The sequence below is a fragment of the Cibotium barometz genome, chromosome 24, assembly GCF_041138505.1.
Source record: "Cibotium barometz isolate CiBa-2024 chromosome 24, ASM4113850v1, whole genome shotgun sequence".
In the NCBI taxonomy this organism is placed as follows: Eukaryota; Viridiplantae; Streptophyta; class Polypodiopsida; order Cyatheales; family Cibotiaceae; genus Cibotium; species Cibotium barometz.
In genome coordinates this window covers 34,756,819-35,045,176 of record NC_141069.1, presented here as the reverse complement: position 1 = coordinate 35,045,176, position 288,358 = coordinate 34,756,819, and the positions used below count along the sequence as shown (strand labels likewise).

At 42.0% G+C, this 288,358-nt stretch overlaps 2 protein-coding genes across 2 annotated transcripts; one reads left to right on the top strand and one right to left on the bottom strand.

Annotated features, from left to right (window-relative positions):
• The first annotated feature begins 119,145 nt into the window (after positions 1-119,145).
• LOC147625218 (polyadenylate-binding protein RBP47B'-like) lies at positions 119,146-221,600 on the top strand. Its single transcript, XM_086818485.1, has 8 exons — positions 119,146-119,593; positions 143,136-143,610; positions 190,735-190,811; positions 191,040-191,170; positions 219,872-219,968; positions 220,567-220,728; positions 220,837-220,934; positions 221,047-221,600. The coding sequence occupies exons 1-8, from the start codon at positions 119,288-119,290 to the stop codon at positions 221,126-221,128; spliced, it is 1,428 nt and encodes a 475-aa protein (XP_086674611.1). The 5' UTR covers positions 119,146-119,287; the 3' UTR covers positions 221,129-221,600.
• LOC147625219 (uncharacterized) lies at positions 173,539-174,984 on the bottom strand. The gene is made up of 3 exons (XM_086818486.1): positions 174,763-174,984; positions 174,291-174,636; positions 173,539-174,197 (listed from the first exon to the last, which is right to left on the bottom strand). Exons 1-3 carry the CDS (start codon positions 174,978-174,980, stop codon positions 173,925-173,927), a joined length of 837 nt encoding a protein of 278 aa, XP_086674612.1. The 5' UTR covers positions 174,981-174,984; the 3' UTR covers positions 173,539-173,924.
• Positions 221,601-288,358: the final 66,758 nt, after the last annotated feature.

Sequence of the window (288,358 nt, the reverse complement as noted above, 5' to 3'; positions counted from 1 at the left end):
CAAATTTAATGAAAATAACACTTTTGAAATAAAAAAATTCCTTTATGCATCTTTCTATGCATAGAAATCAAATTTAATGAGAATAACGCTTTTGTAATAAAACAAATTCTTTTATGCATCTTTCTATGCATAAAAATCATATTTAATGAGAATAACACTTTTGAAATAAAAAAATTCTTTTATGCATCTTTCTATGCATAGAAATCAATTTTAATGAGAATAACACTTTTGTAATTAAAAAAATCCTTTATGCATCTTTCTATGCATAAAAATCAATTTTAATGAGAGTAACACTTTTGTAATAAAAAAATTTCCTTTATGCATCTTTCTATGCATAAAAATCAGATTTAATGAGAATAACACTTTTGTAATTAAAAAAAACCCTTTATGCATCTTTCTATGCGTAGAAATCAATTTTAATGAGAATAACACTTTTGAAATAAAAAAATTTTCTTTATTCATCTTTCTATGCATAGAAATCAATTTTAATGAGAATAACACTTTTGAAATATTAAAAAAATCCTTTATGCATCTTTCTATGCATTGAAATCAATTTTAATGAGAATAACACTTTTGTAATTAAAAAAATTCTTTATGCATCTTTCTATGCATAGAAATCAATTTTAATAATTAATATCAATGATATCCATTCATATTCATAGGTGAATATGTACATGGAGTAATTAGAATATTTCTTTTAGATGCAAAAATGGTGGGAATTACTCTTTTGGAATAACATAAAAACAAACTTTCTTTTCCATAAAATTTTGAAAAATTTTAACATAACCTCCTATGTATGGCTGACCATTTCTCATTTTTATCATTCTTTATTAACTTAAATTAACCCAAATTAGATTTATAAAACTCTATTCTACATAATTTTCTAAATTCAAGAGAGTAAACAATAAGAAGAGTTTAATTAATCCTTTAGTTAATCTTTCTAGGATTGAGAAAGGTTGGAATGTAAAGAGGAGAAGGGGGTGGGATCAGTTTGGTCAATTTTTGACCATTTTTTGGGTGAGTTCAGCTTACTTTTTGGATCTAGTTTTGAAATAGGAGAGAGGAGAGATGAAAATATCTCATTTTATTGATTAAAAATTGGGAGTAATGATGAGAAAAAGGTGCCTACTTCATGAGGGGAGATCCCCACACTGAGGTGTCAAAATTCAGTTTTTTAATTTTTTTCTTTGGTCCTTAGTCCTTAGTCCACTCTTCATCTTATGTGAGCATTTACTCTTTTTTTTTGGGGGGGGAGGGGGTTCTTTTATTCTTCAATTTATCTTCTCCCTACATTTGGATTAATCTTGTTGGTCCATAGGAATCTTAATTGTGAGAGATCCCTGTCCATAGGAATCTTGTTGGTCCATAGGAATCTTAATTGTGAGAGATCCCTGTCCCCACCGCGCAACGAATTCAGGGGTGCTAACAGCGAAAGTAGCACTGCTTGCGTGGGGCAGGGTCCCACACTCGGGGCCTCGCCCATGGATATCCGGACGAGAGACTAATCCATCGGTTCTTCCAAATTCGAATCCGGAAAAACTTCCCTTGCCCGGAAAGCACGGGCAATTCCTCCAGGATAACTTTTCTCTAACGTAGTCAGCTTGAACTAACTACTGAACTGATTTGATCGAACTCGTAAGTCCCATAGTCAGATCAGGGAAAAGATTGTACTTGGATCATAGAGACCAATGCTTTTTTCCTCATTGAGAGGCACAGCTGTTGATTCTTTTCCATAGAACAATTTTTATCCAAGATTTACCTCATCTATCGTACTACAGAAATTGAGTCATTTTACGAATCTATCAGTCCAGCCTAACCCCATCCAGTCCCATGGGTTAGCCAACCACCCAACCGCTGTAGTGATGGGATCCAACTAGGAATTTGGTTAGGTTTTGTCCCGGGCAGTAGGGAAAAGAGTTCCTAGGCCCCCTAGCCGGATATTCATGCAAACATAAAACTAGTCACACCACTACACACCCAATATGAAATTGCCTTTTTCACAGATTCTAAAACAATCATTTAATGAAACCATAGTGTCACTGATCATAATCCTTTAACTATCCAGTTGAATCCTTATTTCCAAACATTCCTTCATCGATGTTCCTATAGCATCATTGGCAACCAGAACGCTCACCACCTGTTCACTCAGGGGCATTTTCGATAGTTCCTAGCTCATAGTAACCGGCAATATATTCACATATCAAAATAGAATCTCCATTGAAGATCAGCAAGATCAACTAACAGATCCATATAAAAGAGCCATGGACTCATCCGTTGAGGACCAGCAAGGTCAACCAACTAGATCCATGCCCGAATTCAGAAAACAACTCTTACTCCTTGTTCCAAAATCTTCCCCGACGTACGTGTGGGTATCTTCGGCGACCCAGAGCCAGAGCACCGTATGGTCAGCACCCTCTAGGATCCTTCGCAGGTCACCCAGCGCTTCACTCATAGGCCGCTTCCTTGGTCTCTCATCCACTGTACTGGAAGCTCACCATTTAAATCAACTGAGGCTGGTCAAGCGACCGAGACCTTGCTACACGAGACGTCCTCCAATGACTCCGTCTCATCAGCAGTTGCAACTTTAATAGATAGGTCTCACGACCTCATTCACAAGATGGTCAAAATGCTTCCCCAGCATTCTTGACATAAAACAGTCATTTAAAAACAGATTTCACATACAAATACAGTTCCAACAATATTTCCATCTTTTCTCATTACTCCATATCCTTTCACATTAGTCTCCATCTTTTCTCATCTTCCCACAATTTTATTTTCTTCATCGATCTCTATCACATCACATCATTCCCATATCAAATCACATCCAATCGCATCATCCATGCATCAGTCCACATCATCCATACATCCATCCACATCATCCATATCATCCCACATCATCCACCCACATCATCCACATCAATCCACATCATCCATACATCCATCTACATCAATCAACTTATCCACACATCGATCCACATCATCCATACATCCATCTACATCAATCCACATTATCCACACATCGATCCACATCATCCATACATCCATCTACATCAATCCACATTATCCACACATCGATCCACATCATCCATACATCCATCCACATCAATCCACATTATCCACACATCAATCCACATCATCCATACATCCATCTACATCAATCCACATCATCTATACATCCATCTACATCAATCCACATTATCCACACATCAATCCACATCATCCATACATCCATCTACATCAATCCACATTATCCACACATCGATCCACATCATCCATACATCCATCCACATCAATCCACATTATCCACACATCAATCCACATTCATACATCCATCTACATCAATCCACATTATCCACACATCAATCCACATTCATTTCATAAGTATTGCCATTCTCTTCTAATCACATCTTTTTCTATCTCGTCACTTATTTCCTCATTTATCCTCATTAGATCTCATCCACTTGCATCTACCCATATATCTCATCACTTCACATACATTAACATCTATCCAGTTTACATCGCATCACTTCACATACATTAATATCTATCCAGTTTACATCGCATCTTATCACATTCATTCACATCCTAATTCACAAGCTAACACATTCATTTACGTCCCTTATCGTTCATTCACATCCCGATTCACATCACATCTATTCACATCCCTTATCATTCATTCACATCCTAATTCACATGCTATCACATTCATTTACATCCCTTATCATTCATTCACATCTTGATTCACATGCTATCACATTCATTTACGTCCCTTATCGTTCATTCACATCCCGATTCACATCACATCACATCACATCACATCCCTCATCATTCATTCACATCCCGATTTACACGCTCTCACATTCATTCACATCCTATATCAATCATTCACATCCTATATCATTCATTCACATCCTGATTCACATCCTAACACATTCATTCACATCCTATATCATTCATTCACATTTATCTGATTCACATCACATCTCATCACATCTATTTACCTCTCATCCTCATCACATCTATTCTCATTACATCCATTCTCTATTTATTCCGATCTATCTGATTCGCATCCCATCTCATCACACCTATTTACCTCTCATTCTCATCACTTCTATTCCCATCACATCCATTCTTTATTCATTCTCATCTATGTGATTCATATCACATATCATAACATCTATCTAGCCCTCATTCTCATTACTTCTATTCTCATCACATCCATTCTTTATTCATTCTCATCTATCTGATTTATATCACATATCATCACATCTATTTACCTCTCATTCATATCACATATCATCACATCTATTTACCTCTCATTCTCATTACTTCTATTCTCATCACATCCATTCTCTATTCATTCCCATCTATCTGATTCATATCACAAATCATCACATCTATCTACCCCTCATTCTCATCACATATCATCACATCTATCTACCCCTCATTCTCATCACATATCATCACATCTATCTACCCCTCATTCTCATTACTTCTATTCTCATCACATCCATTCTCTATTCATTCTCATCTATCTGATTCATATCACATATCATCACATCTATTTACCTCTCATTCTCATTACTTCTATTTTTTAGTGTTTATGCATAAATAAGTAATTAAGAAAAGAGGTAATTTTGATAGTTTTATTTTTATGCAAAAAGAGGAATTCCCATGATAATGGAGATCCATGTAATTAAATGGAAAAAGAGAAATTTTGGTATATTAAAATAATAAATATTTAAATTTAAAGAGAAATTTTAGATAAATTTATTTTATGCATGAGAAAATTTAAATGATAAATGAGGAAAGCTTTGTTAAGTTGAATAAATTTTTTGAGATCTATCCAACTTTTTAATTTCAAAATGCTTTTTATAAAATGTACATAAACTAAGAAAAATTTGTAGTTCTAAGTTTGTGGGATGTGGCCATTTGAAGATGGCTTCAACTTTTGCTGGATCCATACGAATGCCATCTTCCAAGATTATGTGGCCTAAGTATTGGATTTCTTTTACAAAGAATTCACACTTACTCTCTTTGGCATAAAGTGAATGCTTTCTAAGTAACTCAAATACTTGTCATAAGTGTTCGAGATGTTCTTTCTTAGCATGACTATAGATCAGGATATCGTCTAGGAAAACCATGATAAATTTTCCTAAATAGGGTTTCAAGACACTATCCCCATGAGTGTCATGAATGTGGCCGGAGCAATAGTCAAACCAAAGGGCATGGTAAAAAACTCATAGTGACCAAACTTAGTTCGAAAAGCAGTCTTGGACATCCGCTTCCTGAATTCTCACTTGATGATACCCAGATCGTAAATTGATTTTTGTAAAGTACTTTACCCCTTGGAGTTGATTACAACTCATTTATTCATGATGGCAAAGGATACTTATTCTTAATCGTGATTGTCTTCAAACCACGGTAGTCTATGCATAGTCGCATAGACCCATCTTTTTTCTTCACCAATAGAATCGGTGAAGCCCCAAGCGAAGTGCTTGGTTGAATGAATCCACTTTTAAGGTATTCCTTTAACTATCATTCTACTTCTTGTGCTTCCTTAAAACTAAGCCGATAAGGAGGTTTACTTATTGGCTTTGAGCTAGGTATTACTTTGATTGAATGCTCAACATCATGGACATGAGGTAATCCTTCTGGTAATTCATTTGGAAACACATCTTTAAATTGTTGTAACAATTGATTTAAGGATTCATTAACTTTTTTTATTGTTAACATGCTTTGAATGAAAAGAAGTCATGTAAACACTGTGCTCATTCAAACCACTTATGTTCTCACATGCAGAAAAGGAACTGACATCATCAAGCATCATGTAACACAAAAATATGTTTTCTGCTTCATTAGATTGTACAAGGCGATTGAGTTCCATAGAGCATATAAGAGGTGAGGAGGGTACATCATGTTCACCTTGCAAACACACTTTCTTACCATCTTTATAAGATTACCCCCTTCCAGCTTTTGAGGTGTACTGGTGTAAGGACCTCCCCTCCTGATCTTGTAATTATTCCCCTCTCTGAAATAAAAGAAAGAAAGATCATGTTTTGGCCTGGAGAGAAAAAATGTCTAGAGGGAGGTAGTCTAGAATTGAGATATTTTTGGATATAAAAATCCTCCTAGTGTCTAAAATGGTTTCCCTTGAAAAACAGAAATTCAAAAAGAACTTTCTAATGACGATAATGACTTCAGCAAATCACTATGACGATAATGACCTCAGCAAATCACTATGAGATTAGTGGGTTGTGCTGAGATAGATTGCTACTGTTAACAATTGGCCCGGTGGACCAGACTATAAGGAACCCTAGAATCAATTGGATCTTAAGAGAAAGAGTTGTCCCCCAGCTGCGAGATGAGAACATCTCGCGTTTTTTAAGTGGGGTAGGATGTAAGATTCCTCCCTCTAGCTTTTGAGGTATACTGGTGTAAGAACCTCCCCTCCTGATCTTGTAATTATTTTCCTCTCTGAAATAAAAGAAAGATCCTGTTTTGGCCTGGAGAGAGAAAATATCTAGAGGGAGGTAGTCTAGAATTGAGATATTTTTGGATATAAAAATCTTCATAGTGTCTAAAATGGTTTCCCTTGAAACAAAAATTCAAAAAACTTTTCAATGTGAAATTGGAATTAATTGAAAATATGTATAAAGGACCTTAGCCTAAGGATCTAGATTTTCATAATTTTTTGGATTATGGTCCAATTAAGGTTTCTATGGGCCAATAGGATCAATCCAATTGTGGGGAGGAGATAAATCCAATTTATAAAAGAAAAATATCCAAAAAATGAGTAAATGCCACCATAAGATGAAGAGTTGACTGAGTATAAGATTTATTAGTAAAAAACTATGAATATTACTAAAAAAAAGAGATATTTTGGATATAATGATACATTTTTAACACCTTGGTAGGAGAAGGGGGCACTTCAAGGAGGCACCTATTTCACATGTGTGGAGGAGTTTTAAACTTAAAAATAATAAGATATTTTTATCTCTCCTCTCTCGTGGATCAAACCAAATCAAAAGGGAGCCAAACTAGGTCCAAATCTTGTCCAAATTCAGCCAAACTAAACCTGGAAAATTCTAGAACCTAGTTGGACTTGGTTAGAGGCCTCCCTCACCTATAAATAGACCCTCATTCTTTTGTATTCTCATATGTGAACTATACCATGCCACTATTATACTAAAATAATGATATTTTCTGTTATCCTCTAAAATCCCTCTACAATTTGGAGAGATTAGAGTTTCTCTCTCTCTTCAACCTTCTTTCGAGCCTTCCTCAACATAATAACCAATTGATTGGTTGGGGGCCTCTCCAATAACTAAAGAATCAAGCAAAACAAGAGGTAAAGTGTGGTTTTATGGTCTTTTTCTTAATCTCTAAATGTTTCTCACTTCTCAACCCCTCTCAAGCTTGAGAAGTATTCAATTGAATGGCTCTTTAATGCAATTGAAGCTCTCTAATGAATTTTAGTAATTAAATACATAAAGTTTACATTTATGCTTAATTTAAAATATTTTTAAGCATATCTCTCCCCCCCAAAGAATGGTCATTCCTATGAATTTTAGTAATTAAACACATAAAGTTTACATATATGCTTAATTTAAAATATTTTTTAAGCATATCTCTCCCCCCCAAAGAATGGTCATTCCTATGACCTATTCTATATTCAAATGATGCTTCTCATGAAGCAATTCTTAAATCAAAAAGTAAATTCTATGCTTGTCAAATTAGAGGCCAAAGACGTGGCTTTTTAATGCTTTTATGCTATTTAAATTATGAAAAACTTAGGAATCAAGTCCATAATTGGATATTGATCCAAATGATAGTTATTCTATCATATTGTATTACTAAAACTTTATGCTTTCAAAATTATTAAAAATTATCAGTAATAGTAGTGGAGCTATGGTAAAATTTTTGAAAAATTAGCACATAAAAAAAATTCATGCATAATATGAAAAGAGGACTTCCTACTATATTCTAGGATTAATCATCCTAGGTTAATTGAATAATTCTCATCATATAACCATGGAAAATCTGATTTTTATGTTTATGCATAAATAGTTAATTAGAAAAAAGAAAAATTTCTAGTAATTCATTTTTATGATAAAAGAGAAATTCCCATGACAATAGAGATCCATGTATTCCAATGAGGAAAGAGAAAATTTTGGAATACTAAAATAATGGATATTTTATTTAAAAATTAAAGAAGAATTTTAGTTAAATTTATCTTTTTGCATAGATAAATTTAAACGATGAGAGAGGAATTCCCACCATATTTGGAATTCGATCATTTAAATTGGAAAAGAGAAATTTTTAGCATATTGAAATTAATGGATATTTTATTTAAATTCAAAGATAAATTTTAGATAAATTTTTTTTATCTATGACAAATATTTAAATGATAAAAGAGGAATTCCTATGACATTTGGAATTCAATCATTTAGATGGAAAAATTTTAATTTATCTATGACATTTATCTATGATAAATGTCATAGATAAATTTATTTTATCTATGACAAATATTTAAATGATAAAAGAGGAATTCCTATGACATTTGGAATTCAATCATTTAGATGGGAAAGAGAAATTTCTAGCATATTGGAATTAATGGATATTTTATTTAAATTTAAAGATAAATTTTAAATAAATTTATTTTATCTATGAGAAATATTCAAATGATAAAAGAGGAATTCCTATGACATTTGGAATTCAATCATTTAGATGGAAAAAGAGAAATTCCTAGCATATTGAAAATAATGGATATTTTATTTAAATTCAAAGATGAATTTTAGATAAAATTATTTTATCTATGAGAAATATTTAAATGATAAAAGAGGAATTCCTATGACATTTGGAATTCAATCATTTAGATGGAAAAAGAGAAATTCCTAGCATATTGAATTAATGGATATTTTATCTTAGATGAATTTATTTTATGAGAAATATTTGATGATAAAAGAGGAATTTCCATGATATTGGAATGCAAATAATCAAATGCAAAAAGAGTAATTCCCATGATATTTAAGGTCCAAGAAATTAAATGAGAAAAAGAGAAATTTTTAGTATAATTTAAGTTATGATTATTTATCAAAAGTGAAAATATGGATAGAATTGATTTCTTTAAATCCCATGAATTCTTCTATTCCAAAAGAGGAATATTGAATATAATTCATTTGAGGAATTGAGAAAGAATATGGAAATAGTCATCGAGAAAAAGAACCTTTATCTAGGCCAAGCAATTGTAAAAAAATTTAGAAAAAGTCTCATTATCGGTATCAAAGTAGTAAAAACTACTAAATGGGAATAGGATGTGGAATGGATGTGATAAGATGTAAATGGGATGTGATAAGATGTAAATGGGATGTGAATGGATATGATAAGATATAAATGGCATGTGATAGGATGTGAATGGCATGTGAATGGATGTGATAAGATATAAATGGGATGTGATAGGATGTGAATGGATGTGATAAGATGAAAATGGGATGCGATAGGATGTGAATGGATGTGATAAGATGTGATGTAATGAAAATGGATGTGGATGTGAATAATGAGATGAGAATGAGATGTGAGGTGAAATGGATGTGATGTGATGTGATGTGAGTCGGACAAGTATGAATGGATGATATGTGATGTGAATGGATGAGATGTGATGTCATGTGAATCGGAATGTGAATGGATGAGATGTGATGTCATGTGAATCGGAATGTGAATGAATGATATGTGATGTGAATGAATGAGATGTAATGTCATGTGAATCGGGATGTGAATGGATGATATGTGATTTGAATGAATGTGATGTGAGGTGAAATGGATGTGATGTGAATCGGGATAGATGTCAATGAATGAGATGTGAGGTGAAATGGATGTGATGTGATGTGGATCACGGTAGATATGAATGAATGAGATGTGAATCAGGATAGATGTCAATGAATGAGATGTGAGGTGAAATGGATGTGATGTGATGTGGATGTGATGTGAATCGGGATAGATGTCAATGAATGAGATGTGAGGTGAAATGGATGTGATGTGATGTGGATCACGGTAGATATGAATGAATGAGATGAGAATAAATATGATGTGATGAGATGTGGATATGGGTAGATGCGAGTGGATGAGATGTGATGGGGACAAATGAGGAAAGATGTTTGAAAAATGATATGATTAGAGTACGAATACATATGAAATGGATGTGGATTGATGTGGAACAATGTGGAAAGATGAGAGTTCATTATAGAAATTGTATTTACGACCTGTTTTTAAATGACTGTTTTATGTCAAGAATGCTAGGGAAGCATTTTGACTGTCTTGTGAATGAGGTCGTGGAGACCTAACTGATAAAGTTGCAACAGCTGACGGAGAGTCAACGGAGGACGTCTCACGTAGCAAGGTCGACCAAGGTCTTGACCAGCCTCGATTCGATTTAAATGGTGAGCTTCGAGTACGATGGATGAGGGACCAAGGAAGCGGCCTATGAGTGAAGTTCTAGGTGACTTGCAAAGGATCCTAGAGGGTGCTGACCATACGGTACTCGGGCTCTGGGGGGTCACGAAAGATACCCACGCGTGCGTCGAGGAAGATATTGGAACAAGGAGTAAGAGTTGTTTTCTGAAACCGGGCATGGATCTGTTGATTGACCTTGCTGGTCCTCAACGGATGAGTCGATGGCTCTTTTATATGGATCTGTTGGTTGATCTTGCTGATCTTCAACGGAGATTCCATTTTGATTTTTATAAGTGAATAAATTACCGAGTACTATGAGCTAGGAACTATCAAAAAGGCCCCTGAGTGGATAGGTGGTGAGCGTTCTGGTTACCAATGATGCCATAGGTGCACCGAAAGAATGATTAGAAATGAGAATTCAACTAGATATTTTGGAGGGTTATGATCACTGATACTATGATTTCATTAAAAGATTGTTTTCAAGTCAGCTGAATCTGTGAATTAGGCAATTTCATATTGGGTGTGTAAGTGGTATGACTAGCTTGAAGTTTGCATGAAGTTTCGGCTAGTGGACCTGGGAACTCTTTTCCCTGGTACCCGGGACAAAACCTAATCGAATTCCTAATTGGATCCCATCACTACAGTGGTTGGGCGGTTGGCTAACCTATGGGACTGGATGGCTGGACTGATGGATCCCTAAAATGAGACTCAATTCTGTTATGCTACGATAGATGAAGCAAATCCCGGATAGAAATTATTATATGGAAAAGAATCAACGGCTGTGCCTCTCAATGAGGAAAAAAGCATTGGTCTCTATGATCCAAGTGCAAGTCTTTTCCTTGATTTGACCATGGGACTTACAGGTTTGGTCAGATCAGTTTAGTTAGTTAAGGCTCTTAACTACATTAGAGTAAAAATATCCTGGAGGAATCGCTCGTGCTTTCTGGGCGAGAAGTTTTTTCGGGTTCAGTTTTGGAAGAACCGAGGAATTAGTCTCTTGTCCGGATATCCATGGGCGAGGCCCTGAGTGAGGGACACTGCCCCACGCAAGAAGTGCTACTTTCACTGCTAGTACCTCCGAATTCGTTGCGTGGAGGGGGCGGGGATCTTTCAGCTGGTATTAGAGCGAATTGGCTAAAGTGGATCAACCGAGAAGCCAGAAATGCCAAAAATTTATGAAGTAACAGTAAGAGTGTAATTGTGTGATAAAATTCATACAAATCGATATTCAGAATGAAGATTCATAAATAGGTAATCGGGTCTTCAGATGGAAGTACCGCAATTGTATGGAATCCCTGACTTGCTTAAGGCCTGGACATGATGGTATTTAAAATCCAAGGACCATGACTTAAGTTGAAAAAAGACACAATGAGGATGAATGGGACGAGTCCCTGTGATGATGTTTGTAACTAGAATGATGATAATGACTTTAGCAAATCACTATGAGATTAGTAGGTTGTGCGGACAGATTGCTACTGTTAACAATTGACCCAGTGGATCAAGTTAAGGGATGACAAATTAAAAACCTGCATAACTGAAATTCCCATAGAGAAATGTTCAGATGGAATTTTCAATGGACCATTATTGTATTAAAGATATGAATGATATGATCTGAATGAATTATTATCTGATAATGAGTTCTATATAAGGGATCTTTATCTCGGGATTCTGTTGGGTTGACTAGACTATAAGGAATCCCAGAATCAATTGGATCTTAAGAGAAAGAGTTGTCCCCCACCCACAGCTGCTGCGAGATGAGAATATCTCGCGTTTTTTAAGTGGGGTAGGATGTTAGATTCCTCCCTCCAGCTTCTGAGTGTACTGGTGTCAGAACCTCCCCTCATGATCTTGTAATTATTCCCCTCTCTGAAATAAAAGAAAGATTCTGTTTTGGCCTGGAGAGAGAAAATGTCTAGAGAGAGGTAGTCCGAAATTGAGATATTTTTGGATATAAAAATCCTCCTAGTGTCTAAAATGGTTTTCCCTGAAATAGAAATTCAAAAAGAACTTTCCAATGTGAAATTGGAATTAATTGAAAATATGTATAAAGGACCTTAGCCTAAGGGTCTAGATTTTCATAATTTTTTGGATTATGGTCCAATTAAGGTTCCTATGGGCCAATAGGATCAATCCAAGTGTGGGGAGGAGATAAATCCAATTTATAAAAGAAAAATACCCAAAAATGAGTAAATGTCCACATAAGATGAAGAGTTGATTGAGTACAAGGTTTATTAGTAAAAAACTATGAATATTACTAAAAAAATGAGATATTTTGGGTATAATGATACATTTTTGACACCTTGTTAAGGAGAAGGGGGCGCTTCAAGGAGGTGCCTATTTCACATGTGTGGAGGAGTTTTAAACTCAAAAATAATAAGATATTCTTATCTCTCCTCTCTCGTGGATCAAAAGGGAGCCAAACTAGGTCCAAATCTTGTCAAACTGAACCTGGAAAATTCTAGAACCTAGTTGGACTTGGTTAGAGGCCTCCCTTACCTATAAATAAACCCTCATTCTTTTGTATTCTCATATGTGAACTATACCATGCCAGTATTATACTAAAATAATGATATTTTCTATTACCCTCTAAAAATCCTCTATAATTTGGAGAGATTGGAGTTTCTCTCTCTCTTCAACCTTCTTTGGAGCCTTCCTCAACATACTAACCAATTGATTGGTTGGGGGCCTCTCCAATGACTAAAGAATCAAGCAAAACAAGAGGTAAAGTGTGATTTTATGGTCTTTTTCTTAATCTCTAAATGTATCTCACTTCTCAACCCCTCTCAAACTTGAGAAGTAGTCAATTAAATGGCTCTTTAATGCAATTGAAGCTCTCTAATGAATTTTAGTAATTAAACACATAAAGTTTACATTTATGCTTAATTTAAAATATTTTTTAAAGCATATCTCTCTCCCCCCCAAAGAATGGTCATTCCTATGACCTATTCTATATTCAAATGATGCTTCTCATGAAGCAATTCTCAAATCAAAAAGTAAATTCTATGCTTGTCAAATTAGAGGCCAAAGACGTGGCTTTTTAATGCTTTTATGCTATTTAAATTATGAAAAACTTAGGAATAAAGTCCATAATTGGATATTGATCCAAATGATAGTTATTCTATCATATTGTATTACTAAAACTTTATGCTTTCAAAATTATTGAAAATTATCAGTAATAGCACGGAGCTATGGCAAAATTTTTGAAAAATTAACACATAAATCAATCTGATGCATAAATGAAAAGAGGACTTCCTACCATATTCTAGGATTAATCATTCTAGGTTAATTGAATAATTCTCATCATAACCATGGAAAAATTAATCTTATGTTTATGCATAAATAATTAATTAGAAAAAAGAGAAATTCCTAGTAATTCATTTTTATGATAAAAGAGAAATTCCCATGACAATAGAGATCCATGTATTCCAATGAGGAAAGAGAAAAGTTTGGAATACTAAAATAATGGATATTTTATTTAAAAATTAAAGAAGAATTTTAGTTAAATTTATCTTTTTGCATAGATAAATTTAAACGATGAAAGAGGAATTCCCACCATATTTGGAATTCAATCATTTAAATGGAAAAAGAGAAATTCCTAGCATATTGGAATTAATGGATATTTTATTTAAATTCAAAGATAAATTTTAGATAAATTTATTTTATCTATGACTTTTATTTAAATGATAAAAGAGAAATTCCTATGACATTTGGAATTCAATCATTTAGATGGAAAAAGAGAAATTCCTAGCATATTGGAATTAATGGATATTTTATTTAAATTCAAAGATAAATTTTAAATAAATTTATTTTATCTATGAGAAATATTCAAATGATAAAAGAGAAATTCTTATGACATTTGGAATTCAATCATTTAGATGGAAAAAGAAAAATTCCTAGCATATTGAAAATAATGGATATTTTATTTAAATTCAAAGATGAATTTTAGATAAATTTATTTTATCTATGAGAAATATTTAAATGATACATAAGGAATTCCTATGGCATTTGGAATTCAATCATTTAGATGGGAAAAGAGAAATTCCTTGCATTTTAACTAATGGATATTTTATCTTTGATGAATTTATTTTATGAGAAATATTTGATGAGATAAAAGAGGAATTCCCATGATATTGGAATGCAAAAAGAGGAATTCCCATGATATTTGAGGTCCAAGAAATTAAATGAGAAAAAGAGAAATTTTTAGTATGATTATTTATCAAAAGTGGAAATATGGGTAGAATTGATTTCTGTAAATCCCATGAATTCTTCTATTCCAAAAGAGGAATATTGAATATAACTCATTTGAGGAATTGAGAAAGAATATGGAAATAGTCGTCAAGAAAAAGAACCTTTATCTAGGCCAAGCAATTGGTAGAAATTTAGAAAAAGTCCCATTATCAAAGTAGTAAAAACTACTAAATGGAAATAGGATGTGGAACAGATGTGATAAGATATAAATGGGATGTGATAAGATGTAAATGGCATGTGATAGGATGTGAATGGATGTGATAAGATGTAAATGGAATGTGATAGGATGTGATAAGATGTAAATGGAATGTGATAGGATGTGATAAGATGTAAATGGGATCTGATAGGATGTGAATGGATGTGATAAGATGAAAATGGGACGCGATAGGATGTGAATGGATGTGATTAGATGTAAATAGGATGTGATTAGATGTAATGTAATGAAAATGGATGTGGATGTGAATGATGAGATGAGAATGAGATGTGAGGTGAAATGGATGTGATGTGATGTGAGTCGGACAAGTATGAATGGATGATATGTGATGTGAATGGATAAAATGTGATGTCATGTGAATGAATGTCATGTGATGTGAATGAATGAGATGTAATGTCATGTGAATCGGGATGTGAATGGATGATATGTGATGTGAATCAGGATAGATGTGAATGAATGAGATGGATGTGATGTGATGTGGATCAGGATAGATATGAATGGATGAGATGAGAATGAATATGATGTGATGAGATGTGGATATGGGTAGATGTGAATCAATGTGATGCGATGTGATGTGAATCAGGATAGATGTGAATGAATGAGATGTGAGGTGAAATGGATGTGATGTGATGTGGATCAGGGTAGATATGAATGGATGAGATGAGAATGAATATGATGTGATGAGATGTGGATATGGGTAGATACGAGTGGATGAGATGTGGATATGGGTAGATGCGGGTGGATATGGGTAGATGCGAGTGGATGAGATGTGATGGGGACAAATGAGGAAAGATGTGATGAGATGGAAAATGATATGATGAGAATACGAATACATATGAAATGGACGTGGATTAAGTAATGTGGATATGATGAGAATACGAATACGAATACATATGAAATGGATGTGGAACAATGTGGAAAGACGAGAGTTCGTTATAGAAATTGTATTTACGACCTGTATTTAAATGACTATTTTATGTCAAGAATGCTGGGGAAGCATTTTGATCGTCTTGTGAATGAGGTTGTGGAGACTTAACCGATAAAGCCTGATCCTCAATGGATAAGTCCATGGCTCTTTTATATGGATCTGTTGGTTGATCTTACTGATCTTCAACGGAGATTCCATTTTTATTTTTAAAAGTGAATAAATTACCGGGTACTATGAGCTAGGAACTATCGAAAAGGCCCTTGAGTGGAGAGGTGGTGAGCGTTCTGGTTACCAATGATGCCATAGGTACACCGATAAAAGAATGAATGAAAATGAGAATTCAACCGAATATTTTGGAGGATTATGATCAGTGATACTATGATTTCATTAAAAGATTGTTTTAAAGTCAGCTGAATGTGTGAAACAGGCAATTTCATATTGGGTGTGTAAGTGGTATGACTAGCTTGAAGTTTGCATGAAGTTCCGGCTAGGGGGCCTAGAAACTCTTTTCCCTGGTACCCAAGACAAAACCTAACCAAATTCCTAATTGGATCCCATCACTACAGTGGTTGGGTTGGCTAACCCATGGGACTGGATGGGGTTAGGCTAACCCATGGGACTGGATGGGGTTAGGCTGGGCTGATGGATCCCTAAAATGAGACTCAATTCTGTTATGGTATGATAGATGAAGTAAATCTCGGATAGAAATTGTTCTATGGAAAGAATCAACGGCTGTGCCTCTCAATGAGGAAAAAAGAGTTGGTCTCTATGATCCATGTGCAAGTATTTTCCTTGATTTGACCATGGGACTTACGGGTTCGGTCTGATCAGTTCAGTTAGTTAAGGCTCTTGACTACGTTAGAGTAAAAATATCCAGGAGAAATCGCCCGTGCTTTCCGGGCGAGGGAAGTTTTTTCCGGTTCGGTTTTGGAAAGAACCAAGGGATTAGTCTCTTGTTCGGATATCCGTGGGTGGGCGAGGCCCCGAGTGAGGGAGCTTGCCCCGCGCAAGAAGTGCTACTTCCACTGCTAGCACCCCTGAATTCGTTGCACGGAGGGGACGGGGATCTAGTATCATCAATCGAGAAGCCAGAAATGTCAAAAATTTATGAAGTAACAGTAAGAGATTGTAATTGTGTGATAAAATTCATCCAAATTGATATTCAGAATGAAGATTCATAAATAGGTAATTGGGTCTTCAGATGGAAATACCGTAATTGTATGGAATCCCTGACTTGCTTGAGGCCTAGACATGATGGTATTTACCTTATAATTCTAAGGACCGTGACTACCCGTATTTACCGAGGGTATAACTGCAGCTCTTTACTGGCAGTATATATAATACGAGTAAATCTAAGACCTTGAAATTATAAGCAAAAATGCTATCCAGATGGTGAATTCAAATGTGGTTGATATGATTTTAAAATTCTGGTTAAGAATTGATGAGTTGATTTGGATTCTGATTGAAAAGTGATGATTCCTAAATTTTGGTTGAAAAGCGATAAGTTGAACAAAGACACAATGAGGATGAATGGGACGAGTCCCTGTGTGATGATGTTCGTAACCGGAATGATGATAATGACTTCAGCAAATCACTATGAGATTAGTGGATTGTGTTGAGACAGATTGCTATTGTTAACACTTGACCCAGTGGATCAAGTTAAGAGATGACAAATTGAAAACCTGCATAACTAAAATTCTCATAGAGGAATGTTCAAATGGAATTTTCAATGGACCATTATTGTAATAAAGATATGAATGATATGATCTGAATGAATTGTTATCTGCTGATAATGAGTTCTATATAAGGGCTTTATCCCACGATTCTGTTGGGTTGACTAGACTATAAGGAACCCTAGAATCAATTGGATCTTAAGAGAAAGAGTTGTCCCCCCCCTAGCTCTGCGAGATGAGGACATCTCGTGTTTTTTAAGTGGGGTAGGGTGTAAGATTCCTTCCTCCAGCTTTTGAGGTGTACTAGTGTAAGAACCTCCCGTCCTGATCTTGTAATTATTCCCCTCTCTGAAATAAAAGAAAGATCCTGTTTTGGCCTGGAGAGAGAAATTGTCTAGAGGGAGGTAGTCCAAAATTGAGATATTTTTGGATATAAAAATCCTCCTAGTGTCTAAAATGGTTTCCCCTGAAATAGAAATTCAAAAAGAACTTTCGAATGTGCAATTGGAATTCATTGAAAATATGTATAAAGGACCTTAGCCTAATTTAAATTATGGTCTAATTAAGGTTCCTATGGGCCAATAAGATCAATCCAAATGTGGGGAGGAGATAAATCTAATTTATAAAAGACAAATACTAAAAAATGAGTAAATGCCACCATAAGATGAAGAGTTGACTGAGTACAAGGTTTATTAGTAAAAAACTATGAATATTACTAACAAAATGAGATATTTTGGGTATAATCATACATTTTTGACACCTTGGTAAGGAGAAGGGGGCACTTCAAGGAAGCACCTATTTCACATGTGTGGAGGAGTTTTAAGCTCAAAATAGTAAGATATTTTTATCTCTCCTCTCTCCTCGATCAAACCAAATCAAAAGGGAGCCAACAAATCTTGTCCAAATTCAGCCAAACTGAACCTGGAAAATTCGAGAACCTAGTTGGACTTGGTTAGAGGCCTCCCTCACCTATAAATAGACCCTCATTCTTTTGTATTCTCATATGTGAACTATACCATGCCAGTATTATACTAAAATAATGATATTTTCTATTATCCTCTAAAATCCTCTACAATTTAGAGAGATTGGAGTTTCTCTCTCTCTCTCTCTCTCTCTCTCTCTCTCTCTCTCTCTCTCTCTCTCTTCAACCCTCTTTGGAGCCTTCCTCAACATACTAACCAATTGATTGGTTGGGGGCCTCTCCAATGACTAAAGAATCAAGCAAAACAAGAGGTAAAGTGTGATTTTATGGTCTTTTTCTTAATCTCTAAATGTTTCTTACTTCTCAACCCCTCTCAAGCTTGAGAAGTATTCAATGAATGGCTCTTTAATGCAATTGAAGCTCTCTAATGAATTTTAGTAATTAAACACATAAATTTTACATTTATGCTTAATTTAAAATATTTTTTAAGCATATCTTTCTCTCCCCCAAAGAATGGTCATTCCTATGACCTATTCTATATTCAAATGATGCTTCTCACACGAAGCAATTCTTAAATCAAAAAGTAAATTCTATGCTTGTCAAATTAGAGGCCAAAGAAGTAGCTTTTTAATGCTTTTATGCTATTTAAATCATGAAAAACTTCAGAATCAAGTCCATAATTGGATATTGATCCAAATGATAGTTATTCTATCATATTGTATTACTAAAACTTTATGCTTTCAAAATTATTAAAAATTATCAGTAATAGCACGGAGCTATGGTAAAATTTTTGAAAAATTAACACCACATAAATCAAACTCATGCATAAATGAAAAGAGGACTTCCTACCATATTCTAGGATTAATCATTCTAGGTTAATTGAATAATTCTCATCATAACCATGGAAAATTTAATTTTTATGTTTATGCATAAAAAGTTAATTAGGAAAAAGAAAAATTCTTAGTAATTCATTATTATGATAAAAGAGAAATTCCCATGACAATAGAGATCCATGTATTCCAATGAGGAAAGAGAAAAATTTGGAATACTAAAATAACGGATATTTTATTTAAAAATTAAAGAAGAATTTTAGTTAAATTTATCTTTTTGCATAGATAAATTTAAATGATGAAAGAGGAATTTCCACCATATTTAAAATTCGATCATCTAAATGGGAAAAGAGAAATTCCTAGCATATTAGAATTAATGGATATTTTATTTAAATTCAAAGATGAATTTTAGATAAATTTATTTTATCTATGACTTTTATTTAAATGATAAAAGAGGAATTCCTATGACATTTGGAATTCAATCATTTAGATGGGAAAAGATAAATTCCTAGCATATTGGAATTAATGGATATTTTATTTAAATTCAAAGATAAATTTTAAATAAATTTATTCTATCTATGAGAAATATTTAAATGATAAAAGAGGAATTCCTATGATATTTGGAATTCAATCATTTAGATGGGAAAAGAGAAATTCCTAGCATATTGGAAATAATGGATATTTTATTTAAATTCAAAGATGAATTTTAGATAAATTTATTTTATCTATGAGAAATACTTAAATGATAAAAGAGGAATTCCTATGACATTTGGAATTCAATCATTTAGATGGAAAAAGAGAAATTCCTAGCATATTGGAAATAATGGATATTTTATTTAAATTCAAAGATGAATTTTAGATAAATTCATTTTATCTATGAGAAATATTTAAATGATAAAAGAGGAATTCCTATGACATTTGGAATTCAATCATTTAGATGGGAAAAAAGAAATTCCTAGCATATTGAATTAATGGATATTTTATCTTAGATGAATTTATTCTATGAGAAATATTTGATGATAAAAGAGGAATTCCCATGATATTGGAATGCAAATAATCAAAATGCAAAAAGAGGAATTCCCATGATATTGGAATGCAAATAATCAAATGCAAAAAGAGGAATTCCCATGATATTGGAATGCAAATAATCAAATGCAAAAAGAGGAATTCCCATGATATTTGAGGTCCAAGAAATTAAATGAGAAAAAGAGAAATTTTTAGTATAATTCAATTTATGATTATTTATCAAAAGTGAAAATATGGGTAGAATTGATTTCTATAAATCCCATGAATTTCTCTATTTCAAAAGAGGAATATAGAATATAATTCATTTGAGGAATTGAGAAAGAATATGGAAATAGTTGTCGAGAAAAAGAACCTTTATCTAGACCAAGCAATTGGTAGAAATTTAGAAAAAGTCCCATTATCGGTATCCAAGTAGTAAAAACTACTTTGATGGGAATAGGATGTGGAAAGGATGTGATAAGATGTAAATGGGATGTGATAGGATGTGAATGGATGTGATAAGATGTAAATGGGATGTGATAGGATGTGAATGGTTGTGATAAGATGTAAATGGGATGTGGAACGGATGTGGATAAGATGTAAATAGGATGTGAATGGATGTGATAAGATGTAAATGAGATGTGGAATGGATGTGGATAAGATGTAAATGGCATGTGATAGGACTACTAAATGGGAATAGGATGTGGAACGGATGTGATAAGATGTAAATGGCATGTGATAGGACTACTAAATGGGAATAGGATGTGGAACGAATGTGATAAGATGTAAATGAGATGTGATAGGATGTGAATGGATGTGATAAGATGTAAATGGGATGTGATAGGATGTGAATGGATGTGATAAGATGTAAATGAGATGTGATAGGTTGTGATAAGATGGAAATGGGATGCGATAGGATGTGAATGGATGTGATAAGATGTAAATAGGATGTGATAAGATGTAAATAGGATGTGATAAGATGTGATGTAATGAAAATGGATGTGGATGTGAATGATGAGATGAGAATGAGATGTGAGGTGAAATGGATGTGATGTGATGTGAGTCAGACAAGTATGAGATGTGATGTCATGTGAATCGGGATATGTGAATGAATGATATGTGATGTGAATGAATGAGATGTGATGTGAATGAATGAGATGTAATGTCATGTGAATCGGGATATGAATGGATGATATGTGATGTGAATGAATGTGATGTGATGTGATGTGAATCGAGATAGATGTGAATAAATGAGATGTGAGGTGAAATGGATGTGATGTGATGTGGATCACGGTAGATATGAATGGATGAGATGAGAATGAATATGATGTGAATATGGGTAGGTGCGAGTAAATGAGATGTGATGTGGGGACAAATAAGGAAAGATGTGATGAGATGGAAAATGATATGATGAGAGTACGAATACATATGAAATGGATGTGGATTAAGTAATGTGGATTGATATGGAACAATGTGGAAAGACGAGAGTTCGTTATAGAAATTGTATTTACGACCTGTTTTTAAATGACTTTTATGTTAAGAATGCTGGGGAAGCATTTTGACTGTCTTGTGAATGAGGTTGTGGAGACCTAACTGATAAAGTTGCAACAGCTGATGGAGAGTCAACGGAGGACGTCTCGCATATAGCAAGGTCAACTGAGGTCTCTAATTGGATCCCATCACTACACTGGTTGGCGGTTGGCTAACCCATGGGACTGCTGGATGGGGTTAGGCTAGACTGATGGATCCCTAAAATGAGACTCAATTCTGTTATGGTACAATAGATGAAGTAAATCCCAGATAGAAATTGTTCTATGGAAAAGAATCAATGGCTGTGCGGCCTCTCAATGAGGAAAAAACTGTTGGTCTCTATGATCCAAGTGCAAGTCCTTTCCTTGATCTGACCATGGGACTTACGGGTTTGGTCGGATCAGTTCAGTTAGTTAAGGCCCTTGACTACGTTAGAGTAAAAATATCCTGGAGGAATCGCCCGTGCTTTTCGGGCAAGGGAAGTTTTTTTATTATAAAAGCGTTACTTTCATCAAATTTTGTTTTTATGCATAGAAAGATGCATAAAGAAATTTATTTTTATTTTAAAAGAGTTATTCTCATCAATTTTGATGTTATGTGCATAGAAAGATGCATAAAGAAATTTATTTTTATTTCAAAAGAGTTATTCTCATCAATTTTGATTTTATGCATAGAAAGATTCATAAAGAAATTTTTTCTTTTTCAAAAGAGTTATTCTCATCAATTTTGATTTTATGCATAGAAAGATCCATAAAGAATTTTTTTTCAAAAGAGTTATTCTCATCAATTTTGATTTTATCCATAGAAAGATGCATAAAGAAATTTTTTTTTCAAAAGATTTATTCTCATCAATTTTGATTTTATGCATAGAAAGAGGTATAAAGAAATTTTTTTTCAAAAGAGTTATTCTCATCAATTTTGATTTTATGCATAGAAAGAGGCATAAAGAAATTTATTTTTATTTCAAAAGAGTTATTCTCATCAATTTTGATTTTAGGCATAGAAAGATGCATAAAGAAATTTATTTTTATTTGAAAAGAGTTATTCTCATCAATTTTGATTTTAGGCATAGAAAGATGCATAAAGAAATTTATTTTTATTTCAAAAGAGTTATTCTCATTAAAATTGAATTTATGCATAGAAAGATGCATATCTCCTTAAAATTGAATTTATGCATAATTAGATGCATAAACGGACTTTTATAAAAGTGTTATTTCCCACTGAAGTTGTTCTTATGCATAAATAGATGTGTAAAGAATCTTTATATCAAAAATAAGAATCCTCTTATACTCTATAAATGGATGTGATGAGAATAGAGGTAATGAGAATGAGAGGTAAATAGATGTGATGATATGTGATACGAATCAGATAGATGGGAATGAATAGAGAATGGATGTGATGAGAATAGAAGTAATGAGAATGAGAGGTAAATGGATGTGATGATATGTGATATGAATCACATAGATGATAATGAATAGAGAATGGATGTGATGAGAATAGAAGTAATGAGAATGAGGGGTAAATGAATGTGATGATATGTGATATGAATCACATAGATGATAATGAATAGAGAATGGATGTGATGAGAATAGAAGTAATGAGAATGAGGGGTAGATAGATGTGATGATATGTGATACGAATCAGATAGATGGGAATGAATAGAGAATGGATGTGATGAGAATATAAGTAATGAGAATGAGAGGTAAATAGATGTGATGATATGTGATATGAATCAGATAGATGAGAATGAATAGAGAATGGATGTGATGAGAATAGAAGTAATGAGAATGAGGGGTAGATAGATGTGATGATATGTGATATGAATCAGATAGATGAGAATGAATAGAGAATGGATGTGATGGGAATAGAAGTGATGAGAATGAGAGGTAAATAGGTGTGATGAGATGGGATGCGAATCAAATAGATGGGAAATGAATAGAGAATGGATGTGATGAGAATAGATGTGATGAGGATGAGAGGTAAATAGATGTGATGTGAATCAGATAAATGTGAATGAATGTGTTAGCATGTGAATTAGGATGTGAATGAATGATATAGGATGTGAATGAATGTGATAGCATGTGAATCGGGATGTGAATGAATGATAAAGAATGTGAATAGATGTGATGTGATGTGAATCGGGATGTGAATGAACGATAAGGGACGTAAATGAATGTGATAGCATGTGAATCAGGATGTGAATGAATGATAAGGGATGTGAATAGATGTGATGTGATGTGATGTGAATCGGGATGTGAATGAATGATAAGGGACGTAAATGAATGTGTTAGCTTGTGAATCGGGATGTGAATGAATGAGATGTGATGTGAAATGAATGTGATAAGATGCGATGTAAATTGGATAAATATTAATGTATGTGAAGTGATGAGATATATGGGTAGATGCAAGTGGATGAGATCTGATGAGGATAAATGAGGAAATAAGTGATGAGATAGAAAAAGATGTGATTAGAAGAGAATGGGAATACTTATGAAATGAATGTGGATTGATGTGTGGATAATGTGGATTGATGTAGATGGATGTATGGATGATGTGGATTGATGTGTGGATAATGTTGATGGATAATATGGATTGATGTAGATGGATGTATGGATGATGTGGATTGATATAGATGGATGTATGGATGATGTGGATTGATGTGTGGATAATGTGGATAATGTGGATTGATGTGGATGGATGTATGGATGATGTGGATCGATGTGTGGATTGATGTAGATGGATGTATGGATGATGTGGATCGATGTGTGGATAATGTGGATTGATGTAGATGGATGTATGGATGATGTGGATTGATGTAGATGGATGTATGGATGATGTGGATGATGTGGATGGATGTATGGATGATGTGGACTGATGCGTGGACGATGCGATTGGATGCGATTGGATGTGATTTGATGTGGACTGATGCGTGGATGATGCGATTGGATGTGATTTAATGTGGAAATGATGTGGTGATAGGGATCGATGAAGAAAATAAAATTATGGGAAGACGAGAAAAGATGGGGACTAATGTGAAAGGATGTGGAGTAATGAGAAAAGATAGAAATATTGTTGGAACTATATTTGTATGTGTGAAATCTGTTTTTAAATGATTGTTTTATGTCAAGAATGCTGGGGAAGCATTTTGACCATCTTGTGAATGAGGTCGTGGAGACCTATCTGTTAAAGTTGCAACAACTGCTAATGGAGAGTCATTGGAGGACGTCTCGTGTGTAGCAAGGTCGGCCGAGCTTTCGGTATAGTGGATGAGGGACCAAGGAACCAGCCTATGAGTGAAGCACTAGGTGACCTCCTGCGAAGGATCCTAGAGGGTGCTGACCATACGGTTCTCGGGATCTGGGTCACCGAAAATACCCACACATACATCGGGGAAGATTTTGGAACAAGGAGTAAGAGTTGTTTTCTGAATTCGGGCATGGATCTGGTTGGTTGACCTTGCTGGTCCTCAACGGATGAGTCCATGGCTCTTTTATATAGTTGATCTTGCTGATCTTCAACGGAGATTCCATTTTGATATGTGAATATATTTCTGGTTACTATGAGCTAGGAACTATCGAAAAGGCCCCTGAGTGAACAGGTGGTGAGCGTTCTGGTTGCCAATGATGCCATAGAAACACCGATGAAGGAATGTTTGGAAATAAGGATTCAACTGGATAATTAAAGGATTATGATCAGTGACACTATGGTTTCATTAAATGATTGTTTTAAAGATTGTTGAATCTGTGAAAAAGGTAAGTTCATATTGGGTGTGTAAGTGGTGTGACTAGTTTTATGTTTGCATGAATATCTAGCTAGGGGACTTGGGAACTCTTTTCCCTGGTACCCGGGACAAAACCTAACCAAATTCCTAATTGGATCCCATCACTACAGTGGTTGGGCGGTTGGCTAACCCATGGGACTGGATGGGGTGAGGCTGGACTGATGGATCTGTAAAACGAGACTCAATTTCTGTAGTACGATAGATGAGGTAAATCCTGGATAAAAATTATTCTATGGAAAAGAATCAATGGCTGTGCCTCTCAGTGAGGAAAAAAGCATTGGTCTCTATGATCCAAGTACAATCTTTTCCTTGATCTGACTATGGGACTTACGGGTTTGGTCAGGTCAGTTCACTTAGTTCAGACTTTTGACTACGTTAGAGAAAAGTTATCTTGGAGGAATCGCCCGTGCTTTCCGGGCAAGGGAAGTTTTTTCGGATTCGGATTTGGAAGAACCGATGGATTAGTCTCTTGTCCAGATATCCGTGAGGATCAACCGAGAAGCCAAAAATGTCAAACATTTATAAAGAAGCAGTAAAAGAATGTAGTTGTGTGATAAAATTCATACAAATTGATATTCAAACTGAAATTCGTAAATTGGTAATTGGGTCTTCATATGGAAGTACCGCAATTTTATGGAATCCCTGACTTGCTTGAGGCATAGACATGATGGTATTTACCTTATAGTTCCAAGGACCGTGACTACCCGTATATACCGAGGGTATAACTGCAGCTCTTTACTGTGGCAATATATACGAGTAAATCTAAGACTTGAATCATCCCTACAAGCAATAGTCTTTGCAGGAGGAGCCAATGGACAAAACATTGAAGTTCCAGGTTCCTTTAGATACACTACTTAAACAATCGATGGCAATATGGAATTTACATTCTATGTTACCTTAAAATCCCTTGAGTATGATGTCATCTTTAGTGGACCTTGGATAAGTGAATCGTTGTATTCACTAGATGAATCCATGCAAACAGTCACCTTGAACACTCCTGCAGGCAATGTACAATTGCTATTTTACTGGAGGAATAACCACTCTCGACCTAGAATAACATCCGCTCGAGTAATATGCATAACGTGAAAATCCAAATTATCTCATGACCTTGAATGACTAATGGAACATCACGAACTACTGTTTCCAAGACATCTTTATCATAGCCGTTAATCAAAGAAACCACATACTTATGATCACTTGGACTTTGTGGCAACTTTAATTTATTGACAAGTATAGTTCAAGAAATTGTGTGTGGCACTATCATCAATCATAACTCCTATTTTGTGGCCTTTAATGTGACCATGCATTCGAATCAACTCATGTGGTCCAAATGTTGGCACTCACATCGATGAGGTGACACAACACGCATGAGTAGAATCAGCATGATAAACTTGAAGCTCTTTAAACTTACAAGAAATCTCTAGAGGAAGCACTTGAATAGTGTGTACTCTTTAAACTTGTACTCTTTAAACTTACAAGAAGTCTCTAGAGGAAGCACTTGAATAGTGTGTACTCTTTACTTTGATCATGCTAATTTTTCTCATTTTATTTTAGCTTGGGACACTGTAGTTTACTATGACCCTTTTCCATGCAATGAAAACATAGATTTTTTTTTAATTCTTTCAAAATCTTCATTCTTTAGAAACTTTTGTGGTCCTTTAGACTTCTTAGATTGTTCATTCTTTTGGTTAGGTCCCTTTTGTTTATTTTGACCTTGATGCTTGTGTTGCCATATATATAGGCAGGATGTGTGTGAACACACTTAGGACCGGCACTTTTTCCCTCCTTAGGAGGTTTTTTCTCCCGGCTTGTATATACGCCCATCATTCTAGGGCTAACTTATCTTTGTACATTGACATAATCTAATACACTGTGTGTTGTGTGCATTCTTGCTTCTTCTTCTTCTCCAAGCTTTGTGTGCTTTCCTGCAACCCTAATTCCAACAATTGGTATCAGAGCAGGCATCAGCTCCCAAGGCTACGCCGCTAGCACCCTCCGACTCACGTTCTCCGATTGAGGTGAGCTTTCACGAGCGCTTGCAAGTCCCTATACTCTGCAAATTAGCCCATAGGGCTTGGCATTCTGAGAAATTGCATCTGAGGTCGTTTCGGGCTCCGTTTTTGCATTACAAGTTCTGTACATGTGTTTTTATCATTTTGTGTAGAAATTTTGACAGTATAGCTTTTTGCAAAACAGGCATACATATTCTATTGTGGATCGTGCTACATGGCACGAGTTGTTTTCTTTCAGTCTCTTTGCTTCATTACAGGTAGCTTTTGCATCAGTTTTAGTCAGTGGCCATGGCTGATAAAAGCAATGATGTATTTCGCATGTTATCTGTTTTGCTGTGCTGATGACTGGATGGAGACAGCAACTACCCACTTTGGGCATACATGATGCAGCATGTTTTGGTTGCAAAAGGAGTGTGGAACATTGTGCAGGGTATGGATGTACGTCCAGGTTCTGTGGATGTACGATCTGTTGAGGATGTTGCAGGTTCTAGCAGCTCTACTGTTGCTGCTATTTTACCCACTACTGAACAAGCTCGTTGGGATGGTAAAGATGCGCAGGCTCATGCTTTGATTGCACTTTCTGTCAAACGTAACATCACTCTACATATTCGTTCAGCTAAAATAGCAAAACAGACTTGGGATATTCTAGCTGCAGGTCGTAAACGAGGCAAAAATCTCTTATCTGCATAAAGAGATAGAATCAAAGATTATGCAGGAAGATGATGACATGAATGTTTTTCTTGCTGAGATTAAAGATCTCAAGGAACAGTTGATTTCTACAGGTGAGATTATTCCTGATCATTCTCTTGTGCAGACTGTTCTTGATGCTTTACCTGAGTCATATCAGACTTTTGTTTCAAGTGGAGACTTGTTACTGAGGACAGACCTGATGTTGTCAAGTATGATACTTTAGTCAACAAGCTCTTGCAAGAAGCGCAGTCTAGGCAAAACAGGGCTAGGCAGCGTGTAGTTTGATCAGGCATTTGTTGCTGCCCAGCAGAGAAGAAGTGGTAAGGCAGTCCCTTCCACTGTTTCTTCTCCTATTAGTAGGTCAGCAACTTCTTCTCCTTCCATAGGTAGCAACAATAGGTCTGAGAAGGCTCTTGATAAAGGTAAGAAAAAAATCAGGTGTAACTATTGTAAGGCAACTAATCATGTCATTAAGAATTGCCCTAAGCTAAATGCTAAAGAGGCAAAGAAGAAAGAGTCAGATGCAGCCACAATAGCGGATGCTTCTACAAATGCAGATTTTGCAAATGTTGTGCAGGATACAGAATGGGCGTTTAGCGTGTATTGCCAGTATGACCCATCTGTACATGATGCATGTTTGGCAATTTCTATTGACTCTAATGTATGGTATTTTGACAGTGGTGCTACAAAGCACATTACCTCTCATCGTCGTGATATGTTCACTTGTCTTGAGGCTGTCCCTAATGGGAATACTGTCACATGTGCCAATAATGCTTCTTACCCAGTTAAGGGCGTTGGTAAAATTATGCTTACTGCTGTAAATGGCAGCGCTTTCACACTTTCAGATGCTTTGTTTGTGCCAAGGATAAAGAAGAATCTATTGTCTATCTCTGCACTTGCTAGACTTGGACTTGTAGTCAAATTTGTGGATGACAGATGTACTGTTCATGATTTGACTTTTGGTGATACGATTATTGCATCTGGCACCTTGTTTCGTGGGCTGTATAGGCTCAATTCTTATGACAAGTTTGTGGAAGATTCAGCAAATGCAGTTTCTGATGAAAAGGCAATTTCAGATGCAAAACTATGGCATGCTCGTTTTGGTCATCTGAACTTTGCTAGTTTACTGCGTTTGCAGAAATTTGATATGGTTGCTTCATTGCCCCCTCTTGAGACACCATTAGAACATGTTTGTGAATGCTGTATTTTGGGCAAAATGCAGCGTTCTGCGTTTCCAAAGGATGGTTTTGTGCGGGCCACTCACAAATTGAAATTTGTACATAGTGATGTATGTGGGCCTATGCAAACTCCGTCATTTGGTAAACACTTGTACTTTGTGACTTTCATTGATGATTACTCAAGGCATACATGGGTATATCCATTGAAGGCAAAGTTCGAAGTGTTTTTGTGCTTCAAACAGTTTTTGCTTGGGTATATCCATTGAAGGCAAAGTTCGAAGTGTTTTTGTGCTTCAAACAGTTTTTGCTTGGGTATATCCATTGAAGGCAAAGTTCAAAGTGTATCCAATTGTACTGTGGGCACCCTCCGTTCTGATCGAGGGGGGGAGTACATGTCGAAAGAGTTTGATGTATTTCTGGCTAGTCGTGGGATAAAACACCAATGTACAGTGCCGTATACCCCTCAGCAAAATGGTGTTGCTGAGAGAAAAAACAGGTCACTTATGGAGATGGCACGATGTATGGTCAAGAGCCAAGCTTTGCCACATGTGTTCTGGCTTAAGGCTATCATGTGTGCTGCATATGTACTCAACAGGTGTCCCACTAAGGCCTTGCAGTCTGTTACTTCATACGAAGCTTGGCATGGCAAGAAGCCTTCTATTGGTCACTTGCGTGTCTTTGGTTGCTTGGCCTATGCTTTAGTGCCTGTGCAACAACGTAGAAAATTGGATGATAAGGCTGTCAAATGCATTTTTGTTGGTTACAGTGCTGAGAGCAAGGATTACAGATTGTATCATCCGCAGTCAAAGCGTATCTTGATTAGTCGAGATGTTGTTTTTGTGGAAGATGTTGTGCAGCCTTTGTTATCATGTACCAAAGAGACAGGTGTGAGCTCACGGGATGTATTTGATACGTTGTTGCCTCTGTTTACAGGTGGGAATTCAAATGTAAGTCCTAATGAGGCAAATATTCAGCCTATGCAGATTTCAAACGACATCATAGATCAGCCTATTTCTGATGCAGATTTACAGGATGTAATTTATGAGGACAGGGCTGAAAATGAGCAGGCTAGAGGTATGCCTAAATGGCTGGTACAAACATTGCGTGATAGTAAAATTGATGCACCTATTTCTAGTCGTACTCGTTTAGGTTTTTAGCATGCCTCTTATGCATCAGATTGTTATGCTTTGGCTGTGTCTAGTATGTGTGAAGAGGAAGAACCTCTTTCATTTGATGAGGCACAAAAATCAAAAAATTGGTTGGCTGCAATGCAAAGTGAATATGATGCTATAATGAAGAATGGTACATGGTCTTTGTGTGATTTGCCTATTGGTAAAAAGGTCATTGGATGTAAGTGGGTTTTTAAGTTGAAACGAAAGCCAGATGGCAGTGTTGATCGCTATAAGGCTAGACTTGTTGCAAAGGGTTATGCTCAAGAAAAGGGCATTGATTTTGATGAGACCTTTGCTCCCACTTGTCGTATGACTACCATTCGTAGCATTTGTGCATTGTTGGTAGCTCATAATGGTTGGAATGTACATCAGTTAGACATAAAGACTACGTTCTTGAATGGAGATTTGCATGAGGAGGTGTATGTATCGCAGCCTCGTGGTTTTGTTCAAAGAGGACAGGAAAACAAAGTGTGCAGGTTGAAAAAGGCTTTGTATGGTTTAAAGCAAGCTCCACGAGCTTGGTATGAAAAGATACATGCATATTTGACTGCACATGGTTTTCAAAATAGTCCAACAAAAAGCACTTTGTATGTTAAACGTGTGGATGATATACATCTAATCATTGCTCTCTATGTCGATGACATGTTGCTCACAGGACCAAATGAGAGTCATATTGCTGATTTTAAGGCTGATTTGAATGCCTCTTTTGAGATGTCAGATTTGGGGCATTTGCATCATTATTTGGGGATACAATTTAAGCAGTGTGATGGAGGTATTGCTTTGTGTCAGACAAAGTATATTGAGACATTGTTGCAGAGATTTGGCCTTGAAGACTGCAAGCCTATTGGAGACAGGTTTGAAGTTGAGTCTTCATGATGCTGGAGATCATTTTGATGTCACACTCTATCAAACAGCTGTTGGTTGCCTCATTTATGTATGCATTACAAGGCCGAACATTCAGTTTGCAGTCTCACAGGTGAGCAGGTTTATGCATAGCCCAGGGTCTCAGCATTGGAAGGTAGTTAAATGCATCTTTCGCTACTTGAGTGGCACCATACATCTTGGGTTGTTTTATCCCAAGGGGGGGTTGTTGCCGCCAGCTTTACATGCTTTTTCGGACTCGGATTGGACTGGTTGCTATGACACAAGAGTGTCCACAACAAGTGGTTTTTGTTTCATGCTCGGTAGTTCATGCATATCTTGGTTGAGCAAGAAGCAACCTACTGTGGCCACTTCTAGTTGTGAAGTTGAGTACAGGGCAGCTTTCACAGCTACGGTTGAGTGTGTGTGGCTCAGACGGCTTATGGGCTAACTTGGGTGTTGGGACTGCCACCTCTATCTACACTAACAGTCAGAGCACATTGGCAGTTGCGAGAAACCCAATTTTTCATGCTTGCACAAAGCACATTGAGGTGCATTATCACTATGTCAGGGAGAGACTCTCAACAGGAGAGATCAGCTTGGCATATGTGCCAACACAGGACAACCTCGTCAATCTTTTGATAAAGGCGCTTTCTCGTGAGAAGTTTGAAGCTTTTCGCAAAGCTTTGGGCTTGCTCCCTTTTGTGGACTGATCTACTTCGAGCATGGCATTTCCCTATACATGAGTGCTAGCTCTCGTTCACACCATCACTCCCAAGGGAGATTTGTTACCATATATATAGGCAGTGATGTGTGTGAACACACTTAGGACCGTCGGGGCACTTTTTCCCTCCTTAGGAGGTTTTTTCCCCCGGCTTGTATATACGCCCATCATTCTAGGACTAACTTATCTTTGTACATTGACACAATCTAATACATTATGTGTTGTGTGCATTCTTGCTTCTTCTTCTCCAAGCTTTGTGTGCTTTCTTGCAACTGTGTTCCTGCTCCTCCCCATTAAAGGTCAAAGGTTTCAAATCTTTTAGAATAGCAGCAGCATCTCTAGAGTCTTCACTTTTTACGAACTCATTAAGATTATTAGACTCCATGTGAACCCTCTAAATGCAATGAAAAAGAATAACACAATCTCTAGAGTCTTCACTTTTTACGAACTCATTAAGATTATTAGACTCCATGTGAACCCTCTAAATGCAATGAAAAAGAATAACACAATCACTAACCTTAAGTCCAAGCTCTATGAAAGCAATCGAGTTGTTAGCTCGAAGCGGAATCACTAGTGCGATGTGAAAAGTTGAGAGTTGTTGTGGTGTGACACCTCTCGGTCGTCATAAAAACAACCTTGAATCTTCACTTGGCAACTCCTCCATGGGAATTCGTTGCATGATATCTTCGGTCTCCGTCTTGGGAACCAACTTTTGGAAACAAAGGTTGAAGCCTTTGGCTGCGTGGGAACAACCTCTTATCTCCAAACCCTTTGAAATTGCTTTGGCTACGTGGGAACAGCCTCTAAACTGTAATGAATTTAGAACCTTTGAAATTTCTTTTATTATTATTATAGAAAAATCTCTGAATATGTCATGGGGTTCCCTGCTGCAAGATGGCAGCTTCTGATTCCCTACAAATCGGCGACTTTCAGACTTGCCACAACGATCTTGTTCTCTGCCCAAAGTCGGCTGGTGCTGGCAAAGTTGGCTAGCTTTCGGCTGTGGGCGTCCGTCGCCTATTAAGCCGCAAAGCAAAGGCTATTGTAGTTCCGTGGTGGCTGCCTGCCTGCCTGCCTGCCTGCCTGCCTGCGCTTACACAACAAGACAAAGCACCTACAGACGTGCACACAGATGCATTTACTCAACTAAAAAAAACTTACGGGCACGTCTATTAGCGCGTCTCCAGACCCGCGTCTAAAGGCGCATTTAAAAGGTAGCAAACAGACACGCCTTTATACGTGCTTATATATGCGCATATAGATGCGCAAATAGACAGTCGGGGAGAAATTTAAAAAACAGACAGACGCGCTTTTAGACGTGCTCATATAGACACGCAAATAGACGCTCATATATACGCGCAAATAGACGGTCAGGGAGAATTTAAAAAACATACAGACGCATGTATAGATGCATTTATACACGCAAACCAGACGCAGAGTAGACGCGTTTATAGACGCTCAAATAGACGCATCTTGAACAGACAAACGCGTATATAGACGCGCTACAGAATATTTTTTAAATTTTATGTGCTTTAACAGAATGCTGTGTATGTTGTGTATGCTATGTAGTTACAAGAATCCCATTTTCACATTGTGTAATTCAATTCTTACAGCTAATCGAATTTTAATTAGCACTCTTGTAAGCACGTCTATAGCCGACATTGATTACAATTCTGAATAAACATTACAACTCCGAAACGTTTAGTTACAAGGCACTAATTGATAGCTCAAAAAGTGCTTGTATGTACATATAGCATGAAGCTAAGCCACGTCCTGTGGCTTCAAGTACCAAAAATAAGAGGAGTGTATATACAAGAGGCACGAAGCCAAGCCAGTGGGGCTAAGTACAAGAAAGAGTAGCTAGCACTACTCCTCGCTCCCTTCTGTGCTCCCTTCTCCGCCTCCTTCTTCCTCGTCTTCTTCCTCATCTTCTTGTGCAGGGTCCTATAAACAAGGGACAACATATATCAAAATCAAATCTTTATTTATAATATTGACATTATTTAATTACTTTCAAATACCTCGGGGGACTCTCCAGTAGCCCGGATATACTGCTCCTCAGTAATCAACCCGTCATTATAGAAGTGCCTCCATGTATCTCCTCTGCGATGGTGGCGGTGGTAGGCTATCTCGACAGGAGTAGGGTACCTATCCACGATATCAAGCTGCAAGATGACACAATTTGCGGAGGGGTTAGTACAAAGAAACAACCTCCTAATAAACTACATAAACAATATAATTTGAGATCGATACTTACAAACTGGGCCTCCCATGATTCAACACCCCCTGCTCCAAAATGCACGCTTCCATATCGCTCCATTTGGATCCTTCGTGCCTCCACGTGCTTTAGATTGCGTTCCTCCTTCGCTGACTTCATTGCTTTCTTCCACTCACGCTTGTGAGCGGTGTGGGGCGGGCCCCTTGGTGGTTGACCTCCCTGGAGCCTGGCAAGCTCCGCTAGTGCATGCCTCTTAAGCGAAGATCGCTAATAAGTATCGAAACAATCTTTGACTTGGCCCATTTATCTGTGAACTGAACATTGGGGGGGTTAGGATACCTAGAGCGAACAGCAGCGAGGGTCTCATCAGCTAACCTCTTTGGTTGATCTTTGTAGTAGTGAATAAAGCAATCTCTGTAATTGTTAGCAATTACAGAGCGCATGAAGGCCATGATGTCCTTCCCCCGTGCATCCATCAAGATGCCTCCTGTCTGAGTGATGTCATAGTAGATCGTACCATCACCCGGAGGCACGTCTTGATCATCTGAATCATTCTCGCCCCCACCACCACCCCCCCAAAGCACTGTGCCATGCATCCCCTACCGCTCTCCCTGCTACTACGCCTGCTACTACTGTGTCGTGTCGAGCTACTACGCTGGCCACCTGTAGAGCTGCTGGAGAACCAAGTCTCGACTGCACGGGAGTACGCCGACGGCTCTGCGACGAGAGGCAGAAGGGCCTCCTAATGGCATGGGGGAAGGGACATAGGATGGCATGGGGGAAGGGTCTCAGCTATGTAGCCGGCTGGGCTGTGTTGACTCCACTAGGGTAATCTCAAAAGGTGTGGGGTTGGGGTGGTTTGGAGTCTGGGGTGTTTAGAGTACCTGCCGCCGTCATGTAGCCGTATAACTCCGCAGGACTAGGAGGGTGCCCCAAAAGGTTATATAAGTCCCGAAAGATGGATTCCCGAGGATCAGGTGAGCCTGAAGCGCTTCCTGGCCACATGATGAACTGGAAAAAAGAAAAAAAGAAGATTATTGATGAACTGAGAAGAGAAAAAGAAAAGAAAAAGAGAGAAGGAAAGAGAGTAGAAAAGGCATGCACAGCGGGGATAAAAGAGAGGAGAAAGGAGAGGAAAAGAGAGGAGAAAAAGAGGGGATAAAAGAGAGAAAAAGAGAGGAGAATAGAGGAAAAAAGAGGGGAATAAAAGAGAGAAAAAGAGAGGAGAATAGAGGAAAAGAGAGGAAAATATAGAGTGCAATCTATTTTTTCAATCATGCTTTCCCTTACCATCATTAATGCAATCCCCTTCTTCAATCATGCAATCCCTTTCCATCATTCATGCAATCCCTTTCTTCATTCATGCAATCACTTATTTCCATGAAAGGAGAGGAAAAGAGAGGAGAAAAAGAGAAAAAAAGTGGGGATAAAAGAGAGGAGAAAGGAGAGAAAAAGAGAGGAGAAAGGAGAGGAGAAAAAGAGAGCAAAAAGGAGAGGAAAAGAAGGAAAAGAGAGGAGAAAAAAAGAGAAAAAGAGAGGAGAGGATAGGGGAAAAAAAAAAGAGAAAAAAAACACAGCGTCTATCTGCGCGTTTAACAGCGCGTCTATAGACACGGCTACCTGCTTCCAACACAGAGTAGACGCGTCTATAGACGCGCTTTTAGATGCTTTCTCAGATGCATCTATAGATGCGTTCTGACAGACATACTATTCAAAAAGACGAAAAGGACATGCGTTGTGCCCGACGTGCCCGACACAAAAACACACTTGTTGTACAAAAACAGTTGTGCGCTTTTGCTGCACAGGTCGTAGCTGGGGACTTGCCGAACACCGTATGCGAGCCACGAATGGCTGCAAGCATACAACCAGGGAAGCAAGCTCTAACAGAATGCAGAAGGTGTGTCACTCACCGCTCAACCGCCGCCTTGAAGGATTCTCGCATCGCAGTCGTGAAGGAGCCGCCGTCGCCACTCTACCGCCTCTCCGCCGCCGCCGTGCCGCTACACAGTGCTCGATCGCTCTCTCTCTCTCTCTTACACGCAGGAGAAGGAAGCCAACAAGGAGATAAGGCAAGAGCACTCTTGTATTCACAACACATGAGAATGAGAGTTTTAGGGTTACATTTGACTCTTATAGGTGACTTGGCCGTTCACACATGGGCGTCCATACATGGCCGGCCGATCCTAACCCTAACCCTGCTGATATTCAAGGTGCGTCTCTCATCGGCGATCACCCAATCCCTTTATCCTTAACATATGGTGCCGACAAGCCCGGCCCATGACTCAGAATATTTAAATTAATGACGTAAAACATAGTATGTCTCAATGTCCGCCACCATGGGTTAACATGCCCCCCTTCCTGATGTAGATTCCGTCCTCGCGGAAGCTATGGTATGGTAAGCTCGATAGGGTTGTTGTGGTGGACCGTCTGCAAAACAGGGAAGTAGAGTGAAAGTATGCTGGAATTCAAAAGATATAAAGTGTATAAATTCAAGCATGTTAGACCACAATGGATGTTGCTATGAGAACTTAGTTTAAAGGTCACATGAATGAGCTAGTGTAGCAAATTAAGAGGAGTTTAAAATTATTGAAAATAAATCAAGAGTTAGCAAGGTGTCAAAGGTTAATCAAGGTTTATAACTGGCCTAAGTCAAAGAAAATAACCAAGCTTAATAAATAAACAGATGACCACACTGTGTCTACTCTAAGAACAAGTTAATACCACGAGCCTAGGGACACAAGAAACATCAGAGTTAGAGGAGCCTTTTGCCTTTATTTCTTTATGCACGTGACAATTTTTATACACAATGGCGACCTTCCTAAGGCAAAACTAACATCGATCCTGGTACCATGTTTAACACAAGGCATTATCCAGGAATCTATTAGCACACTTTAGGCAAGGCTACCCCCTATCAACCAAGGCATCGGTGTGGAGTAGAATACTCCTCGCCTACCAAGTATCAATAAGGCAATAGGCCAACATTAAAGCACATCATAGACTTGTATTGCCATTTATTGTAGGCTTCTTTTTTTTTGTAATTTATTTCTTTTGATCTTCGCTCCTGAACTATAATTTGTCTTGCATCCTTTCGACAAAGGGGTAAAAGCTATGTCCTAGAGGTCAACACACACATGGCCAGGTGTCAAACATTAAGATGGTTTGACCCTAGACCTAAGACAATCGTATTCCAAGGTTAACTAAAGACGTTATGCATTCTCAGGAATATATCCAATAAGGTTAAGCTCATTAATGGTTTACACTAGCACGTCAAGCAACTTCAAAAACTAAGTAGTACATTGACAATTTCCATGTGGTTATGCATTATAGTTCATGCAATTAATTGAACAGAAAAAATGAAAGAGAGTGGGTATGGAAGAATTACACCTGTATTTTGGAGATCTCCTTGATGAGAGAAATGCCCGCAATTTAATGAGATATTTATGTATGGGCATTGCGGCTATCTCAGGACTTGAAAGCAAACCCACCTCAAACTTTTCAACCTGTACAATCAACTAACAAGCACTATACCTCGAGAGGCACATCAGTGTGAAAAATTAAAGACTCGTATAAGGAATCCAAACTAGAAAAAAACTTGAAAACACTAACCTACCTACCAGTCACCACACTACTACTGAGGATACGGTAAGAGGATGTTGTAGAGTCCTGGATCTAGCCCTAAGGCTAAGCCTCTATCCGCATCATCCAAATAAATAAAGTCAACCTCAGTAGTGCCATGAGTTTCATCCGTCCATTCATCATTGTCAGATATTTCCTTTTCATTTTCCCATCCACATAGACTCATCAAGAATGTAACCATGCGAGGATAGTCATCTTGTGGAAAAGGAAAGCATTGGGCTATCGAGGATATGTCCTCTACGGAGTAGGGGTCAGTCTCATGGTCAATAGGCGAATTAGCCATTCTAATTCCTCAACATTTTCCTCTCTGGCTAGTACATCTATATGATCCCATTCAGTTTCAATTACAGGATAGCACATGTGAAATATCTGAGAAAGGTACAGATGATACCTCTCATTAAAGGTGGGAGTGGATGAAGTGTATGATGATCGTGCATCTGCCATATCTGCAAACACAGATATAGCATCAGTAGGTTTATGACAGGTCAATCTAGTTCTTGATTGTATACGGATATTTCTCCTCTTCTTGTGCTCTTGCTCTTTTTACTATTTTTTGCTTTTCTTTTCTTTGTTTTTTTTATGTATGAAGCTATATATATACATCCCCTTGAATTTGGCAATTACATGGTTAGGGAAGAAGGTTGAGGAAGCATTAGAATGTCGAGCGTGAGTACATGCTCCCCCTTTCCTTGGGTAGATCATATTATTTGCAATGATGTTGCAGCCTCTTGGAACCAATTTGTCCAGCGGGTCATAGGTTGTGATGTGGGCAGATAGCTTTTTATGACCCTTGTGGCCACATCCAATTGCAGAGATGGTAGTGTACGTTCCCATTGACGAATGGAGGAAATGGTTTTCGACGATACTATTACAAGGGGAGACGTAGACTCATTGGTTTTTTGTTGGGTGTTGACAGGAGTAGGTGTAGAGCATGTAGAAACTTCTATATGAGTGTGTGCCTGGCATGAGGAGCTAGAAGCTTCATGTGGCTCCCCCCTTCCTGAGCTAGGTGGTAATGATCGATATCGTTTAGGAATCCAAACTAACTCTGGAAGAAGTGGTGCGGAGCACTCTGTTACCTTTCCCTTACCACGGTCTTGAATTGTCATTGGGGTGGCAACAATTGGTTTGCAAGGTTTTACAGGCGATGTAGAGGGATTCAGCTTATGTTTAGGGACCCAAATCCGGTCATTCCCCTCGTAGTACCCTTGGGCAACTAATAATTTTTTAGGGATCCATCGCGATGTTACATTGCCCTTTCTCGGGTGGGTAGCTGCTTCCCTTTTACGAGGCTTCTTGGTGGTTGAGCGAGATTGAGCAGGGGAAGTAGTTGTTAACGAAGCTTTTGGGACCCATTTGTATATACTCTTTGGCATAGTAAGCGGAACCTTAGGGACCACCTTGCATGTTTTCACTCTTGGCGTTGAAGCATTTAGAGGGGTGGCAAACAATCAAAGATGGTTTTGCCACTGGACTTTGTGATTTTTCATTAACTAACATTTGAGTGGATGACTTAGGTGTGGGATTTTGAGCGGTTGGTTCTTGCGTTGTGATTCGTCTAGTTGCCCAATCGATATTGCACTTGGTGGCCATCATCCATTTGCGCCCTAAGTTTACAGTCCCTTCCATGGTACCCACAGGCATAACCAAAAAGCTTTGAATTACGGTCCCCTTGTCATAGGCAACCAGAGTGTGCAGAACTCCTGAGACAGGGGTTTTTTTCTTGTTGATTCCTTGAACTTGGATAGTGCTCTTGGATAAAGGTGGTTTTCCAAGTTGACACCACACGCCATATGATAGCAAATTGTGTTGAGCTCCTGTATCCAATAACGCATTATACAGCACCTCCTCGTAAGAACTCTGTAACTCAATTGGGTATCTTAGAGGTGGGTTAGATTCCAGTGCATCCTCCTCTGCTTCCTCGAAAAATACTTGCGTAATTCCCAAGTTGGCTTCTCGTTGTCACCTAGCATGCTGTTGACGTTCTTTGGCTTCGACTCTCGCTTGTATCTTTTTAAGCTCAGCTTGTTCTTTAGCTGCCTTCTTTTGATGGATTGCATGTAACTCCTCTTGGCTCAGGGGGTCATAGTAACTGCCTTCTTTTGATGGATTGCATGTAACTCCTCTTGGCTCAGGGGGTCATAGTATCTTTTAAATTTACTCCCATTAAGGAATCCAATGGTTTCAACTCCGTCGAGAGTCTCCACTCTGATGGTACCTTGCGGGGTAATTTCGCATACTCTATATGGTCCCTTACCAGTGTATTTGAGCTTCTTCTTTTCGTTACGCACTCCATACATCAGGACTTTATCCCCAACCTTGATGTCCTTGTCCTTGAGGTGGCGATCAAACCATTTTTTCCTTTTATCCTTCTCCACAAGGGCATTGTATACAGCCAATTGTCTTTCTTCGTTTAGCCGCTCAAGGATATATAGACGCTCTACTAAGGGATTACCATCCCAACCCTCTTGAGTAGCAACACGAAGACTAGGAATGACAAATTCCCACAGCATGACTGCTTCTTGGCCATATACCATTTTAAATGGTGTGCAATTAATAGCCATTTTGTACGCAGTACGATAGGCCCATAAAGCTGTCGTAAGCTTTAGATCCCAATCCGTGCGATGAGCTTCAACTGTCTTTGTCAAAACAGAGATTAATGTCTTGTTTGTACTCTCGGCTTGGCCATTCTGCGGATAATAAGGAGTAGATTTATAATGGGATATCATGAAATTTGTTGTGAGCTCCTTAATCACGTCATTTATAAAATGCGTCCCATTGTCGCTCACAAGTTCAAAAGGACAACCGAAGCGTATGATTATATTTTCAAAGAGGAACTTGGCTGTTGTCCTCGCATCTGTCTTACGTGTCGCTTTCGCTTCAGCCCATTTGGTCATATAGTCAGTGGCCACAATAATATAGCGAGATTGTGTGTTTCGGGCCGCTGGGCTAATTGAACCTACAAAGTCTAAACCCCACTTTTCAAATGGTTGGTTTACTTTGATTGGATGTAGGGGCATTTGATCTTTCCGTTGGGGTTTCTTGTATCGTTGGCATTCATCGCAACCCTTCACAAAGAGTGATGCATCTTGGAACATAGTGGGCCACCAATACCCTGATTGTAAGATCTTTCACGCAGTTAAGTCTCCTGAGAAGTGACCACCGGCTACGCCCATATGTGCCTCTTGCAAAATGTATAGATACTCATCCTCTCGGGCACAACGCCTAAGAACGTCATCCTTTCTTCTTTTATAAAGAGTCCCGGCTATCAGGCAATAGGGTTCGCATTCTTTGATCAGCTTTCGAGCTAGATCTTTACGAAGCTCCTTGGGTGGAAAGCCATTAACCAAAAAGTTAACAATCTTCTCACTCCATTCAGGCATTGTCTCCACCATGAGAACAGGGAAGTGTCAGGTAAGTCATCATCAACCCCCGTAGGAGCCTCACCATTAGGTATGCGAGACAAATGATCAGCCATAACATGTTTTTTGCCAAGTCTCACCACAACAGTGAAATCAAACTCAAGAAGAATCAATAGCCATCGTGTGATTCTTCCTGTGGAGCATGGTTTGTTTACTAGATACAACAATGCTTGATGATCCACATAGAAAACAAACTTGGTGGCAAGGAGGTAATAACGAAATTTCCTTACTGCATATAACATTGCCAACCCTTCTCGCTCCGTAGTGGTGTAGTTCATCTCAGCATCGTTCAACTGGCGACTGGCAAAGCTAATGGGGTAGTCTAGCTTGTGTTCTCCAGGTTGAGTTAACACACACCCAATAGCAAAGTTTGATGCATCAATATACACATGGAAGAGTAAATCCCAGTTAGGCATTCTCAAGATTGGAGCACTCGCCAAGGCCTTCTTTAATAGCTCATAGGCACGGTCACATTCTTTGGTCCAAATAAACTCGATGAGAAGCTTATACAATGGTCGAGCTATCTCGGCGAAGAATAGAATAAATCTTCGATAATAACCAATGTGGCCCATAAAGCGTTGGACTCCCTTATAGTTGGTGGGTGGGGGTAATTCCAGAATGACCTTGATTTTACTCTCGTCAGTGGAAATCCCATTTTTGGACACTATATGCCCTAAGATAACTCCGTGTTTAACCCAGAATTGGCATTTGAAAGGATTCAATGAGATGCGATATAATCTACATCTTTCAAATATTTTTGTAAACACATCAAGTGCTCGTCCCAAGAGGAATGAACACAAAGATCATCTAAGAAAGCTTCACAGAAGTCTCTTAGATATTCCTTAAAGGCCGTGTTTATCAATCGTTGGAATGTTGCAGGTGCATTGGTCAAGCCAAAAGCTATGACGCGAAAGGCAAACACTCCAAACTCCGTGAATAAATGCTATTTTAGCTTGGTCCTCGACTGCAATTGTGATCTGATTGTAACCCGAGTACCCATCTAAAAAGCTATATGCCTCCTTTCCTGCCACTCTTTCAAGCACATGTTCACAATATGGCAAGGGGTAATGATCCCTTCTGGTGGCTGCATTAACCTTTTTGAGATCAACGCACACTTTGAGTTTCCCATTCTTCTTTGGTATGATGACTATCGGAGAAACCCATTCTGAGTGCTCAATAGGGTATATGAATCCACATTTTACAAGCTTTTCAATTTTCTCTTGTACAATCTTTGCGTACTTAGGATTCATTGGTGGGTAGGGACGTTGCTGGACTGGTTTAGCAGTGCTAATCATTGGAATCGTGTGTTGCACCACCTAGGGTGGAACACCCTTCATATCATGATATGTCCAAGCAAATATATCCTTGAATTCTTTAAGAAGCTTCGTAAGTGCAGCTTCTTCCACCTTGGTGAGGTCTTGAGCAATAAAAACTGGTTTAGACTCCTCACCCGGATCTGCTAAGTCTATCTCCTTAACTACCGCAGGGCCATCGTAGACACCGCTACTCCCGTTGGGCTTTTGTGTAGACCACTTTACGTTCCCCTGTGGTAAATGATTTGAAATGCTCGGGTGCGGGGTGTAAGTCTACTGGTTCTTGTTGTGCCAGGTTTTTTTCTTTCAGTTCCGCTTCCTTTTGTTGCTGAGCCAACTCTTGGTTTTGCCGCCTTCTTGCACTACGACTTAGTTTCGGCTTCTCTTTGATTTCTAATTGGGCGACGTCATGAGGTTACGGAATACACCACATGACACTTTGGAGGTATTGTTCCCAATTATCCGCTATCTTTCGATGAGCGTCAATAGCTCCTACATAACTAAGCCATTCTGCAGCAGTAGATCTTTCCTTGTTTATTGCGGTGCGTACATTAGCTCGATAGCGTTGGCGCTTATGTCTCGTTTTCTTCTTACCAAGATTTTGATTTTTATTTCTATCAGATTCGAACTCACTTGGTCGATCTTCACTTTCGGATGAACTGCAGGAGGTCACTGTCCTAGGCCTTGAGCACCTTGCTTCCACATTTGGGTGAATATTTTTGATTCATCCCTCCCATCAGGCTCAGAGTCAGTTTCTTCTTGAGATTCATACTCAGAGTTGCATTGGTCAGAGTCTTCGCTACTTTCAGTGTCAGTGGAGTTTGCCACTTTCTCGCCATCAGGAGGAGTCAAGTGCATAACACCTATCATGTTTATTGGCACTAACGGTGGCATATCTTGCCCCTCAGGTGTTACCCAACTTGTGCCTCTATTTTCCCATGTGTCTATGGTTTCCGCTAGGTGTACCCAATCCACGTTATCCGACTCAGTCATACTCGGTAGGACATCCATATAAGGAGAATCTTTTCCATCATCAGTCTCTTTTTTGCATGTATAGCAATACCTTAATGGGGCGGAGTGAATAGTGGTATCCGATCGATTATCAATGATAACCTTGCTTCCTAAAGGATGCGCACAACCATTCTCAAGATCAACTTGAATGACAGAGTCCTGGAATTGTAGATAGACATGGTTTTTTGACCAGTCATGCACCATTTGTGCTTCCCTCATGAAAGGACGTCCTAAGATCATTTGATATGACATAGGATGCTTGGAGAAATCTATTACAATGAAGGTATGTCTTACCTTGTATCCCAGAACCTTGATCTTAAGGTCCCTTAACATTCCAATAGGTTTAGCTATGGTTCCATTTGCCATCTTAACCACTATGTTTGTGACTTCGAGGTGAGGTCTCCCCATAGATTCCCAACAGTTTTTAGTCACAATGCTCACTCCAGCACCACCATCAAGGATTCCCTTTAGAGTTAATCCCTTGGTAGTAATGGGGAGGGTTGCATTAGATTCGTCACCTTCAAAGTATTGTCCCAACTTGTTCATAGGTATTTCAACGACCGAATCTTCATCTAAGTTGGGTTGTAGATCCCAATGCTCCCCTTCATCTTGAAGCGTGTCGGGTCTATCCATATTGGCAAATTGTGGTAGCCCCGCCTTTAGTTCTCCATTGAGAAATGCCCGAAGAGCTAAGAATAGCTCAGGATCTCCGTATAATTTGGATATGATCGTGGTTCTGATTTCAGAGGACATGAAATCCATTAGCTTGGACACATTCAACGGTACTTTTTGAGACATTGCCCCTTGAATAGGGACTGGTGAAGATGGAAGCACTTCCTCTTCGATGGGGTCAGGTACAACGGGTGTGGTTCCTCGTGCTTAGTTGGTGACCTCAACCAAATTCAATGGCGTAATCTTGGGTGCATTAGGATTATGTGGACATTGAGCGATCAAATGATCTATGCCACAACGATTACATGTAAGTACCGGCATTCCCGATGTGCTCCCTTGATTGGGTTGCATCTGAGTAGAGATCTTCTGTAGCCTATTAGGGCACTCCGTTACACGATGCGGTCCACCCCACAATCGAAGCATTGAAGAGGTGGTCTCCTCGCCAAGGTATTAAGGTTTTGCCCTCTTGAAGAGGTGGTCTCCTCGCCAAGGTATTAAGGTTTTGCCCTCTTGCGGCGAGAGCAGCCGCTTGATATACAGGCTTGACTTGCCCGAAATGATCCTCCATGTAGTACTGGGGAAACATTTCAAACGTATCAATCCCATATGGAGCAGTGGGATCTATCTCCTCTTCATAATCCCCACACGCACTATGTGACTCACAACCCATCTGGTTTATTGGGGTAATCCTTGGATGTGGAGGTTGTGGTCCTAGCGCACTGGCGGTGGTAACGGCACAGACTGGACTACATTCGGATTCCTTGGAACCATGTGCTGTGATGACGGTTGCTCGACAGGTTGTGCAGGCATCAGCGCGGGTACTTGAGGTGTGTTTGACCAGGCTAGTGGTGCTTGATTCGCCAACATTCGCTTAAGTACTAGGTAATCTTTAGATTGATGGCCATACTTACCACATGCATTGCAATTCCCATTGAATTTGACTCTGAATGTGGGACATTCAGAGTCAAATGTGGTCCTAAGCACACCGAACACCATTGTTGCTCTCTCCTTGGGTACATATGGCTATTCTGAGGAGCTCGATTATCCCTAAAGTATTCTTGGAGAGCCTTAGTAAGGTCGGTCATAGACATTTCAGATATCTTGGGCTCCTTGGCAATAGGTTTTACTGTCATTGGCTCGTGCTCAGATACTAACTAACGGATCTTATTTTCGAAGACACCTTTTTACCTGCAATCATCAAGTTGTCTTCTAACTGGATTGCATTGGCAGTGACTGCTTCCCACGTTGTAAGACCTCTAATGACTAGGCCATTGTAAATGTCCTCATGGCGCAATCCTCGGATGAATCTATCGAGCAGTTGGTCATTATTGAAGCGCTCATCCGGAGTGCAGCGAGAATTTAGATGCTTCAATCGACTTATAAAGTCTCTCACTGACTCCCCTTCCTCGCGTTCAGCTTTTTGGAGTTGAGATGCCAAAGCACACCCTCACGTATGTATTCTTTCAAGAACAATCTCTTGAGAGTGGGGTAGTGAGTGCGCTCTTCAACCCTTAAGGTTCGATACCAATCTCCGGCCTTCCCACTCAAGGTTAAGCCTAAGGCTTTACACTTATGCAGCTCATTGTGCTCTTCCAAGGAATCACACACGTGTTCAAAGACTTCAATGTGCTTCCTAACATCCTCGTTACCACTGAAGTTTTGAGTGAGCTTAGCCACTTGTACTGCCTTGCTTCTAGGTTCTCTCTCAGGCATACCCCGCATGTTTTCCACAATAGATCGTCCGATCGTCTGAGCAAACGCTGGGAGATCACCTAGGTGAGCAGGCATAGCTGGTGGAGGCACTTCTGGGATAGCCTGGCTGATAGGAGTTGGCGTTGGTCTGAGTATGTTGGCAAATGACGTAGGATATGATATATGGCTAGGCCTAGCTCCTCTTGGATAAGGGTGGTGATAAGGCGGTCGTGGAGCATACGCCATTGGCATACTAAGAGGCGTAGGAGCTACATGAGTATGAGTAGCAATAGGTACATATGGTTGATATGCACTGGTACGCATTGTGGTAGGTACTGTACCACTAGGTAGTGGTGTCGTACTAACTACAGTGGTAACAGGTGCACTTTCCGTCATGCTCATCATTGGAGTGGGCGTCGTGGATTCCTTAATGGAAAGTTGAGCCAAGGTTGGGAAGCTAAAGTTATTGCTCGTGGGCTCAACCTGCATTGAGACTCCAGGCAAAACAACATACGAAGGGTCTATGGGACTCACCGAGGGAGTCTCCAATTGTGATAGGGTTGGTTGTTTGGCCTTGCCCGTATCCAAAAATCTCATAGGGCCAGTGGAAACTAAGTTCACTCCCCTATTTTGCCTCTCAATTTGGATAATTCTATGAATAACCTCACATATCATTTGTTGTTGCTCCTCTAGATTAGTGGCGCTAGATGTAGATCGTAGGACTTCTAACCAACCTACATGGTATGTGTAGTCCGTGTATAGGTCAGTTAGAGTCTCTGTGTGTAGATCATATTCCCAATTTTCATTGAGAAATATCCCATCCAGACTTGGTGTGCCAAACGGTTCTCTTGAAGTGGACGCAATGTCACTTCTTATGGATTGGCTCCTAGGGACCTCTACTTTAGGAAGAGCATCGGAATGTGGTAGCTCAGTAGGGCCCTCATTAAACGAAGTGGGTAGAATATCCACATGGACACTCTTTGGGAGGGTAGGGTCCACATGAGATGTGAATGGCGAAACCACTACCCCTCCTTCTTCATTTACTTCGCTTGTCGCATGCTCAGAGCGTGTAGCTTTACTAAAGGTCTCTATTAGACGACTAAACATGCTAGATCCGGGTTGTGGGGCCCACACTGGCATGTTTTGGCTTGTCTCCTCAGGATTCTTGGTAGGGTGCCCTTCCATGGCTTCTGAGTCAGAGGACGAGTCACTATCCACTATTCGTGGATCTTGGGTTGCACTCCCTTGGGTTCCAGTCGAAGGCCAAGATGCCAAGGTGGAGGGATGGTGTGAGCCTGCGTAAACCGAAACGCTTTCTAGTGGTTCAGGCTCAGCACCCGACCAGAACGTAGATGCATGTGACGTGGGTACCCTATGTGCGTTGGTAACTACCCTTGAAACTCACACAAGTAGTTTCTTAGGTGTTTCGCACCTCGTTTTTACTTGTTTTTAGATTGTTTTTAGAACCCCCTTACTTACGGTCGAACTTGGACTAGGACGTGTGATAGCTCGAAACGAGCGTATCGTTCAAAGGGTCCTAGCGTACTTTGCAGCACCGTGTTCGCCTATCCAGAGCTCCTGTGGTCCTCAAAACAGTCTGTTTCCCTATGGGGGAAGGGGCGAAAGCCTATTTGCTTGTGGAGGAAAGGGTGAGGGCTTTATCCCACATGCTCACTTTACTCCTTGTTGGGGAGTGGGCTACATATAGGACACAACTTCCCATAAGCTCTCACTTGAAAGAAAGGGTGAGGGCTTTATCCCACATGCTCACTTTACTCCTTGGGGAGTGGGCTACATATAGGACACAACTTCCCATAAGCTCTCACTTGAAAGAAAGCTATGGAGGCTCACTCTCCTATATATATATATCAAAAGATCGAGGCCGGGGCCGGGGTCGTGGGTCGAGGGTCAATTGGGGTTCTTTCTTTTCAAAAAAAATTTCTCCAATTAAAAAATCTTTCCTCTCCACACGTTTGGTTTTTTTTTTTTTTAAATAAAATTTAATTTTTAATTTTATTTTTTAGAATTAATTTTTTTATTTTTTATTTTTTGAGATAAGTTTTCTAGGGTTTCTTTCTAGGTTTCAGCCTTGGCCGCGGCGCGGTTCGCACACAGCACAGGTCTGGGAATTCAGGAATCCCCCCTCACACGTAGGAAACCAGATAACAGAACGCACGCTCACACGACGCGGGGCGGAAAATAACAAAAGAAACAGAAATGCAGAAGACAAATTGCAAAAACAGATTGCAAAACACAGAAACACCTCAACAACAAACACACAGCCGCTTTCCTACAGTGTAAATTTAACTTCAAGCAGCAGCCCGAGCTGCAAACTAGAGCTTGGTGCAGGGAAACTCCCCGACAGCGACGCCAAAAATGTGCGCTTTTGCCGCACAGGTCGTAGCTGGGGACTTGCCGAACACCGTATGTGAGCCACGAATGGCTGCAAGCATACAACCAGGGAAGCAAGCTCTAACAGAATGCAGAAGGTGTGTCACTCACCGCTCAACCGCCGCCTTGAAGGATTCTCGCATCGCAGTCGTCGTGAAGGAGCCGTTTCGTGGTCGCTCTACCGCCTCTCTGCCGCCGTGCCACTACACAGTGCTCGATCGCTCTCTCTCTCTCTCTCTCTCTCTCTCTCTCTCTCTCTCTCTCTCTCTCACACACACACACACACACGTAGGAGAAGGAAGCCAAGGAGATAAGGCAAGAGCACTCTTGTATTCACAACACATGAGAATGAGGGTTTTAGGGTTATATTTGACTCTTATAGGTGACTTGGCTGTTCACACATGGGCGTCCATACATGGCCGGCCGATCCTAACCCTAACCCTGCTGATATTCAAGGTGCGCCTCTCATCGGCGATCACCCAATCCCTTTATCCTTAACATATGGTGCCGACAAGCCCGGCCCATGACTCAGAATATTTAAATTAATGACGTAAAACATAGTACGTCTCAATGTCCGCCATGGGTTAACAACAGTCGTTTCAAAGAGAGCAAAGGACGAATCAAACGAGAGCAACTTTCAAAGAAGATCAAAAAAGAAGATCAACCCTAAAGAGACTTACCTTGGATAGAGGTATGGAAGCTTCTTGTCCTTCTTCAAAGCTGTTTCTCTTTCTTCTCTTCCTTGTTCACCCTTTGCTTCTCTTTCTTCTCTTCCTTGTTCACCCTCTTCTCTTGTGTGCTTGGAGATGATTGTGTAAGCATGGAGATAATTGTGGGTGCTTGAAGATAAGTGTGGATGCTAGGCTATGAATCTGTTAATAGCAAAGCAAGCCCGTTAAAAGTATGTGAAGAAAAGCAAGCGCGCTAAAAGTAGGTTTGAAAATGAAAATCGCGTCTACAGAAGCATCTAATGTCGCGTCTAATATCGCATCTACTATCGCGTGTAAATGCACGTATAGACGTGTACTACACAGAACAGACGTGCTTTTAGATGCGCAAATAGATGCGTCACAGAGTTTTTAGATTAAATATTTGATACAAGAGTAATTTTTTTGGGTTGCTTATTTGTAGGATGTCTTCATCTTCAACAAGTAGCTCCAGTGAGGATGAATCCCTCCGTATCCACCACCATCGCAAAATGTGGTTGGAGCAAAAAATCAAATGTATGTGTAATCGATGTCGAGGAAACATGTATCGTGCACGCAGGATTACACTCAATCACATCTCAAAGTATGGAGAATGGGATGCAACCATAAACATGGTAAGTGTTAAAGAGTTAAGGTTGATTGAGATACCTATGGGTGTTCATATGTTTGAGTTATGATCCCGTTTTAATTTGATGCAGGATGCAGTGCCACACCCGCATATGTTGCCCTATGCTCGTCGTGAGGAGGCAAAGCGTCGGCGATATGAGGTGGGATCTTCAAGAGGGATCGTTTTACGGATGCATGGAGTGATGGTGATAGTAGCCCTCCGCCATTACCTCATGAAGCCGTGGAGGAGGAGGAGGTGTTTGATGATATGGTGCGGGATTTATATGTCCATCAATCCGAAGGGAGGGATGATAGCATGGAGCAGGACGATCTTTTTACCACAGCATCGACTCCACTGTTTGAGGGATGCACATTCTCTGTTCTACGTGCCTCCCTTGAGTTACTAAACTTTGGACGTGCCGCCTCGTAATAAGGTTCTGCGACATTTTCCCATAATCCCTCACATCCAACATATGTTCAAGTGCAAATCCATTGCAGAGCTCATGTCATGGCATTCCTCCCTTGAGTTACTAAACTGGCAAGTGGAGAACTCCCGCAGACACTCTTGCGTGGAAGCATATTGAAAACACATGGCCAAGCTTCAAGGAAGAACCTAGGAGCTTGAGACTTGGATTGGGTATGGACGGTGTGAACCCATTTGGTCTCAAAAGCACCTCTTACAGTGTATGGCCAGTGATATTGGTGAATTATAATCTTCCACCCTCTATGGCGATTAATGTAAGATTCCTCCCCTAACCCCTTTTTGATGTCTAGTATCTTCCCCTGTAATCAAACCTCTTCAGAAATATAAAGACCTTGTTGCTAACTATTTTAGCCTAGAGAGAGAAAAATTATTCTAGAGAGAGAATATTCAGATTTTGAATATTTTTGGATAGAAAAATATCTCTTATAATTCAGATGAGTTCTCCTGAAACAGAAATTCAAAAAGAATTTTCCAATGTGCAATTGGAATTAATTGGAAATAGGTATAAAGAACCTTAGTCTAAGGGTCTAGATTTTCAAAAATCTTTAGACTATGGTCTAATTAAGGTTCCTATGGGCCAATAGCATCAATCCATGTGTAGGGAGGAGATAAATCCAACTTGTAAAAAGAAAATACCCAAAAATGAGTAAATGCTCACATGAGGTGAAGAGTTGAAAATGTACAAGGATTATTAGTAAAAAACTATGAGCAATATTAAAAATATGACATATGTAAGGAAGGGGAATTCTTTAAAGGAGGTGCATATTTCACATAAGATGAAGAGTTGAAAATGTACAAGGATTATTAGTAAAAAACTATGAGCAATATTAAAAATATGACATATGTAAGGAAGGGGAATTCTTTAAAGGAGGTGCATATTTCACATAAGATGAAGAGTTGAAAATGTACAAGGATTATTAGTAAAAAACTATGAGAAATATTAAAAATATGACATATGTAAGGAAGGGGAATTCTTTAAAGGAGGTGCATAATTCACATGCTTGAATGAGTTTTAAACTCATAAAAATTGAGACATTTCATCTCTCCTCTCTCCTCATTCAAGTCTAGTTCCAAAAAGTTAGCTTAACTGACCTAAAAATGGTCAAATATTGACCAAACTGATTTAGAAAATTCTAGAATCAGTTTGTTTAGTTAGGAGCTCAATTTTTCCTATAAATAGAAGCCTCCCCCTTGTTGAAAAATATATAGTGTTTATGCATCGTTACTCTACTCCACCTAAGCCAAGAACTGTGAATTCATTTAATAATTCACTAGTTTTTGGAGCTTCCCTCTTTCTTCAATCCCTATTAGTGGCTCCATCAACATACTTAACCAATTGATTGGTTGGGGGCCTCTACCGTGAACAAAGAATCAAGCAAGTTGTAAGGTAATTAGTGAATATTGATCTTTCTATAATTTCTCAATGTTTCTCTCTTCTCAACCCCTCTCAAGCTTGAGAAGATTAATTGGTATGGTTTTTTATTAATGCTATTGAAGTTTGAATAGTAGTGAAGAGTTACATAATGCTATTGAAGTTAATTTTCATTTATGTTTAAATTCTAATGATTTTTATGTAAATTCTCTCTCTCACTCAAGAAATGGTCATACTCATGAACCGTTCTCAATCCAAATCAAGCTTTTCATAAAGCTTTTCCTTAACCCAAGATTAAGCTATGCTTGAGGCCAAATTAATGGCTTTTTTCTATGCTTTTAGTTTATGTATATTAATGATTCAATCCATTATGGATTGATAATCCAATTAGAGATTATTTTAATTATTTTCTTAATGATAAGCATTATCCCTTAGAAAAATTGAGATTTATCAGTCATAGCAGCGGAGCTATGGCAAAATTTTTATAAAAATTATGCATAAAATAATCTCATTCAAAGCATAAAAAGAGGACTTCCTACCATATTCTAGGAATTATCATCCTAGATTAATTGAAAGAATTTCATTACAATCATGGAGAAATTGAATTTTAATATTATGCATAATGGATAAATTTTTATATCAAAAGTGTTATTTTTACCATTTTTGTTTCATGCATAGAAGTATGCATAATGGATAAATTTTTATATCAAAAGTGTTACTTTTATCATTTTTAATTTTCATGCATAGAAGTATGCATAAAAGAAATTTTTTTTTATCAAAAGTGTTACTTTTATCATTTTTAATTTTCATGCATAGAAGTATGCATAAAAGAAATTTTTATATCAAAAGTGTTACTTTTATCATTTTTAATTTTCATGCATAGAAGTATGCATAAAGGAAAATTTTTTATATCAAAAGTGTTACTTTTATCATTTTTAATTTTCATGCATAGAAGTATGCATAAAAGAAATTTTTTTTATATCAAAAGTGTTACTTTTATCATTTTTAATTTTCATGCATAGAAGTATGCATAAAGGAAAATTTTTTTATATCAAAAGTGTTACTTTTATCATTTTTAATTTTCATGCATAGAAGTATGCATAAAAGAAATTTTTTTTATATCAAAAGTGTTACTTTTATCATTTTTAATTTTCATGCATAGAAGTATGCATAAAGGAAAATTTTTATATCAAAAGTGTTACTTTTATCATTTTTAATTTTCATGCATAGAAGTATGCATAAAAGATAATTTTTTTTATATTAAAAGTGTTACTTTTACCATTTTTAATTTTCATGCATAGAAGTATGCATAAAGGAAAATTTTTATATCAAAAGTGTTACTTTTATCATTTTTAATTTTCATGCATAGAAGTATGCATAAAGGATAATTTTTTTTATATCAAAAGTGATACTTTTATCATATTGGATTTCATGTATAGAGGTATGGATAAAAGATGATTATTTTAATGTAAAAAGTGTTACTTTTGTCACAATTGAATTTCATGCATAGAGGTATACATAAAAGTTGATTATTTTATTATAAAAGTGTAACTTTTATCATAATTGGATTTCATGCATGGAGGTATGCATAAAAGATATTCTTTTTATACTAAAAGTGTGATTTTCATCATAAATGGATTTTATGCATAACTTAGATGCATAAGAGAAATTCTTTTATTCTAAAAGTGTAATTCCTACCAAATTGACTTTATGCATAAGAAGATGCATTTAAAAAAAATAATTTTTAATTCAAAAGTGTCATTCTCATCTAAATTGAATTTATGCATAGGAAGATGCATAAAAGATTGAATTTTAATTCAAAAGTGTCATTTTCATTTAAAATGAATTTATGCATAGGAAGATGCATAAAAGATTGATTTTTCTTCGGAAGTATTAATCTCCTTAAATGGAATTTATGCATAAGTAAATGTGTAAAGAAATCTTATATCAAATATAAGAGTTCTCTTGTATTCTATAAATAGATATGAGATGTGATAGGATGTGATAAGAGGTGTATAAGAGATGATAAGAGGTGATAAGATGAATTAAGATGTGATAAGATGTGTATGGGATGAGGTAAGAAGTGTATGTGATAGGATAAGATGCATATGGGTTGTGATAGGACGAGAATGGATGTGATGTAAAAGATTAGATGTGAAGGCATATGGGGTTACATGAATGGGAATGTGGAAATGGATGTATGTATGTGGATGTGTGGATGTGGAGATGGGAGTATGGATGTATGAATGTGAAAATGGATATATGAACGTGAAAATGGATGTATGCATGAAGATGTATATGCATAGATTTGAATGTGGATATAGATGTAGATGTGGATGTATAGATGTGAATGGGAATGTGGATGTGAATGTGGATGTAGATGTGGATGTAGATGTGGATGTATAGATGTGAATGGGAATGTGGATATGGATGTATGTATGTATGTGGATGTAGATGTGGATGTATAGATGTGAATGAAAAAGTGGATGTGGATGTATGTATGTATGTGGATGTAGATGTGGATGTATAGATGTGAATGGGAATGTGGATGTGGATGTGGATGTATGTATGTATATGGATGTGGATGTATGAATGAAGACGTGATAATGGATGTATGCATGTGGATGTGGATGTATAGATGTGGATATGGATGTGTATGTATGAATGTGGATATGGGATGTGGATGTATAAATGAGGATGTGAAAATGGAGGTAAGCATGTAGATGTGGATGTATGGATGTGAATGTGGATGTGGATGTGGATGTGGATGTATGGATGTGGATATGGATGTGAATATATGATATGTGATGTGAAAGAATCTGAAGTGAAGAGATGAAAAATGATGTGATTGGATGAGTACACATATAAATGGAATGTGGAATAAGTAATGTGAATTAATGAGGGATAATGTGGAAAAATGAGAGTTCGATTTAGAAACTGTATTTTGTGACTGTTTGTAAATGACTGTTTTATGTCAAGAATGCTGGGGAAGCATTTTGACCATCTTGTGGATTAAGGTCATGAAGACCTAACTGTTAAAGTTGCAACTGCTGACGGAGAGTCAATGGAGGACGTCTCGCGTAGCAAAGTTGGCCGAGGTCTTGACCAGCCTCGGTTCGATTAAAATGGTGAGCTTCCGGTACGGTGGATGAGGGACCAAGGAAGCGGCCTATGAGTGAAGCGCTAGGTCACCTGCGAAGGAACCTAGAGGGTGCTGACCATACGGTGCTCGGGCTCTGGGTCGCCTAGGATACCCACGCGTGCGTCGAGGAAGATATTGGAACAAGGAGTAAGAGTTGTTTTCTGGAACCGGGCATGGATCTGGTTGACTGACCTTGCTGGTCCTCAACGGATGAGTCCATGGCTCTTTTATATGGATCTGTTGGTTGATCTTGTTGATCTTCAACGAGAGTCCATCTTGATAAGTGATTATATTGTTGAGTATTATGGGCTAGGAACTATTGAAACGGCCCCTGTGTGGACAGGTGGTGAGCGTTCTAGTTGCCAATGATGCCATAGATACTCTGATGAAGGAATGATGGGAAATTATGAATCAACTGGATAATTTGGGAGATTGTGATCAGTGGTACTATGGTTTCATTAAAGGATTGTTTTAAAGTTAGCTGATGCTAAGAAAAAGGCAATTTTCATATTGGGTGTGTAAGTGGTGTGGCTAGTTTTATGTTTGCATGAAATTCCGGCTAGGGGGCCTTGGAACTCTTTTCCTTGGTACCCGGGACAAAACCTAACCAAATTCCAAATTGGATCCCATCACTACAGTGGTTGGGCGGTTGGCTAACCCATGGGATCGGATGGGGTTAGGCTGGACTGATGGATCCGTAAATCGAGACTCAATTTCTGTTATTACAATAGATAAAGTAAATCCCGGGTAGTAATTGTTCTATGGATAGGAATCAACGGCTGTGCCTCCTTGGTGGGGAAAAAAGCGTTGATCCCAATGATCCAAGTGCAAGTTTCTTCCTTGATCTGACCAAGTATCTTTATAGATGCAGTCGGATCTGTTTGATCAGTAAGAGTTTTGACTACGTTAGAGTAAAAATTATCCTGGTGGAATCGCCCGTGCTTTCCGGATAAGGGAAGTTTTTCCGGGTCTGGTTTTGGAAAAATCGACGGATTAGTCTTTTGTCCGGATATCCATGGACGAGGCCCCGAGTGTGGGACCCTGCCTCGCGCAAGAAGTGCTACTTCCGCTGCTAGTACCCCGAATCCGTTGCGCGGTGGGAACAGGGATCTCACAGTTGGTATCAGAGCATTTGGTTAATAAAGATCAACTGAGAAGACAAATATGTCAAAAAATTTATCAAGAAACACAAAAAGGTTGTAATTGTGTGATATAAGTCATATAATTTGATATTCAAACTAAAATTCGTAATTTGGTAATTGGGTCTTCAGATGGAAGTACCGCAATTATATAGAATCCCTGACTTGCTTGAGGCCTAGACATGATGGTATTTACCTTATAATTCCAAGGGCCGTGACTACCCGTATATACCGAGAGTATACTGCAGCTCTTTACTGACAGTATATACGAGTAAATCTAAGACTTGAAATTATAAGCGTTAATGCTATCCAGAGGATGATTTCGAATGTGGTTGATATGTTTTTTAATTCTGTTTGAGAATTGATGAATTGATTTGGATTCTGATTGAAAAATGATGATCCCTGAAAATTGGTTGAAATGTAATAAGATGAGCGAAACCTCAATGAGGATGAACGGGACGAGTCCCTGTGATGATATTCATAACTAGAATGATGATAATGATTTCCGCAAATCACTATGAGATTAGTGGATTGTGCTGTCAGTTTGCTACTATTAATACTTGACCGTTAGATCAAGTTAAGGGATGACAAATTGAGAACTTACTTGACTAAAATTCCCGTGGAGGAATGTTCAGAAGGAAATTTTTCGGTCTAATGGACCATTATCATGTTAAAGATATGAATGATATGATCTGAATGAATTGTTGATGAGTTCTAAGGGATATTTATTCCAGTATTCTGTTGGGTTGACCAAAATATAAGGAACCCCAGAATAAAATTGGATCTTAAGAAAAAGAGTTGTTCTCTTCCTACGAGATGAGGACATCTCGCGCTTTTTTTTAAGTGGGGTAGAATGTAAGAATTCTCCCCAGTTTTTGAGGTATTCAAAAATAAGAATCTCCTCTCTAATCTTATAACTATTCTCTCTCTAATATATAAATTTTTGACAGAATCATGAGACGAGGAAATCGTAGCCGTCAGCAGCCAGACCCTGTCAGTGAAGATAACGAACTTGATCCTGATGTTCGCAAGGCTCTTCATAGGACTCAACCAGGACCCTTGAAAGGAGAAGGGGAGAACCTGGGTGAGACTGTGGAGAAATGGGTGGAAGCCATGGAAGAGTATTTTGACGTCACAGGTTATAATGAGTTGAGCAAAATAGCTCTTGGCCGGTTGAAAATAGTGGAAACAGCCAGGGTAGCATGGAGGAACCACTGTGACACCAACCGTCTAAATAGAAATACCCAATCTTGGAATGACCTAAAACCCTATTTGAGAAAGAGATTTTGTCCCCCTGGATTTTTGGAAACCAAAATGAATGAATTTTTAGAATTAAAGCAGGAGAACAAAACCATTGAAGAATATCACCAGGCCTTTGCTCTTCTACTCAAATACTCACCACCTCTAGATGAAGAACAGCTCATGGCTAGGTTCATTCGGGCAATGAACGAACCTTTGGACACACTGGTCAAAAATGCCAAACCAGTGTCCATGGCTGAAGCAGTAAAAATGGCAAAGGATTTTGCCAAAGCCTTTGTAGTAAAGGTCCCGCCAAAACCTGCACCCTCTAACTTTAAAAGATTCCAAGCCCAGGAAGGTACTTCAAACTTTCCACCTCCAAAGAGGCAGCAAGGACCGATTCAGAATCAAGATGCAGGAAGACTCCAAAGTGAAGGAAGATCCTTCCCCCAAAATACTTTCTCAGGAGGACCATCTATTTTAAGGATGCAGAACAATGAGCCCAGAAGTGAGAACCGGTGTTTTGGATGCCAAGGTTTTGGTCATCAGTTAAAAGACTGCCCAACTCCTGCCATGTCAAGGGGACAGGGAAGTCTAGGACCCCGAATTCAGAGACCAATTCCTTCATACCAGTCTAATCAGGGTCCGTCTCACCCAAGCCAGGGTAACCCCAGAAGAACTCCAAATCAACCGTCTGCCTCTACCCAGAGTAACCTCAGAACCCCTTTCCAGAACAGGGGCAACCAAAGAGAAAGAATTCCACCTCAGACTGCAGCAGCCAGAGCAGTCACAATTTCAGAAGAAGTAGAAGAGGAAAGAAGGGCAGATCTTTACTGCAATTGAAAAACCAAGGGCTTAACCGACAGTTCTCAAGTCATCCATACTCCAGCAGAATACCAGGGAAAAATCGACCGTTCACTTCCAAGGCGTAAAGTTGAATGTGATTGAAGAAGAAGAAGATGATGAAAGAAATCATACTCCAACTGCGAGATGGGGACATCTCGCGTTTTTTAAGTGGGGTAGAATGTAAGATTCCTCCCCTAACCCCTTTTTGATGTCTAGTATCTTCCCCTGTAATCAAACCTCTTCAGAAATATAAAGACCTTGTTGCTAACTATTTTAGCCTAGAGAGAGAAAAATTATTCTAGAGAGAGAATATTCAGATTTTGAATATTTTTGGATAGAAAAATATCTCTTATAATTCAGATGAGTTCTCCTGAAACAGAAATTCAAAAAGAATTTTCCAATGTGCAATTGGAATTAATTGGAAATAGGTATAAAGAACCTTAGTCTAAGGGTCTAGATTTTCAAAAATCTTTAGACTATGGTCTAATTAAGGTTCCTATGGGCCAATAGCATCAATCCATGTGTAGGGAGGAGATAAATCCAACTTGTAAAAAGAAAATACCCAAAAATGAGTAAATGCTCACATGAGGTGAAGAGTTGAAAATGTACAAGGATTATTAGTAAAAAACTATGAGCAATATTAAAAATATGACATATGTAAGGAAGGGGAATTCTTTAAAGGAGGTGCATATTTCACATAAGATGAAGAGTTGAAAATGTACAAGGATTATTAGTAAAAAACTATGAGCAATATTAAAAATATGACATATGTAAGGAAGGGGAATTCTTTAAAGGAGGTGCATATTTCACATAAGATGAAGAGTTGAAAATGTACAAGGATTATTAGTAAAAAACTATGAGAAATATTAAAAATATGACATATGTAAGGAAGGGGAATTCTTTAAAGGAGGTGCATAATTCACATGCTTGAATGAGTTTTAAACTCATAAAAATTGAGACATTTCATCTCTCCTCTCTCCTCATTCAAGTCTAGTTCCAAAAAGTTAGCTTAACTGACCTAAAAATGGTCAAATATTGACCAAACTGATTTAGAAAATTCTAGAATCAGTTTGTTTAGTTAGGAGCTCAATTTTTCCTATAAATAGAAGCCTCCCCCTTGTTGAAAAATATATAGTGTTTATGCATCGTTACTCTACTCCACCTAAGCCAAGAACTGTGAATTCATTTAATAATTCACTAGTTTTTGGAGCTTCCCTCTTTCTTCAATCCCTATTAGTGGCTCCATCAACATACTTAACCAATTGATTGGTTGGGGGCCTCTACCGTGAACAAAGAATCAAGCAAGTTGTAAGGTAATTAGTGAATATTGATCTTTCTATAATTTCTCAATGTTTCTCTCTTCTCAACCCCTCTCAAGCTTGAGAAGATTAATTGGTATGGTTTTTTATTAATGCTATTGAAGTTTGAATAGTAGTGAAGAGTTACATAATGCTATTGAAGTTAATTTTCATTTATGTTTAAATTCTAATGATTTTTATGTAAATTCTCTCTCTCACTCAAGAAATGGTCATACTCATGAACCGTTCTCAATCCAAATCAAGCTTTTCATAAAGCTTTGCCTTAACCCAAGATTAAGCTATGCTTGAGGCCAAATTAATGGCTTTTTTCTATGCTTTTAGTTTATGTATATTAATGATTCAATCCATTATGGATTGATAATCCAATTAGAGATTATTTTAATTATTTTCTTAATGATAAGCATTATCCCTTAGAAAAATTGAGATTTATCAGTCATAGCAGCGGAGCTATGGCAAAATTTTTATAAAAATTATGCATAAAATAATCTCATTCAAAGCATAAAAAGAGGACTTCCTACCATATTCTAGGAATTATCATCCTAGATTAATTGAAAGAATTTCATTACAATCATGGAGAAATTGAATTTTAATATTATGCATAATGGATAAATTTTTATATCAAAAGTGTTATTTTTACCATTTTTGTTTCATGCATAGAAGTATGCATAATGGATAAATTTTTATATCAAAAGTGTTACTTTTATCATTTTTAATTTTCATGCATAGAAGTATGCATAAAAGAAATTTTTTTTATCAAAAGTGTTACTTTTATCATTTTTAATTTTCATGCATAGAAGTATGCATAAAAGAAATTTTTATATCAAAAGTGTTACTTTTATCATTTTTAATTTTCATGCATAGAAGTATGCATAAAGGAAAATTTTTTATATCAAAAGTGTTACTTTTATCATTTTTAATTTTCATGCATAGAAGTATGCATAAAAGAAATTTTTTTTATATCAAAAGTGTTACTTTTATCATTTTTAATTTTCATGCATAGAAGTATGCATAAAGGAAAATTTTTTTATATCAAAAGTGTTACTTTTATCATTTTTAATTTTCATGCATAGAAGTATGCATAAAAGAAATTTTTTTTATATCAAAAGTGTTACTTTTATCATTTTTAATTTTCATGCATAGAAGTATGCATAAAGGAAAATTTTTATATCAAAAGTGTTACTTTTATCATTTTTAATTTTCATGCATAGAAGTATGCATAAAAGATAATTTTTTTTATATTAAAAGTGTTACTTTTACCATTTTTAATTTTCATGCATAGAAGTATGCATAAAGGAAAATTTTTATATCAAAAGTGTTACTTTTATCATTTTTAATTTTCATGCATAGAAGTATGCATAAAGGATAATTTTTTTTATATCAAAAGTGATACTTTTATCATATTGGATTTCATGTATAGAGGTATGGATAAAAGATGATTATTTTAATGTAAAAAGTGTTACTTTTGTCACAATTGAATTTCATGCATAGAGGTATACATAAAAGTTGATTATTTTATTATAAAAGTGTAACTTTTATCATAATTGGATTTCATGCATGGAGGTATGCATAAAAGATATTCTTTTTATACTAAAAGTGTGATTTTCATCATAAATGGATTTTATGCATAACTTAGATGCATAAGAGAAATTCTTTTATTCTAAAAGTGTAATTCCTACCAAATTGACTTTATGCATAAGAAGATGCATTTAAAAAAAATAATTTTTAATTCAAAAGTGTCATTCTCATCTAAATTGAATTTATGCATAGGAAGATGCATAAAAGATTGAATTTTAATTCAAAAGTGTCATTTTCATTTAAAATGAATTTATGCATAGGAAGATGCATAAAAGATTGATTTTTCTTCGGAAGTATTAATCTCCTTAAATGGAATTTATGCATAAGTAAATGTGTAAAGAAATCTTATATCAAATATAAGAGTTCTCTTGTATTCTATAAATAGATATGAGATGTGATAGGATGTGATAAGAGGTGTATAAGAGATGATAAGAGGTGATAAGATGAATTAAGATGTGATAAGATGTGTATGGGATGAGGTAAGAAGTGTATGTGATAGGATAAGATGCATATGGGTTGTGATAGGACGAGAATGGATGTGATGTAAAAGATTAGATGTGAAGGCATATGGGGTTACATGAATGGGAATGTGGAAATGGATGTATGTATGTGGATGTGTGGATGTGGAGATGGGAGTATGGATGTATGAATGTGAAAATGGATATATGAACGTGAAAATGGATGTATGCATGAAGATGTATATGCATAGATTTGAATGTGGATATAGATGTAGATGTGGATGTATAGATGTGAATGGGAATGTGGATGTGAATGTGGATGTAGATGTGGATGTAGATGTGGATGTATAGATGTGAATGGGAATGTGGATATGGATGTATGTATGTATGTGGATGTAGATGTGGATGTATAGATGTGAATGAAAAAGTGGATGTGGATGTATGTATGTATGTGGATGTAGATGTGGATGTATAGATGTGAATGGGAATGTGGATGTGGATGTGGATGTATGTATGTATATGGATGTGGATGTATGAATGAAGACGTGATAATGGATGTATGCATGTGGATGTGGATGTATAGATGTGGATATGGATGTGTATGTATGAATGTGGATATGGGATGTGGATGTATAAATGAGGATGTGAAAATGGAGGTAAGCATGTAGATGTGGATGTATGGATGTGAATGTGGATGTGGATGTGGATGTGGATGTATGGATGTGGATATGGATGTGAATATATGATATGTGATGTGAAAGAATCTGAAGTGAAGAGATGAAAAATGATGTGATTGGATGAGTACACATATAAATGGAATGTGGAATAAGTAATGTGAATTAATGAGGGATAATGTGGAAAAATGAGAGTTCGATTTAGAAACTGTATTTTGTGACTGTTTGTAAATGACTGTTTTATGTCAAGAATGCTGGGGAAGCATTTTGACCATCTTGTGGATTAAGGTCATGAAGACCTAACTGTTAAAGTTGCAACTGCTGACGGAGAGTCAATGGAGGACGTCTCGCGTAGCAAAGTTGGCCGAGGTCTTGACCAGCCTCGGTTCGATTAAAATGGTGAGCTTCCGGTACGGTGGATGAGGGACCAAGGAAGCGGCCTATGAGTGAAGCGCTAGGTCACCTGCGAAGGAACCTAGAGGGTGCTGACCATACGGTGCTCGGGCTCTGGGTCGCCTAGGATACCCACGCGTGCGTCGAGGAAGATATTGGAACAAGGAGTAAGAGTTGTTTTCTGGAACCGGGCATGGATCTGGTTGACTGACCTTGCTGGTCCTCAACGGATGAGTCCATGGCTCTTTTATATGGATCTGTTGGTTGATCTTGTTGATCTTCAACGAGAGTCCATCTTGATAAGTGATTATATTGTTGAGTATTATGGGCTAGGAACTATTGAAACGGCCCCTGTGTGGACAGGTGGTGAGCGTTCTAGTTGCCAATGATGCCATAGATACTCTGATGAAGGAATGATGGGAAATTATGAATCAACTGGATAATTTGGGAGATTGTGATCAGTGGTACTATGGTTTCATTAAAGGATTGTTTTAAAGTTAGCTGATGCTAAGAAAAAGGCAATTTTCATATTGGGTGTGTAAGTGGTGTGGCTAGTTTTATGTTTGCATGAAATTCCGGCTAGGGGGCCTTGGAACTCTTTTCCTTGGTACCCGGGACAAAACCTAACCAAATTCCAAATTGGATCCCATCACTACAGTGGTTGGGCGGTTGGCTAACCCATGGGATCGGATGGGGTTAGGCTGGACTGATGGATCCGTAAATCGAGACTCAATTTCTGTTATTACAATAGATAAAGTAAATCCCGGGTAGTAATTGTTCTATGGATAGGAATCAACGGCTGTGCCTCCTTGGTGGGGAAAAAAGCGTTGATCCCAATGATCCAAGTGCAAGTTTCTTCCTTGATCTGACCAAGTATCTTTATAGATGCAGTCGGATCTGTTTGATCAGTAAGAGTTTTGACTACGTTAGAGTAAAAATTATCCTGGTGGAATCGCCCGTGCTTTCCGGATAAGGGAAGTTTTTCCGGGTCTGGTTTTGGAAAAATCGACGGATTAGTCTTTTGTCCGGATATCCATGGACGAGGCCCCGAGTGTGGGACCCTGCCTCGCGCAAGAAGTGCTACTTCCGCTGCTAGTACCCCGAATCCGTTGCGCGGTGGGAACAGGGATCTCACAGTTGGTATCAGAGCATTTGGTTAATAAAGATCAACTGAGAAGACAAATATGTCAAAAAATTTATCAAGAAACACAAAAAGGTTGTAATTGTGTGATATAAGTCATATAATTTGATATTCAAACTAAAATTCGTAATTTGGTAATTGGGTCTTCAGATGGAAGTACCGCAATTATATAGAATCCCTGACTTGCTTGAGGCCTAGACATGATGGTATTTACCTTATAATTCCAAGGGCCGTGACTACCCGTATATACCGAGAGTATACTGCAGCTCTTTACTGACAGTATATACGAGTAAATCTAAGACTTGAAATTATAAGCGTTAATGCTATCCAGAGGATGATTTCGAATGTGGTTGATATGTTTTTTAATTCTGTTTGAGAATTGATGAATTGATTTGGATTCTGATTGAAAAATGATGATCCCTGAAAATTGGTTGAAATGTAATAAGATGAGCGAAACCTCAATGAGGATGAACGGGACGAGTCCCTGTGATGATATTCATAACTAGAATGATGATAATGATTTCCGCAAATCACTATGAGATTAGTGGATTGTGCTGTCAGTTTGCTACTATTAATACTTGACCGTTAGATCAAGTTAAGGGATGACAAATTGAGAACTTACTTGACTAAAATTCCCGTGGAGGAATGTTCAGAAGGAAATTTTTCGGTCTAATGGACCATTATCATGTTAAAGATATGAATGATATGATCTGAATGAATTGTTGATGAGTTCTAAGGGATATTTATTCCAGTATTCTGTTGGGTTGACCAAAATATAAGGAACCCCAGAATAAAATTGGATCTTAAGAAAAAGAGTTGTTCTCTTCCTACGAGATGAGGACATCTCGCGCTTTTTTTTAAGTGGGGTAGAATGTAAGAATTCTCCCCAGTTTTTGAGGTATTCAAAAATAAGAATCTCCTCTCTAATCTTATAACTATTCTCTCTCTAATATATAAATTTTTGACAGAATCATGAGACGAGGAAATCGTAGCCGTCAGCAGCCAGACCCTGTCAGTGAAGATAACGAACTTGATCCTGATGTTCGCAAGGCTCTTCATAGGACTCAACCAGGACCCTTGAAAGGAGAAGGGGAGAACCTGGGTGAGACTGTGGAGAAATGGGTGGAAGCCATGGAAGAGTATTTTGACGTCACAGGTTATAATGAGTTGAGCAAAATAGCTCTTGGCCGGTTGAAAATAGTGGAAACAGCCAGGGTAGCATGGAGGAACCACTGTGACACCAACCGTCTAAATAGAAATACCCAATCTTGGAATGACCTAAAACCCTATTTGAGAAAGAGATTTTGTCCCCCTGGATTTTTGGAAACCAAAATGAATGAATTTTTAGAATTAAAGCAGGAGAACAAAACCATTGAAGAATATCACCAGGCCTTTGCTCTTCTACTCAAATACTCACCACCTCTAGATGAAGAACAGCTCATGGCTAGGTTCATTCGGGCAATGAACGAACCTTTGGACACACTGGTCAAAAATGCCAAACCAGTGTCCATGGCTGAAGCAGTAAAAATGGCAAAGGATTTTGCCAAAGCCTTTGTAGTAAAGGTCCCGCCAAAACCTGCACCCTCTAACTTTAAAAGATTCCAAGCCCAGGAAGGTACTTCAAACTTTCCACCTCCAAAGAGGCAGCAAGGACCGATTCAGAATCAAGATGCAGGAAGACTCCAAAGTGAAGGAAGATCCTTCCCCCAAAATACTTTCTCAGGAGGACCATCTATTTTAAGGATGCAGAACAATGAGCCCAGAAGTGAGAACCGGTGTTTTGGATGCCAAGGTTTTGGTCATCAGTTAAAAGACTGCCCAACTCCTGCCATGTCAAGGGGACAGGGAAGTCTAGGACCCCGAATTCAGAGACCAATTCCTTCATACCAGTCTAATCAGGGTCCGTCTCACCCAAGCCAGGGTAACCCCAGAAGAACTCCAAATCAACCGTCTGCCTCTACCCAGAGTAACCTCAGAACCCCTTTCCAGAACAGGGGCAACCAAAGAGAAAGAATTCCACCTCAGACTGCAGCAGCCAGAGCAGTCACAATTTCAGAAGAAGTAGAAGAGGAAAGAAGGGCAGATCTTTACTGCAATTGAAAAACCAAGGGCTTAACCGACAGTTCTCAAGTCATCCATACTCCAGCAGAATACCAGGGAAAAATCGACCGTTCACTTCCAAGGCGTAAAGTTGAATGTGATTGAAGAAGAAGAAGATGATGAAAGAAATCATACTCCAACTGCGAGATGGGGACATCTCGCGTTTTTTAAGTGGGGTAGAATGTAAGATTCCTCCCCTAACCCCTTTTTGATGTCTAGTATCTTCCCCTGTAATCAAACCTCTTCAGAAATATAAAGACCTTGTTGCTAACTATTTTAGCCTAGAGAGAGAAAAATTATTCTAGAGAGAGAATATTCAGATTTTGAATATTTTTGGATAGAAAAATATCTCTTATAATTCAGATGAGTTCTCCTGAAACAGAAATTCAAAAAGAATTTTCCAATGTGCAATTGGAATTAATTGGAAATAGGTATAAAGAACCTTAGTCTAAGGGTCTAGATTTTCAAAAATCTTTAGACTATGGTCTAATTAAGGTTCCTATGGGCCAATAGCATCAATCCATGTGTAGGGAGGAGATAAATCCAACTTGTAAAAAGAAAATACCCAAAAATGAGTAAATGCTCACATGAGGTGAAGAGTTGAAAATGTACAAGGATTATTAGTAAAAAACTATGAGCAATATTAAAAATATGACATATGTAAGGAAGGGGAATTCTTTAAAGGAGGTGCATATTTCACATAAGATGAAGAGTTGAAAATGTACAAGGATTATTAGTAAAAAACTATGAGCAATATTAAAAATATGACATATGTAAGGAAGGGGAATTCTTTAAAGGAGGTGCATATTTCACATAAGATGAAGAGTTGAAAATGTACAAGGATTATTAGTAAAAAACTATGAGAAATATTAAAAATATGACATATGTAAGGAAGGGGAATTCTTTAAAGGAGGTGCATAATTCACATGCTTGAATGAGTTTTAAACTCATAAAAATTGAGACATTTCATCTCTCCTCTCTCCTCATTCAAGTCTAGTTCCAAAAAGTTAGCTTAACTGACCTAAAAATGGTCAAATATTGACCAAACTGATTTAGAAAATTCTAGAATCAGTTTGTTTAGTTAGGAGCTCAATTTTTCCTATAAATAGAAGCCTCCCCCTTGTTGAAAAATATATAGTGTTTATGCATCGTTACTCTACTCCACCTAAGCCAAGAACTGTGAATTCATTTAATAATTCACTAGTTTTTGGAGCTTCCCTCTTTCTTCAATCCCTATTAGTGGCTCCATCAACATACTTAACCAATTGATTGGTTGGGGGCCTCTACCGTGAACAAAGAATCAAGCAAGTTGTAAGGTAATTAGTGAATATTGATCTTTCTATAATTTCTCAATGTTTCTCTCTTCTCAACCCCTCTCAAGCTTGAGAAGATTAATTGGTATGGTTTTTTATTAATGCTATTGAAGTTTGAATAGTAGTGAAGAGTTACATAATGCTATTGAAGTTAATTTTCATTTATGTTTAAATTCTAATGATTTTTATGTAAATTCTCTCTCTCACTCAAGAAATGGTCATACTCATGAACCGTTCTCAATCCAAATCAAGCTTTTCATAAAGCTTTGCCTTAACCCAAGATTAAGCTATGCTTGAGGCCAAATTAATGGCTTTTTTCTATGCTTTTAGTTTATGTATATTAATGATTCAATCCATTATGGATTGATAATCCAATTAGAGATTATTTTAATTATTTTCTTAATGATAAGCATTATCCCTTAGAAAAATTGAGATTTATCAGTCATAGCAGCGGAGCTATGGCAAAATTTTTATAAAAATTATGCATAAAATAATCTCATTCAAAGCATAAAAAGAGGACTTCCTACCATATTCTAGGAATTATCATCCTAGATTAATTGAAAGAATTTCATTACAATCATGGAGAAATTGAATTTTAATATTATGCATAATGGATAAATTTTTATATCAAAAGTGTTATTTTTACCATTTTTGTTTCATGCATAGAAGTATGCATAATGGATAAATTTTTATATCAAAAGTGTTACTTTTATCATTTTTAATTTTCATGCATAGAAGTATGCATAAAAGAAATTTTTTTTTATCAAAAGTGTTACTTTTATCATTTTTAATTTTCATGCATAGAAGTATGCATAAAAGAAATTTTTATATCAAAAGTGTTACTTTTATCATTTTTAATTTTCATGCATAGAAGTATGCATAAAGGAAAATTTTTTATATCAAAAGTGTTACTTTTATCATTTTTAATTTTCATGCATAGAAGTATGCATAAAAGAAATTTTTTTTATATCAAAAGTGTTACTTTTATCATTTTTAATTTTCATGCATAGAAGTATGCATAAAGGAAAATTTTTTTATATCAAAAGTGTTACTTTTATCATTTTTAATTTTCATGCATAGAAGTATGCATAAAAGAAATTTTTTTTATATCAAAAGTGTTACTTTTATCATTTTTAATTTTCATGCATAGAAGTATGCATAAAGGAAAATTTTTATATCAAAAGTGTTACTTTTATCATTTTTAATTTTCATGCATAGAAGTATGCATAAAAGATAATTTTTTTTATATTAAAAGTGTTACTTTTACCATTTTTAATTTTCATGCATAGAAGTATGCATAAAGGAAAATTTTTATATCAAAAGTGTTACTTTTATCATTTTTAATTTTCATGCATAGAAGTATGCATAAAGGATAATTTTTTTTATATCAAAAGTGATACTTTTATCATATTGGATTTCATGTATAGAGGTATGGATAAAAGATGATTATTTTAATGTAAAAAGTGTTACTTTTGTCACAATTGAATTTCATGCATAGAGGTATACATAAAAGTTGATTATTTTATTATAAAAGTGTAACTTTTATCATAATTGGATTTCATGCATGGAGGTATGCATAAAAGATATTCTTTTTATACTAAAAGTGTGATTTTCATCATAAATGGATTTTATGCATAACTTAGATGCATAAGAGAAATTCTTTTATTCTAAAAGTGTAATTCCTACCAAATTGACTTTATGCATAAGAAGATGCATTTAAAAAAAATAATTTTTAATTCAAAAGTGTCATTCTCATCTAAATTGAATTTATGCATAGGAAGATGCATAAAAGATTGAATTTTAATTCAAAAGTGTCATTTTCATTTAAAATGAATTTATGCATAGGAAGATGCATAAAAGATTGATTTTTCTTCGGAAGTATTAATCTCCTTAAATGGAATTTATGCATAAGTAAATGTGTAAAGAAATCTTATATCAAATATAAGAGTTCTCTTGTATTCTATAAATAGATATGAGATGTGATAGGATGTGATAAGAGGTGTATAAGAGATGATAAGAGGTGATAAGATGAATTAAGATGTGATAAGATGTGTATGGGATGAGGTAAGAAGTGTATGTGATAGGATAAGATGCATATGGGTTGTGATAGGACGAGAATGGATGTGATGTAAAAGATTAGATGTGAAGGCATATGGGGTTACATGAATGGGAATGTGGAAATGGATGTATGTATGTGGATGTGTGGATGTGGAGATGGGAGTATGGATGTATGAATGTGAAAATGGATATATGAACGTGAAAATGGATGTATGCATGAAGATGTATATGCATAGATTTGAATGTGGATATAGATGTAGATGTGGATGTATAGATGTGAATGGGAATGTGGATGTGAATGTGGATGTAGATGTGGATGTAGATGTGGATGTATAGATGTGAATGGGAATGTGGATATGGATGTATGTATGTATGTGGATGTAGATGTGGATGTATAGATGTGAATGAAAAAGTGGATGTGGATGTATGTATGTATGTGGATGTAGATGTGGATGTATAGATGTGAATGGGAATGTGGATGTGGATGTGGATGTATGTATGTATATGGATGTGGATGTATGAATGAAGACGTGATAATGGATGTATGCATGTGGATGTGGATGTATAGATGTGGATATGGATGTGTATGTATGAATGTGCATATGGGATGTGGATGTATAAATGAGGATGTGAAAATGGAGGTAAGCATGTAGATGTGGATGTATGGATGTGAATGTGGATGTGGATGTGGATGTATGGATGTGGATATGGATGTGAATATATGATATGTGATGTGAAAGAATCTGAAGTGAAGAGATGAAAAATGATGTGATTGGATGAGTACACATATAAATGGAATGTGGAATAAGTAATGTGAATTAATGAGGGATAATGTGGAAAAATGAGAGTTCGATTTAGAAACTGTATTTTGTGACTGTTTGTAAATGACTGTTTTATGTCAAGAATGCTGGGGAAGCATTTTGACCATCTTGTGGATTAAGGTCATGAAGACCTAACTGTTAAAGTTGCAACTGCTGACGGAGAGTCAATGGAGGACGTCTCGCGTAGCAAAGTTGGCCGAGGTCTTGACCAGCCTCGGTTCGATTAAAATGGTGAGCTTCCGGTACGGTGGATGAGGGACCAAGGAAGCGGCCTATGAGTGAAGCGCTAGGTCACCTGCGAAGGAACCTAGAGGGTGCTGACCATACGGTGCTCGGGCTCTGGGTCGCCTAGGATACCCACGCGTGCGTCGAGGAAGATATTGGAACAAGGAGTAAGAGTTGTTTTCTGGAACCGGGCATGGATCTGGTTGACTGACCTTGCTGGTCCTCAACGGATGAGTCCATGGCTCTTTTATATGGATCTGTTGGTTGATCTTGTTGATCTTCAACGAGAGTCCATCTTGATAAGTGATTATATTGTTGAGTATTATGGGCTAGGAACTATTGAAACGGCCCCTGTGTGGACAGGTGGTGAGCGTTCTAGTTGCCAATGATGCCATAGATACTCTGATGAAGGAATGATGGGAAATTATGAATCAACTGGATAATTTGGGAGATTGTGATCAGTGGTACTATGGTTTCATTAAAGGATTGTTTTAAAGTTAGCTGATGCTAAGAAAAAGGCAATTTTCATATTGGGTGTGTAAGTGGTGTGGCTAGTTTTATGTTTGCATGAAATTCCGGCTAGGGGGCCTTGGAACTCTTTTCCTTGGTACCCGGGACAAAACCTAACCAAATTCCAAATTGGATCCCATCACTACAGTGGTTGGGCGGTTGGCTAACCCATGGGATCGGATGGGGTTAGGCTGGACTGATGGATCCGTAAATCGAGACTCAATTTCTGTTATTACAATAGATAAAGTAAATCCCGGGTAGTAATTGTTCTATGGATAGGAATCAACGGCTGTGCCTCCTTGGTGGGGAAAAAAGCGTTGATCCCAATGATCCAAGTGCAAGTTTCTTCCTTGATCTGACCAAGTATCTTTATAGATACAGTCGGATCTGTTTGATCAGTAAGAGTTTTGACTACGTTAGAGTAAAAATTATCCTGGTGGAATCGCCCGTGCTTTCCGGATAAGGGAAGTTTTTCCGGGTCTGGTTTTGGAAAAATCGACGGATTAGTCTTTTGTCCGGATATCCATGGACGAGGCCCCGAGTGTGGGACCCTGCCTCGCGCAAGAAGTGCTACTTCCGCTGCTAGTACCCCGAATCCGTTGCGCGGTGGGAACAGGGATCTCACAATTAAGAAAGGACATGTTATGTTATCCCTTATAATTCCAGGGAAACATAAAGTCAAAAATTGTGATGTTTATTTGGAGCCTTTGATTGACGAGCTAAAGATACTTTGGAGAGGTATCGAGGTGCATGATGTGAGCAGGCCTCCCTCGTCATCACGAGACTTCAACTCCAAAGCAATCTTGATGTGGACGATGCATGACTTCCAAGGCTATGGCGAGTGTTCAGGTAAGCATTGCACTTCTAATTATGAGTAGGCAAAGGATGTGGCACCCTAAACCCAATTCAACTCTTAATTTCGTCTATTGTTCATGTCTCACTACATCGGGTTACCATGTATGTCCTGTTTGTGGTCCTTCGCTTGTTGCCTCACGGGCAGACGCATTGAATAAGGTCATCTATGAGAATCACCATCGATTTCTCCCACCTGATCATCCTAGATATGTTGCCCCTTGGAATGAAGTCCTCCCACAATCACTCACAGAGGGAGATTGGATGAGAATTTGGGACGGTTCCACGACTCCTCCACCACTTGGCATGAGCCGGTAAGGGTTTATAACTATTGTGTGCTATATTGGCAAGAAATAAAGATTGCCTGCCGCCCGCTAACACACCAGCTTTTGTTTAGATACTCCATCTTTTATCGTTTACCATATTGGTCCCACCTCAAGATCAATCACCTGCTTGATCCCATGCATATCTTCAAGAATGTGGCATCTACCATTTGGGAACATAATGGGACACGAGATTCCGTAGGCATAAGGGAGGATCTACATACCACAGGGAGGATGCGTGAAGCTTGGCCACAAGAGAGACCAAATGGGCGTGTTTTTTTACCTCGTGCACCGTGGAGGTTATCAAAGCTAGAGATGGTCGCGGTGAAGCGTGCTATTACTACAATTCGTACTCCCACTGGATGCATGAGGTGTTTGAAGGGGGCCTTTACAAAGAGCAAGAAAAGAGGTGTAGTATGGCTTGAAATCTCATGATTGGCACAAGATGCTCCAAGTAAGTATTTTATGTACATAATATCTTTTTTGTTTCAAATTTGTGAGTGAATTAGAAACAACTAATCAACCATTCCTCGTGTGTTTAGTTCATACTACCTACTAGCATTTCTCGTAGTGCATCGAAGGACATGAAAGATTGTATTTACAAGATGGGCGAGCTTGTGAGGTACTTTACATGATACAAAATGTGATGCGTATCAATGCTCCATGCAAGGTGTTCATATTGCTAATATGGTGTACTTTTTCATTTCTAGGTATGTGAGCTCAAAGGAAATAGATCCCACCACGCTTGAGAATGCTCGAGTTATGTCAGTGGAGGTGGTTTGTTTAGTGGAGGAGACATTTCCACGTTCTATTCTCACAAGCCAACTACATCTCATAGTGCATTTGGTGGATGAGATTGCTATATGCAGTACTATACATGCACGATGGTTGTTCTTCCTCGAGCGCTTCATGAAGACCTTGAAGGGTTTCGTGAGACAAAATGCAAGACCCGAAGGTAGCATGGCCGAGGGTTGGTTGATACAAGAGTCACTTGTATATATTTCTGAGTTTCTTGTTGATGTGGATAGCTCTCTCCCACGACTATGGAGAGATGATGAAGACCTAAGGATGACCTCTATTGTGCCTCAAGGGAAAGGACGCAATAAAGTAATAGACACGGAGTTGCTTAATAATATCAACCTCTATTGCGTGCTTAATAGTGATGTGATGAAAAGATGGGTGACAAGATACGAGGATGCGAAGGCAAGAAGACAAGAAGAAAGGGCCCTCTTTCGTACACACCACGGATCTCGTGTGCCATACCCTCAGTATCTAAGAGCACTTCCAAAGGATATTCATGTGGATTGGCTACTTGACAAAATGGAGAAAGCAGAGAAAGACGAGGGGATGTATATCACAATGGAAGAATGGGAGTATGCTAGGGGATGCATGAGCAAGGTCGGTATATAGAATGTTATGCATAAGTTAGGAGCTTTCAATAATTTAGATTGCTTATTTAATTGATTTTGTCTTAGTGTAGTGCACTATGTTCAATGCTATATGGTGTCAAGGCAAGCATTTTCGAACACAACGGATTGATGATAAGAGAAACACACAAGATTGCGGCGTCATTGCTAGCTTTGAGAGAGCCAATGGAGCCATGGATGATTATTGTGGCATAATCCAAGATATTATTAAGCTTGACTTTCGACGCTTCTTTGTGTATGTTTTAGATGTAAAGTGGTTTAAGGACGTGGTGGAAAGAGGCCCTAATGCAACAATCAAACACCATGCAAGTGGCTTTGTAACTATTGACTCCACAAAGTTTTGGCAAAGTAAGAAGGACACACTAGTACTACCGCAACAATGTGAACAGGTACTGTACACACATATAAAAGTACTCACTTTTAAATATTTGATACCTTCGATGCAAGGAAAATAACATGATTGTATTTGTGTTTGAATTAGGTTGTCTATCAACCAATGGGTGGATAATAACAGATGGTGGCATGTCATACTTATTATGCCACGTTCCAAAGTGATGTATAGTACATTTATGAATATGGAGCGTATGGAGGATGATCATGGCCATGGAGGTGATGATCACCGTGATACAAGAGAGGAGGATGATCATGAGATAGGAGATACAGATATTGAGGCCATTACCCGTGAGGACGAGCCTACCATTGGTGATGCTGATTTCGATGAGCACATGAGTAGCACAAGTAGTAGTGGGTTGAATGTATTTGTAGATCTAAACACTTGTTTGGATTTTGAAGTAGATAGTTTGGCAAGGGTTGACCTCATTGAGGATGAGATTGAACCGTAGCCCATCATTGATATTTGCTTAACTATTTTACATATTGTCTCATTCTCCTCACCTCACTTATTTTTTGTATATGTGGGTTTGCAAAAAAGCATTGATGTTTTTGTTAAAATTATGTGCTTTGGTAATCATGGGCAATTTTTGGAAAGCAGTGATGTACATTTACCAGCCTACACCAAAATCTCACTTTTTTGTACTCTCTGTTTTGCGTCTAAATACGCGTCTAATTCTCAGTGTAGACGCACTAATAGATGTCCTAATACACGCGTCAATAGACGCCCTAAATAGATGCGCTGTTAGATGCAATGTTAGATTCTCAATGTAGACGCCCTAATAGACACGTCAATACACGCGCTAATAGACGCGTCAATACACGCGCTAATAGACGCGACTGTAAACGCGCCCGTAATTTCTCTATTCAAGCAACGCCTAATAGACGCGCCCGCTATTTTGCGCGTCTATCAAGCGCGTCTATAGTTGCTTTGTGTTGTTGTGTTATGTGTATGCTAGACCAACAATAGTCGGCTTCATAGCCGTTTCTATGAGAGTCACCTCCTAAATGGCGCTGTGTAAGACTCGGCTTGTTGACGACTTGTTTTTTTAAATTGCGATTTTAGCAATCAAAGATGGCGGCTGCTCTCTTCCGCAAGTAGGCATGCAATCTCTTTCACTAATTGCAACTGTTAACGAATGAGAGTGTAAGAGGCATCCTACAGCTGCACTTCTTCTTCTTCTTCACCCAAGGAGTGCTGAGAGCTCTCTACTCCACCCAAGGAGTGCTGAGAGCTGTCTACTCCACCCAACCACTGCCAAAAAGAGAGACCCCCAACTCTTTTAAAATAGCTTAGTGCCCTTCACACATGCCTGGACACTCTTATTAGTGCCCGGTCACACTAGGGCTGGTATCCGGCCTCTTGGCTCCCCTGAACCCTGCCTTTGCCTTGCCCGGACGGTTGAGCTCTCTAGGCTTTTGTCCCGTTTAGGATTGACATGACCATTGAAACGAAACGAACATCACTCATAGTCCCTATCTTCATAGATTTAGGGTCAGACACAATGTTTATTGTTTTTAGGAAACAATATGTAAGGCTGATGCAATATATTTTTCGAAATAAAATTATCTTTATCTATAATTGTTTATGTTAATATGCACCCAAGAATCCTTTTTTTTCAATAATTAAATAAATCAGGTTGCTGATATTGAGTAAATGGGTTGTGAAGGTTCTTTTTGCTGATATTGAGTAAATGGGTTGTGAAGGTTCTTTTGGTAATCATGAACACACGTCATGTTGGACACATTTCTTGTTGTCGTCAACACGTGTTGTGTGATGGCTGCATACGGATTCGTTTTCAGGTTTCTCCTTGTTTCCGAATCTTGCTTTGGTCTTTCGGTTTGTGGTCATGGTGGTTGGGAGCTGTTGCTCCGACCTCTCTTCCACAACTCCATTATGTGCTTCATTCCGATTCTTGCGTGCTCATTGTTGATGTGCCCACTACTGCTCCAACTACTCTTGGTTCTGGTGTATGCTTTCGTAGGTGGATCCTATCATGTTAATGGTTGCATGTGTATTTGTGCGGGTACTCATCTTTTTTGCTCGTTTCCGATTCATACCTTAGTCTTTCGGTTTGTGGTCATGGCGGTTGGGAGCTACTCCTCCGACCGCTCTTCCATAGCTCCATTCTGTGCTTCGTTCCGATTCTTGCATGCTCCGCTGATACGCATGCTGCTCCGACTACTCTTCGTTTTGGTGTATGCTTCCATAGGTGGATCCTACGGCCGGAGTCTTTACTTCCTGTTGAGTCTTTGTAATATTTTTCTTTAACTTCCCGTTCGTTCATGGTTCTGAGTAGAATCAGCCTTAGATGCATTTGCTTCACGCGACTACAGATATTTTTCTTTTTTGCTAACATGTTTCTGAGTAAATTATAGCGTAACATGTTTGCATGCATTTGCTTCATAACTGCAAACAACTGATTCTATTTTTTGCGGTTTTGTCATTAACGTATACCATGAAGTTCATTTACTATATTTATTCGTGCATTTCGCCCACGATTTCTACTATGTTCGTCTGTGTCCTTCATGTTTCTTTTTTTGTATTGGCTGCATATGCATGCATGCAGTTTCTACAATTGCATCGATGTCACTAAATGATTAATACACTGTTCATCTGCTTCCTTTATTCCTGCATCTTCTTAATGTTTTCTTTTTTTTGTACTACCTGTATATGCATCCATGCATATGCATGGATGTTTCTATAGTTGCATCGATGTCAGTAAAAGCGATTAATACAGTGTTCATGTGCTTCCATGCAAATCGATCTGTGTTCATACAGTCAGATGATGTATGTCATATTTTTGCTGGTGATTCAAACTGTTTTTGACACGTCGGTGCGTTGTTGTAATGTCTATTGACCATTCGTAATTCCTTCTTCTTGCCATACCATGTTGTTTTATGCTTTTCCTAGACATTGTGACTTCTAGTACTCGTCTCCTATATAAAGCATGTATGCTTACAATTAGTAGATACGACTTCTAAGCATACTGTGGTGTGGCCTTCTTTTCCTGGATGCTGCCCTACTTATTTACGACTTTGACCACTTGTTTCTTCAGTGAATAAAAATCTGCACTGCTCGTCTTCTATGGTCATCATGCTATATGGTGATAACTGTGATGGCTCCTTCGCTCATCAGCATTGGCAAAGCGATCAGACGATACCTGGGATGGGAGGTTTACAGAAGGTGCCATAGTCATGTGTAGAGGTCTACGGTAGATTCGAATGCACACATTCGAAGGCATGGTCGGTTACTGTTGCATGAAAGACCTCCATAAAGCACATTTCAAATTCTTCTCGCTCAGGGTCTTCGCAAAAGAGAACTAGAGGCAGACAACTGTATGCACTGTGCATGGACAAGCTGATCTTAAAAATAAAGTGTGCTTCTCACATGTAAATATTTTTGACAGAGCATAAGTTTTCATGGACAACTATGTAGCCAACAAACTCGGTGCATCACTTCAGAGCACACTTCAGAATGTTGCACATAGGCAAGTACTACCCTACTATGTCGTGGATAACACCAAAGACATGGAACGAGATAAGTAGAAGAAGGTCGGCAATGATTTGGAAAGTAATGAAAGTGTCTCACCTTACACAATGCATGGACATTGATGAGATTTTCTTCGTAGACACGCCTGGTGGTAGATATTTTGATCCACTCTATCAACATGCAGACATCGATGTGAGGATGATAATCTAAGGAATAATGAAAGAGATGCTAATATGCAGCCTGGAAGTCAAAACAATCCTATCATTGTAGATGATAATGATCATAGCTATCATGCACAGCCGGACTACAATGCATCTTATGTGTTTGTGTGGGATTAAACATGCAATTTCAAAAAAGCTATCATGGATGGCGATGAGTTTGTCCTACTATCACCATCCGTTTGTAAATATTTTGTTCCAGATGAATAGTGCTTTCTGTAATTTGCTTCTGTTGTGCTGTTGCTTTGGTTTGTTGAACTTATGTTATGTTTTCGTACCACGGGTAAATTTATCCAGCAATAAATCTTCTTGCTTGTTCACAATCATGTCGTATTTTTAATAATTGCTTTGCTTTCTTGAATTATGTGATGTTTTGTCATGTGAATTTCTCCAGTAATAATTTTTCAAACTTTGTCATGTAAATTTCTCCAATAATAAATCTACACATTTGTACCTTAATGTATTAAAATGCTCACATTAATTAGTTGAAGTCATGCAGCTAATTAATGCATACCAAACAAAAGTTGTGAATATGCACACCAAACAAAAGGGAGGGAGAAAGTAAGAGGAGGTGAGGGACAGAGAGAAGGGAGGGAGGTAGAATGGAGATAAGGTGAGCGAGAGAGGGTAGGAGAGACATGATGACATGCCAACACATGCAAAGGAATAATGAAAGCAAACATAGTAAGAAGGAATATGCACACCAAACAAAAGGGAGGGAGAAAGTAAGAGGAGGTGAGACAGAGAAGGGAGGGAGGTAGAATGGAGATAAGGTGAGCGAGAGGGTAGGAGAGACATGATGACATGCCAACACATGTAAAGGAATGATGAAAGCAAACATAGTAAGAAGGAAAAGAGAGAGAGAGAGAGCCATGTCAGCACATATCGAGGCATAATAAAATCAAACATAGTAACAGAGAGAGAGAGAGAGCCATGTCGGCACATGTCGAGGCATAATAAAATCAAACATAGTAACAAAGGGAGGGAGAGAGAGAGAGACCCTTAATAAGGTCGGGGGGGGGGGAGAGAGAGAGTAAGATGAGGTGAGAGGGGGGAGTGAGATAATGACATGCCAATTAATGCAAAGGAATAATAAGAGAGATAATAGACAAGGGGAGGGAGAGCGCACGCAGATTTTCAGCCTCCATAGTATTTGTGTTTGTCCTAATTTCTCTGTGGGTGAGCCTTAAGCAGTTCCACCAATTATGCTAAGGTTTCACCTCCCTTTCGGAGCCATTCGTGTTGCAGATATATTTTCCATTTGGGTAGTGAAGAATACACGATCACAGTCGCGTGTAAATTTTTAGCTTGCATAGTATTCACGATCAAGGCAGAGATTGATCGACAGGTGAATATGGAGAGGAGGTTGGTTGGATGCTTTAAGATACCTTATTTCTTGATGATGCACCTCAGGAAGAGAACCATGGGGTGGTTTTTGACTTTCGAGTTACACAAGCTACTTAGATTTTGTAGTAGCGATGGCAAATCATGTTAAGGATACCAAGGTTCCAATAGAGGAAGTGGTAGATGTCCGAGTGGAAACATGGCGGTTTGTGGCACAAGAGGAAGCCTTTCATAACAAGGTTGCAATTATCTTTCTTACTAGACGAATTCCATTCTTCATCTGGATTATAGATTGGTTACATGATTTATTAGATGATAATTTTGTGGAGAAGATCTTTGATGACGGTCCCAAAGGATTCTATGAGGTCCTATTCTCATCCCCAAAGACGTTTGAGATTTGGTTAAGCAGAAAGTCTCATTATTTCTAGATGGACAATTGGTGCATGTTGTTAACCCATTCTTAGGATTAACAAGAGCTACCTCCATTATCTTACATCAAAGAGTCATGGTAGATACACCAAAGGGTCATACATTCAAGATATGAAGCAATGGTGTCCAAAGCTACAACTTGGACGGGCGTCCATAATGGTAAGATAAAGTATTTATGGTGATTCTTGCTTTAAGAGCGTGTGCTGGCAAGTTAGGATAAAGTCCTAAGTGATGTACTTCATGGATATATTATGAGAGTAGTCATAGCATTAGACCTCTTATGAGCCTAAAGTGCTCGGTCGGCTCCACAGTTTAAGTGAGTATGAACACTTATGGCCATGTATATAAGTGAATTTCTCTCATAATACAAGACACTCTCCCATTGTGCAATTGAGTCTTGCTCTTGCTAATCCTCTTGCTAATCTCTCCCTAAGGCACGCTAGTGAGTGTGAGTGAAGTGAGGTGAGAGAAGGGACGAGTACCCATAGTGCAACACGGCGGTGTGACAACGCTCGTGGGGAGGCGTTGTGGAATTGCTTCTCAAGGAGTTGTAGAGCTTGAAGACCTCAAGGGTTACGAGCTCGGCCATTGGAAAGATCCTCACGACGATAATTACGGTTCACCAGGTAATCTCTTTTTGGATGTGTTTCAAGGAGGATTAGGGTGAGTAACATTTTTGGCGCGGCTGCGTTGAGGAGCCATCCCTTGGCTTTTTTCATCATTTTTCCTCTGATCTACACATTACCCATTGTCCATTATCTTGATTAATGGTTTCTCATGAAAAAGATGTAGATTTGATGGTGATTTGTGTGATTCGGTGTAAAATAGCTCTCTTTTTGTTTTTGTAAAGAATGTTTTTTGCTTATTTTTTAGTAATTTGTTGTTATTATAGTTTTTCATGTTCTTAGGGCTTACACATAGTTTGTATTAGGCTTATTTTGCATCCATTGCATCAAACAATGCAATAGAATGTAATTTTTAGTCAATGTTAGCTCTCTTTAGTGTTAAACATACAACTAAAATTATTAATTTTTACTTAATTGTGTGCTTATTATTGAAATTGTTTGTATTAGAGTGTTAGCAAGCATTAGAAGTAGCTTATTCTTTCAAAAAATATCTTAAAACCATCAAAAAATCCTTGAATTTGACTAATTGACTTTTATCATTAAGGGTGATTGATCTTGTTCAAGAGATAAATTTTTTTTAGAAAATGTGTTATTGGAATCTAAATTGATCATATGAGTAATTAAAATTGGTGTTTTTAAGTGTTTTGAGAGTATCTAAATGCATCAAAATATCTAATTACATCAATTTTTCACTCTTTGCTTAATTTTATCTTAAAAGAGGAGAGCATAATTAAGAGTTTAATTAATTTTTTATTTTAGATAAATTTACACATTTGTTGATGCACAAAGATTAGCATTCTCTCGCTCTATCCAATGATGTGCTCAATTGTGTGAATTTGTTAGGGATTAGTGCTTAATTAGAGTCCTTGATTAGTATAAAAGAAAAAGATTAGTGACTGATTAATCTTGAATTAATTCTTAATCATTTTTTTATATAACTCATTAAGGTTAATGAGCATTTAATGAGTAGATGCTCATGAGTTGCCAAATTGTCCATTTTGGAGGTCATTCATGAAGGGTGTAAGAGGTGTCATAAAAAGGTTGACTTTTTTTATTCACTTACCTTTTTGGAAAAATGTCCATATCTTCTTAATTTTAAATTTAAAAAATATTTTCTTAAAAAAAAATCCGTATTTTTCACTAGACTCCAAAAAAAAAGGTTCACGTCGTGAACCATTTCTGCAACTTCATGGCCTAAGGGTTCATGTCTTAGGAGTCCGTGTCGAAAAAAAAATCAAATTTAATTTTTTCGTGAAGTCCGTCTGGTTCACGACGTGAGAGACCCTTCGTTCATGCGACAAAAAAAATCAAATTTAGTTTTTTCGTGAAGTTCGGTTCACAATGTGAACCATTAAGAGTTTACAACATGAGATCCTTCGTTCACATGATCAAAAAAAATAAATTTAATTTTTTTGTGAAGTCCGATTCACAGCGTGAATCGATAAGGGTTCATGGCGTGAGCCCCTCCGTTCATGTGACCCAAAAAAATCAAAAAATAATTCACGTCGTGAACCATTTTTGCAACTTCACGGCTTAAGGGTTCACGCCCTAGGAGCCCACGTCGAAAAAAAATAAATTTGATTTTTTCATGAAGTCCGGTTCACGGTGTGAGGGTTCATGGCGTGAGACCCTTCATTCACGTGACCAAAAAATAAATAAAAATTTATAAAATCTGAGAAGTTCGCTTCACGGCATGAAAACAGGTCCACCGGTCCCAAAAAAAAAGACTATGAAAAACACCCCTGTTTGGAGGTCCGTATCTCCTAAATCATGTATCCGATGAAAAACACCCCTGTTTGGAGGCCCGTATCTCCTAAATCATGTATCCGATGAAGGCGCTCTAGGGCTCATCGAAAAGCTGACGTCGACCTCTTTGACTTTGGACTTGGTCGACTGAAGTCAAAATCGATCATTTTGGACTTGGTCGACTGAATTCAAAATCGATCATTTTGGCCTCCGTCCAGCAACCTCAAAATTCGACCCGAAAATCGAGATAAAAAACAGTCCGAAAAATCACAAACATCGTGAAAAACAACGATGAGCCATATTCGGGCTACTTTTTGAGGGTCTAAACGACAAAATCACGGACGACTCAAGGAATCAAAGTTGTAGTACTCTAAAAATACTACAACTCTCTCATATAGAGTTTTTCAAAATTTCTTTTGAATCACCCTAAAAAATGTGCTACAAGATAGGGAAAAAATTATCGAAAAAATTATTCGTCTTAAGATAATAATGGAAAATAGGTTTTAGAACCTCCTCTTCCATCTGGAAAGCAACTAGCATACGCTTTTTTAAAAAAATTATCTCTAACGTCATTCGCGTCGTGCGTATACCGCCTAAGCTAATTAGGGCGAACGGCGGACACGCGTTTGACCCAACGAAGAGAACTCAAGGCCTCTTGAGGCTGTAAATGGGCTGTGAGAGTATAAAAAATAAAAAAAAATTGTGTTTGCTCATTAAGGAGCATTTATGCAATCAGACATGGCAAACGATAGAGGAATTGCTAGGGATCACACAAGGACTGAACCCAATGGGGCTGACATCTTTGAGCCATTGAGATCTATGCCGCAAATGCACCTCCCAATACCATTGGCTATTCCTATAACAAGCGTGTCATCGGGATTTACACCCCCTATCACTTCGATCCCACCGGGCTTTGGTCCCTTACCTAACATCTCCACAAATCATATAGGTACCAACCCTTTTCTAGATGCCCACACCTTGGACATACTGACTAGTCTAGGAAGGGGGGTAGCCCAAGGATCTCTCCTAACAAGAGCACTCACATACAGCCTCAATGATATATACAGAAATACGGCCATACAAATTTTTAAAATTATGGGCAAATACAATGGAACAATAGATCCTGTTCAATTCATACAACTGTTTGAACACATGCGTGAAGCCTTGGAAAACCCAACTGTCCCACAGGGTACATGCGTTGAACCTATACTTAGAGGGAAAAGCTAGTCGATGTTCATCACATTGATGCCTGCGATCAAGCTAGTCGATGTTCATCACATTGATACCTGCGATCAAGACTAACTTCAAAACCTTGAAAACAGCCTTTATACCTGGCTTTTCCAGAGACAAGGTGATCGGTGGAGTGCAGCAACAGAACTCTATTCAATTGAGTGTCAACCAAATGAATCCATTAGAGATTTTATCCTTCAGATAAAACTCTTGGACTCATGAGATGTGAGTCATGAAAAAAATTAAACGTATTTCAATTGAAGAGATGTTTCATGATGGGCTTGAAGAATAACAACTTACACAACTTGATCATCGTATCCAATCCAAAAACATTCAATCAATGTTGTAAAAAGCAATGCATTTAAATGACAACCATGCTGGAAGATGATCATGCTACAAGGTGTTCCTCATCTAAACCAAGTGAAGCAATGGCAAAAGAAAGATCGATCTTGGAATTAACATTCCTAGAATTTTATACATCCTTGCTTAAAACCTTCCAATCGACATCTCTAAGAGAGGATGAACTCCTTCAAACCAAACATCCTTAATGCCTCTACAAGTGAGGAACGAAATACCTTGTGTTTAGTGCAATCACTACAACCATCCCAATCCCCATTGTGCATACAAGGCACCTGTTTTTCTATACTTATATTGTAAAACCTTTGACCATGTGTGCCACTTCATCCACAATTGACTCAAAACCTCCATCTCCTGTGCACCAAACAGAAACAGTCCAAAGGGTAGAAACTGCTCTGGAAGTAGTTAATCGAACACTGCAGTGTTTCTATTATCGTGAACCTCACAAGGTGGCGGACTGCACAGTTTGGAATACTTCCATGCGCATAGTCACTGACACTTTGTGACCCGTGTGAACGATGTGGCATTGATCACATGTTCCAAGATTGCCCAAGACAAGTTGCTTCAATGCAACTTGTCTCACAAAATACAACTCTTAATATCTTAAGTGTACAAAATAGGCAATTATCCACAGTGCCCTTGAATGTGCTCACACGCTTACAAAGCTAAGGCACGAGGAATAGTCAAAAAGAAAGAAAAAGATAATACCTCAACATGGGTAGAAGAACATGCTTTAAAGCAGAACCCAAAACAGAAAACAAAACCTTCTAAACCCAAGAAAGACAAGGGACAACAAACTTTCAAAACCAAGGTTGAATTAAAAGGCAAGGAAAAGGATCGTGTGGAGGGGGCATAAACTCAAAAGGGGATATCAACCCAAAAGAGCCAAAAGCTATACATGATGCAGAAGCATTCACCTCAAAGGCCACCACACAAGCCACAAAACCCATATGTGTGGTGACACAGGGTACAACTGCCCAAAAGAAAATTCGATCTTGTCACACGGACAAACATAAAGAAAACCTGACGATCCAAAGAAAGTCAAAAGATGAAACAAGTTATAGTATGGAGGATGAAACAACTTCTGACTCTTCACTCAATACACCTCATAGACCAATTAAGAAACTAAGACCCACCCAACCACCCCAAATTGATAATCATGATCATATGACATATACAGAACACAAAAAGGAAGCTCAGGAGAGCATGCTTAGCTTGGTTGAGTGTCTTACAGGGTTACCGGTTATGATTGAGCCTCATAATGTCAAGCCTAAAAAAGTAACCAAAATACAAAGCCCAAAAAGGAGTACTGTTTTCCCATTCAAGAGGAAGACATACTCTCTACACACAGGAGAGTCATTTGAGATAGATTTCATGAACTATACACTTGAGAAAGCGCGTGAGAAATTCGATAGTTCCCTTACAAGATTAAAATAGTTTCTCAAAACCTCATTTGGAGGGATGATCTTCTCTCCTGATGAAGCCAGCATCACATCAGCACTTGCACCTTTAAGGGCTCAACAACTGCTACCAAGACATAAAGAACTCCATAAAACGGGACTGTGAGGATTCATAAGTTTCCAAGCAGACCTCATTAAGAATTGTCAGAGGGCCAAGTGTGCCAGTGTTGTACGCATTGGGTACTCTTGAAAAAGCTGAGAGCCAAACATAGGATGAAAGTGAATGGAAATATGAAACAAAAATGGGATCTAGAGTTGAAACAAAAACTGAAACATCCATGAATCCTTTGGAAGATTCTATCATGGTATGGTTGGATTTCCCTACAGGCAATGATGTTAAGCACAAACGTGCATTGATTAGCCCTGGAGCTAGTCATAATATCATGACAATAAACACTTGGGTGTCATTAGGACAACCTAAACTCATCCCTACAAGCAATAGTCTTGCAAGAGGAGCCAATGGATAAAACATTGAAGTTCTAGGTTACTTTAGCTATACTACTCAAACAATCGGTGGAGATATGGAATTTACATTCCATGTTATCCTAGATTCCCTTGAGTATGATGTCATCCTTGGTGGAACTTGGATAGGTGAATCATTGTATTCAATAGATGAATCCATGCAAACAGTCACCTTGAACACTTCTGTAGACATTGTACAATTGCTTTTACGAGAGAACGAGACCATATAGAGGACTTGGAGCTTCCAACATATCTTACTGAAAAGATCTCTAGGATTCTGGCTGGATTGAAAATTTTAAATAAAATCACCACAGCTCAAGCATAGCTTTATCCAACACGAGAACACAATCTCATGACCCTCAAGCTATGGGATTTGTTAGGTCAACCAACACTCATGGCATATCCTCAAAGAATTCCCTTCACACAAGACTTGAACATGCCATGTTTGGGGTACTTTGAACATACAATGTATATTGAAACTAACCCCCTTACTTGAAAGTTTTTTGTGGTTGAGTATGTGTTGGAAGCATATTTGATCTTGGGGAATAAATGGACTATTGTTGTCCAAGCACCACTGTGCTTTGCTAGGGATAGAGTCATAATTATAGTCAACGACAAAAAGTCAACAATACCATACTGCAAGGAAGAGGATCCAACTTTAATGTATTTCTATGATGCTGAATGAAAAAAGTTACAAGCCTCTTCCACAGAAGTCCCTCTACATAATAACCTACCATCTGCATCTAGAACCGACTCCGTTAGAGCATCTACTCCTTCAACCCTATCCTAACCTACGAAGTTCAATGCCAAAACCTCGCAATCAAGAGCTATTCCTGAAGAAGTACCCACAGCTCAACCATCTATCTCTAGCAAGGAACTCAAAGGAAAAGCCCCGGAGCCTATGCATCTTCATCGACAAATCTCACCGAAGGAAACAACCACATGCTCGAAGGCCTCGTCATCGACAGCCACTCCACAAGAGAGTCTAGCCTCATCATCGCCACCAATGCCCATGAGTCTCAAAACCTGTAGCCTCTGCGCCAACCAAAGTCAAGGAGGGCCCCAAACCTTTGTAGCATTATATGGTAGTGATGTGTGTGAACACACTTAGGACCGCCGGGGTACTTTTTTCCTCAATCCAATTCTAGGATTAACAAGAGCTATCGTTATTATCTTACATTAAGGAGTCATGGTAGATACACCAAAGGGTCATACATTCATGATATGAAGCAATATTGTCCAAAGCTACAAATTGGACGGGCGCTCGTAATGGTGTGACAGAGTATTTTTAGTGTTTCCCGCTCCAAGAGCGTGTGGTAGCAAGTTAGGATGAAGTCCTAAGTGATGTACTTCATGGATATATTATGAGAGTAGTCATTGTAATAGCATTAGGCCTCTTATGAACCTAAAGTGCCCGGTCGACCACAGTTAAAGTGAGTGTTAACACTTATGGCCATGTATATAAGTGAATTTCTCTCATAATACAGGAGACTCTCCCATTGTGCAATTGAGTCTTGCTCTTGCTAATCTCTCTCCCTAATGCATGCTAGTGAGTGTGTGTGAGTGAAGTGAGGTGAGAGAAGGGATGAGGACCCGTAGTGCAATGTGGCAATGTGAACGCTCGTGGTGGCGGGAGACGCGGTGGAATTGCTTCTCAAGTAGTTGTAGAGCTTGGAGACCTCAATGGTTACGATCTCGGCCATTGGAAAGATCCTCACAACAATTGCAGTTCACCATGTAGTCTCTTTTTGGATGTGTTTCAAGAAGGGTTAGGGTGAGCCATAATATTTTTGGCACCGCTGCCGGGGAACCATCCCTTGACTTTTCCGATGAAGGAGCTCTAGGGCTCATCGAAAAGCTGACATTGAGCTCTTTGACTTTGGACTTGGTCGGTCGAAGCCAAAATCGACCATTTTGGCCTCCGACCAGCAGCCTCAAAATTTGACCCAAAAATCAAGGCAAAAAATAGTCCAAAAACTACGAAAAATTACAAAAAACAGCACGAAAACGACGACGAGTCATATTCGGGCTACCTTTTGAGAGTCTAAACAACAAAATCATGGACTACTCAAGAAAACAAAGTTGTAGTACTCCAAAAATACTACAACTCCCTCATAGTTTTTCAAAATTCCTTTTGGAACACCCTCAAAAACATGTTGCGAAACAGGGAAAAAATTCTTAGAAATTTTTTCCGTCTTGAAACAGTGATGGAAAATAGGTTTTAGGATCTCCTCTTCCATCTGGGAAGTTCCTAGCATACGCTTTTTTTGAAAAAATATCTAAGGTCATTCACGTGCGTATAGCGTCAGCTAATTGGGTCGAACGGACACCCGTTTAACCTAACGAAGAGTACGCCAAGCCTCTTGAGGCTGTAAAACGGGCTGTGGGAGAATATAAAAAGCAAAAAAAATAAAAAGACTGTGATTGCTCATTAAGAAGCATTTAGGCACTTTGATATGGCCACGATAGAGAGGGATTACCAAATCACACAAGGACTGAATCCAATGGCTGACATCTTCGAGCCATTGAGATCTATGCCACAAATTCACTTCCCAATGCCATTGGCCATGCCTATAACAAGCGTGTCATCGGGTTTTACAACCCCTACTAGCACTTAGATCCCACTACTGGGCTTTGGTCCCTTGCTTAACATTCTCGCAAATCCTATAAGTATCAACCCTTTCCTAGATGCCCACACCTTGGACATACTGAGTGACTAGTCTAGGAAGAAGGGGAGTGGGCCAAGGACTCACTGAGTCTCTTCCAACACAAGAGCACTCACATACGGCCTCAATGACTCGTACAGAAATACGACCGTACAAATTTTCAAAATTATGGACAAATATAACGGACCCTGTTTAATTCATTCAAATGTTTGAACAGAGATGTGAAGCCTTTGGAAATCCCAACTGTCCCACTAAGGTACATGCGTTGAACTTGTGCTTAGAGGAAAAAGCTAGTCGATGGTTCATCGCATTGATGTCGGCGATCAAGACCAACTTCAAAACCTTGAAATCAGCCTTTATACATGGCTTTTCCAAACAAGGTGATCGGTGGAGTGCAACAACATAACTCTATTCGATTGAGCGCCAACCAAATGAATCCATTAGAGATTTTATCCTTCAGATAAAACTCCTGGACTCACATTGTGAGTCTTGAAAAACTAAAGGATGTTCAATTGAAGAGATATTTCATGATGGGCTTGAAAAATAACAACGTACACAACTTTATCATTGTTTCCAATCCAGAAACATTCGATCAATGTTGTAAAGAAGCAATACATTTAGATGATAACATGCTAGAAGATGATCATGCTACGAGGAGTTCCTCATCTAAACCAAGTGAAGCAATGGCAAAAGAAAGATCGATCTCGAAATTAACATTTTTCAGAATTTTATGCAGCCTTGCTTAAAACCTTACAGCCAACATCTCTAAGAGAGGATGAAAACCTTCAAAACCAGACATTCTTAATGCCTCTCAAAGTGAGGAATGAAATGCCTTGTGTGTGTTAAGTGCAATCAGTACAACCATCCCAATCCTCATTATGCATACAAGGCACATGTTCTTCTATACTGTATATATTATAAAACCTTTGACCATGATACTAAAAAGTGTCTTGCTTCATCCACGATAGACTCAAAAACTCCATCTCCCGTGCACCAAACAGAAACAGTCCAAAGGGTAGAAACTGCTCTCAAGAGGCAGTCAATCAAACACTTCAGTGTTTCTATTGTCGTGGACCTCACAAGGTGGCAGACTGCACAGTTTGGAATACTTCCATGCCCATAGCCACTGATACCTTGCGAGACCAATATGTGTACGATGTGGCATTGATCACATGTTCCAAGATTGCCCAAGACGAGTTGCTTCAATGCAACTTGTCTCACAAGGTGGCAGACTGCACAATTTGGAATACTTCCATGCCCATAGCCACTGATACCTTGCGAGACCAATATGTGTACGATGTGGCGTTGATCACATGTTCCAAGATTGCCCAAGACGAGTTGCTTCAACGCAACTTGTCTCACAAAATACAACTCTTAACATCTTAAGTGTACAAAATGGGAAACTAGACACAGTACCCTTGAATGTGCTTACACGCTTATAAGCCAAGGCACGAGAAACCGTCAAAAGGAAAGCGAAATACAATACCTCAACATGGGTAGAAGAACATGTTTTAAAATAGAACCTAAAAGAGAAAACAAAACCTTCTAAACCCAAGAAAAACAAGGGACTACAAAAAACTATCGAACCTAAGGTCGAAAGAAAAGGAGTTTGTAGAGGACATAAACCCAAAAGGGGGCATAAACACAAAAGAGCCAAAAGCTATACATGATGTAGAAGCTTCCACCTTAAAGACCACCTAACAAACCTCGACACCCATAAGTGCGATACAGGATACAAAAAACCAAAAGAAAATTCAATCTCGTCACATGGGTAAACATAGTGAAAAACTAACAAACCAAAGAACGTCAGAGAATGAAACAAGTTCTACTACATCACTAAGTAAGGATGAAACAAGTTCTTACTCTTTGCTCAGTACACCACATAGACCAATCAAGAAACTAGAGCCCACCCAACCACCCCAAATGGATAATAATGATCACATGACTTATACGGAACATAAAAAGCAAGCTCAGGAGAGCATGCTTAGCTTGGTTAAATGTCTTACAGGGTCACCGGTTGTGATTGAGCCTCATAATGCCAATCCTAAAACAACAACCAAAATACAAAGCCCAGAGGAGTATCGCTTTCCCTTTTAGAGAGGCGAAAGACATAATCTCTATAGAAGAGTCGTTCGAGACAGACTGTACAAACTATACACTTGAGAAAGCACGTGAGGAATTCGATAATTCCCTTACAAGATTAAAATAGTCTCTCAAAACCTCATTTGGAGGAAGGCTTTTCTCTCGTGATAAAGCCAACATCACATCAGCACTTGCACCTTTAAGGGCCCAACCAACCTGAGTTATACCAAGACATAAAGAACTCCATAAAATAGGACTGTGAGGATTCGCAAGTTTCCAAACATACCTCATTAAGAATTGTCAGAGGGCCAAGTGTGCCAGTGTACGCATTGGGTACTCTTGAAAAAGCTAAGACCCAAACAGAGGATGAAAGTGAATGGGAATATGAAATAGAAATAGGATCTAAAGCTGAAACAATAACCAAAACACCCATGGTTCCTTTGGAAGATTCTATCATGGTATGGTTGGATTTCCCTACAACAATGATGTTCAACGGGCAAACGCGCATTGATTAGCCCTCAAGCTAGTCATAACATCATGACAATAGACACTTGGGTGTCATTGGGACAACCTAAACTCATCCCTACAAGCAATAGTCTTACAAGAGGAGCCAATGGACAAAACATTGAAGTTCCAGGTTCCTTTAGATACACAATCGATGGGCGATATGGAATTTACATTCCATGTTACCCTAGAATCCCTTGAGTATGATGTTATCTTTGGTGGACCTTGGATAAGTGAATCGTTGTATTCACTAGATGAATCCATGCAAATAGTCACCTTGAGCAGTCCTGCAGGCAATGTATAATTGCTATTACGGGAGGAAGAAACCTTGCAAGAGCTGGAACTTCCAACATATCTTACACTGAAAAGATCCCTAGGATTTTCGTTGGATTGGAGATTGCAAATAAAATCACCATAGCTCAAGCACAGCTTTATCCAACACGAGAACACAATCTCATGATCCTCGAGCTATGGGATTTGTTAGGTCACTCACGGCACATCCTGAAAGGATTACCTTTACACAAGACTTGAAGGTACTTTGAACATATAATGTATATTGAAACTAACCCCCTCACTTGCAAGTTTTTTATTGGTTGAGTATGTGTTGGAAGCAAATTTGATCTTGGGGCATAAATGGACTGTTGCTGCCCAAGCACCACTTTGCTTTGCTAGCGATAAAGTCATCATGATGGTCAACAACAAAAAGTGAACAATACCATATTGCGAGGAAGAGGATCCAACTTTAATGGATTTCTATGATGCTGAACGCACAACAAGCCTCTTCCACAAAAGCCTCTCTACACAAAGACCTACCATCTGCATCAATGATCGACTCCGATAAAGCATCTACTCCTTCAATCCCATCCTCACCTACGAAGTTCGATGCCAAAACCTTGCAATCAGCTATTCCTGAAGAAATTCCCAGAGCCCAGCTATCTATCTCTAATAGGGAACTCAAAGGAAAGACCCCAGAGCCTATGCATTTTCATTGACAAACCTCAACAAAGGAGAAAACCACATGCTCAAAGGCCTCGTATATCGATAGCCACTTCACAAAAGACTCTAACCTCATCATCATCAACAGTGCCTATGAGACTCAAACCTACAGCCTCAGCACCAGCCAAAGTCAAGGAGGGCCCCAAACCTTCCACATCAACCCTAAAGAAAATTCCACTAGGACTCCCACAATCATGATATCTTAATAGTATCAAAATGTGGGTGGAGAAGCAGCTACTTGTAGCTCAAGGCTACTATGAAGGTGCCAATCAAATTTGGGTGCCTCGACAGTCAAAACCTCTTTCTCAATGAAGCACTCGAAAGCCAAGGAAGAAGAATACTTTACAACACCATCCACAAAAGCCTAACGCGAGTTCCTCAAAGAACTCCACCAATGCAACAAGTGTGGATACCAAAAACAGTGCTACAAAGAACAAGGGTACTACCAAAGAAATACCAAAGCTTGGGTCCCCAAGCGCATCACAAAGTCCCCTAAGCTTGCACAAAGAAGAAAGCCTCAACATCAAAGCATATCGACAAACAAGTTACAGTGTTTGTCAAAGATGGGTGCCTATGTTTGTACTTCAACAACAAGGATACTATGATGGTAATTCCATCATATGGTTGCCAAAATCAAACAATGTGAAGAAAACCTCACCATCGACTTCAACCCCAACAACTTCACCTATAGTTCGACAAGAATGGAGGCCCAAGCAAGCAAGCAAATCCCTCAACCACTCTTGTGCATTCAGCACCAACACAAGAGCTTGTCTGTTCAAGCAAACAATCAGCAGTCTTCCCTACTGCCTCGATCATTTCAGCAACAAATTCAAGAAGTAATACGGAGACTTAGGATCCTGCACATCAATAACAGAATAACAATGCTCTTGTCACCCCTCTAGAAGTAAGAAATGAGCGCATAAGAAGCTATTGCTTTGCAAATCATGACATAGATGACCCATAAAATAAAATAAAAAGAGTCAAAATCTACAAATTCATATAATTCCATCTCATGGAATTACAATTCAAGGAGTTCCATCTCACGGCTTAAGAACCTGCACTTTCATGGATTTAAGTCTCATCACGGATTAAGCCATATCACACAATATCCACTATATATTTGTTAAGCTTATTGCTTACTATTATTTTAGTTAAATTAATGTAGCAACTGCTCCATGAGTACATATCCATACTCATGCACTGGAGAACATTTGCACCAAAGCCTCACCATCAACTTCCAGGTACATCTCTAGATGGGGGGGCCATGGTGGGCAAAAGCGTGGTCAATGGTACAACCCATCGCTTGGAATTTTCCTTCAAATTACAAACCTCTCCAAACGACGCCACAATCTTCAAAACTCAATGATTTTCAATCCCTAGTGAAAATCTCTATATTAGCCTTGCAAGCCGACATAATTCTTTCAATCCTCACCCAACAAGTAGCTACTTCAACACAAAGCAATTCAATAAGAGTCTATATAACTCAATTCTTGTACTTCATGAAAATCTACTTCTAAGAGCACTTCAATATACATAAAAACATAAAAAGCACATGGACAGAAGAAAACAGGATCAGGTCCTACTCAACAACATTTGACAAGAATCCTGCCACACAAAGGGACATCATCACAAGTCAATTACTTCAAAGGATGAATGTCGCTTCAATGAATCAAATGAGGAACTGAGAATCATCATTTTGTTCTAATGATTAAGTCTACGTTCCTTTGGATCCTTCTCTCTCTTCTCTCCTATTATTAACATATCTTAGTGTCCCCACTTACAAAAATCACATGTAACCTTGCCGATGATTGCCAAAAATAAATTGAGCCCAAAAAAGGGGCTCACACAAATATAAAAATGCAATCATTTGCAAAAAACCCCACCCCCATCCCGTTAGGAAATCCCAATAAACAACTAACATGTTCATTAATTGGATTTTCTTATTTCCTCTAGAGGAACAAAGACCATTGAACGTCATTCAACATCAAAGCCATCGACAAAGCTTGTTTATTCTCCCCACATAAAGGTCTTCAACACGATCACGCGGACGCGATCGTCATCAAGAAGGGAAAAATGTTAATCCAATTCTAGGATTAACAAGAGCTACTACCATTATCTTACATCAAGGAGTCACGGTAGATACACCAAAGGGTCATACATTCATGATATGAAGCAATAGTGTCCAAAGCTACAACTTGGATGAGTGCCCATAATGGTGTGAAAGAGTATTTATGGTGATTCCCACTTCAAGAGCGTGTGGTAGCAAGCTAGGATGAAGTCCTAAGTGATATACTTTATGGATATATTATGAGAGTAGTCATTGTAATAGCATTAGACCTCTTATGAGCCTAACGTGCCCGGTCGACCACAGTTTAAGTGAGTGTGAACACTTATGGCCACGTATATAAGTGAATTTCTCTCATAATACAGGAGACTCTCCCATTGTGCAATTGAGTCTTTCTCTTGCTAATCCTCTTGCTAATCTCTCTCCCTAATGCATGCTAGTTAGTGTTTGTGAGTGTCTGAGTGAAGTGAGGTGAGAGGAGGGACGAGGACCCATAGTGCAATGCGGTGGCGGTGTTGTGACAACGCTTTACGGGAGATGTGGTGGAATTGCTTCTCAAGAAGTTGTAGAGCTTGGAGACCTCAAGGGTTACGAGCTCCGCCATTGGAAAGATCCTCTTCACGATAAGTGTGGTTCACCAGGTAATCTCTTTTTGAATGTGTTTCAAGAAGGGTTAGGGTGAGCCATAACACCTCACTAGGAGGAATTTTCCCCTGTGCTTGCGTATGTACACCCTCTTATCTACTCATTTTGGGGTATGTACTTATCTTTGGTATCTCGCACACATTTGTTCATTCTAATCTAGTGAGTTTGTGTTCTCTCAAGATTCTCTATCTTGTGTGTATGCATTGTTGCAACCCTAACCCTAATTCCAACAATTGGTATCAGAGCTAGCTTCCTTGGCACTTGATCTAGTAGTCTGTCTCCCTCCTCAATGCTCATTGAAAAGATGCAGGGGAGAAGAGAGCTTGAGGTCTTGCAAGCACACACACACACTCACAGAACCCTAAAAGAGAACACATAAGGTGAGATGAGGTAGAAAATCTTCTTCTCCTTCACACCACTCAACACACCACATACAAAGATAAGAGTACACACTATGAAAAGGTACTCAACCAAATACATACTAGGGTTCTCTATAGTGTGAACCCAACTAAATGAGCTGGCGCTATAACTATGCCAGTCTTTAGAATGGCTCACACAACCTGTCATCCCACTGGCTGCATATCACCCATGATCTCACCAACCATGCCAGTGGTGTAAGTGTGGGGCCTATCCCCCAGGCGGGTCATCAGAGTCCACCGCCTCACTAGATGAGCTCGATATCTCAACACTCCCCCTCGAACTCAAATCTATCTCATGTACACCAAGCGAAGCCCTGAATCTACGGAGCTTCTCTGTACGCAATGCTTTGGTGAAGATGTCAGCGACCTGATCTTGTGTGCTGACATAAACAAGGTCAACGTCTCTTGCCAAGACCTTCTCTCCGACAAAATGGTAGTGGACCTCTATATGCTTCGTGCGAGCATGAAAAACTGGGTTCCTGGCCAACTGTATACTACTAATGTTGTCACAGAAAATGACAACTTGTCTATCCACATACCCAAATCTGCAAGTAGCTTTCTCAACCAAGCTACCTCACATGCTGCCATAGCAGCACCTCTGTACTCGACCTCTGTACTCGATAGAGCAACCGTAGGCTGCTTCTTGCTACTCCAAGTCATAGCAACACTCCCCAAAGAAAACATGAAGCCACTAGTAGATCTTCTATCTGAGATACTACCAGCCCAATCAGCATCTGTGTACCCATGTACACATATCTCTGTCCCAGTTTCATAAAATAGTCCACAATGCAAAGTAGACCTCACATACCTCAGTATGCATCTCAATGCATCCAAATGTGGCTTCCGAGGAACTTGCATAAACTGACTCACCAACCCAACAGCATAGCTCAAATCTGGTCTGGTGATCGTCATGTAGATCAAGCTTCCTACTATACATAGTAGGATCCTCCAAAATCTCTCCTGAATCTGCACTCAACTTGCCATTCTGATCTAGTGGCACTGAGACAGGCTTACAGCCTGTCATACCATTCTTGGACAACATGTCCAAGCCATACTGTCTCTGCAATAATCCAATACCATGTGGTGATCTAATCACCTCAATGCCCAAGAAATATCTGAGCTCCCCCAGATCCTTCATCTCAAACTTCTGTCTAAGCAAGATCTTTACATCAAAGATCTCTGCATCATGGTCCCCCGTAATGACCAGGTCATCTACATAGATGACAACAAGCACAACCCCTCTATCACTGTGTCTCACATACAGCGAGAAATCTGCATTGGCTACATGAAAGCCAATAGTGACAAGATATTCAGAAATCTTGTCAGACCATGCTCTTGGTGCTTGTTTTAAGCCATACAAGGCTTTCTTCAATTTGCATACATGCTCAGGGTGACTCACATCCTCATAACCAGGTGGCTGCAACATATACACCTCTTCCTGCAAATCCCCATGCAAGAATGCATTCTTTACATCCATCTGATGTAAAGACCATTGCTGTGACGCAGCCACTGCTATCACAACTCTCATTGTTGCCATCTTAGCAACTGGGCTGAAAGTTTCCTCATAATCAATGCCATATGTCTACGCATATCCTTTGGCTACCAATCTAGCCTTGTACCTGCTTATGTTTCCATCACTATTGTGTGTTACTTTGTACACCCACTTGCATCCAATGGCTTTCTTGCCAATTGCACTAAATCCCAAGTCTCATTTCCATATAGTGCATCCATCTCCTCATCCATAGCTTTCTCCCAACACACATTTTCAACAGCCTCATCAATGCATGTGGGCTCTACATCCTGTACAACTTATGCCATGTGTGCATAGTGATGTGCCACATAACCATCATAGGTAAACCTCTGCACAGGATTCTTCACTCTCCTAGATCTTCGTAGCTTTACATTCATGGCTTCCATAGCCTTCTTTACACCAGGTGTTCTCATAGCTGGTATCCCAAGATCCTCATCAAGGCTCATCTCTGAGAGCCACTAGACTCTCCATCAACACATGAGAATGCCCTGCAGAAATATCAGGCATACTAAGGGGCTCAATCACTTTCTCTTTACCTTTATGTGATGTACTAATCACATTTGCAGGACTGGTATTATGACGCAGCCTGCCACTCCATGGTCTATCAACAATTGAACCACTAGATGAGGACTCTCTTGGTCCACTCAAAGACTGTGTTACTGACTTGCATTCTGTGCAACCACATTTCCACTCACATCAGCCCCAACAGCTTCTTTTCCAGCGGCATACCTGCTGCTCATCTCATCAAAAACAACATCCCTGCTTACCCTCAAGTCACGTGTAGTAGGGTTATAACACCTGTATTCCTTTTACTCAAGGGAATACCCAATAAACACACATTTTTTAGCTTTTGGATCCAGCTTAGTTCTCAGCTCATTTGGCACATGCACATATGCAATGCATCCAGATGAGACAAATCAGGTTTTCTGCCAGCAGTAAACCTCTCCTCTGGAGTTACATCATGTATGGCTGCAGTTGGAGTCTTGTTCATGATGTAAACTGCTGTAGAAACAGCCTCAACCGCCCAATAGCTATGCGGCATATTCTTCTCATCAATGCTCGCGCAATCTCAGCAATTTTCTACTAGCAACTCCATTTTGCTGCGGAGTGTATCTGCATGTAAACTGTCTCTGAATACCATTCTTCTTCAAAAATTCAGAGAACTCATTGGAGAAGTACTCTCCCTCTCCATCTGACCTTAGGCACTTTACATATTTCCCTGTTTGCTTTTCAACCATAACTCTGAAATTCTGAAAATGAGTGAACACCTCACCCTTCTCCTTCATGAAGTATACCCATACTTTCCTTGTGTGGTCATCAATAAATGTCATATATAATACGTGCAGCCTCCCATAGACATGGTCTTCGTAGGATCCCCTGTCACATGGAAATACATGCTTTGTTTGCTTTCCAAATTGGCATGCTTCACATATTTTCTGTATACCTTCAACGTTAAACTTTGGCAGCCCTATCACTTTGGTAGCCCTATCACAATTCCTTTAGTCTACATAGACTTCATTCTCTGCACATTCACATGTCCAATTCTTCTATGCCAAATGTCTGTGTCTGCAACAATTCCTGAACCATTTGCAAACATCGCAGCACTCACTTTAGGCATGTTTACATTCAATGTAAACATTCTGCCCACTCTGTTGCCTTTTGCAACCAACCTGCACTTGTCTTTAAAGTCTTCAACATAACAACCACATCAGGGTTAAACCGAACCTGCAAACCCTGCTCAATCATCTGGCCATCTGAAACCAGATTCTTTGTTATGTTCGGAACATGAAGTACATTTGCAAGGGACTTCACTTTGCCATCCTGCATAGACAATGGCACATCTCCAACGTGGGCAATTGGATGCAACCAAAAACACAAAAATGAGTCACAGAAGGCTTCCTACCATGCCAAGATTCATAAGGAGTTTTAGACTACAAGGCCTTAGTAAAGCAACACATAGTTTGCGCACATAGTTCCCTCTAACCAAAAACCATGAGGTAAATCTTGGGCTTTCACCATACATCGTGCCATCTCCAAGAGAGACCTGTTCTTCCTCTCCGCCACACCATTTTGCTGAGGTGTGTATGGCACTATACATTGATGCCTTATGCCTTTTCCAACCATATATGCATGAAATTCCTTGGACATATACTTCCCCCCTTGATCTAAACGAAGGGTGCCAACTTTACATTCACATGCATTTTTAGCCATGGATACGAAGTGCCTAAAGCACATAAAAACCTTTGACTTCTGGTTTAATGGATATACCTAGCAATATATGGAGTAATCATCAATAAAAGTGATGAAGTAGAGATATTCCCCAATAGATGGTGTCCTCATAGGACCACATACATCACTGTGTATAAGCTGTAATTTCTTAATAGCTCTCACAGATCCATCCTTTGGAAATGATGCCCAATGCATTTTACCAAGAATAAACCCCTCACATACATGTCTAGTAGGGGTCTCAAGAGTTGGCAACTCAGACACCATATCATGCCTTTGAAGGTGTAACAAAATGCCATAATTCAGATGGCCAAATCGTGCAGGCCATAAATCTGCATCACTATAGCACGAGTCGTAAAGACTGAGCAAGCATCATGCTACAACTTCTCAAATACATCGATCTTGTATAGTCCATGAAATAAGGTACCTGAGAGGCAATGATAGAATAACCATCATTTCTATCTTGAACTGTACATTTGTCATCCATAAATTTCATTGTCAAGCTTGACAAGGCTAAGGCTGAAATTGACAGTAAGTTCTTCTTGATGTTTGCACATATAAAACTTAAAAAAGAGTAAATGCGTCCCCATTTGCAGTAGTGAGCACAACTCTACCAACTCCTTTGACTTTGATGACAGGATATGAGGAACCTTTTGCACATGTGACGGTTCCTGCAGCACTTGGGACAAATTCCAAAGATGAAAATAAATTTTTTTGTGAAGTAATGTGCTTACAGAGTGTCCACAAGTGGTTTTTGTTTCATGCTCGGTAGCTCATGCATATCTTGGTTGAGCAAGAAGCAACCTACTATGGCCACTTCTAGTTGTGAAGCTGAGTACAGGGCAGCTTTCATAGCTACGGTTGAGTGTGTGGTTCAGACGGCTTATGGGCTGACTTGGGTGTTGGACAAGAGTCTGACCTTTATCTACACTGACAGTCAGAGCGCATCGGTAGTTGCGAGAAACCCAGTTTTTCATGCTCGCACAAAGCACATTGAGGTGCATTATCACTATGTCAGGGAGAGACTCTCAGCAGGAGAGATCAGCTTGGCCTATGTGCCAACACAGGACAACCTCGTCGATCTTTTCACAAAGGCGCTTCCTCGTGAGAAGTTCGAAGCCTTCCGCAAAGCTTTGGGCTTGCTCCCCTTTGTGGATTGATCTACTTCGGGCATGGCACTTCCCTATACATGAGTGCCAGCTCTTGTTCACACCATCACTCCGAGGGGGGATTTGTTGCCATATATATAGGCAGTGATGTGTGTGAACACACTTAGGACCGTCGGGGCATTTTTTCCCTCTTTAGGAGGTTTTTTCCCCCGGCTTGTATATACGCCCATCATTCTAGGGCTAACTTATCTTTTGTACATTAACACAATCTAATACATTGTGTGTTGTGTGCATTCTTGCTTCTTCTTCTCCAAGCTTTGTGTGCTTTCCTACAACCCTAATTCCAACATTAAAGGCTAAAATCTGATCTATATCGGGTCCCGTTAAGCAGCATGTCATCAACGTATAGAACGATGACCAAAAATGTATCCTTACAGGGTACTCTCTGTTGGACTGTTGCAAAAATCATTTGCAACCAAGTATGTATGAATCTTCTCATACCATGCTCTAGGAGCCTGCTTAAGGCCATTAGAGCCTTTTTTAACCTGCATACTTTAGGCTCTTCTCCTTTCACAAATAAAACCAGGAGGCTGCAATACATACACCTCCTCATATAAATCACCATTCAAGAATGCAGTCTTAATGTCCAACTTATGTACATTCCACCCATGATGTGCTGCCAAAGCAATGAGACACCTGCTTAAGGCCATTAGAGCCTTTTTTAACCTGCATACTTTAGGCTCTTCTCCTTTCACAAATAAAACTAGGAGGCTGCAATACATACACCTCCTCATGTAAATCACCATTCAAGAATGCAGTCTTAATGTCCAACTTATGTACATTCCACCCATGATGTGCTGCCAAAGCAATGAGACACCTAATGGTAGTCATACGAGATGTGGATGCAAAGGTCTCATCATAATCAATGCCCTTTTGCTGGGCATACCCCTTTGCAACAAGTCTAGCCTTGTAGCGATCAATGCTACCATCTGGTTTGTGTTTTAACTTGTAAACCCAGTTAGTACCAATGGCCTTCTTGCCCCATGAGGTAGATCTATCAAATACCAGGTGTCATTCTTGAGTATAGAGTTATACTCATCCTGTATATCATGCATCCAATGATCATCATCCTGTGCTTCCTCAAAGGAAACAAGTTCCTCCTCATTACATAAAGTAGAAATGAGAACATGATCCACATGATCATCATCTTGTGCTTCCTCAAAGGAAACAAGTTGTTCCTCATTACATAAAGTAGAAATGAGAACATGATCCACATGAGAATAATCTGCATGATGAAAACCTGCACGAGTTTTGCTAGGTAAAGAAGCTGCCAACTTGCTATCCCTCAATGTCTGCACAAGCTATTTTGGCATACGCCTAGATTTTTCTATGGCTGCTCTCTCCTCATCCACTACATCCTCAATAATTGCCTTACCAAAAGACTGATTTGCAGGCTGATTTTGCACCTGTAAAGGCTGAATTTCAACACTTGGTTGAGCATTCAATTTTGCTCTACATATGGTTGCCCTCCATTAAACAAAGGTCCGAATCAAACATGTCCTGTGAGCATACATTCTGCTGTTTTTTACATGAAAGCATGGGTTGAACTAAGTTTTCGATAAAAACAACATCTCTACCTACTAAAATCCACTTTGAGGCGGATGGTAGAGTCTATATCCCTTGCTTTCTGAACTGTATCCCACAAATGTGCATTTAACTGCCTTATCATCAAGCTTACTGTGTTGTTTCTCAGGCATGAGAGCATAAGTGTCATCCCCTGTTTCCACAAAACTTGGTCTTTCAAGGTTTTTCATCTCCTTAAACCACTCCCCATGACTTGTCATGTGGTTCGAAGCACCTAAATCAACGTACCATACATCATCTTTATGTGCTGCTTCAACATTTTCAGACATGGCATTAACGACATGCTACATAACAAACAACCTTTCATCATCCTCATTGTTTCTGCTCGAGGATGCATAGTTGTTTTGCTACAATTTTCCATTTTGTATGCCAGCCTGCTTCTTATAACAATCTGCCTGCACATGTCTAGGCTTACCACAATAAAAGCATCCACGTGTATCATTATACTGCCTTTGCCAATTTCCACGACCTCTTTGACTCCTCCTACCTCTGAATTGGCCTCTTCCACCTACATGTTGTTGTTGTGAATTCTAGGACTGTTGTTGCTGCTGCTGCTCTGCTGGCCATAGTTCTGATTACCTGTTCGGCCACCTCCTTGGCCGCGTCCACGGCCTCCTCTACCTCGTTCTCTTCCTGAACTTGTGTAGAAGGCCTCTTGCTCTGAACTGTTTTTGTTTTGTGAAGACTGTTGGTCTTCACCCAAGCTCTTCTCTTCTATAATAATCAACATAGACACCAAATCTGTGAAATTGGGAATGTTTTCTGGAGTCTGAATAGACGTCTTGAATGCCTTGTATTGTGGCCCGGCGAGACCACGTAGACAGAATTCCACCTTATCATCATCATCTACTGAAATGCCAATAGATGCAAAGGATTCCACAATACCCTTGAACTTCAATGCATAGTCATTCACAGACATACTCTTTTTCTCCACATTATGAAGTTCATTCTTCAACTGTATCTTTCGTGCCTTGGTATTCGTTTCATAGAGTTTTACCAAGGTGTCCCACGCCTCCTTGGGGGACTTGGCATCCTGTATGTGCCCAATCATGGTGTCCTATATACTGATAGAGAGCCAATACATAACTTTTCTGGCTCCTTGGTTCCAATTCTTGAACTCTTTCACATCTGTATAGCAGTCGGATTGATCTCCGGTATCTCCGGTGCCTCTTCATGCTCACCTTCTATGTAGTCCCAATAACCCTTTCCCATCAGGAAATTCGTCAACCTGAACCTCCAAGCATGGAAGTTGTTCTTATCAAGCTTCTCAGCAACAATCTGGTTTATGCCATCATTTGACATCTTGCCAGATACACAAATTTACCAAAAATAGCACTCTGGTTTGTCCTGCACAAACTGTTGTATTTTCTACAGCGGTACTGTACTACACTCAAATGTCACAACCAATGACCTCAAGGTGCATACATACACCCAATGGCAACTGTTGACCTCCTTGCAGCACACACAATGTCTGCACAACCAATCTGTCTTCCTGCAGTTCTTAAAACAGAGTTCTGCAGAGAATCGATGACTTACTCACAGTGCTTGAAATCGCCTGCTTTCCAAAAAACGGAGGTCCTAACGTGCCCGAAACATGTTTTCGGCCCGAAAAAAATTTGTCTGTTGTTCGATAGAACAGTATAGTTGCCCTATAGCTTTACTCCCACGCGAAGAAATCTCCTCAATCAGAGATCATTTGTCGGTGCCTCCCGTAGAGCTCTCGACGACAAGGGTGTAGTTGCCAACACAAATAGGGGAAGAGTAGATGAAGCTCTTATCCTCGTACCGCTTCCTGTGCTTCTCTTGCTTGTAGCTTAGCCCTTAGCATGAACCAGGCTCTAATACCATGAAAAGATACAAAGGAGAAGAGAGCTTGAGCTCTTGCAAGCACACACACACTCACAAAACCCTAAAAGAGAACACACAAGGTGAGAGGCAGAAAATCTTCTTCTCCTTCACACAACACTCAACACACCACATACAAAGATAAGAGTACACACTATGAAAAGGTACTCAACCAAATACATACTAGGGTTCTCTATAGTGTGAACCCAACTAAATGAGCTGGCGCTATAACTATGCCAGTCTCTAGAATGGCTACCACACAGCCTGTCATCCCACTGGCCGCATATCACCCATGATCTCACTAACCATGCCAGTGGTGTAAGTGTGGGGCTTATCCCCCAGGCGGGTAATCAGTGTCCACCGCCTCACACTAGATGAGCTCGATATCTCAACACTCATTCACGACCCTATTTTTTTGTCTCTGATTGAGATACCCTCTTAGGAGAAGAAGGTATATACTGTAGTGTGGTGTATACAAAGTATACAAAATTTTCGGGGTCTGCGGTGCGATTCGGGCATGTTTTGGGCACCGCAACAGTGTCTTCAACGACATCGACCATCATACTTTTGTTGGTAACACTCTATTCTCTACTCTGTGTTATGTTTCATACACTTTGCAGGTGATTTAGTCAGTTGGCAACCATCTAGGATTGCATTCACTTTGCAGGTGATTTAGTCAGTTGGCAACCATCTAGAATACTGAGTACTTGCAGTGTGTTGAAAGATTTTGCAATTGGTAGAAAGTCATGGCTGGTAGTAGTGATGTATTCAACATGTTGTCTGCTGAGAACAAAATTGGTGGGACTAACTACCCATTGTGGTCCTATATGATGAAGCATGTAGTACTAGTTGCTAAAGGCCTTTGGAATGTGGTCAGTGGTAGTGAAACTCGTCCTGTTTCACAACTACTAGTGCAACCAGGTGCTGCAGGTACATATGAAGTAGAATCTGATATATAAATGTGGCTCCTCCACATGCACCACCAGTACCTCCCACTGCTCCTCAAACGAGATGGGGTGGAAGAGATGCACATGCACATGACATGCACATGCATTGCTTGGACTTTCTGTGAAGCAAAGCATTATTCCTCATATTCGATCATGTAAGACTTCAAAACAGGCATGGGATGCACTTGCTGCATTATACCAGGTGCACATTGAAGCACGTGTTGCATATCTATGCAAAAAGTTAGAGTCTGAGCACATGAATGAGGGAGACTCAATGGACAACTTCTTGACCAAGATCAAAGATTTTAAGGAGCAGCTTGCTAGTGTGGATAAGATATATCCTGATAGTACACTGGTGCCCACAGTTCTCAATGCATTACCAGATTTTTAGCTCTACCCTTAGACTCATGATGAAGGAAAATCCAAATGCCCTTACATTTGATGAGCTGGTTTCAGTACTCTTGCAAGAAGAGTAGTCTAGGTAAAACAGATCTAATATGCGAGTTGGTGACCAAGCTTTTGTTGCCAATCAGAAAGGCAAAGGTAGAGCTTCTTCTCATGGTGGCTATAAGACAAAATCGGAATCCTCAGGCAAGGAAACAGAGAAACAAGGTGATAAGCCTAAAAAGAAGGGTAAGTATCACTATTGCAGGAAACCAGGGCACTACATACGTGAGTGCAAGAAAAGGCTAGAGAAGAAGAAAAAGAAACAATTGGGCATAGCTGTTGGCTGATGCATCTGCACCAAGTGCAGAGAAAAAGAAAACTACAAGTTTTGCTCAAGATAATTGGGCATGGACCCTTCTGTTCATGATGTATGCATGTCAGTGGCATGATGTATGCAGAATCGGATGCTTGGTACTTTGATAGTGGTGCATAGCAACCAGCCCAATCTGAGTTTGAAAAAGCATGTAAATCTGGCGGCAACGATCCCCCCTTGGGATAAAACAACCCAAGATGTATGGTGCCACTCAAGTAGCGAAAGATGCATCTAACTGCCTTCCAATGCTAAGACCCTGGGCTATGCATAAACTTGCTCACCCCTGTGAGACTGCAAACTGAATGTCCGGCCTCGTAATGCATACATAAATGAGGCAACCAACAGCTGTCTGATAGTGTGACATCAAAGTGATCTCCAGCATCATGAAGACTCAACTTCAAACCTGTCTCCATTGGAGTAGCAATAGGCTTGCAGTCTTCAAGGCCAAATCTCCGCAACAATGTCTCAATATACTTTGTCTGACACAAAGCAATACCTTCATCACACTGTTTAAATTGTATCCCAAATAATGATGCAAATGCCCCAAATCTGACATCTTAAAAGAGGCATTCAAATCAGTCTTAAAATCAGCAATATGACTCTCATTTGGTCCTATGAGCAGCATGTTATCGACATATAGAGCAATGATTAGATGTACATCATCCACACGTTTAGCATACAAAGTGCTTTCTGTTGGACTATTTTGAAAACCATGTGCAGTCAAATATGCATGTATCTTTTCATACCAAGCTTGTGGAGCTTGCTTTAAACCATATAAAGCCTTTTTCAACCTGCACACTTTGTTTTCTTGCCCTCTTTGAACAAAACCACGAGGCTGCGATACATACACCTCCTCATGCAAATCTCCATTCAAGAACGTAGTCTTTATGTCCAACTGATGTACATTCCAACCATTATGAGCTGCCAATGCACAAATGCTACGAATGGTAGTCATACGACAAGTGGGAGCAAAAGTCTCATCAAAATCAATGCCCTTTTCTTGAGCATAACCCTTTGTAACAAGTCTAGCCTTATAGCGATCAACACTGCCATCTGGCTTTCGTTTCAACTTAAAAATCCACTTACATCCAATGACCTTTTTACCAATAGGTAAATCACACAAAGACCATGTACCATTCTTCACATAGCATCATATTCACTTTGCATTGTAGCCAACCAATTTTCTGATTTTTGTGCCTCATCAAATGAAAGAGGTTCTTCCTTCTCACACATACTAGACACAGCCAAAGCATAACAATCTGATGCATAAGAGGCATGCTGAAAACCTGAACGAGTACGACTAGACATAGGTGCATCAATTTTACTATCACGCAAGGTTTGCACCAGCCATTTAGGCATACCTCTAGCCTGCTCATTTTCAGCCCTATCCTCATGAATTACATCCTGTAAATCTGCATCAGAAATAGGCTGATCTATGATGTCGTTTGAAATCTACATAGGCTGAATATTTGCCTCATTAGGACTTACATTTGAATTCCCACCTGTAAATAGAGGCAACAATGTATCAAATACATCCCGTGAGCTCACACCTGTCTCTTTGGTACATGATAACAAAGGCTGCACAGCATCTTCCACAAAAACAATATCTCGACTAATCAAGATACGCTTTGACTGCGGATGATACAATCTATAACCCTTGCTCTCAGCACTGTAACCAACAAAAATGCATTTGACAGCCTTATCATCCAATTTTCTACGTTGTTGCACAGGCACTAAAGCATAGGCCAAGCAACCAAAGACACGCAAGTAACCAATAGAAGGCTTCCTACCATGCCAAGCTTCGTATGGAGTAATAGACTGTAAGGCCTTAGTGGGACACCTGTTGAGTACATATGCAGCACACATGACAGCCTCAAGCCAAAACGCATATGGCAAAGCTTGGCTCTTGACCATACATCGTGCCATCTCCATAAGTGACTTATTTTTTCTCTTAGCAACACCATTTTGCTGAGGGATATACAGCATTGTACATTGGTGTTTTATCCCACGACTAGCCAGAAATGCATCAAACTCTTAAGACATGTACTCTCCCCCTCGATCAGAACGGAGGGTGCCCACAGTACAATTGGATATATTTTCAACCATAAGTAAAAACTGTTTGAAGTACAAAAACACTTTAGACTTTGCCTTCAGTGGATATACCCATGCATGCCTTGAGTAATCATCAATGAAAGTCACGAAGTACAAGTGTTTACCAAATGACAAAGTTTGCATAGGCCCACATACATCACTATGTGTACAAGTTGCAATTTGCGAGTGGCCCGCACAGAACCATCCTTTGGAAACACAAAACGCTGCATTTTGCCCAAAATACAGCCTTCACAAACATGTTTCAATGGTGCCTCAAGAGGGGGCAATGAAGCAACCATATCAAATTTCTGCAAACGCAGCAAACTAGCAAAGTTTAGATGACCAAAACGAGCATGCCATAGTTTTGCATCTGAAACTGCCTTTTCATCAAAAACTGTATTTGCTGAATCTTCCACACACTTGTCATAAGAATTGAGCCTATACAGCCCACGAAACAAGGTGCCAGATACAACAATCGTATCACCAGAAGTTAAATGAACAGTACATCTGTCATCCACAAATTTGACTACAAGTCCAAGTCTAGCAAGCGCAGAGACAGACAATAGATTCTTCTTTATCCCTGGCACATACAAAGCATCTGAAAGTGTGAAAGTACTGCCATTTGTAGCAGTAAGCATAATTTTACCAATGCCCTTCACCACTGGGTAAGAAGCATTATTGGCACATGTGACAGTATTCCCATTAGGGACAGCCTCAAGACAAGTGAACATATCATGATGCGAGGTGTAGCACCACTGTCAAAATACCATACATCAGAGTCAACAGAAACTGCCAAACATGCATCATGTACAGATGGGTCATACTGGCAATACACGCTAAACGCCAATCTGTATCCTGCACAACATTTGTAGAATCTACATTTGCCAGTATGACCCATCATGTACAGATGGGTCATACTGGCAATACACGCTAAACGCCAATCTGTATCCTGCACAACATTTGTAGAATCTGCATTTGTAGAAGCATCCGCTATTGTGGCTGCATTTGACTCTTTCTTCTTTGCCTCTTTAGCCTTTAGCTTAAGGCAATTCTTAATGACATGATCAGTTGCCTTACAATAGTTGCACCTCATTTTTTTTGCCTTTATCAAGAGCCTTCTCAGACCTATTGTTGCTACCTATGGAAGGAGAAGAAGTTGCAGACCTACTAATAGGAGAAGAAACAGTGGAAGGGGCTGCCTTACCACTTCTTCTATGCTGGGCAGCAACAAATGCTTGATCAACTGCATGCTACCTAGCCCTGTTTTGCCTGGACTGCGCTTCTTGCAAGAGCTTGTTGACTAAAGTATCATACTTGACAACATCAGGTCTGTCCTCTCAGTAATAACAAGTCTCCACGTGGAAGCAAAAGTCTGATATGACTCAGGTAAAGCATCAAGAACAGTCTGCACAAGAGAATGATCAGGAATAATCTCACCTGTAGAAATCAACTGTTCCTTGAGATCTTTAATCTCATCAAGAAAAACATTCATGTCATCATCTTCCTGCATAATCTTCGATTCTAGCTCTTTACAGGTAAGAGATTTTTGTCTCGTTACGACCTGCATACAAGCCAGCTAGAATATCCCAAGCCTGTTTTACTGTTTTAGCTGAACGAATATGTGGAGTGATGTTACGTTTGACAGAAAAAGCAATCAAGGCATGAGCCTGCGCATCTTTACCATCCCAACGAGCTTGTTCAGCAGTGGGTAAAACAGCAGCAACAGTAGAGCTGCTAGAACCTGCAACATCCTCAACAGATCCTACATCCACAGAACCTGGACGTACATCCATACCCTGCACAATGTTCCACACTCCTTTTGCAACCAAAACATGCTGCATCATATATGCCCAAAGTGGGTAGTTGCTGTCTCTATCCAATTTGTCATCAGCAGACAACATGCGAAATACATCATTACTGTTATCAGCCATGGCCACTGACTGAAACTGATGAAAAGCTACTTGTAATGAAGCAAAGACTAAACAGAAAACAACTCGTGCTATGTAGCACGGTCCACAATAGAATACGTATGCCTGTTTTGCAGAAACTGCACTATCAAAATTTTTGCACAAAATGACGAAAACACCTGTGCAAAACTTGAAATGCAAAAACGGAGCCCGAAACGACCTTAGATGTAATTTTTGAGAACGCAAAGCCCTAAGGGCATATCTGCAGAGTATAGGGACCTACGAGCACTCGTGAAAGCTCACCTCAATCGGAGAATATGAGTCAGAGGGTGCTAGCGGCGTAGCCCTGGGAGAGCTGATGCCTGCTCTGATACCAATTATTGGAATTAGGGTTGCAGGAAAGCACACAAAGCTTGGAGAAGAAGAAGCAAGAATGCACACAATACACAATGTATTAGATTGTGTCAATGTACAAAAGATAAGTTAGCCCTAGAATGATGGGCGCATATACAAGCCGGGGGAAAAAACCTCCTAAAGAGGGAAAAAGGGCCCCGGCGGTCCTAAGTGTGTTCACACACATCACTGCCTATATATATATGGCAACATTTAAGGCTGATTTGCAGTTTTCATTTAAGATGTCTGATTTTGGGGCCGTTGCATTACTATTTGGGGATTCAGTTTATGCAGCGCAATGATGGTATTGTTATGTTGCAGTCTAAATATATACAGAAGCTATTGAAGAGGTTTAATCTTGAAGACTGTAAACCTGTGGTGGTGGCTACACCTATGGAGATAGATACTCGACTTAGTCTTCAAGATGCAGGAGATCGTCTAGCACTAAGATTTTCACTGACAGCCAGAGCGCATTAGTAGTTGCAGAGGAACCCATTGTTTCATGCTTGCACTAAGCACATTGAGGTGCATTACCACTATGTCAGGGAAAGACTCTTCGCAGCAAAGATCAACTTGGTCTATGTGCCTACACATGACAACATGGCAGATTTATTCACGAGGGCTCTTCCTTGTGAAAAGTTTGAAGCTTTTTGTAAAGCCTTGGGTTTATTGCCTTTTCAAGATTGATCGACCATACCCTTTACATGTTCACATCATCACTCCAGGGGGGATTTATAGCATTATATGGTAGTGATGTGTGTGAACACACTTAGGACCGCCTCCACAAAAACCTATGCAAGTTCCTCAAAGAACTCCACCAAGTTAACAAGTGTGGATACCAAAAAGATTACTGCAAGCACAAGGGTACTACCAAAATACCAAAGCTTGGATCCCCAAGAGCATCACAAAGTCCCCTAAGCTTGCACAAAAAGGAAGCCTCAACACCAAGCACATCCGCCACAACACCAACAAGCACATCCGCCACTTGTTTATTATGTTCATCAAAGATGGGTGCCTGTATATGTGCTTCAACAACAAGGATACTATGATGGTAATCCCATCATATGGTTGCCAAAATCGAACAATGTGAAGAAAGCCTCACCCTATCGACTTCAACCCCAACAGCTTCACCTAAAATTCGACAAGAATGGAGACCCAAGCAAATCACTCAACCACTCTCGTGCATTCAGCACCAACACAAATGCTTAGGTGTTCAAGTAAACAACCAGCAGTCTTACCTATTGCCTCGACAAAATTTGAGCAACAAATTCAAGAATCAATACCCACGTCTACAAACAAAGGCTTATGAGCACATCAAGGACAAAATAACAATGCTCTTGTCACCCCTCTGGATGTGAGGAATAAGTGCACAAGAACTTGTTGCTCGCAAGTCATGACCTAGTTGACCCATAAATCAATTAAAATAAAAAAAACCATCAAGGTCAAAACCTGCAACTTCACGGGGTCAAAACCTACAATTTCACGGAATTCCATCTCACGGAATTACCCTTCACGGAATTACCTCTCACATCACGGAATTCCTGTCCACACTTTACAGAATTCCATCTCACGCAATTACCCTTCATGGAATTCCAATCCACGGCCTACACTTTGTTGAGAGATGTAATCATGGTGTTGTGTGTATGTGGGAAAGCACCCTAGAGGTGCAAGATATTGTGGCAAGATAAGAATGCCACATGTAATATTGTATGGTGTGTGAGTGTTGACCAAAAGAGTGGAAATGGCTCGTAGTTTGCTCAATGAAGGAGAGCAAAGAAGGGGATGGAAACCTTGGCAGTTTTCACATGTTTTGCACCGTGGTTTCATGGTAATGAAATCTTAAAAAGAAGAAGCATCCTTGAAGGTTCAGCATGCAAAGAGGAGAGCATGCAAGGTTATGGAGCTCTTTTAGGAGCTCAAGGTGGCCATGGGTTTGGCTAGAAATTCATGTGTTTGGATACCTCAATGGGGAAGGCATAGCAAAAAGGCGGCTGCAAGGCAAGAGAAGGCTCGGCATTGAAAGCACACATGGAGCGCTAGGCACAAGCAACACTGGCCATGGGTATCACATAACAAAGGGGTGGAAATGTGCTCGTCATCAACAAACAGAGGTAGCGTAGCCAGTAAAGAGGAAGTGATAGCTTCAGTGAAGAGCGCACAGAATGGCAATGTATAAGAAGAGCAACAGAATAGTAGCTCTGCAGGCAGCAACCAAAGATGATGCAAGCTTTGCAGCAAACATCCCAACAATGAGAAATTGTAGCAAAAACAAACATCCCTAGCGAGCAACACTCAACAATTCTAAAAGCATTAAGGAAGCGCAGTGAAAGTCTTGTAAACAACTGAGAGTCAGGATCCATGCGTAGATAAACCAACTGAGAGTCTGGATTTGCCTTATGCATGGAGATGAAGAAAGACACTGGTGGGTGGATAAGGGCCACCCACCACAACCCTGTGCTACAAGGGAGTACGCACCCAGTTCAAAGGAGGTGCAAGGAACAACTATGGCGGACTGATGACCATGAGGAAGCGCAGGTTATCTTGCTCACTAACTTGTAGGGCTCGATTTGCAAGCAAAGCAGTGTGTGGACTTGAAGAAAGCTACCAGCGTGTAGCAGAATGGTGTGTAGTGACAGAGGTTGTCGTGTTTACAGATGTGGTGCAGAGTATGATGTGTGCACCTTTAACAGTGGAATCAAATCTTTCAAAGATAATGGTTGATGCACTCTTTAAAGCCTTGTTCACATCGAATAAGGGCCTTTGTAAATTTTATGGGTATACCCACTATCTCATGCTATAAAGTTGAAATGATGTTCACACACACATGAGGGTCCGTTGCCCGGCTTTGGCCAAAAGGCTTTGTAATTTTTACCCATAATTAATGATGGAAAAATCGTCCCCGAGCATGCGTGCTCAAAACGAAAAATTTTGTAATCACCCATTGGTATGAGGGTTGCCCTGCCCGAGCTCACCGAGAAGCTCGAAATGGTTGTCATGATGTGTGCATAAGCGATGCACGTGTGAGGTGCATGCGCATGGGTTGGTTCCCACCCAAACTTCTATGTTCAAATTGGACTCAGTGGTTCTGTTATGAGCGAGTTGGCTCAAAATAGACTTGGTGTCTAAGATGGTAGATACGCGCACACATGTTTGGTTGATGAACACTCCAATGTATCATTGAGGGGGAGTGTTGAGAGGTAACGATTGCGTTTGTGCAATGCTACATTGATATGGGTGATGGGTGATGGGTGAGTTGTGGAACACCTCGATTAAGAGGGGGTGTTGAGAGATGTAATCGTGGTGTTGTGTGTATGTGGGAAAGCACCCTAGAGGTGCAAGATATTATGGCAAGGATATTGTGGCAACATAAGAATGCCACATGTAATATTGTATGGTGTGTGAGTGTTGACCAAAAGAGTGGAAAAGGGAGTGCCACAGGGATGATGATGTGTAAAGTGGGATAAGGCTAGAAAGCCTATATCATTGTATGGTTCACTTGAGATATGCAATAGAATTGAGTGTTGAGTGTGCAATCTCTCTCTCTCTCTCTCATGGAGTTTTTAGTGTGGTTTAATCCACCTTAATTATGTTGCTTAATCTATGTCTATCACCATGATCAATCCCATATTGGGATCTTAACACATTTCACGGAATTCCATCTCATGCAATTACCCTTGATGGAATTCCATCTCACGGAATTACCTCTCACGGAATTCCTTTTCAGAGAATTCCAGTTCACGGCTTGCACTTCACAGAATTCCATCTCACGCGCAGTTACCCTTCCCAGAATTCCATCTCACGGAATTACCTCTCATAGAATTCCTTTTCACGGAATTCTAGTTCACGGCTTGCACTTCACGGAATTCCAATTCACGGCCTGCACTTTCACGGAATTAACTTTCATGGGTTTAGGCCATTTCACGGAATATCCCTTCACAGCCAAAAAACCTGCAATCTCACGGGATTAGACCATTTCACGGAATATCCCTTCACAGCTAAAAAAACTTGTAATCTCACGAGTTCAGGTCTCGCACGAGTTCATAGTTTCACAGCTTAAGAACTTGCACTTCACGATTTACACCATATCACGGATTTACGCCATCTCACGCATTAACACCTTCCAGACGATCTTCAATCGCCATTATATATTGTTAAGCTTATTGATTACTATTATTTTGGCTAAATTAATGTAGCAGCTACTCCATGAGTACATATCCATACTCATGCACTGGTGGATAACATTTGCACCAAAGCCTCACCAATCAAGTACATCTCTGGATGGGGGGGCCATGGTGGGCAAAAGCCTAGTCAATGGTACAACCCATCGCCTGGAATTTTCTTTCAAATTACAAACCTCTCTAAACGACACTACCATCTTCACAAATCAATGATCTTAAATTCTTAATAAAGATATCTATATTAGCCTTGCAAGTCGACGTCATTCTTTCAATCCTCACTAACAAGTGGCTACTTCAACACATAGCAGTTCAATAAGAGTCTATATGACTCAATTCTTGTACTTCATGTATATCTTCTTCATAAGAACACTTAAATATACATAAAAACATAAAAAACACATGGGTAGAATAAAACAAGAACATGTCCCTCAACAACATTTGACAAGAATCTTGCCACACAAAGGGACATCATTAAAGGCCAATTTCTTTAAATGATGAATGTCGTTTCAATGAATCAAATGAGGAACTGAGAATCACCATCTCGTTCTGATGATTCAGTCTACGTTCCTCCGGATCCTTCCCTCTCTTCTCTCTCATTATTAACATCTCTTAGCATCCCTACTAACACAAATCACATGTAACATTGCTTATGATTGCCAAAAACAAAGTGAGCAAAAAGCCAAAAAAATGGTGTGACAGAGTATTTATGGCGATTCCCGCTTCAAGAGTGTGTGGTAGCAAGTTAGGATGAAGTCCTAAGTGATGTACTTCATAGATATATTAGATATATTATGAGAGTAGTCATTGTAATAGCATTAGGCCTCTTATGAGCCTAAAGTGCCCGGCCGGCCACAGTTTGAGTGTAAACACTTATGGCCATGTATATACAAAACACTCTCCCACTGTGCAATTGAGTCTTGCTCTTGCTAATCTCTCTCCCTAAGGCATGCTAGTGAGTGTGTGTGAGTGAAGTGAGGTGAGAGGAGGGACGAGTACCCGTAGTGCAACGCGATGGTGTGACAATGCTTGTGGGAGGTGCAGTGGAATTGCTTCACAAGGAGTTGTAGAGCTTGGAGACCTCAAGGGTTACGAGCTCAGCCATTGGAAAGATCCACGGATAGTTGCAATTCACCAGGTAATCTCTTTTTGAATGTGTTTCAAGGAGGGTTAGGGTGAGCACATGTTGTACCCTGGCACCCTATTGCACAATATAGAGATATGTTGCGCTAGGCATGCCCTATTTGGGTGGAGTTTGTAGACTTTCCATTAACTATGTGGGAATTGTTACCATTGGCCATGCGTAATCTATTAGGGAGGTGTTAGTAGAGCCCATAATGTCGTCGAAGAATTTGCATTCTGTGGGATACTGGGAAGCCTCGACCTTAATAATTGAGGTTATTGCATGGATGGATTTGACCCTTTGTATTTTAAATTAAAGCGGGGATCATTTGTAGGCCATTGCTTCTATTGTGGGGAGATGGGTCACTTCATTTCAGAGTGTCCAGAGGAGGCGAATGTTCAGCCACACATTAGCTCCTGTTTTGCCATCTAGTTTGAATATAGAGAAGGGCAAACAAGTAGCAAAATAAAGTGAGCAAGTGGTAGATAAAGTAAACAAGTTTTGGCAGATATAGAAGATAGAACTTGGCTTATGGTGGTGAAGAGAGACACTTGCCAGACAACTACTTCTAGTGGTAATCAAAATGTGGGTGCTGGTCATGGTGCCTCCTCATCATTTCATCTTGGTGCCACAAGATGGACTTGAGAGAAAGAACACTCTCGGTATAATCTAAGACCTCAAGTTATGAAAGAAAAAAGGGTAAATTTTCCTCTTCTATTTGATAAAAAAGGGGCTATGATCTCAGCTTGGGACAAGAAGTATCCGAATGTCATGTGGAGACGAGATACATCACCTAGTGATGCCCGTACTTTAGGTGAGAAGGAACGGCTGGATGTTTTGCTACGAAGAGTATGGGAATAGATGGAGAGAGAAGGCATTGAGGATCCTTGTGCAAATTTTAAGGAAAGAGAGGCTGATGGTGGTACCTCTCATTGATTGGCTTTCTATTTTGATGGATTATGAAGATTGCTTTTTGGAATGTAAAAGGTGTGTGTTCACCGTACAAGAATTATTGAATGTGGCATACTGTGTTTTAAGGTCAATGGGATATGTTTTGTGCTGTGGAGCATAAACAACATTCCATGGTTGGAAAAGTATACGATTACAAGGAATTTCGTGTGTTTTATAGTGGGCACCCCACTACACAATCAAGGGTCATGATTGCAGTGAAATCTCAGTTTAAGCTATCATTGGTTATGTAGGATGTTCGAGCCCGATTCACTGTTGTGGAAGTGGAGTTTATGGATGAAACATTATGTCTTGTGGGGTTGTATGCGCCTAATGGTGTTGCACAGCATCTTCAGTTGTTATGGGACGATTTATTGTGTTTGTGCAACGCTAAGCCTGGCTTTATGTCTAGCGATTTTAATGTATGTGAATTGCCAGAGCATGCTTCTACACCTCATTCTATTATGGATGGGCCGGAGAGGCACTTAGCTGGAATGTGTTTTCCAATCAAGTTTTGAAACAAGATATGTGGTCATGGCTACACCCACATGATAGAGGATTTATATATGTCTCTCAACAGTATGTGGGTATAAAAGCTCGTCTGGACGGAATGTATATTTGCTAGCATGATTTGTTTCTGCTAGAGATATTGTCCATGCAGGTGGAATATAATCACATTTTGTCAGATCATTTCCCTTTGGTATTGGAGATGCATAGCCATTTTGTGGATGCTTATAGGCCATTATTAGGAAAGGCTCCTCTTAAGGTTAACGAGACTTTCTTGAAGTATACTGTTTTCCATCTGTTTATGTGGCAGGTGTTACAAAACTTTTGAGGCCATGTAATCTCTGTTGGGGTGTCAGCTTGAGAGTGTTGTATGTTCAATATTCAAAAGCTTGCTCACTAGAATGGGATTCATAATGCATTATATTTTAGGGAGAAGTTGCGAAACCTAGAATCATTACTGGTTGATTTGAACCAAGTGGTTCAAGAGGACGATTCTTGCCCTGACACTGAGATAGCTATTGATTGGTTGTCCCATCAAGTTGCAGCATTACATGAGAAACAATATGTGAGATATAAGCTTATGGCTCAAATGGATGCCCTAATGGATTCTAATTGTCAGTCACATATGTTCTTTGCTCTTTTGTAGCAAAAGCATGCACGTGAGAATATTATCAAGATGCAAGATAAGCAAGGAGTATTGATTACTGATCTTGGTTGTGTTCTAGATGTGTGTATGGACTTTTATCACCATTTATTGGGCCTGCAAGAGGTCATATCTCCTGATGTCATTACAGCTAGAGAGTCTTTGTTTCACTTGGTTCATCACCAGGTATCAGATGATTTTACAAATGAATCGAAAAGAGATATTTCTAAGGATGAGGTGGAAGCTGTGTTGAAGCATTTGCCTGAAGGGAAAGTCCTGGATGGGATGGGCTCCCCAATGAGCTTTTCACAAAGTATGTCGATGAGTTGAAGGTCCCTCTTGCTTCTATTTTTTAGGAGGTGTGGAATACAGGTATCATGCCTATGAGTTGGAAGATCGGGCTTATACGTTTACTGCCTAAAGTTCCATCCCCAGTTAATCTACGTCGACCAATCACATTGATGGGGACCATGTATAAGATATTTGCAAAGGTCTTGGCCAACAGGTTGTAGTGTTTTCTTCCTACTTTGATTCATCCAAGGCAATATGGATTTATTAAAGGTCAGAATATTTTGCATAATATACTGAATGTACAAATTGGAATTGATTATGTAAGGGCTTTGAGGCAAGAGGTGGCTATGATTCAATTGGATATTGAAAATGCTTATGATTACGTTAGTTGGTCTTTTCTTTCATAGCTTATGTAAGCTATGGGATTTGGCCCTTGCATGTCTTCTTTGATTTATACTATTAGCCAACATGCAGTGGCTAGGCTTATGATTAATGGTGGGGTGACTGAGCCCATTCATTTGACGAGATCGGTCAGGCAGGGATGCCCACTTAGCTCTCTCTTGTTTGCAACTGTTACACATCCAATCTTATCTCGATTGGATAAGCTAGTGGAGGACAATGAAGTTGTAGGGCTTACACTTTCAAGCGGAGAGCAGATGGTCGGTCAGGCATTGGGCGGCAGATGATTCTTTCATGTTCAAAGAGGAGATGGGAGTAAGACGAGGTGAGAGAAAGAGAGAGATGGGGAGGAGAGAGAATGAGAGGGAGGGAAGAAGGGGAGAAAGAGAGAAGGAGAGAGAGTGTGAGGGAGGGTGTGTGTGTGTGTGTGAGAGAGAGAGAGAGAGAGAGAGAGAGAGAGAGAGAGAGAGAGAGAGAGAGAGAGAGAGAGAGGGGAGGGGAAGAGGAAGGAAGAGGGTGGGAGAGAGAGAGAGAGACAGGGTGTGGGAGAGAGAGTGCGAGGAATGGGAGGAGCTAAGATGGGTTGGAGGGGAGACAGTGGGCTGGGTTGAGAGGTAGTGGTGGATAGCAAAAGCTCACTCCACCAAGCTCCCCGAAAAAAAACACTCTATAGAGATGTGATTGCAGGATCATGTGACCCTGTATGGAGAAACTGGCCTTGATCACACGATGCCCTCTTCAACCAATATGGGTCTGATGGTTGAGAGAATATGTGGCTCATCAAGGCATCGAAGAATGTCCTGGACTGCAAAATAGATCGCGATCAATGAGGACCCCTTTAAGGTGGAGGACTAGACCATTATTGTGGGTGGTGGGATTTGTTGTGGATGCATGATGTGACTGAAGAAATATCTAATGATTCTTTGGGAAGTATTGTGTCATGAATGCCTCCTGGTATGCTATCTGAGTAATGCATGCCTATGATGTCTGAGCTCCAATAAGTACATGCCCATGCATCCTTGATCACATCAAAGTGCATCACTTGTGTGAGGCGACAAGTGGACCAAACCCCTCATGGAAGAGCTAGTGGAAACTCTCCCATATCTTATAGTAGGCCTGACAGCTAAGCATGCACATCATCTTCCACATGCTTCCACTTGTGGTGTGGTGGTGCATACTCTGCACATTTGTATCCTCATGTGGGATATCATCAGCTCTGCCACTTTGAGACGGTGAGAAACACCTTGAGCTAGCCATGATATGTAGGCATGTGACATCATCATATGTATACGTATGTATGTATATGAGCATCATAACGAAGCCATCTTGGACATCATCCTTGGAGACTCTCAATAAGCGATCCTTGTAAAACTAGGTTGTTGTGCCAAGCTTGGAGGAAGGATCTACCCATGTTTGATGTATGTAAAGTTGAGTAGATCTAACCGGATGATTCGTTTAATCTCCTACCATGATAGGTCCAAGAATGGAGTGAAAAGAGGGGAGATAGTCCATCTCGATGTTCATCAAACGACTCGACTAGCTATGAGAACCATGCTAGAGAGAGAGAGAGAGAGAGAGAGAGAGAGAGAGAGAGAGAGAGAGAGAGAGAGAGAGAGAGAGAGAGAGAGAGAGAGAGAGAGAGAGAGAGAGAGAGGGCTTTCTAATACCATCACCAAATTGATGAAGATGGTGAGAGGGTTGTTGGTGAGTGAAGGCCTCGTTGTATTGGGCACTGAGGCTAGGGTGGAGCTTGCAAAAGTCCACCATCTTGACCAACATTTTGCCAGGAATGTTGTGGAGTTCTTTTTTCTTATGTTTGAGTTATTTACGGATTTTGAGGCTTGCGTTTTTTAATTCATTTTTTTCCACCAAGAGATGCCACGTGGGTGAATGTGCTTGTAATATTTCAAAAAATGCTGTAATATTGTTCAAGTAACGAAATCATGCAGCTATAGGCTTTGCACGAAGGCACATCAAATGCGTTTTCAAAGATTCTAGCAGAGGGGACTGATGCGAGGTCATTTCAAACATAGCATTCTAAGAAGCTTGAGTGGCTTGGAGTTCACATCCATAAACGTGGCCTTTCAATTGTGACGTGTTGGTAGTAAGAGGAAGGGGCGTCCGCCGTCCACTCTATGTGAAATCAATCGCAAAGGAGCTCTTATGCTTTGCTCGATGCCAAATTAGGGCAAACGTATAAATACCAACGATAGGGAGTAGGTTTCTTGCTACGTGCCTGCCAGGGATTCTCTCCTCTCTCAGGGATCCACTACCTGCTGGTCTTTCTCCTCTCAGTACCCAGGTGGAGCAGCACACGATGATGCAGGCCGCGCCCCCTGTCCAGGCGAACGATCAGCGGCAGTGGGCAATGGTTCAGCAGCAAGCGGCACCACAACAAGAGAATTATGCCTATGGCGTTCAACAAGAGCATTATGCACATGGCGCCCAACAAGAGCATTATGCACTTGGCGCTCATCAACATCAACAGGAGCATTATGCACATGGCCCGACGCATTATCAAGTGCCGCAGACCTTTGAAGAAGTCAGAACTTTGTGGGTGGGCGACTTGCAGTACTGGATGGACGAGAATTATCTGTGTGGCTGCTTCTCAGTGACGGGAGAGGTACATGCTATTGTCATTTCAATGCCCAATCAACATAGATAGCCCATAGCTGTATATTGGTGTTCTTGGTCAGCTAATGAATCCCGATGAAAACAAACTCTCTCTCCAAATAGAGCATGCTCCACTTACGACCATACGTAGCCTTCAAAGGCCGCAAATAAACATCTTTTGCATTTCATTATTATTTAGTAGATTAGGTTGATAGAAGGGTGTCTCCCACAATCAATTTTATTTTCTTTCTTCCTACTCTCTGTATGCTATCAAATTTGTATGTTAAGGTGTTTTGACTCTTGAGCAGTCATGCTTCCATTGTACTTCATCTGGCAGCCAAGGGGCGGTTCTCCTACAGCCATAGACACGACGAGGGGGCGTCTACAATCTTGAGAGGAAAGGGATCAATATGCCATCTGCGGTGGTGAAAACTTGCTATCCGCACCTGGTGTTTGGGGTTGTGTTAGTCTCCCTCTGAAGGAGAGTCTATATACCACAGATGGCCGTGACTGCCCACCATGAACATTGTGTGGGGGGGGGGGGGGGGGTTGGGGTGCGACTCTCTAATGTCAAAGATCACCATGGAGATGTGCAGGGAAAAGATCGCCAGCCAAGATGGGGCTGGAGGCGCGTTAAAGGGCCTTTGCTACTTCAGAGGAATGGCTCTGTTGATTGGACGTACTGTCTGTCTGCCTTGGATACCTGCACGCCACTTTGCCTGCATGGGGGGGAGGGGAAATTGCCTGAACTGGATCCATGAGCCCATTGACTGAGCCGGGCCAGAGGGGTGGCGTGATGGGAGATGGAAGAGGAACTTCCATAGCGGAGGGTTTCTAATCCACTCCTTGTTGATAGAAAAGATGTAAGATCCTCCCAGGAAATCACCTAAATCACAGGCTAGACACAAGGTTAGCACAAATAACTGTCAGAATATGCAGCGGAGATGATGACCAGATCTGGGAACACGAGCAAAACGCAATGGAGAAAATCACAGCACAAGAGAGAGAGAGATAGAGGCATGTAACTCTGCTCTATATACACAAAAGAATCCCGGAATTGGTACAACAATGACAAGGGGCTGGGGGCCATTTTATATGGCCCCCCAACTACAGTCGGTCTGCTATAGGGCAGCCGACAGGACACAAAAATCCCCACGACTGTAAAATACATAGTCGGCCAGCAGCAAAGGGGGTCGGCCAGCATTAGGGAAGTCCACGACTCATGCAAATCAGTTGGCCACCTCCAGAGTCTCCACAGATGGAGTCGGCCAGGTTCAAGGTCCTCCTGCCACTACAAGACTGCCTCCCATGCCACAGAAAAATAGGGAAAAATGGGGGAAAAATACGGAGAGTGGGGAAAAATGAGAAAACACCTAATAAGGGTGGGCACACCCACAACAGAGGCCCTGGTGTATATGTATAGACAGGAGATGACTTCTAACACCCCCTCTCAGCTCTTGGCTGTGAAACCAACCACAGGGAGCTGGGGTGCCGCTGAGCAAATCTTGAGATAGCGACTTCGTGAAGAGGTCCACCGTACTGTCCTCCGTCGAATAGAACTCTAGCAAGATGCCATTAGCAACGATCTGTTCACGAACAAAGTGCCTTTGGATGACCATGGGTTCCTCCAGTGGAAGCCCAATCCTGCAATGCAACCTCTGCAACCTCACCACCTCACAAGCAGCATCACAAGCAGCCCGGTACTCTGCCTCTGTCGTCGACAAGGCAAAAGATGACTGCCTCTTACTGCTCCGTAAAACTGCTCTTGGGCCTGAAGTAGATCTCCTCGTGTCCATATCTCCTCCCCAAATTGAGTCACTCCAACCATGGAGTCGGACTCCATCAATCAATCCCCCTCCTGTGTACAAGAGTCCATGATCCTTCGCATGCCGCAGAAACCACAGGAAACGCAATCCTGCCTCCCAAAGAGTCATCTGCAACCGCCTCATCAGGAAGCTCACGTCCAATCTGGTGTCCATCAACCAGATTAATGAACCATTCTGCTTCTCTGAGTCAAAGAGGCATCACACTGCTCACAAGGATCAACACTTGTTACGGTGCAAAACCAAGTCCTGGAAACCTGCTGAAGACCACGCAAGGCCTTCTGAAACCTGTTAACCACCCCCTCTGAATCCGGAACCACAAAGCCTGGAGTATGCACCTCCTTCTGCAAGTAATCAACTGCCACCTGCCTGGCTTTCCGAAAGGTCCGTGTGGAAAGAACATCCTCATCTACAGGAGGTTCTTTGTCCCGAATACTACGAGACATCAGAGCATAAGTTACCTGTTCAGTTTCCTCTGACTGACGAATACAAGAACTACCAACATCAGTACTGGAGAGTTCTTGCCAAAACAACTGCTGCCATCTATTGGCAAGCTATCCACCATTTGGTCCCGGAAAGCCTGCACCTGCAGCGTATCCACACTTAAGTGGCCATTACCAGACTGCCACTCATCACAAACCTGAGGACCTGGGAGAGAGAGTGTTGAAAGCTTGTAAACTCCATTCTCCACTCCGCCTTCCCAAACCACCAGGCTGGCCTGTTGCTTTGTCCCGGAGAGCAACAAAATGCTCATCAAACTCCACCCGTACGCCAGTCTTGCAAACCTAATGCACTGACAACAACAGATGAAAACCAAGTGACGGAACATACAACACCGAGGAGGAATGCTTCCCCCCTCTGCCATCGGGAACTATCTCCATCCTGCCCTCACTGTGAATTGGGATAGTGGATGTATCCCCAGTAAGAATGTGACCAGAATACTTGCAGAGATCCTGTAAATCTGAACGGGAAGGAGTCATGTGCCTGGAAGCACCACTGTCTAGAATCCACTCCCAAGTATCCGTTGCAGAGAATCCTCCAACCTCCCCCCTACCTGAAGAAAATGAAACATTGGTGTCCATCACCTCCAGGTGCACAAAAGCCGGAGTTTTCATGATTGCTGCTGAGGAATCGTCACCCTTCTCGGTCTTCCGCTTGGGACACTGCCTCCAATAGTGGCCTTTCTCGCCACAATCATTATAGGTCCTCTCCGCCTTTAGTTTCTCGTGGTCAGCATCGGACTTCTTCTCAGAGGAAGCCTTCCCTTTGCCCATGTTACGGCCTTTCGACCGTTGGCCAGTTAAGGCCTCCGAACCTCCACCCTGAGGGTTCGTGAATCGTTCCTCCTGGTCCCATGGGCACAAGCTCCTCCCACGTGATGGTGCTGAGTCTTCCACTGGTAATCAAAGACGAGTAAAATGCTGAGTACTGAGAGGGCAAGTGCGACAGCAACGTTATGGCCATGTCCTCTGACGATATCTCCTTCCCAGCCTGAAGCTCTTCCCGCTGAAGAGCGTGCAGCTTGTTAATATGCTCCCGCATTGTCGACGACTTTGCAGGGCTCATAACCCGCATGTGTACTTCCAAGGAAATCCTCTTCATGGGCGATACCCTGTTGTAAAGAGAGGCCAAATGCTGCCATATACCTCTGGCCAGCGTCATATGCTTTACATGATTGATTACCTGCGGTATGCAGTTGAGAAAGATAAACGAACGGACCCTGGGGTTGACACGATCCCACATCTGTGCCTGTGCCTCCCGGTCCTTTCAGATCGATAGTAACTCCCCTTCCTCTACTTCCGGCCGTGGAACCCCAACAACGACGAAATCAGCGAGGTCGTAAGACTCCAAAATAGATTCCATCATAACCTTCCATAAGTTGCTCCCGTCCAACTGACGGTCCACCGGGAACGTGGGGAGTGTCGCGATCTTCACATGCCTCTCGGCCATCTCAAACAGATCTGCCATTGCGGGGATGTACTCTGGGTGGGAACAAAGAAGAACTAACACCTGCAAGTGGCTGTCCAGCAAATCAGCCCGCTGTCCTCTTGCTTCTCCTCTTCCCGAACAGTCCCGAACAGTCCACCAATCAGCAACACAACAGTCCCCCTCTTGCTCACACAAATCCCAAGAACTATCTAGAGCCTGGGCTCTGATACCATGTCAGAATACGCAACGGAGATGATGACCAGATCTGGGAACATGAGCTAAACGCAATGCAGAAAATCACAGCACAAGAGAGAGAGAGATAGAGGCATGTAACTCTGCTCTATATACACAAAAGAATCCCGGAATTGGTACAACAATGACAAGGGGGACTGGGGGCCATTTTATATGGCCCCCCAACAGCAGTCCGCCTACTGTAGGGCAGCTGACAGGACACAAAAATCCCCACGACTATAAAATACATAGTCGGCCAGCAGCAAAGGGGTCGGCCAGCATCAGGGAAGTCCACGATTCATGCAAATCAGTCGGGTCTCCACAGATGCAGTCGGCCAGGTTCAAGGTCCTCCTGCCACTACAAGAGTGCCTCCCATGCCACAGAAAAATAGGGAAAAATGGGGGAAAAATACGGAGAGTGGGGAAAAATGAGAAAACACCTAATAAGGGCGGGCACACCCACAACAGAGGCCCTGGTGTATATGTATAGACAGGAGATGACTTCTAACAATAACATAGAAGGGTGCATGCAAGCTCACCACCTAACCACGGTCCGCGTCCATAGACCTCTCTCGAGCTAGGGGCTAAAGCTCACTCCCACATATCCATGCCAAATCAGCCCTCCCGTCCCATATCACTAGGGCCTACCCGTAGAGGCCCTCGGCAAGTCATTGTGGTTTGCGATCTCCACGGCAAGAGTATGACTACTCTAGTCGAGGCATAGATCAATTCTCAAGCTAGAATGATAATAACCCATAAGTCACTTATACAGAAGAGAGAGAGAGCTGAGTATTCAATATATTGATAAAGTACAAAAAGGATGTACAATCTTACAGCCATAGGCTGCCTTCATGAAAAGGTAAAGTACCATATATTCAATATATTCATAAAGTACAAAAAGGATGTACAATCTTACAGCCATAGGCTGCCTTCATGAAAAGGTAGAAACCCTAGTCTAGTCCTAAATCTAAGACCCAATCACAAGGAGGGATTGAATGCCTAACATTGAGCAAGTGTGCCCCATTTATAGGGCTGAATTGCCTTCATGGACAAAGATTCATGTATATACTGCAGCCGAGAAAAGAAGCTCCTTCCACACCTGGCCGACAGCCTCCTGTCCTTTTCTATAAGGTCTCCTGCCCCAAACCTAGCAGCACAAGCTCCTAAGCTGTCTTCTGGTCTGGTTCTTTATCTTGTTGCCCTTCAAGGACATAGCTCTGAGGATAGCCTCCACATGTCTTGCACATGACATCCCTCTCTGCTAAACTTGATGACGGGATTCCAATCTCTGTTCTTGGATGACTTTGTGTGACCAATGGCCCAGAGCGGCACCCAAAAGGCTCAGTATTATTAACCTAATTTTTTTTTGCTTGGGCTGGCTGAATGCTGCCTTTTTTGGTTGTCCAACGCCATTTAAGGGTGCAGCCGCCTGGCCCAACATCATTACAATCAACACATCAACCAACACACACTAGCCGGCGCTTCGTCATCAACACACGTCGTTATCATCATCATTCGGCGTCAACCAACTCAATCGCATACCAACTGGCATACCTCCTGCGCATCACACAACTGGAGCAGCCTGGCTGATCAACACAAGGCCTCCTGCACATCATACGACAGCATTAGCTGGCTGAACCTTCATCAACGCATCCAGCAGTGTTTTCAGCCCTGTGCATCGCATCCAGCCGTCCACAGTAGCAACAGCCCGGCTAATCTACGCGCATATCTTCATCATCGGGTCTACTCTTGCAGTGTTTTTGCTCCATCGCATCCAGCCGTCCACAGTAGCAACAGCCCGGCTAATCTACACGCATATCTTCATCATCGGGTCTACTCTTGCAGTGTTTTTGCTCCATCAGTATTCAGCAGCACACCTGCATCTACTACAGTCCTGCGGTTGCATCCTTCTACCTCTTGGAGTGCCACCGCTGTCCCCGACGTGAGCCTTCGTCATCGACTTCGCCTTTGCTTCTTCACTGGTCCACTACTCAGAGTCACCTCACATCAGAGGGCCTCTTGTACTGGATTACATTCACCATTATTCATATACTCATTCATCCATTTCATGCTGTGTTGATTTACTCTGATCTCTCGCACATGTGGTCCTTTCGTCTTGTTGCCCTCACATGGTATTAGAGCTATCGTGAGGAAAGGGATTGAAGACCTTGAGAGCACACAACATGGATCGCCTATCCATGATTCCGGAGGACTAGCCTTTGTCACTAGAAGTTGATTCTCCTTACTCAGATCTAGACCACCACACAGAGGATGGGACTTCTTACTCACTGGAGAGCCCTGTTCAAGGTCTTACATTGGGAGATGACCAGCTTGTCTACACCTACTCTCACTCTACACCTTTGGCATCTCGCCCTTCCTCTCCGTGCTTATCACACTTCGCTTCCAGAGGGGGATACATGCCTACAGCCAGTTTGCTAGTACTGGACCTGGTGGTCAGCCTCATCTATCTGCAAAGCTCTGTTGCGCAGTCTAGCCGACAGCCTGGACTTCGGTTTGGTTCATTCTGTCAGGGAGGATAGGTACTTCCGTGGTCGTCTGGAGATCCATCGTCATCAACTCAGCTGGAGACCGTGTTAGGTTCGTATGTACCATTGAGTGCTTATGTGCCTAACACTACCTGGGTGGGTGTCTTCTTTTGAAGCACAGGTTCAGCATATGGTACCAACTACTATCCTCGATCCCTGGAGCATAGTTGTTTCTCGTACCGGTACGAATGGGTTCGTACCGTACGATATCGTACGATACGAGATCTTTTTTTTTTCTTGAAAAAAAAATTCCAAATGCTAAAAAAAGATATAGAAACCCTGCTTTACGAAGATCCCAAATGCTCACAATACTTCGCAACTTTCGTGTCCACTCAGTATTCCATATGGGGTTGTTGAGAGACCTAAAAATTTGGCGAGGTAGATTGGTAGTGTACACTTGATTGGTAGGATGAGAGAATCTTGCTACATCACTTGGGGGTCCCTGGTATAGGTAGGCTAGACAATTAGATTCTCAAGTTATGTACGAGGGAGAAGATTTGGACATGGCCATTTTGATCTAGAGAGGAGTCCTTAAACTTATCACCCTAGGTGCACTCCTCGTATTTGTGCAAGGACGGTCCCTTAGTCATACACGTTACAGTGGGAGACCTTTGGTATTGCATTACCCATCCAGGTTCTTTTTTGGAGACAATCGGGAGATCCAACCGGGAGAGACACATATCCATGTTCTGGTTCCTCAAGCACTGTAGACTCCTCCCCTCCCAACCTTCCCTCACATTCAAGCTTGAAGCTCCATAGGTTGTAAGTGTAAAAAATAAAAACCATATTTTATCGTACGGTATCCGAAAATTTCATATTGTACCAAAAATTCTTGTACGGTATCGTATTTTCGTACCGTGACAACCATGCCCTGGAGTAATGTGGACCCGAATAGAGGAGGGTCTAGGAGCAGAGTACGCTCCCAGACTACTGGTGTTCAAGGAGGTAACACTATTTTCTCTTTTGGTTCACCTTCTATTCCTGCTCCTAATGTGTTTGGAATATTGCACAACCACAAGCACAAAATCCTCCCACCCAACCCATGCTTCTTCTTGTTGCTAGCGTTGGCATGCAGCCATTACTAGCTGCACCTCCATAGTGACTTGCATATGGCTTTTATCCAACACAAGGATCTCTCGGCACTATGCCTACCGGCATTGTGATGCCACCCAGCATGGATGTCAGGTACTTTACCAACCCATCACACTCACTCCACCAATACCAGCTTATGTGCCTACTCAAGGATTTGTGCCTTAGCTAGGTATTCCACGTGCGCCGAGTGCCCAGTCTTATATCCCATCTTATGGATTACCCTTGCCAGGTCCTACACCTGTGCCGGGTATTAGTGGTTATTATGGAGTTCCATCTACCCCTCTACACTCCGGATATGGGTACCAGCCATCTTGGACCCCACCATCTCCTTCCCTCCATGTCTCTATGTCCCAAAATGCTTTCACAGAAAAGATTTGTTTCAATGGGTCTAATTACACCACCTGGGCTAACCTTATGGAATAGGTTTTCACCTCCCAAGGTTCTTGGAACCTGGTGAAGGGACTTGAACCAAAACCCTACCCCTCCCTAGTACCTCCTGAAGTCATCCCGCTATTGGGAAGCTAGGAATGCCATTGCCATAGTGGAGCTCATGCAAGGCCTTCTGTCGGAGTTTCATTCACAACTCCAGTAGTTCCCCTATGTCTTTGATACATGGGCACACCTTGCAAAGAATGAGTGTCGTTCAAAATAGCTTGGACCAATGGAAGATAATGTTCCCATTTGGACTGCTTATGACTTGAGAACATCAAAGGCCAGCTGGTTATAAATTTCTTTTTGGCCATCTGTCTGCAGATGGAATGCACTAGACAACTGCAACCTAGTTCCGAAGTTTTCAAATAATGCCCTCCAAAAATACGAGGTAAACTTGGAATCTCTATCTGAGGTGATGGTGCTAGGCAAACCACAAACTGGGTACCAATGCTTGAGAAATAGACGAGCTACGTCCTCGGCTGTGGCCGTATGCTTGCATGGGATGAGCATGCAGAATTTATTAAAGGGATCCACAATGGTGAAACACTGAGTTTTACGGGATCCGGTGGATGCTAGTAAAGGCCCTATAAAGTCCATAGATATGTCGATGAAAGGTCCGTCGGGGATAGGCAAGGGTTGAAGTAAACCAGCCGTCTTTGTATGTGGAACCTTTACTTTTTGACAAATCTTACAGGCTTGTACATGTGCATAGACATCACGCCTCATCTTTGGCCAATAAAAGGACCGTTCTAATTTCTCGAAGGTATTGTTGATACCCCTATGTCCTCCAACCAAGGAGTCATAGGCATCATGGAGAAGAGCGGAACGCTTTTCTTGAATGACACAGAGGCGGTTCTTGAAGAACAACAAACCGTTCTGGATGGAATAATGGCCTGGCTCATAATTGAGGGCCAAATTGTACCGAGTACCAAACTCAGGGGAGTCGACATATTGCTCTTTCATACATACTAAGTCCTTCCCCATGATTTCGAGAAGGGTAGATTCTTGGATTGCTTGGATGTTGGCCTTTCGACTAAGAGCATGTGCTACTGGGTTATGCTTACTAGGGATATATTAAATCATTCCTCCAAACTGTTGGAAGAGTTGACTCCACTTGTCCTGTCGATCACTCTACTGGGCACTGGGCATAGTTTGAAGCCACTTAAGTGCTTGGTGGTCTGTTTTCACTGTGAAAACTTGTCCATAAAGAAAAGGCTTCCAATGTTTGAGTGCTGTGATCACACCCAAAAGCTCTTTGTCGTATACCGAATAATTCTAGATCATAATCTCATTGAAGGCAGCTTGAAGGCCGCCTTCCATGAGGTCCCAATGACGAAGAAAGAGAGAGACTAGAAGTCCATTCACCCCCGGGCAGTTGCCCATGGGAAGTGCCATCAATGCCTCCGCCAACTTCTCAGCAGTGAATGGTGTCAATAAGACTGAAGAGAAGGGGGAACCACCTCCCTCGTGTGCCGCCACACCCTCTCACGCGCGTCCACCACCTGTGGAGATAATGGGGCACTTGTGAGAAGAGATTGAAAAAAGTCCTTGGCGATGGCTCACACATGGGGGGGATCTGAAACAATAGCTCCATCCTTGCTACGCAACCTACGAATGCCGTCTCTCCTCCTGTGGGGGCCGGCTATCTCAAAGAAATCCCCTATGACTTTGTCGCAAGCCCGAGTCTAGAATGAGGCCATGGCATGATACTTGTACTGCACCCTCCTCTCCTCGATGGATCTAATCTCTGTGCGGGCGGTAGCAAGTTGACTCTCAATCCACTGGCTATCGAGGGACCTCTCCTGAAGCCGCTGTAAAGAGGCTAGACTCCTCCTCAAACTCCTGTCCTACTCTTGGAAGCCCTCGAATCTGCTCTGAGCTGCCTCCTGCAAGAAACTGCTCATCTCCCCTAGGCCCACATCCAATGTGCACGCAGCAGAGCCTGAAATAAAGTCCAATCCCACCCATATTTGCTCTATCCTGCTGCATATCTGGGGGTCACAAATGAGGCTGTCCGAAATCCTCGAGCTCGCATGCCTGTCATGCCTCCAGGGGTCATCTAAGGACAGAATAACCGGGGCGTGATCAGAAAAGGAAATGCCTGCCAGGATACTAGTCATGCCCCCTCTACTGCAAACCCACTCATCAACATAAAACTTGTGTAGTCTAGAGAGGTTGGGACTGGTGCTCCTATCCGATCTCGAGAAGAAAAGGCTCCCAGGGGTATGCCCAAACTCTGGAAGATACCAAGGGTCCTGTCCCCCGAGTGCAAGAATCATCTCCTCCCAGGCCGAATACTCTGTTGCTGAGAGTGTGGCCGTGCCACTTCCAAGTCTGTCCTCTGCTACCTTTATCATGTTAAAGTCACTGCCGAAGCACCAAAAGTCAGCCTGAGGGAGGGCTTGCCGGATTGTGCTCCAAAAGAGGGCTCTACCTACGACGACGTTCGTAGCATAAACATTGAGGAAGCCAATGCTATCCTCTCCGATCAAAATGTTAATCCACTGTGCACACCTCGGGACTATGACTCCTGAGCCAATCACTGCTAGCAAAAGCTGCTCATTGACAGAAATACACACACCTCCTTGCGTCCCTGAGGGGCCAAAGGATGGGGACCAGAAAGTGTGACTCCTGCCTGGAAGAATCTTTTTGCATTGGCGGGTGCGCCCCTCTGAAAGGTGATGCACCTGGAGGAATAAAATGTGTATGGGTCCCCCAACTATGGCTCTCTGAAGCTCACCTCTAAGGACGCCTTGTCTCTGAAAGCACTGAGGCCCCCCTAAACCGTGAATGTTCCATGAAACAATCCGCATATCAATCTTTGTGTGATGGGGCACTAGTGGAACTGCCCTCCACTTGAAGAGTCTTGGGCGAGGGTTTAGACGGGGAATAGTCACAATTTGTGAGGGGACGAAGGCGCGCGAGGTAGGCACTGATCCTGTCCTCCATGTGACGCCACTCTGTACGAGCGCAAGCGTATGCATACTCTGGATTCCATCGATCACAATGAAGGTATCTTTAAGAAGGGGGAAGAGGTACCGCGGCAGGAATATGCATGAATATAAAGAGCAACACCTCCAGGCTGGAGGCTACCGTCTCCCCGTCTTGGCCTCGATGGGTTGAACCTCCAAGCTCCATCCTAGCCAAAGGCCAAAAATGGGTGAGAATGTCGGTGATGCGAAGATCATGGAGATGGTGGAAGAGCTCGACTGCTTGTCCTTGGATGGCGGCTGTCACCAACTCAAGATCCCACTCCCTCCTTGGTGCTGCACTGAAGGAGGGAGAGAAGATCATCGCGCCGTTATGTGGCGTAGAGGGTCTGGAGTGGTGAAAAACCACACATACCCGAATTGGGGATATTGTCTCCTCAAACATGTCGGTCCCTCCCGTCGGCAAACATCAAAAGAAACTATCGACTACCAACAATTTTGCAAACCAGGGTGTGGCGAGAATATGAAGATCCACTTCTGAGAAGGAAATGCAAGCAACGACGGCCTCGGTTGAGGATGATGGAGCAGCTGCCATGGTGTCCTCCTGAGGGCAAAGACCAGAATAGGTCGAAGCCTACTAAATAGAGCAAAAAACCCCAAAGAGCCTAAAAGCACAACTTGCACGGGAGGGGAGAAAAGGAGAGAGGCAGAGAACAGAAAATAGGATGGAAAAGGAGGGGGGGGGTGCTCTGAAAGGAGGTGGGGCAGGCTAGGGGGGGCGAAGGAAAGGGGAGAAAGGGGGCGGGAGGAGACGGAGGCGCCGAGGGAAGAGGGGAGGCTGGTAGGGCAGGGCGGAGGCACGAGAAGCGCGAAGGGGGGGGGTGTGCGGTAAAAGAAACACGAGGGGAGGGGGGGAGGGGCCTAAAACGACCAAAAGAAGGGGGGGGGGTGCGAAGAAGGGGGAGGGTGGTGAATAGAGAGGGGGGCAGATGGGTGAGGGAAGGTGGAGGGGGCGGGCTGAAATGCGCAACAGGAGAGGGGGGGGGGCAGGTGATACGCAGGTGAGGGGGGGAGCTCAGAAGCGCTCACGACTAGAGAACCTTTTCGCTTGGCTCCACTAAGTCTTAGGAAGACCAGGTCATCACATTATTAAATAAGTTGCCACCTAGTTTCTTTACTTTTGTCACATAGACCATTAGTTTAGAACCTATGCCTAACTTGTATGAGTGTGAGTGCCAACTCTTACGCTTCGCTCGGTTGCATGGCCAGTTTCACCCCAAGAAGCCATCTTCTTTCTCTTGTACCCAAGAGGGGCCGCTTGTTTCCAATTACCACCTCTACCCACAAAGGGCAGCAAGGGAAGGGGAATAGCAACCCAGGTAATCAAGGCAAACCTCAAGGCAACAACAACGATCCCAAAATGTATTGCCTCGACACCCACTCCCTACAGGCAAAATATTCCCAAAAAGAATAGATATTGCACTCATTGCCGGATGTCTGGGCATGTTGATGGTGAGTAGCATTAAAGCCAAGAAATCCGAAAAACAGAGGTAACAACCCCAACACCAACAACTCGAATCGCCAAAACAACCAAGGAGGTAGCAATGTCCCAAATTAGTGGTCGAGAGGGGGTAATACTCCAGCACCTACTCTGTAGGGTCCCCCACGAGGGAACCAACAACAAGGCACTTGTACAAATTTGCCTAGATCTTCTCAATGGCGAACCATTGGTCGGGTCGCTCAAGCACTGGTCGCGGGGGGCGGGGGGGGGGGGGGGGGGCTCTGAAAGGAGGCGGGGTAGGCTAGGGGGGGCGAAGGAAAGGGGAGAAAGGGGGCGGGAGGAGATGGAGGCGCCGAGGGAAGAGGGGAGGCTGGTAGGGTAGGGTAGGGCAGAGGCACGAGAAGCGTGAAGGGGGGGGTGTGCGGTAAAAGAAACACAAGGGGAGGGGGGGAGGGGCCTAAAATGACCAAAAGAGGGGCGGGGTGTGAAGAAGGGGGAGGGTGGTGAATAGAGAGGGGGGCAGATGGGTGATGGAAGGGGGAGGCGGCGGGCTGAAATGCGCAACAGGAGAAGGGGGGGGGGCAGGTGATACGTAGGCGAGGGGGGGAGCTCAGAAGCGCTCACGACTAGAGAACCTTTTCGCTTGGCTCCACTAAGTCTTAGGAAGACCAGGTCATCACATTATTAAATAAGTTGCCACCTAGTTTCTTTACTTTCGTCACATAGACCATTAGTTTAGAACCTATGCCTAACTTGTATGAGTGTGAGTGCCAACTCTTACGCTTCGCTCGGTTGCATGACCAGTTTCACCCCAAGAAGCCATCTTCTTTCTCCTGTACCCAAGAGCGGCCGTTTGTTTCCAATACCACCTCTACCCGCAAAGGGCAGCAAGGGAAGGGGAATAGCAACCCAGGTAATCAAGGCAAACCTCAAGGCAACAACAACGATCCCAAAATGTATTGCCTCGACACCCACTCCCTACAGGCAGAATATTCCTACTGAACACTTTCTTTGGTCATCTTTTTCTGAGTATTGAGTTTGGCACTCTCACTCCACCCCTTGGAGGATCATCCTCCCCTGGAACCATTGCCTGAAAGCCTTTCCTGGTGTGTCCTAGGTGGCACCCGACTTACAGGACTGCCATTCTCCTTGGGTCTTGTGGAACACCACCAACCAACCTCCTAGGAATTTCTTCCATGTCTTGTGTTCTTTTCCTTGGGCCTCGTACTTGTGTACTTTCCTGTACCTTGGACACGTGCACTTGCATCTGGGACTGAATCAGTGTTTAGCCTTGCTAAGCGTGATGGTGAAATAATGTTGCTTGGTCCCTACACCACCACAAGATCAAGACACGGGCGATGGTTTCATCCATGCGTGATGTAGAGAGAGAGAGAGAGAGAGAGAGAGAGAGAGAGAGAGAGAGAGAGTTGAGTATTCAGTATATTCATATGGTACAAAAAGGATGTACAATCTTACAGCCATAGGCTGCCTTCATGAAAAGGTAGAAACCCTAGTCTAATCCTAAATCTAAGACCCAATCCCAAGAGGGATTGAATGCCTAACATTGAGCAAGTGTGCCCCTATTATAGGGCTGAATTGCCTTCATGGACTGGCCAACCAACTGTCGGCCAACTCTAGGACAAAGATTCATGTATATACTGTAGCCAACAGAAGAAGCTCCTTCCACACTTGGCCGACAGTCTCCTATCCTTTTCCATAAGGTTTCCTCGTCCTCATGAAGGAAATCATATGCGAGATCCTCGTCGTTGCGCCTTTGAACGAAGGTAAGGTCGACGTGCTCTTCACGTTCCATGCCTCGCTCTAGCTTTGTGATCGCCATGCTGTCAATCTCTTTCACCTTCCACTTGAGAACGTTTGCTCTCTCAATGCTCCCATCAAGTTCTTTGAGCTTCTCAAGTAGCCGACTTATTTAGTTGGCTTGTAGACCATAGTCACAAGGGACGGGGACGGGGGACGGGGACGGGGACGGGGACGGGGACGGGACGGGGGACGGCCATAAGTAGGGAACGGGGACGGGGGAGGGAACGGCACTCAAAAAATACTCTCTCTAAATTTCTGCCGCCGGGGGGATCCAAGGGGGGCCAGCGGCAGCCATTTAGGCCCCCCTTGGCGGGGGAGTTCGGGGGCAGCGCCCCCGAAGCTTGAAACGAACTCAAAATCGTCTCTCTTACTGTCTCTCTTACTGCTGTCTCCAACAGCCATAAACGGCTAGAAGAGCCAAGGCCCAACAGCCATAAACGGCTAGAAACGGGCAGGCAGGCGCAACGGCCAAAAACGGCAGGAGCAACGGCAGGCGCAACGGCTCTCTGCCGTCGCCGACCGCCGTCCCCGTCCCTGCGCCGTCCCTTGTGAGAAACGTCCCGTGGGGGACGTCCGTCCGCCCCCGTCCGTCCCCGTCCCTGCGCCGTCCCGATTCGCCGTCCCGGCGTTCCAAGCCTCCGTCCCCTCCGTCCCCTCCGTCCCCTCCGTCCCCTGTGACTATGGCAGGGACTCATAGAAATGACCAGTATAAGCATGCTAAGGTACATGTAAACCATCTGGAGATGATATATTTTCCAACACCTCCTCTTCAGTGCCAGAGGGGCCGTCCAATACTAGCACGTTGAAGTAACACCTCCAAAGTAGTTCTTGGAAGTGGTTTGGTGAAGAGATCAGCCACATTGTCCTTGGTAGAAAAATACGCTAGCCTCAAAAGGGGGGAGAGGATCATGGAAGTAAATATGATCCCCAAAAGAATCAAAGGAAGCAGGCAATTTTCCATGAAGCTTATGGATTGGATTGTTGATTGTGCTCCCGTACTCCTCAAGCTGCAGCTTGATATGGGTGAACTCTCCAATCTTCTCAACCATGTTATCTGACTAATTGATTGTAATCTTCTCTAGATCTAACTCCAGTTTAGCAATCTTTATTGTCAAAACTCTCCCATACCTCCTCTGGATCTCCGTCCACATCTGATGAGCATTACTCCGAGTAGAGACAAACTGTGCTTGTATTAGATGGAGTCATGTAGTGTCAAATCCCCACGGATCCCCTTGTGATCGATCTTGGTTCGAAACTCGAATCCTGCAAACAAACGAACAACAAACAACAAAGGGGGTGCAGGCCTGACTCACCTCCCAACCATGACAGCCGTGGGCGAGCCCACAGTCTTGGTTGTCCCCACCGAGCCACGAGCTGAGCTAACTAGGATGACGTACCGACCAATCTCCTCCTCGCGACGTCCCATACCGCCACACGAAGCTGCCCTCGCGGGCCTCGAGATTGCTGTCGGCCTCGGCTGCACAAAGCAGGTGCACGTCTGCACTAGATCCAGGCTCCAAGACCATAGAGCCCTCACAAACTCGCGAGAATCTCTATATCCCAATAACTAACCTTGGCCACCCTTTTATAGGCTCTTGGCCGGTCATCAGGCGTCCACACTTGGGCGCTCGCCCGTCCATACTTGGGTGCCCGCCCGTTAGTATTTCCCTAACTCAGCTCGTTAATCAGCCTGCCTAGTTCCAAGCTTCCCCAAGCCTCGAAACTAGTCTTGCATGCGTATAGCACACGGTAGATACACACTGTGCACATGACATGTAGTGGATGATGATAAGACGGGCCCGAGCATCCAATATGCTTCTCAAAGCAGGGTATACCATCTACTGGGAGCTGATGTTGCTCTCATGATTCTATGTTCCTAGTATTCCATGATGAGTTTCCATGGACGGTTTTGTATCTTCCCGGTGAGATAGCTATGTTTATGTTTTTTTTCTGTTTTATTTTCCATTCCATGATGAGATATGCCATAGACATTATTGTATCACTTTGGTCTCATAGGCCCATTGGGTCTTTATTAGACGCTTAATATATCTTTCTTTCTTTCTCTCTTCCCAGCAGATTGACAAGCACCAACATCACAGATCACAAATGATGTCAGCAATAGATGCTGGAGATGACGTCAACACTTTGGTATGACGGTTGCAGGGTATTGTTAGGCGGCCAGGAACAAAATGTAAGGATAGCAACAAACGAGTGTACGGAACTGAACGGCAAGGGTAGCATAGCCTACAAGTGTTCTCGATGGTAATCACCAAACGTGTGTGTGGATCTCCCAATTAAGGTCCTCCGCCACTTTTGCTAGGTTTCATTGGATGCCTTCGGCACTCCTTATATATCGGTAGTTTACCTCGTATAAATAAAATTCCAATTTCTTCTCATTGTCATAAAGCTCGTTGCTTTCCAGCAATTTCATAACTTTTTCCACATCAATGTCATGCTGCTCTTCTATAGCTGAGAAAATTAGTATGTCGTCCAAAAAAATGAAGACACACTTTCCTATTAAGTCCCTGAACACCCACATCATCATGCGGCTTAGCGTAGCTGGGTCGTTTGTTAATCCAAAAGGCATGACCACGAACTCATAGTGGACCCACTTAGTTCGGAATGCGGTTTTGGGGATGTCCTTGTCCACAATTCTTACCTAATGGTAGCCACTTTTGACATCAATTTTTGAAAACACCCTTGCTCCATTTAGCTTCTCTAAGATGTAATCAATGCGAGGCATAGGGAACTTGCTCTTTATCGTCAGCTTGTTGAGCGCACGAGCGCACAATAATCTACGCAAAGCCAAGAGGACCCTTCCTTCTTTTTCACGAAAAGGATTGGGGTTGCAAACAGAGACACACCAGAGCGTATGAAACCAGCTTGCAACAATTCTTGGAGTTGATGATCCAACTCCAGCTCCATGTCCTTGCTTAGCGGTATGGAAACTTATTGAGGGGTTCAGAAGTAGGGAGGAGCTCAATTTTATGTTCCTCCGCTGGTCTAGATGGTCATACCTTCAGTTGGCACCATTGTCAAGGGAGAGCTCAAAGATAGGCAGAAGGGAAACCATGACCCGGAGTATGAGCGAAATGAATTACTCAAGACTTTTGGCTACATAGGTGGCCAGAGAGTCGTTGTCTTGTTTGAGAGCCGTAATACAAAGGACGTGGTCACAAAATAGGCCGCTCGGAGAGCCCGTTTCTCATTGACCTCGATAGATAAGAAAGCGGAGGGATTTAGCACGGGCATGACAACAAGCATCAAGTTTGAGGCTCATTGGGCTAAATTAGTCACTTAGGGCATAGAATTTGTGCGTGATTTCATGGTTTCCCCTCTTGTAGGTGCAGACATAATCCTAGGAATCCAGTGGTTTCATAAGTTCACCCTAGACATTGATTGGGACCAGCACACGTTCCGGATTCTCCGAATGTGTCAAAGGCTCCCGTGATCATTAAGTGTGAACCAAGGATACCTAACTTTTTAGTCATTAGCCATCTATACAGGCCAAAGGTGAGATTCAGAAAGGTGCACAGTGTGCGGTGATCTACGTTCAGACCACCGAGACAATGACCAATGCTTCGGAGAAGTAAGATCTTTCTTCGAGACAACTTATCTCCTGGACTTTCGGAGCTGGAGGACTAGTGACAACCTAGGGGGTCAGTGTGAAAGGTTGACGTATCACGGTAGCTATCGAGGCCAGGGCAGTGGTTTGAGCAGGGGTCTTCTTAGGGAAAATCCTAGAAGTGTGTTTTTGTATGACAACAGAAGCACCGCCTCTCCTTCTTGTATGCTCTTCAGGACTGATCTTACCACCTGTCTTGCCGGCCATAGCCTTTTGGTTTGGAGTAAGGCGAGGTCCATTGTTCAAGTTCTTGGAGCCAAAGGCTCTCGAGGTAGACCCTAACTGGGTTTGGTTCTGTCCCTTGCTAGAGGGAGTGGCTACCTTGGCTACCTCGGGCCGGGAAGTCTTTGGTTTGCCATTGTTATACTTCATCTCGGCACTCTGCGCAAGAAAAAGTGCTCGATCAAAAGTTTCTCGTTCAAACACGTGCACATCCCACTATATTTGCAAGTCCAAACCGCAGAGGAATTGACCTCTTTTGGCAATCCTCGAAACTCGTCCTCAAGTCGCTTAAGATAATGAGGTGGTAGAAACCGATTCTTGAGGTCAGTGAAAAATTGGTCCCACCTGTAGTCAGCAACTCCATAGTTGGAATCCCATAAATCTATGATTCTAACCTCAAATTCCACAATGCCTCACCGCAACAGAAATGACCATACCCGGAATGTGTGGAATGATACCATATTCATCCACAAGTATGGGACCTCCAGGCTCCAGCACCAAATGTGTAGTGTGCAAGTATTGTGGAGATGTCTTGCGTGGTAGTAGCACGTGCGCAAGAGCTTATTTCACATAGGAGGGCAAGCAACGGTCACATGGATGATGTCATGTGTGTGAGGCCATTTTTGTTACTCATGGTGGTTTGGCGGAAAAATTTCAAGAAGTGTGCCCACTCATGCACCCTCCACTACCTCGAGAGCGGATTGAGTGTGTAGAAGCTGCAAAGCAAAGTCACAGAGAAGGCGGGCAACCATCAGCCTCAATCTCACAACCACCAAGCTCATCAAATGTTGGTGGTATGAGCTCACAACAACAAAGTGCATCAAGAGGTACACCTTCACACTCTATCGCTATGGATGGAGCACCCTCACCTGCAGCTATAGCGGATTCTCCTCGTATGGGTGAGTCTTTATCAAATCTTCCCATAGATGAGACTCATGACACACTCCTTGCTATGCCTTCAAGCACACGACCCTTTCAAGTCTTCACAAAAAAGAAAGGTAGACAATCCTCACATGATAATCAAAGCACTCTTGCATCACGGTATGTCCCAAAGCTAAAGCAAGAGGCACAAATCGTTGAGCATCAATTCTTCTATCAATGTAATCTGCCCTTCGACATTGCTTGTGTGCCCGCATACCACAAGTTTTATAATGTATTAGTTGCAGCGGCCGTGGCGGGAGCTTCTGACTTAAAGCCCGTCAACTCTGAGTCTTTAAGGACCACACACTTGACATCAAGTCAATTAAATAAAAAATGAGTTGACGGGATTGAGGGCGTGTTGTGTTGGAAAATATATCATCTCCAAATGGTCTACATGTATCCTAGCATGCTTGTACTAGTCATTTCTATAAGGCCCTGCATTAGCATATCTAGTAGACATCATTTAGGATTTTCTAGCATTTTTATGAGTCTTTTAGGCTATTTATTGCATATTTATGCCTCACGACTTTGTTGGCCTCTACAGCTGGCCGACTTGCTCATATGAGAGATATATAAGGGTTTACACCCTTCTCCTCATATCTCATCTCACTTTTGCATATTTGCTGGAGGCCATTGGCTGTTGCAACAGTCTCTTATGCTTGTAAGCACCTACAGGCTTCCCTCGTGCTCATTTTTAGCAATAATCAACTCTGCTTACAACCTGTGTTTTCTATTTCTTTCATGGTATCAGAGCCCAACACTGACCTCATAGTTGTCAGGTATGATACCGTATGGTTCGTATGATATCATACCGTATGGGAAAATACGGTATGATATAAAAAAAATTCTTATCATACGGTATCGTACGGTCTTTAAAAACAATAGTTACAAACTTTAGTATTTTGAATTTGAAAGAGAAGACAAGTTGTCACATGATGATGACTCAAACCAAAATTTCATTAAAACCAAGTTGAAAACATACATAGATGTTAGGCTAAAGCCTAAGTCATACAATGCGAGGCGCTCTAGGCGCATGTAGCCGTAGTGGTAAGTACAAAAAGTGGTGCACAAAAAAGGGAGGCTAGAGGATTGGGGTTAGAATCTAGATGGAGAAGTGATCACTATCAAAATAAGAGCTCTCGCTAGGATCATCTCCATCAGAAGAGTGCCTATCGGAGCGCTTGCAGAAGTCACCCTTGCTAAGGATGCGTCCCTCGTCATCAAACTCGGGCTCTCTAAGCTCCTATGACAAGGCAATCGGAGCGTCCTCATTTGCAAGAGCGGAGGAAGAACTACCGGAATCTCATCATGTGTTTTAAAAAATTACTTATAAACTTAGGTATTTCCAATTTCAAGATATGGAGTCTTTTAAAAAGGAGGGAAGCATCATAGTACAAAGGAAAGCTCAAACAGCCATAAACAAGCAAAAACAAGACCATTACTCCCAAAAATAATAATTTTTTTTGGGAAAAAAAATCAACAAAATAAATATATATATAAAAAACCGTACGAGTCCGTACGGTATTGTGCTGTATGGTATTCCGTACGATATGCTGTCATACGGAGACAACTATGGCTGACCTACAGGCAGGAAAGTGCTGTGTTTTTCCTCTTGGAGCTCAAGAGTGCTACGTTTTCTGCAATTGACGCCTGGGACTGCTCCGTTTTTTGATGTTGGAGGCTGAGGTCCTCTTCTAGGTACTAAGGACAAGGTTCTTGCAAGATTTGCTTTCTCTATTTCTGCTTCCCACCCCCCCTCCCTTTCTTCTTTCTCTCCTCTTGCTGGGCACAGCTTGAGAGGAGGCTATTTGCTGTTTTTTTACAGCCCTCTTGCTTCAGAGAGGTTTTTTGGCAGAGGACATGGCTTCAAGAGATTTCTCTATTGTTGATCCTTCTCTAGTTAATACTCTAGTACCTTCACAGCTTGAATCTCCTACTCCCACTCCCCAGGTGGTTCCTCTTCCCAATCCTTCTTCTCTGAATTTTTCTCATCCAGTTCTTTCTCTTGCTCCCACCCCTACCCATATACCATCCTGTACTCCTCCCCAAGTCAGTGACTCCGTGACGCTTACAGCAACCATCATACATCGGTGTGTGGATATCCATCTCCACACCTCACTTCGTGGACCACTCTCCAAAATATCAAGCATGGGCTAATGAGTATGGCCGAGAGGTCTTCCTCAGCTATGTCACATGGAAAGGTAGCTCGATGGTGGCATGGTTGTTACGGGGCGTGCCTCTAACGGTACGAGGCGTACGAAGCGTACGATTGCCTTATTGAGGCATCCGCAAAAAAGAAAAAAAAACTTTTTGTTTTTTTTCTGGTTTGAGTCTTTAGACGGGGGTTTTAAGGGCCCAAGGCAGCCCCTCTCACACAGTGCACACACACTCTCTCTCTCCCTCATTCTCTTCCTCCCTCCCTTAAGCCTTTCTCAAGACCCAAAGTTCAAAGTTCAAACTTCAAACACACTAGGATGATGATGTTTTTTATACCCACTTTTGGAGCTCTCTCTATACTCTACCGGTTCATTTCAGTTCATTTCATTTTACTTTGTACCCTTGAATCTTGATGATGTATCCAGATGATGATGATGGACTATTTTGGTTTCGTAGGTCATTTTGGCCTTTTGCAGACGATTAATACAGCTTTCTTTCTTTCACACACACACTCTCTCTCCCTCTCATACACACCCTCTCTCTCCCTCCCTCAAGGCTCATACATACACACTCTAGTCTCTCTCTCTCTCTCTCTCTCTCTCTCTCTCTCTCTCTGTCTCTCTCAACTTTCACAATATAATGTATAAAGGCTGATTTTAAGGTTTTGAAGTTGGTCTTGATCGCCGGCATTAATGCAATGAACAATCGACTAGCTTTTCCCTCTAAGAATAAGTTCAACGCATGTACCTTAGTGGGGCAGTTGGGATTTCCAAAGGCTTCACATCTCTGTTCAAACATTTGAATGAATTGAACAGGGTCTGTTGTTCCGTCATATTTGCCCATAATTTTGGAAATTTGAACAGCCGTATTTATCTATCACTATATATATATATATATATATAAAACAGGCGCCACTAACACGTCTCTAACGTCTCTAAAAAATACGAGTCTTTCGAGGCGCGTACCATACTTGCGTTGTACCAAACGCCTCTGATGCCTCCAACAACCTTGGATGGTGGTGGAGCATGTCGTGGATCTGGAGCCAATAAGGGGATCGTGGCGGGGTCGGGGGCGTTGGGCACGCTGGAGTGAGGAGGGCCGGTCCGAGTTAACTCCTCTCGGGCGAGGTAGGTCCGGAGCAGCTCGAGGTGGGTCCACAAGATCCATTGTATCGGTGTCCTCCACCTAAACACAACAAAAACAGCCTTCCATTATCTTCCGGGTGTCTGTAGAATCTTTCCCTTTGCGTACATGCATTGTATACTACAATTAGGGTTTGCTGTCCACAGAGCCCAAGGGCCGAAAAATCAGTCCCAAAACATAAAATACAGCCCTCGACAAGCATTGTCGTCTTTCCATACATGTGGTTGGGCATCTCTGTAACAACCCTACTAGCCTTTGGATGCTGTAAAAGCAAGTCGAGCAGTCCCGGAGAGCTCAAAACAGCAGTTGACTAGCCCAAGAGAGAGAAGAACAAGTTGACCAGCCTTGAGTATGCCAATGTCCTCCTTGAGTGTAGAGTCCTGAACCCTTCCTTGGCCCCCAAATCTTCCACTCTGCCTCGATGCAAATTCATCAAGATACAGGATTTCTTGCAAAATAAAATTGATGTCAGCATCGATCATGCAATGTATGGGAGAGGATGATTTTTTTTTAAGAATAGCCCCAAATTTGATATTTAGGGCCTCTAGGGCATGTAGACCCCACATGTATGATCCCATGCCCATCAGAGGCTTACACTTATAAACCATACAAATGATTAAATCCTTGGAATCCAAGACTTTAAACCATAATTTTGGCATGTCCATGCCAGCATAATTTACCATGAAGCTCCTGCTTCACCATCCATAGTCCTTCCAGGCCTTGTATGAAATCCACATATCCTGTGGAAGAGCCATGTATGAGAAAATCCACGATCCATATGATTTCCAGAGTGTTTGGCAACCCATCATAGCTTGGAAAAATTCCCCGTTCACATCCTTTGTGTAAAAGTCCGGGCTCAGTGGGGACACTGTCCAAAACATGAGGGTGGACCAATTGGTAACGGTTGGCCCATTCCAGTCCTAGTGCAAGCCTCATTTCATTTTCAAGATTGCTATTATGTTTTGTGTCTTGCCATTTCATTTGTGTTTTATTGCATTGATAGTCTAAGTGTGACAAGATTGTGCTCAACCCGGGACGTGGATATTACACTTGATGTATGCTACATTTCAAGTTTGAGTTATAAAATAATTTTCTACTTCCAAGCTTGTGAGGGTGGTTGGTCTCTTAGTTGTCTTTACATTGTTTTGTGCATCTGAACCATTCTTGTTTTACTTGCAGCAAATCTTATCAGCAAAGGTCATACGAAACAAGCAAACCATGTGCTCAGAAGGTTATGGATTTGTAGAGTTTAATTCTCATGCTGCAGCAGATAGAGTGCTTCAGACCTACAATGGCACATTGATGCCACAAACAGAGCAAGCTTTTAGGCTGAATTGGGCTTCATTTGGTGTGGGGGAAAAGCGTATAGAGGGAGGGTCAGACCACTCCATATTTGTAGGAGATCTTGCTGTTGATGTGACAGACTACGTGCTTCAAGAAACATTCAGGTCTCGGTATCCTTCTGTAAGAGGTGCTAAAGTAATCATAGATGCAATAACAAACCGCTCAAAGGGTTATGGTTTCGTAAGGTTTGGTGATGAAAATGAGAGGACTCGGGCTATGTCAGAGATGAATGGTGTATATTGCTCAAGTAGGCCCATGCGAATAAGTGCTGCAACAACCAAAAAAGGTCTTCCTCAGCAATACACCAAGTGTAAGTACTAACACCCATGGTGGTGCCAAGGGAAAATTATCATCTGAATAGTATGCTTTGTTTTGGCAAGCATTTCTCTGTTTTGTCTTGTAAGCATAGCTGCAAACATACTTATCACATTTGAAACAATTGGAAGTATGCTAAGTATGAAAATGTATGATGTCCGGGTTTTTGCCAACCATACTTAGGTTATCACAAGGCTAACATTTTTATGTATGTGTAGATTCCCATCCACCCCCCCCCCCCCTGAAAAAAAAATAAAAAAAATAAAAAATAGAGAACCAATAAACGCTACTCGGAAGTGTACCAAAACAAGCTTTAATTGTGAAAGCCAAATACGCCTTCACAAAGTCGCCATCTCTAATGTGTTAAACCTGCTACTGCCCACCTTGCAGTCCGCCATATAAACCTGCGTTTTTTTTTTCTGAGGTGTAACCACCCCATGCAGGCGCCTTCTCATATGCGTGAACTTGATGCATCCCCTATAGTCACCCTTAGCTGCGTTTCAAACCTGATGCATCCCCTATAGTCACCCTTAGCTGCGTTTCAAACCTGCTTATCAGCTCATCATATGGTGCGTGTTCATATGCTGTGACCACTCCATAATCAACGTTTTATCTCATGAAGATTACCATGCAATAACAACAGTCAGCGTTTTTTCGTGAATGCTGTAACCAACATACATTCAGTTTTTTCGTGAATGCTGTAACCAACATACATTCAGTTTTTCTTCATTAAGAGGACCCTCTCCTATGCTCCACAAGATGACCTGAACCTGCAACTTTCTCAGTCCATTCATCAAAGGTCTTCTACAAGAGTTCTGAAGCATGGAGGCATCAACATCATCTACAGCATGAGCGGTAACTTTTGGATGGTTCTCTCATAAGAAGTTTAATGAATCATAAGCTTTTTCAGTGGTTTGCTTCCTTGTGTGTTAAGCATCGACGCTCACTTCTTCGATGAACACATCTAACTCCGGGTCCTCTCAGCTTTGCCGTGGAAGGATGACCCAAGCATCCATTGCTTGGAAACGACGTTGCAAAAGGATCTTCATCCACATCAAAGGGGAATCTTAATCTCTCCATAATTATCTATTTCCTATTTTATGTTGAGTCAAGGTTCTCTGCCCGGGTTGTTTGCCAAAATCTGAATATTTTGGATGTCTTTTTGGAATTGTTGTAAAGCCTTGATGCTCTAAAAGGCGAAGATGTATTCTTATCCGAGTTAGAAGTCAGGAGGGGTAACTAAGCAATAAATTTCATAGTCACAAAAAAACGTGTTTCGTCGAAACCTTAGAAACGTTTTGAAGCGAAACATTTTAAAAAAAACCTTGAAACCTCTTGGCTAGGGAAGTTTTGATTTTTAAAAAATTTTTCCCACATTGTTTCAACTTTTGTTTTTTTTTTCCTTGGAGTATATTAGCAACTTGAGTGCCCATGTGTGTGTGTGTGTGTGTGTGTATATACATATACATATACATATATATATATATATATATATATATATATATATATATATATATATATATGGTGTGTGTGTGTGTGTGTGTGTGTGTGTGTGTGTGTGTGTGTGTGTGAATGTACACACACACACACACACACACACACACACACACACACGTATGTATGTATGTGTACGAATCTCATGGAGAGTTTGATCCTGGCTCACAATGAACGCTGTCGGTATGCTTAACACATGCAAGTCGGACGGGAAGCATCCTCGTGGTGTTTCCAGTGGCGGACGGGTGAGAAACACGTAAGAACCTGCCTTTGGGAGGGGGACAATAGTTGGAAACGGTTGCTAATACCTTATAGGCTGAGGAGCAAAAGGGAGGGATCCACCCGAGGAGGGGTTTGCGTCTGATTAGCTAGTTGGTGAGGCAGTGGCTTACCAAGGCGATGATTAGTAGCTGGTCTGCGAGGATGATCAACCACACTGGGATTGAGACACGGCCCAGACTCCTACGGGAGGCAGTAGTGGGAAATCTTTTGCAATGGGCGAAAGCCGGACGGAGCGATGCCGCGTGGAGATAGAGGGCCCACAGGTCATATATACATATACAAATATATGTATATATGTATAATTTTTTGAAACCCTTTGTTTTTTCAAGTGACGGATGAAACCTTTCGAAAAAAACCTTCGAAACCTCAAAACCTCGAAACATTTCTTGTGACTATAGCAATAATCTAAGCTTTCGTCATAAGTTGATTGAGGGAATAGCTATGGCATGGGAGGTGCGCATGGCTAGGTCGCCTCTTTGCAGTGATGGCTAGGTCTATCTCTTTCTCTCTTCCATATCCATGTCTATGCTTAATCACACACCATGGCTTTCTCCTTCCACTCTCACTCCCTCCCTCCTGGACTTGGCCATGTTTCCAACAATGGGATGCCAAAGATGGAGGACGGGAAGAGTTCCAACGTGAAAGGATAAGATGGTGTTGGTTGGATGTGTGTGGGTTGACTGTATGCTGTTGCATATCCATGAAATCTGCTTTTTCAGGCCCTAAGATGCATGCATGTGAGGGGTTCCGGAAGGGTTGATCATGGGCTTTTGAAAGGGGGACACTGCTGTCCAAAAGCGATCAACAGAGGGTTGGTTTGGTCTATGGAGAAGGCTGAGTTGGTGCACATCCTCCATAGGTGGGGCACACACAGAACCTCAAGCCTCAACTGACCATCTGGCTGATTCAACTGTGGGACAGCAGGATGTGGCCTTATACGTGGCTATGGTAGACTATGGAAACCTGTGTATGCATGGGCGGCCTGAAAAGGGAAGAGCACATTGTAGAGAGGGGACGTGTGTCTTTTTGCAGGCGACATGAAGATTGGTGCATTGTCACCAGCCCAGATATTTCCTAGTATGAAAGGGGTTTGGTGGACTCTAGGATGTCTAAAGTACAAGCTTTGGGAATGGGGAATTATTCAAGCACTTGAAGCTTGCTCTAACGAGTAGAGATATTTTTACCATCTCTTCAATTGGAATTTCGGGCATGTGGCACGACAGTGGATCAAAGTGAGACAAGTGGCCTCACACTTGTCACTTTAGCTTCTCCACTTTGTTGGAGAATGCACAGGCGGAAGCATAAACAAGACGAGAGAGAGAGAGTAGAGAGAGCTTGTGGACAAGATCACCTTTTATATTAACTTGAAGCTTTACAATGGCAATTGGCCAACAAGAGAATGTTGAACTTGTGCAAGGGATTGGATGATTAAGTGAGAAGTGGGAGGCCTCCTTTATATAGTGCATGAGTGAATTGGCCGACTGCCTCTATGGACAAGCCGACTGTCCACGACCCATAAATGAAGGAGAAAATACAATAAATGCCCAATGAAGGGTACAACCCCAAATACACTGAGATGCATAAATTCTAACACTCCCTTTGCAGCTCATAGTGTGTAAGAGTCAGAAGAAGATAAGCCGATGAAGATGCAACCATGGACTCTCCAGCACTACGAATACTAGAATCACCTCGGAGATAGCACCCACCAACTTGTTTCCTCGAAACAAAATGCCACCACGAACAGCAAGGAACTTTGCTTGGTCATGAATTCCCACACAAGTGTGCAGTGAACTCCAAGAATAAATGATGAGCTGCTGGACACACCGCGTCCATAATCCCCAAGAGTGGACAGAAAACACATCACGTTCCAAAAGCCTCGAATAATGAACTCGGAACAGATCCAGTTCTTAATCTTTGCTACACAAAAGATAACCATGTCTTGTTAGATGTCTAATGCTTGGAACTCCGAATCACAGTTCCCATGCACCAGTAAGTGGAGTTGCAATCAGCCAAGCCTCCTCTGGCTGAAAGCACATGGGGGGGAACTCCATGTGTACTAGAGAAGTGCACCATCTGGGTCCTCTTGAGCCGGAAGTGCCTTGGGAGCCCTAGAAGTGGTACTAGAATCTGTATCACTGTCACGTGTCGTGTCATGTCTTTGTCCTTTCTTTGATATGAAGCCTTGCCCTTGGTCTTGTCCTTCATCTTGGACAAATAATCCTTGGACAGATGTCCTCTTTTCCCGCAAGAGAAGCAGCGACTTCGACCTTTTTTCTGAACTGAGGAAAGTGCTTGGTCAGAACTGTTGACTGGCACCTTCAACTTACCTTGTGAAACGAGAACGGAATCCTCCTCCAAAAGTAGGGAGCGGAGTTCTCCAAAAGTAGGGAGCTAAGATCATCAAAATCCAACTGAGTAGATGTGACCTGGCACCGCAAAGATCAAGAAATCACATCATAGTCCGGTGAGGATAAGTGCAATTTAGCTGAGTAGAGGACAGAGGAGCACCCATAGCCAGTAATAACTGGTCATGGATAACCTTTGCCTTCGTGAGGAACGACTGCATGGAACTGCCTTCAAGGAATAACAAACCGTAGAGCTACCCTTGCAAGGTAACTACCCTCATCGACGAATCTCGAGCAAAGAGATCCTCCAATTTAGACCATACCTGATGAGCACTGGTGAGAGTTTGCACGGCCGTTGAGACCTCCTCTGTGATGGTCCGCACAAGCACTAAATGCACCTTAGAGTTCTGATTCTCCCAGTCTTGTAATTCCGTAACGAATCCATCCTCTTGATCATGAGTCCACCTCCTAGAGTTTTGAGGACGCTCGGGCTTCCTCTTGGTGCCCTAAACAAACCCCACAAACCCTTGTGGATGAACCAAATCCGCATCTGAAGCTTCCAATGGGCATAGTTGGGTCCTTTCAACTTGTCATCCTTGTTCGTATAGGGGGGAGCCATATCCACAGCAACAAGAAACACAGATCTTAGCTCTCAAAGACTTCTCTCAAGTGCTTTCCAACGAAGCGAGGCTCGAGAACCAATCAGCCCCCTCTCAAACCTGAGAGAGGAGGAAGCTGGACAGCAGCAAAACAGTCCAAGAAACCATTGGGAACCTTCTACCGGAAGGGTAGGGACTCGTGGAGGAAGAAGGAGATGTACAACCACTTGTTTGGCAACTCCACATGCAAGAAACTCACCAACAACTGATGCTGGAGAAGAAAACACAGCCAAAAAACTCCAACGCTTGCCTCTATAGAAAACACAGCCAAGAACTTGGCTGGCTTCCCTTTGTAGGAGAAAACGCAGTCAAGAAACTGGCCGGCAGCAAGAAAAGGGCTGGCTGGACCAGAAAACGCAGCAGATTAGGGAAATGCAGCCACTGTTTGGGACTGATCTGCAGCCAGGAGGAGCTAGGGCAGAAAACGCAAGCACAAATGAGAAGGCGGGTAGATTTGCAGAGGATGGAGCAGCCTGAACCTAAGCGAATGATACCATGTTGGAGAATGGACAGGCAGGAGCATAAACAAGATGAGAGAGAGTAGAGAGAACTTGTGGACAAGATCATCTTTTATATTAGCTTGAAGCTTTACAATGGCAATTGGCCAGCAAGAGAATGTTGAACTTCTGCAAGGGATTGGAAGATTAAGTGAGAAATGGGGGGCCTCCTTTATATAGTGCATGAGTGAACTGGCCGACTGCCTCTAGGGATAGGCCGACTGTCCACGACCCATAAATGAAGGAGAAAATACAGTAAATGTCCAATAAACGGTACAACCCCAAATACACTGAGATGCATGAATTGTAACACACTTGTCATTATAGCTTTTACTTGCCATTCTAGTTCATGAGAGTCCCACATCTATAAATTGGAGCCCTCTCTTCATTTGAGCAAGCTCTAATGTTGCAAAGTAGCCTCTACCATGCTGGCTGCTCACATTCTTGTCTACAACACTCTATGGAAATACTTGCCAGTGTATCTGCTGTACTACTAGCCATTTACTTCTTGTATTAGGCGGTGTACTTGTTATACCACCATTGTACTTGTTGTATCAACCACTTTACTTACTGTACCAACCATTGTACCTACTATACCACCATTGTACTTGGAGACTTCAATGCTAGGACCAAGAGTGAGCAGATAATATAGATGTATGATTTTGAGGATCCTATTTGTTGAGAAAAATGGGGCCAAAGCGTAGCACTAAGAGATTTTCACAAAATGGATAGACCAGAGGTCCTCCATCCCCTTAAGGTTTTGGGGTTTGGATGGCTAGACCAATTTGTGGAAACCTCCGTTAAGCGCGTATTGGCATGAACACAAGTGGGATGGGTGACCTCCCGGGACTTGGACCTCACCCAATTTCCAACATGGTGTCAAAGCCATAGGTTGAAGTGTAACCTCTGAGCCACTAGAGGAGCCAAGTTGATCCTCTGAGCTAAGAAAATATGGATTCAGCCTCTAAGCTAAGAAAAAGTGGAGAGGTTGGCACCAAGAGGGGGGCGGGGGGGGGGGGGGGGGGGGGGTGTTTGAGAAAAGTGGTGCGAAAGCGTAGCACTAGGAGAATTCCACAAAATGGATAGACTGGAGGTCCTCCATCACCTTAAGGTTTTGGGTTCTAGATGGCTAGATTTGGGGAAACCTCTAGTTAAGCGCATTGGCTTGAACACAATTGGGATGGGTGACCTCGCGAGAGTTCCCAATTTCCAATGCTTTGCAAACACTCCCAAAGGGCAAGTGCCCAGGCGAAGATGAGCTTCGGGTCCCCCTGTTTCTTCGACACTGGGAGCTCATGGAGAGTGGCTTCCTGATGGCCTTCAATGAGATTATGATTTTGGATCTATGCCAGAGAGACTAGCGGAGGGTTCGATTCACTTGATTCCCAAGGAGGGAGGTGACAGGTTGGAAATTCACCAGTCGGGATCCTATCACCCTCTTGGGGATAGCCTACAAAAGTCCCTTCAAAACATCAATCATCGATTGTAGCCCCACCCGGGCCACCCCCCACTTTTAATCAATCAGACAAGATTCATCCAAGGTAGGAGCATCTTGGATAACATCTTCATTTTTTGGGAGGTGTCCGCAACCGCTTGTCTTCAACAACATGACTTGGCCATTCTTCTACGACAAGGTGAATTGGAGCTTTCTTGAGGCAAGATGGGTTTCCCCGCCACTTGGATCCGAGGTGTATTCGCCCTTTACTCAGCCTTTCACAGCCAGGTCCTGATCCAGGGCGCTCGGGGCGAGAGATTCACAATTTCTTGTTCAGTACGCTAGGGATATCCCCTTACACCCTTCCTGAACCAACATGAGAAACATTTGGAAGGTCTCCACAATGAGTAACAAGGCAAGAATAACAAGATTGAAGAGCTAGAGGTAGAGGGGAACAAAGGAGATTCGCACGCTTAAAGAGACCCAAAGACCTAGATGCAACAACAAGCAATGCCCAAGGCCTCCGCAGTACTAGAGGAACTCCGAGTAGGAATGGAAGCTCTAAAGGCTACTGTCGAGGATCATAGAGTGCAAGAAAGAGAATTGAATATATGAGGGTCTTAAGGACGGAGCTGGAACAGTTGAAGGTTGCGAGTGATAAGTTGCGGGAAAAATTGCAGACCACCAAGAAAGATTGGGTGGAGGTGGTGAAGAAGCACAAACCCCACAGAGCATCATACATGAAACTCGAGAGGAGGAGAAACGTAGGAAGGATAAGGCCCTCCATGTGTGAGTGCAAGGGCTACAAGTGGGGGCTTCCCCCAATGGAGATGCCATGATGCTCTGCCAAGAATGGTGGTAACTTGTGATGTGAGGGCGGGTAGAGGGACAGTGGGATCCACATCTTGGAGTTGGCAGTAGATGTGGTTAGAATAAACAAGGTCAAGCTCATGATCAAAATGGACCTGGGTGTAATGTGAGATGGGGGGTGGTGACCGGGGGGGGGGGCATGCGTGTGCAAGTAAGAGTGAAAGAGAGGCAGGCATGGTCAGCTTCAAAGGGGGTGTGCCAAAGCTGGAGATCCCATCGAGTAATCCACGGTGCGTACCTGTGGAGTAAGGGAAGCTGGTGAGGCCGTCGGAGGAGGGCCGTCGGAGGAGGCCCGTCGGGACATCCCGTTATAGATAGCAAGACCATGTGCAGCTCGCGGCTCTAAAAAACGTCTCCCATACATTGTGACGTCCTCAGAGTCTTGTGATCATCTATGTAACCCTGTGTCAGTGATGTCTAGCTCCAGTAGTTTGATAGGGTCATCTAGATCAAGTAGTGGGACCTGCTTACTCCCCGTCCTAGCATTGAAGCCCCTGAGCAGGATGACTTTCCTCGGTTGTGAACTCCATAATATCCCCATATAATGGTAAGTATGGTGACTGGCCATGCTGTGTGGCGTAAGGGGAGTGGCACGGTGCAAAATAACACACAACAATGTGGATGCCTCAATCCTCGGTAAACTGCTGCACCCAAAGATGCCATGCTTCCTCGTCCTTCTGCACGATGTTGAGAATCTATCGGAGGTGGGGTCTAAAAAGGACTGCAGGCCCTCCCGAGCCACGTACTCTTCCTGATGTGCGGGTCTCGCCTTGGAAAGCTGACTCCCACTCATACCTAGCTATGTATTTGTAAACCCCCCTCAGGGCTTTGATGAGTCTCTCTATAGAAAATGACATCCTTGCTTGTGAGAATCTCGCTCAAACCTCCTGGATTCGACCACAGGGGGCCTTTGCAGTTCCATACTGCTAACCTCAAGTATTTGGCCTCAGAGACCCTGCATCTGTATTTGGGACGACGCTCAGTGATAATGACCTTGCCTTCTCTGTAGATAGCCCACTTGCCCTCTCTACGGGCCTCATGAACTATCACCATTCCCTCGTGTTGGCGTGTCACTTGTGATGGTGTGAAATCATTCCAGACTCCTGTGCCCTTGAGGGCAACCGTCTGTCTAAGAAGGCATGTTTGCTGGTGGTGTCAGGGAATCTGATGATGAGAGACCGCTCTTGTGTCACATCCTTCCCTGCCCTCCATGTGTCTGCAAGAGGGGGGCATACACTCCTATCATCTCAGATACAAACCGGATCTTGTGGAGATTGTCTCATCCTATGTCTACCTTGGTCACTTTTAGTGGCCCATGCTTCACCATGCTTCTTGTGACACATGCTAGAGTGACACGGGGATATGTAGCCTTGAGCTTACTTGAGTGGTAGCGCTTCCAAGCTCATTTCCAGGAGCCCAGGACAAAGGTTTGGCTTTTTGTCACCCGTCACACCAGCCTTGATGTATGGAGCAGCTTTTCTGGGGCCAGATTTATCCGATGAGGATTGGGAGCAAGTTGAGAGGCCCCAGGTCATGAAGCTGTGCTATATGATCTGCAACAAAGCATCAGTTCCACACCAGATCATCCAAGTAGAGTTTGCTACAGCCTCGATGGTAGTGGATGCACTCTTCCAAACAATCACATATCTCCATCGCAGCATCAGTCACATGGATCCCCCTAGGTACGCGAGACTTGCCTTGGAGTCCTCGAAACAACTAACACTCAAGAGCCACCTTGGAGTATGGTATGCTTGAGTTTCCACTTGGTTCTTAGGATATGGGCTCCGCATGGACCGCCTCTCACTCCTTCACTACAGTTTGGACTCCCCTTTTCTTTTGTGCCACTTCTATCTGGAGCCGCCAGATCCCTAGGAAGGCCTTCCGACACTTTCTCATGCAGATTGAGCCGCCCTAAAGATGCCCCCGTTGACCACGGAGTGTATGAATGATATCAAGCCAAATGCTTCAAATAGACTTTGCTAGTGAGGTGAGGGTGCCTTTTATGGCTTCGTTGCATCGAGCTTGCCATATATGCCACGTGGCTATACTACTGCAAATCCCATCTTTGGCAAGAACCTAGGGTCCAACAACCAGTAGGCAGAGCTTGAACTGGCACAATGGAAATATGAAGGTGAGAGACGTGAAGGGCTAGTCCCCCACCTTCCTCCTCGTATAGCATGTGGCCCAAGCAACAGTGCCGAGAGGCCGTTCCATATTTAAAATGCGCAGCATTGTTTGCTAGACCTGCTAGGCCTTTGGGCAATCCCAAAGACAGTGACGCTGAGACTGCTAGGGATGGCCACACCTCTGACATAATGTTGGTTTGTCCCCAATGGCCAACCAAGTGTCAATCGCTAAGCTCCTATGTGCCAGCTGCCACAAGAAAAGAGCGATTTTTCGTGGCAGAAAGCTGTCCCACGGCCGCTCCAAAAATTTGCGAGAAATTGCGGCGGGAGGCCCCCGGACTGCGAATGTGCTGATGCTATTGGAGTGCCCACCTGGCAGTGTAAGCAAGGAAGAGGGTACTAGGCGACTCCTCTCTGTCCTTCATGTCCACTACCTCATGACATTATCCGAGCAGAGTTTGCTGCGCCTCCTATGATGGTAGAGGCCATATTTCAGACTATATGCCTGCTAGACAGATTCAGAGAGATGCCACAGGACAGATTATCATACAGAGCTTTTCAGGCATCTAGACAGTTGGCTGAGGCAGGAGACAGAGGATCATGGTATGCACAGGTCACACATTGGTTCTCACAGCATGGCCTAGACATGGATCATCTACCACCATTCCAGTATGACAGGGATGCACCACATATCCGTCTCTCTCATAGTGAGAGGAACAGAGTATTGAGACAGGATCTATGGCAGCTCTATACACGAGAGACATGGATATCGCCTACACAGCCTCTTCCACCGAAGATGCTATACTACAGAGATCACTTCATGAGTATCACTGATGATGGATTTATAGAGAGGCCTAGATACATGGAGGGCTTTTTACCACACGGCTCCCGAGTGGCTATTGGTCAGCTCAGAGTTTCATCACACCGATTGGAGATTGAGACTGGCAGAGCAACACGGATCCCCCGAGAGGAGAGGGTATGCAGATTGTGCAGAGAGGAGGTGGAGAGTGAGGAGCATTATGTATGCAGATGCAGAGCATATACAGCCATCAGAGAGAGATATCCCATTTTATTCAGAGAGCCACATTCCCTGCGCCAGATCTTTGAGGCAGCAGACCAGCGCATACTGGGGAGATACATTCTAGACATACAGCGCCACAGAGAGACATTATTACAGGCTCAGACAGCTCCAGAGGGGGGGCGACAGACACAGATTACTACATTTTTTCAGAGATCCATACCCCTCCCAGCCCCTACACGGCAGGGAATTACTCTCCAGAGAGCAGAGACACTTAGAGCCCGCAGGAGACAGAGGACACCTGGCTTTCGGACACCACGCCTATACCAGAGAGAGATGACAGAGATCAGAGCTCAGTTTCACAGAGAGGGTGCGGAGCGACTGGCTCGCTTCAGAGCACACCCAGGCATGTTCTTCAGGGAGCTGTGGACACCCCCTTCACTGATGTATACCATTTTATACCCCCAGTATGGTACAGGATGGAGCTAGCTAGGTTGCATATCATGATTGTATACTCCATGCATATAGCTTTGCATTCTCCTAGTAATAGAGCTCCATCCCCTGCACACCCAGATTCAGCTTTTTTTATTCAGTACTTTTTCATTTTGTTGGGATGACAGAGGATACCCCATACATGTACTCCGATTTGTCTCATAGGCCGAGTTCGGTCTTTTGGAAGACGTTAATAAAATCTTTCTTTCTTTCTTTCTTTCTTTCTCGGGTCCCGCTGGAGACTCGTAATAGGCTGACCCTCCCACATCCATAGCCGCCATAGTCTCTCTTTGGTCGCCTTGGCTGTTGGAGGGTCGATGTGCCACTCGTGTGTGAAAGCCAATCACTCTCCCCCTTTGCAAGGTGCATCCCCTGAGGTCCTCTTAGTGGGTCTTTGATCTCTCTAGTTTGGCATGAAGCCCAATAGAGAAGATAAGTCGAGCAGAGTACTCGTCCGTGCTATGAACTGCCAGGGGTATACCATACCTGGTGAACACTCCTAGCCACTGTGGAGGAGAAGGATCCACTATCGAGGCCATCCACTCCGGAGGGATGGAATAGTCGATGTCGAGGCTAAGTCGGTCTCTACCCTAGATCCCAAGAAGGCCTCTCTCCTGAGCCTCTAGGGGCAGCTGTCTGAATGCAAGCCAATCTCCAAGTGACCTAGTGGGGCATGTACTCAAGGCTCCCCATGATATGTGTGGGCGAGCCCCGGGAATGTGACCACTAGGTAGATAGACCAAAGAATTCCAGATTAGAGGTGCCGGAGGTGCTCCTTGGAGGCTAGTGGAGCTGATTGCTGTAGGGCTGGCTTGAGGTGATCCCAAGCACACAAGAGGCTGGCTGCAAATCAGTTGTCAAATGATGGGCTAAAGCCACGTGCTCGCATCTCTGTGAAGATTGATCTTGTGCTTTGAGGCCAAGGGCCTCCCAGGGTCGGCGGAGTGTAGGCGAAGATCCTAGCCTGGAGGTCCTTCCAAGGCTTATCGCCTGGAAGAAAACCATGAACAATAAACTTGCCCAATAGGGCACGGCTTTGAATGGCGGGGTCGATGATGCCCAGGCCCCCTCTGCATCGCGGCTGAATGATCACTCTCTAGGCCACCTTGGGTCTGGCCGGTCTCCCATCACTGCCAGCCCATAGAAAGTTGTAGATCAAAGGTTGGACTTGACCAATACATGCCCGGAAGAAAGACCAACAGGAGGTAATGTACCACGCTGTGGCAAGAAGAGGATGGTTTTCCACCACGACCGAGCCAGCTAGGGAAAGCCTGGCCAAACTCTAGTGTAATAGCTTCTTCCAAATGCCCAAAAGAAGGAGGGCGAGCTGCTGCTGAGGGGAGATGTCGATGCCAAACTGGCATCGACATCATCCGAGATAGCGAATCTTGGGTTCCCCTTGGGACCCTCTGAAAAGCCTCAATTGGATGCCATGTCGGGGCAGGCGATGAGCCAACCCAAAATCCACATGACTTGTGCTAGTTGATTTGTGCTCTGGATGCACGACAAAAAATCTCAATCGCCTCGGCAGATCTCTGGAGGTTCCCCTCGGCCTGCGATAGGTATGCTGCTGTGTCATTGGTGAACTGGGAATCAAGAAGCTCCTTCTGCATTCGGATGGGAAGACATAGTCCTTGGATCCTGGTCTCTTGGGTAGAGAGAAAACTGCTCATGGCCTCAGCGACAAGCATGAAAAGATAAGGTGCTAGAGGGCACCCCCTGCCGGATTGAGCGCAAAAGCGGAAATCTATCACCTCTAGCACCCTGAATAAGAACCTGACTATGAGAAGCTGTGTAAAGTCCATAAACATCTTGGACCCACTCCTCCAAGAAACCCATCCCGCACATTGTTCCTCCAAAAAGCCCCAATCTACTTTGTCATAGGCTTTCTTGAAATCGAGAAGGAGCACAATCAAATATCGTTGTTGCATCTTAGTTGACACACTTGTCTCCTAGAAGGTGAAGATGATGTCCAGAGTACTCCGATCTTGAATGAAACTTGTCTGTTTACCATGGATTAGGTCGGGGAGAAAGGGTTGCAATCTTCGACTAATGGCCTAGGCTAGAATCTTGTAGGCAGTCCCTGGGTCTCCAATCTTTCAGCACCCTCCTTGGGAACCAAATGAATCAAACCCTCCGACAGCCTTGTTGGCGTGGCTTCCGTAACCATCATCTCATTAAAGACAGCCTTGAGGCCACCTTCCATGAGATCCCAATGTCGTAGAGATAAAAAGGCTGGAAGTCCTCTCCTGGGCATTTGCCCCTTCGTCGTGCGGTCATAGCCTGTAACTATTTGGCCCTCCTAGCTCTTTTCACATGATGGAACCCTCGCCCGGACACCAACCAGCACTTGCTGCTGCTGACTGAACTTCTGCACCGTCTGCCGCCGTTCTTTGTTAATGCTGCTGCTGGTTGCCACTGTTGCCTGCGCCGTCCCATTTTGCTAGCGTCACCTGCACACGCCAGGGCTGCCCTGCCTCAGCCACTAGTGCTGCCCTGTTTCAGCCACCAGTGCCGCCCCGTTTCAGCACCTGCGCCGCCTTTGAAGTGCCACCTACTGAGTGCCGTCTCCCAGCTGCCTGTTTGGTCAAGCCCCGCTATCTGGACTGAACTCTTGTGTGCCGTTTGATTGACAGCCACCTGGCTGCCACCTTAACCACCAGTTGCCGCTTGATCTTCACCAACTGAACCTAGTCGAACAAGCTGCTTTACGCTATATCCTACTGCTGCTGACTGGTCCATGCTTTGTTGCTTCGTGGACTGGTCTTGGGTTATACTCCCTGGTACAACCTCCTGTGAGTTGTTTCTTCTCTAGTGTTGGGCTACAAGACTACAGTTGGTTATCATAAGCTTTATCATTTACACACATCTCGTGTACTCCAACAACAAGCTTGGGGTTATTTGGACTTGGACTTGGATTTGGATCTAGACTTGGATTTGTATTTTGGATCCTGGTGAGAGATTCTTGTGGGTCATCCTTGTGGTGTGCTTCATATCAGAGATCTCATGCCTTGACATTGGCATAGACTACGGCATATTTGTTTGCTTTTGTATTCATTGATGTATTGATCCTGACCAATGTGCCCGTGGATTGTTTCTGAATAAATTCCTAAAAGGGGGCGGGGCGTGTTCCCCGCTCAGTGTGGTGTATTGTGCAAAGTTCCCTAATCCCTTTGCTCTCCTCCTCTCGCTATATCTTTATCTCTTTGATACGTGGTTGAGTCTATCACGGCATGCCCGGTTGGGCTCACAATGGTAGAGCCATGTCGAGAGATGAGGGAAACCAAGGACCCAATGAAGGGAACAACTATGAGGCTGATCCAGGACTTCAGGATGGGAATTAGGGCCGTCGATCCATTACTCATGAGACCGCGGCCATGACATCAGCTAGATGACCCATTGAACGATGACAACGATGCCAGATATCTTGGACTTCACAGTCGGGTGGTCATTGCGACCAAATGGCCTAGATGACTATACTGGATTTCACAGTCGGGTGGTCAATGCGACGAGATAGCCCAGATGACTGTAGTGGATTTCACAGTCGGGCGGTCAATGTGACCAGATAGCCCTGATGACTGTATTGGATTTCATAGTTGGGCGGTCAATGCGACGAGATGACCAAGATGACTGTTGGTGAACTCTCGGGCGGTCCTAGTGACCAGATGGCCTTGAGGAAAGTCTTAGCGGTTTTCCTCGGGACCAGATAACTGAGGATGGTTTCCGATGAAACCAGATAGGATAATCCATGAATAGGAGCATCATTACTTGTGCACTGCATACTGATGTATGTTTGAATTTCTTTGACTCTGTGTGCTATTTTTGATGTGTGGACAATGCTTGGATTTATGGCATGTGATAGTCCATTGGGCTCCAGACTACCTGGCTAGTACTTGGAATACCCAGTAGACGCGAATGATGCATACTCGTTTGTTGTAGCTTTTGTCTAGCTTTTGCAGGAGGTAAGTATGCATTTATTTTATCTAACACATGTGAAAGGCCATGAAGAAGTACCATCAAGATTAAAGCCATTGGTCAAAGATAAAGAATAGAGATGTTGCCAGATGAACAGATGACACCACAGATATGGGAAAAGACCATATGCACAAGCTCAACAAACATGGCTAGTACTTGAAACATATGGATATACAGGGAATATATGGATATACTGGGAACATATGGATATGCTTGGAACACTTGCAGTCTGCAGTTGAGGACAACTGCGATATAAGAGGGAGGGAATGTAACTATTTGGTCCTCCTAGCTCTCTTCACATGATGGAACCCTTGCTTGGACACCAGACAAGTGGAAGAAGGCTTGGGGATAGGGACCATTAGGTTTGGTCAAGAAAAAGCACCAGTCTTGGTCAAAAAGTAGAGAAAAGCAAAAAGTCAAACTAGGTTGACCACGAGCCTAGAAAGAGGAGACTGAGCAAGACCAAAAAGCCAAAAGACGCTTTTTCGAAAAGTAGCTCTAGGGCCAAAAAGCAAGGCCCTATAGCTATAAAAGCAAAGGACAAGAACTTATTAAAAGATGAGTAATATCTTATTATTAAAAGCAAAAAGGAGAAAAGCAAGGTAAAGAAAAGCAAAAGCTTGGACAAAGCTTTTGGCAAAAAGCATGGATCTCCACAGGTATAAAAGAAGCATGAACCTTCCCCCTCTTCTCGTGTACAATCAAGGTGTGGCCATCATCTTTGGAGAAGCAAAGATCTTCATGAACAAGGCAGAACTCTCATCTTCTTGGGGGAGAACTCCATCTGCTCAGCCGTCTTCAACACTTGCCTTGCACCACCTGGTGTTGCTGGTGCTGCTACCAGCCACCAGCACTTGCTGTTGCGACTGAGCCTCTGCACCATCTGCCGCCGTTCTTTGTTAACGCTGCCGCTAGTTGCCACTGTTGACTGTGTCGCCCAGTTTTGCTAGCATCACCTGCACACGCCAGCGTTGCCCTGCCTCAGCCGCCGCGAGCGCTGCCTGCCTCAGCCACTAGCGCCGCCCTGTTTCAGCATTTGCGCCACCTTTGAAGCGCCGCCTACTGAGCACCATCTCGTAGCCACCTGTTTGGCCAAGCGCCGCCATCTGGACTGAACTCTTGTGCGCCATCTGATTGCCAGCCACCTGGCTGCCACCTTAACCACCAATTGCAGCTTGATCTTCACCAACTGAACCTAGTCTTACAAGCTGATTTACGCTATTTCCTACTGTTTGTGGTTGGTCCATGCTTTGTTGCTTCTTGGATTGGTCTTGGGTTATACTCCCCAGTACAACCTCTTGTGGGTTGTTTTTTCTCGAGTTTTGGGTGACAAGACTAAAGTTGGTTATCATAAGCTTCATCATTTACACACATCTCTTGTGTACTCCAACAACAAGCTTGGGGTTATTTGGACTTGAACTTGGACTTGGATTTGGATCATGTTCCAGGATTTATCTAGGTATATAATTCAGCCGTATTAGCAGACATGCAAATTTCACATTGTGAAGTTTTCGTCCGAGTTGTGGCCAGTTGATATTGTGCTAATTCTTTTTATCTTTAGCGGTGCATTTGCCCTATCAACTACTTATTTGTTGTACTAATTCTTTCTATTTGCTACTTCCCTTAGTGCTAGGCTTCACTATGGCTGAGTCTGCCATGCATCTCCGGAGGTTTGACAGAAACTCAGTACGAAGGGCTTTGTGTGAATATATGCTCTTATGTGTGTGTGTGTGTGTGGACTGCGTGTGTGAGAGCATATCATGATACAGTGTTCCACACCTACTATTGGGCACTGATGACGTTAGTGGGGATGTCGTAGTACCTAGTCCATACTATGCACAATGGAGTTGATAGTTATATAGTCTTGTGGGTTGACTACCATGAGTATATAACATGCATGTTCCTAAAAGGTGAATTTGGGCATGTTCCTGGATTCATCTAGGTATATATATATATATATATATATTAGATTTAGATTTTGGACTGGTACAAGCCTGGTGAGAGATTCTTGTGGGTGATCCCAGTGGTGTGCTTGGCATCGGCATCGACTTGGATATGCTACATGGGCATATTTGTTTGCTTTGTATTCATTGATGTATTGATCCTCGCCAGCATCCCTGTGGATTGTTCCTGATTAAATTCCTAAAAGGGGGCGGGGTCCTTTCCCCTCTTAAGTGTGGTGTACTGTGCAAAGTTCCGTAATCCCTTCTCTCTCTCCCTCTCTTTCTATATCTTTATCTCTTGGATATGTGGTTGAGTCTGTTACGACATGCCCCATTGGACTTACATAGCCTTTGCCAACTCCTTAGCTGTGAAGGGGATCATGACAAGAGTCCTCAGAGAGTGAGGGACCACCTCTCTTTTGTGTCGCCACTCACGTTCACCGCTCATCTATCACTCTGTGGAAATGGCGGCATCGGTGAAAAGAGTGCTAAAAAAATCAGTGGTGAGGCACATTAGGTCTTTAGTAGATGTTTAATATATCTTTCTTTCTTCCTTTTTGTGGCAAAGGGGATGGGTAGTTTTTAGTCTCCTATTGACTAGAGGGCCCCACGCTTACCTATCAGGTTTTAGGAGGAGCTACTTGATTCTGAGTTTGCAGATGACACATTGGCCCACCTCTCTGGAGAGGTGGAGAATCTCTGGAGGTGTGTAGATGGAATCAAGATCTTTTACTAGGCCTTGGGTGCTCAGATCAAATGGCACAAGTTTGGGTTAGGATTCCGAGAGGTAACCCAGTGCATTATCTTGGTTGTCAGGTTGGGATTGACATCTCCTCAAAGTAGCTGCTAGCCCCCCTCCTCTTGAGCATTCCGAAGAAGCTTGTATACTAGAGCATGACTAGGTTCTCTCTTGCTGGTAGAGTGGTAGTAGTGAACCAGGTCCTCGGTACCATGTGGTACATCACCTCTCGATTGGCCTTTTCTAGGGTGTGTATTCGATTGGTAGATCGGTTGATCTACCACCTTCTTTGGGTAGGCATTGATGGCATGTTGGCACGGGCCAAGGTGGCTTGGAGACTAATCATTCAGCCTCGCCTTAGAGGCGCTCTGGGCATTATTCATCCCTCTAAGCAGAGTATAGCCCTTTTGGGCAAGGTGATATCAGAGGCCTCCTCCTAGTTGGTGAGCCGTGGAAGGACTTTCTCATGGTCCGTATGTTCGCCCATACTTCAATTCTTGGGGTCCCTCTTCCCTGTGCCCGAGATAGATCTTTATAGACATGAGCACTCGCGGCTTGAGTCCCATCTTCGAGGACTGGTTTGTGGCCAGCTTTTTCCGAGCCTGGGACAATCCGTTTTGCTCTTCGCTAGTCTTCCCTAGCCTTGGATGAGGAGAGACTCTGTTAGCCTCTGGTTCGGAACCCCTTGATTACCTTTCCTAGGGCCCACATGCTCTTCTCATCCCGCATGTCTCTTGGGGGGCTTTGAGTGAGGGATCCGCACAATCTCTTGGAGAGTGGCTCACCTTTCCTCGGCCAAACTGGCTAGAGAGAGGTTGGAGATTATGGTTATGGGAAGGCTGACCATTGATGAGACTGTAGTGGGATTCGGGCGAGTGGCAATGGCATGATCCCTTTGCCGTAGATGATGCCCCTTGACATCCCCTTTTTTGAGTATACAGTCTGCCTAGGCCGCAAGATTGAGATGTCAGAGCTTGATAACATGCCAAGAGTAGCAATACATTGGTAGATCCAGGACATCCCCGTGCATTTCCTCCAGGATTTTTGGAAACAGCTATGCAATATCTTCCGGTCACGGATGATTATTCTTTTCCTTTGGCAGATAGCTCACAAGAGCTTGGTAGTGGACACCTGGGTGGCAGTTGGAGGTCGGCCGACACTGTGCTCTAGGTCTAGTTACGCCTAGGAGTCTCAGCGTCATTGCTTGTTGTCACCATTTGGTCCCTTCACGAGTCTAGATTGGTGTTACACACAATAGAGCCAAGGTGTAAATGGGGATTTTCCACAGAAGAACGCTAAAGCATTTATTGGCAAAGTTTGGACTGAAAGACGAGCGGCACGGGTTCCCAGAGCTAAGCGGATATGCAGATTGTGCCGCGAGGAGGTGGAGACTGAGGATCACTTTGTATGTAGATGTAGAGCCCACCAGGGGGTCAGAGATAGATATGCAAGATTGTTTGAGGAGCACTCTTCACTACATCAGTTGATGGAGGCCTCGGACCAGCGACAGCTTGGCAGACTACTACTAGAGCTTCATAGTTCTCGAGAGAGACTCCTCCAGACACCCGCTCCCACTAGGGGTGGGAGACAGTCCCAGCTCTCAGATTTCTTCCAGAGAACTATGCCAGTGCCAGCTGATGTACCACGTGGGGTGACCGCACAGAGAGCAGAGGAATTGAGAGCCAGGAGGAGACCTAGACAGACTGGACATAGAGCACCCCGACTCCGTCACCGAGAGATAGCAGCTATCCGAATGAGACACCAGATGGAGACACAGGAGAGGGTAGCTCGCTTTCATTCAGACTCAGGGTACATGTTCACGCCATTCACAGCCTCAGCATCGGCGATGTATGATATCTTATATCCCTCTTATGGCACTGGATGGAGTTAGACATAGATCTGCATAGCATGCTTGTACTACCCCTTCAGCATATAGAGATGCATCTTGCCTTAGCACTCCATCCACATCCCCACCCCCCCTTATATTGTTTGTATATGGGCTCCACCGATCCATGATGATTCACAGTTGTATCCAAACACACGCACACTTTTTCTTTTCTTTCTTTTCTTCCGATGATCGGAAGAACACAGTTGTATTATTTCTTTTTGTCTCATAGGCCGACTTTGGCCTCTCGTAGACGTTAATATATCTTTCTTTCTTTCTTCTTTCTTTCTCTCTCTCTCTCTCTCTCTCTCTCTCTCGATGCGCTGGCGGTACATCAGCAATAGTCTGACTGGTTTAATCTCTCTCCCCTACAGTACTGGTTGTACAGCAGGACATCAATTTTCTCTCTCTTCTCCTAAGTGTTGGTCGTACAGTAGGGCAAAAGCAAGCTCTCTTTCTCTTGAGCGCTGGCCGAACAGCAGCAAAGCCATCTGATGTTGCTCCCATGTTTTTATGTTCTTAGTTTTCCATGACGAGTTTCCATGGACAGTTTTGTATCACCCAAGTGAGATAGCTATATTTATGTTTTCATTCTGTTTTATTTTCCATTCCATGATGAGATATGCCATGGACATTATTGTACCACTTTGGTCTCATAGGCCCATTGGGTGTTTAGTAGACGCTTAATATATCTTTCTTTCTTTCTTTCTTTTTCTTACAGCGCTGGCTATACAGCAGGGTAGCAACATGCTCCCTCTCTCCTACGACGCTGGCCGAACAACACAGCCCTTTATCTCTCTTCATCTGAAGCTGGCTGCTGATTTTGGAATTGTTTCAAGATCGTTTTGTACTAGTTCTTGGTGCTGTTTGTACCTAGATCTCTGAGCAAGTGTTTGTTGAAGCTTTGTGGAGAATCCGGGCAAGTTTGCACCTGGGTCTATTGTAAGAGTTTCTCCCTTGAATAAAGAAGTTTCTATGGAGGGCTGGCTGTTCCGGCTCAGTGGCGTTGTTTTGGTATTCTTTATGTGCGCCTCAAAGTTTGTTCTGGTAGTGAATTGCCTGCCTGTTGCTTGAGTGATCCGGGTTTGGTTTCATTCGTATCAGAGCACAGCTTGTTGCCTATTCTATCTAGGCAGACTGTCCTATAGTTATGAACAAGACCCAAGTTTGCGAGGAACACAAGGAGAGGATTAAAACTCTTGAACACATGGTGGAGCAATACATCAAGATCATTGATAGACAATTTGAGCATCATAACCTTTTGACGAAGCAGCTTTGTCAAGAACTTTAGGAAAAGGAGGCATATTTGAGGATGTACCACGAAGACGCTCATGTGAGGATGGTTATGGAAGGCAAAAGGATCATGGAGACCAATGTTACAAATGTCTTTCTAGATTAGACCTCAATGCTGGAAATGAATCCCAGAAAGTTAGCTTTTTACTATCTTCTGCAAGAAGGGGATATTACCCTTGATGCACGGGGCAAGTATCTAGTAAAACCGGATTTGGGGTTTGTGGAACCTCATCAGTCGATGGTTGCTGAGGAAGCTTTGAGATATTCTTCTAGAAAGAGAAAGATGACTCCTATTGCGAACTTGATTCTTTTCGTGAAGAGATGGCTTAGACCTCAATGCTGGAAATGAATCCCAGAAAGTTAGCTTTTTACTATCTTCTGCAAGAAGGGGATATTACCCTTGATGCACGGGGCAAGTATCTAGTAAAACCGGATCTGGGGTTTGTGGAACCTCATCAGTCGATGGTTGCTGAGGAAGCTTTGAGATATTCTTCTAGAAAGAGAAAGATGACTCCTATTGCGAACTTGATTCTTTTCGTGAAGAGATGGCTTAGAAGATGCCTTGGAAGGAGGACAATGAACGGAAGATACAAGCTCCTTCCACGGAAGATGGACCAACGGGTTGATGTACCAAACCCGATTGTTATTCGTGCCAGTTTTCTTGCCACAAACAGAACGAAGCTTTCGAGGAGATTTAGTTCTACTCCATATTTTTGTGTCTACATAGAGATACTATTTTGGGTGTTGCAAATTTTGATATCCGCTGTGATATTTATGGGATTTCTCCGGAGAAATTTTGATTGTACATAATCAAGATAAGTATTTATGTTGTAATGCTTTTCTTTGGCCAATATGTGGAATTTTCTACATGTTGAACTCCCTTGCTGACGCAAGTGGAGAGTGTTTCTCATGTTTATCTTGAGATGTGTTTCAGGAAGTTACTTTTTTGAAAGGGACTCTCTCTTTACAATCTTCTTAGAAGGAGTCACAACTTGGCTTTTCAGAAATCTTCAATACTATTTGTTCGTGGTATTCTATGAGTTTTCTTGGTAAGCTAAAGAATGGCGAGAGTTATGGAAAAGGCCTTTCTATGCTTTTGATGAATAGTTTATGGTTTTGGTCTTGTATATTGGAGGATCCTACCATTATGGGATATGCTAGAATTGCTGCCTATACAAAGATCTCATATGGGGAGTAATCTAGTGGTATAGGACGCTAGAATATGTCACATATGCGGTTACAAAACTATGAATTATTCAATAGTTACATGGACTAGCTGATTCAAGACTATGAGTTGTTTTGAAGCCTAACATGGTAGGTATTTTGTGCTTGTATGGCTGGTCAAAGACATGCAAGGTTGTCTTGGACAACAGTGTGTCGGTTGAGCTTCCTTGGCTTGTGTGAACATGTGCTTGTTTTGACGGCTTTGTGGGGAAGGACTCTCACACCAATCATGGCATGGCACATGCCTTTTTTTTGCAGGTATGTGGATGGATCCCCAGGAAGGACTCTGGTGTGAGCCCACTAACATGCCAAGATGAGTTTATGTCTATACGTGGTGGATGGATCCCCAACTAGGACTCTAGTGTGAGCCCACTGACATGGGGCAAGATTCTATGTGTGGCTTATTGAGCCTGACATAATAAAACATGTATGGCTTGTGGAGCCTGACATGATAATACATGTATGGCATATGGAGCCGGACATGGCAAGATTGCATGTGTGACATATGGAACCTCACATGACAATATATGTATGGCATAAGTAGCCTGACATAACAATACGTGTGTGGCACAACTATTTTCGAGGCTGGCTGACTCTATGACGAGGAAGAGGGATGCGCATAAGGACACACACATAGGTGTGTAGCATATGTAGAGCATCAGGACCCTCCACCACACAGAGACAGATTCGTGAGGTTCTCTGCCGACATGTCACGCTCCCATCACAGAGGCCTGACATTCACTCCACCATCAGATCGGTTCTGGCCGAGGCGGGTATCGTCATTAGTTGATCACAACAATCAACAAGTAGTTGCTCCAAACTTGCTCCAATAATAGCAGCAGCAAGATACCATCGCAAGACTTGAGGAGGAAGCAACAGGATCATCTATTGCTCACATGTACTGTCATATGTTTTCATTTTACTTTTTCTTTCAGTTTTCCACGGCTCAATATATCCATGGTACCATTGTATTACCCTTGGTCTCATAGGCTCTTGGGGTCTTCCGTAGACGTTTATATAACTTTCTTTCTTTCTTTCTCCTGATGCGCTAGCCATATAGCAGCACAGGCCGACTTGTTCAAACTCTCCCTGAGCGCTGGCTGTACAGTAGCAGCAGTCCGACTGGTTCAATCTCTCTTCCCTACAGTGTTGGTCAGATAGCAGTGTTGGGTAGGAGGGAAGCTAGCCTGCACACACACACACACACACACACACACACACACACACACACACACACAACCTCAAGCACAGAGAAACATGAGTGTTGGAAAAGATGTACTCAATAATGATATGAAATGAAAGTACAAGTGAGTACTAAAAGGCCTAGGGCAAAGTGCCCAACACATAAGTGTGTTCACACGGGGAAAAAACCTGTGTCCAGTCACAGGGAAAAAGTGCCCGTGAGTAAGCTGGGTTCACACCTGAACTAGCCAGGAGTGGACATGACCAACAAACCCCCCTTAAGTGAATGGTGTGAACGGGTAGCAGCAGGGTGATAAAGCTGTGAATGTTGCCTTGCACTATGCTCCACAGTAAGAGTGAACTACAGTGCCAATGGAAAAAGCAAGCACTATATGACGTGGAAAAGAAGATTCCCCAATGTCATAGTGCTAATGCTAGAGCACTGTAGTACATAAATGCATCACCAAAAATGCATGGCAAAGATCATGTGGACATCAACTGCATCAAATCAAGAGGCATTGCATAATACCCCCCTGAAGGCAAGTACCAAATGCCAAGCTGAACTGCATGTAATCCACATCAATGCTTTGTAACTGCACCACACCAGTGATAAGCATAAGAAGAGGTAGCAGATATACGCATGTGTAAAGGCAACAAGATCCAAAAGTCATGCCTGTGAGACATGCAATGTAAGCTGCAAAAGTGAAACTCATCAATGGAGGATCCAATGAGGAAAAATCAGCAATGGTAGGGCGGATAAAAGTAAAATTCAGCAATGGGAAAAGCTGAAAATGGGGAGAGAAAGTGGGGGCTCGAGACGGGCATCAGCCAATGCTATGAGAGGATAGGTAAACTCTCAGCGATGCCATGATCATTGGCATGTATGGCAAGTGTGAAGATGCATAATCCCACAATGAATAATATACATGTGACATGTCAAAACCATGAGAGCAAGCCAACACTGGCCAAGTGTGTAAAAGGCACTCCTAGTAAACATCACAGGTGAGAAAGTGACAAAGTCAACACTGTAGAAACAATCCCGCTGCAAGGGAAAACAACATAAAAGGCATCTCCAGTAGATATCACATGCGAGAAAGCGTCTAGCATAGACCAACATAAGGGTCAACAAGCATAAGTGACCATGAGGCATCACCAACTGCATGTGGGCAAGTAAACTACCCCCCTAAAATGCATCTGCCAATTAATGCATACCATGGAGTATAGACTATAAAGCATAGTCATCAAAAGCAATGGCATCAGAAGACATCTCTGCAGGCAATGAAGATGTAAATGTCAAGGCTGACACATGTGTAGCCAAATTGGCCTGATCTGCACCTGTGGAAGAAGATGCCAGCTTCTTCTTTTTTTCACTCTCAATATGCTTCTTGCATTCCTCTATGGTGTGCCCTGTTTTCTTGCAATAGTTACAACGCTTTTTCTTTTCAGGCTTGTCCTGTCTTGGGAGGATTCGATGGGCTAGGTTTAGGCCCAGATCTATTCCCACGAAAGGGAGCAGCTATTGCTGACTCAACAGACATCATGTTGTTCCTGTTGGAACGAGATTGCTCTTCACTGAGCAAGAGAGTCACAAGGTTGTCAAAAGTGACCGCATTAAGTGCATTGCCAGCCAACAACCGCAAAGTGGTGCCAAATGTCTGATAAGAGTCAGGCAAGTTGCACAAAATTGTCTTAACAAGATAGCTATCTGTCAAGACCTCATCAATGTTAATGAGCTGCTCTCGTAGGTCCTTCACATGCGTAAGGTACTGATCGAAGCAAGCGGTTAGTCTCAAGCTTGCCCTGAAGGTAAGCTACATGAGCCTCATTGCGACCTGAATACGCTGCCGCCAAGGTATCCCAAGCACCCTTTGCAGTGGTGCAAGAACGATTGTGCGGAATGATATGCCTGCGGCACGAGAGAGCAATCAATGCATGGGCCTGAGCATCCCTAGCATCCCAAGTACGCTGCTGCTGAGGAGGAGGAAGACGAGGAGGTGGACCTGCAGGAGGATGAGCGGGAATCACTTCACCTTCCGCTGGAGCAGGTGTAAGAGGACGCTCCTCAGTGCCATCCATATACAGCCATACATTTTTGGCGACCAAAACATGACGCATCACATAAGCCCACATAGGGCAGTTGTCTCCATTGAGCTTGTCCTCTTAAGATAGCATTCCAAAGAGGTCATTATTACTGTTGGCCACGATAGCACAACAAATCTGTCACAAGTCACCACGAGTATGCAATGCCCAGCAAAATCGTAAGAATGCGGGAGATAAAAATAGCAGGATAACCAATGGACTAAAAAGGAACTCCTCCAACACGAGAAATACATATGCATGTCCCAAATCTGCAAGTGTACTACACGATGATGCAAATCTGTCAAAGTGTCCACAATGGCATACATATACTGCAGCAAACCACAAATGTATACATGTGCCGTGAAAAACACAATCAGTTGACACCTGTAAGAGCTGCAAGTGCACAAATCCTGTAAATCTGCTAATGCGATTGTCACCTGTACCAAATGCTGTAATGCCCAAAAATTGGGGGAAATGTCCCAATGCCAACCAAATGTGCCGGTAATACCCAAAAATTTGGAGGAAATGTCCCAATGCCAACCAATGTGCTTGTAATACCCAAAAAATTGGGGGAAATGCCCCAATACCAACCAAATGTGCCTGTAATAGTGTGCCGATTTTTACAAAATAGTGCCAATTTTTGCAAAATAGTGCCAATTTTTGCAAAATAGTGCCAATTTTTGCAAAATCGAGCCAATTTTTGCAAAATCCCCAAATTTCTAGTGCAATTATGTACCAAATCTGCTGAAATCAATGCCAATGTGTGCCAATGTTGCAATTGCAGGCTCAATAGTGAAAACCCCCAATTTTTAACAGGCAAAATGTGCAATTTCAGGTCAAAAAATTGCAAATCCCTCAAAACCTTGCCAATTTTGGGTAGATCTGAAGGTGAATCTGAAGTTTCTTTGGGCAGTGCAGAGCAGGTACACAGGTATAGTCGTACGGTACAAGTGCAAGTACGGTCGTACGGCTGTACAGGGCACGGTACAAGGCGGCGATGGTAGGGCGTCGTATGGCGGCGCAGGCGGTAGCTGCCTGTGAGGGCGACGGCAGAGGCGACGGTGCAGAAGCCGGTAGGTGCAGGCGACCGTGCACAGGGCGGAAGGCGCAGGCGGCGGCGATGGTGTTGAGGCATGCATAGATCTGATGACGGGCAGCGTAGATCTGGCAATGGGCGGCGCAGATCTGATCGCTACAGTTGATAGCGGCGGCGTCGCGCAGCTGAGGACGCGACTGACTGCATTACAGTATGGCGGTGGCGTCGGTACAGAACATCGTACGGACAGAGCGGTGGCGGTGCCAGGGCGGCTGCAGGGTGGCTGAGGGCAAAACCCTAACTTTAAACAGCAAAAACCTTAATGCTGCAAACCCTAATGCAATAGGTTGAAGCTCAAGCTCTGAAGGGCAGTAAGGGGCAAACCCTAATGCTAACCCTAACCCTAACCAGGCTCTAGTACCAATGTTGGGTAGGAGGGAAGCTAGCTTGCACACACACACGCACGCACGCACGCACGCACGCACAACCTCAAGCGCACACAGAGAAATGTGAGAGTGCTGGAAAAGATGTACTCAATAATGATATAAAATGAAAGTACAAGTGAGTACTTAAAGGCCTAGGGCAAAGTGCCCAACACACATAAGTGTGTTCACACGGGGAAAAAACCTGTGTCCAATCACAGGGAAAAAGTGCCCGTGAGTAAGTTGGGTTCACACCTGAACTAGCCGGGAGTGGACATGACCAACAAGCAGGACAACAATTTTCTCTCTCTTCTCCTGAGTGTTGACCGTACAACAGGGCAATAGTATGCTCGCTTTCTCCTGAGCGTTGGACGTACAACAGCAGCGTTTGGTGTTCTCTCTCTCCTACGGCACTGACCGTACAACAAGGCAGCAACGTGTTGTCTCTCTCTTACGACGCTGGCCGAACAACACAGCTCTTTCTCTCTTCATCCAAAGCTGGCTGCTGATTTTGGGATTGTTCCAAGATCGTTTTGTACTGGTTCTTGGTTTTGTTTGTACCTAGATCTCTGAGCAAGTGTTTGTTGAAGCTTTGTGGAGAATCCGGTGCAAGTGTGCACCCGCACCTTGGTCTGTTGTAACAGTTTCTCCCTTGAATAAAGAAGTTCCTTATTGGCGCTGGCCGTTTCGGCTCAATGCTGCTGTTTATGGTTCTTCCGCTGCGTCTCAAAGTTTGTTTGTGGTACTAAACTGCTTGTTTGTTACCCGAGTGATGCGGCACAGGTATGGCGGAGGATCCTCTGCATCTTTCACCATGTACCAGGCACGCGCCCGCACGATTACCTAGGGCGGTTGCTGAAGCCTCTGAATCAGCACCAGCCCTTGCATACGAGGAGACAGGTCAAGGCCTTGCGCTTCTCCTCTCTCACCGCCTCAGGATCATGACAGCCTTGTTTTCAGCAACCCGAGGGGAGGAGTATCTGACAGAGGTGGGAGATCTTTAATTGCATTGCAGCATGGCACATCATTGCAGCGAAGCCATGGAGGCACCACCACGTTGCCCGCTGAGTCCATCTAGAGTATATGGACAGACACCATTCACATTGTCCGTCACTAGTGGGAGAAGTTGCGAGTTGGTTCCGAGCGTATGCGGAAACCCTGAGAGGCTCTGGAGTAGTGGTCTTTTCCTTAGGGTTAGAGGCATTGAAGCCACTTGGCACTACATGTCACGTGTTTTGCGCCCCCCCCCCCTGGCGCACGGCCCCACTGCCCCCTCCCTGTTGTATCAATAAGCCTTTCTTCGAGAGAGCCTAGCGAGCAAGGAAGATCCTCTCAGTTCCCAGCCTGGATCTTAGTCACCATCTTGGACATTTCCTAGTATGAAAGGGGCTTGATGGACTCCAGGAGGTCTACATATTTAGAAAGTACAAGCTTTGGGAATGGGGGATTATCCAATACAAAAGATCTAGCATCTGAAGCTTGGTCTAGGCACTCGAGATGGTTCTTCGACAGAGAAATGGGTATTGGAGTGTAAGTGTCAAGTGAAAAGCATGTATGGTGAGCTCCCAGAGGATTTCAGAGAGATCTAGTACCAAAACATGGCTCATCACGGTGCTCTGAAATCGGCCTTCAGAAATCTGATGGGCAGTGAAACAAAAACTCGCACACCAAACACTTCATCACCCATGGGAACCTGGAAAAGGAAAACAAACAGGGGAGCTAGAGTGCTCCTGCAAATAGTACAAGGACACCGATTGGCCCCAAAACGCAGTGGCGCCCCTTGTGGTATTTCTTTACTTGAACAAAAATTTGAGTACAAAGTACAACTCGTCGAATCCTTTACCAATAGGATCCCTTATAGCTTTTCACCGAGGACTTCCAAATAAGAACTCTCGTTATCACAGCAAAGCATTCCATAGAGAAGGCACACCTGTACGACACCTCCCTGCTTGAAAAGGTCTTCTCCATCACTATCATGGATCCCACAACCCTTTCCCAAACAACAGTAGGTCTGTACCAAACCACATGTCCTCCCTATAGTCACAGCTTGCATGTAACCTCGAGAAAATTAGAACCTGTCCACATGAATCCAAAGACATGCTTTCCACATGAAACCAAGACTTGTATCTGATAAACCATAGACCTGTATCCATAAACCATAGGCCTGTTTCCTCGATACCAAAGTCCTATTTCTTCTCGAGAAACCAATGTCCTATTTCCATGACAGATATACCATCCAAACATGGTTGCCAAAACCTAGAAAGAGAAAGATAGAGGACGTGTCAAGCAATCCTTGAATACACGTAAGTCCAAGATAAAGCGCAACACACACATAGTTGATGTGTACGTACTGTACGTAATGTATGGTACGTATTTGTACGTTGTTCCGTACAGATAAAATTTTTGTGTACGTAAAAATACGTACCATTGTAAAAAATATCAATCTATATGGCATTTCATATCAAAATAAACATAAAAAGATCCAAATACATTTTAAATTGTGAGAGAGACCTACAAGACAATCTAATAAGGTCTTTGCTAATACGCATTTGATTAGTAATCACAAAACCCTTGCCGCACGTAAAACTTGTTACTTCAGAAATCAAACATGAGATACCAAAACCAGTTTTCAATCAGAGATCAATCTTCAATCACCAATCACCACTCTTAGCTCTATATAAACTGATGAATCAGTGTTTACACAACAAAAGTCTCGACTCTCATCCATGTTAAAAGGTTGCAAATGCATCAAAACAAACTGGTTACAATGCACATACTACATAGCAAGCTGCAACACTACATCATAGAAATGTTCTCAAAAGGCCCATAAGGGCTAGTCCAGAGTCTAGACTCCACAATGAAACGTGATCTTAGAGTCAAAACTCCTCATCAGATGATGATGATGATGATGCACCAGAAGAGAGCAAGTCCCCATCTGTTAGGACATTGCCCTCGTCGTCATACTCAGGCTCTGCCATCACGGGCACATGTGATGATGTGAAAGATGTATCATGAGATCCATGTGCTACATCATCATCTCCTGGCTCACTCTGAGTATGAATGAGAGTGACAGCCTCATTCGCCCGAGTCCGCTACGTACGAACAGGCAGCTTCCCTCGACGAATGCTCCTCTGTCTAGCGCTCTCTGAATCTTCAGCCTCCTCACGCAAAGGTATCGCCAAAGCCCGTGCGCGTGACCTTGTGACACGGCGATCGATGCTCTCCAACTCTCTATGAAGGAGTCGTATAATATCTGCTTGCTCGTCTCTGACACGCTGCTCCATGTCGTCCTTAGTAGAGGTTGGCACCATCTTCACACGGGTCGGATTTGCCTGTGGAAAAGCAAAATCCGACAAGTCAGAACCACAAGAAATGACTTAATTATATTGAAATGTGTCAAAAGACGTACAACAGTTAAATATACCTGCTTGGGTGTCCCCAAAGCATGATAATCTCGCACGAGCTTCATGTTAGCTCGGCAATACACTAATCGCTCCAGCTGAGCGGTACTAAGTCGATTGCGGATCTTCGTGTGAACCAAGGAGTAGGCGCTCCAATTGCGCTCACAAGCACCAGCAGAACAATCCTACGATCACGAATCACGATACGATTTTGGAGTCAAAACCCTTAATGAATTAAACTTTGAAGATGGATGCAATTGTGAAAGAGTCAAGAGTACCTGCGAGAGGATTCGGAGAGCAAGATGAGTCAGCTTTGGAAGACCTTGTCTTCCATAGCTCTGCCACCACGTGAGAGGAAATTTCGTCGCCTTCTCTCTCAAAACCACCGCTCTAGCAAAGGATGGTCCTAGATTGTTCGTAAAACTCACCATCTCTGCATCAACCTCAAGTTGCTCATCCTCGTCGTACATTATGTTGATGTACTGGTCTTTCTGCGTGAGCAAAGTGCTCTCACTAAACAGCTCTGGCTTCTTGTAGAAGGGATGAAGCAATGCAGCCATCCCATGAATGGGACGGCTCATAAATGTCCATCGCCGCTCTACAATAGCCAGGATGTCACCCCGGCTACAAACTGACAAGCCAACATTCCAACAGTCATTATATAATATAACTTTAAACATATTGTTGCAATGTGCATATTATTTAATATTAATATAATCAGCCAAGAACAATATCCAAGTGTACACTCACCGAGACTCCGTCAATGTCGTACAGGCGGCAATATGGCGCTTCATCTCCATGAAGAGATGATAGACCAGTCCAAGAGTAGAGCCCTCCATATCTGTGAGTTGGAGGAGGACATGGATAGGCTGCAATGCCACCGTCAAGCTCTGTACCTCTGTCCAAAAGGCCTCGTCAAGCACTTTCCGCTGAATGTATCTAGTGGCCTCTGTCTGCGCATGGTGCATAAAGCTCCATTTCGAGTCCTCCACAGTCTGTAGTAGTGGGTCCCGCAATCTAAAAAGCCTCTGCAAGACCAGGAACATATAAGAAAACCTGGTAGGTCTTCGAGGGTCGCACCATATCAAGTGCACTATGGCTCCTGAAGATGGCCAAAGCCTGATGTTTTTTTTGGAAAAATGTAGTAATCTTCGTGGGATCTGCAACATCAGGTTGCACCCATGGCAACTTTCCAATATCCTCCATTAGCAAGTCCAAGCAATGTGCAGCACAAGGAGTCCAAGCAATGCGAGGAAACTCTGCCTCGACCAATTCACCCATACGCTTGCAATTTGAAGCATTGTCTGTCACCACTTGGACCACATTCTTTGGCCCAACATCCAAAATTGCCTGTTTGATGTGGTGATAAATAAACTCAGCACTGATGGATTCTCCTGCCTTTCCTGCATCCACAGCCCGCAAGAAGTATGTGCCAAGACATGAGGACACCAAAATATTGATAATGTGTCGTCTACGCATATCACTCCAGCCATCAGATATGATGGTGCACCCAAAAGACTGCCATCCTGCCTTGACAGGTACCAATGCCTTGTCTATCAAGGCTTTCTGCTCTTCAAGCATCGTGGTACACATTTTGTTATACTCCACCCCGGACCACGAGTTTGTGTGGCCAACCTCTGCTATGGCCCTCACCATTCTCTTTCATTGATCAGTCCTCAGTACATTGAAGGAGATGTTGCACTCCACAAGAGTGCAAGCAATCTCCATCTCACCCACTTTTTGTCTCTCTTTCACCCACGAAAGAGATGACACACGTGAAGGCAAAGTACTCTGTCTCAGCACATGTGCATCATCATCCTCATCACCCTCCTGCATGACACGGGCCTTCTTTTTGCCCCCTGTAGGCTGGCTATCCTGTGTGGAAGAATCACCCATCTCCCCCACAAGCGCATCATGAAGTGCATCTTGAGTGTGCTGGTTGCCCCTTACCTTCTTTGAACCCTTTGCTGTTGATGAATTCTCAGCAATGAGCTTGTCTTTGATATCCTGCGGCACCTGCTTGCACCCACCACAATTGCCGGTGGTGCCAATACCTGTCAAGTGTATCGCGACACGAGAAATTGTGCTCGTGAGCTCAAAGTTGCAATACTTGCACTGCCATCTACGTGAGCCAGAACCAGCTTGGGTCGGCGTATTAATAACACGGATGACATTGGTGTGCTCCTGCCAGTAGGGGTTGCATGGCTTCGGCATATTGGATCCTGGAAGCTGTGTGACACAAAGAAAGAGAGAGAGAGAGCTTAGAGTATACTCCAAAGGAAGAAAGAGAGAGAGAGAGAGAGAGAGAGAGAGAAGGAGAGCTTAGAGCATACTCCAAAGGAGGAAAGAGAGAGAGAGAGAGAGAGAGAGAGGGAGAGGGACTCGGGAGGGAGCGAGAGAGACGAGATTAATCATGTAGTACATTGGCCGCTCGCGGTTGAGAGAGAGAGAGAGAGAGAGAGAGAGAGAGAGAGAGAGAGAGAAGAGTACAGTAGAGACAGAGATGCATCATGAGGGACTAAGGCCATGAGCGAGAGAGAGCGTGAGAATTACCTGGTTGCAATGTGCACAGTGTGTAGAGACAGAGTGAAACAGAGCACTGCAGGCGAAATTCCGAAATAAGCCCAAATTCGTACGTTGAAGGTCAAAAAGGGGTTTTTAAAAAAAATAAACGTACGGATTGATCCGTATGCGTACGGATCCGTACGGTACAGATTGATCCATACGTACGTACGGCTGCAACCTTGAACACACATCTCTTCCAAGAACATCATCCTGTGCATATGTAGCTTGATCCTCTGCATCCTATTCTCGTAAACAAAACCTGCTTGCGAAGAGAGAGAGAGAGAGAGAGAGAGAGAGAGAGAGAAAGAAAGAAAGAAAGAAAGATTTTATTAACGTCTTCCAAAAGACCGAACTCGGCCTATGAGACAAATCGGAGTACCTGTATGGGGTATCCTCTGTCATCCCAACAAAATGAAAAAGTACTGAATAAAAAAGCTGAATCTGGGTGTGCAGGGGATGGAGCTCTATTACTAGGAGAATGCAAAGCTATATGCATGGAGTATACAATCATGATATGCAACCTAGCTAGCTCCATCCTGTACCATACTGGGGGTATAAAATGGTATACATCAGTGAAGGGGGTGTCCACAGCTCCCTGAAGAACATGCCTGGGTGTGCTCTGAAGCGAGCCAGTCGCTCCGCACCCTCTCTGTGAAACTGAGCTCTGATCTCTGTCATCTCTCTGTGGTATAGGCGTGGTGTCCGAAAGCCAGGTGTCCTCTGTCTCCTGCGGGCTCTAAGTGTCTCTGCTCTCTGGAGAGTAATCCCCTGCCGTGTAGGGGCTGGGAGGGGTATGGATCTCTGAAAAAATGTAGTAATCTGTGTCTGTCGCCCCCCCTCTGGAGCTGTCTGAGCCTGTAATAATGTCTCTCTGTGGCGCTGTATGTCTAGAATGTATCTCCCCAGTATGCGCTGGTCTGCTGTCTCAAAGATCTGGCGTAGGGAATGTGGCTCTCTGAATAAAATGGGATATCTCTCTCTGATGGCTATATATGCTCTGCATCTGCATACATAATGCTCCTCACTCTCCACCTCCTCTCTGCACAATCTGCATACCCTCTCCTCTCGGGGGATCCGTGCTGCTCTGCCAGTCTCAATCTCCAATCGGTGTGATGAAACTCTGAGCTGACCAATAGCCACTCGGGAGCCGTGTGGTAAAAAGCCCTCCATGTATCTAGGCCTCTCTATAAATCCATCATCAGTGATACTCATGAAGTGATCTCTGTAGTATAGCATCTTCGGTGGAAGAGGCTGTGTAGGCGATATCCATGTCTCTCGTGTATAGAGCTGCCATAGATCCTGTCTCAATACTCTGTTCCTCTCACTATGAGAGAGACGGATATGTGGTGCATCCCTGTCATACTGGAATGGTGGTAGATGATCCATGTCTAGGCCATGCTATGAGAACCAATGTGTGACCTGTGCATACCATGATCCTCTGTCTCCTGCCTCAGCCAACTCTCTAGATGCCTGAAAAGCTCTGTATGATAGCCTCTACCATCATAGGAGGGGCAGCAAACTCTGCTCGGATAATGTCATGAGGTACTGACGGTTTGCTGCGTATCATGCGTGCCATCATGAGGGCCTGTGGTCTCTCTATCTGTGTCCACCAATGAGTAGCAAGGCCTGGCGCCCATACTGCTGCTCCATACATCAATGCCGGTGTGACTAATGTGTCAAATAGCCACCCCTTCGTCTGGGGCTCCTGAAAATGCGCCTGGTGGCACTGTCTCTCTAGCATAGCCAATGCTGCATATCCCCGTGTCAATCTAGCTCTGGCTGCTGAACCCATGGTAAAGCGTGTGGCTGCTGCAGAGAAGGTAACCCCTAGGTACACGTATGATGTCACCACCTCCACCTGGCATCCTGCGAGAGTGAATGTCAGCTGACTCCTGCCCTGTCTCGATGTATGAAAGACCATAACCTTGGTTTTCCCAAGGTTCACAGTAAGACCCCTCTGTGTGCAGAAATCATGGAGTGCATGTAGATGCTGCTGTAGACCACCTGGGGACTCAGACACTAATACAATATCATCAGCATAGAGCATAATATGTACTGAGGTACCTGCTAAATCAACTCCATCTCCGCCTCCCCGTGTAATGAAGTCAGCCACCTCATCAATGTATAACCCAAATAGCGTGGGGGAAAGTGGGCATCCTTGCTTCACACCAATGGTGCTAGCAATAGTCTCGGACATACCTCTTGGACATCTGACTCGCCCAAAAACCTGCTCATATAATGCATAGATGCCCCATGTCATATCTGCTGGTATGCCAAGAGACTGCAGGCGCTGAAAGAGCCTCTCTCGTGGTACTGTGTCAAATGCCTTGCGGAAATCCACAAAGCAGCAATAGAGCTTTCTCTTCCTCACTCTGGCCTGATCAATCATACATCTCAAAGTGAATACATGGTCAGTGGTAGAGAAAGCTCTCCTGAAACCTGCCTGCCCTGATGAGCGTAAACCTGCTCGCTCAGCATATAAGCTAAGCTCCTGCTCCAGCACTGCACCATAGAGTTTGGCTAGCACGTGGCCAACCATAACCGTCCTGTAGTTGCTCGGATCGAGCATATCCCCTGTTTTGTGAATCGGCACAATGGTGTGCATCGTCCACTCCGCAGGCAAACCCTCTGCTAGTGCCCTGTTAAACAGGTGTGCAAGAAAAGGAGCTAAAGAATCTACTGCATATATGAGATGCTCACCCTACAGGCCCATATGGTCGGCGGCCCGTCCATGCTGTAGGCGGCGGATAGCTTCCTGTACCATCGAGAGGGTAAAGAAGCTAGCTGTGGTAGGTCGAGGCTCCTGTGGTGGCTGAGGTATAGGTGGCTGCTGTGGGGCATGGTATAGACCCTCTGCATATGTGTGCCATGTCTGTGGGTCTGCAATAGGTGTCGGGGTCCGGGGCTCTCTGAAGTGCCGCCATGAGACAGGGCTATCTCTACTCATGAAGAAATGAAAGATCTCTAGCTCCTGTATCTCTGCAAAGTCCCGCCTTTTGCGGCGAGTAAGTCTCCTCATCTCTCTCCTCGACTCCTGCTCTGTGATGGCTCCCAAGGCTCTCTGTATGCGGAGTCGTGAGTATAGGGCCCTGCACTCGTCATCATACCATCTGTTCTGGGGCATAGTCCCAGGTCTCACAGGCTCTCCTGAATGTACACGATGTGGGAAGCTCTGTAATGCAGCCGTGTGTAGGAGTGATGCGAGCTGGGCTGTAATGGTATCCATAGATGCCAGGGGATCCATGAGTAGGAGCCCATCCTCTACTCTGCCAGTGTATATGTCTGCCATGTCATGTGTGAAGTAGATGGTAGTGTGTGGCGTCGGTATGTGGGGGGCTGGTGATACTGGTGATCCGGCTAGTGAAAATGCCAAGTATGTATGATCTGCCCCAATAGGACGAGGTGGAATGGAGAATGAGGTGACAAGCTGTGATGCCTCCAAAGACCCCATAATGTAGTCTACCACCGTGCCTCCGGTCCGTGTATGACCCCCATGTGGGAAGCATGTCAGCCCTCCTGATCCCGGCCACTGTAGCATCCCGTTATAAATAACGAGACGATGCCTGGCTCCCAACTCTAGTAAGTGGTCCCCATAATGCCCTCTGTCTGGTCCAGTGTCCTCTGATGCCCGACTAGCCCCTATCTCCTCTGGATCCACAGGGTGGAGGATCTCCATGTCATCATAGTCATACACCTCACACTGTCTGCTCTGTGTGTGGGCATTGAAGTCGCCCGTAAGAAATACTTCCCCTAATGTAGAATAATGCATAATCTCCTCTGACAGACAAGTGTATGGCGAGGCTCCTATCTCCTCCTCCTGTGGCATGTCCTCTGTAATGACGTAGGAGGATCCTGATGGAGAAAAGTAACATAGAGCTATGTATATAACCCTGTCCTGTGAGAGCTGTAAGCTGATCCACATGTATCTGGCCTCTGGATCCTGTGCTACCACTCTCAGTCTCCCCTGTAGCTCCCGTCTGAATAGGACTGCTACCCCCCCCGACCCTCTCGAGGTACCCTGGCGTGTGGTCCTCCTGTATGCTGACTCCCACTGGAATCCCTCTACTCGAGGTAGCCCTCTCTCTGGGCTCTGATGTGTCTCTGTCAGAAGTATGATGTCTCTCCCCACCATAACATGCTCCAGTCGTCCAGGCTGCACCCATAGTGAACCATTACAGTTCCATACTGCTATGTGTATCTCTGTCAGTGGCCTGGTCTGTGTCCCATAGGCCCCAAACCGCTAAACCCTTTGGCTGTTAGCCCCTCGGTGCCTCCTTTAGCTCGCCTTCTTCAAGAGAGATAGAGAGAGACCCGCGATGGTTGCTTCCACACATGTAGCCCGCCTGACTGCTAGGCTGGCTATAGTGAGTCTCCCGCCTGACTCCAGCTGCTGGTTGCAATCCATAGGCACAGCCGCGTGGTCTTCCACAAGTGAGGCCTCCCACCAGAAGCCTGCGTGGCTGCGTGACTGGCAACAGCCCATAGGCGCAGTCACCTGGTCGCTTGCCTGGAGCCCATGCGCAGCTGCAGCACCCGCCGACTGTATTCCATGCGCAGCAGCAGCACCCGCCGACTGTATTCCATTCGCAGCAGCCCTGTGGCCTACGTACGCAGTAGCACTTGCCGTGGCCCATGCGCAGCAGCAGCACACGCCGCCTGTAGCCCTTGCGCAGTAGCTTGGTCAGCCGCCTGGTAGCCGCCTGGTAGCCCGCCTGGTAGCCGCCTATACCACGCGTAGCGGCGTCCCACACGGCGACCACCTCCAGGGGATGCCCGCCATGCCACACGATGATGATCCACGCGTCAACCTGCTCTCTTCAGCTTGCCACCCTTCACTTTATAAAGAGGCGATGCGCTTTCTCAAAAACGCCAAAAGCAAGATTAAAAATGCATGCTTTCAAAAATAATTATATTTTTATAATCAAAGGTTCTTAAACCTTATAAACTTAAAATCTCTTTTGTCCCCTTTTCACACTTGGGCTGGCCACCAACATGAGTTTTCTTTTCACATCCAACTTATGCCTGTTCACACTGACCATCCTGTGCGCGTGCCCTTCTGCTTGTTGTCCAGAGGAAAAAACTCAGGGTCGTAACACAAAGGATCACACCTCTAAAATCTAGGAGGGTTACTATTTTTTTTTTTCCCGGAAAAACGATCCTTCTATTAGTTAATGAGAAAACGCCATAAGGCTACAAAGCTCACCTCACAAGGAGGGATAAAAAACACACAGTGAACACCTGAGCTCCACCCCCGTGGCTGGCCGCTCTCTGGGGGGGGCTACCTAGTAGTACATGTGGGAGGTGAGAAAAGCCAAACTGGAGGCCTATAGTGCCAAGTGACATCCTCGCCCCTCGCGATGAGGAAAGGGCCAGGCTGCCAAGTGCGGAGGAAAGCCTTGCGGCGGCGACCTCTCATGCGATCCGAGTCGCCCTGAAGTTTTCCCCAGTGTCCTCTCAAGGTGTGAATGATGTCCACCCAGAGGGCCTGTATGACCTCCGCCGGTGGAGTCGCCTGGCGGTCAATGGCCTCCCTGCATCGGGCTCTCCATATGTGCCAAGCCGTCATGCTGCTGATCATCTCCCATTTGTGCCCGATCCCCTCTTGAGGGACTGCCGAAGAGAAGTCTGGCGTCGGAACCACCGCCATCGCCCTGTCAGAGACCTGGATGGTCGCACTGCCAGGGACGTCCTCATATCCAAGGGCCGGGTCGCTGTCCGTGGCCCAAGCCACCGCACCCCACGTCACCAGCATCTCACCTGGCGAGCCTGCAAAAACCATCCTGAGAGCGCGCTGCCAGACCTGCTGTGCCTGTGGGCAATCCCATAAGCAGTGCCGCTGCGACTCTTGTGCATGGCCGCACCGAGGGCAGGACGCTGGGTGTTTGCCAAAAGCTAGCCAGGCCCCCACAGCTAGTCCTCTATGCGCTGTGAAGCGTCACCTTCCGGGGCCGGAAGCTGGCCCAAAGGCGCTGCCAGAAGTCCCTAAGAAAGGCAGGGGAGAGCCCCTGTCGCCGCCAATGCTCGGCCGCCGCCGGGGTGCTCGCTATCCTGTGCCTCTGAATCCGCCGCCCCAGCCTCGCTGTGTACTGAAAAAAGGGGATGCCTGGGCTGGTAGGGGCCGAGTAGGGATCTCGCCAAAACCACTCACCTGGATCCCACTGAAGGCGAATAAGAGGCCTGCTGTCCCAAGCCCATAATCTCCAAGAACAGTCCTTCCCTATCGAGGCCGGTGAGGGGTCTACATGCCACTGTCTCTGATGAAAGCCGACCACCCGCACCCTCTGAAAAATACAACCCTGGAGCTCATCCAAATCTAGTCGTGTCCTCTGAAGCTGGCCACCCTCTCCCACCTCGAAAGTGAGTGGGGCGACTCTCTCCGCTGTGCCGCAGACCGCTAGAAGGATCTCATGCCGAGTAAAGACGCCCATCCACTGTGGAGGTGGAGGGTCCTGTACTGGGGTCCGCCACTCCCGGGGGATGGCCGCCTCAATGTCATGTCTCATCAACTCTCTGCCCCTCATCCCACTGAGTCTCCTCTCCTGAGCCTCTAGAGGCAGCTGCTGAAAACATATCCAGTCGTCTAGGGAGTGGGCTGGGCCGGAGCTCAACGGGCCCCACGACACGTGAGACCGCGATCCAACCATATGGCCACTGGGAAGTTGAATCAAGGGGTTCCAGATCAATGGCTGCCTCAGGCGCTCCTCATCGGTGCCCGGGGGAGTCTTGAAGATTGACGGCCTCTTATGCGCCCAGGCCCTTAGAAGGCTAGCTGCAAAACGCTCCTCGAAGCCAAGGCCCACTCCTCTGGATCGCTGCTCTGTAAAGATCCACCTGATGCTGGGGGTCCAGGGGCCGCTAAGAGAAGGAGTGCGGCTGAGCATCCTGGAAACAAGAAACTCCTTCCACGGCTCAGCGCCTGGTAGGAGGCCACGAACCACCAACTTGCCAAGCAAAGCTCGGCTTTGGCAAATAGGATCAACTATGCCCAAGCCACCTCTCTCCCTCGGCTGAGTGATCACAGCCCATGCCACCTTGGCCCTGGCGGGCCGCCCGTCGCCACCGGACCAAAGAAAGTTCCTGATGAGCCTCTGCACCTGGCCAATGCACGCCCGAGAGAAGGCCCAGCAAGAAGTGATGTACCACATGGTAGCAAGCAGAACCTGGTTGGCCACAACTACTCGGCCAGCCAGAGATAAACGAGCGGTACTCCAATACAGAAGCTTCTTCCGAATGCTCAGAAGAAGGGGGGCTTCTGCTGCTCCGGAGATATGTCAATGCCCACATAGCATCCCAAATAACGCACTGTAGTGCCGGGGGGCAGCCACTGAAAACCATCAACTGGCCTCCAAGTCGGGGGGGGCATAGAACTGACCCACAACCCACACGACTTGTGCCAGTTGATCAAAGTGCCCGAAGCTCTGCAAAACCTGTCCATGGCTGAGGCGAAGCGGCGGAGGTTCTCCTCTCCTCCCTGAAGATAGACAGCAGTGTCATCCGCAAACTCCGAGTCTAGGAGCTCCTCCGAGGTGCGGATGGGGAGCTGGAGGCCCCGCAAACCTGTCTCGTGTGCCGTCAAAAAAGTGCTCATGGCCTCCGCCACAAAAAGAAAAAGAAAGGGCGCCAAGGGGCACCCCTGCCGCACCGAGCGCGAGAGCTGGAACCTCTCTCCGCGCACGCCCTGTATCAACACCTGGCTATGAGCCGATGTGTAGAGTGCAGAGACCCCACGGATCCACTGAGGCGGGAAGCCCATCCTCTCCATAGTGCCTTCCAAGAAGGCCCAGTCCACCCGATCATATGCCTTCTCGAAGTCGAGAAGGAGCACTGCCAGATCCTCCTGCCGAAATCTAGCCAAAGCCGTAGCCTCCCAGAAAGAGAAGATGTTATCCAGGATGCTCCTATCCTGGATGAAGCCTGTCTGCGTGGAGTGGATGATGTCCGGAAGGTGAGGCTGAAGCCGCCTGCTGATCGCCTTCGCTAGGACCTTGTAGGCCGTGCCTAGCAAGGTGATCGGTCTCCACTGTCTAATCTCCAGTCTGTCTCCTCCCTCTTTGGGGATCAAGTGAATCAACCCCTCTGCCATGCTGTCCGGCATGACTCCCGACTCCATAATCTCCTGGAATACCAATCTGAAACCCCTATGTAAGAGACCCCAATACCTCTGGAAGAAAGCCACTGAGAGACCGTCCTCTCTTGGGCATTTGCCCCGAGGAAGTGCCTGAAGAGCCTCCTCCAGTTCCGTATCCGAGAAGGGGGAGAGAAGGGAGTGCTGCAAATGGGCCGGCACAACCGGTCTCGTGAAGCTCCAGACTGCCTCCCGAGCCTCTCTCACCCTGTCATCTGCTGGCTCAGCAGAGAGCAGATCCCTATAAAAATCTGTGGCTATCGCCCGAACCCTGGGGGGATCCACCACAACCTGGCCATCAGCCTGCCGAAGACGCCTGAGACCCTCTCGTCTCAAGCGAGGCCCTGTCGCCTCAAAGAAATCTCGAGTCACTCTGTCTCCAGCCTGTGTCCAAAAAGAAGCCCGAGCATGGAATCGGAACTCCACCCTCCTCTCCTCGATGGATCTGATCTCTGTGCGAGCTGACTCCATCTGCTCTGAGATCCAAGGGCTCGTAGGATCCCTCTCCTGGAGTCTCTGAAGGGACGCTAGACTCCTCCGTAGGCTCCTCTCCTGCTCTCTGAAGGCCTCCAGACGGTCCAGGGCAGCCTGTCTGAGCATCCGACTGATCTCCTGCAAGCCCCTGGCAAGATCGCTGGCTGTCGATCCTCTCCTGAACTGCAGCTCCTGCCAGACCTGCTCAACTCTGGTCGCAATCTCGGGCTCCTCTATGAGACAATCTGGAATCCGGACGCTCTGGCCTCGCTCTCCTCTCGTAGGGTCCTCGATCTGGAGAAGCACTGGAAAGTGGTCTGAAAACGAGGAGCCTGCAAGTATGCCCACAGTGCCACCTCTATCACAAGCCCACTCATCAATGTAAAACCTGTCGATGCGGGAAAGGTTAACTCCTGTGGCCCGTCTATCCGAGCGCGAGAAAGATAAACTCCCCTGCAACCTGCCAAACTCCGGGAGAGTCCACGGATCCTGGCCTCTCACCTGCAGCACTAGTTCCTCCCAGGCAGCGAGCTCCGGCCCATGAATGGTCTCCTGGCTGCCCCCCATCCTGTCCTCTGCATCCTCCAGCATGTTGCAATCCCCCCCTAGGCACCAGTGGTCTGCCAAGGGGAGGGACTGCCTAATGGTGCTCCATAACTCGGCTCTCTCGGTCGCCCCATTAGGGGCGTAGAAGTTGAGGAAGCCAATGCGGTCTTCCCCAACCCGAAGGATGATCCACTGCGCTCGACCCTGGACCAGAGTGCCAGAGTCCACAACCTCGGATAGAAGGTGCTCGCTGACTGAGATGCATACTCCACCCTGGTTCCCCTGGGAGCCATATGCCGGTGACCAAAAAGTGTGACTCCTGCCTGGCAAGATCTTCCCGCAGGTGCGGGTACGCCCGGCAGAAAGGTGGTGCTCCTGGATGAAAAGGATATCTATGGGTCCTCCAACGAGAGCCCTCTGAATCCCCTGGCGAAGTCTGCCCCGACCAATGTAGCAGCGATGTCCACCGAGACCCTGGATGTTCCATGAGAGGATCCTCATGGATGAGCTATGGCAAGTGAAGCAGCCGCCACTGGCTCACCCCTCTCAGCCGGCCCGGATGATCTGCCCTCCACTCTGTGAGTCTTGGGCGCCGGCTTGGAGGGAGAATAGTCACTGTCTGTCCGGGTGCGGAGTCTATCCAAAAAGAGGGTGACCTGTCTCTGTGTCCAGCCCCACTCCGCCTTCGCCCTGTCCAGGGCATAGGCGTGAGACCAATCCTCTGCATATATGTATCTAAAGGTAGGCTGCACCCTCGGGGCGGCATGGAGGAGAATAGTAGCACCGCCTCAACTGAGGTGTGGACCGGATCCGCCCGCCAATCTCCTATACCAAACAAGCTCATGCGGGCTGAGTGTAATCGGGTCTGCAATAGGTCCGTGAGCCCCAAGTCACTGAAGTGGTGAGAAAACTCCAGTATCTGATCACGCAAAACTTCCTCTACAGAGTTGCAATCCCATGCTGTGTCTGGGGCAACACTGAGAGGAAAGGAGAAGGCCACCATGCTGCTCACCATTGAAGGAGAACGAGAGGGATGGCACACCACGCAAACTCGCAAGGGCGCGACCAGTGTCTCAAACGGGCCAGCATCCAGTTGGAGGCACCTGAAAAAACCGTAATCCACTGGGAGCCCCATCACTCGCGGGGGCCCCCCAGGGGAGGCTGGAGAGAACTGTGTGGCGGGCGAAGCTAGGATCGCCATCTCCACCGGCCCGGAGTGGCGGTGGAACAGCCGCTGGACTGAACTCTGGCCTACCCAGCTGCGCTGCCCGGGGCAGTGGGTGGTCTGGCAAAGTATCGTGGAGAGGCCGAGGGAGGGATGGGGGCTCGCGGAGAGGAGGGGGGAGAGCGAGGAGAGGATGGAGAGGCATCTGCCAGAGGATAGGTGTCAGGGGGGGCCGCCAGGGGAGGCAGGAGGGGGGGGGCTGGGGGGGGGGAGAGGGGGGGGGGTGGAAGGAGTGCTCTCCGGGTGAGGGGAAGAGGAGCCGGGGGTCGCAGAGTGCGGCCCGGGATCCTCAGGAATCTGCTCCATGGAGGGGGCGGGGCCCCCCGCGGGGGGAGGCGGGAGCGGGGTCTCCACGTGGGAGGCTCCACCGGCGGCCTCAACGGGCACTGAGTCTGAATCCTCGTCCATCGGGGTGGGACCTGCTGGCCGCCTATCCCTGACTGGAGCATAAGTGCGGGTAGGTGCCTGTCCGCCAGCCTGTGCTGCCTGCTGGCGTCTGCGACGGTCCCTGCGGGCCGGGCGTTTCCGCCGGTGAACCTCCTGCCATCCGCCAGCCTCCTGGGTCTGCGCGGCATCCTCCGCCGGGGCCTGCTCGTCAGATGATGGCGCCTGCTGAGGCGAGCCAGGGATGTCCGGTCTCTGAGGTGGATGGCCACCCCTCGGGTCTCCTGCAGGGGGTCCAGAGGCGGCATAGCGTGAAGGATGAACCCCCTTGCGGGGACAGGCGCGTGCGAGATGGCCCATCTCCTGACAGGTGTAGCACTGGCCGGGGAGGCCCGAATACTCCACGCGCTGTATCAGATGTCCTCCAGAAAGACAAGGGAGGAGGATCGTCTTCAGGAGGGACTCCGGTGACGGAACCACAACACGAATGGCCGGGAGTCCTGCTGCCCGAGCTATCACTGAAGCCGCTATCTGAGGCGTCTCCACCACCTGCCCGAACGCCTTGCCAATGGATGACAAGAGGGGCGAGTACTCCCTACGGAGTCCAGGAAAGCAGATAGTGACGGGAAAACCTGTCGCGCCTGCTAGCGGGTCAGAAGCGGGGTCGAAACCGTGAGTCCATCACGCCAGGAACGCCCGGGATGAGCGGAGGGCAATGGGGCTCCGAGCCAGCACCATCTGAGCTGCCTGGGGGGACTCGAAATCCACCTGGTAGTAGCCACGTCCCAAAAAATCTACACTGACGATCTTGGCAGGCACGCCAACAAGGCTGCCTTGCAGAAGGTCGCGAAGCTCTCTCCGCATCGGACGGCTACCCACTATCTTGCAGACCAAGGAGGAGGCCTCAAGAGCGGATACTGTGGAAACAAACAACTGATGATCTTCAGCTGTGAACTCCAGACGGAGACCGGAATCGGCAGGGGTAGTCGGAGCGGCTTCCATGGAGTCCTCCAGAGGGAAAAGGCCAGAAACCGGGGTCACCAACGGGAGGGACACAGCCCTGCGAGGAAAAGGAGAGGCGGAGGGTTACAGGATAGCGGGGGCGGGGCGCCGGGGGTGGGGGGGGTGGGGGGGGGGAGCTGAGGCGGGGGAGCTAGCGGTGGGGGGAGGGGCGAGACGGAAGGGGAGGAGAGGGAGAAGGCGGGGGGGGGGGGGGGGGGGGCCGCGCAGCGGAGGGGGTAGAGATGGCGGGGGAGAGAAGCGAGGCGGAGGAGGAGGAGGCGTGGGGGGTAGAGAGGCGGGGGTAGAGATGGCGGGGGAAGGAAGCGAGGAAGAAGGCGGGGGGGGGAAATGGCGGGGGAGGAAACGTGGAAGGAGGGGGGGGGGGGAAGAAGGCGGGGGAGGATGCGAGGAAGGAGGTGGGGGAGGAAGCGAGGAAGAAGGCGGGGGAGCGATGGCGGGGGAGGATGCGAGGCAGAAGGCGGGGGAGAGATGGCGAGGAAGGGTGCGAGGAGGGAGGCGGGGGAGAAGACGGAGGAGAAGGCGGGGGACAGGCGGGGGGGAGAGGGGGGCGCGACGGCGAGAAGCAGCGGGAGGGGGAGAGGCGGAGCTCGCAGGCGCAGATCACTGCCTGCACTATCTTTACAGGAGGGTTACTATTTTGGGACAACCCCCAATGGAAATTATGTCTGCATCATTACGTCCGTAAGCCAATCAAAATTGGGGGGGGGGGGGGGGGGGGGCACAGTTGACAGACTGTCTACGAGTTGAGATATTTTTAGAGATGAAGTTTATGGAAAGAATGGTCTCTTAAATTGGAACATGTGGCATGATAGTGGATGAAAGTGATACAAGTGGCCTCACACTTGTCAGCTCAGCTCTCCACTTGTCATTATAGCTTCACTTGCCATTGTAGCTCATGAGAGCCCCAAATCTATAAATTGGAGCCCTCTCTCTTCATTTGAGTAGGGTCTATTGCTACACACTAGCCTTAACAATATTGGCAACTCTTCTTTATTCTTGGTGGTTCTCTACTCCAAGGTTATGGCTCTCTATCATCGGTACAAGCTGCCCTAATGTTGGTTGCTCTGTTTCTCTCCCTCGCGAAGGCTGCCCATGAAGTATTCCGGCTGTTGGGGATTATTTTGACGGCTCCATCATGAATAAATATTGAAGGCAAGGATATTTAGTCATTGTATTATGATTTGTAGCGAGTATCCGATACCAAATCTTTCACCAAAGGCTCAAGGAAACACATGAAAGCCATCCATATGAGTCATAGCATATCCCACATACACCATTATCCATGTAATGTGCCGTAATCATTCCCAAATTCACCAAAAGGCAATCAATCTTGCCCATGTGAAGCCATTATTGCCAAAAAAGTGATGTAGACTCAAGTGCAAAGCATCATAGGCGTGTATGGCTATGGCAAAAAGCCCTTAATGTATCAAGAAACACCATGGAAGCTTCATTATGGTGATTCATAGAAAAGCATGTAAAATCAGCCCATGGGAAAGCCTTTAGATGCAAGAGTTGCAAAGAAGAAGCCAATCGAGTATGTGTAGCCATCGGAAAGCCATTTGATCCATGGCTAAGTCTTGAGTGGCTCCATTTTGCCATCATTTGCAAGTATGTGATGATCTTCAGGACACATTCAGAGAGTCCCTACTCTTAGACCTCATTGGGAAACTTCTTGTATCAAGCCTGGCATCAGAGGATTTTTTGGATGAGTGGTGGCGTTCTTACAAGAGGACAACGGATACCTCCTTTATTTGGCTCTCTCTACTTGGTGGCCTTGCCACCAACCAGCAGAGATTGGTTGTCGGTGTTAGCCCAGCATGCCCGAGATGTGCAGGAGCTTTTGAGAGAGTCTACTATTGCTATTGCTTATGGGAGTGCAAGGAAGCACATAGGATTTGGATTGCGATAGCACATCTCCTTGGAGGATGCTTACATTTTTTTTTTTGGTGCTATCAGTTCGCTGATAGAGTTGGGCCCACAGCTTAGGTATGAGGGGAACGTCAGGGATTTGGTCATCATGATCAATTAGGGAGTTGCTTGACGGAGCCGTTTATAGGATATGCCAGAGTCATGATAACATTAAGTGGGGCTGTTCCGTCCTTGTCCGTCGAAGGATGGTGTGAAGGTGTGCATTTGGTGGCGGTGGACATCTCTTTTGAACTAAGAAGCCCTTCTACATGCCAATTTTGAGCGTTGTCTGTGGACACATGTGAATCCTCCCTGAGCTTGTGGCTTTTATTGCTCAAATTAGTGTATGTACTATTAGTCAACTCAATGCGAAGGCCATAACATAGTTTTTATCTTAAAGTCAGAGTATGAATGCAACTATGCAAGCATGCATATATAGAACCTTATACTTGTTTATTTGCTAACTTTGCAGCTGCTTCCACTGTTACTGCTTATCAAGGCAGCCCATCACAGAGTTCAACAAACGACAATGATGTAAACAACTCTACTGTAAGTGGCCTCTCGTGTCTTTATAGATTATTAGGTCCTACTTTGTTTTGATTTTTCAGAGATGGTGCAGGCATAGCATCGTATGTCTCCATTTTGAAGCCTTGTGGGCAATCCCAGCAGTAAACTGGGCAACGTTTCGCACTTTTTAAAGCAGCTCATTGCCCAGCAAGCAGCCAGAGATCATACTTTGTGGGTTTCTCAAATAAAAATGTACTGTTCTATCTGCAGATTTTTGTTGGGGGCCTGGATCCCATGGCGACAGAGGTAGATTTGAGGCATGTATTTGGTCAATTTGGTGAATTAGTGTATGTGAAGATCCCTGTTGGAAAGGGTTGCGGCTTTGTTCAATTCATGCATAGGTAAGTCCAGGATTTTTATTCTGTTAAGAGTCATGTATGCTTCAGCTGATGAAAGTGTATGTAAAGTTGTGCAGAGAGATTTGATTGATCGGTTGAAAGGGCATGTAAGTCTAGAGATTATGCCTGAAGAAGATTCTTCATTAGTAAAAAAAAATGCTACCTGCATGAAGTAGACTACACTCCTCTGAAAAGGTCAAGATACAAAGAAAACATGAGGGGAGGTTCCCTACACGGAGGTCATGATACAAGATAAACAAGAGGTTAGAACATTATAATCCTTCAAGGAGGTCAACATACAAAGTAAATAGGAGAGGAGGCTCCGTCTTCGGCTGGCCGCTCCTGGAGTGAGGCTACATTTAAAGGGGGGGGCGGGGGGGGGGGGGGGGGGGGGGGGGGCTTGTGTAACCAGCCTCCTACTTTGTTCTTCAAATTGATCATTGTCTTGCTCAAAACTGTTCCGTATATGAGTTGGTAATTACTAGATAGCTCATGGAGCATGAATTGTGATTTGTATAGCTTTTGAGTAGCTAATTAAGCTAGAATGCTCAGTTCTATTTACAGGTGGCCGTTGGCCAGAACGCCCAAGGTTTCAGTTCGATGGTCATAGACCAGCAGATGCCCAAATGATTGGATTTAGCACTTGGGTGGTCAAATTGACTAGAACGCTGAGATGAGTGATGCTTGGTTTCGAAGGCAAAACCAAATGCTCAAATCGTTTGAACAAACCATGAACAAGTAATTCTTTACAACGAAGCCTTCTGGACCCAAAGCATGCAACTCTTAGAATCTAGGAGAGTTGCTTTTTGTGGTAGACTTTGATGGAAATTCCATTCACGTCAAAACCTCCGGATTTTCATAAGGATCAAGACTTACTCAAGCACCTTTCTCAAGTTCTTTACGAGTTAGGATATTTTTAGCATAGAAAGTTATGGAAGAATCACCTCTTCAATTAAGACATGTGGCATCTAGAATGGGACATGTGGCATCTAGGACGAGACAAGTGTCCCTACACTCGTCATTTCACCTTACACTTGTCAATTTAGCTGACACTTGTCAATTAAAGTAGCCATTTGTCATTTGGAGCTTACTCTTTCCATTCTAGAGCATTGAAGCCTCAAATTAAAGTAGCCATTTGTCATTTTGGAGCTTACTCTTTCCATTCTAGAGCATTGAAGCCTCAAATCTATAAATTGGAGCACTCCCTCTTCATTTTTTTTTTCCAGAAAGGAGACTTCTATTACGTATGAAAAAAATTTACAAAATGGAGATTTCACACCAAGCAAGGTGGAGATCTCAACCAATCAGGAGCCCTGTGCTGCCAATAGGGTCCCGAATGAGAGGATGTGAAAAAGATACCAATGTCCCACTCTCTCATAAACTGGCCGCGCTTCCTCTCTGCAGCCCTCGAAGATCCCTGGATTCTGGCCCATGTAGCCATAATGGTGTGAATAATATCACTCCAAATCTTGCAAAGACACTGAGAAACAAGAACGGGAGTACCCTCAATGGCCTCGGTGCATCTAGCCTTCCAGATATTCTAGGTTGAGATGCTAGCTATAATCTCCCAAGAGCTGTCTAACCTCTGTGCCGGAGGGACAAAGTGTGAAAGTGGCAAATCCTGAAGACAACACTGTCGAGCAACTCCTTGCCTAACCATTTAGACAACACTGCCGAGCAACTCTCTCTTCATTTAGATTAGGCACTTCTCATCTATTGTAAAGGTTTAGACACTTCATGGCTATTGTTTGATTCAATAAATTCCTGCAAAGGGGAGGGGCTTGTTCCTCTTTCAGTGAGGTCTCGTTTCTCTTTTCTATAAAGCCTACTTTCTTTTATTATTTGTGATTGTTGATTAAGTGGGTTTGTTACAAGTAGTTCATCAATTTTGTCACTTTCACGTGTCCCTACGTTACATGGTATCACAGCTAAGTCTTCTCTTGTGAGAACTTTCTCAAGGTGAGAGAGTTTTTTGCTATTCACCATGCCAAGAGAAGGAGAGAGGAGTATTTAACAACAATTTGGAGGTTCTCAACGTTCTTTGACGGTGCTTTTTTCAGACTATGAGAAGATTCAAAGGTACAAAGAGCCCAGAGATTCAAGCTTTGATGGAGAGAAGAGCTAAAGCTAGAGCTGAAGCTAAAGTCTTTGAAGGCTTTCTTATTGAGAAGGCTGTTGTGATTGATGGTGTTGCAGTAACCAAAGCCTACCTTAGCATAAAAGGAGTCTCTACTTCAGGAAAGTCGAAGACCATGAAATTTACTTCACCCACCATCATTAGAGGAGCTAGTCAAGTTGTAATCTCGAAGTCCCAGCATACCCAAGCCGCATCATCTCGTCTTGAAAATCATCATAAGGACAAGCAGAAAGCCAAAGAACCACAAATGTCCATGGTGGCGGATTTGCCTAAGGCTGTTATGGCGAAAGGAGTAGCGGTTCATGAAGTAACTTCACAAGCGGGATTTCAAGCCCGGAGAATATAGCGTCAAGTTTGATGCTTTTTATGGTAAGAGAGATTCTCAAAAAGCAGGATTGGGATGAATTGAAGCGGAACCAAGGGGAGAATATTGAAAACTTATATCTATAAGTTTGGTGCAACCTCTCTCAAATTCACATCTCCCAATGAAATTTCCTAAAATATGGAGATGAGGAAGTTTATCCATGGCTTACATCCAACGCTTCGACAGACGGTCAGGATGACAAAACTGGACACCTTGGAAGCAGCTCAAGATACAACCATAGAAGCAAAAGGATTGCATATGCCTTTGGACAATTGAAAAGTACAAAGAAGAGTCCCAAAAGAAGTAGGCCAAGGTGTTTGACCAAAAGAAGTCAGATTAACACGAGTAGAAGCCGAAGATTGGTGGTAAATCATCTCTGCCATCCAGAAGGAAGGTGATGTATCACCAAGGAAGGAAAATGCTTCAATTGTGAGAAAAAGGACACATGGCTGGACAATGTCCAGTAAGCCAAAGGAGGAGAATCAGCCACAAAAATCACCTCACGTGAATGCTCTCCCTGAAGAACTCTTGCAACTAATGTTACTCCTTCAGAGAAGAGGAAGCTGTTTATGGCTTGGGGCAAGGTTGCCAATCAGCCTGTTCTTATCTACGTTGATACTGGTGCTACTCATCATTATATCCATCCTCGGATCATTAAAGCTCTCAAACTAAGGAGAGGTTTGGCACTCCAAAAAACGTTAGGTGTTGCCTTTGAAGGATGCAATCTTAGATCACCCCAATCCTTGGGAAACTTAGGATTGAGATAGGGGAGTATGTAGATCATGAGAATTTTGTTATGGGAAATCTAAGCCATTGTGATGATGTACTTGGTATGCCTTGGCATAGGAGAGTTAATCTAGTCATTGATTGGGATCGAAGCAAGTTTAGGTTCCCTTTCAAAGGCAAGAATGCATCTTCTGATGTGGGAGTTGAAGGAAACTCTATTCCCATAATATCCCATGTACAAATTTCCAAAACAATGAAATCATCTGTTTCCTCATACTTGCTTTTTGTAAAAGACTAAAAATAAAGAGTCTGAGCCTAAAGAGTCCCTCTCTAGTTAGGATATGGAGAGGATTGATTTCTTAAAGAGTTATGAAGATTGGTTTGCAGATTCTTTATCGGATGAACTACCACCAGAGAGGCCATAAGATCATAACATTGACCTCATTCTTGGGAGTTCTTCGCCTCCAAACCGGCCACCTTACTACGTAAGTTAGCCCAACAGGAGGAGATTATGAAGCAGGTAAATGAGTTATTGGAAAAGGGTTTGATTAGGCCTAGTTCTTCATCCTTTTTTGCTCTTCAGTATTGTTAGTCCAGAAGAAGGACATGTCTTGGCACATGTGCGTGGATTAAAGAGCCCTTAACAAGATTACTATAAAGAACAAGTTGCTCATACCTAGGATTGATGATATCCTAGACAGGTTGGACGGATCCAAAGTGTTCAACAAGATAGACTTGAAGAGTGGCTATCATCAAATAAGGATTGCTCCAGAGGATGTGCACAAAATAGCGTTAAGGACTACTTTTGGGCTATACGAATTTCTTGTGTTACCCTTTGGTCTCACCAATGCCTCTGCCACAAATTGTTTTTTCAATTGGCCTTGGCCCAAGATCCTCCCATAGTTACCAATTCTTCACCACCCGTAGGTGCTTATTTATATGCCTGTAGGCGATGCCGACGAGGAAGCACTAAGGGGGGTTTTTAAACCAAGGACCTCTTGGTCCTAGGAAAACACCTTCACCACTTAAGCTATCACCCCATGGGCACCCCTGCCACATTTAACAGGATGATGGATAGAATCTTCAAAGCCCATCGAAAAATTCACAGGTACTTTCTTTGATGATATCCTAGTATATTCTAATGATGAGGAAGAGCATAAAAAGCATTTGGATATTGTTTTCCAAGAATTGAGAAAGCACAAACTTTATGCGAAGGACAAGAAGAGTGAGTTCTTCCTATTAGAAATTCACTATTTGGGTCATATAGTGTCCAAAGATGGGATTGGGATGGATGTAGACAAGGTCAAGGCTATTATGGAATGGCCAGAGTTGATCAATGTGCATGAAGCTAGAAGCTTTTTGGGACTATGCTCTTACTACAAAAGGTTCATCAAGTGGTTTGTAGTGGTTGTCGATCCATTGCATGTTCTGACAAAGAAAGCAGTGGGTTTTAGGTGGGCCAAGATGAAGAAATAAGCTTTTGAGGCTTTGAAGTTTTATGCTAGTAAAGCACCGGTATTGATTGTTCCACACTTGTCAAAGTTGTTTATTATAGAATGTGATGCTTTAGGAGATTGTATTGGTGCGGTCTTAAACCAAGAAGGGCATGGAGTTGCTTATGAAAGCAGAAGATTACAAAATTCGGAAAAGAACGCTCCCACCTATGAAAAGGAGTTAATGGCTAACATTGCCAGTCTGGTGAGTGTAAACAGATGGGAGTCAGATACAATGAAACTACTCACTAAGAGGATATTGGATTGAGCAGTTTCTATGTGTAGTTCTTCTCTTGATTGTTTGAGAAGACTAACCCACAGTTTATATGTACTCTTTTTATATTATTAATATAAATACATCTTCACTAAAAAAAAAGGAGTTAATGGCTATCATCCATGCTTTGAAGATTTGGAAGCATTATCTATTGGGTGGTGAGTTTATCATCAAAACAGATCATCAAAGTCTCGGGTATTTTCTATCTCAGTCTAAGATCTCTGAAAAGCATCTTAGATGGGTCAACTATTTGGCACAATTTCACTTTTAGATTATGTACACACCTGGGGAAGAAAATAAGACAGCTGATGCCTTGTCAAGAAGACTCGAGATACATGATGTCTTACTTCATAGAAGCATTATTCATGCTCTTACTTCATGGAAGCATTATTCGCTTGGGGCTGATTTCATGGTGAAGACGAATCATCAAAGTTTGAGATATTTTCTGACCCAAACTAAGCTTTCCGTGAAGCATATGAGGTGGGCAAACTTTTTGTCCATGTTTCATTTCTAGATTATCCATACACCTGGAAAGAAGAATGTGGTTGGAGATGCTCTATCTACAAGACCACAGGTACATTCAGTGACCATTGCGTATCATAGAGTGTTGGATTCCATGAGAGATCACTATGTGCATGATGAGGACTTTGGTGGGATTATGTGGAAGCTATCCATACACCTGGAAAGAAGAATGTGGTTGGAAATGCTCTATCTGGAAGACCAAAGGTACATTCAATGACCATTGCATATCATAGAGTATTGGATTCTAGGAGAGATCACTATGTGCATGATGAGGACTTTGGTAGGATTATGCGGGAGCTAGAGGATGGTCAGACAGTTAATCACTATTCCTTGAAAGAGGGATATTTGATGATGGATACATGGTTATGCATAGCCAAAGATTTGAGGCAAAAAGTGATCGAGGAGTCCCATGCACCACCTTATGGAGGGCATAGAGGTATTTTTTCTACTATGCATGCATTGGAACGATACTTCTATTGGCCTAGCATGAGAAAGGATATTTACAAGTATGTATCCAATTGTTTGACTTGTCAAAAGGTTAAGTATAATTGTCAAAAGACTTCAGGACTGCTAATGCCTCTACCCATGCCCGAGAGGACATGGGAAGGTATAGCGATGCACTTCATTTTTGACTTGCCAAAGTCAAAGTTTGGGAATGATGGTATTTGGACCATTGTGGACAGGTTCAGTAAGCAAGCTCATTTCATTCCAATAAGGAAGACCATCAAGGCAGATCACATGGCAAGGATTTTTCTAGCACAAGTGTTCAAACATCATGGAATGCCCTGCGTGAGTTTGTTTTGGAGAGCATTGTTTCATAATATGGGGACGAAATTGGATTTTTCTTTCTCATTTCGTCCATAGACGAATGGCCAGAGTGAGATAGCAAGTTTCAGCTATATTGGATTTGTTAAAGTGCTATGCGGCAGAACAGAAAACTGAGTGGGAGAACTATCTTCCACTAGTAGAGTTTGCCTACAACAATATAGTGCATAGTTGAACAGGAAAGGCATCGTTCGAGGTTGTTTATGGCAAAGTTATTCTACCACCACGTCTAAGGACCAAGGATGAGATCTTCGTAGTAGATGAGTATGTTAGAGATTTGGATATAGCTTTTGCACAGGTGCGGATAGGCATAGAGAGGTTCAAATGCTAAGCAAAAAAAAGGCTGCGGATAAGCATAGGAGATTGGAGTATAAGGAAGGTGATTTGGTATTGTTGAAGTTTGAGAAAGCAAGGCTTCGAGGAAAGAAGAAGGGCAAAGAGAAGGTTTATCGTAAGTTGTCCAACAATTACTATGGACCTTTCCAAATATTGGAAAAGATCAAGGATGTGGCTTTCAGACTAGCATTGCCCGATTATTGGAGGATTCACAATGCTTTTCATGAGTCTCCTAAGAGCTTATAAGGGTCCCCGAACCTTTGGAACCACTGAACGAGGATTCATCGGAAATTGAAGAGCTAGAGGAAGTTCTTCAACTAGAACAGATTGTCTTTCATAAGGAAAGAAGGGGATTACATGGCAAGGTTACTAGAAAGTACCTTGTCAAGTTTAAGAATTATTCAGCTATGGATGCCAAGTGGGTGGATGAGAACTTCTTTGCGGAGTATCGAGCTTTTCAATTGAGGACGTCTGATTAGAAGCTGAGGTGATGTCACTGGCCTTTGTATTTTGATATCCAAGGAACCGTGAACAAAGGAGAATGCTCAAGGTTTATATTCCAGTGCAAGGAATTAAGTATTCTAGAAGTTGAGGGTTTTTGTCCAAGTTGTGTCCAAAAGGAGCAACTCTGAGATTGAACAACACTAAATCTTTTGTACAAGAGTCGTGGAGGCACTGTTTAGTAGTGAAGGAGATCAGAACTGAGTAAATGGATAGGAATACTGTTAGTTTACCATAGTCAGACATTGACATGGGTAGTTGGACTAGAGTAAGAATTGGTGTAAAAGCTAAGAAATTGGTGTCAAAACCAAGGAATTGTTTGTGCATTCATTTGTTCATTTGATTTATGCCTGTGAGCATATCTATATATGGGGTCGGGGAGGCTCGATGAAATCCAAGGACGAACATGTGTGCACGTGTTTGTGTCTTCTGACATATGTGATGGTGGTGGGATGGGGGGTTGATCTGGTACTTCGTACAAGGATCATGCATATGTGTGCCGTATGGATGGAGATGTGATGGGTGTGGATGGGCATTTCTCCTAGATTTTCTTCCAGCCCATAGTTGACACCTTTGAGAGATTGGTATAAGTCCATGTATTGGCCCTTAACATGTGCTCGTTTCTTATGTGTGGTTGTGTATTGGTTAATCCTTTGAGCATCTCGCTCTTGGATTTGGCCAGTGGCTACCTCGCATAGTTGACACCCACGTGTTGTGCGGCATTCCTCGTCATACCAACCTTTTGGGGCATGTTGCCGGTGGGGGGGTCTGGTGGTAGATCGGCTGGTGGATGGAAATTCGGCTATGGTAGAGGTGTGTAAGATTGTGGGGTGAGCTGAGAGGTGAGGTTGGCTAGTGGGAGATTGGGGTCTACATACGTTAGATGTCCGTAGAGATGGTCGGACTAAGTTGAGTCCCCATCATGGTGGAAGTGAATTTGGGTGTAGTCGGAGATGGGCAGCGGCGGTGGTGAGGAAAGCTGAGGGTGAAGGAGAGAGGCATGGTCGGTGGTGAGGAAAGCTGAGGGTGAAGGAGAGAGGCATGGTCGGCTCCAAGGGGCCATGTGGGAATGGCGAAGGTATGTATGGATGTGGCTAAAGCCGGAGATCGCCGGAGATCCCATTAGGTAATCCACTGTACTTGAGTCTCCGCCATGTGGGAACTTGGAAGCATGTGAGAGCCGGAAGAAGGCCAATGGGACATCCCGTTGAAGATGGCTAAGCCATGTGTGGTCCCCAGCACGAGGAACTCTCTCCCTGATGCTGTAATGTCCTCTCTGTCCTGTGATGCTCGCTGAATGCCAATCTCCTCCGAGTCTATCTCCTGCATGGTCGGCTCCTCTTGGTCATATACAGATGCATGCTCACTCTGAGTCCTGGCGTTGAAGTCCCCTAAACGGAGAACTTCGCCAAAGCGTGAGAACTCAATGATGTTTGCATGGAGGGGATAAAACTGCTCTCCCTCCTTTAGAATAGCATATGAGGACTTCCTAGGTGGGAAGTAACATACTGCAATGTGTAAACATCCCTCTGATGTGACTTGTAACCTCACCCACATAAAGCGTGCTTTTGTGTCTCTCTGGACTATGGTGATCATGGGCTGTAGATGTGTCCTGAATAGTACCGCCACATGTGCGTGTCTCCTCTCGGTAGGGGGATGCCTAGTCATAGCCTGAAATGCGTGGTAGCCCTCTCGCTGGGATCTGTTGGGTCTCTGTGAAGAAGATAATGTCCCTCTCTGTAAAAACTACCTTAAGGCCTCCAATGCCTGACCATAGTGTCCCATTGCAGTTCCAAATTGCTAGCTTACAGACCCTGCGTCCCTTTTTGGGGCGCCGCTCTGTGACGATGACTCGCCCGTCCCTGTATATTGCCCACTGGCGGGCCTCGTGCACCTTGGGCATGTTTGCCCACCTGTGCTCTACCTGGGTTTGGGTAAGATCATCTCCTAGGTAGATCTTCTCCCCTTGGAGAGCTGACCGTGTGTTTCATGAAGGCCTCTTGGCTAGCAAGGTCCGAGAATTTCAAGATGAGAAGACACTCCCGTGAGGTGTCCCGTCCCACAGGCCATGTGTCTATACTCCACATATGGAGTCCCTTCTACTTTGAGTTTCTTGCATAGGGCTAGAGCGTCAGCCTCGGGGGATTCCTGCTCCTTTAGCCCTGTCACCCTCACAGGATGAGCATGGTAGTTTTTCTTTTCGTAGTTTTCTGTAATTTGGAGCTCTCCTCCTAAGAAAGTTTAGGCAATCTGTACCCATCTAAATTGCGAACCTTTGTGACATATTTATAAGTTCTCTCCAATGCAAGCATCTCAAGTGGCCTACGTCGTGTCTCCCAATGCATGATGACATAGGGGGTGGTTACCTTCACCCCAAGGTGCCGACGTAGAAACATCTTTTGTTCCTGTTCAATTTCCTTTCATGTAGATTTGGATATGCTTCCTCCCCAAACCTCTACTCCATACAAGAGGACCGGAGTGATCAATGCATCAAATAAAGCAGCTTGAACGTGCCACCCATGCGTATCACTTTGGTTGCATTGGCTCTCAACGATATAATAGCTTGCCCACCTAGCTTCCAATTTACGTTCAATACATGTTGCCCACTTGTGATTCACTGGCACATCAGTACCCAAGTACTTGAACTTTTGCACTATCTGAATTGGCTGCTCCAAATATGTAAAAACTGGCATTTCAATGGGCTGATTTGTTTTGACATCCATCACTTTAGTTTTTGCCACATTCACGAGTAGTCCACTTGCGTTACAAAAAGCCTCAAGAGCTTCTAGGAGGCGCTGTAGAGTGGGGGGATCATATGCAAACAACACTACATCATCAGCATGCATAAGTAGCATGACAAGGTCTCTCCCAAGATAAGGCCCTTCAAGCCCTTCACATTTTGCTACTGCAGAGATCATCTCTTCTAGCTTGTCAATGTACAACGTTGGAGATAGCGGACATCCTTGTTTGACTCCCATGGTACTTAGAAAGGCATTGAGAACCCCATATCTGTTTTATGTTGGCATCTAACATGCTCATATAAGCGTGCAACTGCAACTTTATATTCCAATGGCACTCCTAATTGCTCCATTCTCTCTCCCAGAGCCCTTTTCAAGGGACTGTCAAAAGCCTTTCTGAAATCCACAAAACAGCAGTACATTGTGTTGCCTTTTAATCTACTTTGCTCCATCAAAACCCCTCAATGTAACAAGATGACCTGTAGTGCTGTGTTCAGCCTGAAAGCCTGCTTGTCCAAGTGCCCTTTTCATATGATTTTCAGCCCATGAGCTGAGCTTTTGCTCCACAATAGTACCAAACATCTTTGCCATAACTGAGCTAATTGTACGATAGTTAGTGAGCTGATTGGGATCTCCTCCCTTGTAAATAGGTTTAATCTAATTCATTTGCCAGTCACATGGAAAACCATCTTGGATTGCTTGATTCATAAGCATACCAAGCCATTCTTTCGCTTAAGGTCCCGTCCATTTTAGTAATTCACATGAAAGTTGTAATGAATCTGCAGCCTTGCCGCTTGCTAGTTTCTTTGCCTCTTTCTACACATCCAAGATTTAGATGCAATCTTCCTTTGGAACTTGGAACACTTACGTCATTGGCATGGCATCATCATGTGTATAAAGATCTTGTACATAAGCATGGCATCCTCAGAGAAGTCTCCTTGCACATTCACTTTTGGGTCCTTGAGTTCCTTTCATGCTCTTCTTGGTGCTTTCTTAAATAGAATCTTCTTTCTCACCTCTTGGCTCTTGTCATGATGCCTTCTCTTAGTACGTGTTATCTCTTTGTATCTTTTGTATGCTTCCTGCTTATGTACGCCTTCTTCCATGCTCATAAAAGCTTTTCGGGCCATCTTACATTCATCATCAAACGATACATCACATGGAAATCTAGGCATTTGATGTTATTTTCTCACATGTGTACCAAAATGTTGTTGAGCTGTACAGTAAATAACATCCTTAAAGTGATCCTGTCACAAACGGGCACATGTATACGGAACCAATTTCACTACCAAAACAACATACATACATCAACCATTCTTGGCATATACATGATTACCATCATTGTGAAACATTACATGAGCATATACATCCTGCAAACATAAACCAACTTGCACATGACACAGCACTAGGGGCTGAAGTTGCCTCCCCCCCCCCCCCCCCCTAGTGGCATCCTCAGAGAAGTCTCCTTGCACATTCACTTTTGGGCCCTTGAGTTCCTTTCATGCTCTTCTTGGTGCTTTCTTAAATAGAATCTTCTTTCTCACCTCTTGGCTCTTGTCATGATGCCTTCTCTTAGTACGTGTTATCTCTTTGTATCTTTTGTATGCTTCCTGCTTATGTACGCCTTCTTCCATGCTCATAAAAGCTTTTCGGGCCATCTTACATTCATCATCAAACGATACATTACATGGAAATCTAGGCATTTGACGTTATTTTCTCACATGTGTACCAAAATGTTGTTGAGCTGTACAGTAAATAACATCCTTAAAGTGATCCTGTCACAAACGGGCACGTGTATACGGAACCAATTTCACTACCAAAACAACATACATACATCAACCATTCTTGGCATATACATGATTACCATCATTGTGAAACATTACATGAGCATATACATCCTGCAAACATAAACCAACTTGCACATGACACAGCACTAGGGGCTGAAGTTGCCCCCCCCCCCCCCCCCCCCCCCCCCCCCCCCCCCCCCCCCCCCCCCCGAGGTATCTTTATTACCAACAGAAGTATTTATATGTACAAGATGCGGGTGCCCGGAGAGTACACACTTATCCAGTCGACACCAGATTTATCCAACTGTGAAAACATAGGTAAACACATTACCTCATAGTCACAGGGAATGGGCATTTATAGACTCGGGAATGTTGGGGATGAAAGCATCTTCCCGTTCCCATTCCCGTCCCATGTTACTCTATAGTCACAAGGAATGGCCATTCTCAATCTTTTCCGTCCCCGTTCCCCGTCCCCATTTCGCATCCCATGTGACTGCATTACCTGCAAACTCCTCGATCACCAACCAAGGTTGAGTGGTCACCAACCACTCCTGTTGCAACACCCTCGGTCACCAACCAAGGTTGAGCGATCACCAACCGCTCCTGTAGAAATACCCTCGGTCACCAACCAGGGTAGAGTGATCACCAGCCACTCCTATACTACTCTGATAGAGCGATCACCAACCCTCCAATAAAGTGCTGTCCCAAACCTGCAAAACAGTAACCAGCCATGGTTTTGCCTCACTGGCCACCCACAGGTTCCACCAGATCACATCCCCAGGCTTGATACTTGTCTAGGGACATGTTTGCTCAAGTTTCGTCGCGAGAAACCTCCTGCAAACCTGTAAAAACAGCCAATAATGGCCCTTACAACAGGCAGCCAGCTCCTGTTGAGGTTCTGTTCACTCCATCCAAGCCCTGTTCTCAGCAGAGTAGCACAAAAACAGTCCCAACAGCCATGCGCCAGCTTCTCGAAACAAATCTAACAGCCTGCAGCCCTGTAGATGCAGTCGGCCAGCCCTGTAGAGAGAGAAATAGCAGCCAGCCAACCCTGGGACTCTTGCTCTTGGCATGTTCTCCAGCTGTAGCTCATGCAAACTGAGTAAACTTGCCGTTTTTCCTGTCCAAACAGCTCCTAACAGCCCACGTTTTTCAGATGAGTGCTCTGCAAGTTAGGGCTTGCCCACTTTGGCCCTCCCACACCTAGAATAGCAACTCGTGGAACTATTTGGGAGTGCCCGGGTGCCCATCTCTCATAATTGGCCTTGGTTCATTAGAAATAGTCCAGCCTGATGTAAACTCACTTATAAAATTATAAGTGTGTCCGCCCACACTTTAAGTGAATGTGAACCCTGCACCCAATAAACCTTAGTAACATGAAATAATGAATAAATTGGGTTAAGTGTGCACACTTACCACCTGCAAAACACACAAGGAAACCATGTAAGTCCCAAACAAGTGTGCACACGCGTATCCACGGGTTGTCCAGGTTTCCCCGGTGCCCGTGAACATTCACAGGCAAAATACCAAGCAATGTCCAGGCATCAAAAACAAGTCATCCATGCATGTGCAACTCACATACATATGCTGGTGCACAAACATAGTGGATGAAATTTCCCAACTTACATCTTGTACATCCAACTAGCCCGTTATAGGCGCCGTCCACACAAGACCAAAGAGTACTCACCAGGGTAACCACCCTTCCATGAGTCCAGAGTCACTCACCAAGGTTACCACCATTCCATGAGTTCATAAATCATGCCAGGAACTCACACCAGGATACCAATCCTTCCATGGAGCCCTTCCACATGTATTCAATCATGACTCTGTAATACATGTGTAATCACCTGTCTCGGGGAACATTCTAGTTCCGTTGAGAATGACCATATTAGTAGTAGCATAGAAACAAGGGCCTTTCCATATTGTGTCACTGTTAAATCTTGGGAGTTTCGAAGTTTTTTTGGATCTGATTCTTCGTTGCCTTCTTGGAAAGGCATTAAACTAATTGGACATAACTGCTTGCTCCCAGTGCGTGCATTGAGCAGAAGAACTGTCCCGAGTTTACTGAATGTCAACACGTCCATACATAGATCTACTACTACAGGGTCAAAAGGATCCAAAGAGTACATACCATAAAAATTTGAGTCACTATGAGGTATATAGCATCCAGCTATGTAGAAATCATATTGTCCTGCATTCACATGTACCCATATGTACCTTTTGTATTCATCACATTTACACACTTTGACTACATCACCAAGTGACTCGTGAAATATGCATGCAACTCTGCCTCGCAGCTTTTTGCATGGATTCCATATAGATTCTGTTACATAACTCTCAATCTTTGGCAAACGACAAGCATCATGTTCCCAAGTCTCTGCTAAGAAAATTAAATCTGCAGTTTCAGCCACATCACTTAAGTTAGCACCCTTTCGCCATGGATAGCCTCTACAATTTACGACACGTAAGCATGTCGTAGCAGTCCCATAGGTCACGTAGAGAGAGAAAGAAAGAAAGAAAGAAAGAAAGAAAGAAAGTTATATTAACATCTACGGAAGACCCCTAAGGCCTATGAGACCAAAAGTAATACAATGGTACCATGGATATACTGAGCCATGGAAAACTGAAAGAAAAATAAAATGAAAACATTTGATAGTACATGTGATCGGCAGATGATCCTGTGTAGAGTGAGATATGCTGTGATGAGCTAATGACGATACCCGCCTCGGCTAGAACCGATCTGATGGTGGAGTGAACGTCAGGCCTCTGTGATGGGAACGTGACATGTCGGCAGAGAACCTCACGAATCCATCTCTGTGTGGTGGAGGGTCCTGATGCTCCGGGTCGGGGATGTCTGGCTCGTAGAATGGATCGAGCTCTCTCACTAAGAACTCCTCTGGGACGTGGACCTGGAGCATGGGTATGGGTGGTGGTCTCTGATGTAGTAGAGGAACTGTTGTGGGAAATGGATTCCAAAGTGGATGTATGTACCACAAAGAAATTTGTGATGGCTCTCTGTGAGGTGTCCTGACTGAGCTGGGGCTGTCTCTCAGCATGCTGCCTCAACACTACATCCTTGTGTCGTCTAAGCTCTATCAAGTACATGCCCAAGCACCTGTGATCCTCAAGGGAGGCCGGAGGGAGTGTGTGAAAAGGGCAGAATAGGGCGCACCAGGCCAGGGCAGGCAACGGCGGGTAGGGAAGAGCAGGGTAGGCGGCAGCAGGCAAGGATCAATGCGTGTTGTACAAGAGAGGGTAGGGCAGAGGTTCACGTGTTGCGCGCGCGAGAGAGAGAGAGAGACAGAGACAGAGAGACAGAGAGAGAGTTATATTAAACGTCTTCAAAAGACCCAGTGGGTCTATGAGTCCAAAAGTGAAACAATAGTGTCCATGTAATCTCGTCATGGTACAAAAGAAAACAAAAACTAGAGCTATGAGCTGGAAATGTCAAATCCGAACCATATGATACAAAGTGGGACCATTATCATCATACAACCTATGGAGCTAACCCCCCGCTAGGAGGAGAGGGCCATCAAGAATATCGAGCATGGGGTTAGCTTGTAGAGAGAGAGAGAGAGAGAGAGAGAGAGAGAGAGAGAGAGGGGTATTAACGTCGGTAGAATGCAACATGAGGGCATATACGACCAAGTTACCAATGGGGGGGGCTTGAACTCGGGTGGATCATGGCCTTTATAAGGGCCCTCGCAAGAGAGAGAGAGAGAGAGAGAGAGAGAGAGAGAGAGAGAGAGAGAGAGAGAGAAGAGGGAAATTTACGTCTTACAAAAGGCCCGATTGGCCTAAGACGATTACAAGTATCCATAGAATATCAACATGTGAGAGAGAGAGAGAGAGAGAGAGAGAGAGGGGGGGGGGAGATTAAACGTCTACTAAAGATCCAATGGGCCTATGAGACCAAAGTGATACAATAATGTCCATGGCATATCTCATCATGAAATGGAAAATAAAACAGAAAGAACATAAACATAGCTATCTCACTGGGGTGATACAAAACTGTCCATGGAAACTCATCATGGAATACTAAGAACATAGAAACATGAGAGCAACATCAGCTCCTAGATGGTGTACCACTCTCCAAAATATCAAACATGGGGCTAATGAGTTGTTGAGAGGTCTCCCTTAGCTATGTCACGTGGAAAGGTAGCCCGGTGGCGGTGGAGCATGTCCTAGATCTGGAGTTGATGAGGTGATTGTGACCGATGGCCAGGGGCCCGGGGGCGTTGGGCACATTGGATTGCGGAGGCTCGGACCGAGGTAGCTCCTCTCGGGCAAGGTAGGTCTAGAGTAGCTCGTGGAGGGTCCACAAGATCCACTATATCGGTGTCCACGTCCTGGGTCCGGAAGAAACTGGTGATGGTTGGCTGGCGAGGGAGGGGGCGGCGTGGTTGGGGTTGAAGCTCTCTCAAGAAGGTGTCCCTGAAGACTAAGCAGGGTTAGGGTTAGGGTTTACACAAAGCAATCATGCGTGGAAAACCAAGGAGCAGGAGATGAACACGACTGCTGTAGATCTCAATGATTGAAAAAAAAAATGAAGTACAAGCCACATGATAGTGACCCCTAAAGGATAAGTGTTCACATGACCGGCCATAAATGTGCCGGGTGGACCAAAACACTTATAAACTGCATATAAGTGAAACTGAACTAAACTGGGGGAAAAAACCTCCACTAACTGAAGTAAAAAGTGTCCCAGTAACCTACTGATGATCACTAGCACTCCTCTGGGTGCATACACAGCATAAAACCCAACAAACCCCCCTGGAGTGATATGTGATCACTGTACATCATCCACCAAAAGGAAACAAATTCAAAGCATTGTGGAATGCTTCAAATTTCGGACGTGGTAATGCCTTGGTGAAGATGTCTGTCACATTCTGATCTGTAGGACAGTAGATCAGACTGATATCTCCTGCCTGGAGTCTCTCCCGAACAAAATGATAGTGAATTTCAATGTGTTTCGTGCGAGCATGAAACACAGGATTCCTGGCCACAGCAATGGCACTCTGGCTATCAGTATAGATAGGTGTAGGCTCCTCCACTGAAATATCCATATCAGTCATAAGACGACGCAGCCAAACACACTCAACAGTAGTAGTGTAGGCTGCTTTGTACTCTGCCTCACAAGACGAAGTGGCCACTGTGGTCTGTTTCTTGCTTAGCCAAGAAATGCATGAAGCGCCAAGGAAGAAACAATTCCCACTAGTGGAATGTCTGGTATCAAAATCACCAGCCCAATCTGAATCATTGTAAGCGTGTAACTGCATGTCACCCCCCTCAGGATAAAGCAAACCAAGAGACGAGGTACCCTGCAAATAACGGAATACACGCTTCACAGCTTGCCAATGTGACAACCGTGGGCTGTGCATGAATCTGCTCAACTGAGAGACTGCATACTGAATATCTGGCCTTGTATTACACAAGTATATGAGGCACCCAACAGCCTGAGCATATGTAGTGGCATCAAAGGAAACACTGTCATTTTGTAGTGACAGTTTCATCCCAGGCTCCATAGGAGTACTAATAGGCTTGCAATCCTGAAATTTAAACTTCTCCAGAAGTCTAGCAACATAACGTGATTGCAACAACCCAATGCCTCTGTTATCCTGCACAAACTGTATGCCCAAATAGTAATGTACAAGACCCAAGTCAGACATGTCAAATGTCTGTTGCAGTATCTCCTTAAATGCTGCAATTTTGTCATCATTTGATCCCATGAGCAAGAGATCATCCACATAAAGACTGATGACCAGCAGATCTGTCTCTTCTTTCTTCACATACAAAGTGGTCTCTGATGGACTGTTCACAAATCCCTGAGTGAGTAGAAAAGCATCTATTTTTGCATACCAAGCTCGTGGAGCTTGTTTCAAACCATACAAGGCCTTTTTCAGCCTGCATACTTTCCCCTCATGACCATGTTCTGCAAATCCCATGGGCTGAAATACATAAACTTCCTCCTCGAGGTCCCCATGTAGGAATGCAGTCTTTATGTCCAACTAGTGAACAACCCAACCACGATGTGCAGCCAATGCAATGACACACCTAAGTGTCGACATACGGGATGTAGGAGCAAATGTCTCCTCATAATCAATGCCCTTTTTCTGTGCATAGCCCTTTGCAACTAGACGGGCTTTGTACCTGTCAATGGATCCATCTGCATGTCTTTTCAACTTATAGACCCATTTAGTACCAATGGCTTTCTTGCCTTTGGGCAGATCAACCAAATCCCATGTTTGATTCTTTTTAATAGAATCAATCTCATCCTGCATGGCTTTGTTCCAATGCACATTATCTCGTGCATCCACAAATGAATCAGGCTCATCATCATCCTGTAAACTGGCTGCCATAACCAGATTCAAATCCATGATGTGTGCATGCTCATTGGTCCTTGTCTCCCTACGAGTACGACCAGCAAGAGGACCCTCTAAATGGCTGTCCTGTAATGTCCTCAAATACCATCTAGGTATATGTCTGACCTGTGGTGCCTGCTGTCCCATATTTGGTTCAGCTTCTGGCTCATTTGGCTGCTGAATTTCTGCACCACCTACATCATTTGCTGGCTGTCCAGTACCCTCATGAGTTGGATCACCAACTGTGGAATGAAACTCCATGGGTAGTAGACCTTCAAACACATCATTTTCAGCCTGATTTGCCTCATAACCAGCCATGGATAATTCTGATTTTTCATCAAAAATCACATCCCGACTGATGAATATCTTCCTGGATAGTGGGTCATATAACCTGTAGCCCTTGCTCTCACGGCTATACCCAACAAAAATGCATTTTGTGGCTTTATCATCAAGCTTCCTCCTTAACTCTTTGGGTATGTGTGCATAAGCAAGACACCCAAAGATACGAAAATGAGATACAGAAGGCTTGCGGCCATGCCAAGCCTCATAAGGAGTAATAGAAACCAATGCCTTTGTGGGACATCGATTTAAAATACGACAAGCACACATTACTGCTTCCACCCAAAAGATATGTGGTAGTCTTTTTGCCTTTAGCATACATCTGGCCATCTCCATGAGTGACCGATTTTTCCTTTCTGCAACCCCATTCTGCTGTGGAGTGTAAGGAGTAGTATACTGATGTTTTATACCTCTACTCCCAAGAAAGGAATTCAGCACATGTGACATATATTCCCCCCCTCGGTCAGAACGGAGAGTCTTCACTTTGCATCCTGACTCTGTCTCAGCAAGTGCTACAAAGGCCAAAAATGCATCATATACCTGTGATTTCTGTGTCAAAGGATAGACCCAGCAAATACGAGAGAAGTCATCAATAAATGTTGCAAAATAAAAGCAACCACCTAATGACTTCGTCTGCATGGGACCACAAAGATCACTGTGTATAAGTTGCAACTTTGCAGTTGCTCTTAGAGCCTGATCACGTGGGAAGGAAAACCTGTGCATTTTTCCCAAAATACATCCTTCACAAATGTGATCTGGAGGCTTCTCCATGAGAGGTAGATCTGTAAACATATTATGTCGCTGCATAAGCATAAGACTACCAAAATTTACATGCCCCATGCGAGCATGCCATAACTCCGCATCAACCATAGCTGGAGTAAGAGTGAATGCATGATAAGCAGACTGATCCACTGGCTGAAATGCATCCAACTCATAAAGTCCATGACATAATGTACCAGTAAGCATCAAGGTCAAGGCATTTGCTTTGTCTCTGACCATGCATTTATCATCATCAAAGTGGACTTGCATTCCACAATGTGCTAAAGAAGAAATGGACAACAAATTCTTCTTTATCCCTGGTACATATAAGGCATCTGTAAGGCGGAGAATGGAGCCATCAATGGCTGTAAGCTGAATCTCCCCAATGCCACAAACTGGATATGAAGCATTGTTGGCACACTGAACAGTTTTGCCAACAGGGGCAGGGCCAACATGACTAAACAAATCCCTGCGAGATGTGATATGCTTTGAGGCACCACTATCAAAATACCAAGTACATGCATGCTCTGTCAAACTGAGTGCCTGTGAAGACCAAGAGGCATCATAGCTGCATGTATAAAAACAGTAATCCCTGTCCTCAACAAAAGAAGTAGTCTCTGGAGGAGCTTTAGGAGCATCATTAACAGACATCCCAGCTTCCTTTGCCTTCTCTTTGGCAATCCTCTTCCTACATTCCGTGATGTAGTGACCTGGCTTCTTACAGTAATGACATTTGCCCTTCTTCTTGGGCTGTCCATCACCTTTCTTGGTATCCTGTGAAGAACCACCATCACCTGAATTTTGATTTGCACTCTTTGGCTGAGATTTCCCTTTCCCCTTTTGACCTGTAGTAAATGCTTGTTCAGCATTTGTGTTCATATTCATATTCTTCCTCATTTGCTCCTCTTGTAGTAAGAGAGCAACAAGTTCCTGATACTTGAGGGGTTCAACAGCATTCCTCATGCTGAGGTTCAAAGAGGTATGGAAAGCCAAGTAAGATCTTGGCAAAGAGTGCAAGATGGTGGACACAAGCTGTGTCTCAGGAATAATCTCATCCACATTGATGAGTTGCTCTCTCAAATCCTGCAGCTTGTTTAAGTGGCTAGACATATCATCTCCTTCATTCATCTTCTGATTTTCCAGCTCTCTTTTCAAAAATGAGATCCTAGCCTCATTACGAGCAGCATACATTTGCTCCAAAGTCACCCATGCATTCTGTGAAGTGCCAGCTGAACGAATATGAGGTATAATGGACCTCTGAACTGACAATGCAATGAGTGACAAAGCTTGTGCATCCCTGGCATCCCATGTCTTTTGAGCATTTGTTCTCTGAACAGGCAAGAGCTGTCCTGGAGCCTGTACCTGTTGTCCTCGTCCACGAGCACCCCCTTGGGGAGGAGTCTCTGGAGCCAATGGACCTGGACGTGGTTCATCACCACTAACAAAATCCCAAAGACCTTTTGCCACAAGCACATTTTTCAGCATAAAACTCCACAAGGAGTAGTTCGTGCCATCCAATTTGTCTTCCTTAGACAAATATGTGAATACATCACTTTGCTGTTGATTTGCCATTATGCTTTACGCACAATGTTGTACTTGTTTACCAAAAAACCCAATAGCAAAAACCCTGATAACAACTGTACTCCACTGAATACAGTTCACCCAAATCTGCCTGCACTCTCAATCCTCTGAATGTGCAGCTTAATGCACCAATGACTGAGTAGAGCAGCAAATGGCGTACACAATGCCAAAATGCCCCAAAAAATGCCCAAATTTGCTGCACCCAAACTGTGCAAAAATCTGTATATTTTCTTGCTAGAAAATCTGCCTGTTGTGCTTGTATATTTTCACAGAGAAAATAAAAATGCCCAAAAATTGAATTTTAATGCTTACCACCGAATGACACTGTAGGTTGTGTTATTTCTGCAGGTACAGTCCTCAAATACACAGCACTGAATGCTGCACTGAAAGTACACAGTGCACGTTTCTCTGTGCAGGTGACAAAAAACGCTGACTGTACAGAAGCTAGTCGAAGGCGGCGCTGTACTCAGCTGGTACTGTACGGAGCACTGTATTGAACAGTGCGAACAGGTACACACCAGGTACTGTATTGAAGCGCAGGTGACAGTCGGCGTATGACTGTGCAGGTGACAGGTACTGTGGCTGGTACACGTGCGCTGAAGTTGTAGGCGTACGGTGGCTGGTACATGTGCGCTGAAGGCGGCGTGCTGTACCCGAATGAAGGACACTTATAGTAGTTGTAGGTGGCGTACTATAGTACCCGACTGAAGGCAACCGATTACGGGCAGCAGGCGTAGAGTCTATCTGACGGCGCACAGGTGTACGGGCTGAAGGCGAACTGGATGCGACTAGGCACGGGCAGGTGGCGCACACGTACAGCTGAAGGCGGCGCAGGCTTGGTGTACGGGCAGCAGATGCTGAAGCCGGCGCTTGACTGAATGTGCGTATACTGTACGGGCAGCAGCAACAAATGTACGGGTAGTGTTGAGCAGAGCTTCAATGGCTCTGATACCAATTGAAGACTAAGCAGGGTTAGGGTTAGGGTTTACACAAAGCAATCAGGCGTGGAAAACCAAGGTGCAGGAGATGAACACGACTGCTGTAGATCTCAATGATTGAAAAAAAAAAATGAAGTACAAGCCACATGATAGTGACCCCTAAAGGATAAGTGTTCACATGACCGGCCATAAATGTGCCGGGTGGACCAAAACACTTATAAACTGCATATAAGTGAAACTGAACTAAACTGGGGGAAAAAACCTCCACTAACTGAAGTAAAAAGTGCCCCAGTAACCTACTGATGATCACTAGCACTCCTCTGGGTGCATACACAGCATAAAACCCAACAGTCCCTGTGTGTGCGGAGCTCAAGAAGGAAGAGGCCTAGGCAATGCTGGTCCTGGAAGTCAATGATCCTTGAGAGTGGACCAAATCCCTCAAGAAATAGACAGTGAAACCTCTCACGGATCTCATAATATATTGGGCAGCGGCATATGTAATGCTCCTCTGTCTCGACCTTTGTGTGGAATAATCGGCAGATCCTCTCCTCTCTGGGTCTCCGTATGAGCTTCCTGGTACCGAAGATGTGCTCGGCTCTACTTGTCTCCACTCTAAGGCGGTGGGATGAAACCCGTAGTTGGCCAATCGCAATCCGCATGGCATGGGACATGTGAACACTCAAATAGCCCCGCTCATGGATGAATCCATCCTAAGTGAGTGTGAGGAAGTGATCTCTACAGAAGTGCATCTTCGTGGGGAGCTCCGGAGGTGTGATCCAATGGGTGTAGAGGCTAAGAAGATCTAACCGGATTTCTCGGTTGTTATCCTGCGAGAGAGCTAGAGAAAAGGGGAGTCCAAACTGTATTGAAGGGCCATGCGAAACCCATATACTGAGAACCAAGTGGAAACTAGTGCATACCATACTCCAGAGTGGCCCTCAAGTGCTAGCTATCTCAAGGATTCTAGGGCAAGCCTCGGGTACTTGTGGGGATCCATGTGACTAATGCGATGGAGGTATGTGAGAGTGCATCCACTACCATCGGGGCTGCAGCAAACTCTGCCTGGATAATCTGGTGTGGGACAGATGGTTTTTCTGCGGATCATACGGGAGAACATCATGACCTGGGGCCTCTCAACTCACTGCAGATCCTCATCGGATAAATCTAGCCCTAGAAGGCTGCTCCATACATCAAGGCTGGCGTGAGCTCCTAGAAATGTGCCTAGAAGCACTGCCGCTCAAGTAAGCTCAAGGCTGCATATCCCCGTGTCACTCTGGCATGTGCTACGGGAAGCATGGTGAAGTCTGGGCTACTGAAAGTGGCACCAAGGTAGACATAGGATGAGACAATCTCCACAGGATCCCCTCTATATGTGAAGCTCAATCTGGATGTGAAGGGGCGAGAGGTATTGAAGACCATTACCTTGGTTTTACGAAGGGTAACAGAGAGGTCCCGCTGAGTGCAAAAGTCTTGTAAGGCATCCAACTGTCTCTGAAGCTCCTTGGCTGAGTCTAAGAGGAGGACGATGTCATTTGCATAAAGTAGTATGGGGATCAATGAGGTCCCGCTGAGTGCAAAAGTCCTATAAGGCATCCAACTGTCTCTGAAGCCCCTTGGCTGAGTTTAAGAGGAGGACGATGTCATCTGCATAAAGTAGTATAGGATTCAATATGCCTGCCAGTGTGGGACCAGCCTCGCTTAATCCGTCAATGAAGCTTGAGATCTCATCAACGTAGAGGCCGAAAAGAGTGGGTGACTGAGGGCAGCCCTGTTTCACCACAATAGTGCTGGAAATCTTTTGTGATGTACCTCTTGGGGCTCTCACTCATCCGATGACGGACTCATAGAGGGCGATCATGGTTAGTTAGTACGAAAGGTACGGTACGGTACGGTACGATAAAATACGGTACTAATTGGTACCTTAAAATTTTTTGAGGTACGGTACGCTATTAGTACGTTTTTTTTTAAGAAATACTTCCTAAACTTAAAAATTGTAGACAAGAAGTTACAAAATAGTAGAACCATGAACATAATGTCATCATGCCATTAGAGTACAAAATTGCTACAAAAGGATAGGCCAAAAACTCATGGCATGGGTGACCGCCAACATGCGTACATACATGATACTACATACTACAATACATCATCTATGGGCTAGAAGGAGATAGATGCCCAATGCCTAGAGAGCTATAACATATCAAAAGTCTACATCATCACCAACATCTGCATGATCATCAACATGATCACTACTAGAGTGTCCATCAAGAGAGTTCTCTGAAGAGGACTATTCGAAGGTGGACGAGACACTCTGGGGATCATTCTCGCTAAGTAGGTTGCCATCATCATCAAACAAGGACTCTCTAGGCCGTGGGGTATCATCATGAGGGGGCAATGGAATATCATCATGAAGGCGGGGATTGGAGCTCGAGGATCCCCGTCTCACATATGTGCGAAGGCCACCCTTTGCCGATACCGAAGGAGGAGGCCTATGAACTCCAACTGCTCAGCCCCGTCCATGCTGACTCCTGGTGCTGCGAGTATCTGCTGCCACAAGCTCACTATAGAGCTCCATGAAGATTGCCTCCTCCTCATCAGGCAATATGATCACTTGCCTAATATGGCAATGGCAAGTGCACATGCTCCTGACAAACAACTCCCTATAGGCTGCAAAGGGCAATGAATGGCTCTCTAGAAGACTGAAATTGCTCCACGCAACAACAACACTGCAAAGGGCAATGAATGGCTCTCTAGAAGACTGAAATTGCTCCACGCAACAACACCACTGCAAAAAAAAAAAAAAAAAAAAAAAAAACGTACGGTATCGTACGAATCCGTACGGTACCGTACCGTACAACAGGTACGTACGACTGAAATCGTACGACGTACGGAACTAACCCTGAGGGCGATGATGCTCCAAATCATGTCAGATGGGACTCCTATCTCCTGTAGACGGTGTAGGAGGCAGGCTTGGGGTACAGTATCAAAAGCTTTGCGGAAATCCACAAAGCAGCAGTAAATCCTCTGATGTCTACCCTCCTCAATGATGGCATGGAGGGTAAAGATGTGGTCATGGGTAGAGTAGCTCCTCTGAAAGCCAGCATGTCCTAAGGCTCTGTAGCCCTGGCTCTCTGCGAATGAAGTTATGAACTGAGCTCCGCCTCTAGCCCTGATCCATAGAGTTTGGCCAATGTGTGGCCAATCATGATCGTCCTCTAATTATTAGGATCAAGTGGATCTCCGGCTTTGAAGATGGGGGTGATGGTGTCGGTGGACCAAGAGGGTGGAAATCCTTCACAAAGGGCTCTATTGAACATGTAGGCTAGTAGGGGCGCTAGGGTATCATCGCCATGCGAGATGTACCGGCAGTGAGTCCCTCATGATCCTGGGCTCGAGGACCATGCCCTTTGTGAAGAAGGTGGAGGTGGTGGGACAGGGATCTGGTGGTGGGGGTAGGGGTGGCTGATGGGGGATATGATAGAGGGAGCGTGCAAAGGAGTGCCATTTGTCCCCTCTAGGCCTCTTTGCAGTTCGGCCCTAAGAAAAGTCGGTATAACTCATCCTCTTTCTGAGTGTAGAACCCCTGTTTCGTGCGTTGGGTGAGCCGTTGAGAAATCCGTTGGGCTTGGCGCTTTCGTGATTTGCCCAATCCGTACCTCATGCTTAGGACGGGAGCGTGTGGCCCGACATTCGTCATCATACCAACAGTTCTGGGGCATGGAACCACAAGGTGGCTTGGCGGAGACCGCCGCGTGTAGATGACAGAAGTGGTTGCAGATGTGTGGAGTACAGTGGTGAGATGTGATGTGAGGGTGGATAGTGAATAGTAGGTTCCACATCCTGGAGTTGGCGGTAGATGTGGTTGGAGTAAAACAAGGCCAAGCTCGTGATCAAAAAGGACCTGAGTGTAATGTGAGATGGGGGGTGGTGGTCGAAGAAAGGGTCGTGTGCAAGTAAGAGTGAAAGAGAGGTAGGCATGGTGAGCTTCATAGGGGGGTGGCGGGATGGAGAAGTCTGGGAGAAGGTGTGCCAAAGCCAGAGATCCCATAAGGTAGTCCATGGTGCTAGTAGCTCCTGAGTGAGGGAAGGAGGTGAGGGCGTCGGAGGAGGGCCATCGAGACATCCCATTATAGATAACGAGATCATGTGCTGCTCCCAGCTCTAAGAAATCTTCCATACACCGTGACCTCACGGGCCTGTGATGATCTCTGCAGCCCTGTGTCAGAGAAATGAAATGAAATGATATATTAACGTCTCTAAGAGGCCATAATGGCCTATGAGACCAAAACAGAGAGTACATCTGAAGTTGGTGTCTCATCAAAGAGAACAACTAAATGAGACTAAAAAGTACAATAAACTGATTGTCCTACAGTTATAAGAACAGAACTGTAAGACTCCGAGATGATACTGAGTAGAAAATACTGGAAAATACTGAAAAATGTATATCAGGTAGATCCATGTATGCTGATCAGTTGAAGTGTTGCCCTCTCCTTAGATCAAGTATCTCCGCCATGGGGCTGTCTAGAATGGAGAGGTCGTAGAAGCAAGGTAGGGGCCTTCGATGCCGAGCAATAATGGCTCTGATCTAGCGATGGTGAGGATGCCGTGGTCGGGATCCTGATGGGTTTGGCTGACGAGCACGACATAAGATAACTGCTCTATCAGTGGTGACTCCCTGGGAGCGTGGTCGGTGCCCTGATGGCCCAATGGAGGAGGTATCAGGAGAGGTGTGGGCTGGGTTGCTGGTGCTGGTGCTGAAGAAATTTGGTGCCGAAGAAATCTGTCAGGGTCCTCTGTCTAGGTACATCATGGCTTGGCCTCCTGTCTGCCAAGAGGGTCTCTTTGTGTCTCCTGAGCTCAAGTAGAAACAATCCCAAGCATCTCTGATCCTCAAACTCCATGACACTGCATAACGGCCCAAAACCCTCTCGGAAAAGGCAGTGATATCTCCCTCGGATCTCATAATAGACTGTACATCGGCAAATGTAGTGTTCCTCTGTCTCTACCTCCTGGTAGCATAGCTGACAAATGCGGTCATCCAAGATCTGATGCACATATCGCCCTGTCTGTGATGAGGTCCGGATCTGTCCAATGGCACAACGTATCCCATGTGATAGGTGTACATCCATGTACGCCGGGCGGGTGATAAAATCATCTGGTGAGAGGTGTAGAAAATGGCTCTTGTAATGAGCCTTTTTTGTGCCTAAGGGATCAAGGGGGCTAGTCCATGTCCTCTCTGTGTCCACTCTGATGATATCCATCCTGATCACGCGGTTTTGCTCCGAGTGGGTGAGATCCAAAAATGGACAATCCAGACTGTACTGAAAGGGTGGTAGTGCCTCTATCCGCAAACCATGTAGGTCAAACCATGATCTCATCTGAGCGTACCAGCAATGAGTATCTCCATCCTCTTCCAACTGTATGGATGAGGTCAATGCCAATCGGGAGTACCTCTGCTGAGGGAGCTCCCATAGCCGCTGTAAAAAGGTAACAGCTTGGAATAGGGCCTCGGTGACTACTGGTGGAGCACCCAGCTCAGCCCGAACAACTTCATGTGGTACTGTTGATTTGCTCCAAATCATGCGGGCAATCATCATAATCAGTGGTCTCTCTATTTGCCTCCATCCCTCATCTGTCCCTCTCTGAGATCTGTGATGTATACTGGGCCCCCAAATTGGAGCTCCATACAGGAGGGTCGGTGTGACAAGCATATCAAATAGCCACAATTTGGTGCGTGGCTCCTGAAACTGTATGTGTGCACACTGCCTCTCAAGTGCCCCCAAGGCTGCATGCCCTCGAGCTAATCTAGCTGCTGCTGCCTCCTTCAGGGAGAAACGTGGTCCTGTGAAAGTAACTCCCAAGTAGACATACGACCTGACATACTCTACCAGCTCCCCTCGGAAAGTGAATTGAGGCTCTGATCTCGTCACTCATGCCTGTGTGGTGTTAAACACCATAACCTTGGTTTTCCCAAGGTTCACTGTCAGATCTCTATATGCACATAAAGCGTGTAATGCATCCATGTGTCTCTGTAATCCCTCCGCAGAGTCTGAGATTAGAACAATATCATCAGCATATAACAAGATGGGTATCAACACCCCTGCCAGGCATGCCCCTGGGTCTCCCAATCTGTCTACATAATCAGAGACCGCATCAATGTACAGTCCGAAGAGGGTGGGCGATAGCGGGCATCCGTGCTTCACCCCTATCGTGCTGGTCACCCTATCAGATAGTCCGCCTGGAGCTCGGACTCTGCTTGTCACAGACTCATACAAAGCATGTATCCCCCACTGCATATCCTCGGGTACCTCAATGTCATGCAATCTGTGCATAAGCTGGCACGTGGTACGGTATCGAAGGCTTTGCGGAAGTTCACAAAGCAGCACTATATCCTTCTCTTCTGTGCCCTGCCCTCTTCAATAAGTGCCCGAAGTGTCAATATGTATCCAAGGTAGTAAATCCTCTCCTGAAGCCAGCCTGTCCATGTGCTCGATGACCATGCCTCTCTGCCCATCGGCTCAGCTCCGACTCCAATATAGAGCCATATAGTTTGGCCAAGTAATGACCAATGATGATCGTCCTGTAGTTGCCTGGTACCATGGGGTCTGCACTCTTAAAGAGTGGTACAATGATATGCTCTGTTCAGCTTGTCGGGAAACCCTCACAAATGGCACGATTAAACACATGTACGATGAGCGGAGCCAAAGTGTCTCGTGCATATGAGAAGTGCTCTCCAACTAGCCCATCATGATCCTGTGCCTTTCCATTCTGTAACGTGTCTATCGCATCTAGCACCATCCGCATAGTAAAAAAGGTGCTGCTAGCCGGTCTAGCTCCCAGTGGAGGGGGGGCGGGGGGCTGTCCTGGTGCATCATATAGCTCTCTAGCATAAGTATGCCATGCTTCAGGTGCAGTAATCGGAGAGAGAGAGAGAGAGAGAGAGAGAGAGAGAGAGAGAGAGAGAGAGGTTATTAGAAGTATTGTTTTTTTTTGCCTATCTAGTAATCAAAATAAATGTCTTGCAGGTCTTGTGCAGAGGAGGCTCTTCAGAGGATACATGGAACTGTCATTGGTCAGCAAGCTGTCAGACTTTCATGGGGCAGAAGCCCTGTGAAAAATCAGGTGAATTTTGCAATGAAGCAGGGTGCTAAAATCAAATATTTTAAATGTGAAGGTTCAAGGTTTGTCCATTGCTAACTGTGGATCCCTTGAGAGAATCTGATTCACAAGTTCTTTTGAGACCATTGAAACTGGTATTTTCTCCACGAGTACATTTGTCATGCTTGGACTATTAAACCATCCTAGCCTCTGTTGCACAGGTGGCTCCAGCCGGTCACATGCTGTGGAATAGTACGCATTTCGGATTTTCTTACAAGCTTAGCTGTTATGGCTGTGCTCGTGCATTCAACTCTCTGTTTTTTGATTACTTGGGCCTAGTGATCTTTCAGTTCTGCATTTTGTCTCTCCCCCCCCCCCCCCTCTCTTTCTCACACACGTGTGCACGCGCACGCGCGCACACACACACACACACACACACACACACACACTGCATTTTGTCTCTCCCCCCCTCACACGCACGCACGCACGCTTTTTTTCTTGCTTGTGGTTGGCGACAATTTCGTCTTACTGGGTCTCATGTGATGAAATTTGCAGGCACAGCTGCAGTCTTGTCCTTAAATTATAAATCTTTTTTTGACTTGCACTTTTTCATTGATTGCAGACCTTGGGCTGGGGGCAGGGTCAGGCTGACCCGAACCAGTGGAATCAAGGCTACTATGGGTATTCAGAAGGTTATGAAGGATATGGCTATGCTTCACAACCGCAAGATGCTTCATATGCTTACAGCAGTTACCCAGTATATGGAAACTACCCTCAACAGTTGGTAAGCTAGGATTGAAGTCAAAGGATCCACCCTAGTCCGTAAGTTACGATCCTTGAATCTTGAAATATAAGAGATACCGATCTCCTTATTTGTTTTTGCATGCTTTAGACGGAGGTTCAGACTGGAACTGAAAGCGTTGGTGGTCAAGCACCAGATTACAGAGAGGAAGAAAAAATTGATCTTCTGGCAGCTCCTGATGTTGACAAGTGAGTGAACTGAACTGTGGGGTTCGGCTTCTGGTGTGGTGTCTGTTTGATGTTGTTATTACCTCAAAGGGAAGTTGATGTCATATTTTGGTCTTTCTGCTTGTCCATGCAGACTGAATGCTGCATACATTGCACTGCATGAACGTCCAGCGGTAGCGCATCATCTTTGGCTCACCACTTCAGAAAATATGTAAACTGCCTGGTCTGTCAGATTGCATAAAAAGACGAACATTGGCATTTAAGCCCCCATATAAATCCAGGAATGATTCCAGCCTTCTATTTTTAGAGGACAGCTCTCACCGTGTGGGGATTGTTTCATTGTTGAGTTTGGTCTGAGTGGCCATGTGTATGGAAGATGTTTTGTACAGGATGGTGAGCCTCACCATATCACTATTGTTCTTTCTATGGTGTTGGAGTTGACTGCCCCGGCACTGCAGGATGGTGAGGCTCACCATATGATGTTGGAGTGAAGTGCCCCTCATGAGGAAGGTCCCCCGTCATGGGATTGGTCTAGACACATCAGTGCAATGCCACGAGGATTATGTATTTGAAATTTTTTGCATGGCATACACTTGACTATTGAGATTGTTGAAACGTTGATGCCGTTAGAGACTAGGCAATTGAATTATGGAAAATCACACTTGACGTGATTGATCATGACAAAAATAGTTTTTTACAGTAGTTTGAAACAATAGGAAACACATTGTGTGACATCATAGTTGAAGCGGGCAAGATTCTTATTGTCATACATTGAATTGTCTGGGAAGTTCAGGGGGGAACTATTGGAGTGTGAGAAGGCAAGGAGTGTCGTCTTTGAGGAAAGTAAATTTGGATTTAAGCATTCTTAGCTAGGTGCTTTACAGGGTATTTGACTTAGATGATTCAGTGGCAAAAAGCTTGGTGTTGAGAAACATGGTGACGAGACCACAGAGAGAGCATGGTTGGTTGCTTGGTTTTCAGTGTGCTTTGTGAGTATGTAAGCATACACGAGAAATGGTTGAGAGTTAGGAAGAATGGTGACTTTACACCCTCTTTTTTGTTGCTATGTGGTGGTTTGCAACATAAACAGAGGTGATTTTTCTTTTTCTTTTTCTTTTTCTTTTTTCTAACTAGGCTTAGGCCCAAAATCCTCCCATAGTCACCTGTTTTACCCTCCCGTAGGCGCTTTTTTATTTGCCCTTTGGCAGTGCTGCGGAGGAAGCACCATGTGGGTTTTTGAACCCAGGACCTCTTGGTCCTAGTCAAACATCTCTACCACATGAGCTATCACCTTATTGGCCGAGGAGATTTGATTTTAATCTCTCTCTCTCTCTCTCTCTCTCTCTCTCTCTCTCTCTCTCTCCATTTAGGGTAGACATTATGGTGTATCATTTACAATGGGTAATCTGAGTGGCCCTCCATAAAAAAATCATACTTGCTTTTTCTTTGCACCATCCACCCTCTTATCTACATTACCGCCAAGTGGAAGGGATTCTCTTCCACCATCCAACCTCCTATCTACATTAACCACCCTCTTATTATCTACATCATACGATAGAGGTTAGCATTAACATGGCTCATTCACAAAGCAGCCTTGCAATCTTTCCCTCTCAAAAAAGGTTAAAGGTAGATTTGGTGCACGTCACACTTCCCTAAATAAGTGTTGTGATGATGAATGCAAAGCTAATGAGATAGAGATTCATTTGTTGTTGCTCCCCTGTGCAACACATGAGTTGTAGGTTGACGATTATTGCTTAGAGGCCACACACCATACTCACATCCCTCTATGTCCTCGTTGCTCCCATGTGCTACACATCATTGGTCTTTGGGCCTACAATGTTTGTCACCCACGAACCTTGCCAATTGGTGGCAAGTCTTCACACTTAAGTGATGGTGTTTAGTTATATGTTGTTGATTGGTCCCACGCTTTACTTGTGTGTCCCACACTTCGCCATTGTGAACTTGTAGAGGTCATAACACTCTTTCCATTTTAGGAAGATGTAAACATTGGATAAGCTATTATTAAAATTTTAAACGTTGCCTCTCTCAAGTCCGTTCAAATTTTCATGAGACTTTTCTTATAGAGGCTTCATATGTACATGAGTACGAGGTTTAGGGAAAAAATTTATCGTAAAATTTGGCATTTCCATACCACTTGTCTTGAGGATCATAGAGCTTGTAGCTTGGGAACACCAAAGGCAAGATAGATGGCCTTGGAGATCTGACATGCCTCTTGGAAGCTAGTTTTATGCACGTTGGCCATGTGTTGGGTTCTTAGTGATGCGCTAATCATGGTGATGGTAGTGCTAGGGGTTGCTTTGGGGAGGCAAGCAGTTGGTCAAATTGTCCTTCATTCGATGCTTGGGGGTTTCCCCAGTTGTAGCACTCAGATGTATCATGATTTTTGTAACGTTGTTTCATATGATTGAAGCTATGGCCTGAAATGTGGATATTTCATACTTGTATGATTTTGATGGCATACAACACGTAAAAATGCGTTAGGATTTCTTGTTTTCATTCATATGCCTTAAGAGGATTCCCTATTTTGATTCAAATTTTCTATATAGGAAGATGTCACAAGTTCTTTGTGTAAAACTCACCTTAATATTTATTCAAGGTTGTGTTTGGGAATAAAGAAAACTTGACCCAGAGCTGCAACAGTACTATGCACATGTTCATGAAGATGAATTCACCTATGACTAGAAAGAAGTCTGATTCTTGGTCTATTTAATAGAATAAGTAGGAAAGGAGCCATTTTAAGCCATATCTAAAAGAACTTTACTACTAATGGCATTCAAGTCATGCAAAACACCAGGAAAAATAGCATTATGATACAGCAAGGATATTAAGTGGCATGTAGTCATTAAAAAACTCTCAAAGGTTAATAATACCTTTTTTGTATTCTTTTCTCAAATTTTGCTAATACCTTTGCTGTATTTGGAACATGATCATAATTTATTATAACTTTGAAAACACATCCAAAGCTACAAATATAAAACCAAAAAGTAGGACACCCACTTACATGGATTTAGACCAATGTAATCTTGTATCTTTATTGACCGAGAACATAAATATACAAGCATAGTGTATGGTTGGCCATAAAAGAAAGGAGTTTTTGGCGTTTTTGACATTTGTCAAACACAATATTGATTACTTGGATTGCTTGGAAGAGAGGAGCATTTGAATTTGGCTAAAAAAGGAAAAGTGTGTGCACAAGTTCAACAAAGGACTTACCAAATGATAACTTGATCTCAAGTATCAAATAAAGACAAAGGAAACATTCTAACACAAATTCAAAGCGAGTGATCACTACATATGTACATTGTCACATGCTACACAATTTTACAAGAATTCACTATCCTCCACTGTCATCAATGAAAGTGTTCGTCTAAATGGGGGAATGAGAATGAAAGTGCTCATCTAAATGGGGGAATGAGAATGACAATGCTCATCTAAATGGGGGAATGTCATATCCCCAAATGATTATAATTTTAAGGGAAGACTTGTGTCACCTCCGCATGGTACCTTGTGTATGGTCTCTCTCTCTCTCTCTCTTCCACTCACACCACACATTACACTAACAAGAGTTGTCTTTATTTCTTCAAAGTGTCATTAAAAAACAAATCATTTAATTAGTGCACAACAAATCGTTGATTGGTGCAGTACATCCTTTGGTCTTCTTCCTTCTACCGTGTTCGTTCTAAATGTACACTAAAAGCCTATACTGCACAAGCATTCTAGTTTAACATGGCTTTCCCTGTAGCAACAAGATCTTTGAAAACGGATATGTTTTGTTTGCTTCTACATTAACATGGCTTTCCCTGTAGCAACAACAAGATCTTTGGAAACGGATATGATTTGTTGGTCTCTCAATAGTAGAGATTCTCCATCCGTGGATTGCATTATGGGCTTTGCCGCTTCTGGCTTCTGTACTTTCTTAGAGGAAGGATCTTGACTCTGATATATTCCCATGTGCTCCCAGTTCTTGGCTTCAAAGATCTTGAGATCACTTTAATTCAAGGATCTTGGCTCTTTGATATTCTTGGGTGTTTGTTGTTCACATGTCAATTATCCAATCATTTTTCCTCCTCTCACCATCACTTTACTCCTCCATTTACTAGTTCCATGTGCCAATAATTCTTGGAGGATGCTTAATGGCATTCTTGGAGGATACTTAATGGCATCACATAACAACTCCATCTCTTATCATTAAAAAATTCCATCATCCAACCCATAGTTGCTTTTTGATGGGCGTCACGTCAGTTTTTTAGCATTTTGGTCGTAAAATATTTGTAAAATTTTAAAAGTCCCGTAAAAAATACACGAATACAAAAAAACTTGCTATATGCCACCAAACTAGAGGAGTCTTTTCCCCCTATTTCTCAAGTGGCTAGGGAGATGGACGGTGAAACCTTTGTTGTAATAATAGAATTCCACCTTAGTGAGGCAACGCTTAATTGGGTAGTTGAAAGTTCGGCGCAAGGACTGTCTTGACAAAATCCACACTATGAATTTTTGGGAAAAAAACCTCTCACACATCTCTCTCTCTCTCTCTCTCTCTCTCTCTCACACACACACACACACACACACACACACACAAGAAAGAAAAATGAAAAAATGCATAGGCATACTCATAAAAAAAAAAGAATATAGGGCGATGGCAAGGACCTTACTTGGGATAAAAAAAGGGGGAAAAATAGTAGGATAGCACGAGTTTAATAAAGCCATTAAACAAGGAAGCATCCTAAAAACTAACAACATAAAAACTAATTGACAACATAAAAAAACAAAATTTGGTGCCCTATGTTCACAAGAAGAGTTTAATAAAGCCTTCAAACAAGCAAAGAAACTAATTGAAAACATAAAATTAATATTTTGGTGCCCTATTGCTCAAACTAATTGAAAACATAAAAACAATATGTTGATTCCATATTAGAAGGGATTTTATTTTCTTCTAGATTTAGACAAGATATTGCTTTTGTTTTAAAAAAAATTAAGAGAGCAATAGACTAGGAAGGGGGCGAATATTGTTCTTTCACGAATGGTTGAGCAAGGAGACAAGCACTTGCAAAAGCAAAAGAGTTAGTGCTGAGAAGGAGGGAGGGTGGACAATCATGGGAACCACATCATTTAATCAAGGTAAGGCTAATACCTACTTTTCTCTTTATTAAAGAGGTGTGAACTTTGAAGCATCCATTATTGTATTAAACCAATGTACACAAACCAGTGTACATTGGTTTGTGTCAATAACCAAGGTAAAATTATCATATATTCCAAAAGTTTGCCATTTTTAGGCATTGGGGATATGCCTTAAAATTCATTTTGAAGGAGGATTTTCTTAAGGTATAGTTAATTTTAATCATGAAGTGTAGCATTGTTTTGACTGTTATTCATACTGAAAATTAATGACATTTATCTAGGATTGTCTTTCAGTTTTGGTCATGCATGTATGCTTTATGCATAGAGCTACGTATAGAGCCCTTACACATAGAACAATATGTAGAGCCCTTATGCATTAGGCTCTATGCATAAGGTTGTTATATGTATGTACACTCTTCTTCTTCTTCCTTCCCCTTATTCTTAACTATGCAGAGCCCTTATGCATTAGACCTCGATGCATAAGGCTGTTATATGTATGTACACTCTTCCTCTTCTCTCTCCTTATTCTTAACTATGTAGAGCCCTTATGCATTAGAGCTCTATGCATAAGGCTCTTATATGTATGCACACTTTTCTTCTTCCTTCTCCTTATTCTTAACTATTCTTATTTTAACTAATTATTTCTTCTTATTTGTAGGATCTTGCAAATGCTTTCAAGAAAGCCTCTTCTTTGACATAATCTCACTATCGCACCATCCTCGGTAAAAGATTACTTCTCATCTCTATTATACATATACATATGACACCCTTGATTGCACCCTCGAGTGCATGGGAGATTTTTAAGTGTTTATTTACACTCATAAAGGCTTATGAATCATGCATTTTGCATCGAGAACCTATATAGAAAGAGGTTATGCATAAGCATTCATGCATACAGAGGTTATGCATAGAGCTCTTATATATATATATCTCTAATGCATAAGATCTAATTCATCAAGAGTTTATGCATAATAATTCATGCTACATAAAAGAGCTTATGCATACATCATATGGCATAGTATGCATAAGAGCTTTAGTGTATTAGATATTATACATAAGAGCATAGTATGTATACATCATATAGCATAGTATGCATGATAGCTTTAATGTATTAGATATTATACATAAGAGCTCTTATGTATTACTATATCTGTGTATTACATAAGAGCTCTTATGCATTACATCTATATGATTATATCTATGGGATGTAATGTACATAGAGATCTTATGCATAAGATCTAATGCATTAAGAGTTTTATGCATAAGGCTTTTGTGTATCCATGCTCTTCTCTTTCGTTACCTTTGTTCTTATTTCGATGAATAATTTCCTCTTGTTTGCAAGGCCTTGTAAAAGCTTTTCACACATTTTTTGGTGAAAGCTTTCTCCTCGTATTTGTTATACATATGCATAAGGCACCCTTGGGTAAATTCTTATGCATAAGATAACATCTCTATATGTAGTATTAGAGCTCTTATGTGTAGAGCTGATAGCTCTTATGAATAGGAGCTCTATGTATTAGAGCTCAAATGCATAAGTTATTAAATCATGTGTATAGATCTAATGTGTAGAACTCTTAGAAATATAGCTCTAATGAATTAGGGCTCTTATATGTAGAACTCTTATGAATAGAGTAAAACTCTTATGTGCATAAAACTCTTATGAATAGAGCACGATGCTTAGAGCTTGCATATATATATCCTATAAATAAAGCACTATGCAAAAGTACTAATGAACTTATTCCTATACTTTGCCTTATACATAGGAGTTTCTATGAATAAAGCTCCAAGAATTTTAATGCAGTGTAAATATAATGCAAATAGCTCTGATCCAATTCATTGAGCTCTATGCATAAGAGACCATAGAGTTCTAATGCATGCATAAGAGATTTATGCATTATATCTCTCTATAAGCTCTATGAATAAGATATTTATGCATTAAATCTCTATACATAGAACTCTTATGAATAGAGCACTACTATATGCATAGAGCTCTTATGCATAGGAGTTCCCATGCATAGAGCTCTAATGCATACAAGTTTCAATGCATTAGGTCTTAAGTATTTATACAATACATAAAGTTATTATCCATAGAGCTCTAATGTATAGAGCTCTATGTATACAAAATCATAGAGTTCTAATGCATAGAGCTCTTATGCATAAGAGTTCCCATTCATAGAGCTTTAATGCATGTATCTCTAATGCATAAGAGCTTCAATGCATTAGGTCTAAGTGTTTATATAATGCATAGAGTTCTATGTATATACAAGATCATAGAGTTCTAATGCATAGAGCTCTATGCATTTTATGTCTCTATAAGCTCTATGCATAAGATCTGTATGCATTAAAGTATAGAGAGATCTATGGCATAGAGATCTTATGCATAGAGCTCAATTTATAGAGCTCTAATTCATAAGAGCTAATGCCAAAGTCTCTATAAGCTCTATGCATAAGATCTGTATGCATTAAACTATAGAGAGATCTATCGCATAGAGCTCTAATGCATAAAATCTATGATTATGTTAATGTCAAAGTTAGTGCCAAGAAAATGGATAATGTTAAACTGTAAATCACTCTAGTTATGATGGCCTCACATGTCCTCCATTTGTCAAGGCATTGAACCATCTTATGCTTTTGTAGAGCAGAAGATTATCTTTTAAAAGAGAGTGTTGGACTACATAAAGTGGCCTTAATATGTGATTAACACCAAAAAGGGGAAGTTTTGGACTTCATTATATACTTGCTTAGGCTAGACATAGTTTCCATGAACACTAGCCACTTGTATTTAAGGTAATTAAGCAATATACAAGCATTCTCCTTTGTAAACGCATACACATGAGCTCTCTTCCTTCTCCTCTCTACTCTCTTGTGTATGTGCTCTCTATGTTATCCTTGCATAGCTTGATGGAAGCATGCTTGGTTACGAGAATGGTAGTAGGCTCTTTTCTATGAGTTTCCTTCCTCCCTCTTTTTTTTTTTTTGCACATTCCGAGCGTGAACGCTATTGTGCTTACCCAATATTACGTTGTGTCGATTAGGAGGCCACATTCTGAAAGGCATACAATATTGAAGCCTCAAAAGTGTGTGTTTTGTTGTTTTCAATCTTGTTATACATTAGGGTTTAGATCATTTAGTTTGCAAATCTTAGAAGGGTAAAACCCTACTTTTCTCAACATTTACATACTTTACTTATGTTAAAAAAGGCTTGGATTTCATTGCATTAAGTTGAGGAATTACTTGGTCTGGTGATTAACAGTGAGAGGCACTTCAAAAGTGGTAAAAAATATAATTTTCTTATTGATGCATTGCAAATAGGGGCCCAAAGTGCATAAAAAATGATAAATCATTATATTTGTTTGGAAAGATTTTAGAGAGACCATAGTACCTTAATCTACTAAGGTGTTTTATACCATATAATTATTTTTTTCTGTTTATTACTTTCATTGCCCACCAATTGTCACATTTGAGGACACTAGCCATCTTCCATCTTGTCCTTCTTTCTACCATACATAAATTCTAGTAATTGAATGAATCTCTCTCTCAAGTTAGTCAGGGTCTCTCTAAGCAAAGATTGTGAAGAGTGTTCGAAATCATGCAAATACATGTAGGTTTATAGTTTAGAAAGAAATTCTTTTGTAGCATTTTTACGAACATTTTTTGGATGGAGCCAGGGAGATGCAGTGCATGCGACACAAGTACAACAATTTTGAATCCATAGGAATTTTCCTCATGACTTTTAAAAAATACCTACGGAGCTAGATTTCTCATAGCTATTGCTGTTTGGGAGATAAGATTTTTTTCAAGATTGTAGAGCCATTTTGGATTTCATAAAACAAACACTAAGCACCATTTCTATCTTGAGTAAACCCTTTTAGTAGGAGTAGGATCCTTAAACATTTCCCAAATAGTCCAAGACTAGATAAATTCATGCAAAAGCTATAGATTGAGCTCTTGGGTAGTAGGAAGGAGTGCATAGTCTCAATCCATCATGTGTATAGATCAAAACCTTCATGAGCCAGCTCACTCACATGGTTGGTGCACCTAATCTTGTCATGGTGGGAAGTGAAGGCCATGTACGACACCACTCACCGGCCTCTGTCGTAAGACTTTTCAAGTTACTCATTCCTCATGTCAATTTTCATCCTTGGAAATTAAGGGAACTCAAATTGGATGTTCTTTGTATTATTGTCCACTTACTTACATTAGATGTGCATGTCTATCATGAGAGAAAACATTTTTCCCACTTAGTCACACCAGATGTGCAAGAAGTTGTGGTATGATCACGTGGCCTGCTTTGATAGGCGTTCTTTGAACCTACCACACACATGGTTTGATGAGCTTTCAAACCACCGTGGGCCAAAACATTTAAATTGTGACCATTATCCGTTCGAATCCATCCCGAGGCTGAAAACATCTGAATTGGGATTTGTTGGGGTTGATATCAAAACCTATGGTACAATCTTTTTTATCAAAAAGCATGTACTTCAAACCATCGAGTTCAAGAATTATCCAAGAAGATATGAATGAGATTCTTGAAACCGTTGACCCACATTCCTATATTATTGTCTAACGATATTTTTTAAATTATTATTTGGTTATTTAGTTCCAACCAATCTGATCCAATCCCTTGGGTCTCAACTTGAAAGTTGAACCCACTACTCATCAAAAATGTCATATGCCAAGACTATTGTACAAGCTGAACCCACTACTCATCAAACATGTCATATGACAAGACTATTGTACAAAAACAGTGTCCTTCTGTGAGTGAAAATGACTCATGCCATGGGCCAAATCAAAACAAAATCTAGTTTCGGTATGTAAAATTTGAGGTTGTGAACCCTGTTGGAAATCATGGATCTAGGACTAGGCTAGCCTATGGAGGCTCAAACATAATGCTAAACATGATTATAAACAAATGACAAAAGCAATACAAAGCAACACAAGATGCACTTACTTGACCAAGAGATTGTGTACTTGAGAATGAGTTGTTGTGTTACATTACATTGAAATGACCCTTTATATAGGTCCAAGTACCATATGGGCTTTGCCTTTGCATGTGGGATAACTCCTAGCCTCCACCACATTCATCCACATCCCTTTGACCTTGTCTATGATATGACATAGATCACTTTTTCTAACACCCTTCCTTGATCATGGCATATCATAATGCCCTTCCTTGCTTCTAACATTACATGAAAGAAAAAGCTTAACTCATAAGGAGTATAGCTCTACAGTACATAAAAGAAATTAGCATCGCTCATAGGGAGCATAGCTTCTACATTGCGAAAAGAAAATGACATGACATGAAAAACATTCCTACATGAAAACATTCCTCTCCCATACCCCATCATCATCATAGCATCATCATCATCATATCCATGAACATTGTGCCTCATGTGCACCATCATGTGTTGAGCATGGAGACCCAACTCCCATCAATCCCCCCCTTGTGGGCTACATGGCCAACGTAGGAGAACTGTGAGCATACATCATATCACATGACCTACATCATCGGTGGTCAGAGGTGAACATACATCTTGAGTAAAGGAGAGCATCATCATGGCTTTAGAAAGCCCATTCATCATCAGGTACCTCTTCATCATCATAAGAGGTGTCCATACATAAACATTTGGGTAAGAGGGCATAATTCATTCGTCATTATGACATGTGAGCCATGACATAATATTCAACATAGACAGCATCTTGTTCATCTTCATTGACATCTTCGTCTTTGTCTTCATCCATTTTTTGCATCTCCATCTGCATCTTCATTTTTGCATAGCATCTTCTTCGTCTTGACATTGCACATAGATTATTGCACATAGATTGTGCGTGCATTCCCATCCTTGAGGCATCGGCATAATGCATAGAATTTTCCAAAAAAAGAGGTATAAGAACATTCTTCCTTAAGTGCCATAGGAACAACCTCTTAAATTACTTTAAGGTTTTTAAACCTTAGTCTCATTAAATAGAAGAGAATCTCTTATTTCAAATGCAAAAACGGCCAGCTTTTATTCCACCGGCGCTGCGCGTTTATTGCTGCGTTGATTTCGAATCTGTCAGGAGCTCCACGCTGATTTCGGATCTGGTCAGCTGCGCTTTGCTTGCTTCGCTTCAAGCACTCTCTCTTCCGGCTGATTGTATCTGTCTTCTGGCGCATTCGTTGCTGGGTGCTGATCATCACTTACTTCGCTGCCGTCAGCTTCTTGCTTTGCTCTTTGCTGAAAGTTCGTGGACGGCCTTTCTGTAGACGCAGTGGTGGCTAAGGAGCTGAAGTGGGTTACAGTGGGCAGCCTTGCTGTTTGAAGGGCCCCTTGCTCATCACAAAGCAATCTGAGTAGCTGTTGCGTGGCTTTGACTGCTATGACTACGTGAAGTAGTGAGGACGTAAACCGAGAGAAACCTTGTTGTGTTTGCTAAACGATGAAGATGGGCACAGGCACAACACTTGTGCTGCGGGCTGAGGCTGCTGAGGAGGGAGGTCCCTCTAGCCTCTCTCTCTTTGTCTCTACGTGTTGGCGATGGAATGTTTGTCTTCTTTCTTTCTTGCTGAGGAGGGAGGTCCCTCTAGCCTCTCTCTCTTTGTCTCTACGTGTTGGCGATGGAATGTTTGTCTTCTTTCTTTCTTGCTGACTTGTTGATAGTGTCAAGTCCCACCACTGCTAGCACTCTTCTTCTCTCTCTGCTGTGAGCTATGGAGAACACCGCTTCTTTCTAATGACAGTGAGCTGGCTTTTGATGTGCAATGCGGGAACAAGAGCAAAAGCTCTCTCTACTTCTTTGAAATGAATGCAATGGACAACACCTAAGGAAACCCTAATGATGCAAAGACTAATGCAATAATTTTGCTATTCCTTCTTCTCAATGGCACTTCCTTTTGCGGGCACCATATTGAAAAGAAATGGCAAAACAACTAAACTAAGCTAAGCCATAGCCTGCCAGGCTCTGATACCATGTTGGAAATCATGGATCTAGGACTAGGCTAGCCTATGGAGGCTCAAACATAATGCTAAACATGATTATAAACAAATGACAAAAGCAATACAAAGCAACACAAGATGCACTTACTTGACCAAGAGATTGTGTACTTGAGAATGAGTTGTTGTGTTACATTACATTGAAATGACCCTTTATATAGGTCCAAGTACCATATGGGGTTTGCCTTTGCATGTTGGATAACTCCTAGCCTCCACCACATTCATCCACATCCCTTTGACCTTGTCTATGATATGACATAGATCACTTTTTCTAACAAACCCACCTATTCTAACCTACTACTTATCATTCATAGAGAGCCCAAAATCTAATCTTAATAAGAAAATATTGATGTATCTCTTGTCCAGACAATTATTGGTGGAAACAGTAATCACACCTTATCAAACCCACCCAACCTTTCGTGGTGGTCAAAAAACGATCAACACTCAATAAAGTGCATATCAGTTGTTGTCAAGGTAAGATTTTGTGCAGACTACCTCAATAGAGTGTGTATCTGGTGTGACAAGGCAAGCTTTCTTGAATACTATCTCAATAGAGTGTGTATCACTTGACAAGCTTTGATGAAGACTACCCCAATAGAGTGTGTACCAGTTGACAAGGCAACATTTCTTCAAGAAAGGGGCTTTGGAAGAAATGAGCCACTTAAGCATAAACTAGGGTAGAGGGCTGAGTGTAAGCACCCAAAAATGGGAAAATTCAACAATCGGCTTTGTAAACAACACCATGAACTTCACAAAAAGGACGCTCTCATGTCCTTATTTTGGACATAGCTCAACATTGGAGCAAGTTTTCCTTAGCCTTGGAGACTTGCACCTTTCACTTTTGAGCTAGCTGCTTTGATGTCAAAGCTTAATCTTTTTGCTTAATCCTTGCCTTGGTGGATGCTTCCTTCGTTGTACCTTTTGCTTTTGAGCTCGCTTCTTTGATGGCAAAGCTTAATGTTTCTCCTTGATCCTAGCCTTGGATGCTTGGTTGCTGGATCCTAATTACATTAAGAGGGACTTTATGGATAAGTCATCCTTGCACAGTTAACATGTCAAAGCTTTGTAGATGGTGAAGCTTCTACCACACTGGGGATACTATCACCTTGTCATGATAATCTTTGTAAGCATGCTCAAATGTACCACCTATAGTGCATGAGCCAATCATGGGATGTTATTTGGGTTTGGTAATAGATTTCGGGAAGTCGTTCACTAATGTGGGCCTGTGCATAAAAAATATTAAAGTGGTGGCCTACGTGCTACACCATTGCCTTACATAAGGAGGTGTAGTCTATAGTTTGGGTTGGTTCAAGATATTCATGTTGATCAAATGGACCACATAGATCTTGTTTCTTGTAAGACTCATAGCTCTCACACTCTAAATTTGCCATTGTTGGAAATGTCACACAGAGAGTAGTGCTAGTATTGGTGTAGTATATTGCTATGATTCGAAGAGTTACCAATTGAGATGGTAATACTAGAGGTGGCAATGACATTGGTTGTGTGTGGTTTATACATAGCTCTTAGTAAGGGATTTGGGTATTGGCACACTGAGCTTTGTGTTAGCTCTAAGGAGAAATTGGTGGGGCATAAGGTGTGGTGCTGAATTACACCGCTGAATTACACCATGCCTAGTCTCCTTGGTACCAACACAACGAGAAGTATCATGGTTTGTTGGTGTTCGGTTAAGACTCAGCACTTACGTGGTTCTGAACCATCTAGTTGGCTTTTGAATTTGCAACTGTGCCCAATGCAACAAGCCAACGCTAGCGTGTTGAGATGCTGGTCTACCTAAGCTTGGGGAGTTAGTCATGAGTGCAAGTAGGTTAGTTCCTAGATCTATCATGATTCCGGATAGGAGTACACTTCCAAACAGGAAAGAAATTAACACAGAGTCGACTCAAAGTAGACATAACTTCTACAATATAGAATAGAGACAAATTAGAGATCAATCCATGAGGCATTCTTTAGTATTAGCTTGAACTCTCAATAGTACAATACCCTAGCAATGCTCAGCTCATCCACTTTTTTGCTTAACTATCCACTCAGTTCTCTATCTTCTAATCCACACATATGGGAATAGTCCCCTTTGCTACTTACATTCATCCGGGTACTACCCGTTTTTAAGAAATCGTTACAAATTTGTTATAAAGATTAGCCCATAACAGTTTGTTACACAACGAGACAAGAAAGCTTAGCCCATAATAGTTTGTTACACAACGAGATAATCTAGGTGGCGACCTGGGTGGTGGACAAATGGGTGGTTGGCTGCCAACACCTGACGATCATTGTGGATGTTGTGTTGGCAGTAGAGCGAAGCCAACATTTAATGTTGCTTTGAAAATTTTTAAATTTTTTTGAATCCGGATTGCCTCTGACTTCGGACCATGTCGTCCAGACAGTTATGGCCTATTCCATCCACCCTCTTGTTTAGTCTCTATTGTAATAGCCCCTGACACAAACTTTATTGGTTGGTCTTGGGCATACCTGGGCCCATAAGCTCTTTTCCTACTGCTTACCCAAGCATGCCCGCCGAGCCCCATCCTTTCATCTACTCATTTGAACTGCACGTCAATGGGTCATGCCTCCGGGTACTTTTCTTTAGCCCTTTTTATAGTGTCTATTGCCATGCCGATCGCAAAAGAATGGGGCTCTGTCTATTCTAGGGTGATGGAATTGTCTTCAAAGATGGTCTGCTCCGGCTCTCTTGGCCATCTTCTCTCGCCTTGGCTCTCCTTCCAGTCTTTTGGATGGTTCTTATCTTGGCGTCCTCTTTTCTCTATCTGCTAGATGACTCCGTTGGTGAGGGAAACTAGAAGTGTTTCTCTTTGAATGAGCCATTGCCTCCTCACTCGAATCCATGAGTCATAAGAGCCCATTGCTTCCCTACATGACTCTGGATTTGGGGGAAGGGCTTAGGCCTTGTCCTGCCACTCTGCTGCCTGGGAATTGCTTTGGCCCTGATCTGCCACCTTAGGCACTTTCAACTGGTTCATGAATTTGTCAATGTTATCCTAGTTAGAAGGCCTCATGGCACCTACTTGTTGTGATGACCACCAGATTGTGCACGCATTTAAGGGCGGTTTCCTTCCAGGCACTTAGGCTCTTTTAGGACAATTCTTCCTGTAGCCTCTGTCGCCTAGTTCTTCCTGCAACCTCCGTCCCATGTATTCCCATGCTCTCTTTTCTCTTTTGGCCAAGCCTTGGAAGTCTTGAAGCATTTTTCTTTGGACTCTACTTTCTTAGCATGGGCTTTCTTCATGTCCTCCATCTGTTATGCCTTTTTCTTGATGTCTGCATTTGTTTGTCATCAAAGCGACATTCAGGTCATTTAAGCTCACCTTTCCACCCTTGCCTCTGGTTACCCTTTTGGGCATAGCTGTTTCCACGTCCTTCTTTAGCGCCTTGATGGTCTTTCCATCCTACTTTTGCTGTTCTTTGAATTCTTCAAAATGAGGGCTTTGAGTTCTTCTATCTAGACCCTTAGAGCCGCTTCATCATTTGCCTTCTCTTCTAGCTTCTTCGTGGCTTCCCATGCATGCTCCTTTCACTCGTTTTCATGGATGAGATTCATTGCTTAGCCGGTCCATAGTACAATCTCTTTCCCTTTCCCACCACCTGGTTCAGCAAACCGGCTTTCTCCCTTCTCCTTTATGGATAGTGAACCTCTTTTTCCAAGTTTCTATTTCCTGCCAGCTGCTCATTTTCCTTGTGCAACTCCTCTTCTCTGCTAGTGCCTCCTCTGCTACCAGCTTCTTTTTCCTCTCCACCAGTAGTGGGGCTGGTGCTTCCAAGGCCTTTGTTGGTTCTGGACCTGATGTTGGAGCTAGATTTGGATTTCCAAACCCTTCGTCTGGATTTCCATCTCTTAAATGATGGGGGAGCTAATTGTTTGGAAGAAGGTGTGGATGCTTGCATTATTGTTGTTAGTTTTTCCAAAAATATCCCAACACCTCCTTAAGGTCATCCACTATGTGACCCCCCCACTACTCCATTCTTTCTACATCCAAGTTGTAAACTTCTAGAAATTCTTCTGCATTGAGTGCACCCACCAATCTTGCGTTTGCTTTCACTAGCTCCACTTTATCTTTGTCGGCCCTATCCTAGACATCCCTTATGATCTTGATGTGCTCCTTAGAGACATTAGGGAAAATTTGGGCTCATTTTTGGACTCTCTAAGGAATGCCACATCATAAAAAATGGGGCCATGGTAATTTTTTTGTAAATCAACTCTAATTTTTTCGGAGGTTGCATATATAGAATCTACTCTTCAAGATCTTTCCACCATTGATATATAACATGATGGGGTTTGGACATGACCCATGGAAGATGTACAAAAAGTAGGTTCAAAAGTGATGATGTGGATCGCTTTACAGTAGCCTTTAAACTTGATTTTGAGGAAAATGGTATATCTTTAGCTTAGCAACTCCAAATGTTTCAGAGTTTGAAATTATAAGATCTACTTCTCATGATCTTTCTAATGATATGTCATATGATGGGGTTTTAACATAAGGTAAGAAGTGCTCACCGTTGCCCCCATTTTCAAGATAAAGGTGGCAAAAAATCCCTTAGAGGGCCCAAAAATGAGCCCAAATTTTCCCTAATGTCAGGGTGACTTGTCCCTCCATCCTTGCTTGCTTTTCTATGAGCTGATCTAACTCTTCTTGCATCTACATCGTTTCCTAGTTCTTCCTAGACATATTCTCCTTCATTTTCTCCATCTTCTTGTTCATTTCTTTATTGGCATGTTGGAGCTCCTTGACGTGTCTGTGCATGTCGTCTAATTGGCCTACTTCTACCCTTCTTCTATGTAGCTTCTCTTGTAGGGGTTCTTGCTGCGCTCATTATATTCTACAAGGCAACATCCTTTTCTTTGATGATGGATTGTAGTTTTTTCATTTCCTTTAGCCCATCGTTCATGCATTGTTGTATATAAATTAGGGCTCCCTGCACCCATTCCGTCTCAATCATGTCTAGAGTTTGCTAACATGGATGCGGAGAGTCCTAGCTGTGGAGGCTGTGTCTTTAGCTATCTATAGGTTGGCAGTGGAGGTGGCCTCCTGCTACTACTGCTACTACTGCTACTCAAGCCTTAGGGATAACAACTTGCCTAGGTCGGCCATGTCCTCCTTTAGTTGTCGGCGGCGGGCCGATTGGTACTTCCATTGCTTCGCTAGAACCCTCCTTTTTGAAGTCTTCCCGTTTTTGCTGTGCCAGCCTTCTTCTCTCTAAATTCAAACACTCTCTTCTTTCCTTGTCCCACTACTGTGGCATGATCCTAAGGCGTTTTGGAGGGCTTTGAGCTTTTTGGCTTCCATGGTGCATTCTCCTTGGGCCCCTCCTTCTTATCCTTGTCAGGCCTTTTATTTAAACAATGCATCTAGATATGGCATGATCTTCCTCTTTGTATTGGGCTTGGTGAGCATTCTAATATTGTCCTTTAGGTTGTGATGATACGATACTTCTGCCCATGCCACTCTTGTGCCAGCTTCAACAGCCTTTACCATTCCGAGGTTTTTTTGGACATGCAATAAGGTTTGTGGGTGAGATTTATCATCTCCACCACCACAAATCGCATCTTCTTTTACCTATCTTCATCTATTGTGCCCATTATTTTTTACTCCTTGGCTCTTTTCTCTAGTGGGCCAAATTATTTGATCAAGTCTTACCTTTGCAGCCTTGATCTCCACTTCTCCCTCCACTGGCAAGTGGAGTATCTTGGCTACATACAAAGGACTGAATTCCCTCTTATTTTGTGAGGGCAATGTAATAATATTTGATATCTAGAGCTGTTCCAATTTCTCCTCGACACTCTGAAATTGTGCTAGAGCTCCTCCTAGGGTAGCTCTACCTGCAAACTACTTGAGGCCCATCTCATCCAGCCATTCTGCATCTCCTTGTACATGGTGGATGAGAGATATTTGAATTCCACCATGGCACTATGCATTAAGCATGCATGCATAGATTAAGCTCTATGCATAGAGCCTAATGCATGCATAGAGCTTAATCTATGCATAGATCTCTATGCATTTTGAATGCATGCATACAGCTTAATCTATGCATTAAGCTCTACGAATAGAGCTTAATGCATAGATTAAGCTCTATGATTAGAGATCTATTCATAGATTAAGATCTATGCATAGAGTACCTACAAAACAATACCCCTCTTTTGGTAGATAAAAATAGAGGAAAGAGAGGATAAAAAGATAGGAAAGAGAGGAAAGCACTTACCTCTTTTTGGTGATGTTGAAAGAGAAGATTAGAAGACCTACAAAACCAACAAAAGGGTGAGGAAAGGATTAGTAATGCATACATACAAAAGCCCTAAGAACCTAATGCATACATACAAAATCAAAAAGAGAGGAAAGAGAGAAAAGCGTTTACCTCTTTTTGGTGAAGTTGAAAGAGAGGACTAGAAGACCTACAAAACAAAACAAAAAGTTGAGAAAAAAATTAGTAATACAAAACCCTAAAAGTGTGAATAGCATGGATACACAAGGAGGTTTAAGCCTTATGCATAAGGAGATTTAAGTATAAGCCTCTTAGGCTTATGCATAAGAAAGAGAGAGAGAGAGAGAGAGAGAGAGAGAGAGAGAGAGAGAGAGAGAGAGAGAGAAGAGAATACCATTCAAAATTTTAAACATAAGAAGCTTATGCATGAGAGAGATAGAAAGAGAGAGTGAAGAGAATACCAATCAAAAATCTTAATTCTAAACATACCATTTAAAAACCATGAAATTATGAAGAGGTGGGAGAGACAAGTGGGATAGAGATTACCTTGTGAGGAATCGTCCTTGGGAGGAGACTTGGGAGGAGACTTTCGATTACCTTGTAAAGGAATCCTCCTTGGGAGGAGACTTGGGAGGATACTTGAGAGGAGAATTGAGAGGAGAGGGCAAAGGAGGGTGGGGAGGAGACTTTGTGAGGAGAGGAAAAAGGGTGAGGTGCAGCCATCATGAGGAAGAGAGGGTTGCAAAAACTTAGGGTTATGTACAGCAGAGGGAGCTGAGGGGAAGTGATAATAGTTGCAGCGTCGACGCGGGATTATTAAATTTTTTTTTAACAGAGCGCATCTATAAGCACGTCTATATCAATATAGACGCGCATATAGCCGTGTAAACCCCACCACATCGCAAATTCGCCCATGGCCCCTCTCTCACTTCCATGTCTCTCTAGTTTGCGCGGCTATGTTACATGGCTATGTTCTCATTCTCTTGAAGTGTGCTTCTGACTAATTCTAGGTGCTTGTAGGTGTTTTTAATTGTTTTTATCTCTAGGGAGGCAAATTAGTTCTCTCCTTAACACATTGCTTTTACTGCTTGAGAGTCAATTTCCTTAATCAAGGCACCTATTTCTTATTTTTTTGAGTGATTTTAAGTGCTCTCTATTACTTTAAATTGCTTTGAAGTGATTTTGTGTGCTAGGGAGGTAAAGTGCCCTCCTCAAGCCACTGCTTTTAGGTTTTTTTGAGTGCTTTTAACTACTATTAGGTGCTTTTAGGTGCTTTTATTGCTAAGGAGGTATAGTGCTTTCCTTAATCAAACTTTTAGGTGCTTTGGGCACTTTGAAGTGATTTTGACTACTAGAAAAGTACTATAAACTTTTATTATTTCTCTCCAAATTTCTTATTACACATGTTTTTCATGAAAAATAGGCATATTAGAGAGAGAATCAGAAAAAGTTCAATGTCAGTGCACATTTGTATCCACTTTACTTATGTAGATGCAGAAGGGGCAGTTCTAAGGGTGATGAGATGAAAGAGGAAATGGTGCATAAGGTGATAATGAAACATTGGTTCATCTAGCAAGGGTTGTTGCCAAAAAAGGGCAAGGTTAGTTAAGAAATGCATGGCACTAGTATGTTTCTTTTCATTGTTCAAAGTTCTTGCATACAAACATGTACTAATATTTCCCTGTTGCTTTGTAGATTCTAAAGGAAAGAAAGGGAGAATGGTGCATACAGGCAACAAAGTACATGCAGCTAGAGACCAAAGTAACTCCCAAGTGTTAGTCTCTGCTAAGAGGGTTTAGTTTTTCCATGCTATATGCCTCATACCTACAATATGCATGGCATTTTTTATTTTTCAGCACTTTGTATGCACAGCCTGTCTATGGTGTAATTCTGCAGTCCCCTATACCTCTTGTATACTATATGCATGGGAGTTGTAATTCTCGGCACCCTATATGCACAACTTTTCTACATTTTGATTCTACAATCCCACGTACCCCTTGGCACATGCTATATGCATGGTAGTTGTAATGCTTAGCACTGTGTGTGAACAACTTTTGTGCATTTTAATTTTGGAATTACTTGATACAATATTTTTAGCAGTTGTAATGCTCAGTGCAGTGTATTGTGTAGTTCCATGTATCATGTATGCACATTTGGTGTGGTTCTCTTGACCGTGTGGAGGATCCTTTTGTGTATTTTGTAACACCATACTAATATAATGAAAGACCTTCAACATTGTTCAAGTTTTTTCTATTTTCTTTCATCCTTGATTGAATAATAGTGTCACATGTTCTATTTGCTTTATCTTGATTAAATGAGAGTGTCGTTCTATTTTCTTTCATACTTGACTAAATGAGAGTGTCATCTATTCAAGATGGGATTCTTGTAATATCTTGGGAGATCTTATGAGATCCATCTTAATTAAATTCTATTGTCATGTGTTTAGGAGGGCATATTAGCCCTAATGTGGTAAGTACTATGTTCTTTGATGATGAAGAGCCATTGGGGATGAAATAAATCTATCTAAAATTCCTCTTTCCTTTAATAAAATATCCATTAATTCAATATGCCAAGAATTTCACTTTTACTATTTAAATGATTGAATTTCAAATGTCATGGGAATTCCTCTTTTATCATTTAAATATTTCTCATGCATAAAATAAATTTATCTAAAATTTCTCTTTAAATTTTAATAAAAATATCCATTAATTCAATATGCTAAGAATTCCACTTTTTCCATTTAAATGATTGAATTCCAAATGTCATGGGAATTCCTCTTTTATCATTTAAATAAAATTACCATGATTTTCTCTTTTCTTAAAATTCTAATTATGCATAAACCTTAAAAATTAGTTTTCCATTGAATGTGATGAAAATCATTCTTTTAGCATAGGATGACCAATCCTAGAATATGGTAGGAAGTCCTCTTTTCATTTTATGCATAAGAATGAATTATGTATCAATTTGTTAAAATTTTTACCATAGCTCCGCTGCTATTATTGATAATTTTTAATATTTTTGAAAAGAATAAACTTACTAATACAATTATGATAGTATAACTATCTTCTAAACTTAAATCCAATTTATGGATTTAAATCATAAGATTATCATAATTTTAGAAGCATAAAAGTATAAAAAGCCACTTTCTTAACCTCTAGCTTCACAAGCCCAGAGTTTGATTTGTGAATTGAGAATTTATCAATGAGAAACATCATTTGAATAGAGAATTGGTCATAGGAATGACCATTCTTTTGGGGAGAGAGATATAAACATAAAAAGCATCCTAATTAAGCATAAATGTAAACTTTTCTTAATTATTCATTACAACTCTTAAGAAAAGCTTGATTTGCATTATAAACACTTAATTTAGAAACTTCTTTAGCTTGAGAGGGGTTGAGAAGTGAAAACATTGAGAATATAGAGAAAAACCATGAAATTACACCTTACCTCTTGATTTTGCTTGCTTCTCTATCTTAGAAGAAGCTCCCAACCAATCAATTGGTTAGTGTGTTGATGAGAAGAAAGCTCCAAGGAAGGTTGAAGAGAGAGAGAAGCTCCAATCTCTCCAAAATGTAGAGGATTTTTAAGGGATAATAGAAAATATCATTATTTTAATGTAATACTGGCATGGTATAGTTCACAATTTTTTTTACAAAAGACTAAGGATCTATTTAAAGATGAGGGAGGCCTCTAACCAAGTCCAACTGGGTTCTAGAATTTTCTAGGTTCAGTTTGGTTGAATTTGGACCTAGTTTGGCTCCCTTTTGATTTGTCCAGGAGAGAGAGGAGAGATAAAAATATCACATTTTTTTTTTGCATTAAAAACTCATCCACATGTGTGAAATAGGCACCTACCTCAAAGTCTCCCCCCTCCACCAAGGTGTCAAAAATGTATCATTACATTTAAATATCTTATTTTTTTAGTAATATCTCATAGTTTTTAACTAATAAACCTTGTACTCAGTCAACTCTTCATCTTATGTAAGCATTTACTCATTTTTGGGTATTTTCTTTTATTCTTTGGATTTATCTCATCCCAAAACTTGGATTAATCCTATTGGTCCACATAATAGGAACCTTGATTGGACCATAATTCAAAATTTTAAAAAAATCTTGACCCTTAGGCTAAGGTCCTTTATACATATTTTTAATTAATTCTAAATGCACATTGCAAAGTTCTTTTTGAATTTCTGTTTCAAGGGAAACTATTTTAGACACTAGGAGGATTTTTATATCCAAAGATATCTCAATTTTGGATTATCTCTCTCTAGACATTTTCTCTCTCTAGACCAAAACAGGGTAAAACAAGATCTTTCTTTTATTTCAGAGAGGGAAATAATTACAAGAACAAAAGGGGAGGTTCTTACACCTTTACACCTCAAAAACTGGAGGGAGGAATCTTACAGCCCATGGATCCCATGGCACATTAGATTAATTGCATCTTTTAAAAACATCATCTGTACATGCCAAACACAACAACACATATATCGATTTTTCAGCTTCCGTACAAAATATGGCTTCAGCGCCTTGAAACTTCAGAGAGAGATATTTAGCTTTGGATATTCCTCTAGGAATCTTCTATAGAGCTTAACCTATGATAAATTTTATAGAAAAGCAAAAAGGTCGAATCATCATGAAAGTTTCCAACTGCTTTAAAGTAGTGACAAGAATTGAAAAGCAATTTAAAGCAGTGACAAGCACTCAAAAGTAGTTTGAACCAGTCATCACAAGCATTGTAAAGTAGTTAAAAGTAGTGACAAAGCTACAAAGTAGTTTAAAGTAGCCAAAAGCACTGTAAAGCCTTTTAAAGCACCAAAAAGCACAATAAAAGTAGCCAACTACTTTAAAGCAATGACAAGCCTTGAAGAGAAATTCAAAGAACCAAAACATATGAAAGTAGTAAACTGCCTTAAAGATTTGGACAAGCACTAAAAAAGAGGTTAAAAGCACCTCAAAGTAGCCAACTGCTTTATAGTAGTGACAAGCATTGCAAGTTAGTTAAAAGAACATTAAAAACATTTGAAAGAAGAAAAATGCTTTAAAACATTTGAAAGTAGACAAATGCTTTAAAGAAGTGTGAAGTATTCTAAAGAATTTAAAAGCACATGAAAAGCTCTTAAAGGTAGAAAACTACTTTAAAGCACTGGCAAGCATTGCAAAGTAGTTAAAAGCACATGAAATTAGACAGCTGCCTTACAATAGTTTAAAGCATTACAAAACAATTTAACACTAGTTTGGTAATAGGACAGAAAAGTGTCCATAGACATATTTATGTCTTTTTTACTGATTGACTTTATGGAGTTATTTAACACACATGGATAGTGAAAATCAAAGGTTTTCTTTTTTCATATATCATCAGGTACATAGTGAAGGAGAATTGAGTTTTTTTGGGATCACATTGGTTACCTCTAGGATTTTCAATTTCATAAGAATTCATAGGTCAAATTTTAGTCGTAATGCAGAGCTATTTGGACTATATTTGGAATAAAGGCTTTAATTAGCCAATTTCTCGTTTCTTAACAAAGTTTTTGGATATTCATATATGGTATAATACAATCCATTTTAGGCTTAAAAATCAATTAGAACTCCAAAATTTTGATCTTAATAAAAATTCTAAGGTATGTAGTTGTCTCAAAAAAATTAACTTTGAGGATTTTTATAGTAATCAAACAATCATAGACTAGGATCAAATCTTGGACATATGTTTTGTATAATGTTATGCTTTGCTGGTGCATTTTGTGAGAGCCAATCACATATACACCTATCCTTTTAGGAACTTTGTTTTAGAAGAAAGTTTACAAATTTTGAACTATATTTATAACTATAGAATAAGAGACTCCTTCATGCATTTTTAAACATCTTGTGAGGCTTTATGTGGAATATATAGTCATTTTATATAATTAAAAAACTATTTTTATAAGTTTCTCACTAGATGATCCAAAATATAAGAAAGGGTTCATATACATTATATTGTTATTAATGCAGTTTTGAAAGTTGAGACCATCACCTTGTCTTCTAACTAAATTGAAATATTTAGATATGTATTCTTGATCGATTACTTTAGTGGAGACATTGATTTATTAGTATAACTAAAATAAATTACCATATAAGCTCACACTATTGTCATGTTTTGGTTGTCAAAGACTCAACAACTGAAAAGAGATTCTAAGAAGTCAATTTAATTTAATTAATTATTAATAATTTTTTTAAATATGAAAAATATGTCTCTCATCTCTTAAATACTTGGGAATTCACCTATAAAAATATGTAAGTATAGCACGTGAGTTCAAATGAAGGGGTTTTTTAATTCAAAATTTTAAGGTAAATTTATAGAAATACATTTACAGAAGGCGTTTTATTAACCAATTTTGAAATAAAAAACACCTAAATCCATAAAGAAAAAGGGATCATTTTATCCATGAAAAATTCACATGTAAGATACCCCTTGAATGCACGTGATACATAGGGTTTCTTAGTAGTGCACCCCTCGAGCTTAAATACTATATGTAAGGTTTGGGAAAAATTTATAATGATTCCATTCGAGGTCTCTCAAATGCCTATTTAGCTCAGCTAGCATGTTAGCAGACAAGACAGGTCACCAACCCAATTGCCAACATTATCATCCACTGTGTCATTCTCATCGTCTTGATTCTCTAGCTTCCTCTTCTTTCCTACCTTCTTCTATTTCTTTTCTCTCACCATTCTCATGCACCATGGACAAGGATTTGGGGTGTTAGCACCTTGTGGACACCCAAGAAGGCACTTTATTATCTTCAAGTCACCTTCTAAATGCCAGTCTATTGTATAAGAGCCCTTACCCTCCACTTCTAATTTTTCTCCCTAAATCTGTGCTTTAATGACATTGGTAATCCATGGTATCCTATCAAATATCCAAGCCACCACTCCATGTGTCTCCCTTGGTCCTTCAAACATCCCAAGCCACCATATCTCTCTCTGAGATTGGACACTAAAAGGGGAAAAACTTGACTTGCAAACCGTCTCCCTATTGCTCGTCTGATTGTCTAGGTTTTCATTAAAACCTTCCAAAGGTAACTCAATCTTCTCAGACATATGGATCTCACTCTTTGCATATGCTATTGCCTCGTTCATAATAAGTGTGATATTCATTCTAACCTCTTACCTTTGACAATCTAACACTCATCCACTTTTAACACAAAACTTACCTTGTCACCTTGCATGACAAAAAAAGTAGATAAGTTTTAGTACTTAAGATTTTTCTATTAGCTCGCAAAGAATGTAAAAAATTACTTACATTGTTTAGGTAGTCCATAGAATAAGATCATAGCTCTCTGAAGACGTTGTAGATCAACAAATATATTGTTGAACTCATTGTAGGGATACATAATCTTACCATTTGTGCCTCGCTTTTTTTCCCAAGCTCCAATGGTGGTTAATGTATCATTAAGGAAATATTATTCTCCAATTTTGCGTTGCACATCATGATTGCATGTCCTCTTTGCTAATCTTATCTTTTTGGGGACAAGAAAAATATTCCTTGTGATGCCTTGTTTGCGGAGTGTATCTTTTAAATTGATGGAGGGCTTGATAGCCTTTTATGCTAATGCCCACCTCATCACATGCATTTTGAACCTCCTCAATGCTTAGAAGATTGGTAATGTCATCCATTATCTCATTTGCAATGAGTACCTGACGTATCTTCTTGTGACGTGGGTCTCGAATGATGGAAAGAATGTCACACAACTACGTAATATTTCTCCAAAATCTTGAGGACCATTATCACCATATGCTTCTTTCAAAAAGTTCATGTCACAAACCATTAAAGATTACCAAAAGCACCTTAATCTATTGCTTATAACAACCACAACAACCAAAAATACATTAATCAAAATTACTTACAAAACAATAATAGCCAAAGAACAAAAAATAAACCTTGCTGCATGGATTCTTTGCTTGTGAGTACCACTACCAACTATGAGTTTTTGAATGTTATTGATTGTCCTATTTTGCTCTCTTGCTCCCATGGGGGTGCTCTTCATGCAAGAGATTGTGTCTTGTAGCTTCATAACACGAGCCTCTTGCTCTTTGTTTCTTTTCTCTAGCTCTACAATATTATTTTGTGCATCTTGTAGTACATATTGCACACTACTCAAAGTGCTTTGTAAGCTTTGTATTTGTGAGTGGAGGAATTGGACTCTCCATGCATCACTTATGCTTAACCTTCTACAATACCCAAGCAGCCCATTCTCACCCTCTCCAACAAACTAAAATAAATGAAGGAAGATCAGTTAAGGGTGGAGGAAAATGCGAAGAAGGATCATAAGGATATAAATATCCATCAACCCAAAGATCCACATTAGTCTGACCATGTTGTCTTCTTGCATGCTTCTCATGTGCATTCAGATGTTCTTTCTTGATTAGTGCATATTCATTTAATATGCAAATTTGCAAGTCCACCTTCCACACTCTTGTTGAATCTGAAATTTTTACCATTCAAAAAATGGAAGAGACTATTCAGAAGTGACTCAGGGCTGTCCTATTGTATTCACAATAGGTCTATTCTATTGTGAATAGGGAGAGAGAGAGAGAGAGAGAGAGAGAGAGAGAGAGAGAGAGAGAGAGAGAGGGAGGGAGGGAGGGAGGGAGGGAGATAGACCTATTGTATTCGCAATAGGAGAAGAGAGCTTGGGAAAAAGGGGGAGAGAGAGAGACAGAATCTTATTGTAGAGAGAGAGAGAGAATCTTATTGTAGAGAGAGAGAGAGAATCTTATTGTGGAGGTTGGTAGGAAACATGATGAATAATAGTAATGATTGAAAGAAATAGAATGTGGGAGATAAAATATGACTATTAAAGTCGAGTAAATAAGATTGAAAGTGTAGATATCACTGATCCTAGTGGGGGGTTTTAATAGCTAGAAAGAGAATCCTAGTTCAAAAATTAGAGAGATTCTCTACTTTTAGGCCCAAAAGTAGGCATCATTATGAGCTTTTCTCCTTAAGCCTCGATAAAATTAGTCTTAATTCCTTAAAATTAAGGATTCTTACAGGGCCCTTTTTATGCTCAAATGCCCCCTAATGCAACAAAAGTACCTACAGACTATTCTCAAGAAGTTTGGTATGGAGACCTGTAAGCCAGTGTCTACACCAATGGAAACCAATCTGAAGCTAACAAAGGATGAAATTAGTCATTCTTTTGATACTACTTTGTATAGGCAACTCATTGGTTCTCTCATTTACTTGACTATCACTAGGCCTGACCTCTATTTTGCAATAAATAGTCTTACTCAGTTTATGCATAATCCCAATTATGTCATTGGATTGCAGCCAAAAGAGTGCTCCGGTATTTGAAAGGCACTCAGCATTGGGGTATCTTATATGCAAGTGACACATTAAGTGTGCATGGATTTAGTGATTCTGACTATGCAACCTATCTGATGTGGGGACATAAGAAGCATCAATGGAAATGCAGCATTTCTTAGTGTAGGAGCTATTTGATGGTGTTCTAAGAAGCACAATACAGCTAGTCTGCCATCCATAGAGGTTGAATACAAAACGCCTTAGTCAAGAATCTAGTCATGCAAGAAAGGACCAAGCATATTAAACTCAGAGAACATTTCATTAAAGAGAAGATACACTCATGTGACATAGTGTTGCAGCATTGCAATACCAAAGAGAATGTTACAGACATCTTCACTAAAGCCCTAGGCAAAGAGCTCTTTTTCAAGCATAAAGCAGGTCTTTACATGATGGAGCTTCCCTTAAGGGAAGGTGTTTGAAGAGTAAGGAAAGGTGTTTGAAGAGTAAGGAAAGGCTCCACATTTGCTCCATTCTTGGAGTAAGGGAAGGGTCAATAGTCTTCCATAAAATAAACATATTTTAGATTTTTAAATTTATCATTTTGTAGGTCTGAGTCAGCTGTTGAAATCAGTTGTTGGAGTTAGTTGACTGAATCAGCTATGATGGAGTTAGCTTCATCTGACTTACAGAGTCTGTCAGAGTCTAGCTATCTGAATCATCTATTTGAATCACGTGACTGAATCAACTATCGGAGTCAACTAACTAAATTAGCTGACTAAACCAATTTATTGGAGTCAGCTTCCGACCTACAGAGTCAACTATCTAAACAAAGGTTCAAAGATGTTATTGATCTTAAGAGAAGGTGTTAAAAGATGCAAGCACACCATCTTTAAGGTTTAAAAACCCTTGAAAATGCACCACTTGATTGGTGAAAAGCAATTCCTATATTAAAGGAGGAATCGTAGGTCATCGTCTTCTTTGGAAGCAATTTTGCCTAACCAACACAATTTAGCTAACAAGAAGCTGTAGAATTTTTGGTTACACCTACTTGATTACATTAGTGGAAAGATTATAGAGATGAAGTTGTAATCACGACTCATCTATCTACCATCGGTGATGACAAGTTACTTGGATCATTATAAAAGTATGTCTTGTATAGTGAACAAGACATCTTGTATAGAGAAAAAGCCACTTGCTAAGTGTGTAGCCTGAGTTTGCCACTCACAGCAATGTATGAATTGTTGAAATTTGAGCAATGTGATGAGCTATGGTGGATCAAACACTAGAATCAACATCATTAACAAATTGATTAGCAAATAATTAAGATGTAATTAGTGGTGGGTAATTAACAAATAGATTAATGTAGGCATGGATACTAAAAAACCAGCAAATTCTCATTAGGGCAATGCCTCAATTTATAGAGTTTACATCAAGCATCAAATCCCACTGATTTCTCCATGATTCACTCCACCTCTTTTCCCTGATTCTCTCCACCTCTTTTCCCTGATTCTCTCCACCTCTTCACTTTTCCCAGAATATCTCCCTGAATAACTCCACACTTCCCAGAATATCTCCACACTTCCTAAATCTTCTCATGCTACCCTTTATTCTCTCCCACTAGATTCTTCTCACCTTTTCACAGGTTCTTTCACATTTACATCTTCTCTTTTACAGCCTCTAACCAAGGGCTTGTTCCCGCACACACCCTATTCACTTGTATTTTCAACACCTCCCCTCAAGTGAATACTCCTAGTACACCTAGACGCTATACCAAGTTTGCCTCCCCTTACTTGATAGTCCGCGACTAGTGTCTACACCTCCCCTCAAGTTATCTTAGCACACCTGGACCCTGTATCAAGTTTCTCTCTTACTTGATAGCCCGTGACCAGTGCCTCAAGTCCCTAAACTCCATAGTCCTTGACACTCTCTCTTTCTATGTGTCTAAGGCTACTATAAGTGCCCGCGACCTTGACTAAAGTGCTCACACATACATCTACCACGTGGCCTACATCATCGGTGGCTCAGAGGTGGTTTTACTTTGTTGGGGCAGGTTACATTGGGTTGTGGGGTCTCTCTCTCTCTCTCTCTCAGAGATTTTCACATGGCTCCTCACTCTTTGGAGCCTCACATCTTCTCTTGTCTTCAGTCTTCTTGTCGTGGCAGCTTCTCTCCACGTGTCCGTCTCTTCTTTCAGTCTTCTTGGGGCAGCTTCTCTTCTCGTGTCCATGTCTTCCTTCAATGCTTTCTTTAAATTTTCTTGGTGTGGATCTTCCTCTTGGAAGGAGATGTTCTTCTTCTTCATGGTGGCTGGGGCCATGAGTTTGTCCGTCAGGTCTTTTTGCTCCATGTGAGCAACATATTTAAATGTTTTGCTGACAGTTTCTTTAGGTTTTTTCTATTTATCTTGTATCATTATGCAATGCAAACCCAAATCTATGCGGGAGGTCTTACCTCTTGCCTTATTCTGGACAAGGGAAGTGTCTGATCCCATATATTTACACTGATGTAATGTGCCCAATACATAATGCGTATAGCATTCATTCTTATGCACATTCCAAATGCAACTCTGGCTGTGAATAATCTTGAATTTGAGTGAGATTTATAGGCATTAACCAAGGGTTAAATGCAAAATGATGATTATCACAATTTTATCAGCACAATTTTTCCAGAAATTACATTAAATCAAGGGTAACCAATTTGTACGGGATGGTTGGAGTATCAAACCAACTCTGAATTGCAGTCTAAAGTTATAGGGATCTATATCAGATACCTAATGGTTAATTTGAACCCTCAATTGTACCAAAATATAGTGATTAGCATTGATTAATCATTGATTAGCAAATTAATCCACTATTTTGTGTGCAGAAAGCAGAGTATGCGGGGAGTCCAGATCTAGTGCCTTAGACTTCAAATGAGCTCAAATTCTTTCAAAGACATCAATAGCAATGAGTCTAGTAGAGGATTAAGCCAAGAAACACAAGATTTGACCAAATATTGAAAGCTTAATCTTTGTTTTACCAAAGTCACCCCTACTACAGATTTGATGAAGAGCTTGGATCTCACTGTAGACTTGATGAAACTAAATTCTGTCTTCACCAACTTGTAGAGCATGCTTGAAAACACCTTGGGCTAGGAGGAATTAGAGACCTTTGATCTGTGGAAGTAGTAATGTCAAAAATAGCTCAGGAAAAAGGTGCCTGGTAAAAACGCGATTTCTCCCTCCTTCACTGGCGGTTTGCTGTGTCGTTTTGATGGGCTTGAAGGCAAGTGGGTTGGCTACCATATGCTAGAAGGGTTTGCCCTAATTTTATGTGTGGAAGGTGAATGAGATCCTCCACTGGCTGGGGGTGAAGGGGTGAAGTGAAAAATAACTAAAATTTTGATTATTTTCTAATTATCTACTAATCCTAATTAATTAGATAATGGGCTCATAAATCTGATGGATTCTAGGCATGGCTCTGATACCATGTTGAAATTTGAGCAATGTGATGAGCTATGGTGGATCAAACACTAGAATCAACATCATTAACAAAGTGATTAGTAAATAATTAAGACGTAATTAGTGGATAATTAACAATTAGAATAATATAGGCATGGATACTCAAAAACCAGCAAATTCTCATTAGGGCAATGCCTCAATTTATAGAGTTTACATCAAGCATCAAATCCCACTGATTTCTCCATGATTCACTCCACCTCTTTTCCCTGATTCTCTCCACCTCTTCACTTTTCCCAGAATATCTCCCTGAATAACTCCACACTTCCCAAAATATCTCCACACTTCCTAAATCTTCTCATGCTACCCTTTATTCTCTCCCAGTAGATTCTTCTCACCTTTTCACAGGTTCTTTTACATTTACATCTTCTCTTTTACAGCCTCTAACCAAGGGCTTGTTCCTGCACACACCCTATTCACTTGTATTTTCAACATGAATTGTCTGATCTGAGCTGATTGACCTCCTTAACATTAGGATAGGGTTTTGGGGATTAGCCCTTCCACATTAGAGTCACAATTTATCATTTGTTGTATCTCATCTAATTCAGTAATATGAATAGTGCTGATTTAATAATATAAACAGTGCTGATTTAATAATATAAACAGTGCTGATTCAGTTTCAAAATTTATTCATTCAATCTGATTGCTGGTCGTTGTGTCACATTTCCTTGTCCTCATGATTTTGATAGAATCACGGTTGTGATTTTGCAGGTTTTTTCCAAAAATGTGATTTTGGAATAAATTCAAAATTTGAATTTTGGAAAGTTTCTAATGTTGCTTGACCAAATTGTCCAGTATGGGTCTCCTAAGCATGAAGATCATGAATAAGTGTTCAATGGAATCCAATCTACCCTCTAACTTGATTTTTTTGTGATTTTTTTCTCTTGACTTCACTAATTCTCACAAAAATCTTCATAAAAAATCCAACTCTCATTCATGGCACTCTACTATTCAAGAGTGGGAGTAATGGGTGAGCCGTAGATTAGAGAAAAACAAATGATAAAGCCAAGGGATTGCTCTGTCAATGATGCCAAAAGTGTTATAAGGATACTAAGAGATAGCTTCAAGGGAGACACTCACCTCAATGTGTCATCGGGATCTTTTCAATGGCCAAGTCCAATAACCCTTGAGGTCTCCAAGCTCAACACTACCATGGGTAGTTTACCATTTTTCCTCTCCTACTAAACAAACATTGTCACACCGTCGTGTTACTGCACTACAGGCACTACTTCATCCTCTCATCTCAACTCACTCTCACACACTCACTAGCATGCATTAGAGAGAATATTAGAGAGATATTGAGCAAGAGGGAAATCATAATTTCACAATGGGAGAGTTTTCTTGCATTATGAGAGAAATTGACTTATATACATGGCCATAAGTGTTTATACACACTTAAACTATGGTCAAGAGGAACCTAAAGCTTCTATTTAGCCTATTTCTTGTACATTGCTTAATTTCATAATACATTGGTGCATTACAACACCAGGGAGCACATCTTAGCTCACTACGTCGCCATACTCTAGGAGTGGGAAACACCATTAACTATCTAGCCAACCTTTACAAACACCTATCCAAGTTTGAGATTTGGACACCATTGCTTCATGGCTTGTTTGTACATGAGTTTGGTGTGTCTATCCTTGACATTTGATGTAGAGTAGTCATGCTTGGCATATAATTGGGTGTGGCAAGCCTTCTCAATCCTAAAATGGGTTAACAGGGCCTATTTAAGAATCTAGATAGTCTTAGATGGCCATGGGAGCTATGCAATATTCCTATGTAGCATTGTTATAGTCTCTTATGGTCACAGTCAGATGATATGGTTGGTAGGTCATTTTGGACCAAGTCCTAGGTTGGCCAATGTGGTCGACGACCTATGTCCATGTCAATCTTGGGTATTATATATAGACTAGTTTGATAGCCTTAGTTTTGGACCAAGTCCTACGTTGGCCAATGTGGTCGACGACCTATGTCCATGTCAATCTTGGGTATTATATATAGACTAGTTTGATAGCCTTAGTTTATCATCGAGCTCATTGTATTCAAGTACTCTTGTAAGCAAGGCATCCTATGTCTAAATTCTATATAGATTACCATTCAAAGCTCCTTACACCAGGAGCACACGAGGGAGAACACGAGTGGGCAAATGCCATTCGGTTTGTAATCAAAGTTTACAAGCAATAATATTATTTACTCTCCACTTCTTTTTGTGATTCACTACTTTGTATTGTGTTGATAATGCTTCCACTATGTATTCTTACAATGTGGTTATCTTTAATCCTTGATGATAATTGAATCTAAGGTCAATTTTTAAAAAGAAATTTGTATTCAATTATAATCCTTATTTTATAATAATTGAATCCAAGGTCTAATAATTTTTTAATAGAACTTCCATTTATTACTTTAGTTTAATGTACTCTTGTTCGTAAACGAATATGGAGCCTTCACATAAGTTGTTTCTCCTAGCACCAACTCTATGGCATGGTTTAAGGGTCTTGGTATAACTAGATATACATTAGTAGATTCCTCTAAAACAACCATTTTACATGAGGGTGTTCTTTCTTATCTTCCAATTTGTCCTTCTCCTTGATAAACACTAAAGATGTCTCACATCCTTGATGGATTCCCTAGATTAATTTCAAGGGTGAGATATCTAATGATAAATATTAGTTTTCTCACCCATCAATTCATTAACTCTATTTATAGACTAATGAAGGATTATTTTTTTAGATTCATAGTCTATGACAACCTTGAACTCACTTATCAATCCCAACCAAGTATACTTTCCCAAGTTATAGACTCGGTTTGCGAGGAAGATTGAGTGTTTCCTAATTGGAAATCTAGAGACTTGAGTATACCACAAATGGAGGTTTTTTCTTCCACGTCTAACCGAACTTATCTTTTGGTCCTTGAGTCTTGCTTCAATTTTAAGGATCAGCCCATTCTAAGAAAAATGAAACTATGTCTACAACCAAATTCAATGAGATCTCACATCTATGCTCCACAATATTTTTTTAACCCTAATATAGACTCTTGAGTGTGTGCATTGCCAAATCTAATAGCAATAATGTTATGCATACAAGAGTTAGCTAGTATACCATCATTATCCTCAATATCTAATCTATAGTTGGGTGAATGCAAGGTAAGGTGGACCCAAAAGTGGTGTTAAGGACATTGCTTTTGGGAGCACTTTGAAACTTCCTTTAAAAATTATAATTTTATTGTATTATCATTGTGATATCACTATAGTCTATCATGATTCATTATGGTCTGATCATGATCTGTCATTATGATCATGGTTGTTATGGTGTGATCTCTCCCTACTATGATCATGGACCTTATTATGTTGTGATATGTCACTATGATCATGGCTCATTAAGGTGTGATCACACTTTCATTATTGGAATGATCTCCCTCCCTCTCAATCTCTCCCTCTCCCGCCCTCAATCCTTTCTCTCACTAGTTGTATATCCCTCTCTCTCTATATAGTCATTCTCTCTCTCTCTCTCTCTCTCTCTCTCTCTCTCTATCTATCTAACTATCTATCTATAGTTGTTTCTACTTGGAGGGTTAACCTAAAGATATTTAGTATACCACATGAGTTCAAATGAAGGGTTTTATAATTCAAAATTTTAAGGTGAATTTATAGAAATACATTTAAAGAATGGGTTTTTAAATCAATTTTGAAAAAAACCCATAAGTCTATAAAGAAAAGGTGGTTATTTTATTCATTAAAAAATCTTAGGTAAGGGGTTTTTTAAATACCCCTAAAACGCACATTATACATAGGGTTTTGTAGTAGTGCACTCTCCCCGAGTGTTCTCTCTCTCTCTCTCTCTCTCTCTCTCTCTCTCTCTCTCTCTCTCTCTCTCTCTCTCTCCACACATACAATGGGGCTACCTATTGAGAGGTAATTATGGTTTTTGAGATCTCAATTGTTTGATTTTCAGTGTTCTCTATGCACAGATGACTCCTCATCAAAAACAGTGGATGCCTTAAACTCTGCCACATCAAACCCTATGCTTAGATTCAAATTCCTTTAAAAAAATATATTTTTGACCCAAAAAATTAGAAAATTCATTAAAATTATAAAATTTTATTGGATTTGAGATTTGTCGGGTGGAATCGAAAATTTCGTGAACGATGGGATTCTCACAAGAATTTAGGAATATTCTAGAAATTATTTTTATAAATCCAAAAAATTGGTATTTTTCAAATATCAATGGTATTTTGACACAATTATTTGTTAAAAGTTTTTTGGAAAAATATAGGTTTGGAATGCCATAAGATAGGTTTGGTGGATATAGGCCCTATTAAATTAGGAAAAATTAGGAAAAAATCATGATAATTTTTTTCTCAAGAATTTAATATTTTCGAGGGTTATTTAATGTTGAAATTGTACCTCGTATTAGTAGTTATTTCTGTTTGGATTAATTCTGAACGATGTTTTCATGATTTTTTACCATTGTTTAGCCATTTTTTTTGGACATGTTCCATACTTTTGATGGCTATAATCTGCGCTCAAAGTGTGTTTCACCTTTGACACTTTTCCATGATAATTTATTTTGCACTTATTTAAGTGTGGTCTATGCTTAATTTCTTAAGCCTAAGACAAATTCTATCATGGGTTAGTTGATTGGTTTGTTTTGGTGGATTTTATTGGATGTTTTCCAAGTTTTATATGGACTCATCAGGTTTTGCCTAGATCACTTGTGTCTAGGGTTTTTTATTGAGTGTTACACACATGTGTTTCACTTGCTTACTTTGGAGTTTTGCTTGAATGACACCATGTACATATACTCCGGATTAATGAGTTGGCCACCAATTTTAATGCTTCTTTTAGCATGATTAATGACCATTAGATGGCATGCATTGATTTTTATGATCAACTATGGTTTTCATGGATTTAAGGAGCTTTTATGCTTTTATCCATGGTTTTATAAGGATCTTTTGATCTTTTGGATAATTTCATATGCTTTAAAGGTAGCATTTGCCTTCATTTTTTACACTTAATTTTGGAGTATATTGCTTGTACTCTTGTACATATTCCAACTTGGCTACCTAGTTGCCTATGTATCTAGGTGAATTATTTTTCTACCCTAGCTTATGTATCTAGGTGAATTATTTTTCTACCTAGTTGCTTATGTATCTAGGTGAATTATTTTTCTACCCTAGCTTTATTGTGTTTATTGGTGGGTAGTTATCAATCATTAGAAAGGTGCCAATAATTCAAAATTCTTTTCTAATGATGTACTCGGAAAGAGTTATTCCTTGATGTGGTCTTAGGAACATAGAGACAGGTTTTAGTATGTGAAAGTCTAGGATAAGGCCATCTTATTCCTTTTATACAGGATTTTATTCATATTTCCCAGACGGCATACTATGGAGTTTCAAATTGGTAAGGTATGTATGGGTAGTATCATGGTGGTATGGGACGCTAGCGATCCCTCACATATATTATCTTATGGAATAATTTGGGCTCAAGATTGTTGCTTTGCTAACATCACTTAGCATGTTGACCTCAACATTCAAAGACAATCTCATTTTCTAAATTCATTTAAAGTTGTAGTGTAGGCATTCTCTAGATAAACTTCTTTTATCTCATAGGAGCCTATATGTTTTGATGAGTGTAATGTCGTCGGCATTTTCTTGTTGAAATCTCTTTCTTTAGAGTTCAATGAGTTTATCTTGTTGTGTTCGGATTAAGGAAATTTGAATTTTTCCTTTGTTGGCATTTCTTTCTCTAGTTTCGTACTTTAGGTGATTTATACAGTCAACCTAATGGTTTACGGATAGACATATGTGACTCATTGAGACGTTGATGACTCTCTATGTTGATATGGGTAACTCGGGACGTCCATAATTCCATGAGCAAATGTGGGTACATTGGGCCGCCGATGGATACCTGGTTCCTGTTGTTATAATGCCATGTTTTCTTACTTTATTCTGAATGGTTTACAACGAGGAAACTACTTTGAGTATGAATTCCTCCGATCATCCGTAATCTGATAGGAAAACAAAGCGTATGAATCAGATTATAGAGGATATGCTTCGTGCATGTCTTTGGAAAAGCATCAAATTGGGAAAAATATCTTCCAACGATGGAATTTACTTATAACAGTTTTAAACATACGGCTATTGGTTTTAGTCCATTCATGCTTATGTATGGGTATCAACCTAAGGCACCTATTGGTGTCGGTCTTAAGGACATTGAGCTTGATGCATCAAGGGATTTCTTGCATGATATGCAGGAAATGCTAAACCAAAGCTTGGGATTCTATCATGAGTGCTCAGGATAGGGCACGGTTGGTTCTATGATGATAGAGGACGCTTAACTTGGTCTTTTGAACCAAGAGCGTTGGTTTATTTAAAAGTTCCTAAAGATTTTCAGGCTTTGTCAAAAGGAAAATGCTCGAATTTATCTCCTAGATATTGTGGTCCATTTTGATTTATACATCGGATTAGCATGGTTGCATATGAACTTAAACTACCTCCACATGTTAGAGTTCATCCAATCTTTCATATCAATAGATAAAAAGGGAAACTCGGAGGTGAGGATAACACAGTTACTCCTCAAGAGCTTGTTGAAGTCGAAGAATTATCCTATGTTCTACATGAATCTGATAAGGTATTTAAATTTAGGAAAAGAAAACTTTGTAGTTGACTAATCCTTGAGGTTAAAATTAGGTTGAAAGATAAAAAAATAGAGGATTCGACTTGGGAGTCACTTGAGATTGTTCAGCGCAATTCTCCTTCTTTTCATTGCAAGAGTGCAATGTTTTGAGAGAGGGAAAGTATGTTATATGCACATTATGTGTGCATATACTAGGAGGCTAACCCACATTAGGCTTGTAAGCATGGGAGCATGGAAACAAGCTCTAGTGGAGCATGGGTTAGGACTAACCTTAAGGGTTACAGCTAGGGTCAGGCATCCAAGGGTCACACATGGGAGATGGAGAGTCAAGAGTCACTTGAGGGCCCTCCTATATAATAGGGGCATGGGGCACACTCAAGGGGGGCTTAGGCTATGGTCTCTTGATGTTATCTTGAGGCTAGGTTATGTTTTGTTCTCTTGTGTAGAGGATCATAAACTACTCACCTACCATTTCACACTATAGCTACATGCTATTGCATTGGAGTTATATCTCTTGATGGTATGGGACATCAAGATAAAGGTATGATGTACTTCATTATAACTCATGTGTGCATCCCTTGGCGGCTTGGGGGTGGTTGGGTGGATGAGTTTATGCCTGATTTATGCATGTTTATGCATAACAATTATCTAGAGAGATCTTAGGGTTTTAACAAATTCTAAGCTAGATGATAAGAGTTCTAGGGAGGAGGAGGAGGTGAAGGAAAAAGTCTCACATGTGCATGATAGTTTAGAGACCCTTGTGCAATTGGAGAAGGCCAATTCTCAGAGGCTTGCCAAGTACCAGGGGGGCAGCTAATCTGCAATGTTGGCACATTGGAGGAAGACTATCTCTATATTGCACACCTGTGGACATTTACATGCTTGTAGAGAAGGATAGGGAGATCAATGACAGTGTTGTTCTCATAGTGTTGTTCTCATGTGTTTAAGGTATGACTATATTTTTCACATATGTTTATTTTCTCATATGTTAATAATGTAAGAATATTTTCTATTTTGTTTATTTTTTCTTTATAAACTCTTTCAGCCAGGGCACTTATGAAGGAATTGCTTCCAAATCAAGTCAATGAAATATTCATTGTGATCCCTTAGTGTCGCCTGCATTGATTGATATGAGGAAGAAGACTTTTGAGTTGGCATCCTATTTCAAGCCAATGAAATATAAGAACATTTTTTTGTTGTTTTGCCATATGTAGAGAAGTTCATCTATAACTGATGATTCCTATGTGTTTAAATATTTGACATATGATATTCGCTTTCTTAAATATTTCTTTTACTTCTTTCCAGTGAACACTGGAGTGCTTGTGTTATCAATCTTCTGAGAAGAAGTGTTATTTTCATGAATAGCCTAACTGGCATGCATGGGTAGATTAAATATAAGTAGTTCTCCTTAATAACTTGAATATTAATCTTGCTTCTAAGCTTCATACATTATTTTTCCTTATATTCAAATTTAATTTTTAATAGGGCATGTAAGAGAGCTATTGCAGCTATTGAAGATGAATATCTGAATTTGAAAAAGGAGGCAAAGTATAAGTTTCTGAATCAGGTAGTGGCTTTACAAAAAGATTCTACCTCATGTGGATGGCATGTTCAGTAAATCTTTACTTAATTTTTTAACTTATTTTCTATAGTTCTAGGTTCTTAAATCTGAGAAATTTTCTTAATTTGATAGACTCTTGGATCTCACAAGTTTTGGATGTGGAGTGTTCATGCAAGAGCAATCAATATTATTTTATATAATTCAATTACTCCTAATGATCTGGATTCTCCACCATCCCCAAGGCAAGTCTCTCCATCTAAGAAGAAGAAGAAAATGCATGTACATTCACCACTAAAGCATTTTATGTTTAAGCAAGGAACTCTACATAAAGAAACCAAGGGTGCTCCTTAACAAGGCACACATAAAGAAACCAAGGGTACTAAATCAGGAAGTACCTCAAAGAAAAGTGGTCCTCAAGTGGGTGCCAAGAAGGGTGTGGGGCAAGAAAGCTAAGAAGGAACTCAAGTTTGCTCATAAGAATAACCAATAGTAATAGTCAAAGGAAATGAACATGGAGACAAAGGAGGAGGCCACAAAACCAGAGAAGACAAAGGGGGACATGGAGACAAAACCAGAGGAGATGGAGACAAAATAGAAATCTTCATTCTCCTCTCTATTTATCATTATAAATATTTGTAAATTTTCTTCTAATTTTATAATCTCTTTTATAAAGATTGAGAAATTCTCTTCTCATTTTATGATGTTTTTTACTCAAAACACATTTGTACTTAAATTTTTCAAGGTAGAAACATGAGTTTGTAATGGTTTTGAGATATTGTGCCATAATTGTTATCTCATGACTCGAGTACATCTCTAAAAGGAAAATATTAGAACTCTTAAAGCGCTTCATAAAAAGAGCTCTAAATATTGTAATTCTAAAATAACAACATAAAAAATTACAAACACAGCAATCATAAGACAAAACTTTTCATTGATGAATTACATACGTAAATTTACAAAATTGGTATGAGGAGCGCAAGAGTCAAAGGCAAATATTATAATTCTAAATAGACATCATAAAAAAACTCCAAAGCTTTCTTATTAAGTCATGCTTATACAATCATATTCCAAGGTCTTCGACTCCATTCGCACTTATATTCTCACTTCCCATGATATTGAGGTGCTCCCTAATCTTTAGGAGGCTCCAATGCCTGCTTGCACTTATAATTTCTACCACACCATTGGGAAACGTAATGCGTATGTTAAGAGGCAAAATAACTTATTTATGTGCTTGCAATGGGACCCAACTGACTATTTTTCTTCATACACTGTTTGTAATAAAAGCGAATGTATAAGGTAGCACGAGCTTTAAGATACCAAAATGTAACACTGGACTCTACTATTTTGCACTTGAATGTATCATCCTTATGCTGCCCCTCTACAATGTTCCACTACTCTCTAAGCAAGGCAACCATGTCTAGTACTTTCTTACACACAAACATGGTAAGTGTTTGTGAGAAAGTAAATTGAATGAACATCTTAGCAAAAAGATGAATTGGGCATACCCAACTGAGACCCAAAGATCGAGATGGATTTGCAAACTTCAAAGATCCTTGTATATCACAAAGCATCTTTGATTTCATGACATAACCATCCAAGCATCAGGAGTTGGCCATTCAACAAAAGAGAGGAGAGGAGATGTGATGATCTCTAGCTTACCAAACCCACCGTCATGCATTAGCACCACATAGGAGTGCCGGTAAAAGGAGATCTTTTCCTCCTTAAGAAGGTTTGCATTGGTTTTATAAGAAAACAATGCCTCACCAATGTTTGCATGGAGTACTTGAAATGTTCTAGTAAGGCTTCGTAAAATGGTTGCTCCTCCGCCAAGTTAGAAGGAAAAATATCTACAACCTAAAGATGTAGCTCGTAATATCACATGCCTCCTTCCTTCCCTATGATACTTACAGTTGCATGGGAATCAAGTTTGTTCACGAAGATGTATGTCTCGTGCCGTGTACACATGTTGTACAATGGCCACCAGGTCTCCATTGCTCAATTTTTGGAATCCCTCTAAATGACCCTTCCAATGAAGCTCCATCACATCTCGTTGTTGACCAATAGCAGTAGGCTACAGGAAAACCCAAGCACCCTTGAAAAATGCCTCACAAAAGCACCATCATCGTCCCTCTTATTGTACAATGAGATCTCCTCAATCTCATCTTTCGGTCTTCTTCGTGGTGTAGCCATAGCAATTGTGAAGCTATGGTAGTGAGATTAGGCTTGGGAGAATGAGACAGAAAAAGAAAATGCAAAGATGCTATGAGATTAGGGTTTCGGGGGCTTGATGGATATTGAAGAGGTGGAAGATGAAGAGAGGAAGGTTAACGAGAGTTTAATTTGGGCGTTCAAGAGGAAAAGCGGACTTAAAAATGAAATTTTTGACTACAATGAAGTTTGAGATGGGTTTTTGGGAGGAAAAGTGACTTTTGGGGGAATCTCAAAAAGTTTAAAATTTTAAGGATTTTTTGAGCCACAAAAATGGTGGGAACATACCTACCTTAACCCCCCTAATTTTTGAAAGGAACAAGTGTAATTATTAGTATTGAACGCCTAGTCCCTCTCCCTACAGCCTAGTCTCCCTCCCTATATTCAAAGGAGACCAATTGTGCATAATCCTCTATTCCTATTGGTCCGTTGGTGCTAATTACTTTCATTAGCAAAAGGCCCAAAATATGTTCAAATTCCTCCTAATGGAGAGATGAAGATACCACCTGCTGTGGTCTTGGCTACTTCAATCCTAAGGATATAGTGTAGATATCCAAGGTCTTTTATCTCAAACTCAGCTCAGACTTTGGATTTGACTGGTGTAACCATGGCTTCAATGCTTCCAATCAAAATCAGATTATCAACATAGAGAAGAACAAGAACAATGTCCTTCCCTTTCATCATGTAGTAGAGAGTATAATATGCATTACTCTTCTGGAAACCTTGAACTTTGAGATGATCATCAATTCTGCCATACCAAGCTCTTTGAGCTTGTTTCAGACCATACAAGATCTTATGCAGTGTGCAAACAAGATGCTATGTTCCTTCTTTGACATAACCTGCAAGTTGCTGCATGTAGATATCTTTCTCAAGTAGGCCATTGAGAAAGTAGACCATATTAGGGAGTTTGGGAAAATCCCAATTCCCATTTTGTAAGATCAAAATATGGGGGGAATGGTAAACCCTTTTAAGATTTTGTCAAAACCACCTCATGTGACATACCATTAGAAATCTCTTGAAGAGGAGGTTCTAAATCCACATTCTCCCAAAACTTTGGAATTGGTATGCTCAAGATACACCAAAAAGTAGATTGAAAAGAAAATTTCCAAAGTAATGGGATTTTTCCAAACTCCCTAATATGGTCTTAAAGGCATTGTTGACATCCATTTGCCACAATTTCCACTTATGATGAAGAGAGCCAAGAGAAAGGATCAACCTGATGGAATTCATCTTGGCTACTAGTGCAAAGGTATCTTCATAATTAACCCCCTATTTTTGAGCAAAAACTTTAGCCACAAGTCTTGCTTTGAACCTATTTATCTTCCCTTCCTTGTTGTACTTCAGCTTGTAGATCCACTTGCAGCCTATGGCTTTCTTGTTGGGTGGAAGCTCATACAGATCCTAAGTGTTATTCTTGTGCAATGTGGTCATCTCTTTGTCCATTACATCTATCCATTCTTTCTTGTCACAAACATCCTCATAGAAGAGGGGTTCATCATGTTGCATCAGCGATGTTAAGAGAGTATAATTGGTTTGTTCAAAGTTTGAATTGTTACCTCTATGATATGTTAACCTTCAGGACTGCCTTCTACATCTGGTAGACATGAGGGCTTCTTGGTGGGCATCATCATCTTCTTTCTCCAGTTCTTCAATAGAGTCTAGGTGCTATCTCTCCTTTGAGAGTAGTTGATAAAGAAGGGGTGTCTGCATCTAAGGATGAACTAAGGTCCAGCTAGCAGTCTCATCAAAGATCACATCTCTTGACAAATATGTTTCCTTTGTGATTGGATCATAGAGTTTGCAAGCCTTATGTTCACTACTATATCCAACAAACACACACTTTCTTGACTTATCATCAAGCTTCTTCCTATTTGCATCTGGAATATGAGAAAAATCTAAGCATCCAAATATTCTGAGATGATGTACCTGAGGCTTGAGTCCATGAATAGCTTCATATGGGGTGATGCCCTAGAGTTCTTTAGTTAGGGATCTATTCATCAAAAGTAGCATGCTGTCCTCATAATTTCAGCCCAGTTGGTGTTGCAGAGGTTCTTCTTCTTTAGCACACACCTGATGGCTGACTCAAATAAGACTATATTCTTCCTTTCAGCAACTCCATTTTACTGAGGTGTATAGCTACAGGTGAGTTGCCTTCTTATGCCATGCTCAAGACAGTATTTGCTAAAGTCTTTTGAGAGAGGTATTCTCCTCTATTGTCTGACCTGAGGACCTCGATTCTTCTACCTATCATGTTCTAAACCATAACATGAAACTCTTTGAAAATTCCAAATACTTCATCTTTAGACTTTATGAAGAAAACCCAAGTGTATCTGGAGTAATGTTTAATGAAGTAAACATAGTTTGTATTGCCACCAAGTGAATGAGTGTGGGCTAATTAACAAACATTTGCATGAATGAGGTTAAGGACTCCTCTTGCTCTACTTGTGCTTCTAGAAAATGGTGTTCTAGACTTCTTGCCAATGCAACATGCTTCACATACTTTATCAACTTTTTATAGAGATGGTATGCTGAAAACCATGCCTTTTTATTTCAATAGACACATACTATTGAAATTCAAGTGACAATATCTTTTATCCCATATTTCTGATGGAGGTAAGGAGACTGACCTATCAGCTTGCATTGATAATTTTTATACCGATTCACTCAACTTGAAGAGTTTTCCATGTTTTTGACCTCTTTAGATGACCTTGTAGCTATGTTAAGGATCCCTGATCATCAGGATTTGCTAACCTTCAAATTCCACTCTAAGGTCTTTATCCACCATGGCTCCAAGTGAGAGTAAGTTCTTGGTGAGTGAAGGCACCAAGAGGACATCTCCAAGCTGCTTCCTTTACACTGTGTTCAGTTCAAGGGAAACTTGTCCTTTACTTGATATAATTATAATCAAACCATCACGAGTAGAATCCAATTTAGAAAAGTATTCAACATGAGAAGTCATGTGGGAGCATGCCCCACTATCAATCCACCATGGTTTCTGCCTGCTGCCTGCCAATGGTCTACATGGTTGGCCTCTTTGATCTCTTCACAATAGAGAGAAAAGTGTTGGCATTTGCGAAGCTTTGAGAGCTTCCATCTTTAGCATAGATGACTAATTTCCCATTTAGATTAGCTTGATTGTTCTTGTAATCTTTCTCCAAATGTCCATAGTTTTGATAGTAATAACATTGAATGGAGTTATGGGAAGTTCTACCTCTTCCTTTGCCTCTAGAGGAATAGCCACCTCTATAATTAGAAGGATAAGTACCTTGATCACTGTTGTTATTGTTGGGCTGGTAGATGTTATGTCTTCCTCATCCTCTTTGATTATTTGATCTTCCTCTGCCTCTTGTTGTGAAGAGGGCTTTATCATGTTTACTTGCTGAAGTGTTACTGCTACCATGGATATTCTTCATGGCTACTTGTCTTTGATTCTCATCCCTAAGGATCTGCTCCATTTCGTCAAGTGAGGGTTTTTTGCTCAGAATGATGAGGCATTGAACAAGATATTCATAGCCTGCCTTCATGCCATGGATGATGATTGTGGCAAGCTTGTTGTTGAACATCTTGTCTCCCATATCTATCAGCTGATATAGGTATTTCACCCGCTTAATGAAGTGCATATCATTCTCATTGGGCTTCCTTGGTTCATTTGTGAGTTTAGCTCTCAAGGCAATCTACCTTGAAGTGCTTTTAGACTCATACACCTTCTTCAGATCCCTTCTTCAGATCATCCCAAGCTTCTTTGGGAGGAGTTAGCAACTCCATCAAATGGCTAAGGATGTCATCCTTCACACTCAACTTTATCATGTGGATAGCAAACATGGCCTTCTTGTCCCATTTTGTTAGGGCTTCAGTAGTTAGATTAGTTGGTCTCTCCCTAGAAACCAACTCCCAACAATATTGGAATAATAATAGTGATTCCATCTTCAGCTTCCATGTTGCATAGTTTGTACTATTGTGTTTTTCAGCTCCCTCCAAATGTAGGCCACTAAAGTTGGGTGCCATTGAGTCAACAAAATAGGCAGCTGATTCTACCTTTGGATTCTGATAGCTGGAGCTAGCTCCGATAGTTGATTCTCACTTTATTAAACCTGGCCAAGAAAGTAAACCCGGCCAAATGAATAAACCCAACCAAACACTGAATATGCCGACTCTAGAATGTAGAAAGCTGTACAATAATATGCAATGGTTGTCAGTATAGCAAGTCACTTGTTGTAAGCAACAGGTCAACAAGTGTCAGTAGAGCATGTCAATAGCTTCTTAGTGTAGCACGTTGTCTCAGATGACTGACTCTAATAGCTAATTTAGATGGTTGACTCCGTCAGATTCAAGAAGCTGATTCCAGCAGGCTGATTCGGGAAGCTGGCTCTAGTAGCTGGTTCAGATAGTTGCCTCCAATAACTGATTCAGGCAGCGGATTTGGCCAATTGTTTTAGATAGCTGCTGACTCTGACAGCTGGAAGATGACATGACATTAGTGGTTTGGAAGATGACATGGCTTCATCAGGTTGGAAGATAATGTGGCTTCAACAGGTTAGAAGATGATGTGACATCAGTAGATCAAAAGACGACATGACAACAGCATGTCAAAAGCTGATGTAGATTTTACAGATCTGAGTTTGCAGAGATGAAAGTGGCTAATGCTGAATCTACCACCCAACTCTATATATATGTGTGTGTGTGTGTGTGTGTGTGTATGTATGTATATATGTATTTATATATATACACAAGGGCTTCAACCAAGCCCCCAACAACATGTTGAGCACCATCCATAAAGAGCACATTAGCCGAGAGGGAACATAGGCAACATTGATGACACCCATTGCAACCTGGGGCACAAACAACTCAAAGTAGCAACTAGAATGAGAATGGAGTAGAGGCGGTCTCTCTCTCTCAAGGTGTGATACCCCCCCACCCCCCCTCTCTTTCACACACACACACACACACACACACACTATTGTGAGGCAATGAGGCTCCTTTTTGTTAAAAACATGTGGGCACCAAATGTGGGATATAAGGGGGGAAACCCTAGCTCTCAAGAACATATGCCTCTTTGTGAATGAATGCATGAAATTTGTCGCATAAAAGTGAAGCATTTACATGAGAGTTTTGGAGTGAACTACAAGTTGAATATCTTGATGTTAGAAAAATGTGATTTTCCCACATTATCACCTTTTGGGGTGAATTAAGGAAAGATCTTGGGAAGCTATAATTCACTACAAGAGATGGTAGGCATACCCGTGCCTATAGCCATGCAAGTACAAAGGAAATATAAAAGTGAAAAATTACTTGATGTGGCTACACACACATTGCTACTATAGGCACACAACTACTATAGCCTTATGTATAGCCACATTATAGGTTCTATAACAAAATAATAGAGGTAAAATAGGGGAGATATTTTTTCCCCATTCTATCTCTTTTCTATATATGTAGTAAACAAACATTGAAGAACATTTACATATGTAAGCCCAAAAAATGACTGTAGACATTGTGAGAGTCCAAAAAGGGCATAATTATCGCTGATCACCTTGCAAATAGCATAAACAAATAAGGTCAAAAAATATGTTACAAAATGAAGTGTTAAAAATAAACCCAAAAGAAGACCAATTTAAGTTTTTGGGAAAAAAATCAAGACTTTGGAACTTTTTGAACCTTGTTGATACTTGAAAACTTGAGTACTAAATTTTTGACTTAATGAGAGACTATAAAGCATGGATATTTGCATAATTTTGTGATCTCAAGCAAAAAAAACCTCCAATCTAAGAACTGAAGCCTTGGCCCATTTTTGTTTCTCTCACATTCAACCTTGTTAAGTATGCAAAGTTTTAAAAAATGCTACTTGAAAGCCCCTAATATTAATTAGTATGCAAAGTTTTAAAAAATGCAACTTTAAAAAATGCAACTTGAAAGCCCCTAATATTAATTAGTCTCACCGAAGGACTTGGGGAGTGCACATAAAAAAGTGATGAAAGTGAGCCATGCTAGAAATGATTTAGTTTCAATTACATAATTAAAAAAAATGTTTGAGCACACAAGTCCTCATAATGTAGGGTAAAAAAAGCCTACAATTATTGAGATTATTAATCTCTCTTGCTAAAAAAATGAGATTGTATGTTACGAGTACCTACAAAGCCCCAAGACCATGAAGCTTACAACCCAAGAGTATGTAGAAATGATAATGATTCATGAATTTGAGAATGGAAGTGCTAAGATAACAATTTCAAAATGGGGTTGTCGAGCTAAATAGGTTTCAAGCAGCTCAAACTTGAGCTTGAGGAAGAGGAAATTCCAAGGCTTTGAGAGGGATCTCAAAATTAACTACACCCGTCAAAATGCTATCTAGGGACCAAATTCAATGGATGCCCAGCATTGGCAATTTTGTCTTGAAATAGGCCATCAATATTAACAGCAAGTTTGAAATTGGCTATCAAAATTGATTTTTCAAAATCGATCATCAGCCAACTTCTCTCTTACTAAGCGCAGAGCTTCACCATTCTGAGCATTGAATCTTCTTGAATCACAATATGCACACAATGCCTATGCTGTTGCCCTTGCCATTCAGGGATTTTATATTCACGTGATCACAAGATTTTTTTTGTTAATAACACTTGTGAACATGTTATTCACATGTTCACATGTTTTCATGTTCTCAAAATAGAAGGTCACCAGTGACCTGGTAACCTGCCGAAGCCTGCCGGGCTTTTTGTTTTCCCGGCGGGCCCGCCGGGTAAATCCATTTGCCCGGCGGGAAAAAAAATTTAAATAAATGGTCAAAATATTTTCATGTTCACAGTCATTCCTACCATTTTTGGGCCTTCTGGACTCATTTATGATGTCAAAAGTTTAAAATTCTTTGTACAAAAAAAGTTATCTCTAAATTTATCGCCTTAAGCTCGATTACCATCAATTAGATCTTATTATACTTCCAATTGAGTCTAATTGACATCAATTAATATCCAATTGAGTCCAATTGGTATCAATTATGTCTAATTGGGTGTTAATTGATCGATTGGGCTCAATTGACATCAATTGACACCCCATTGAACTCAATTGGGCTTAATTGGACTTAATTGGATTCAATCAATTGACACCCAATTGGACACAATTGGGCTTAATTGGACTCAATTGACATCGATTAACACCCAATTGATGTCAATTGAGCTCAATTGACATCAATCCTAGTCAATTGATGCTCAATTGACATCAATCCTAGCTCAATTGACATCAATCCTAGTCAATTGATATCCAATTGATGCCAATTGAGCCGAATTGACACCAATTGCACTCAATTAGCACCCAATTGATGTCAATTGAGTCCTCAATTAACATCAATTAACACCCAATTGAGTCCAATTGACATCAACTAATACCCAATTGAGTCAAATTGATATCAATTAAGTATAATTGGGTGTCAATTGATCAATTCTGCTCAACTGATATCAATTGACATTCAATTGGACTCAATTAACATCAATTGGGTGCCAATTGAGTCCAAGTGACACCCAATTGATATCAATTACATCCAATTGGGCTTAATTGACATCAGTTCAATTCACACCAATTGATGTCATTTGGGCTCAATTGACATCCAATTGATGTTAATTGGACTCAATTGACATCAATTAACACCCAATTGATGTCAATTGAGCTCAATTGACATCAATCGTAGTCAATTGACACCCAATTGATGCCAATTGAGCCGAATTGAGCTTAATTGATATTAATTACACTCAATTGGCACCCAATTGATGTCGATTGAGTTCGATTAGACTCAATTAATATCAATTAATATCCAATTAAGTCTAATTGACATCAATTAATACCTAATTGAGTCAAATTGATATCAATTAAGTCTAATTGGGTGTCTAATTGATATCAATTGACATCCACTTGGACTCAATTGACATCAATTGGGTGTCAATTGAGTCTAATTGACACCCAAGTGATATCAATTGCATCAAATTGGACTCAATTGACATCAATTCACACCTAATTGATATCAGTTGAGCTCAATTGATATTAATTGAGTCTAATTGAGTCCAATTGCATCTAATTGGACTCGATTGACATCAATAAATGCCCAATTGATGTCAATTAAACTCAATTAACATCAATAAACATCCAATTGATATCAATTAACTCCAATTGGGTTTAAATATTGACACCCAATTGATGTCAATTAAGTCTAAATAGATATAATTAGGCTCAATTGACATCTAACTGATGTAAATTGAGTCCAATTGGATTCAATTGAGTCCAATTGGATTAAATTGGATGCAATTAGGCTTAATTGATGTCAATTGAATTTAATTGGATGCAATTTGCCCAATTGATGTCAATTGAGTTCAATTGGATGCAATTAGGCTCAATTGATACCTAATTGATGTCAATTGAGTTCAATTCATACCCAATTATTGTTAATTGTGTCCAATTGAGCTCAATTAACACCCAATTGATGTCAATTGGGCTCAATTAACATCAATTAACACCCTATTGAGTCTAATTGATGTCAATTGAGTCCAATTGGGTGTCAATTGATATCAATTGAGCCCAATTGATCAATTAATACCCAATTAGACTTAATTGATGTCAATTGGACTCAATTGATATCAATTGGGTACATTCAATTTAGTATCAATTATAATCAATTGACATCCAATTGATATCAATTGACATCAATTAGGTGTTAATTGATGTCAATTGAGCCCTTGTGACATCAATTGTGTGCCAATTGAATCCAATTGATGTCAATTGAGCTCAATTGACATCAATTGTGTGTCAATTGATACACAATTAGCTTCAATTGGGCTCAATTGACATCAATTGACACCCAATTGATGTCAATTAGGCTCCATTGACACCCAATTAGACTCAATTTGGCTCAATTGACATCAATTGACACCCAATTAGACTCAATTTGGCTTAATTAAGTCTAACTGGACTCAATTAGACTCAATTTGGCTCAATTGATATCAATTGACACCCAATTTGACTCAATTTGACTCAATTGACACCCAATTAGACTCAATTTTACTCAATTGACATCAATTGACACCCAATTGATGTGAACTGATGTGAATTGAGCTCAATTGCATCGAATTAGGCTCAATTGACATCAATTGACACCCAATTAATATCAATTGAGTGCAATTGATGTGAATTGATGTCAATTGAGCTCAATTGCATGGAATTAGGTTTAATTGACACCCAATTAATATCAATTGAGTGCAATTGATGTGAATTGATGTCAATTGAGCTCAATTGCATGGAATTAGGTTTAATTGACACCCAATTAATATCAATTGAGTGCAATTGAGCCCAATTCAGCTCAGTTGTAATCAATTGATACCCAATTGATGTCAGTTGCATCCAATTTGGCTCAATTGAAACCCAAGTGATGTCAATTGAGTCCAATTGATGTTAATTGGCACCCAATTGATGTCAATAAGATTCAATTGATGTTAATTGACACCCAATTGATGTCATTTACGTCCAATTGAGCTCAATTGACACCCAAATTATCCAATTGAAGTCAATTAGACTTAATTGACTTCAATTGTGTTAATTGGATATTAATTGATATCAATTAACACCCAATTGCTGTCAATTGAGTCTAATTCGGCTCAATTGACGCTCAATTTACATCCAATTGGGTGTGAATTGAGCTCAATTGTATCATATTAGGCTCAATTGATATCAATTGACACACAATCGATCACACAATTGAGTGCAATTGAGCCGCAATTGAGCCCAATTGAGCTTAATTGCCCAATTGATATCAATTGACACCCAATTGATGTCAACTGAGCTCAATTGAGCTTAATTGACATTAATTGTAATAAATTAACACCCAATTGAAGTCAATTGGACTTAATTAATATCAATTAACATCCAATTATTGTCAATTGAGTCCAATTCGACTCAATTGATACTTAGTTTACACCCAATTTATGCAAATTGGGTGTAAATTGGGCTCAATTGCGTCGAATTAGGCACAATTGACATCAATTGACACCCAATTAATATCAATTGAGTGTAAATCAAGTGTAATTGAGTCCAATTGGGCTCAATTGAGTGCAATGATGTCATGGACAATTGAGTCAATTGATGTAAGTATAGTTAGATTTAATTGGTGTGTCAATTGAACTTAAGGCCAACAAATTATACAAAACTTTTTTTGTGCCAAGAATTTTGAACTTTTGACATCTTAAATGAGTTCGGAAGGCCCAAAAATGGTAAGAATGGCTGTGAACATGATTTTTTTATTTTTTTATTTTTTCCACCGGGAAAATGGGTTTTCCCGGCGGGCCTGCCGGGAAATGGCATTTTCCCGGCGGGATTATTGGCAGAGAAGGTTTTTGCAGGTCATCAAAAATGCCCGTGAATATACAATGTGATCACAAGTTTTAATATGTTAACAATAGGTTTTGTTAACGTGATCACGAAATTGTGAAGACGTTAATGAAATCCCTGCTTGCCATGGCCATACTGCCTTCTTTGTTGCTACCTTTTCCATGGCCTTGCTGCCACCCTTGCCACCATGACCCTATTGTTGCCATCTCTGTTCATCGCTCTTTCATGGCCCTACTTCCCACTTTGCTCCTGCCCTTTCCATGGTTTTACTATTCTCTTTATTACTACCCTTTTCATGGTCTTGCTATTCTCTCTAGCTTAGCCCTTGCCATGGCCATGCTACCCTCATTAGTTTATTACGGTCATTAATTTATTATTGGGTGACCCAATAAGTGAAAAGAATATCTTGGGTCAAGTTGATTGTGAGTGAATCCGATCAATGGAAACACATGTGAGATGTGCCTAGACTAAGTTGATTTTGTGAGTGAATCCAATCAACTTTGTGAACACGTGTGATTCATGTGAAGACACTATGAGTGAATCCAATGTGGGAGTGAATCCAATTAATTATGTTTCACATAGTGTGAAGACATTCTGAGTGAAGACAGTGTGTGAAGACATTGTGAGTGAATCCAATGTGGGAGTGAATCCAATTAATTATATTTCACATAGTGTGAAGACAGTGTGAAGACATTGTGAGTGAAGATAGTGTGAAGACATTGTGAGTGAATCCAATGTGGGAGTGAATCCAATTAATTATGTTTCATATAGTGTGAGGACATTGTGAGTGAATCCAATGTGGAGTGAATTCGATTAGTTATGTGCGAAGCATGGTAGCAAGTGATTATCATTTGTTAGAATTATTTTTGTGAGTGATTCCAAAGTAATTGTGATCTAACATTGTGGACTATGTTGAGTAGAGATCATAATTGTATATATATTAGCAAGCTTTATTTTTTATGAGATACTTTAAAAGCATTGAACTATGGTTCAATTTTGTAAAAGCCTAATTTTGGAAAAGCTATGCTATTTATGGCTCCAAGGGCTAAATTTATGATAATATGATTTAAATACCATGTGTGGGAGTGGAGCTACACACATCGGGGGGGAGATTTCACCCAATCTTGTGTTCTTTGATTTTCATGCTCTTGAGTTATGCTATGGTGTTTATGGTTTATTTCTTCTATTCTTTAATTTATAGAATATTCAAATCTCCATGTACCATGGTCCTGCACAACAAATTTAAGCGTTGAATTTGGGTTATGGAGACTTGAAGAAAAATTTAAAAAAGTGTTTTTTTCTCAAAGGTTATTGGCTTGGAGAAAAATTTTGAAGGCTTCTCTTCTATTGCTAAAGTTTTACACGAGAAAAAGGAATCCTGTAGCACTAGGAGTACATGTGCTCGAGGGATCTATTACCGTTTAGTTTGAGAAGGCAAAAGGGAGAAGACCTTTGGGTAAAGAAGAGAAGCTTTATGTGAATTTTTAGAGCCCTTGGATGTGATTAAAGATCAACGGCAAGGAAAGAAGGATCAAAAACCACTCTCCAAGCTCACAAAACCACGCCTACAAGCCTCAAAGTGGTTTTCTTCTACAATCCACCTCACTCAGATCTATCTGTGAAGATTGAACCAACATAGAGAAAAACCCAAGGCCCAAGTCCCATAAGTGTTTGAACCTCAAAGTGGGGAGAATATCTAACGGACGGCTGGAGCTTCTCCTTACATAAACCTGCGTAGCATCGATTTCAAGAGAGGGAGTTTGAAGATTAAAATTTTGAATTTTTTTTTCAAAGCTCAAATATATATATATATATATCCTCTCCATCCCCTGGGTGAGGGCTGGCTTCTACACTTTTTATTTATTCTTCAATTCGCGTGCACTACTGCTATTCTCCCTTCGTTTCAATTCATGTTGTGCGCTTGTTGTTGGATCCTCTCTTATGTGGACTGTTTACAGGCCAGTTGGGTGAAGATTAAAACATAGCTTAGTAATCTTTGAGTAAAGATTACACCTAAAAGCTTTAAAATTTAAGGCTTTAATTGTTTTAAAGAAAAAGAAGCTTAATTGAGATAAGATTATAGAATCTTAATTTTAAACCTTTTGAGGGTTTCAAAGAAGAAAACAGGCAAAAACTCAAAGGAAAAATTTAGAATTTTTAGGGTAGAAAATTACACGAACTTCTTCATATTATTTGGAAGCCTCTTGCACAAATATTTTTTGCAATATTTTTGAACAAAATTATGAAGATTTTTTGAAGCAGTTTTGAACGAGCTTCTTTTCGAATTTTTGACATCAAGGAATTATTGGATTATTATGCTTATTCTTTGTTGGATGTCATCGACTTCGACTTGAGGCGGAGCATTGAAAATAATAACTAAGCTTATTTATTTTATTGCAACAATTCATACTATCTCAATATTTTTCCTTCTTTTCTTTAATCATGGCTACAAATTCCCACCTACTATCCAAGATCAACTAGATGCACTTCAAGCTCAGTTGTTGAGTGAGAAGCGGCAAAGAGAAAATCTTGAGCGGAAATTTACTCGCAAGAAGTGAATGTTGCGTGACGAGCTTATTTAGGGCTCTTGTAAAGAGTTCCAAGTTGTAGATGAGTGTGGGAGTGGGCTTAAGAATAATCCCACATGGGAAGTTTTGGGAGTTTTAGAGTTTTTGTATAAAAAGTGACTCATTTGAGCTTATGGACACATTGGGCTAAACTCATGTTTGAGCTCTCTTGAGACTAGCTCTCCCTCTTTTTTCATAGAGGTGCAAGCTCTTCTCTCTCCCCATCTACATTATTGTATGAGCAATGTTCTTTTTTTCAATGCAATGAGATGATGTTTGTCTCTCTTCTCATGTCTATTCTCTAGTGTGCATGTTTCTTTGTTGATAGCTTCAAGGTTTGTGTGCATGCTAGGGAAGTAAGTGCTTGAGAATGAAGTATGCTTTGAGCTTGTGTATGCATTAGCTTAGCTTTCTTCTTGTGGATGCATGAATGAGTGGGATGATGAGTGAATGAGTTATGGCAAGATTGAGCTTGTGTGTGTGTTAAGTCTATGTCAAGATAGTGGTGTTCTTAGCATTCTCTCCATTTGTGGATAAGCTTTTGTGCACCGGTACGGGTTGAATCCCTAGCTCCGAAAGGGATGCAAATCCCATTGGATTGAGCTACACGTGGATCATGCTACTCTTGCTACAAGTGAGAGAGTTTTTTGTCTCTCCATTGGCGCCGCTGCCGGGGAGAAGACTCAAAACCGGTTGAGAAGCTTGCATTACTACCACTATTTCTTTTTGTTTTTAGGTTTAGGGTTAGCATGAGTGTGGAATCTCGAAGCTAGTGATTAGAAGAGAAAAAAATAGTTAGTACTTACGTGTGCGGTTGAGATCTACTCCCGCTAATGTTTTCTCATTCATGTACATGCTTTCCATGGTTGTTTTCATCGTTGTGTTCTTTTTTTGTTCATAGATTAGAAACGAAAATCTGAATAATACATTAAGTTCAATGCATTATGTGTGAGCTTATGTGTTATGCATTAAACTTGTGCTTAATATATTAATGCATTATGGCTTAAGCTTATTGCATTATGCAATAATGTAATAGATTAATGCTTAATGCAATATTAGGCCATTGCATCTAAGGCCGTGTGGGCGGCTGGCTGTAGCAAGAGTGAAGCGAAGGTTGGTGGCCGTTGAAGGCTGCATCAAAAGAAGGCCGTTGAAGGCTGTGAAAGTGGCCGAAGAAGGTAGTGGCCGGCGTGGAGGGCGCCTGGGTGTGAAGTGGCCAAAGGAGGCGAAGCAAGCGTTGACGGCAGTGGTGAGGCGAATGCAAGGAAGTGAAGGCGGCTGTTTGGCTAGCTAGCTGTGAAGGCCGGTGAGGCTGAAGCTGTGGTAGACTGGCCGCCGGCGTGGAGGCAACTGGCCGGCGGCGAGAGGCAGCTGTGAAGAGAGTAGGCGGCGTAGGCGGAGGCCAAGCCTCAGCTGCTGGCGGCGAAGGATTGACAAAGGCCGACTGACCTGCGGGAGAGGTGGTAGACTGGCCGCGTGGAGGTAAAGTCAGCACCGACGGGAGAAAAAGAAGGCGGCAGCAGCAGCTGGCGAGGTGCTTGGAGCCAAGGAGTGGGGCTGTAGGCTCAAGGCAGCGAAACGTCAAGGCGGTGAAGAAAGCTGAAGAGAGCAGGCAGCTGAAGGGAAGCGAAGGCCAGAGGGGCTGCAGACGAAGCGGCGGCTGCCTCGCTGTGAAAGGAGGCGTGAAGAAGAGCTGGCCGGCTCCCGCCGGTGCGGCTCCCGGTGCGAAGCTAAGGCGGTTGCAGCTGTAGAAAGCAAAAGAGAAGCAGTGGTGTCAGATCACCCGCGGGCGGTGGCGCAGCAGCATAAAGAGGAGGCACGTGAAGGATAAGGTCGCCGGCGAATCCGCAGAGAAAGCGCCGAAGATAAGGTTAGTGTTTTTTTCTTATTTTTTTATTTATTTTTGTTAATTTCCTTGTTCTTTGTATTTTTTTGAAAAAAAATAAAAAGAAAAAAAGAAAAAAAAATAATAAAACAATAAAAAAATTTAAAAATAATTTAAAAAAAGAAAAAGAGAGAGAGAGAGATTTTTTTTTTAATAAATTACATTTTTTTTAGGAGTCCATATTTTTTTGCATATTCTATAATTTTTTATTTTTTTTAAATTTTTGTAATTTTTTGCATAATTAGTGTAACTTGCATCTTTTTAAATTTTTGTAATTTTGTGCATAATTAGTATTTTTGTGTAATTAGTAAAAAATAAAAAAACATAAAAAAAAATAAAATAAAAAAATAAAAAAATAGGATAGATAGTTACACACATAATCATGTTAGTTGCATTTAGTGGTTAGGTTGGGTTTAAATATATATATATATATATATATACATATATATATATATATTAAATTAAAAAAAAAAACAAACAAACCTTAAAATTTGACCTTATGCACTTGCGGTCGGGACGATGTCATATAGACACTGCCATAGGGCCTAGGGCACCTTCTAGAGTACCTACGCAGGAAAGTGGGACCCAATCGGTAGGAAATTTGACAGATATTGCTGAAACCTTTTTTGAATCCCAATCTGATACCCTTTCCAAAACAACTAGCTCATTGTCCATGGACAATCTAGGGCCGTCAAATAGTCATCCCTTAGCCCCAAATAGGACACCCACAAGATCTTTTAATCCATTTGAAGCCGACACCATGGGGTTAACACTCAATGTGAGACTCCAATATGTCTACACGAATGCTCAAGGAGCTGAGATCTTTAGGGATCCACAACAACGGTATCTTGTTAAGATCGCAGACTTTTTCTCAGAACTTGATAGAGCACCTCTAGTCAATGGCCAGGGTAACATGTACATGGGTGGAGATGGTGTTCGCTCTACGAAGTCACCTATCATCTAGAGAATGTAGACAAATTAGGGGAGCTCTCTAAAAGTGAGTTCTTAGACTTATCAAAGCTTTCCAGAGCGAGGGAGTCTAGAGATGATTGGCTCATTGAGCCAGACATGCTTGGACCATCCAATGCCCACTCCTCAAAGCCATCCATAGATGATTTACTTCTTGTAGATCTAAATTTGGAAAGGGATAGGAAAGGCAAGAGCAAAATGGATCAGGGGACTGAGAACCAATGGGAGTTTGTACGACAAATTCCAGTGACAAAGGTCTTACAGGATGACCCACTTCAAGAGGTCTATAAGGACTCTTTAGAAGGATATTATGCCACAACTAGATTGCCAGAGCTAGATCTTCCTCTAGCACTTGTGGTGGTAGTCGAGAAGCTTGCAGAATACAAGAACCGAATCATTGATAAATGGGCTAATGAATACCGAACCTTAGATTGGAAGGAGATTCGGGAGCTCACGTGGAAAGGACAACCATTAGTCATGAAAGTGTTCTCAACAAATACAGCTAAACTAGGAGAGACAGCCCTTCATGGAGAAACTGCTGCTCCTCCCCTACGAGAGTTCATTAGAGAGGGACCCTCAACATCAAAGTGGACCACTGCAAGTAGCCCAACTCTAGCACCAAGACATTATCCTACACCAAAAGTGCAACCACAGATCACACCACAACAACGTTTCTCTCACTATGACAATCGGAGGGTAGGGGAGCCAACTCGGCCTCCCATAAATGCACCTCCTGAAATGCGGGTAACAAGATCTTTGGAGGGGGTTGGTGAGGCAGGTAATAGGGGACCCACACCAATTTGGGATGCATGTGGACCATCTTACCAAAGAGAGGAACAATTCCCACTGAGAGTGAGAGGCCGTAGGCCCTATGCTGAGTATTCAAGACAAGTAAGGCCATCAACTCTTCAGAAACTGGTAAAGAAGTACGAAGGGTCGGGAGATCCATATGACCATGTAGCAGCATTTAGGCAAGCAGTTCGAGCTGAGCAAGTGACTGACAAGCATACTCAAATTGAAGGATTTGGGCTCACTCTTGAGGGAAAGGCCCTTGCTTGGTTTCAGGCACTAGAGGCTTCAGACAAATCTTCTTTACGAGTTCTGGAAGAGAGATTCATTGCTGCTTTTTCCTTGATGGGGATTCAACATGACACGGTAGCAAACATCTACTCTTTCAAGCAAGGTGAGATTGAGAGTGTTAGAGATTGTGTGAATAGGATGAAGCAGTACATTAATCATTGCCCAGAAGATAAGAAGCCCACCCAAAGTCGATTAATTTCTCTCTTCTTAAAAGGACTCAAAAATTCAACACTGCATACACATCTCTATGCAAAGAAGCATACAAATTTCAATGAGTGTGCTATGGATTTCACAGATAACTTCAAATTCCAAGATGGTAATGGCCCTGAGGTGAAACCTAGAGATCAGTGGGGTGATGACCAAAGTTCAGGGTCTAGGGCGGTGGATGTGTGGAGCCTCATGTAGGTATTTCAACACTGAGAGACTTAAGGGTAATCGAAGTGTATCAGATGAGGCATACATTCCACAACCCTTTCCTGAGCACTTAATTGATCCACTAGAATGGAGTCATGTCCTTGCAACATTATCGACCTGTGCTTTACCTAAGCCAATTCAATTTTGTGACTCAGACGGATATGACATTATTCCTATACGAATGGTACAACCATGTGACCTTCTAGATGTTTTGTACTATGGGGATGCATCCACAACAGCACTGCATGTAGAGGAAGTCTCAGTGGAGGATTTAACACTTGAATCTGCTAATGATGCTGATAAGGAAGATGGATGGGACTCTGATTTTGATAATGATGTGATAATCCCTGAGGAAGAGTTAGGAAAGGCACGCCTACTCTTGAGAGGAAGGGAGGTTCAAGTAGAGATCCCTCGAAGCCGACCTAAACGTAAATGCTGTAAGAGCCACAAGAGAATCCGTAAACAAGATAAGAGGGAACGACGTGAGAGACTACAAAAAGAAAAGGAGGAGTTTAAGAATGAACACTCTCGACCACCATCTCACTTCTCAGAAAAGAATGGATATCTATACTATGTCCAAGCACAAGATAGTATCAAAGACCAAGTAAAACGATTAGATGGATTCCAACCAGGAGAAAAGCTAAAAATTGTTAGCAAGAATCGCAAAAAAACGAAGAAACAAAAATACTTACAATGAGAACTTTGCACGAAAGATAAAAGAAGAAATAGACAAGCTCTTAGAGGCAGAATTTATCTATGAGATTGAACACACTGAATGGGTCTCCCCTATTGTAGTGGTGCCCAAGAAAAATGGAAAACTTCGAGTATGTGTAAACCTCAAGAAGGTAAATGCAGCTACTGTACGTGATCATTACCCACTTCCAATCACGGATCATATTTTGGAACGAGTTGCAGGGAAAAAGGCATATAGTTTCTTGGATGGATTCTCCGGTTACAATCAAGTGTCAATTGATCCAAAGGATCAACACAAGATAGCCTTTGCTACTGAAGATGGCATCTTTGCCTATCGTGTTATGCCATTTGGTCTAACAAATGCACCAGCAACCTTTTAGCGGTTAATGAGTCATGTATTCAAGGAGTACCTTAGGCAATTTCTTGAGATCTTCATGGATGATTTATGTGTTCACTCACAAGAGCATGATGATTATATAGAACACCTCAGACTTGTGTTTCAAAAGTGTCAAGTTTATCATATATGCTTGAATCCTGACAAGTGCAAATTCATGGTAAGACAAGGGAAAATTTTGGGCCATATTGTTTCTCGCAATGGGATTTCAAAAGATATGGATAAAATTGATGTCATTGTCTCATTACCCCGGCCTATCAACCCTAAAGGGGTACAAACATTCATGGGACATTGTGGCTATTATCGTCGATTCATCTACATGTACGCTGTCCTAGCCAGACCATTATATGCTCTTCTTGTAAAGTTTAATTGGACTGATGAGTGTGAGGAATCCTTTGAAAAGTTGAAGCAAGCATTAGTGACCGCACCCATCTTACGGGCACCAGATTGGAACCAAATCTTTCATGTCCATATTGATGCTTCAAACTTTGCAATTGGATGTATTTTGGCTCAATCCGGAGAACATAATAAGGATTTCCCAATCTCATATGCTAGTCGACAGTTGAACAATACTGAGAAGAATTATACCACAATAGAAAGAGAAGGTTTGTCCATGATATATGCAGTGAAAAAGTTTCGCCATTACCTTTTGGCAAACAAATTCATATTTTTTGTGGACCATCAAGCATTGCTATATTTGGTGAATAAGCCTTGTGCAACTAGAAGGATTGTGAGGTGGTTTGTCATCCTTCTTGAGTTTGATTTTGAAGTGGCAGTCCGAAAAGGAACAACTCATCTTAGGACAGATCATTTGTCTCGAATCACCTCTGGCGAAGCTCCTGTGGGTGTGGATGATGATATGTTAGATTCAACACTTTTCCTTGTAGAGACAGCTCCTAAATGGTCTGAATCCATCTTAGAAATTTTGACAAGTGGGCAGATACAACTAGCGGGTCCTAATGTGGACCTATGGTGACCATTCAAGTTAATCTCAGGGAGATTATATCATCAGGGTAATGATGGAGTGTTGCGGCTTATACCTAACCCTGACCAATATGAGGAGATCTTGGAATGGGCACATGCAGGTATCTGTGGAATCCATGCATCAGCTACTACTTGTGTGCGACGTATATCTCAGGATGGGCAATGGTGGCCTACCATGCATGCGGATGCTGAAAAATTTATTCGTAACTGTGCTTCATGTCAAATTCAACAGCCAATTCATAATGTCACATTATTCCAAATTTCAACTACACCAAGTTGGAGTAAGTATATTGTGGACTATCTTCAGCATGGTCATACTGATCAAAAAATTGCTAAACATCGAAAGCGTGCTATTGAAGTTGAAGCGGCAAACTATATGCTGATAGAGGGCCAACTCTACAAGAGGGGCAAGGATGGCAACTTACGCATGTGTGTATGTGAAGTTGACTACTTGAAAATCTTGACTCATGCACATGCTGGTGTTGGGGGTGGACACTTTTCGGGCAATACCACAGCTAAGCTGATTAGGTGGTCTGGGCTTTGGTGGCCAACCTTACAAATGGATGCCGAAGAATATGTAAAACGTTGTGACGATTGTCAAAGGACCAAACCTCCCATCACAAAGGACAATATGCCATTGCGGCCTATGTTAAGCACACGTGCTTTTGCAAAATGGGGTATTGATTTTGTCGGTGTCCCATTAAACCTCCAGCTCGTCACACGCATGCCGAATATATTATAGTCGCAACTGACTATTTGACCAAATGGGTAGAGGCAAAGGCTATAGTTAAAAATGATGACAGAACCACAGCCAAGTTCTTGTATGAGTACGTGTTTACACGCTATGGCTTACCTATTGAAATCATTAGTGATCACGGTGTGCACTTTGTGAATGAGGTCATAGAGTTTTTGCTTCAAGAATTTATGGTAATTCACAAGCGTTCTGCACCCTATCATCCCCAGACCAATGGACAAGCTGAGAGTACTAACAAGATTCTCTGCACAGCACTCATAAAGATTGTTGAGGGACATAGGACTGATTGGGAGCAAAAGTTGCACTCAGTTCTTTGGGCATATAGGACAGCCTATAAAACATCTGTGGGTGGGCACAACCCCATTTGAGCTTGCTTTTGGGCTAGATGCAATTCTTCCCATTGAATTTCTTGTACCTACCCTACGGGTTGCTAAACAATTGGACTGGACTGGTCATGAGCTTTCACAACGCATTGATGAATTGGAAAAGCTTGATGAGACCCGCTTATTGGCAGTAATGGGGATGTATGCCGAGAAGAAGAGGAGACAAAAGCAATGGTATGATAGAAATGTAACAACTGGCCGATTCAAAAAAGAGGACCTTGTGCTCTTGTATACACTTAAGAAGCATAAGAGAAAGCTCAAGAAATGTGGCCTAGGACCGTTTGTGATTAATGAGCTTACTCCAAGTGGTGCAGTGCGTTTAGAGACACTAGAAGGTGAGCAAATGCCTAACTTCATTAATGGAAGTCGTCTCAAGAAATACAATGAACCATTAACTGAAGCCATGCTTCAACAAATGCATGCTGCACACACACACGGAAAGAAGCACATGACCTACTTAAACGTCAGGCTCAAGAAGAGGCTAAAGCTAGAGTTGCAAAAGCCAAGGAGCGTCGCAAGGCTTCTATGTTGGCCTTACAGTTGGCTATTGATGAACCATATGTCGATCCTTTCAATATTCAAGTGTGTCTTCATCTTCATGAGACTACCTACTTTGTCTCTACCTTAATTGACTCTGGTGCAGATTATAATGTTCTCTCGTTTGACACATGGATAGCCTTGGGACAACCAACACTTGTGCACATTCCTATTGACTTACGAAGCTTCTCAAGTGAAGATAACCCTATAGAGGAAAAATGTGTCATTATAATGTCCATTCAGGATCACCAGATGTCAGTTCCCTTTTATGTGGCAAGTAAGTCCAAGGCAGTGGTAGAGGCTATTCTCGGTCGATCATGGTTAAGTGCTACCAATTGTTCATTAGATTGGAAGAATAGACAATACAAATTGCAAATTGATTCTGATTGCATATTGGGATCTGCTACTCCACGAGCTTTATCATGTCAAAAGGGTGGTGTTTCTACCTTACACAACCCACTTTCAAAATCTTCTCTTGAAGCTCCAACACAAATGATGTGGATAATCGATGAGTCCTCAAGTGAGGGCCATGGCTGGCATGTTCCAACTACTTTAGTCACTGCTCAAAGAAGGCCAGGCAAGAAGGAATTATCAATTTGGCTACCCAAAGATGCGTACAAACTTGTACCATCTAGCCTAGTTGCTAAGCCTCCTAAAAAGCACATCTTTTCAAAGCCTAAACCTCAGATTGTTACTCGTTGGGTCCCAAAGCATGTTCTTAAAGCACAAGGCTATTATGAGGGTGCAACAGCACTTTGGCTTCCCAAATGCCATGGTTTGCTAGGGGTAAAAGAGTGTATCAATAAGATTCCAAAAGCCACCCTTGGTTTTCCATATGAGTGGGTGCAAAGGAAATCAACACAACCTCTTCAAGATAGGATAGGTGGTTGTGATAACACCTACAAATCTCCTTGTGTTGACCTTCCCAACATTAGGAACTCAATGGAGTCTTCTTGGGCCCTTTAATTTGGACGTTTAGTGAAATGCTTAAAATGCTAATCCATCTTTGACCAAGCCTAGAAGCCTAGTCCTAAAAGCATATATTTGATTTTTCACAAAAATAAAAAAAAATAAAAAAAAGGAGATATTCCTAGATTTGGCCACCTAGGTGACTTTAAAGCTATGTAATGGGCTGTCAGTCAGTAATCATAGCCTACAGCAACCTTTTCGAACTCCAAACATTCCAAAAATTCGTCACTTTCTTTCCCCCTTTTTTGTGTGTACACCAGATCTCTTTCTCTCTCTAAATCTTCTCTCTAAAACGCCCTGCACTCCTTCTCCATGAAAAAAAGCGTCTTTCTCTACTCCAAAAGCCATAGCTAACAGATCTGTACTCCTAAATGAGCCTTCTCTCTCCAAACCCACAGTAGTAGCCATGGCTTGCAGGGAAGAAGCTTACCATGAGCATTCTCTCTACAGTACTTGGTCCTCTCTCCATAGCTAGCAGGTCTGTACTCCTAAATGAGCCTTCTCTCTCAGTAGTAGCCATGGCTTGCAAGGAAGAAGCTTACCAGGAGCATTCTTTCTACAATACTTGGTTCTCTCTCCAAACCCACAGTAGTAGCACAGAAGAACCTTTTCATGAAGTATTCTCTCTCTATATTGCTTAGCAGCCATAGCTTGCACTAAAGAAGCTTCCCATGATGCATTGTCTCCTTTGCATTTTCGTCTCACCATTGCCAACCCTCTCTATGTTTCTTTGGCTCCCTTTCTGGCTTCTTTCTCTATCCACAATGCAGCTCTAGAGAAGCAACCCTCATCTCCATTCTTGCCATTATTTTTTGATACCATATCCTGCTCCTTCCACTCCTATTCAACCCAAGCTTACAAGCCTACTTTCTTGTAGATGGCACTACAAGACATCACCAATAAGCCTTCTAAGATCTGCCTTCAGGTTGATTTGGAGACAGAATACGCAACCCTACGCAGTAGGCATGTTGCACCCAATATTTCATACGATCAGCTTCGAATGCAAGGAGCAAAGGCCATTGATCTTTGGATTGATGGAAATCTTTATCCACCAGATCCAATATCTGGTGCCCCTCCACCATTCAAAAGCATTACAAGTTTTCTTATGTTTGTTGGTGATGGTTTCAATGGGCTTCTTGGCTATTGTAGGAGATTACACATGTTGTGGCTAGATGAGGCAGCTGAAAAGAGGCAAACACAATTTGTCTTCAACCAGCTTCAAGCGGCATCGACTAAGCAGATCAATGGTTTGATGCAGAGGAATAAAGAGCTCTCAGAGGAGCTTGAGGTGCAGAAGAATAATCTAGCGGATCGTGTGCGCACAATAAATCAATTTACCGATAATTATGTTCGTCTTCAACACTCCACTCGTAATCTTCGGCGTCGTGTTCACCATTTCACTGTCGTGTTCACCATTTCACTCATCTTCCCATGGGATATCACGCAAGGCAAAGAAAACGTAAAGCTGTTGGGTTGCTTTCAAAGACAGCAGGCGCATGCAAGAGGCGTAAACAAACAACCAGGTAAAAATTTTTGTAGGAATTATAGCAGCTTTGAGAAGCAATTAATGAATAAAGCATCTCTCATGGTTGACCATTATGATTGTAGGGCTTGTGCAACAGCTATACTAGGATGTAACAACGCTGAGGACAATGTTAATGCCTCCCTTCTTCAGCATGTCCTTCAGGAGAAGGATATTATGGAAATGATAACAGGTTCTGGTAATGATAAGCTGCGGGAGACCCTTCGTCAACATTTCTTGAAGGAAATCAAAGAAATTGTCACCCCCAAAGAGATGCTTGATATATGTGACTCAGCAGGTATTAGCCAGAAAGGTTACAGAGCAATGTACAGGTCAATCACTTTAGGGTTGCGAGCAAAGGGAGTTACGCAATCCTTGCTTCCAACACTTTATAGCTTACAGATGGCAAAGAAGTGTGCTAATGGTGATATTGCATCCATGTTCGAGGGTGGGTACAAGTGGGTGGAGGATATTATGCCAATGCCAACAATCAAACCCTTTGAATACAATGCATATAACAATGTCTACATTGACATGGAAGTGCTACAAAAAGCAATGATTCAGTACTATGGCCTCACACTTGAAGAGACAGGTGGAAATGCCGTGTTTGTCTTGAAGCTGGATGAATGTCAAGTGGTTAAAGGTCAAAGACTGGAGCGTGTTAGTTTAACGTTGATGAGCCGAGCACTTAGAGGAAGGCCTTTAGAGACCCAAGAGTTGGATGCAACTGAAGACAGCAACAATAGGGGTCAAGGGCATAAGCAAGACTACTACGGCATTCAATCAGAGAAGAACATCTGGTGGCAAGCAGCATGGGTCCTCCCAAAAGAGAACCATGATACCTTGAGGTGGTATTTTGAACGGTCTGGCATTCAACATGTCGTCTCTTGTCAGGTCAATGGTCAGAAGCTTGATGTTCCTGGAATAGGCTGCTTTAACATTGAATGGCACTTGGGTGGCGATCTAAAAACCTTAAAGTGTATGTTGGGTTGTAAAACAGGTGCGAATACTATATTCTCATGTGTTTACTGTTGTCATTCCAAGACAGCTGTAGACTCAAGAGTAAAAGGGAAACAACCTAGCAAAGGCAAAAGTCAAAAACAGGTGGGTGCAAAAAAAGCAATCGTTTTTGATGCTGAACAGAGGAAAGGATCAAAGGTATGGCATAATGGCATATTAAGTTGTGACCAGAGCAAGCCACCTAGTCGTGACCAGGAGGACAATGCTTGGAACCTAATCTTGGAAATTCCACTATGTCAAGTGCATGTGTGCACATTACATGCAAGACTGAGGATTTTGGATAAGCTATTGATGCTCCACATAAACTATGTCTGGAACATGGAGCCCGAAGATCGACGAGAAGAGTCAATACGTGCACTAGAGGGTGTACTTTCCTCTATGGGATTACATGCTGGAGCAATGGTCTTGACAAAGGACAGAAAATCAAACCCTACACAAGACAACCCTAATAAAATTTGCATGGGTGGATCAAAGGCAAGACACTTGCTATCAAACCACTTGGGTTCTCATAGCCACACTGACTTTGAAATTTGGAAGAAGATATGTGATGTCACAACATATCGAGGAAATGATGCCAGGCTTGGCCTAAAACGTGCACATGTATGGGAGGTGTGTAATAAAATGGTCGATCTTCTAGAGCGACCTCACCTGGATGACCATGGTATTGAGGCACTTAAACAAGCCACTTGTAGATTCACAGAAGAAATGGTCGAGGCATGGGGAGAAACACACATTACTCACTACATGGTAATGTTGTATTTATTGTGTCCTTGTAGTATGTTCTTCATACTGTTTGTTGACTTCTTGTAATTTTCTATGCAGCATATATTGTATGCACATGGGCCATACTTTCTCGATAGATATGGCTCTTTAGCACTTTGGAGCAATCAAGGCATGGAGAAATCACATTACCAAGCAAAGGCCGTGTATTTTAAGGGCACTCGCCATGGTGGTGGCAAAGTCAAGAGTAATGCACTCCATGAAATGTTCAACTGGTTCTATCGCGTTCTGGTTGGCAAAAAAGGCAGAAAAGTCGCGGTAATTTGTCTCTTAGGCGTCAAATAATGAAAACTGTTAATGCAAGAAGAACTGAAGGATACAACAGATCAAATGCTAGGGAGAGACTACGACAGTGGGTAGCAAGCAAGCGTCAGTGTGGTTCCTCATGGGCTTAAACTCTCTGATTATAATCTTTTTGTGTTTTTAAATTTTCTAAAAGTTTTAAAAAATTATATTTATAGACATATTTAAGTCATTTTTCATTTATAGAAACCACATTTCAATTTCTTCTTTGTGCTCTACTCTCTCTTGCCCTCCCACTATCTCTTGCACTCGTAAATACCTAGGCCATGCCAGAAGAACTGGAGCAAGACTTGCGGTTTTTCGATCAACTCGGCC

Excerpts from the sequence above, each read along its gene's own strand:
- LOC147625219 (XM_086818486.1), bottom strand. The coding sequence starts at position 174,980 with ATGCACCATGCGCAGACAGAGGCCACTAGATACATTCAGCGGAAAGTG. Across the intron at positions 174,637-174,762 it reads ACGACATTGACGGAGTCTCG|CCGGGGTGACATCCTGGCTA; the intron begins GTGAGTGTACAC and ends GTCAGTTTGTAG. Across the intron at positions 174,198-174,290 it reads CTCTCCGAATCCTCTCGCAG|GATTGTTCTGCTGGTGCTTG; the intron begins GTACTCTTGACT and ends TCGTGATCGTAG.
- LOC147625218 (XM_086818485.1), top strand. The coding sequence starts at position 119,288 with ATGATGCAGGCCGCGCCCCCTGTCCAGGCGAACGATCAGCGGCAGTGG. Across the intron at positions 119,594-143,135 it reads GCTTCTCAGTGACGGGAGAG|CAAATCTTATCAGCAAAGGT; the intron begins GTACATGCTATT and ends TTTTACTTGCAG. Across the intron at positions 220,935-221,046 it reads GCAGCTCCTGATGTTGACAA|ACTGAATGCTGCATACATTG; the intron begins GTGAGTGAACTG and ends TTGTCCATGCAG.